At 45.9% G+C, this 212,971-nt stretch overlaps 2 protein-coding genes, 1 long non-coding RNA gene and 1 pseudogene across 6 annotated transcripts; 2 read left to right on the forward strand and 2 right to left on the reverse strand.

Moving 5' to 3' along the window:
- The first annotated feature begins 17,211 nt into the window (after nucleotides 1–17,211).
- On the forward strand, nucleotides 17,212–43,489 carry LOC142769021 (uncharacterized; annotated as a pseudogene).
- An 8,435-nt stretch (nucleotides 43,490–51,924) lies between these two features.
- On the reverse strand, nucleotides 51,925–185,624 carry ERR (estrogen-related receptor). 3 transcript variants are annotated; one of them, XM_075871800.1, is made up of 10 exons: nucleotides 185,248–185,624; nucleotides 114,006–114,060; nucleotides 82,344–82,574; nucleotides 81,992–82,186; nucleotides 79,454–79,570; nucleotides 75,195–75,299; nucleotides 72,823–72,993; nucleotides 68,485–68,569; nucleotides 67,034–67,224; nucleotides 51,925–64,075 (listed from the first exon to the last, which is right to left on the reverse strand). In XM_075871800.1, exons 3-10 carry the CDS (start codon nucleotides 82,564–82,566, stop codon nucleotides 63,702–63,704), a joined length of 1,461 nt encoding a protein of 486 aa, XP_075727915.1. In that variant the 5' UTR covers nucleotides 82,567–82,574; nucleotides 114,006–114,060; nucleotides 185,248–185,624; the 3' UTR covers nucleotides 51,925–63,701. The 3 variants fall into 3 exon arrangements, with proteins under 3 accessions (XP_075727915.1, XP_075727914.1, XP_037272566.1); XM_075871799.1 differs by lacking the exon at nucleotides 114,006–114,060; XM_037416669.2 differs by lacking the exon at nucleotides 114,006–114,060 and having other exon boundaries at nucleotides 81,992–82,183; nucleotides 185,248–185,623.
- Nucleotides 127,639–130,905, reverse strand: LOC142769022 (uncharacterized). The gene is made up of 2 exons (XR_012885606.1): nucleotides 130,339–130,905; nucleotides 127,639–130,045 (listed from the first exon to the last, which is right to left on the reverse strand). It is a non-coding gene; the product is annotated as an uncharacterized LOC142769022 (long non-coding RNA).
- A 4,293-nt stretch (nucleotides 185,625–189,917) lies between the features above and the next one.
- On the forward strand, nucleotides 189,918–198,965 carry mRpL23 (mitochondrial ribosomal protein L23). 2 transcript variants are annotated; one of them, XM_037416675.2, is made up of 5 exons: nucleotides 189,918–189,974; nucleotides 192,394–192,516; nucleotides 193,373–193,455; nucleotides 195,605–195,678; nucleotides 198,710–198,965. In XM_037416675.2, exons 1-5 carry the CDS (start codon nucleotides 189,961–189,963, stop codon nucleotides 198,872–198,874), a joined length of 459 nt encoding a protein of 152 aa, XP_037272572.1. In that variant the 5' UTR covers nucleotides 189,918–189,960; the 3' UTR covers nucleotides 198,875–198,965. The 2 variants fall into 2 exon arrangements, with proteins under 2 accessions (XP_037272572.1, XP_075727916.1); XM_075871801.1 differs by lacking the exon at nucleotides 189,918–189,974 and adding an exon at nucleotides 190,209–190,339.
- The last annotated feature ends 14,006 nt before the right edge of the window (nucleotides 198,966–212,971 follow it).

Here is a 212,971-nt window from a genome sequence, read left to right on the forward strand (position 1 = left end):
CTGCGCAAGCCTAGGTCGGGCCCTACTCAGTCACAAGAAAGACGAGAGGGTAGGCCGTTAATTCGTTCCAGGAAACGTCAATGGTGGCGTTCCGAGAGGTACAAGCGGCGAGCCAGGTGTAGAGAGGGGAAACGAGGTGCATTACCCCAACGAAAAACGCGGTTGCATTCGACGACTTCGGGAAAGCGGCCTTGCCCGATGGGACAAAGTCGAAAGCGCAGAGTGGCTAAATACCGCGTAGGGGAGAACACAAAAGAAAAATGGCACAGGTTTTACCCCTGCTCCTCGCGTCCCTTTCAAATTCCTGAGGGGAACAGGCCAAAGTGGAAAATGAGGCGTGACGGCAGTGCACTGCTTAGAGTTTGCGCATTTTGTAGTCTCTGTCGTGCTCGAAAACCGCCGGGACCGCGACCCCATCGTGTGCGATTCAAGGAATCTAGTTGAGAAAAGGGGGAATGGTCAGTTCGAGTAACTTTTGCACGGGCGTGTCAAATATTGTTACTCAGTGTTGCATTGGAAATGCAGATTTGAGCCACTTTAAATTTGGTAGGTTACGTGATGCGGTGGAAAATTTTCACAAGGAAAACCGCCGAGCCAAAGGCTGAAAGTCAGCATTGAATCAGTTTAATCACTAGTGCGAAAATATCGAGAAGTTAAAAACAGAAAAGTGTTATTTTCGTGTGTTTCAAAGGTTTAGTGTGACATTGCCTTCACTGCCATGGGGATGTGGCGTGAATGAGCATTTGAGGAAGATGTTAGCATAAACCGAATCATTTCATAAATTGATTATGTTTGGCGCGACACAGAGGAGTTGTCGTTGCGCGCATTGAGTATTGAGAACATTCTAGTGCACTGTTTTAGCATAAAACCTGTGCATTATTATGAGGTGCTTTTGATGAGTATCGCACCTAGGATTACTTTTGTGTTGTTCACTGTGTGTTACAACGTAACGTAAGAATAAGTCGTTAGACAAACTGCGAAGGATTAAGCGTTTTGATTAGTAGTGCCGTGTTTCTTGCAACGCTGTAGGAATGAGAGTAGTAATTAAAAAGCTCAGGAGAGCTCAGTGTCTTTTTTTTCTCTCTCAGAAGCGTTTGCATATGCTGGTAACTTTAACCAAATGAGCCTTTTAAAAAGCACTGTTTGTCTCCTATGTTTTGTTGGCTATATTTTGAAGAGCGATTGGTCAGGTGATCATATGAGCGAAACAGTAAGCTTTTTCTAATTCTGAGCAAACTAAGAGTATTTTGGCCACAGTGTAGGCCAAAGATTCAGAAAAGCTAGATAGCGTAATGTCTTCGTTGTCGACAAGTAGTGGCAGCCGCAGACGGACGTTAGGACAATTGTAGGGCTCGCTGAATTCGAGTTTATTCAGCGTTCGCGTACTTGACCGATGCTCTCCGCGGGACAGAGCCGTGTAAGTAGTCAGCGACAAAAAGAAGGAAGCTGCCGTTATATGTCTCGACGACAGTGGTAACGAGTATGATGCGTTCTACTTGAGCCAGAGTTTGGGCTCAGGTGAGATAACATACTGCGCTTCAGGAAATGAATGCGCTTGCCTTGCGTAGGCCATTCATCAGTGGCAGTTTTATCTAAAAGGGGCTAAATTTAAAGTAGGAACAGACCATTTTCCCCCTTACTTGGCTGCAAACCGTGACATCAAAGAACAGTCGCCTTGTGGGGCGGAGCTTGATTCTTCGAAAATATAATTTTGGCATTAGGTAAAAGAAGGGCAAATTGAATGGAAACGTTGACACAGTCAGCCGCTCTTTTTAAGCCATTCTGGGGTGCTCTTTCTGTATCAAAATTGATATTTTAGTTTTTTTTCGTGCATCTTATGTAAATTTGTAAGGTAGCACGTCCGGTTTTTCAGCTCAAGTGAGTCCTGAGAGTTTTGAGTGTGAGCTTTTGTTAAAGCTAGGAAATGAAAATTGGTTTCCATCCCTCTTTTGGCTTGGTTTGATCGAAGGGGGCCGAGTGCTTGCTTGTACAGGTGGTCGAGTATCAGAGATGCTGTCGAAGATTCGGCAATCACCCGGACCATGCCACAAGCGAAGGCCAGTTCCTGGCATTCAACTACTGACCTTTTCGTCGTCCCTGCGAGCAGCAGTGTTGACTGCTGCCCTCCGCGACTCATCTGGCGAGGGGGAAGCTGTTATGACCGGCATCAGTAGGCGCCATGCTGTCGCTGAGAAGCGTGGCCGGGCAGCGTTCCCACGCCTGGAACCCAGGTTTTCTCGGAACCAGCGTCCAGAAATGACGAGGGAGCGGCGCTCTTTTAATCTTCAAACAAGTAGCCGGCTCGCCGAATGCCTATGCCCGCCAGGCATTGTCCCTGCTAGCCGGCGGATGAGACGTCACGTCGCCACGAAGCGGTAAGCCGTTCCAGAGGGGACAACAAAGACAGCGTCTTCCTTTGTAGAAACGGCGACCGCCGCCACGAAGTGCCCTGCTAATTGAGCAGACAGATTGGCGGACCGTTTGATGTCTGCTGTCGGAAGCTTGGGACCCCTCGACCAGTGACACACACGCCGAGCAAGAGCCCCTCTGGCGCCACCTTTAAGTGCAGTGATCTTGACTCGAAATTGGATGTTCACGTGCGCCGTGCATGCTCGTACCCCTCACCTGTTGTGTGTGTGTGTGATTGGTGTTCCACTGAAGAAGGAGGAGCCCGACAGGGCTTATAACGGCGCCGCAGAGTGCAGGACGTCGCTCTGAACCAAGCAAAGGTTCAACCACCACGTTGGTAGTTTGTGAAGGCTCTGAACCAAGTAAAGGTTCAACCACCACGTTCGTAGTTTGTGATGGCTCTGAACCAAGTAAAGGTTTAACCACCACGCTCGTGGTTTGTGAACTCTTAACCTCATGCTGTAAATATTTGTAAATAGTGCCATAAACCTTGTTTGTTTTTCGTATCCCCAGCTTGTAAGCGGTCGTTTCCTCAACCCGAAGCTACACCACGCTACCACAACACCCCGGGATCACGACAACTGGTGATCAGCGGTGGGATCGCGACAGTGCTTAAAGGGACCGACAACCAATTTATATGATACCTATTATTTAATTTTTCAACGGAAAACTTACCAGTCGGCGAATCTAATCACGGCATAGCTAAACGCAAAACGCTGCGAAACATTTGCAGTCAGAACTTTTTTTTTTATCTGCAGCGAATAGGAAGTCGTACACGCACATGCTTCAAACAGTAAGCGCGGGAGTGGTTCGTGTTCCAGCGAGGTGGTTTATTGCGCATGCGTATACACTCCACGCGCATGCGCCGCGGCTCGACTTTGGCCACTGGCAGCTGCGACGGTGGTGCCGCTTCTCACCGCTTAACTCATTTCACGTCGTAAGGAGCACAGAACTCCGAATAATAATATGCATACTTTAATTTCGAGGACTTCAACTTCAAGGCTCTTCCGCTAAGCTGCACAACTAACAGTTTTTGTAACATTTAAGCCTTCTTTCAAAATATAAACCATACTCACACACCGTTACATCTTACCTCTGCCTCGAGAAAGAAGGCAGAGGTCACTCGAAAACATGCCGCTCCTGGATGAGATACGTGGGAGCACAGGCCGACAGAGGAGCTGGCCGGCCCACCACGGCCAGTCCAGAGGACAAGAGTGGAGCCGTCCTGGCCAATGAGAGGCTGCGGGATATTTCGTCGGGAACAACGTACGTATGTGGGCAGGCTCGGTGGTGTCGTATTGGCACCGTCTAAGCATCGTCCAGTCGAAGGAAATTTCTGGCGACTCTGCTGGCGCAAATGCTTGCGTTGTGATCTCAAAAATGTCATCTAACGTTGTTGTTGTTTTTTTTTCGCGTAGGCCGTCCGGTTTTTTTTTTGTTTTCTTAAAACAATTTTAATTGCTGGGCTAGTTGGTCGTGCACAACTGGTCGAGACATAAACCAACTCGCGCTACTCACAAGTGTTTATTAGCAAGGAAACGTTTCACCTATGTAGGCCTTTAGCACGTGTTATCGTCATCTTTTTTATGTTCGTCAGTTTTCTTTTTCATAATATGTCTCCACCAGTTTCTTCTGGCACTTCGCTCGAGGGCTCCACCTTCACCGAAAAAAAGCTGTTTGTAATAAAGTTGCTCGGCAACCAAGTCGGAACTTCTAATCTACAAACCTACAAGTAGAGGTCGCAAAACCCCGCGCGACGAGGAAAGGGAGTGCTACAAAATAAGCGTTCTATTGGCAGATGGCACTCCCATTCCACACGTAGACAAAATTAGAATTCTGGGGTTACACCTGCAGGCAAACGGCCATAATGGTGAGACGGTGCGAAGACTACGTCGTTCGGTAGACGACACGATCCGACTCCTACGTCGTATCACGAACAGACGTACTGGTATGCGCGATCCGTCTAGTGCAGGCGTACGCAATAAGCCGTATAACATACGTTGCCCCCTACCTCAAATTGCTAGGCCCAGAAAAAAACAAGATCGAATGTATAATACGAAAGGCTTTCAAGAGAGCAATTGGAGTTCCACTGAATGCGAGCACTGAAAAGTTACTAGCACTTGGACTGCACAACTCACTCGACGAGTTAATTGAGGCTCATGTCGTTTCGCAAAACGAACGCTTGTCGGGGTCTAAGACGGGTCGACACATCCTCGCGTCACTTGGCATCCGGTACCACACTCAGCAGGGAGAAAAAGCGGATGTTCCTGCCTCGGTTCGCGACCGCCTAATTGTTCCGCCGCTTCCTAAGAATATGCACCCGACGCACCACGTCGGGCGCCGTAACCAGCGAGCTAGTGACCTTCAAAAGAAGTACGGCACTAGCGACGAAGTTGTGTACGTAGATGCCGCGAGATATGGGGACGGGAGACACGCACACGCCGCTGCGGTCGTTGACCGTGCGGGCAAATGCCTCGCGAGCGCCACGGTGACGACGGGACATACGGAGGCGGCCGAAGAAGCCACGATAGCCCTAGCAATCGCCACGGTGCCGAACGCTACGATCGTAATCAGCGACTCGCAGGCAGCAATCCGCGGCTTCGCGCGCGGCCGCGTCTCGCGGGAAGCGGCCCGCATCCTTAAGATGTGCGGTGATGGTGACTCAGCGTCGCGATCGCCACAACAAAATTTAACAGTCTTCCTCCTTTGGACCCCGGCACACACCGATGTCCCGCTTCCGGGCAACGAGGCGGCCCACGCCGCGGCTCGAGGTCTCACTCGCCGAGCCGCGGCACATTCCGTGGCCGCCGCCTCCGCTCCCGAGAACGGGGCTTCTGATCTGCCGGATCGAGACACTTTGACAGACACGCAGCGACAACACAGACCACAATGGTCGTGGGGTGATCGTCTCATCACGTTCCGAGATATTACGCAACACTACAGACTGGAAAGGCGAAAGTTCCCGCCACCGCATGACAAATTAAACAGACACGATGCCGTAAGCTATCGCTTACTACAAACCCACTCTTACCCCAGCCCGGTCGTCTTACGCCACTGCTACCCGCACTTACACATTACCGATCTATGTAAAGCATGCGGGCACAGAGCAACGCTGCGCCACATGCTCTGGGAATGCGCCGATAACAATGGTCGAGAAACGGCCGCCGTTCGCGATGCGCCTATGGCGGCTGCCAATACCAGGCAACAGGAAGCCTCGAGCTCACTCGTTCCCGCCGCCGTCCCGTCTGCGGGAGCCGCGGGGGACCTTCTCCGTCGGCGACGCCGCCGCTGGGAGGCGGCGCTCAGAAGCTCGGAGCTCAACGACCAGCTCTGGGCTGTCCGGCAGGCCGAAGATGCCGCCCGAGTTCAGGGACTCAGCGCCGCCATCTGAGGCCACCAAGACCAAGCTGCCGGCCAAGTTCTAATAAAGTTTCCTCTCTCTCTCTCTTGTAATAAAGTTTTGCATTCCATTCCATTCCATTCGCTTGACCTACCATCAATTTTCGCTCCAATGCGCTTGTGGCCCACGCGAGCGAGCCGAAAAGAAGAAAGCTTAAGTGTCACGATTATTGCTTCAAAATAACAGTCAGGATTGTTCTCTCTAACGAACAAAACCATTCGTTTACTTGGCAGTGCACAGAATTCACGAAACCGTACGCCCCAGCACAATATAGTAGATTTTCTTTCCTGCGATGTCTGCTAATTGGGCACCTTAATTGGTTAATGAATGATGCGCATAACCACTTCCCGCCTGCCACAGCATTTTTTTCTTTGTTACTGGAATGGAACAACGCTGCAAAGCAGTCACGGTAAACGCCATGATGCGTTAAACTAAATGCGCATCGATAAGACTAATTGTACAAGCTTCTATGCATAAGATCATGAAGCACACTCACAGCTTGCATACCATCACGAAGAGCCGGGTGTTCGGCGACAACTAGAGTAAAGGAGCTTATCTATCAAGGTTATTGTAGCGCTACAAAGCAAGGGAGCCCCATGATGTATATTAATTTTCGCTTAAGGCAAACACCCACCTACAGGCGAGAGCGAGAACACTAGGAGCCGCGGGAATGGCGTCACTGACGACCGACTGATCTCACCAGCGAAGAAAGAGCTTTGTGCACAAGTGCAAGCGAAAACTCCCGCGTTAATACATACGCGAAGATGTGCCATTTTAATGTAATTCAACGGAAGTACGTGTTACATTGTCTCAAATATTTTTTTTCACGCAGTTGCGGGAAAATATAAATGATATTTGGGGTGACTTGCTCTCCTTGTAATTTACTAAGTTCCTACAATCTTCTGCTTTTGTGTGTGTGTGGGGGGGGGGGGGGGGAAGAAGAAGAAGAAAAAACCTTTATTGATGCTGGCTGTGCCAGATAGCCCTTATCCCCACGGGGCTGGTTGACATCCCTAGTCCGGGACGTCATTAGTCGAGGCCGCCACCCGAGCTCGCTGGACTAGAGTTCGCTGTTCCTCTAGTGTGGAGCTATTGAGTAGGGTCGTCTCCCAGTGCTCTTTGGTGGGGTTGGGAAAGGGGGTTAATTTTGGGTTCATTTGGCAGGCCCAGACCATATGGTAAGTGTTGGCCACTTCTCCACAGTACGGGCACTGCCCACTTATTTTAGGGTCGTAATATTTTAGTATGGCTGGACAGAGCAGCGTATTTGTCTGTAGGCGCCGCAGGATGCGCTCCTCCATTTTCGAGAGTCCCTTCGCTGGTGCGGGATGCAAGCGGCGTTGCTCAATGTAGTATTCTTTGATTTCTCGAAACAGTGTTAAAGGTGTGGGACGTTCAGGTCTATCAGGGGAACGGGGAGTTTCCCGGGAAGTAAGCACGCGGGCCGCTGCATGTGCAGCCTCGTTACCCTGTAGACCCTGATGTCCCGGAGTACATATAAGACGTTTTGGGGTAGGATCGCAGTTCCTGATGCTGAATTTTAAAAGTCTATTAGCCAATGGAGAGATTTCTCCTGCAAGATAGCTCTCGCGGGCTCTCCGAGAGTCTGTAACTATTTGTTTTGAGTTTGGATGGGATACTGCCAGTGCAATGGCCACCTCCTCCGCCTTACTTGAGCTTGGGGCTTTGAAAGTGAGGCCGTCCACCTACGTTTCTTGATGTATTACCACCGCCGTGTAGTATCCCCTAGGTGACGGCCCGGCCGCGCGTTTACAAAGGCGAGCGGATAGAGCCACCCAGAATGCACCGCGGGCCAGCACTCTTGGAGGCTGTGCATTTTCGCCGGCCTAATTGTGTCATCGCGCTGTCGCTCCCCGCACTTTCGTATAGTGTTGCCGGAGGCTGCTGCTGTAGCGCAGCGGGGGGGGGGGGGGGGGGGGCGCCCCTTGCTCGCAAAGGAAACCCCTCGCGGCTTTTCGACCTGCGGCGAGTTGAGTTGGATACTCGCAAAGAAATCGTGTGCGCCCACCTGTCGCCTCTCGCAACCGAAAGCCGGCTCGTTCATGACGCAAGTGGGCACTGGAACGACGTGATCAAGAAAAGGAAAACCCTCTACGATTGACATCTCGCAATCGGTTCATGTTTCAAGCACTGCGCGCGCCTTGTATCGCCGCTGCGCTGCGCTCCTCGCTCTGCCCAACGTTTTGCCGGCCCGTTATCAACGATGTAAGTTTGGATGTTTACTAAGTCGTATGCAATCAACACAAAACGACGCGATCACGTACTTGTGCAAGCCTTGCCTCGTCGCTGGTCAGAAAGGGGCTTTCGGAAAAATCACACTCCGCTACGTCGCGGTCGTCACTTCAGGGTTAATTAGCTTTAGCTGATGCTCAGCACTGACTTCTAAGCTACGCATTATGAATAGGAACGTGCCATGCCACACGAAGACCTTCCAAACACCATTGTGCGGCTTAAAAAAAAGTAAAGCTTCCGGCCTCGCCCGTTCATATATTCAACGCCTCCTTTGTATATTTCACGGACAAGCTAATACGTCATCGTTAAGGCAAAAGAACGCCGCTGATTAAGTATTGCCTATCGGCGCAAGTAAGGTTCGAACAAAAACAAAATTTTTCTGGTGCGTCGTGCAGAAAAAAGCGCCCGTGTTTTCTTTTTTGGCGCTTCAGTGCAGCATGCATGTGTAATGCGGTGAAGCTGTGAGGGCACGCGCAACTTTATAATATGCGACCGAGCACCTCGACATGGTGTTTTTCTCTTTTTTTTCTACAACCCGCCCTTGTCCAACAAGCAGTCATGCAAACTTGATGGCAAGTAAAAAAAAAAACATACCTGGCCACTAGTGCCTCATAGCCGTCACATGAAATTGAAATAAAAGCAGGAGTGCAGACCATGCATAGAGATACACTGGAGGATGTTCTAAAGTATAGACCATGCTCTGAATGAAACATAGAGAACTTTGATGCTAGTGTCTGTGGCAGCTGCAACGCACAGCACTTCAGCTAGCATGGCAGGGAAGGGTAGTACACGAATGTGTCTAATGTTCATTCTTTTAGCTCCGTGTGGCCTGGATTCGCTTTGCCACAAGACAAAGTTTAGCAAAGGTTTAAAATCAATGCATAGCTATAAACACAGCCACAAGTGCATGGGAAGCCTGCAAACACGAAAACTAGGCAAATCTGTGAAGTACCCATCATTCCCATGGCAACTAAACGACTGCAGTGCCAGAGTTACTTTTAGGAAACCATGAGACCATAAAAGTCACCCAGGATCTTGCAATTGCACCTTGTTTTATTTTTGCATCATTTAAAAACAACGCTTTGCTAATGAAATGCCATTCGAAGTATCACAGGATCATTGCTTGCTTAGACCCCTCATCATCCAACCTTGTATAGGTGAGAGCCAGTCCTTACGCATGTACCTGTTCAAATAAACATCCGTTCATGTGACTGCCTGATTTGTGCAAGGATTATAAGATGCAATAAGACTTTACAATTCATTAGTATACACTTTAGAAACAGATATTGAATTCAATGCAGCAAATAGTTCAACTGCCTTTTGCAACACAGCATATGCCAGGTAGAAAATGCAGCAAAGGCAAATATTTTCTGGAAATTGTTTTGCAAAGCCTTCACAGGCATGGTGGCAAATATATCGGTTAATGCCAGCTATGTCTATTTTCTGCGAAGCTCTAAAAGCTCTTGCACGAGTTGTCTAAAATGCCTATACACCTCTTCAGCCTATGAACTTGGCGTTTCACTGCAATGTAATGTTAAAATCAGAAGAAATAGTAAACCGCCTGTAAGACTTATAAGCTGTTGTAAAAAGAAAAAGCAATATATTTCTTAATATTGAAGAAGCATTCTGAACAAAATTAGACCAACTGAGGCTGCCACAAGTGGCCTTGAAAATGTAAAAATACTTGCCAACATAAGTTGCTGGTCTAATGTGGAGGCCACGCATTTCAGTCAGCTGTACACATCGATGCTAAGTCTTTGTAATGTTATGAAAATATTCATAATAGCACCTATAGACACAGCATAATACACCCAGTTTATTATGTCTTTTGGCATTGAGGATAAAAGATAGCTTATGCCTTTGCATACATTTCTAATATTTCTGCAGTTATGAAGATTAGAAGCTTGACGACTGCTGGCATACTAGTTTATGTTTCTCAAAGAGATGTGGACATCTAAAAATCCAGAAGCCCGAAATATAAATTTCAAAAAGTGCGAGGGTATCCAAATGCAGAGCTGTGAAATGTTATGCTCACACCTCTTTTTAATCTCTATACGAAGTTTCGGTTCAGCAAGGCAATATACAAGTATCGATGTTCATATGCCTCATGACTGGCATGTGTATTTGCACAAGTTTTTCACTGCCATTCAGGGTTGTTGCAAGTACTGTACTGAGCATGTGTTCCTCTTTCCCCCTAAAATATCCCTGTTGCCAGCACTGTTGCCAGCACTATAAATGAAGCAATGCAGGCAGTGACTACAGTGCCAAATGCATGAAACACCTCGACATTGAGGTCTCGTCATACAAACTAGCTAATCTCAAACTTTGCGAATGATTGGGCTACGGCCCAAGTGGTGCAAGGGTTTCTTGCGTGAAGAAAAAAAAGTAATAAAAGTGAACTGCTCTCTTAGCCCTTTCAGATACCACCTACGAAGAACTGTATGTACTTGTGTGAAACTGACATTTCAAGGCACTCGATATTCTATTGCAACAAAAATAGCGGCATAACACGAGGTGCATTCAAAAAGAAACCGAACTTGTGCTTTACTGTAGTCTTTGACTTTGTTTCTCGGCCACAAGTATGGCCAAACAAAAAATTTCATCTTGGAAGTGCCGCCTGCTGCCTTAGTCCATATCACAACTATGCGACATCTGGTGGAGGTGGTTTCTTTTATGTTCTGGGCGCCCCCATCAAGCCATGAACCCAGCTCCAGTGCCAAAAAAGATACCCGACGCCGACCTTGAGCCTGTAATCTTCAACTTCTTCAAACATTAATGTTTTTTAGATTACTGCATAATTTTCAATAAAATAACTAGTGGTAATGGCAGTTCATTTCTCCAATCTTATCTCAACACTGTAGCAGCTTGGTGCAGCACATGGCAAATAGATTTAAACATGCGTAAATGTAAGCAAACATGCATAAGAAGATATGCAGACATCTTGCTAACATACTAGGTAAATGTCCTACGCAATCGGGTCAACTCATATAAATAATTAGGTGTTCTTATCTCATTGAACTTACTTCAGGCACCTCACACTGAATATGTTACTAATAATGCCGATCACAAGTTAGGCTACATACATTGCACCTTCTCAAAACCCCGATATACACTAAAACTACTCCTATATGAAACATTATTACGTTTCAATCTTGAATATGCCTCTTCTGTGCGAGACCCTTGCCACGACAACTTGATTCACTTGTTTGTACAGAATAACTCCATTCGCTTGAAACCTTCTCACTGTAATTGCATTGCTGGTATAACTTCAATTAAATCTAGCCGAAGCCTTGCTTCTTTTGCACCCCCTTGTAAAATATCCTATTTGGCTTCATTTCACGAATTATTCAGTCATACCACCCTGCATGACCAACTAATCCTGAATCCTCAGTACATATCCCATTGCAGTGACCTCGTCATAAGGTTGGCATCGCATTATGCAACTCCCAGTGTTTTCATCTTGTACATTGGTACATTGAAACCAACTACCTGAAGACATGTCACTATTAGTAATTGTTTTCCAATAAACTTTACTCAGTATTCTGTAATTATGCAAAATAGACTAACTAACATTCTGTATTTACAGGCTGAATTATGTATTGTGTTTGTTGTCCTTACACAGCTAACATTGTGTAATGATGAGTTTATTCTTTGTTTAGTAACTTTTCATGCTGCATTTTCCTTGTCTACTTTGTAACCAGTCCCCTCTATTATGCCGTAAGGATTTTGAGAGTAAATAAAATAAAAATAAATATGCAACTGTATGCTGCAAAACGAAGTTAAATAAAGAGATTAGAAAGTCAATATATTTTGATGTTTCTTAGCCCCTACAAATACAAATAGAAAAATGAAGGGGTGTACACAATTGTGTACATAGCGTGTCAAACGGTTGACATTCACCCAGCATTCCTTGCAAGCACTGAAAGCCGATGATTCAGTCCTTTTTATGCCAACTTAGTCGGACATCAGGGGTTGGCACTCCTTTAAGAAGTGGAGTTCGCTTGTTTGGGATTAAACAAAACCTACTTCATGCTTCAAAAACTAACATTTTTCAGGCAAAGTAACATGAAGTATCAACATTTTTAGGCTTGCTCTTGTAATTATTACAGTTCATTTATAATTTTAGTGAGGTAAAAGGTTAAATTATGTGACAGCTTTGTGTTAGTAACAACAACAAAGCATTCAGAAATACTACACAAAGGCAGCTGCTGTCCCTATCACAGTACATGTTCACAATGAGGAGAACGTTACAATACCTTGTGTAGCACATGTGAGAAAAAGACTCGACAGGTTTTCACACAACCAATGTTTTCTTTATTTTCTGTCCCCCTCGCGCCAGTATTGCTGCTGCATCGCTCGTGATCTCGTGCATCCCCTTCTTCCATCACGACGCGATCCCCTTGCTGTTGGTGGCACTACAACCCAGTGGCATTCAAGCCCTTAGCACCGAGGTTCACACTGTTTTTGGTGGCCAGCCTGCAAGTAGGAAAGATACCAAAGTGTTTTTAAGTATCGCGTTCTGCGACCTGCTTTCAAGTCAATTTTTAATCTAGTTTCTCAGAACTTTGCAAGGAAATATGAGGAAATGGAAACAGTCAGCAATCCTAGATGTATCAGAACTATAGTACAAGTAAAAAAGAAGGCAGGAAATTGAACACACAGAGAAGCACACAAGCAGCACAATAAAGAGGACCCCAAGACATAATGCATACAACACCATGAGAAGTGCATTGTGGATGACATATTTTGATCATTAAGCTTACCAGATATATTTTCGGCAAGCAGCACACCTACAGGGTACTGCACATGGAGATGCATGTCAACTGTGGGCACACAGTATTGAGTTAACATGGCTCACATTTTTCTATGCTTCATGGGCATGTAGGACTGCCTTGTGGGGGTGCGCGGCAATGGATGGTGGCGCTTGTGCGCTGAGAAGCAGCAAAGGTGGCTCAATAAGGAATGAAAGCACCATTTGCAAGAAAAAAAAAGAGAGTTCAATTATTTTGTATTAACGGCGTGTTACTATTATGTCTTTATTGTACCAAACTCATGAAAATGAACATTGGTGATTTTATTATTTACAAGTACGCAAATACACAAGTGAAATAAAAACTGTTTGTTTGCATCATTTTTCACACACCCCACGGGCATTGAGAGACCATCTGGAGCTTCTGGTGGGTAGGGCACAATGACGATAAATCTATTCTAGCTTTATTTAGCGCTCATAAGTATGTAGGATGACTGCCAGTTGGGCGTGTTGGTAAAGGTTCATGATGAAACAAGTGCAAACAAGTGCAGTGTCCTCTCCGAGTCTGGGCTCATAAGTAATTTAGTCATTCAAATGCAAGCTCTGAAGGCCAGAATGCAAGGCAGCACCCCAAGTAAGTCTTTCACTTTCAAGTGACTATGATAGTCCTCCACTGCTTTGCTGTTTTGTATCGCAATAAAAACCATACGTCTGAAGTGTCCAACATTCCAACGGCTTCTCTGGCGAGTGTCTAGAAATCCTCGGAAAAATTTTTTTATTCTGCGTTCAGTCTTCTTCCATCGGAGTGATGAACGCCCGGAACGATGGCTGGTGGACGTGATCACAGTGGTGTGAAAGTCTAAAACTGAAACCGTGTGCAGTTTTTGCAAGGCCTTCACCTATAATACTACATACACCGTACTGGTCGTATAAAGCATGGAAATTGTCAGATAATGTATTACTGAAGTTTCTCCAGCTTTGTTTAGTTAGCTTCAAAAACCACCACAGTTGAGGGGAAGAGTTTGTTCCAGCAACACTGGTACGCCAGCATTGTGAAACGAACTGTAGTGGTTTTACTCCTGCCAAGTGTGCATGCAACTAAAACAAACATGAAATGTCCTTCACAAAACAGCAGAATGTCCCCGCTGTCTTGCAGTTGTGTTTAGGTGTTCTGCGATGCATATGGGATGAGAGCCAGCATGGGCAACATGATTAAGCGAAACGTGATGGCAAAATGTTCTCCAATGTTAGAACTTTGATAAGTACTGTTGTGCACTTTAAGCACAAATGATCGCGCAACATTACTAGATGACACTGGACCCACGGGCAAGGTTTGAAAATTTACTGAAATCAGTTGTGCTAATACTTGCCAAAGACTTTTTTGTTGTTGTTGTTGAGAGCGGCGCCAGGCGCAGCACTCGCTTTTCTCCGCCGTAGGCAAGCACGCGACCGTCTCGCCGGCAGTGCCACGGTGCCTCTTTGAACGCGTGATAAAACAAGCAAAAGTGCTCTCTTGTGCAGTCTAAAGTTGCCTCAAGGGAATGAAATGCAATTTCAAGTTAAACATGTTTGTTTTAAAGCAAAGCCAGCCTACTTGCGAGCATTTCTGTGTGGATAAATTGAACCACATAGCTGCTGGGTGATGCCAGCAGTTGCTTTGTAGATTTTCAACATCAAAATTACTCCTTTTATATGGTAAAAAAACATGCTCATTGGTGCTGATGAGATTAACAATCTTCTCATTTTCACCATAATAAGCAAAAAGTTCTGTGCAGCTGACAGTCCCTTTAAAAAAATTGTACGCCAATATTACAGCTTCATTGCACTAGAAATACTGCAAATTGATTACATATGTCGAGCCCTCCTCGCAGCGAATTCCGAATATGCATGAAACCTGTCAAGACAGCTTGTATATGCTTGGTAATCTTCAGTTCTACCATTCAACATTTGATTGAAAAATATAGCCCTCCAACAGTTCGCCCTGTCAGAAAACATGCATGTGATTTTCGGCCACAACTTCTTTCACGCACCTGTCCAAAACAGCCAGAAGAAGCAAGAACTGCAAGGTTTAGTGATGGGCAAATAGTTATGTGAGGTTGAAAAAGTAGTAATTTGGTTGAATCATTTAAAATCAAGCATTTTTATTATAATCCAATAACCTTGAACATTTAACGAATAAGAAATAGGCTTGTACGAATATCACATGCGCTTGTGTAATTTCATCGCCTCTTAGCAGTGTCCTTTTTTGCTCTTATACCAGGAATGTCTCTTTCTTGTAGATATTAGCGAACTCACTTCGGAGTCTACTCACTCTGACTCGGATCGAGACGCTAGTCTCAGAATGAGTAAACATTTCTGTGAGTGTGCGTCTAAATGAGTCCGTCTCTGGAAAATTTTGGTGTTTCTGAGTCCGAGCGAGTCCAAAGTGCAAGATACATTTCCTGAGGGAATATGAGTTCGATATTTGTTTGCCAAGCTATGGTCATACCTACTCGTCTTCAGTATTACTATCCGCTTTACCTAGATTAGCGTTCATACTCGCGTCAATGCTCACATATTTCAAAGCCGTGTCTTTTATATACCATTTGAATATTTATTGATCAGTGGCATGAATTACATGGTGGAAGGCCTCGATTTTTCCCTAACCATTGACAACTAAAGGAAGTTGGTGATAACCTCTTCTTAAATACATTTAATAACAAAAAAGTTGGTGATGAATATATATTGCGCTGTCATCTCTTTCAAGGAAAACGACCTTACTGGTTTACGAGCACTTGTAACTCGTATTCGAAGGCACCATAAGAAAAGGTGCCAATAAGAGCATCGATTACGTGAAATTTCGGTGTTAAAAAGCACTGGCATTGTGGTCGAAAAAGACAGTGAGTCCGAGCGAGTCCAGCTGAACAAATTTTTGTGATAGTGAGTACGGCTCCCAAAAATGTTTATTGAGTCCGAGTCTGAGCAAGCTCCACAAGTTTTTCTGACTTACGCTACCTTGGGTTGAAGCAAAGTGGAAGCAAGTTTCTATTAAATGTATGATTTAAATATGACTACATTGCAAGTTGTACACAGTGAAATATTTGTGTTCAAAGGTTTCCTACTTGGCTCATATAACAAGCTTTTAAACTTAATAGGGCCCTCCAACACTTCGAAAAGTGCACTGTTGTAGCCAAACATCGTCAGCAGCTAACACGAGAGATTATGGAGGCCAATGAAATGCAAATGCTGGGTGATCGATGTATCAGCATGCCTTCGCTTGCTCTGACTAAAAAAGAAAACGAGTTTCTGGCTTTGACACAATTGATTGTGAACTTGTGCTGAGCTGTGGCGTTGTAACCATATAATGAGATGATGATTGTCTTGCTGTGATGCAATACATTGCGCGGTGGTGTTCCGTCATGAGTATATATTTCCAGCATTTTCGTTAATAAAATTTCAGTTGTCAGCGCTCTTTCTGTCCTTGTATCTTCTTCTGTAGTTACATCGTAACTACTCGTAGTCTTGCGCTGTACAAATATGTTGAATCCCTATCACCAACTAGTCCAAGCATCTGTCTTATCAAGTTATGAAATAAAAACACTGTATACCCAAAATTTCCAAAACAAAGAAAATTCAGAATATACGATTTGAGAATAAATGACCCAAGAACAGTACAACAAATTTATAAATGATGCATATGATGGTTCTATTCAAATAGACAAAGAAAATTGGAAGCGAGGTGCCACCTCATTGCTAGTGCCGTGCGGTATAAAGCATTGCTTGATTTTTTTTTTGTAACACACATGAACTCAGTTTTCTCAATAAACTTTTGTTCTTATTGCAATAAGAGCCTACAAGTGTTTTAATATAGATGGATGTTATGATATGATCCCACTATAAATACAAATGTCTAATGAAATTCGCTGTTTAAAATTAACAGGGTTGCAGGCACTATAACCTTACTGAGTCTTGAAAGGTCGCTTCACGGCATTGCGAATATCCCCAAAGTGGTTGGTTTCACCGCACAGAGAACCTATGCGGCAGTGAAACCACCTTTCAAAGCGATTACACACGGTGAAGTATGTCTCACAGGCGCAGCCACTCAGTGATGTTCGGTGCAGGAAATTTTTGTTTTATCGGGGAATATTCGCCTGTCATTTTGAGCCAAAAGAAATCTTCGCAATATTGCAGGGTATTTCAGGAATGGTTAAATTCTCATATGACGACCGATAATTAGCGGTCACAGTGCGCCTTCATCTGCTGTTATCGGTTCTGGTGCATGCACCACGCTAGCAGAACCCTTGAGATTTGATATACGCGGAGCGATTTCTAGTTCATTATTGGTGTTAGACTTGAAGCCCGCAATGTGCAGTGTACTATCACTATATGAATGAATATGTCATGGCTTTGTTGTGCGGCAGCGGGTAGGCTAGTCATGATTTCAAAAGTGGCCAGTACACCATACACGTGTAATTATAGTGTTTGCGTAGATGAGCGCGGAAATGAGTACTGTTATGCAGGGAAATATGCTGGAACTTTCGTCAACGTTAACAGGGAAAAATCCCCGAAATAGGGAATTTTCATGTCTATGACTGCGAATTCTTCGGCGTAGAACGAAACATTACTGGCCACAGTGTACATGCTGAATCGGCGGTGACGTCAGACCACTGGGTCGTGTCCACGTGGTGTCCACGAAAGCGATCGCTCCACGAAGTTCGTCCTACCACTGTGGTTGTGACCGTTAAGTTTGTACGAGTGCCGATCGCGTTGTTGCACAATATCGAGGCACAATGGAGGAGATGCGTCAGCCACTTGAGGTCGTAAGAGATGATCAGCAGTCTACTGAACACGAGTCCGTGTTCCGAGCGAACTTGGCCGACGAAGACGCCGTCAATGAATGGATGGAAGCGTACAGCGTACGGACCAACACTTCTTGGATTGTCTGGCGCGTCCAGAGTGCTGGGGAAAGGTGGGTTTGTCTTGTCGATGCCATTTACTGCACTACAGCCGTTTGAGCGACCATTAACACAGGGCTTACAGCTGAAATCATAGTTTCGAAATTCTGCGCCGCGCTACAAGGCGATTTTATTGGTGTCATGGCGGCAGCTCCATTTGCGGTAATGAGGTTGCTGCGGCAATTGCGCCGAGATGTGAAAACTGCTACATACTGAAACATTTCGACCGAAGAGGCACAATTAACGCTGAGCGTGCGCCAAGACGTTTTCGCGGTCGGCAAGGTTCTATTTGGCGTTGCATAAGTGGTTGCCAGACTGGACGGGTGGTTGTTGCCAGACTGCCGCTAAATTTGGCGAAAAAGTTTTTTCCTGTAGTTGTGGCTTCTCCGCAAGAGTTTGGTGCTATCCGCGGTGCACTTCTTGGCTGAAAATTTTTCTCCTGTAGTTGTGGCTTCTCCGTAAGAGTTTGGTGCTATCCGCGGTGAATTTTGCGAGTGCATGAGCGACGCTGGCCGTTTTAATTAACGGAATGGACCGAGCCTAGCAGAAGTCGAGCGCGGCGCTGCCGTGCAATTAAGAGGCCGTTTCAATTCCGTTTTAATTAACGGAATGGACCGAGCCTAGCAGAAGTCGAGCGCGGCGCTGCCGTGCAATTAAGAGGCCGTTTCAATTCCGTTTTAATTAACGGAATGGACCGAGCCTAGCAGAAGTCGAGCGCGGCGCTGCCGTGCAATTAAGAGGCCGTTCCAATTCCGTTTTAATTAACGGAATATACCGTGCCTAGCAGAAGTCGAGCGCGGCGCTGCCGTGCAATTAAGAGGCCGTTTTAATTAACGGAATGAACCTCCCATTACAGAAGTCGAGGCGCGTTCTCTTGCTGTGTGCGCAGCTGTGCGATTAAGATATCGCGTCTCAGTATTAGGGATTACGGGGAAAACTGATTAGAGTCGCAGGAGGGGATGCGCTGCCCCCCTTCCCCCTTACTTTTCTTTTTTTTTCTCTCTCAGCTGATCGTGTCGCGTCGACCGCGCGCTACGATGGGGGACGCTACGCTTCCCCTAGCTGTGTCAGCACAAGACACATCGTTCGGACTCGTATATACATGTGATGAATAAGCGTTCCAAGGCTGGTTAATCGGAGTACGTCGGATATGCTACAGCTATGTACGCCTGGAAGGCTTCTTTATCGAAGCAGATGGAGTGAACTAAGCGCGACTTGCGCGTACCTGTAAATGGGACCCAGCCGACGAGCCGCCGTCGCTTACAGGGCCCCACCCACAATAAGCACAAATTGTTTCTGAGCTCAAGAGCGCAGTATAAAACAATAGGGTGGGTACATAAGAATAAAATGGCATAATATGTCTCACTACACGCTCATCACTCACGATTTGGCAGGGATCCCTAAACAGGATATCGGCGAGCGATCACCTCCATTAATCGAAGGAAAAGGTCTTTCACGTTGAGACGTGCAACGACCAACTACGTCTCGAGAGGCAAAAAAAAAAAAAAAAAAGGAGCCTTGCTCCTGTCTACCCAGCATTGCGAGTGTCCCGCGGAGCTGGGACAGCTAGCTGTTTCCTGCAACCATTGTACTTGAAGTGTGGGTCTGCTTGCCTTTTTTTTTTTTTTTGCCGAGGCGATTGTACGTGACGACTTACTGCATCCTAGGTCACCATAATTAAGCCGAGGTCCTTGCGAATTCCCCATCACTCGGATGTTGGCGGCCGCTTCTGTGCTGTTCCCGACTGTCTGCAGGTCGAACTCCCGCTCGAAGCGATGGCGTCTTCGACAGTCCAATAACGCGACAGCTCCTGAAATGGTGACAATGTACTTTGCACAACTAACGTTACGACATTTCATAGGGATCACGATCCTAAAGCTTAGGGATTGCGACCGAGATAGGGAGCACCAAATAAGGAAATTTAAGAGGTTTACGTGAGCAAGTTTGGCCATGTGTCGACGCCCAATGCACCGAGGTGGAGTACGTGCCCTAGGTGGTGTACTGTTTACGTGATACGTGGGTCACATCACGTAGCATCACGTAACGTCATTCGCACTCCCGCTCAAGTCACCGTTGCTGTGGAGAAGGAGGGGCACCGAAGTGGAGTACGTGACCTAGGTGTTGTACGATTCGATTCGAGGCGTCTTCGCCTATCCCGCATTTTCACACATATGCTCGCGTCGCGTCGGCGCCGTGACCCACCCCCTCTTCCTCCGCAGACGCTCGCGTCGCTTCGGGTCGGTGCCATGTCAACCAACGTTCGAGGTACAAAAAGGCTTTTTTATGTTTTTTTATTCCAGGCGTCTTTGCCCTCCCCCCCTCTTTCTCCGCAGACACTCGCGTCCATGTCAGCCAACGTTCGAGGTCCGAAAAGGCTTTTTTATGTTTTTTTTTGTTCCAGGCGTCTTTGCCCGTCCTGTCTTTCTCCGCAGGTGCTCGCGTGGCGTTAGGGCCGTGGCCCATCCACTCTTTCTCCCCAGATGCTCGCGCCACGTCGGCGCCGTGACCCACCCCCTCTTTCCCCGCTGATGCTGCATCACGTAGGCGCCCTGTCAAGGTTAGAGCGCTCTATCCCCCTTTCACCTCATGACCCTTATAAAATGCCGTAACGTTAGCCATGCAAGTTACACTGTTACCAAATCAGGAAGCGTCTCGTCATGGCCACGCCACGGATAGACCCCAGCATTGTCGAAATCGCCGACATCATAAGGTACCCTGCCGCGGAAGAGGCCTTCCTTCGTGAAATCGAACTGTCGCCTGCGCCATCGCTTCGACCGGCAGTTCGACCTCAGGCAGCCGGAACAACAATGGGGCGGCCACCGACATCCGAGTACTGGGGTATTTGCAAGGATCTCTGCTTTAATCCAGGTGAGCCAGGATGCGGTGGAGAAGTCGTGACGTACAATCGCCCGGGAAAGAAAGGAAGCAGACCCACATTGAGGTGCAATCGTTGCAGGAAACAGCTCTCCCAGCTCCGCGGGACGCAGGCTCTGCAGGGTGGGCAGGGCCAAGGTTCCTTTTTTGCCTGTCAAGACGTACTTGGTCGTCCTAACGTAAAACTCTCTCGACGCGAAATAATATGGCTCACGTACGCCATGGTGAAAGGGTTCTCGTCAAGGAACACGAGAGAGCTTACAGAGAAGGAGTTTAAATTGAGCAACACCACGCGGACCGACTGGAGAAATTATATAAGAGAAGTAGCACTCGAAGAGCTGCGCGCACAGCCGGCGATGGGTGGAGTGGGCGAGGTCGTCCAAATCGACGAATGCTTGTTGAGGGGTCGGCGCAAGGCGAATCGAGGTCGCCTGCTGACTGGCGACAGTGTTCCTCCAAGGCGCCGCAACAATTACGGTGGCGTTTCGAACAAGGGCCCGTGGATTTTCGGCATGCTGCACGTGTCCACGAAGGAGTTGAGGCTGTTTCAAGTGGATAAAAGGGATGCTGCCACCCTTGGTTCACTGATAGCCAAACACATTCTTCCCGGGACGACGGTGTACAGCGACGAGTGGGCCGCGTACCAGTGCATACCCACACTTGTGGATGCCAACGGAACACCACTAAACTTGGACTGGCACACCGTGAACCACAGTGTCAACTTCGTTGATCCTACGACAGGCGCCAACACGCAAAGGATCGAAAGTGAATGGCAAAAGGCCAAGCGCCGTCTCGTGCGCAACAGCAACAAGACGACTACCGCACTTATGCCGGCTCACCTCGCCTGGCTTTGGTGGAAATCAATTAACGCACGTCCCAACGTGAAAGACCCTTTTCTTCGATTAATGGAGGTAATTGCTCGCCGGTATCCGGTTTAATTATAATGAGTGCGTTGTGAGACATATTGTCATTTTATTCTTATGTTTATGTTTTAATATTATCTCATTTTATTATTATGTTTTCATTATATTGTATTATTATTATTGTCACTATTATGTTTATTATGTCATTTTATTCTTATGTTTTATTATTAGTCATTTTATTCTTATGTTTTCATTATATTGTATTATTATTGTCACTATTATGTCTATTATGTCATTTTATTCTTATGTTTTCATTATGTTGCATTATTATTATTGTCATTATTATGTTTATTATGTCATTTTATTCTTATGTTTTATTATTATGTCATTTTCTTCTTACGTTTTCATTATGTTGTATTATTATTATTGTCATTATTATGTTTATTATGTCATTTTATTCTTCTTGTATACCAAACTCTTGAGCTGAGAAACAATACACAATCATTATTTGGAATTTTGGTAGTTTGTGCTTATTGTGGGTGGGGCCCTGTAAGCGACGGCGGCTCGTCGGCTGGGTCCCATTTACAGGTACGCGCAAGTCGCGCTTAGTTCACTCCATCTGCTTCGATAAAGAAGCCTTCCAGGCGTACATAGCTGTAGCATATCCGACGTACTCCGATTAACCAGCCTTGGAACGCTTATTCATCACATGTATATACGAGTCCGAACGATGTGTCTTGTGCTGACACAGCTAGGGGAAGCGTAGCGTCCCCCATCGTAGCGCGCGGTCGACGCGACACGATCAGCTGAGAGAGAAAAAAAAAAGAAAAGTAAGGGGGAAGGGGGGCAGCGCATCCCCTCCTGCGACTCTAATCAGTTTTCCCCGTAATCCCTAATACTGAGACGCGATATCTTAATCGCACAGCTGCGCACACAGCAAGAGAACGCGCCTCGACTTCTGTAATGGGAGGTTCATTCCGTTAATTAAAACGGCCTCTTAATTGCACGGCAGCGCCGCGCTCGACTTCTGCTAGGCACGGTATATTCCGTTAATTAAAACGGAATTGAAACGGCCTCTTAATTGCACGGCAGCGCCGCGCTCGACTTCTGCTAGGCTCGGTCCATTCCGTTAATTAAAACGGAATTAAAACGGCCTCTTAATTGCACGCTGCTCGACTTCTGCTAGGCTCGGTTCATTCCGTTAATTAAAACGGAATTGAAACGGCCTCTTAATTGCACGGCAGCACCACGCTCAACTTCTGCTAGGCGCGGTATATTCCGTAAACAAAACGAATTCTGTAATGCGCGGTTCATTCCGTTAATTAAAACGGAATTAAAACGGCCTCTTAATTGCGCAGCAGCGCCGCGCTCGACCTCTGCTAGGCTCGGTCCATTCCGTTAATTAAAACGGCCAGCGTCGCTCATGCACTCGCAAAATTCACCGCGGATAGCACCAAACTCTTACGGAGAAGCCACAATTACAGGAGAAAAGTTTTCAGTCAAGAAGTGCACCGCGGATAGCACCAAACTCTTACGGAGAAGCCACAACTACAGGAGAAAAATTTTCTGCCAAATTTAGCGGCAGTCTGGCAACAACCACCCCAAAGTCTGGCAACAGACTTATGCAACGCCAAATAGAACCTTGCCTTCGCGGTCTTTCGGCGAAAAAAAAAGTGGTAGGCGATCGAAACACGAGTGCTTGACCATTTTCCAACATGGCGAAAAAACGCGCTCTGTCCCGTGTCCTATACGCGCCTACTTGCGCATCATATTCAATTGTGCTGCCAATCGGTAGTCTAGGCTCCTCAGGGCATGTGAGCCAAACATAGCCGCGGTCTTTCGGCGAAAAAAAAAAAGTGGTAGGCGATCGAAACACGAGTGCTTGACCATTTTTCACCATGGCGAAAAAACGCGCTCTGTCCCGTGTCCTCTACGCGCCTACTTGCGCATCATATTCAATTGTGCTGCCAATCGGTAGTCTAGGCTCCTCAGGGCATGTGAGCCAAACATAGCGCAGCACGTGAAACAGAATTTACAATTCTTAAACATCTTCAAATCGTTCGCTCTTCTCTCCCCCCAATGATGCCGTCAACCTAACCGTGCCATAAACTCAAAGTGGACGGCCACTGGCTGATATGACACCCCGTGATGGGCAATGTTACCGCGGCCGTCCCAATATGCGGCGATGTTCGCTCATCGCGCTGCAAGTAGCTTAGCATTCCAAGAAAAAAAAAAAAAAAAAAAAAGGCGACGCGCGCTGGCGAACAGGTCTGCCTAATCTTGTCTTTTTTTTATACATGCTTGTGTAGTTTTCAGCCCGCTCGCTAGTACAGAAAGCACTTAAAAACGCGACCAACCCCATTAACTCTGGCCATACTTGACACTGAAAATTGTTGCAGCAGTCGATTCGTACGACAATGAACTCCTTTAAATAGCCATTAGATGACTACTTAAAAAATGTAGCAGGGTCTCTAAGTTACTGCTGTAAATTTTAGTGCTCATTGAACAACACAGATAAGAGCTGCATAGTCCTAAAATCTCTCCAGGCCAATAACATCTAGGTGGGAATACCAACAGTGTAGTAGACACGCCACTTGGCAGCTTAGCGTCCTTCCTGTCCCTGTCTTTTTTTGCCTTGGTTGCTTCTGCATTCTGTTGATGCTGCTGGGGTTCCCACGAAGACTATATACCAACTTGCCCAACAAGCCATCTTAACTCAATGAATGAATACTCAACAGAGATTATTTGCTTGAGCTAATGATAATGAAGAGGCAGTTGACGAAAGCCACCTAGCTCTTGGTTGAGCTCACAATATTCATGTATAGCTACCATCTGTTCGGAAACTTTGCCTGCTGCAACCGGTCTTGCACTACTGCAATGACATGCGCACACTGCAGTATCTTGAATGTGGCAACTTCAGCACCGAAGCATGTGCCCTACCATAAAACTTTGCTTGGTGCATATAGATTGCAACATTATGTGTCATTTCACCTAGCAGGCTCTGCAAAAGCTACAAGTATTGGCCTAACCAGCGATGCTGAAAAGGGTGGTAGCTGAACTTGCCATGTGTTGTAGCAGGCTCTTGGTATAAATACCCAACTTGATGTTAATGTCACGTTCATATACTGCCCGTCTCTATGCAATTCTGCCACAAATTCTAGATGCCTCTTTTTTTTTTTCTGGCTCGGGAGGGGAAGAGGGGACCGTCGCAAACAATACCAACTACGACTTATTTAACACATTGTCAAGTCAGGCGAAAAAATATTCACTAAGTTGTGGAGTCCAAAATATGTCATAATTGCTGAAGTTAAAGGTTATTGTGAGTATTGAATAATTCTTTGTTGCTTTCAGTCAACAGTCTGTACAGACAGAGTCCTTTCCTGGCGTGCACCGAGCCAAACGATTGTTCAACACTACCATCATCTTCATGATGGCATGGCAGCTGAAGCACCTCTGGGGTGCCCCAGTGAGATGTGTGACAACCACTCATATGGTGCTCATACAATCGTACGGTGCTATGCCATTGCACAGAATACAACATACGAGCAGCCAGCTGCAAATGTGATAAAAGCATAGCTATTTCAGCAGTGCAACTGTGAAAAGAGTTTTGTACTTCTAGTTATTCTTACTTAGATAATTATATTTTACAAAGCAGTGCATTATGAAAGAGCTTATCCCCATTTGCACCCATGTGTGTCATGCAGGATGGCTTTTCACAAAATTTGGCGCTGCCAGCACCACACAAAGAATAAGAAGAGTGGCCCACGCAATGCCAAGTGCATGGCAAAAGTTGACGTAAAAATAAAGCTGGCCACGTTTGACACCAAACGCAGGGACAAGTATCTGCAGAGAGAGGTGCCTCTTTCTGCAGTGATACGAATCGACGACAGGCACAGCCACAGCACCGACTCAGCGGATGCTCTGCGACTACTTCGCGGCACTAGGTCAACAAGGCAAACATTCCTCCGTTACTTCAGCGAAGGCATGACCCCTAGTGAAGCAAGGAGACTGCACGAGAGCAAGCTCTCTATGGAAGATGATGGCCCTGCAAAGCTGGCCAATGCGGCTTTAAATCCGCCTCAAAGAACGGTCTACCACTGGCACAGCGTTTGGAGGGAGGCCTGTTTTGGTGGTACCTACATCGACCCAGTGCTGAAACTGGAGGAAAAGGCTTCTTTGTATGCAGCTCAAGGTATGTCTAAACTTGTGGGAGAATCTGTCCTCTACGTAAAACAGTATTCATAAGCATAAGCACTCATTTTCAATGTGTGAATGGTGAAGTTGTAGCTATGACAAATTACAGACACATTCAGCACAAAGCCTCATCTACTTGTGATTCATGCCAGTGGCTTAGTTGTACACTGCACCTGCCAGTCAGAGCATACATTTACCATTATTTTCTTGGGAAGTAAGAAATGATGTATTTACTTTGAAACCCACAACTTTTTGATGAATTTATGTTCCTGTGAAATCAGAAACATCAAATTCTTGGAGTAACCTTGAGTATGGCAAACTTAAAGCCCAAGAGGTGCACAGGCGGTCGGAGTTTCAAGTAGCGAAACCAGATCAGATTGATAGGGAAACCGAAATGATGAAAAAGAAAGGGGGGAAGAAGAACATATACATGACCAGATAAAAGAAATAACAAACACGTTATTTATTTTCTTTGAGAGTGACACTGACTTATTTTTAAAAGGTTTTTGGTTCAAGGCATAAGTTGGCAATCTAGACCAACTGACACATTGCACGAGCATCAATTCACAGGGAACCAGCATTAATGAAGCTCGCGAGTCAGCCCATAGAAACAAATTGTGAAATATAAAACATGAAAAAAAGAAATGAGATGCCTCAAACTGGCCGGCCTATGTTTCAATGTAAGTATTTATCTTTGTCAAAGGCATTTTGTCCTTCTTGGCTGTTACTTGAAAGGATTAGTTGTAAATGTCATTAAAGGAAGTGTTGAAATTTTGGAAAGCATGACAGCAGCAGCAACCAGAGCTGTACAGAGTGTCAGCCACACAGGTCAATCTAGAGAGGCCATTTAAACTTGGGAGAAAATAAAAAAAGAAAAGAAGCGTAAAGCGCAAGAATGGGACAAAGGAAGGCGATACAAAAATGGGCGCTGACTGTCAACTGAAATTTTAATTGACAAGATCAAGGATACACGGATACAAAAAAAAATGGTTAGATTACAAATCTTCAGTCATGTGCGTCACATCAAATTGATTTTTTTTTTTTTTTCAAACAGATTAAGTAGTGGAGTGCTCACACATCTATGGCCCCTTTGGTGGATGGCAAAAGCCTCAAATATCTCCCGTGCGAGCCTTTGACAACAGCATTTTAGGACTGTAACATCCGACAGACGAAGGCATGCTGCAGCCATGCCTAGCACAATGCGTGGCTAAATTACTACAAACACCAATCTTTACATGAATTGACACGTTTGCGAGGCCTATAACTGATGCACCTCCCAGTCTGTACCACAGACACACAGCCGCTTGAACACTGAATTATGACATATATTGATCACTGGATGAACGGCTTGTTATGTTTCTTTGAACAGCTTGCTCCGCTTCCTTTCTGTTCGTTTGCATGGCGGCACATTCCGCCTAGCTTGGTGGCACCGATTGCTCTCACTGTTCAGGAAAATGGTCAGGTATCTTAAACCTATCTTATCCTGGTCCTGGCGCCATACCATTGAAGACTGAGAAGTAGAGCCGAAACAGAGAACACCTTATTTGACAGATGCGAAACTACAAAAAAATTCAGCAGATCCCATATACTTTGGGACTTCACATTATGTGAAGCATGCGGAGGGAAGGTGGCCGTGTTGTAACTTTTTTTTATTCAGCGACATGTTATGAAATGATGCTAAATATATGTACAAATGTTGCAGGAACAGATGCATATTGAACAGTTGCAGATGTTTCTATAACCAGTTGTTTGCACTTGCACAACGGTGCCATCAGTAACATGAGTATTAGCAACACCAGAAGTGATAAGCTGATTTGAAGGGTTTGTGCTTGCAAGGATGGTAGCCCTGGACACTGGTACATAAATCCACTTCTGCGCATGGCACCTAACTACAATGCATATTTACACAACATAAAGGTTGTAGCATAGGAGTAAATATGTAATCTTTATGAGATTGCATAGCCAGCACTGCAACCACATTTGACGTTTTACGAACATTACGGTCTATTTGAAAAATGGTTCCGAGATCTAGCATGGCTCTGTGGTAGAATTCTTGATTGCCTCGCATTATGCTTGGGTTCGACTCCTGCTGGCACCCTGATAGATTAATATGTGGAGTTTGACGTCCTAAAACCACCATATGATTATGAGAGACGGTGTAGTGGAGGGCTTCGCAAATTCCAACCACCTGGGGTTCTTTAACGTACACCCTAATCTGAGCACACTAGCCTACAACAGTTTTGCCTGCATCGAAAATGCAGCCGCCGCAGCCAGAATTCGATTCCGCGACGTGCAAGTCAGCAGCCAAGTGCCTTAGCCATTAGACCACCGCGGCGGGGCCCTGCTTGCACCCTGACATTTTTCTTTGTGTTTGTCGAGTAAACGCTGCCGCTGTCAGTTTTGTCTTAAAGAGGCTCTGCAACACTTTTTGAGCATGGCCAGAAAATGTTGCCATTTGGTAGAAGAGGCTCCCGAGAACACACGGGCCAAATATTATAGTGCAGTACGCGGCTTGGAATTTGCAATAAATAAATGACCAAAGTCAGCTAAAAATTGCTTTCTTTCGTTTCAACAAATGACGGAGGAAGCTGAAAAATTATTCAAAGGCCATCTATGAGCCATTCGCTGATTTTAACATGGCGCGTTCGGTCCTTACAGGGATCGCCGCGAGATGCCGCAACTTGTCCCCACGCGCGCTCGCGATCACACAGAAAAGACCATGTATTCAAAGCGAAAAAAAAAAAACAAAGAGAAAGTTTTCAATGACAAAAGGCACGTGTGACATTTTTTTTTTTTTTGCCCATGCCATACCCCCCCCCCCCCCCGGCTTAGCTCCCAGAGCTTTCGTCGGGATGAGAGCAGAGTGAATGCGATTGCAGCATGACTAATCTTTGCGAGTCCCCTCATACCGGACGTATTCTTAAAATTTTTGCAGCGTTTAATTCGTGAGGCAATATGCTGTTTTAGTGAATCCATTCCATGGTTACTTAAAAAGGTGTTTTAGAGTCCCTTTAACGTTCATGCGTTACAATGGCCCATGTGTGTTCTTGTCGTTTTTGGGTAGATACCAAGTGTCAAACAGCTGTGGCAAGGTATGTGCCACTGTTTAACTGTTTAACAAGAAGTGTTTAACAATACATATAATGTTATTTGTGTTTTGACCAGCGTGTCATAATCATCAAACCCTCTCATATTAATTTAGGTTCCCACCAAGTTAAGGAGATTATCACGTGAGCACCCAGACGTAAGCGGCTAGATAGATAGATAGAGATAGACAGGCAGATAGATAGATGCCACCACCGCAACCAGGATTCGATCCCGCACCCTGTGGGACAGCAGCCGAGTACCTTAGCCACTAGACCACCGCGGCAGGGCTTAGATTAGATAGATAGATAGATAGATAGATAGATAGATAGATAGATAGATAGGACAGACAGATAGATAGATAGATAGATAGATAGATAGATAGATAGATAGATAGATAGATAGCGAAAGTGCATGCAGTACGCAAAGAAATGCTCCGCATTCATAAGGGAATGCGGGCACCTGCACGGGTCCATGCTCTCTTGATTTTGCTCATCTTCCCTGCTCTATCTGATACTAATTTGTAACAATGCTCGCTGATGTAGCCTCTTTCCCTTTGTCATTAATCGCTGTGTAGCTGACAGTGTGCTCGTGGAGAATCAATAAATGAAGTACAAAAAGATTGCAGTAAACCTGAACTCCACTCGTACTTCAAGGAGTCAAAATATTTTTGCTGCAATTGATTTGTGAGGCAACAAACTCCGACAATGAGGTAATGTTATGATCGCTTGAAAAAAGCTTGCAAGACGTTTTTAAAAGGCAAGGTGAAGCTAGAACAAAAACTTACTTTGCAGGAACACTTTGCACTGTACAGAGAGCAAAATGGCCATTAAAAGTCATGCGCCTGAAGATTGTTCTTAAAAGACCACCCGCCATTCCACATAACTTTCCAGGCACTCACATAAGTGTGACTCGTGGTGGCAGCAGTGCCTGCTGGGCAGTGGTCGTGGTTACCCCCATCATGCGACGAGCTCATAACCTCGAGCTGGCAAGGGAGATCGTCTTTGTTGATTCGACTGCCTCATGCGACACCACCAAATGCACAGTAACAGTGGTGCTGACTGCGACCAAGGCTGGTGCTATCCCACTCACAGTACTAATTCACAAGGAGCAGAGCACCGATGGCTACCTGGCTGCTTTCAAGCTCCTCAAGGAAGCCCATCCTCTCTGCTTTGGAGGCCAACCAGTAAGTAAGGAAGTAGGCACAAAATTGTAAATTTTGTGCACAGTGAATTGCTATATATTAATGCCATCCCAATTCTCTACAATAGCATTGTTAACACAAACTTACAAGAGCAACTAGTGAAGAAAATGTAGAGGCCAGTGCTCAATGCGTGGCTTGACTATAATTCAGTATCTGAACTACAGGTTTTCCCGCCCACTTTAATCCAAGTGCCAGCTTAAATAATCTGCTTGCCATTGAAATAATCTGAGCGCCGAGCTATTTAATCCATGTGCCAAACATTTAATCCAAGCGCCAACTCAATGAGGCCGCATGTCAGTGAGTTTAATCCAATTGCCAATGACTAATTAAAGTGCCAGTCATTTTAATCCACGCACTAGAAACACTAGTTTGCCGCTTTATACAGTATAAATGTGAAAATAACGTAAACATGAAGTCACAGGAAGAACTTTTCCTTCACCTATGCATGCTTGCGCTTATGAAATGAAGTGCGCATTGCTATTTCCTCCTAACATTTTGGTGTCATAGCTTCAAAATAAAAAAGGAACAGTGTGTGTTGATTGCATTTATGGGTACTAAGAGTATTTGCTCATAGAGTCAGTGTATGGTTCGTCGCTACTGCATTATTCTGGCTAACCATGTACACCATCCCATATGCATAGATTCGTGTCGTCTGCTAAGCAGACTGCTTTCGGCTACTTATTCGCTGAGGGATTCGCAGTCATCTGCTCAGCCCGGTGATAACGGTGATAGACAGATGGTCACCAGGGCCTTTTTCAAGCCCTTCTTGCGGCTTTTAGCCTTGGCGACCCTCCAGTTTTTGTATGGTAAATAAATAAAGTTTGATTTGACTTGATATTCATTCGTTTTTGAAATCAGAAACAACCATTTAAAACTCAAGTTGCATTTGTTTTGGTTCATTTGGAATTAGGTTTTTTATAAAAGCATAAAAAGGGAAACTCCTGTTTTCATATAAAAAGACAACGCTAGTATTCCTGAAGCGTGTTTGCTTGAAACACGCGTTCATCGAACACACATAATTTTGTTTGAATAAAAGATAACTAATATGAATATAAAATATGACTTCCGTTTTCCACATCAGGGTCACGAGTTTGCGTCTTATGTGCCCTGCAGGACGAAAGCCTCTTAAATGATTTCTAATTTGCTCTGCCCTAATTTATTGAGCGTGTACCTGTTTCTGACTCATCACTGCCCACAGTCAAGTTCTTCATATCTTGTTATGCATCCCGGCACTCCAATAACAATATTATGTCTGCCGCATGTGGGGTCTCGGCGAGGTGAACGAGCGCCTCGCCACGCCACGCTCTTGGAGTGAACGGACAAAGCAGACGCGGTCGGTACAAAGCACACCACATACATAGATTTATTAACTAATTTAGACGACGATATCGTCCACCGAATGATACACAAACTTCAATTAACACGCTACCATACAAACAACATAACGCAGTGACACACTAAACACACACCAACACACCCAACACACTAACATATACCCAAGGCGGCGTCGCCAACGCCTGACTTTCCACGTGGGACTCCGGCGCGAAGCCCACGGTGCCGAGCACCGGGACCCACGCTACAGACAACCGTTCGCGGCAGCCACCACGCGCAGAAGAGACTCGCTCAACGCTCGCCCGCCACCAAGGCCTGCCTTCCGCCAGGGGTCACCGCCGGCGCTACCACTCTACCAACAGTGGTACTCAAAGCGAACACAACGCCATCTATCGCCTGGCGGTGGTCACCACCGAAATAAAGCCTTGGGGCGAGACACGTGCGCCACGCGGCGCAGACAACTTTACAGGGGGGGTGTCAGCATCCCCACACGCATTACATGACCTGGCCCAGACATGTAATGCTATACAAATCTAATTATGAGCTTTGTTGACGAACACAAAATATCCTTGCTTTTTTCTTTCATTGCTATTAAAATGACTCCACCCGGGCCAAGCACTCATCTACAAACTTGTACATAGCACAGTATAAGCACTGCAAACATGGCTCAAGCGAACCACGGAATTTTTGTTTCCTTGAATACTAGCGGCGAATACTAATAATAATGATTTATTCTACTTTCCGACTATAGTATTTTATATTGTAGAAACTGCATTTCAAATGCATTGCCATTTTACGCCCCGTATTGTGCTTTTTGTGCATGGATTGAACTGACTGGCACCTGAATTCAAGCCATTGGCGATTGGATTAAACATGGTGGCACTTGGATTAAAATCACTGGCACGCGGCCTGATTGAGTTGGCACTTGGATTAAATATGTTGGGGCTTGGATTAAATGTTTGGCACATGGATTAAAGAGGTTGGCGCTCAGATTATTTCAATGGCGTGCAGATTATCTAAGCTGCCACTTGGATCAAAGTGAGCGGGAAAACCTGTAGTTTCCTATGGAACTTCTGTAACTACTTCTGAAGACATTTCTGAATTCGCATAGTGTAAGTAATGACATAATAGCAAATAGCTCCATTAAGCTGGACCAAAAAATAAAAAGTTGTACCAGGACAGAAATTATTTGTGACAAAAACAAAAGTCAACAATACTGCACAGACTAAGCCACAGGAGAGGGCCTTTGTGGTTCTTGTGGGCATTTATAGAAATCACCTACATGCTCTCATCATCATCACACATTTGGCTATGAATTCTAATCTTTCCCATGTGACACCATCATTGTGGGTGAAGTGTGCCTGTTCTGTGCATTTCACTCAGGCTAGATAAGCGTTTCTCAAGCTAAAACATGTGCCCACACCATAGGTCGGCATAGCTTCTGGAACTCTCTCAGGCTCATTCATGAAATATGTCAGTCTGTTCAATTTGCCTGCACCACGTGAACCAGTTCACGATGTTATGCGTCTTGCCATTCGTTTCAGCGGTGCAGCATTGACAACCTCTGAACCCTGCCATTCATTTCTAAAGGTGCAGAAGAGGTACAGCGCTGGTTCACGATTTTCCCGCCCCTCCCACACTGACAGTGCCGGCTTGGTGCAGCGGCGCGTGCGGCTGAGCAGACGACGCAATACTTTGGTGTAGGCACCATACCTGCCTCCACTAACACGATGTGTTTTTTGCTAAGAAGTTTGTGCCTCATAAACTGTATGCATAATCATTTGGCCATCGGTCAGTGTTACCTTAACGGTGTTAACTAAGTGAACAGAAATAAGGCCTGCATCAGCACATCGTCATTCGTTTTGGGTGTTGCACTGTGCCTGCACCACTGAACTTGCGCTTCACAATTTCTGAACTTTGCATGCACAGCCGTGAACCGGTTTCAATTGGTGCAGGTAAATCAAATGCACCTTGTATATTGAACTTTCCACTCATTGTACTCAGACTCACAAAATTTTTTCTGAGCTGAACTCACCCAAACTCTCGTTCACACATATTTATTTATTTAACAATACTGTAAGCCTTTGTACAGGCCCATACAGGTTCTTAAGCCGGACTCACTCAGACTCAAACGCACCAAAACATTACTCAACCGCACACACTCAGCCTCAGACTCACGGCTGGACCTGAGTGTGAGTGAGTACTATGAGTCAACTCATGAGTTCATCAGAATGGAATTAGCTTCTTTGATTGTGGTGTCAATGCTCTTTAACACCAATATCTGATGTAATCGGTGCTCTTCTTGGTGCCGCTTCACACAGCATCTTCGAAAACGAGTTCCGAGTGCTTCCAAACCAGTAAAGTCATTTTTCTTGGAGGAGATGTTAAAATATAATAGTCGAGAAATTCCCTGGAAGACTTAGTTTGGGACTGCCAAGGTGCCCCCTTGTATAATTCAAATGTCTAATTAATAAATATTGAAACGGTGTATGAAAAACACTGCTTTGGAATACCTATGAATAGATGTGAGTATAAATGTGAATCTAGGTAAGGCTGAGTAATGCTGAAAATGTCTAGGTGGAACCTCAAGTCGGCAAAAGAAAGTGGAACTCACTCAAGAAATATATTTTGCGCTTTAGACACACTCGGACTCAGACTCTCCAAAATTTTGCTTAGCCGAACCCGCTCGGACTCACACTCACTAAAATTTTCTTCAAACAAACTCTCTCGGACTTCGACTCACAAAAATAGTGCTTATCCAGACTCAGACTCATAATGTGAGTCTGAGTGAGTCCGTGTGAGTTGGCCAATGAGTGAGTTCGTGGACCTATTGCCCGAACTCTCTCTTCTTTTTAATATACTGGTAACAGATGCAAACTTACACTTGTCTTTAACCTTGAAACTTACCTTAAATGTTACTGCTCTTTATAGTTTATTAAAAAGCAAATAGCGAACTCAAATTCAATAGAAAATTATTAGCCAAGGCTATTTATATTTTTTGATTCACCCACGAAAATTGTTCTCACAACAGCCACGACTTTTCTATGCCTTTATAACTATGAACAGCTTTCAACTTTATTGCATTGTCTGCCAGGCCCCACAGGTATTCATGAGTGACAATTCGAGTGCTGAGAAGGCCGCCCTACAGCAGACATGGCCGTCAGCAAGGCAGCTTTTGTGCCATTTTCATGTGGCACAAGCGGAGTGGCGCTGGCTGACGACATCTCACAACTCTGTCGACAAAGACCAGAGGAGACGATTCATGTCTGCCTTCCAACTGGCAAGTTTTTTTGCAATCTAGTTGTAACTCTAGCTCTAAGATACGAGGTGCATTCGTTGCATCTGCACTTAGTGAACAAATTCACAATGGTCTGCTATTTTAGCATTCGTTTCATGTTTCCAAGATGATGGCGCTGGCGTAGCAGCATAGGTGCATAAAAAGCACAGCTGTCCTGCAAGGCTAGTGCATGAATTACCTTCACTTCCTCGCGATATAATTTGAAGTGTATGCCGCACAAGATTCCCTAATCTGCAGATGAAAACGCAGACAGTATTTGTGTCCATTTTAATCACATTTAAAAAGTACACCAGTAAACGTCTGGTGGGTTCAAATGATTTCGAATGCCATAAAATGAGGCTTGTACAAATATTCAAATGCTTTGAATATTTAAATGAATAATGCAGTAATCAAATTTCATTTGAATCAAAGTTAAATTGCTGAAATTTTTGAATTATTAAAAACGAACAAAATAGGTGTATATTAGTCCACACGTAACACTCTGTAAAGGTGGTTTCACGGCAGTGGAGGGATGCTAAACCATGAAAGCAGTTACCCAAGCACATTAGACCAGATTTAAAAGTGGTTTCACTGCAATAAATTGGTGCTAAGCCGTGAAAACACGTAATCAAGAGAAATTCGCACTGCAGCAAAGCCCCACTTCAAGGTTTTAATAAAGAATTACAATGACATTGATACTGCTTTTTTTGTTGTTTTCAGTTTAAAAGCTCGTTACACAAATTTATATGCTCCAAGTAAAAAAAAAATTGAAACGCAGCATATTTTACTGGCTATTACTTAGACTGCACCAAAAGCCGAATGCTGCTACAATTCGAAGTTGTTGCCACTTCCTTTGATGAAAAAAAAAAGTGGCCTTTGCATAGGCCCTGTTTCAATTTTTAAAGATCTGTGCAAGTTTGTTTGGCCATGACAAATATGCCCCTTTTTGTTTATATTATGCAATATATATACTATTACAATTGAATTAGATATTATTCGACCAAAATCACTATTCGCTTCGAATTCACTTCGAACCTAAAATTCCCTATTCGCACAAGCGTACAGAAAATGTCAGCAGCATCAACTTTTATGGACCACCGCTTGGCAATTCGTAGAGCAGACCGCGGCAATCAATTTCCAGATTACAGCGCTGCGCACCGTGCACAGCCTCCATTTAGAAAAACAATTCCCGCGCTCCTTTCCTACACCTGACCAATCCTTCTTTCATGAGCAGTGACACAAATTCGCCGATCGGCGACTTGACAAAGCACGCAGCTCATCGATTGGGTTAAACCAGTCACGACGGCAGGCTACGCTTTTTCCTCCCTTTGAAAGAGAAGGGTGGCGAGACCGCACGAAAATTTGAAACTAGCTGAAACCAATGTTCTAACCCCTGTGAATTCCTTAATAAAGTATTTGCAAAATCCTTGAGGAGGCAGCATGTTCACGGAGCAAAGGTGCAGATATTTTTGATTTTTGGTCCTTGGGGGTTGTTTACTGGCCTTTTGAACTGGGGCAAGCATGTGCAGACCACTAAGTGACTTCAATGCAGACAGTGAAGCATGAATCTGTATTATGGTGCAGTTTAAAAAAAGCGAAAATATCCAAATACGAGCACCTCATTGAAAAATTTCCTGCTATCTGCAGGTCATGTATGCAGACACAGCAGAAAAACTTCAAGCTGCCATTGCCGAAGTGAAGGCCCTACAACACGATGCCTTCGTGTCTAGAGTTCTGACATTCTTGCGCCGACTAGAAGAGTGGGTGCAGCTCTACCGTTTGGACGTGTTGACAAGGGGCCACAACACCAACAATTTTGCGGAGGCAACCATACGCGTGCTCAAAGACATTATCCTGAACAGAGTCGAAGCATTTAATGCAGTCGCACTCGTAGACTCTGTGGCTCTGGTGTGGGAGAAATACTTTGAAAGCCGTATCCTCCGCCGCGCCTACAGCCGTGTTGCAGCCCATCAACTACTGTACAAGCGGCTGCTGTCGAGAATGCCGAAAGATGCAGCCGAGGCCATCCAAGTGGTAGGCCAGGGACAGTACATTGTGCCTAGTGCGACCCACCCCAGCTCCAGTTATGAGGTCTATGCTGACATAGGACTATGTACATGTCTCTTTGGTAAACAAGGTGCATTTTGTAAGCACCAGGCTTTGGTGCAGAAAAAGTACAGAGGACTGTTTCCGAATGCTCCGGCACTGAGTACTGACGACCGGTACCAACTGGGACAGCTGGCCCTGGGCGAGAAGTGTCCCCCCAGGATATTTTTCGAACCCTTCCAAGAGGAGGAGCCCAGCCGTAGTTCCAGAACCACGGCAGGTACCAGTGCCCAGCAGGAGGAGCCAGACGAACTCCAAGCATTGCAAGGCACCAGCACGCAAGAGGCCACACACCTCGCACCTGTACCGTCGGTGCCTGATGCAGCCCAACTTGCCCAGGTAGGACAAGCCCCTTGAAAGGGCCCTGAAGTACTTTTCAATTAAACATAGGGAATGCTACTGAACAGTAGTCAAGGCTTCTTTTATTCCTGTAAGCATATTATTGTGCTCTACCGCACTCACGAATTTACAATTTCATATTGGTGGATGTCATCATTCTGAGGGCGATTTCAAGATTTCAACACTATTGGTGTCGTATTGTTCCATGTTTGGGACTACAGGTCACCAATTGTTGGTATTAGCAGCACTTCCACTAACAGAATAGTCAAAACAGGTGACAGGAAAACCTTAACTTAAATTGACTCCTCAGCTTGAACTTTATTCTCGAGCAGTTGTCTGCAGTTAAAGAGGAGCAAAATAAATGTGCAGTTCTTGTTGGTGTGCTGTACACTTGAAGTATATTTCTTTCATCACTTTTGGTGCAGGCCCAAGAACATGCATACGAGTTCCTGGAGGTCCAGTTGCGGCGTGTGCATTCTATGAATGCACACAATCCAGCTTAACTTGATATCGTGAAGGGCCTTGCAGAGGAGCTTGCTCGTGTTCAGAACAGCAGCGATGGGACAGGACTGATGCTGGCATTCAAGGCTACCGCTGCAGCAAGACGTCGCCGGGCCCGTCACATAAGGGTGCAACCGACCAGCACTGCTAGGCGTAGGCCAGGGCTTACAAGGGGGTCCAAGAGGGTCCCTACAGGGCGCCCAGCAGTTGAGCCAGCTGCCAAGAGAGCAAAGAAGAGGCCCCATTCTTTGAGCCACAGCATAGAGAAAAATGTGCCTGGTGCAAGGCTGCACTGAATGGCAGCTGCCTCACACCAACTGGGCTCACGACAGTTCTAGGCACAGAGCCAACTTGGTTTCAAACATCATTTCTACGGTTTTACGTGGCGAAACGATGATATGATTGTGAAGCACACCGCAGTGGGCGACTGATGATATGTGGGGTTTAACGTCCCAAAACCACCATATGATTGTGAGAGATGCCGTAGTGGAGGGCTCCGGAAATTCCGACCACCTGGGGTTCTTTAACGGGCTCCCAAATCTGGGCACACTGGCCTACACCATTTCCACCTCCATCGGAAATGTAGTCACCACAGCCGGGATTCAATGCCACGGCCTGCGGGTCAGCAGTTAAGTATTTTAGCCAGTAGACCACCGCGACGGGGCCCACAGTAGGTGACTTCGGATCAAATTGGGCCATGTGGGATTCTTTAAAGTGAACCTAAATCTACGCGAAGGAGCAGCTCATCGCCACCGCTGCACTTGATGCTTCATCTTTGATTGAACCAAAGCGAGAACGACTTTTCGCATTAGCTGTAATATCATAACCTTACAATTGGTCACCTTAGCCACAGGCAGAAGCATTTGGCTCTGCACTACTACCTCAGTATCATGCATACAGCCTTGTCAAAGCTGATGTTAAAGAATGGTGCCCACTAATCCCACTAGTCTCTTGGATCCACCAGGTGTGGCCCTCACAAGTCACAATCAGATACTCATCAATGTTGTGCAGTAACATTGTGCCATTCCACCATGAGCGACTTTTGTTTCGCCTTACCGTCAGGAGTAACGAGCTCTTCAATTGCGTTTTTTGAGTGGCGGTGGGGTTAATGTCCCAAAACCACGACACTGACAGTATAGTTATGTGCCGCTTACCTAGAAACCGAAGAAGTTAAAAGACTAGGTGGTGCCTGTCCTGGCCATCGTGGTTGTTTTTAACCGCAGTATTGTTACTATGAATATTGTAAATACACTCGTTTTATGTCATCTCCCCGTAACATCTTTGGTGGAGGTGCTGGACACATCAGGAGCACACAACGAAACTTCGCAGCGGGCGTATTCTTGGACAGTCCATCATGCCGGCAGACAATTCTGCTGATCCAGCCCCCGCTATGCCGAATGCACCCAGTCACATTGTCGTGACCCACCTCCGAGGCCCAGGCCCCTTCTGCGGGACTGATAACAGTCAGGTGGAGAAGTGGCTGGCCAACTAAGAGTGCAGCAGCAAGACCAATCGCTGGGATTCGACTTTGATGCTTGCAAACGTCAGGTACTACCTCAGGGGTAGGGCCAACGTGTGGTTCGACACACACGAGGAGAATTTAAACCTACGTAACAAAAAAAAGACGTATATAAACAAAAAAAATGAAACACCTTTTTGGAAAGCCCATTGCATGCCAAGAGAAAGAACTCTCGTGCCGTGCCCAAACCTCAAAGAAGCTGCACATGGTTTACATACAAGATGTCTTATCCTTGTGCCGGCAAGTTGATAGCCAAATGGCCGAAGCCAACAGTCACCCACATTAATGAAGGCATCGCTCACGACGCCCTTCACTTGCTCGTGTACAAAGACTGCTCCACCATTTACGACATTATCAGGGAGTGCTGAAGTTTCGAAGAAGCAAAAAGCCGACATGTTACGCAGCAATTTGTTCAGCTCCCTACCACTGCTGCCACGTCGTCGTGCAAAGACGTCTAGATCCAGCCGCCGCCCTGTACCAAAAACTTCCTGCGTCTCGTGCGGCGTAATATCGAGGCAGCAACTCCATCTGCTCCCCACGCTAATTCTCACGAGGAGGCTCGCCCGACAGTGTCATTAATTCAGGCCGCTGTGCGCGAAGAACTGGCGAATGCAGACATCCAGCCTGTATGTGCCCAAAGTCGTTCTACATCAGCCCTGCTCCATACTACCAGCCACAACTGACTTATTCCGGGTACCATGATTCGAACCAGTGGCGCACGCGAGAAGACAGGTCGATATGCTTCAACTGCAATGGCGCAGGTCACATTTCTCTCTATTGTCGCTATTGTCGGCCATCGTCTTTTCGTGCACCATGCCGTCCAGACGACACTTCATCCTCCTCTTTGCACGCCAATCCACTGAACACTAATGCCCGAACATCAACCCCACATTATGAGCCGTCGCCGTCTCCCCAGACCCAACGACTTTCTCGGTTGCTTATGTCCCGTCGCTCCCCCTCACCGTCCTTCCTCGGGAAAACAGACCAGTGCAGCTCCCGGAAGGTGATGCTGCCTTGACTGATCGACTCGGAAATCCTCTGTTAACTCTGGCATCTCGACAAAAGCTTACGGATGTAGATGTAGAGGGCATGCCTGTTTCAGCGCTCATCCACACAAGGGCCCAATAATCACTGATGAGTGCTCACCTTTCTCGTCTTCGTAAAGTCGTTACACGCGCCTCATCACCTGTTGTTCGCGAAGCCAATAGCCGTACACCTACCGTCCTTTGAATGTGCTTTGCGCATGTGAGCTTCGATGACCACAACACCTCAGTTCTCTTTGCTGTTCTGGACGTTGCTCCTTGGACGTTCTACTGACGCGAAGATTAGTTTTGCCTCACTATTTGTGACTGTTTCTGCGAACAACTTTTGCACACCTGTCCTGAACTTTGGACGCTGCGCACAACTGCTTCCTGAAGGTATCTCGCTGGGCACAATATCACCTTTAGACGCAAACAACCCTGTTGCTCTGGCCATTGATGCCCCACAGTCGCCTCCAGACAGCCCTGCTGCTGGCCCAACACCTGATGACACATTCGAAAACATGATTGCCTGCCCCGAACCCTGACCCTTCTAAAAGCCAGGACCTACGCCTTTCGTAGGAGTCATACCGGGACTTTTGATTTCGCTTCACCCAAACTTGGACAAACATATCTAGTGAGGCATCGAATCGACAACGCGGACACAACACCCATTCATCGACACCCTTAGCATGTCTCGGCGACCGATCGCAGCGTCATTCAAACGGAAGTTGATGAAATACTCTCTAAGGACATCATGGAGCCATTTTCGAGCCCTTGAGCGTCGCCCGTAGTATTTGTAAAAAACAAAGACAACACCTGGCAGTTCTGCATCGACTACCGGCATTTCATAAGCACTTCAACAAAATCAAAAAATACTTCAGCCTATGGCTGCAAATAAACGACGCCATTGATTCCCTTTTGGTGCACGGTACTTTTCTTCCATCGACCTTCGTTTGGGCTATTGACAAATAGCTGTCGATGAAAATGATTGGGAGTTAAGTCATGCCCTTTGGGTTGTGTAATGCGCCAGCAACATTTTGAGCGTGTGATGGACTCTCTACAGAGGGGGTTTCAAGTGGTCCACATGCCTCTCTGCTGCCTGGACAATATCGTAGTTTTCTCCCCTTACATTCATTAGTCACCTGCAAAACTTGTCGGCCATATTGCAAGTCTTTCACATTGCTGATCTTCAACTCAACTCTTCAAAATGCTGCTTTTTGCGCCTGGAGATCGCCGTGCTTGGCCATCTTGTTGACGCTGCAAGTAAACGAGCTGATCCAGCAAAAATACGCGCCGTCATCAACTTCCCTATTACACGTTCTTCCAAAGAGGTTCGCTTGTTTTTTTTGGCTCGTGCTTCATCCAATGTGCTTCAAAAAATAAAAAAAACCTTTTCGGAAAGCCCGTTGCACGCCAACATAAAGAACTCTCGTGCCGTGCCCGAACCTCAACGGAGCCGTACAAGGTTTACATACAAGATGTCTTAGTCTTGTGCAACATATACGTCGTAACACGAGGCAGCTGGCTGTTCGCCTTTATTTTATTTGACTGAAATCCAATGTTGCCTATGGACACCAATGATGCCTCCTTCAACATGCCCACCCACTGAATACGCTCAATAAGCTATAGCCCATGCCGACCATACACGTCAACTTGTGTGCGTTCGGCTAACCGACTCGCAAGCGGGCCAACGATTTCGTTACGAGAGCAGTCATATAAACACTCACTTGCCTCCAGGATTCCTGTGCTGTGGTCTCCAGCACGCTGTATTGGGCTTTTTACAAAGCTACTGTTCCCGCCATCCGAACCGTACCCTATGCACCGCCACGTGACTGTCGTGACATAAGAAATTGAATTGTCTTTGTCCTCGTCAACTCACCCCGTACCAACATCGTTTACGTTGTACGCCTGAAGCCATGTCATACACCGGGCTGCCGCAACGCACATGTATAATAACCACCTCTATACCGTCTTTCTCTGACTGCACCGAGTCGGTGCCTTCACCGCCGGAGGGTAACGTTATGTGCCGCTCACATAGAGAGGACGAAAAAGTGAAGGACTAGGTGGTGCCTGCTCTCGCTATCGCAGTTGTTTTTACCCGCATTACTGTGACTGTATATATTGTAAACATACCTGTTTTCAGTCATCTACCAGTAACAATATCATTTATGAAACACCCGTTGGGGCACAGACATATTTTCGGAGAAGGTTTTTGGGCTATGATTCTATTTCGTGCCTTACAAGGTTTTACAGCGAAATACTGAAGTACCCTATGAGGTTCTCCCAGAAGGCACCTCAAGAAACTGCTATTAGCTTCCAGAAAGTGTAGACGCGCGCTTTTCTAGACATTAACCGTACTTTTCTTGCTCTGAATCGTCTAATTAGCAACATTACAGTGTATTGACAACTTAGCATGGTTTCTTTTAATTCATCTTCTCCATTTTGTTGTTTGCTGTTTATTCTTATTTAATACCTTGCTTGATAGCGGCCGATTGAGATATTTTGCGTTATGACACGCCGTCCCATTGTATAGTGCACTCACCCTTTTTCTTTCATTCCAATGTGCTGCATCGAGACTGCCACCGCGGCCGGGATTTCAATGCCGTAACCTGCAGGTCACCACTAAATGTGGTGTGTTGGTCCTCAGTGCTGTCGGCCCACATCACTCAATGTATAAAACGGTACCAGAACACCACTTGTCACCACCAAGCTCCTTGCAATGCATCCTTATGTGTTGACCCGGCAAACTACCTGTGCTGTCAGCAATAGTATACCCTTCTGTGAACACCACATCATCCAGTGCATCATTATATGATGGCCAACTACCGAGCCCACATTTTTAGTACCGATGTGCCACTTGCATTTTCAATTTTAGCTCAAAACAACAGAGCCCTACTCTAGTCTCAAGATGGCTGAGCCTAATTGCAGTATAGTGCTTTCTGGTCAACAGAAAGTCAAATTGATATTGCCTGTGTATGCACCATGCTTCATCTGTGTACTTTACACACATTGGCATGACAGCATCGTGTCGATAGTGTCCATTTAATATACGTGCCTGCTATGCCACTTCCACTGAAATTCTAACAAAGACTTTGTGCTTTTTGAATCAATACTTCTTTGCAGACTAGTTGGTTTCATACTTGAAAACTCTGCTTGCAGTGCAAGCTGATGGAAAAACGAGAAGGGGGACAGGAAAGAGTACGCTCTTTTCTGTCTCCCTTCTCATTTTTCCTTCAGCTTGCACTGCAAGCAGAGTTCATTTTGCTTTTCAAAGTTATTACCACGACTGTTCATACATAAACTCATCAATGTGTACATTCACGTATGTCTATGCTTGACGCATAAAGTGTTATATTTGTTGTGCCATTCTCCTGTAAATACCTTCAGTGTTCTCTCATGAAACAGTTTTCATATTAATAAATTATTATCGCATGTATTGCATATTTATTTTTGCATGGGTATGGTGGTTACAACAGTTGGCAGCTGTGATTTTAGTAAGCTTTGCACTAGTACATTTTTTTATTGAAGAAGCCTCTCAAAGGAGACATCATGCAAAGTAGAGCCGCATGGAATGCACTCGACAGTTTCATAGAGAAGGGTGGCAGATTATTTTCAGATCACATAATAACACAGGGGGGCGAAAAAAAAAAAGCGACAACCACGAACGGGCGAGGATAACTGCGAGTTTAACTTGCCTTCACCTGAACACGGGGCCGTATTGCAGTGAAGCCAAGGAAAAAAAAAAACATCCGATAAGTTTAATTCTCTTGTCTCAAATTAGTTCGACTAAAGACAATGTCTTGAGACTGCATGCTTTACTTTTAGTTTCGACATTGTGGTAGTGACGCACGACAAAGTTTTGCGCGCAGGCTTTCAAGGATTTTACGATCGCACGCATGTATCACCACTACATTTCTGTCCTTGCTGCCCGAGCACAGTTCGTAGCCTTATTTAAAACGACAGTATCGGAAACTCGCTTTCAATAACAGCATGCTGAGAATCGCCAGAAACTCACCAAGTGGAGTGCAGTAATCCCCGGTGTGGCGTTTTTCGCAGCAGGCATAGGTGTATCAGGCGTAGTCAGTCGACTCGGCTTCAATGCATCCTGAACGGCGCGGCTTTGCGACTCGGCAGTGAAAGGTGGGGCACACGCTTTCTTCATGAGTATCCAACTCGGCGTAGGGCGTTCGTTCAGTGGGAGGTGGGTGCACACGCTTCTTTCGCGAGTATCCTACTCGGCGCAGGGCTTCCTTCCGAGCACTTGGCAACAGGCGTAGTGGAGACTCGGCTTTATTGCGTCCCGAATAACGCGGCTTTGCGACAGTGAGAGGTGGGGGCACACGCTTTATTTACGAGTATCTAACTCAGCGCAGCACGTTCGGTCAGACGAGCCGCACACGATTACTTCGCGAGCATCCGATTGCAAGGCCATATGCCTTGGCAGGACTTCCTTCCGCGAGCGCGACCCCCCGCTAGGCTGCTGCAACACTATACGAAAGTGCGGGGAGCGACAGCGCGATGACACAGTTAGGCCGGCGGAAATGCATAGCCTCCAAGAGCGCTGGCCCGCGGTGCATTCTGGGTGGCTCTATCCGCTCGCCTTTGTAAACGCGCGGCCCGGCCACATCGACGTAATAGACCCCATTACGGGAGCCAAGCCGTTGTTCAAGTGCCTCAGCGCGCGCTTGCCTTCTACCCTGGTGCGCCTCCCTGGTCATATTGCGGGGAAGCGGAGACACCCAGAGTTTTGTTCTCCAAAGTTCAGTAATACGCTCCGCGTTTTCGATTTCGCATTCGTGCCGGATCAAGAGGCGGTCCAGTAGGGGCCGCTCGGGGGGCGTCTGCGTAAGACGCGTATATTGATTTGTGAGGTGGGCTTCTTGGAGCTCTTGTATAGAGTTAAAGACTCCCAATGCAGAGAGTTTCTGATTTGAAGTGCTGATGGGTAAATCAAGTGCGCGCTTAATTACTTTCCTAAGAATAGCATCGACTCTGTTCTCTTCATGTTTAGTCATTCTTAAGTACGGTATTGAATATAGAATCCTGCTAGTTACAAAAGCATTGGCGAGCCGAATCGCGTCCCTTCCTCGTAGCCCCCCGCGCTTGTTTGACACTCGGTGGATCATGTGCCCTACCTGTTCTCCAATTTTCCGTAGCTTGTCTAGCGTGGTGCTGTTTTTTGTTCTGTTGTGAATCAGAAGGCCAAGGATTCGTAGTTCTGAAACCTCTCGTATTGTTGATCCTGATACCATCAAGTTCAGGGTCGTCCTATCTTTAATGTTTTCTCTTATTCAGATTTGGTTGGAGCGCACTGCAACCCACACTGGGCCGCATAGTCCTCCACAATGGAGGCGGCCTGCTGCAGGCGGTCTTCAATTTCTCCTAAACTGCCCCGATTCGTCCAGATTGTTATATCATCGGCGTATATTGCATGATATATTCCTTCCACTACTGCCAATGCTTGCGGGAGCTTCATCATGGCAATGTTGAATAGCAGCGGAGACAGGACAGCTCCTTGCGGGGTTCCCCGCGTCCCCATTTTGAAGGGTCCATGTTCCTCGTCATCTATGCGAATGAACGCCAGTCTTTCAGAGAGGAAGTCTCTGATGTAGGCAAATACTTTCTTACCGCAATGGACACTACTCAAGTTTTTCAGGATGCTTTCATGTTTAACGTTGTCGAATGCTCCTTTAAGGTCGAGTGCAAGGATTGCTCTGTCGTTGTGCGTCGAGGGAATCGGTTGGATACTGTGGGGCCTAAAGCCAAACATGGAATCTGCGAAATGCCCCTTGCTCTCGAGGTACGTGGCGAGACGGTCTCTAACCATTGTTTTCATCAATTTGCCGGCACATGAAGTTAATGATATAGGTCTGAGGTTGTCCGTGCTGATTTGCTTGCCTGGTTTGGGGATGAATGTGACAACTGCTGTTTTCCATTCAGTTGGCAGTGGTTGGCCATCCCAGATCGCGTTAATGTATTGCAATAGATGCCGATAAGAATCGTCTGACAGATTTGCTAACAGTTTTACCGTGATCAGGTCTCGGCCCGGGGCAGTGCCCCTGCGCATTTTTTTCAGTGCTGCTTTCAGATCGCACCTTTCAAAAGGGGCATCGAGCTGATTGTTTTCTCTACCTGCGTATTCATATGCGTTCCTGTTGGGATCCGTGGTGCGACATAGGTATCTAGCACACAAATCATCAGCCAGCTGGGAGTTTGTTCCCTGAAAACTGTGCAGGGCTCGACGGAGCTGCTTTTGCGCTTCTCCTCGGGTTTGAGCGGGGTCCACGAGAGTTCTAAAAAGGCGCCATGCTTTCTTTGTGTTCATTTCTTTAGCTACAACATTGCACCGTTCTATCTAATTGGATTTGTTCAGTTGTGCAGCATATTCATCCGCTTGCTTACTCAACCTGGCTATTCTAAGTTTAAGCTTGCGGTTGAATTTGTTTTTCCGCCAACGTTTAGTTAAGCTTCTGCGGGCGTCCCAAAGGTGGAGCAGGTACTTATGGACGGCGGGGGTGTCTTCCGTTGTCTTTATAGTTTTAAGACACTTGGCATTGGTTGCAAGGAGCTGTTTTGCCCATCCCGTATATCCTCCCGCCCCTGGCACAGAGGGGATCACCTGTGAGCGGAAGGCTGTCCAATCTGTCAGCTTAGCTTGGCTGGGGGGGGGGGGGGCACGGTTAAAAAATTCTACAAGAGACGCAACGAGCCCATTTCATTTCTTCTTTTTCTCCAAACGCTACGAGTACGTATACTCATATTCAGATAGAGCTTCAGAGTTCCGCGGCATTCCCTCCCCAAAGGCGGATGAACACAAGCCTGCATGCACCGATGGACGCGCGCTCCAGACATGGACGCGTGCTCCAGATTCCGAAGGGAATCGTGACGAAATGCTCATTCATTGCGTTCATAACGTACGCGTGAACCCAGCGTTAGAAGAATAGCGTTTTTTTTTTACACTGTGCAGCCAATAACGCCATTCGCCGCACGTGGCGTTTTTCTGTCGCTAGAAACACATACCGTATACCGCGTTTCTAGCGACAGGCAGCACGCAATACTCAACGAGATAGCCTACCATTTGCGTGCAGACGCGCTCAGCAGTGACGCTCTCGGTGGCAGCGCCACTGCTGTCCGTGTAAACTCGGCGGTGTTAAGAATATGCAGTATGACGCACTAGCCTTTGTGAATGTGACGCACTAGCTTTTGTGAAACGGGAACGGCGAAGCACTGCACCTACCCTCTCCTACACTCTCTCATACCACATGCTCCGGCTGCTAGGGGCGAGGATAAGCGCGCGCAGCTGTTGCTATGGGAGAGGGAGTGAGAGCGGAGCGCGCGGACACCACTGCGTACAACTCCGGATGCCTGACATAGCCCAACTTTGCAATGCATTCGCATTTAAAAGGTCTTAAAATTGGGGCTTCACGGGGCTTTTAGACATGGGTCTCAGAAGAGGGGAGAAAAAGGAGCATTTGTCCCACTCAAGCACACCAGCGCTTTTCACACACACCCTAACTACATGTACCAGCAACCACCTCCCCCTCCATCAGATGCCACACGGATGTGCACCCCCTCTCCCAAAACAAAATCCTGCCAACGCCCGTACGCTTGAGACACCCCAACCCCCCCCAAAAAAAAAAACTTGCGACAAGCAGGTGTGCAGGCGCAGAACTCATCTTCGGTTCTTGTATTCGCGTAGATTGAAGACCCAAAATTTGATAATTATTCACAAGGCATCTTGGGTGGCTAGTAAGACGACGCAAAAGCAGCGCGGGCCACGACTAAGTGTGGTGCGCGTCTTCCACATTCCCTACATATGGCGCTTTGTTGCTCTCCGAACTAAGGTCCCTAGATGAAACAATAAAACTTGTTTCATCTGGGCAACTTACTCCAAACTAAAGAGCTAGCAGCCTACCCAACGTAGCACAGATGGTTGGCGGGTCAGATTGTTAATACCGAACGCGAAACAGCGTGCCTAGACGGAACAAAATGTCACTGACAGCACACATACACTACGCTAATATGAGTTGCAAATCTGCGCTGTGTATGTGTGCTTCTTGTAACACGCTCAGTACCCAACGCAGCTTGGGGATCCATACTGCCTTTGATGTCCAATTCAAATTCTTGATGTACTTTTCAGTACAATTCCACAAAAGACGCGAGTGGAAGCACTGATGCCAATGCGTATAACGTTTGCAGTCGCGCCCAATATTAGTTGCAACACGTTGCCAGTGGTCAAAGCAGCGTCAACACTGAACGGCGGCGCTGACATAGAAAACGTTGTTTTGAGTACTGGTATTTCCGTGTCGGTGTTACAGTGAAAGCTTGGAGCCCCTTCAACAGTGGCCGCCGTATCGCAACTTATATCGAGCGCAATTGAGCTAAGTGTACGCGCTTGTAGGGCACGCTCACCCAACGCCTCCTAGGCTCACCTCTTCGCCGCTGGTCCTCACCAAGGAGGATTAAAGAAAAATTGCTGGAGTGGAAGCTCTTGCAATGCCTTGCCAGCAGAAGTGAAGCCACCTTTCGCCACTGCCAAGATGGCGGAAACATGCTCTTTTCTGCTAGTGCTCACTTAAAGATCAAGTGGCTTTGATACGTTATGTAAATGCTACGTTAGTTCTATATTAAAGGATAGTTGTTCCCGACGAAATAACACACACAAACAAGTATGGATGACTGAAAATTCAAAGAACTTTGCCTCCAATTAGAGGCTCACTATATACGGAAAACTAATAACTTTAAGACGCACTTGGAGCACTATGCGGCCCGAAAAAGTTCCCACATTAAACTCGTTGGGCATGCGAGAGAAACGCTTTGTTGTTAATCACTTAACGGTGGTACTTTATCATGCCCCTAGTAAGATGGCTGTCACAACCGCCATCTTGCCAGAGGAACGGCTTCACTTCTGCACAATCATTTCCACTCCAGCAATTTTTTCAATCCTCCTTGGTCCTCACAAGTAACCAACGCAAGCCGTCGACGACTCGACAGAACACTGCGAGCGTCCCTACTTGGCCGCCGCACGCGCTCACCGACGTACGAAGGTGAATCTTGCTGCAATCGGTTGCTGGACGTTTCACACACGACACAGGCAGCACAGCGAGCGATCGGTCCTGGACAGTCACCGTACGTAGGCTGGCTACGGTGCCGTACTCGGTCGACAGATGACGGCGACTGTCGACAGACGCCAGGAAGCCGTAATTTTAAGTGTGAATACACTTTATAAGCGACCCCAAACCATCCACCGCCGTCGGCGGCGTCCGCAGTCTTCTCTCTATCTTTAAAAGAAAGGGGACTTGGCGGGCCGCAGTGCGACGCTCTACCGAATAAGCCACGGACGCGACGCTGATAGTGCCCCTCCCCCTTCGCTCGCTCCTCCGCTCTCCTCGCTCGCTGCAGCTGCGCGCGCACCCCTCTCTCTCGCGCGCCCGCCTTCTCTCTCAGTCTCCCGTCGAGAGCGGGTCGTGCGATGGATGTCCGGAGGCAACGCTACCATCAACAACGAATGCAGTACAACCGAATGCCAGCACTGCACCCGTCGTTGGAGGTGACGGTACCGCGGTGGTTTCGCCGACGTTGGAAGACAAGGCGGCACTGCGAAGGGCTCGTGAGACCGAACGTAAGCGGGTGAAGCGTGCAGCAGATGCGAGTAAAATCCGTTGGCATTCGCCAGTGAGTTAACGTAAACTCCCCCGTGTGATCAAATTGCGATTCCCAGGAACCATTACACCATAAAGGCACCATAGTGTGATTAATAAATATAATAGTGCGAATTAATAAATATCCCTCATAGCATCACCCCGTGCATTCGTACTTAACCATGTTCATCCTCGGGGAAATGCTTGGGAGTTTTATTTATGACGGGAGAGCGACGTAGAATTGCAACCAAGCTGTTGGAAAATCTGATGGCGGTAGACGCAGCTGAGTTAGAAGAAGAAAATGACGTTTTGGGGGCATCCTATTTTTGCGCATGAATCTTCGCGGGTTCGGTGGTTCGAGTTGCGGGTGTAAGTGGTAGTGGCGCGAATGGCAGGTTTCGAGCGTTCTGGCACAGAAAAAAAGTCCAGGTGGCGCCGCTGCTACTTTCCTGAGAGGAAAAAAGCATGTGAAGAGGAGGAGGAAAGTGCCAAACACTTGATAATGTTCTGTAAAGGGCTTCACCCTATAGTTCAGGATGATGGCACAGAGTTTTTCAAAGCACTGGGGTTTAGGGACAGGGAGGGCAAGATAGACTTTAAGGGGGTAGAATCAACAGAAGAATTAACTAGGTTATCTGATTGGTGGCTAAAGTCAAGGCACGAGTAAAAATTAAACCCTTCATTGCAAAGTACCAGTCCTCAACTTCACTATTTAAAGAAAAAAAAAGATAAATTTAGTGGTTAGTTCGCTTAGTATACGGCTAGGTGGCGCTAGTCGCCGCCCGATCTAAAGGGTACAGCCACACACCTACCAGTACAGCCACATTCATCCAATCATCCATCCATGAGCAGCACTGGGGCTTTCTGAGCTTAAACGTGTTTCACAGCGTCGTTGTTCTAGTATGGTGTAGCGACAGATTTAGTTGAGCGTCCGATACAGCTATTCAGATACAGCCTGCCGTTAGGAAAAGGGCTTGTAGGCTGCGTCCGCAGAGCTGCTATAGATGACCAACTATTGCCGTTCGCTTCGACTAGCTGCAAGAGCACCTTCATGGTAGGACACATGCTAGGTTATTTTCATTACAGCTTCTTGGACAGCCACAGAAAAATACTTAAGTTAGCAAACTGGAGAGCCCTTATTACTATTTCGTGCCAGAGCGTACAAACATCGGCGGCATCTCTGCAGCATCTGTGGTGAAATGAATTTTTAATAGAATTTTTTAGCGCCTACCATATTTCAAGACAGTGGTGAGACGGTGACAGCTCCATTCCTAAAGATGCAGACTCACGTTGTCTCCCCGGTTTTAAAACAAACAGCGCTAGGCGCTGCCCCCTTCTCACTCCCCCCATAAAAATAAAAAAAAAGCGGATCACTAAGGAAAGGTGCAGCCACGCCCCTTGCGAAGAGGAGAGGAATTCTGAGTCCGCCGCTGCGTCTCTAAGTATCTGCCTCAGCCGTTGTGTTGTAACGCTTCTACAACTATGGTCCCTACGTGGGCGGAGCTCATGCACGTGTCACTGCGCCAAGTTGTCTGGTTGCAGGCGATTTAGGTTTCGGTTTCGCAAGCGCATTCAACATGTATGTTCTAACGTTTTCGCACTAGCACCATACAATAAATGTTTCATTTTTTTGGGAAGAAATAAAAATGAACTGTTTTACGGAAAAGAACAAGCTTTATTGAAAAGTTCAGATTTATTACAGAAAAAAACAAAACACCCCCGAGCAGGAACTGGATAATTGGAAAACCAACGCAAATGCAAGAAACCGTTTCTTAAACTTCAGTGCATGCTAAGTCAGCATCCTTGTTTTCCTTCTTTTAAAGACGCAAGAACTTCTAGAGACGCTCACGTTTTTTTTTTTTTTTTTAAGGGACGCGAAAGCATCGACGGGTAGCAGAAATATTGGCCACGATCGGTCACGAGTGGGCTAGATGTTCGTAAATCCAAGTGGGTTAAATGGAATCTTTACTCCAAGGACACTTTTACGAGTATCACTGGGCAGACTTATGGGTGCGATTGCCAAGCTATGGTCAAGGAAACCTATCCTGAACAGTCAAATTTTCTCACATTGTCAAATTTCGTAATGACAGTATTTTAAGCCCATCACAGGTCATGATTAAGCTAGACCTCTGGGTCAACGAAGGTTGACCAACAGCGAAATTCGGCAGTGTCCAGAAATGCAACGGTGTAAGGCCATTGAATAAAGAACCACAAAGGGGGCGTATAATATATATACTTTTTTATTCACTTCCAACAGTATCTTTTTTTTTCTTCTTTCTGCGAGTTACTTTCGTATCTGTCCATTGCGCGCTTCTGATCAATCGTGACAAAGCAACAAGACACACGTGTCCACGCACCCATAGCTGCGTGGTCTAAAGCAAAGAATCCAACATGGGACATTGAAAAGAAAATTTGCTGGGAAATATAGCATGCACTCTTATGTACACGACAGGCACTGAAGGAAAAAAGAGAACGCGCACAATTTTTTAGCGATTTACGCTTTATCACTTGTGAATGTGCGTTAGGGTCATGCCGACACATCATAACAAACCAGGTGCCCCCCCCCCCCCCCGTCTTGTAGCAATATTACTAGGTAGTTTTTGAAATGCGTATTTGTCCATTAGCGCAGACTTCAGCAGCAATATCGCGAGACCCATCCGCGACCAGCAGCGCGGACGGCGACATCGATGCGACGCCCAATCATAGCATACCAGGCGTGATCCCCGCTATCACGATATAGCGCGAGAACAAAACGACGACACAGAGATAAGAAGGACACGTTTTGTTCTCGCGCTATAACTATCGTCATGCCATACCAACTAGCCCAAGCTGCCACACCCCGCTATCAGTTCCAGCAGCGTGCTGCCGGAGCTAATCCTGGAGGCCACGCGCTGGGAACACTTTCAATTTGTTGGATAGAAAAGTTTTTTTCAAAATTACCTCCCTGGCACATATGTCACTGCCAGCTATTCTGGAGGAGTAGTAAGCCGAAGATAAAGTCATTTTCTAAATTTTGCAGACAATCACTGAATTAAGAAGAAAATGCCAAGAGGCTGATCAATCTATTCGTTATAATGAATTATTACTAAACGTGCTCAACCATTTCATCTCTTTTCTCATGCAGTGTTTCATTTCTAGACTTAAACATCCAGAGTCTTTATATTAAAGTTCAATGAACACAATGTCGCTGCTACAACTGATAGCTGACAACTGCCTTTAAAGTCTAGCGTTTTCAACTGGGGAACATCTTTCTGGCTCTATTTGGTTTGAAGAGCCGATTAAGGTGTTAATGCGTGTTGATGTGCTTTTTCTGATCTGTGTCAACTGATAAATGGATTTTTGAAAATAAACTACAGTTTGAAGTTAAAGCTCGTCTGGTCTTCCTGTTCCTTCTGTCGTTTCATCATGCCCTTATTTACAGCATGAATATCTAAAAACATTTATGAATATCCGCTTCTGTAAGCCACCCCAAGTCAACATTAGGAATCGTTTAGTTATATCCAGCCAAAACACAAGCCAGTGGCGACAAGTGGTAAAGGTATGGGAGTGAGAACAGTTGTCGAATTCTGTTTGTAATGTTTTATACTCTCTTATGACACATAGATGCAAGAGGTCTAAGAAAACACTGTTTTTGTTAAAGGTACTGGGTACCTCGATTTCAAATGCCAGTTCACAAGATGCCGTAGTGAGCGCTGTTTCATCTATAGACGCAAGCAGCAAAGTCTACTGCTCCGCCCAAACATTCCAAATGTCTGTATCGATCATCTAGACAAGCAATACAACCACCGCAACATGAAAATGTGTACTGTTTGTGTTCATCTGTACTAATTCGGAGCTGGAGAGAAATGAAACAGCCTGGAAAAATCGATGGCATTTCAATGGCCCTCGATATTCTTTTTATCAAAGCATGAATCGTCTAGGAAAATTCCATTACAACATGCATAGTACAATGTGATCCTCGCAAATTGCCTTCTAGTGTGGCTAACTGGGGAACAATTAATGTTGGAGTTAACATGTGCAACTGTTCTGGACACCCTATCTTTTTACAAGCAGCTTTTGCGAGCATTTGGTACACCACTGCATGAACCAATGACACCAAAAGTTGTAGATCATAATTTTTTTTAAATGTCATACAAATGGCACAGATCATCGAAATTATTACCTCACACTTTAACAAAGCAATATTGTGGCAAGCAATTGCAGTGGACTCCACGCTGCCTTTTTTACGGCGTTATTACTTATTAGAATGCATTCGTGTACTAGTTGGTGCATATCCATAACATTTTAGCAAAATTGAAAACGCAAGGAAGGTGACAGGAGAAGGCACCTTGTCTTGTTATCATTCTTGTGTTTTTCAAGGAGGTTCTCTTAGTGTACACCCCAGCTTAAAAGTTTCTACGCCACTGAGCTCTTCAGAACGACAGCACAACAATGGTGCCTAATCTTTCGAAAACCGGGGCCTCAGAACTGCAAGGCCCGTGTATGTATTGCTTACCGTGATGCTTTTGTACGAACAGACTCTTGAAAAAGAGAAAAAGGGCTACATGCATGACAAGACGTGCGGCCTGAAACCCGTAGTCTTTTACAAGTGTCTGTTCATGCCAGAACATCAGCCAATACTTTTTGTTGTGAGTGCATCTTTCACAAGCATTAAAGGACCAGAAAGGACCTTCAGAGGGACGACGTGTGGGTGTGACTGTCCCTAATGAATGTCCAAGGAACGTTTCCACAAGTAATGGGCCCAAAGAGAAATGTGACACAAACACTGAAAATGACGAACCCAGTGCCACTAGAACCCGGGACAGCACAATGCTCTGTCTGACGATGTTAACGTTACAAACATAAACCACCCTGTGCGTTCAGTGTTGCAGAACACATGCTGTTCTGCAAGGTGATGTTTATGTTTACGAACATGAAGCGTCCTGTGCCTCCAGCATCACAGACAGCGCAGCGGTGCCTGACACTATCAATGTTCAAGAACATGAAGCTCCCTGCTCTTAAGCGCACACTGCACTGAGTGAAGATCTAAATCTTTATGGAACTGGAATGCCATGTGCCTTGAGTAGAACACACAGCATGCTGAAGATGCCAGTTTACAAAAATGACGTTGGCGTCCATGACAATAACAATCACTCATGTCACACGCACTTGGGCCACTTTTCCTCTTGTCCCGTTACTTGATCTTAGTTACATGCAGTACTCAACCTTAAACATCTGCGGCGAGATGTGAATCGAAGCGCAGACCACAGCAAGTATGTGAAGCAGCATTCATGCAACCACTGTTTGTTTTAGAAGCATGCGGACATAGAAGCCCAATATGTAAAGAAACTACCTGCATTATTTCAGACTTTCTACACTCACTCGGGAATTTCCCCGAAATACGCGGGCAGTGTACCCTTCTCCTAAATGGCAGTGTAACGAATGAAACGATAAAAGAATACACGCACGGCTGCGATGACCAGTCCCACTTCGAATACCACAGTCTATGTGCTTGTCCCAATAAGTGACTAACTAACGAGCCGACGCAACTTTTTTTTTCTGAAGACTAGTTGTAAAAGAAAAACTGACTCATCGCATGCATAAACACAGCTCGTGCAGACTGCACCACAATGTCTCGGGAAAAGCTGCATACCTTGAGCTTGAAAAGCAACTTGGAACGCTGCTCACCAAACCTAGTCTAACTGGGTGGTGCTGGACAAATTCACAATTTAAACAGAAACAAGAAAATCATAACCCCCGCATAGATTTCATAGCATGACACATAATGTCAGGGATATTAAACAAGTGAGAGGTGATTTCTTTGTGTTTGCAGCTATGTACAGTGAATGTTGCCCTAAAGGAACTCTCGGAGATTGAAATTACCAGGACACGAGGGTATTCTGGAGTGACACACACATGAATTGACAGACATTAGAGTTACAATAACACTGGTGGAAAAGAAAAAAATGAAAGATGTGAAGTGACAGTACAGTATTGCTATAGGAAATTTTCGCAAGGTCTACAGACATCAAAAATGTCTTACGAAGGCAGTTTGCATAACCACCTAAGCAATGGGCAAACAACAAAATGACTTCCACCGACTCGCAAAACTTCACTTCTAGTACTTTGCCGTCAACCTTCACTTTATGACTAATCAAACGGCTTGAAGTCTCGTTGCAGAACTCTGGGCCCTGTTCTTACGCAAGGCCTGCCCCTATTGCTTTTAATGCTCATCGTGCAAGCTTTGGTCTACGCCACACAATCCAACAGCTTGGCCACAAGTGACAAACATAGACTGCGACTGCGCACTGCACACAACATGCCAGGCAGTGCGCACAAACATGCATCCGTTTTACCATCTCTTATCAACATTCTTCGTTGCTGAGTTTATGTGCAATGGTACTGGACTGGCAGCAGCCGAGGCAACTTTAGCTTGCCTCACTATGCGTGAATCACATATGCTATATAGTACTCCATGGCTAACTCAAAGACCGACACGTGAAAAAAGATAAACCATCACAGCTGCCTATCACTTTGTGCGTTTAAAGAAATAAATGTGACTGCCAATATTCGGTGAAGCAGTGCTACTAAAGCTTAAAAAAAAATATGTAAGTCAAAGAAAAGACGTGCTTTCATGTTGTAGTGGGCTTTGAACCAGAAAAAAAAAACATACAGTGCAACTGGCACAAGCGTGCACTGAGGACAGTCGGTCATTCTCACAAAAACGGCGAGTGAGCCGCATGGTACAGCAGCAGCAAATCACCATACATAAAGCATCAAGCATTGACCGTGCATCGTTTCATACTGTAGTCTCTCGATGTAATAAATCAGCAGCTGGCAGTAGGCGCAGTTCAATTAGCCTGGAATCTTCGTAAAAACATCAATGCCATCAAACCAGCGCTATCGCCAATCCCAGTGAACTGCATACAGAACACTTCGAAAGAAACATTTTCGTGGTATTTTTTTTCTCCCACTGATTTTCATACCACCGGTGCTCTCATCAGATGGTGAACTCTACTGGCCAATCCGGAACATGTCTGGTGGCTTTTCTGGCAAAGAATGTGCCTGCTCCGTTCAGTGCATGTTACACTGATTTAATTGCAAGAAAATTATCTTTTTTATTTGGAATAAAACTGCAGTTCTAATCCACCTAGAGCGATTGAAGCTACGCAAGACAAGTTTCAGTATGGCATGAGGCCTTATGTCTTTTACACATTGCCGATTTGCGCATGATGAGTGCTATCTGAGAGTTCCATCTCTGTATTTGAGAAGCATGCTTGGAATGGCCAGTGGAATTGCCAGTAACTGAATGTTGCATTTGAATACCATGGTGTAGTGACAAGTAGAAAATAAATACAGTGCTGCTGTTAATATGAGAAAGTTTAACCGACGCGGTTTTAGCTATATGTCCATACATCTGTAAACATGAGGACCACAATATGCAATTACTACTACAATGGAAACAAACAGGGTTATCCCACACTCGGTCTAAATGAGGCAAACATCAGTGCAGGATAATCAGCCAGCCCATTGGCCAAAACAACCAGTCAAAACAAAATGCTTTCGGGAACCACCACAATGCACCGACCTGCACCCAATGCAGGCCTTTCAGACAGATGAGGCAACGGCAATGTGCGGTACTATGGAAAAACAACACGAAAAGTGCACGCACAGAGCAGTTACGATGACGCGCAAAGTGACAAAAGTGTGCCGCATACGCCAATGCCATAACCGACGACGAACCTGTTTAAATATGCGCAGAAATTCCTGATGTCAACTCTGGGGAAAATTCCAAACGCCAGCGGACACGTAGCCTGGCGCCGGCCGCAATAAACCACCCAAGGGTTATTTGTACTCTGCGGTTGATAATATTGCTCTGCCCTTTTGCCAGGGTTACAAAATACCAGCCCCACTAGCCAAGATGCTTGCCTGTGAAATCCCCCCTTGGCAGTGGTTAAATAACCTAGGCCTGAAGTTGTGGAGCTCAAGCCTCCATACCAAGACATTTTGAAAAATATAAGCAAACAAGAAAGATATCGGTGAAGTTTCTTTGTTTTTGTAGGTACTTTCCACAACTCACACGGGGCTGAAAAGTTTACGGGAGATCTCTTGTGGGCCTGAACTAGAGGGGCACACGTCCGATGGAGTGCGCCACTGAATTAGCAGCAACACTTACGAGGCAACTGTTGAAAAAGTGTTTTTCATTAACACGCCAGGAAATATTTACTGGCCAAGAAGTGCTAAGCGTTTCCGAAACAAGTACATGCTTTCATTTAAACAATGAAAAAAGAAAAACCTCACAATCAGGTTTCATAATGACAACTTCATAGTCCAGTTGTCTGTAAATATGCCATGGTTGGAGATTATTTTCAGGGCTACATTTTTCGGCACTCAGCTTCATAGGAGACTTCTTTTAAGTAGGAAAAAAAAATGGTGAACGACAACGTAATGCCTTGTGATGGCACTCAAACCCACAGTTTTACCGATTCCAGAGAATCGTCCCAGTTTTGACATCCCCCTTACCCGTCTTGTTATGCATGTATTTCCTGAGAAAGCAGTCTCAACTTTGAAAAGCTGTAAAAAAAAAAAAGAAATAGAAAAAAAGCACGACCAAAATGAATGTGGTGACCTCACGCAGTGCAAGTTGTAATGTTGCAAAATCTTGCAACACCGAATCGGCAAGCCAGCCACAGATGTAGCAACAGGTCAAACATAGCCTTTCCAAAATGGAATAAGTCTAGTCTACTCAAGCTGCTGTTTGTAGATACCTTTCTCAGCATGTACTCATTACACCCCTAATTTCCAAATAGCTTGAGGACACTGAGAAACTTCCACATGACAATAAGGGTCACCACAGAACGGAACAATCGGTGCCGCGAAGCGAATGCAGTTCGTGTTTTACGGAAATGAACAGCCCAATCGCATAGACCGAGAATCGACTTTTCATGGCTCGTAGAGACAGTATTGTCCAGGGTGCCAATATATAAGTGTATGGAGATTGCTAGTGCCAGAAAATGTCCTTTCATAAACACTCTATACAAAAAAAAGTAGCGAGATCTAGTACTTTGCAAGACTTTTCACAAAGCGTGTCTTTTCTGCAATCTCCTAAGACGAAATAACTAATAATGGCAGTCGTGGCCAGTCAACCGTTGCATGACACATGGGTGAAGACGCGCGTGTGTATACATGTTTCCCAGAGTGCCCACAAGTGCACCCCCAACACTGTCACGTACGCACTTTGGAAAGCGCCTCACTTGCCCGCAACAAACAACGAAATGCAATGAATGACGTGAAAGAAAATGCTATGAGCTAGCACGAACTACGTGAAATGTGAAAACCTAAAACGCGAGGCCTCTGTATCAATCGGGGGGCTCTCGCCTTTCCTCTACCAAGAACATTCACCTTCACCACAATCCTGGGACTCTCAATTGCATTGCAACAAGGAGCAGCGATAAGCAGAAATAAGCAGAAAAAAAAGGGGGGGGGGGGACAGGAAAAGAAATGCCTTTCCCACTCGGCTTTAGAGACATACTCGGGAGTCAAAAGTTCCGACAAGAACGCCTGTAATGTATTGGCACTCAACGAAATGGGAGGCGCGCCTTTTTCGCACGCTCTTTTCTACGTGACGGTCTCGGGGGGATGCGAAATGTGCGCCGCGACAGAACGTTTGTTGAAAACGGCCAAAAAGCCGCTGCAGGAGAGCAGAAATGCACGAAAAACAACAAGGTGTGGCAGCCAACAGCAGAAAACAACAAAATATCTGTCAACAAGAATAACAAGATTAAGGACCAAGGACAGGATTACAACAGAAATGTGGCTAGAAGAAAAGCAAAACACACAGTCAGCTGCACGATGGGAAAGGGCAAGGAACTGATATGCGCGCAGTACGACGCAGACAGGTCCATCGCGAGGCGCTCCGCGACGGTAGGTTGCGACACATTCTAGTACGTTGTGCGGGAAGCCGACAGTCCAAACACGATCACACTCTCCTGTGCGTATTGAAGTGTGCGTAGACCTCTTTGCCCACACGAGTAGTGGCACGGCATGGTGGCATCTTCTAGGCGTCGGCGGGTTATACAGACACTCGATGGATCGCGATTGCCATCTGCGGCTCCAACTGTCCAGTTCACCGAATGCCGTCGGCAACCATAACCGCGGGCTATGCAGGGCCCCATGCTTCGATTTCAGTCGCTTTCAAACCGGTTCCATCCCAACAGTCTCTCAACACCACTTGGCCGAGGCAACAGAGGCTCTGGGCGTGTGCACGTTAAGACTAAGACTACTTGTGCATCTAACTTATTCTGCCATAAGCTGCATAGATCACTGTGACAATGCGAGAGGAAGACGGAAACAGCAGAGGCCAATGAAACGCCTGAGCAAAATGATCCAATTACGCCCCCTGTAAACATAGAATAGAAGCAGTCAGCCTTTGTTTTTGTTGGTTTTTTTATCCATAGTCTGAACACCTTCACTTACTCTGTCATGTTGCTACATAGTGTTGTGAAAATGCTTGGTTCAAAATTATAACAGGCTTGTCCTTTTTTCTGAACTATTTATTATACGTGGCAGAAAACCGAATGTGTTGCCCAACAATATTGTTAAGTATCAATCGTGAATGTTCTCGCATCACCACAAGCCGGCCCAACAGCTGCTATCTGCCCTTTGACACTGTGGGAGGTCGTCACGGCAACTGAAATCGGAGCGGGGGCCCAGACAGCAACCAAGGACTGGACCAACAAGTGGCCGAAGCTGCTCCCTGGCGTACATGGACAGCTGTATACGAGGTGCACATGTTGACAGCTCACTGCTGCAAAATACTACAGAGCTGCTGATGCTGAACATATGCTACACCCCTTCCAAAGGATTTGCGCCATGAGCTCAACCACTCTGTTTAAACGACTCCACACAATGGGGAGTCTACTTCACTTGGGTCAATTGGCTCCGCACAATGGGCAGTCGAATTCACTTGGGTCAACAGATTCTGCAACATGGGAAGTCAATTTTACTCAGTTCAACTGACTCCACACGATTTTGAGTCAACGTCACTTGGCTGAATTGCCTCCGCACAATGGGGAGCCTACTTCACTTGGGTCAACCGAGTCTGCACAATGGGGAGTCTACCTCACTTGGGTCAATACTCCGCACAATGGGAAGTCTACTTCACTTGGGCCAACAGAATACGCACAATGGGGAGTTGATTTCACTCTGTTCAATTGACTCCACATGATGGAGAGTCAACATCACTTGGGTCAATTGCTCCGCACAATGGGGAGCCTACTTCACTTGGGTCAACTGAGTCCGCACAATGGGGAGTCAACTTCACTGAGCTTGAATGACTCCACACAATGCAGCACGCCGGCGATCCTCTTGCTAAAGACTTGAACTTGCCTCCCTTTCCACCTCGTCGCAGTCCTCCACGCAAATCACACACTCACACTGTTTCCAAGCACGTGGCACCACACGTCCAACTACAAACACATAACAACTTTTTTTCTTTTTCGACAACATTTAACAGTCAACAAAACAAGGCTTTCCACACCTAAAACAACGAAGTTCCCAGCCCCCAAACACAACAAGGCAAAGAAAAAAATACCGACCAACGCTCCCTGCAAAAAAGGAGCATGAAACAAATGACCTAACGGCAAGGTCGACTGGCACTCGACCAATTACATTCTAAAATAGTTCATCTGCGGTGCATCACCGTCTATAGCTGCATGAACGCAGAGCAGGTCTTCGCACTAATCCAAGAGAAAACCCTGCACACATTTTTTTTCTACTTTGGAGTACATTACAAGACTTTCCACTAGGTGCTCACTCTAGAGTGCGAATGCTACAGAAGTGAAGAGGTGCCTGCCCAACGAGGGTGCCCTAGCAAGCAGCACTAGAGACTGGTCCTCTAACATCTATCCAGGATGACTATGGCCCTTCGTGTAGCATCAACAAGTAACTGTAGTGAGCTGCTGCTGAGAAAAATAAGCCCGGCTAACATCCGGCAATAACCGAATTGCACGGCCTAATACGCTAATTGCCCGCCCAGTGTAAGCCTTATGGACATCGAACTGACAATGGTTATTTTTAACTTTCCCAAGCGCAGAACGAGGTTGGACGACTCTAATGTGGACAATGCACTTGCACCTAACTCCGTCACCGAGTGCCCATTCCACCAACAGTTCGGCATTATTCAAGCTAAACTAATGCAACAGAAAAAATGCGAGCTATTATAATTTTATGGGGATTCCCTCTGCACCAATATACGAGCATATACATGACTGCCATGAGCAATGCAAGTACCACTCTTCCTCAAGCAGCGTTGACATTCAATTTTTATTACGGCTGGGTCAATTTGCTGTTAGTTGAACGACTCACTCTGCCTTCACCATTAGCAAAGAAGCTAGCGAGCTTCAAGCATGAATTGCTTTAAGCTTATTAATCAACTTCACCAAGCAATGCATTCAAGATGCACTGCGAATGTTCCAAACATGGATATAATGAATGGGCTTTCTTTTATTTTTTTGCTTGTCGGAGGGGTCACAATGTCCGGTAATGAAAATCTTTAGCAACTCTCTCTTCTGTGAATCCACAATACTTAGCGCAGAGCTTCATTGGCATGATGAGACAATGATCAGTAAGACGATCCAGAAACAAAAAAGCAGGAGTTGCCCAAATCCCCCTGCTAAAGACTGAATGAATTCTCAATCGATGATGTTGCTACAGTAAATGCCAGTGCATGTAATGCACTAAGTGCTCACAATACAGCCTTATTCCCATAGGTTCACCAATCATGGCAGCGTTGCGGAAGCTGCTATGCTCAAGCCCCGGCAGCTCGCAGGCAGACACCGGTAATCATGAACAAGATGAGAAATGCAGCAAGTCTGTTTGAACACACAAATGAAAACTGCAATAACACACAAGACAAAAAATCAAGAGTCTCAATGCGAATTCGCAGTGTCTTGGGTCATGTTCAACTCGTTCATCTCATGCCTTCTACAATGATGCTTCGGTAACATGGCTTCCCGAAATAAGGACTAGCCGCATGATAATGAAGACTAGGAGTGAATGTGCGGTCCAATCGTGGGTGTTTGTGACTTGTCCTAGAACTACATAAACTTACCACTTTATGAATTCCCCTGGTAACGAACCTGCAAAGTGAAATTAGGAGCTTCACCATCAAGACAACGAACTTACTATTTCAACCTGCACAACCCAAACAGCAGCCCACACAGTGTCTCGTGAACTAGCACACTTGGATATGAACTTCTACTGACTTGTTGCGGTCATCATATGATACCTAGCCAACAGGCAAGCCACGTCAATCCAGTCGTGCATTCTCTCGACTACCAACTTCTAGGCTACGCCTCGACAATGGGAATAGACCTCTACACGCAGGATTCTTCCCAGCCTGCAAGCCGAATCCTACCTTCAGTTCGTCACATCAATCTAGACAACAGCTCAGCGACTCATAGCAGCCATTGAGTAGCCATAGGTAGTTAGCTACAGTAGACTAGCGACTTCCTCAGTCATTACAACTCTCCAGACTTCCCCACAATCACTGGCTGCTTCTGCTCGAATTCCGTGCAGTAGTGCAGAAGACAAATGGCTGCAGGAGCGGGCCTTCCACCGGCTGAAAGTCACAGCTAAGCAGCTGTGCATCCAAACTGCTTCTCGACAAACTTGTCTCCAGTTTGAGATAACATGAACCAGGAGAATACACAGTCGACTCAAGCAAGTACAACTATGGCTTGCTAGTTCATTCACATGTAAAGCTGCTTCAGAACGTCACCGAAAGGATGAGGTTGCACGCCCAGGCTTCGGCACTGGTACACGAAACTAGAGAGGCAGCGTGCACAGCCAGGATGGGCCACTCCCCACCAGCTCCCAACAGTCCTCGCCAGAGGAAAGCAGCGAAGAGGATTAGTTTCTGCAACACTGTACGGAACCAAAAAAGTAACTGTGCATGACAGCATCACCGAGAAACGCGGACAAAAGCCCCCGCCAGCCACCAAAGTGGCTCTCACCATGCTCACCGCGTGAGCGTGTGGGACTCTAGCATCTCAACAAACAGCTTGTTCATGGGCACCGTGCCGTCCCTGCGCACACCATTCCAGAAGCGGCGCACCACTGTGTCCAGCTGCCTCAGCAAGGGCAGGCACATGAGCAGCTGACTCGAGTGGGAGGCTATCGCCGTCGCGGAGGCAAGCTGCTGTGCGGCCGCGCCATTGCCATTGGCCGTGCTTGTCGTTGTTGAGACGGGCGTTGAGGTGGGCGAGGAGGCCGACCCGGATGAGGATGAGGAGGCTGTGGAAGAACTGCGCTGCGCGGCCACACAGTCATGCAGGCCCTGGAGGACGGCGTCGCGCAGCTTGTGCACTGAGGACGCATCCTCGAGGTGGATGTCTGCATGAAAAGACATGAGCAGTAGAAAGTTTAGAGAATGCCCACATCAAACTGTGCAGGTCTGTTTATGGACATCACGAAAAATCTATGTACACGTAAAGGGCCAGTAAACATGTTCCAACTTTTTTAACACGAAAGTGTTTTACGCTGTGGCCCACTAAGACGTCAGTGATGTACCGTATTTCCATCACGGAAATGACGTAAAAAAAATACGCATGATTAGAACACAAAGACAAAAGTTCCGTAATCGAGAGCAGAGCCCGTGACTTCTGGGTCAGCAACAACAGATGCGGGGCACGCTATCCACTGTGCTATGGCCACATACTTTGATTCCTAAAAAAAATACGCCTTTTATATCTACCATAGTCCTCTAAGTGTTCTTGGTAAAATGCAGTAATGCATCACGACCGTGGCATGCGCGATTAATTCCTTCAATGCATCATTTCTAGGCGTCCGTCTCATTCGGCATGTTTCTAATAGGAGGAATTTGCAATTTTGACAAACACACCCCCAGGTGGCGATTTTACACAGTGTTGGTGTCGCTGATAGCATTCTTCCATACCAAAAGAAATAGATCTGCAATGCATAGAGCAACGCTCCTGCTTCTTCTAGACGTACTAACTCCGCGCTTGCCGCTTACACTCACCCCATGAAAAATAATGGCCAGCCGACAGACAAGACAAAACGCACATTGCGCTTCCCGCAGGTCAGGTGGTGGCGTTCAGTAATTCCGACATGCCATGAGTAGGCGGTAATAGTCCAAGTTCAACATCCAATCAGTCGCGTTCTTCTGGCTGTCACATCACTTTTTCTGGTTCCGCACTCACCCATGACAAAAAGAGTTTGTTTAATTTTTATTGATGAATGTTAGTCATCGAGATGGACATGTACGACCAAGTGTTAATGTGGATGCATCCAGGTAGCCATAGCTGTCAAACACAAATAGACATTGTGCAAAGTCTCTTACATTAATGAACAATAAACGTTAAACTACTGTAAGGACACATTTCATTATCATGTTTTACCTATTCCTATGATGGAGGGATCAAACATGTTTTGTTTTTTGTTCTTTGCATCCCCGAAACAAGCTTGCCAATTTATCGCGTCACGCAGACCCTCTACTTCGACAAACAATTCCTGCACTCCTTATAGAGCCGTCCAGACCGTCTATTTGAAAAAAGTCACAGTTTTGGCCCAAGGCCGACGCAATAAATGCGATAGCAACACGTCGGACTGTTATACGAAGCAAGGCTAGAAGATTTAGGAAACATGCAAAATGTAGTGAGCACAGTCGTTTGTGCTTCAACTGACAGTAATGCAGTAACCACAACATCTAAACAGTTGCTGTTCCGTATAGTTGGCTGTGTGATGTTATACAGGAGGCGAGGTCCAAGTTCGGCATCAAGAAACGCGACAAGCCACTGGTTTTTAAGTTGAAGTATATCAATATTGAAGTCCCAAGCGACTATCACCGACACATCCTGTAGGCTCACCGCACGAAAGTTGTGCCGCAAAAAAGTTCAAGACATCAGTCCGCGAGGTTCCTGATGAGATGTACACTGTTACATCGATGAAGCTGTGCGATGTTTTAATGGCGCAAGCATCCCCAAAACTCATCTGGGGCAGTGAGTTCAGTTTGGCCGTCTAAAGTGAAAGTTAATAAACATGCAGATCGATCATAGCTATGGCCTTGTGCCCAAACTGTGACTTTTTTTCTTTTGTGTCACTTAACTTGATGAAAGCATTCATAAAAACATGGGGGAAGGGGGCTACATTATTATTCTATCAGGGACTGTATAAATTGTATGAGTAAATCACTGCTGATATCTTAAACCATAAACTGATGCCCATCATACACCGACCCAGTCATGAACAGTACTATTCACTCCTATTTAATTTGTCCACAGACAGGGACTGATTCACTACCAACCCATTTACTCATGAATCGAAGCCCCATTCAGTACTGACCCACTTATTTCTACAAAAAGAGCTTCCGAAGTACCGACCCACCTACTCATAAGCAGAGAAACAATCATTCGTTTCCATATATGGACTCACTGACTACCAACCTATTTACCCAAGCAAAGGCCCATTGGATACTGGCTCGGACCTCCTTATAACGAACCCAGATATAACAAAATATCCGTTATAACGAAGTAAATTAAGAATAGCCCTGCAATAGATATAGTGTTAGGAATATACCTTTTAACAAATTTTCTGATATAAAAAATATATTTTGCTGTAAGATGCACTTTTGTTAAAATGAAATATGAGTGTACCCATAGATGGGGACCCACTGACCACTGACCGATTTGTCTTTGTCCACAAATGGGCACCCATTCACTACTAACACAATTATCCATACTAACACAATTATCCATAGACAGGAACCCACTTGCTGCCAACCCGCACACCCGACACAAAGCCCTTTCACTGTCAACCCACTTATTCACAAACAACCAGCTGACTGCTAATCCATCAACCCACAAAGAAGGACCGATTCACTACTGACCCATCTGAATTCACTTCTTATGAACAGAGACCCATTCACTACTATCCCACTTATCACGAACAGGGGCCCATTCGCTGCCAACCCACACACCCGACAAAGCCCTTTCACTGAAACCGCCTTATTCACAAACATTCAATTGCCTACCAATTCATCAGCCCACAAAGAAGGACCCATTCACTACTGACCCATCTGACCACAGATGGGGACCATTCACTACGGATCCACTTCCCTATGAACACCCGTTCACTACCTAACAACCCAATCCCCAAAAGCCAGGATGGACACATTCACTCCAATATTTAGACACCATTTGGACGCATTGACTGCCAATTCATTAACCTAAAAACGGAGCCCCATTGAGTAGCAACCCCTTCACCTAAAGACAAGAACCCACTCAATACTTACCCATTCAACCACAAACGGGGACCCCCTAATCCCCTACTGACCTGCATTGGTGAGTAGCAGGGCTTTGAGGGCAAGAAACTCCTCTCGCGAAATGGTGAGAGCCTCGAGCCGCTTCACCAGGTGAGCAGTGTGCAGGAAGAGCTCCTCGGCACGGCACTCGGATGCTTGCCGCTCGTCTATAATCAGGTCCGAGGCAAACATTAGCCGCACGGGCGGGCTCAGGTGGCATGACCTGCGAAAGCATCACTATTACCACCATTTGAAGGCTTTTGCAGTGGCACCAATCTGTGCATATGCGATTTGTGCGAGAACACTACCATAACAGAAGAAACTGCTGTATTCTACGCATTCGTTTCGGCTATCTGGCACCGTACCAACCTTAAACCCAGTTAATGTTTACATTTTCGGCAAGGCAACCCTGCAAAAGAAACCTGCAAGGAGGAAAAGGGCTTACCAAAACAAAATACTGTTATACGCTCATTATTTGATGAAGCTAAGAGGAAACCTGAAGAAGCCTTTAAGAAACCATTGCAGTTAAAAGAAGCAAAAAAAAAGGCTTTTCTTTGACAGACAAGCTTTCCTTCTGAAAACTAATATCGGCTGGCTTTGCAAACTTGTGCTAGAAATGGGTAGCTGACGATTCTCGACTTTTCTTTCTCAGCAACATCATGACGCGATTCTCACCCATGAATAGTGCTGCCATGATGAAAAGCACACTGAAACAACCACCACAATGGCTTTTGTGAACGAACCTAATAGTTGCACTAAAATTTTAACACCACCGGCAGCTGTCACAGTGAAAGTGTATTCGACAACGCTGAGATGAACATGTGGTATCGTGGAGCGGTGACTTACGCCTTATTCTTTGCCATCCTTATCAACCACCAGTCGCAGCTGGCTGATTTTGGTGATAACGCAGACGAACAATCGCTCTGACCAATGACCACACTGGCCAAACGTCCAAAGAGTCATAAGCACTGGCACCGGAAAAGGCATTGCTCTGTGATTGCACCCAGCCTCTGCATGCAAAAAACTATGAACTGAGCAACTGAGCTTCAGCTTTGAATTGTCTGTGGCTCAGAAGCAAGCCAGTAGCAAAAGCAGGGAAATCTCATTGCCACTACTATCAGGCAATAGTGGCCCCCATACTTAATAAACAGCGGCAGTTTCTGGTGGTGCCAACGTGTGTTTTAGACTTCATCGACGTATTTTCATGTTCTGAAAAAGCATGAAGATGTTTGAGATTGCCTTTACTGCACGGTATTAAACACCTGAGCCTGGCATTGCATCGTTGTAGTGGGAATTTCGTTAGAGCGGTATTCGTTGTAGCGGGGTCTGACTATATCTGCAAAGGTGCCCTCTGCAGTTATACATGGAACTTTTAATTGTTTTACCCTATTGTTCCACCATCGAAAGCAACTCAACTATTTGCAAACAGACATCGTTTATTGAATTTTAACATAGCAACAGAGTGGCTTCGTTACCATCTTACCTGTAAGCCAATGCCAGGGAGAGGATCTCGGCCCAGGTGGTTTGTAAAAGGCGCATTTGGTCATTGAGCGTCAGGTCGGTGAAGCCTGGTTCCATGGTTGGGAAGATGAAAAAAATTAAAACAAATAAAACTTAATCAACAAGGTTTTTGTTGTTAAACTGTTAACCGATAAGCACTGGAAACAACCCGTAATAAGCATAGCAAGCTCTATTGAGAGAAGTAGTGCACTTACTGTATTTACTCGATTATACCGCGCCCTCGATTGTAACGCGCACCCGATTTCCACCGCGAAAAAAAAAAAAAGTAAGACATCGATTGCAACGCACACCCATTTTTCTCGCTGGCCCGCACGATCACACCACTAGAAAAAATGAGTCCTTTCGGGAGCGTCTTCCATTTAAATATGAAGTACGGGCGAAGCTTGTGCCCATCTGACGTGTAACAGAGCATTGCCGTCACTGTAGTTTTACCGTGGACCGATGTCAGCACGCGAACTTGCTTCACCCCCTTCTTCTCGACGGTTGTGGTGCCAGGCATGTCGAAGTAAAGAGGCGTCTGATCGGCATTCCCGATTTGCGCAAGCAGGTAGCCGTTGTTGCGCCACAAGTTTAGAACGAACCTCTGAGAACTGTGAAGCTTTTCATCGTACTCCTCCGCAAAACTTTTCGCATATGCATGTTCCCCTTCGGAGGGAAAAGCCTTTTCTCTTCATAAAGTTAGTTAGCCAGCACCTGCTCGCTTTAAACTGGCTCCGCATTAGACCTTTTTCTAAGACTAATTGCATAGCCTGCACTTGGAGCAGTTCTGTGGTCACGGGCCGCTGTGCCGCTCGCTGCTCCAGCACATACTCGCCGAGCAGCTCTTTAATTTGCGGAAACCGACCCTGCTGTGGTCCACTGAAGCCTTTGCGTGAAGCTTTGCTGTCGACAATCTTCTGCTTTTGTTTCCGCCAGTCCCGCACGCACGTTTCGGGAACTCCGAACGACCGCGATGCGGCCCGATTTCCGTCCGTTCCTGCACACGCGATGACTTTTCTTTTAAAAGCGGCATCGTGGTGCACTCGAGTTTTTGGAGTCGGCCCTTACACGCCGTCGATGCTAATGCACTACTAGATGACGAACTCCTCAGCACACGTACGAAGTGCCGCACATGGGAAACACATAGGCAGAAATGGCTGAAGCGCCATGCCGACGCACGTAGGGGGCGGCCATTTTGGCTTTGCCGATGGCAATAGACTGACCGTAATTTTTTTGTTCGTACTCGATTCTAACGCGCATGCGATTTATGAACTGGCTTAACCGGAAAAAAGGTGCGCGTTAGATTCGAGTAATTACGGTATATCCTTGTCACATGAATAGTCTTTAAGTACGATGGCCGTTAAATCTAACAGCTGTTGTACCTAGTCACACGACAACCCTAACTTTAGTTAATATGCTAACGACCTCTTATAAACAGAAGTAGGCAACCCCTGTTAGTGCCGTAAACTGGCAACATAGCGGCCCTCATGTCGAAAACGAGCAGCTTGGCTCCCAGCGAAATATCCAGCCAAAAGCGAGTCAACTGGACTGTTGCGACGACGGAGGCATTGATACGTATTTGGGAAGATTATGTGTCTAAATCATGTATATAAGCACTGCCACGGAAAGCTTGCTATTTCATTTAGGCCTCCACTTTCATGACGTGTCTTAATAACTACCGCGTCGTTTCGAACGCGTAGCTATGTGTTGGGAAGGAATCGTTCTTGCGCAGAAAGGCTGAACTCTTAAACTTGTGCAATCATTTGCTACTAATGCCACTATCATCAGACCTAACGAAAGCTAAAACTGGGTTCGTTACAAGCATACAAATTTGTTCATGCTGCAAACGTGTGGCAGTGCCTGTCTGGTTTATCAGCTTAAACACACACAGAGGGGAACACTGTTGACTTAACTACGTTAATCAAAGTAAACACTGTTAATTTAGCTTTCTACCTTTAACAGTCAACAGTGGAGCACTGTTGAAGACATTAATTTGTGGGGTTTAACACCCCAAAACCAGCATATGATTATGAGAGACGCCGTAGTGGAGGGCTCCGGAAATTTCGACCACCTAGGGTTCTTTAACGTGCATTCAAGTCTGAGCACACCGGCCTACAACACTTTCCCCTCCATCGAAAATTCAGCCGCCGCAGCCGAGATTCGATCCCGCGACCTGTGGGTCAGCAGCTGAGTACCTTAGCCGCTAGACCAATGCGGCGGCGCCACTGTTGAAGACAGAAAAATAATTTAAACAAAATGAAGCTAATGCTGAATAACCTGAGTGGTACCTGTGTGAGTAGTGCAAGCCACAAAAACATAGTGGTGATCACTAGGCTTGTGGAAATAATGAATTTCAGGTTCAAAGCAAGTAATGATTTTGGTCAAATAGCTTTGAAGCAAATGCTAACAGTACACATTGCCTATTATACATAAAAATGAGCATATTTATCATGACCTAACAAACCGCAACAATATCTTTTTTTAATAGAAACAATGTCTGTGCGAATACCATTTTTTTGGTCCAAAGAAGTGAAAACAACTTTGAATAGGGTTATAAATGATGACAGAGAAGGCAAGGACTGGGGCTGATGAGTTGTTTGTGCCTGTAAAAAATCTCGGAATTTCGTTCCACAATCGTCGAACAAGATTTATTTATGCAGACGGCAAAATAGTAGCAGAATAGTAACAGAACTTGACTTTCAGTAGAACGCAAGTTTACCAGTAAAATGCATCAAGTTTCAAAATTTACTATACTTTGAACATATAAGCTAGTATAACAAGCTCTTTAACATAAAAGATGAAAAATCGATGCAACGGTAATGTTTATCCTGACAAGGTGTTTTCATTGCTTTGCACTCCTTCACTGCAGTGAAACCACCTTTAGAAGGGGTAACATACAAACTAATTTACATTAATCAGTTCATTTCAATCTTTGAAATTTGTAATAATTTAATGGGGTACCGACACAAATACTTTGGCCTCGCGTTTTTCTGCTGCAATGCGTTGCTGGGGGCTTCTCAGTCAAGACACAACACATTGTTTGCTGCAACACATGACAGATAATTAATTACAGGCCCCTCATCACTATCAATCAGTTCCAATTTCGGTTTGAGAGAGTTCCAAAAACTGGGTGCAACTGTTGCCACCTAGCATGTGCAGCTCTTGATCACGTCACCACACAAAACTGTGACGCACTTCCGCACGGTCCACATAAGAATTACTTTCGAATAGGAAATGGAACTGGAATGTGGGCAAACAAAACTTTCTAAGCATGCGCCACGGCCACGCACTCGCAACCAGCCGCCGAGAAATATAGACTTCGGGAACTAACGCGGCAACAAAAAAAAAAGGCGGCTATGACGTCATCATAACTTGTTTTGTTGGCCGCAGCGTGGTGAGGTGAGGGAAGTAGGGGGTCACCGCGGGGTCACCTCCGAGGGTGTCTATAGCGCTACGGAGTCGGTCGCTCACGCAAACTTCAAAACTAATTTAAAGTTCCTTCCAAGCTATATTCGCTGTTGATATTTTGCAGATGATATATGAATATTCACGAGAATCGGCCCCAAAATTTAGTGTCAGTACATCTTTAACTTCGAATCAAAGTGAATTCAAATACTGTAATATTTGTTCGAATATGCAAAGCATTCGAAGCATTTGAATATTAATATAAATTATTTGAATTAATAGTGATAAATTTTCCTTGCTGTAACAGTTCAATATTTTGTAGAGTCCAAGTTTGAATCTTATTCCTATTAGGATGCTTCGGAGTTAGCCGAGACTACCTGCTTACTTCATATCTGTCAAATTGGATGAAACACACACTATAGAAAAAAAATATATTTAGCATATTAGTAAATTGCAAGTTCATACTGAAGACGCCATGCTTCCCAAGAGAAGACAGTTAGTAAGAAAGAAAATGCAGGTGATGATGCCACCTTCAGCACCGTGATGTCAGCGTTCTTGACAGCATCTACTAGCTCATATGCCTAATCAATAGAAATGAAGTACCTTATCCTAAAAAAAAAAAAGACTAACTAAGCAACCCAAGTTTAGGATAAAGTTTATTGAGCCAATGCCGCCAAAATATGAAAAATACAGTTTGGAATCAATGACATCGCCTGTGAAGATTTCGGCGAAAAATTGTGAAGTGAAACTTTGACCCTGATATTCTCCTTGACGGTGAAATTAAAGTCATTGGAGTTTTCGGAGAGCTACCAATAAATTTAACCAGAGTGACTGTTTTACTTTAGTGTTCTTTTAAAGAAAATTTTGCGTTAGATGCAACGTGATAGAAGGTGCACCAACTGAGCGATAGCCTCACCAGGTATCTGCTTGGCCCAGCTGATGGTGGCCACAAGTTCCCGGTCCACGAGTTCGCTGAGCACGCTGACCGTCGTGTAGTGGCTTTCCAGTGAAGGCGATGACGACCCGTTAGTCATTGCCAGCAGCGGCTCCGGCTCACAGTGCACCAGCGCCGAGATTATCACATTGTCTGCATGTGCAGAAAAAAAAAAAAAAAAAGAAGAAGGTGGGTGGAGGTGGCCGCAATTCATGAGACTTTGGAGGGAAACGTGTGCAGCTCGCAGAAGCTGTGTAAGGCTGCCCTAACATGTGGCCAACCTATGTAATGAGTGAGATCTTAACATAGCCTCAGTTAGGAATGATTCAATTAGTATTATCCTTATTAGTGCGAACAATTAATTATCCAATTAGCGAGTAGAAATTACCAAGGACTTAATTAGCATGGCTCAAATTATGTTGGCTTTTATTACAATGCCCTTAACAACCAAGGTCCTATCTTAATTCCTGTCTGTTTCTCTGCCTGCTTCCCTTCTTCCTCTCCATTTCCTTTCTTTGTCTTCTATTTATCTGTTTTGTGATTGTTTCTTGTTTTCTAGCTGGCGTCAGCCACATTGGATTTTTTTTTAATAAACCGTTCTCTTCGTGTCACTTAAATGCTGCATTTGCTGAATTACAACAAGAATCTTGTACTCGTGGCGTGACCCTCTCTGTCCATAAAACATACCTGTAAAAAAAGATGCATTTTCGCCTGCATTCGTACTACCAAGCTGCCCGATTTTACGAACATTTTCATGGTCCCTTTAGGGTGCGGAAAATCAGACATCGACTGTAATACGTCATCAAGGCTGGATGTAGGCGTATAGGCCTGTACCACCTTGATCTTCTATCTCTTATTAAGTTTAATTACGATACCTGCCACCCTTTCATTAATGCTATAGTATTCCTCTACATTACCAGCTATACTTCTGTGGATAAGGAGCCGCACCCCCAAGTCCCTTCTGTCAGCCAAGCCAGGATAGCAAAGAACATGCCTATTCTGTAGCGCTGTATAGGCTTCATCTGTCCTCCTAACCTCACTGAGCCCTATTACATCTCATTTAACACCCTTTGATTTTTCTAATAGCACAGCTAGATTTGCCTCACCAGATAAGGTTCTAGCGTTAAACATTGCCAAGTTCAGACTCCCGTGGCAACCTGCTAGACCCAGAGATTCTTAGCACCTTCCACTGCGTCGCAGGTCTGACCCACGTTTCGGAAAGAAGCTTCGTAGCCACTGGATACTGAGGGCGGAGGGTTAATTCGCGTATCCATTTGGGAGGTAGTGGCCAGATACTGCACCAAGGTGGCCAATCCTTCTCTAGTAAGGGAGTGCACCCCAGGCTTCTTAATGCAATTCCATTATCATGCGGATCACTTTTTTTTTAATCCAGTGGAGATTGCACAGCACTGTGTTTTGAACCATGCACCGTTTGCATGCGAGGCTGACACTCTAACCACTATGCCATTGTTGCAAAATGTGCAATAACAATCCTAATTTCTCAAATGTACGTCATTTAGAGCAAGCTGTCTTTATAGTCAGCGCTAAGTTGAAAAGTAAAAGTGTATGCTGGATCAGTTATTGCATTGTACGCCTTAGGTGGAGCATATTTTTTTTCACAAGAAGGGTGTAAACAGCTCCTCTTGTGTCTTCCCTCCAAGGAGTTTCACGATCATGGCAAGTACAACCACACGATACAAGCATACAATAAAACCAGCTATTGCAAAATAGTTTGATAGATTAGCAACCTGCTATGATAGACACGAGGAGAAAAACGCTGAAACTGCACACCAGAACAGGAGCACCGCAATGCAGAAACACGAGTGGCAGAAACACAAGTGGCAGAGACAAGCTTTCGAAGCGTATGTACCGATTTCGCCTGAGCCAACTCAGAACTCCGATATTGAAGAAAGTGACTCTAATTTGGGACCTCAATGGGCAAAGGCGTGTTTCAACATAGGAATGCACGTGATTGTTGCAATTTTCATGTCCACGGACATGACATTGGATGGGCGCATTATTCTAAAGAAATGGCAACAAAATGTCGCGTTTGCTATGATTAAAGACGTGCCATTCACATCCTTACTAAACAGTGTTGGCGTATTTAAGCAGCACGCTGAAACCTCTTGGCCAGTCGCACTTTTCTCGGTCCCTGTCGTAGTATGCTACCCTGTACAACAGTTTTTTTCTGCTCATGCTTTGCTTTGCTGCATGGCACGACTGTTGTGGTAAAGCTTAGCTACTCAAATTCGTCAGTAGGAATCAAACGTTTACTGCATGAGCTGTACATACTTGAAGATGTCTTGCTGAATTTAGCTAGGTTCCTTTCAACTACACAAGGAATTCCAACTGACCTTCGAGAGAGACCTTCTTGGGGGCGAGTGCCTGGACGTGGTAGGGGCCTTCCGTGCTTCGCCGGTACTTCTGGCGGCCGCCACGAACCCTGTCTAACCGGACCCCTGCAAAAAACGGGCAAAACGAGGAGGTTCACAACCCTAACGACAAAAAAAAAAAAAAAAAAAAAAAACAATGGCCACAATAAACTGGCCCAATACTACACACAGTGAATCTGCAACAGGCTTCTGTGATAATTTTCATCAGAGTAAGGGTTTTAAGATGGATGCATGCTGTTCACATACTAGCAGGTATTAAGTCTGCACGCCAAGCTACATTTCCGGGCAAAAGCCTCCGTAAGCCTGCATAAACTTTTTCTTCGACTTCCATTGATAGACAGAAAGAAATGAATCATCATGGCACCGGTCAATCGTAGCAGCAGAAAATGCGAGCATGCTCTCATGTCTCAGCAATAACATGGTTGCCAGAAGGTAAGGGCAGATACAGTAGACTATCGCTAAACGTTACCTGAAGGGACTAAAAACGTGTTCCGTTTAACAGAAGTTCCACTTACAGAAATATGAGCAGGAGTGCAGAATTCAGGTACGAAACCAATCATATCAGACTCAGTTGTTCCATTTAAACAACAGTTTCGTTTAAGAGATTTTAATCAATTGAGAGTCTACAGAACTTTCTTGACTCTGAATTTAATGCTGTAGCAAGACATTGTTGAATACTTCGTTTCTTGTTATTACCCCACATATTTTTCATGAAATACTGGGTTTCTTAAGCAAACACAATTACGAAAATCTTCCATCACTTTGCAGACAGGCATTGTGCAGAAAAAGAAGAAAAAAAAAAAGTTTGAAACTTCTACACGGTGATTTGAACCATAGTTTCGGTGCATGCATGAATCAAAACAGCCATCTTTTGCTCCTGCTACGGCTACGGGCACTAAAAGCGGTACAAACGCCGCCCAAGAGGCGGCAAGGCCAAAACCGTGAAAAGTGGTCACGCAAAAACTCAAGGCCTTCCGAGCAACAATGTAAGAAAAGGAAAATATGAGCAAAAAAAAAGCAAAGCTCGGGAGACGAGAGCGAGACGCATCGCAGCAGCTGAGCTGTCCAAACCACCCCCGGCCAAGCGGTTAGATGCACGGCCGGGGAGGTCCCACACGACAAAGAGGTACGGGTCGGCATTCTGTTTGCGGAACCAACGACCGACCGAAAACAGGTCCCTGGCACCCTGCCAAGCCCCAACCCTTTGCAGCCTCGGAGACGAGAGCGAGCGAAGTCATTTCTGCAAAGAGAGCCAAAACCCTTCACAACGACCCCTTCTTGAGCTGATGCCACACGCTGCAGCCTGCAGCCGGATTGAGTGGAGGAAAGGCTTTGAAGACCCATCGGCCCCGCTCCAAATGGCAGTAGCAGCTGCCGCAGAGCTAAGCCCTTCCCACCTCTCGCGCGTGGAAGGTACTATATATTCGTACAAACTCCCCCAAGGCCCTGCCACCGCTGCTGCTTTTCAAGGTGGCAGTCTCTGAACGCCCCGATGTGGACAAGCTGGTGCTTCTAAGTCTGTGACCTGGGGTATTAGCAAATCTCTGATGGGGCAGCTCTGTGGCCCCGAAGGCAGTCTATTTTTTACAAACACTTCAAATTCCTGCACAGCTTTTTTAAAAAGCACACGGAATAGTTCTTTCTAGGTCACTGCGGGACTCATGTTCTGTTGAGGCATCAGAGTTAGTGTCTTTGAGATGCTGAGATTTACTTTTTCTGACATGAAGACTACGTTTATGATGTGGACAAAGACAAAATAGACGTGCAGAGAGCCTATATATGTCTTGTCATTCATCATTCTCAATTGCTTGAAAGCTCGGGTTCCTCTATGTTTTGCAAATTAGAAAAGGTATGTTGATAAGACTGAGATAAAATGTGAGCAATATCGAATCTTCGGATAACACTTGGCTGACTCTATATTGCCTTCCTCTTCCATCATTCCCGTTGAGGCCTCCCCATTCCCCCCATGCTGTTCGCACCTTGCCGTGTTTGTGCGTTGCAGTGTTTGCTCCTTGCCGTGTTTGAGCGTTTCCATGTTTCGATTCATTTCAGTCTCTAGAGTATGCATTGCTTTGCAGTTGTGTTTCAGATTTTGCATTACCAAACAATGACTTATTTTTCAAACATTTAAAACAAACATGTTTTTCTACTGAAAGTATGCGTCATCTATATATGGAAATAAGAATATTGTATTGAGTGAGAAACACTACATGTATCGTCTACTGTGATGCCAGGTGCATCTGTCAATGAGAGTGATCTTAATTAATGGCTGCAATACATTTCTGGCGTTGCTGTAAAGGCAAATAAGCGGAATGACTTTACGTCCACTCCACTTCATCATCATTTTGCAGCCAAGCTGGCCATGCCTTGGCAAGATGTGCTTATCAAACAAACATGCCACTGGTATGGGCTGCTCTGTGCAGAGACGACGCTCTGCTAAAACTGTTAAAATAAACATGTAAAGTAGCAACTGCATCTGCAACGAAGAGACCTAGTGTGCTTTGGTCGGTTTCAACTACAAAGGCACTGCTTGAGTGATTTGGGCTGCACCCCAGTAGACACACTGAAAAAGGTACTTTTGTCGGCACATTATTGCAGCAGAACAGAGCTATTGGACATAGAATTAGAGTAAAACTGTAGGAAAAAAAAAATCACTGACAGATAATGCAATTCAATTAGAGCCCGTACTTCCCGTCATTACCATGATATACTTGAAGGACTGCAGTGCAGATTCCCCACTAGGTTTCACTGTATGAAACTCAATGGCCCTTCACAATTACCTTCAACTTATTCTACTTGTGTGAACTGGTGTTATTTAGTGCCAAACAACTTCTTCATTTCGTTGCTCCGCCAGACCCTTCGCCGTCCTTGGCTATGTTTTCGATTTCTTAGTATCCGCTTCATAGCTATGACTGACGGTTTAGCTTCATGCCTTACCTAAGCTGCCCAAGTCCACTTTCATGTCAGCTAGAATGCTGAATATCCTTGTTTTTCCCCTAATAATAGCTGAATGCCGACTGTGCCCATTTGATCTCTATTGTTACCTCAACGTAAAATAGCATCACCTAATGATGCTATATTCTTTAAAAATACCCTTTCTAAAATAGTAACTGCTGTGCCTTTCTTGGCTTTATATGAACGCTTCCACTTTCTCACATTATAATATTAGAAAATAAACGACAAGATTGGTTTTGTTACATGTCCATCGCAGTACTTCACATAAGCATTTTGGTTCGATAACTTTTTGCCTTTGCAGCCAGAAAAAAAAAAGAGCACCTGCGAGAGCAGATGCTATGTATGAACCGAGCTGAATACGACTCAAGGTCCACTCGTCTTTCACACAATGTACAATAGAATGTCAGGTGGTGCCTCTCGGACACCCCTGCTGCCAATAACAAGGAAAGGCACGGTGCCGAAATCACACTTTGTAGAAAGCACCTGCTTGGCCACGCGACGACATCAGAGCTTACCTCAAGTTATTGCAGTACAGCAAATGTCAGAAGGGCTCGGAGGCTAAGAAGCATACCAGGCCTTTTTTTTTCTTTCAGACAAGAAGCAACCTTTCAGCCAGCATTTTTTAAAATGTGAAAAAACATTTTTAGGTTAAACATTAAAAAGAAGCCAGAGTTTCCCCGCGAGCGTGAAGCAATGAATGCAATAGCGAGAAATTGGAATGTCACGTGAAGATTAACGAGCGGCTCGACACTTGCAACATCCCACCGAAGCGCAATGAAGGACGCATAGGTATACCCAGGATAAGCGTGAATTATCACAGTTGTTATGTATTTACATTTCAGCAACAAGCTGCAAGTGTTAACGATGCAGAACCCGACACTCTTGGATATTTCTTTTAAAGTGCGGCGAGCGGAATGACCCCTCTGTGTCCTGTCTCGCACGGGGCGGCAACTGATGACGAGCGACACTCTTGTCGGCCCGTTGAATCCAGCGACATTCCATTTCGACAATGTCACATCATCTGCGAAACCAGGAGCGTGTGGGAAGCACAGCAACGAGCATACTTGGGAGTGGCTGCGAAAGGGTTTTTCACCAAGTGACTTTAGGAAAACTCGACTCAGGTGAAAACTTCAAATGTGAACGAACAGTGAGAAAAACCGGAGGCGAGACTTGGGAATAAAGACGTCCACGCGGGAAGCCTACATTACTGCCTTAATGTGCATACGGACAAGTGCGACCTTCAATATAAGAGAGTCCCCACCCACCTTCCTTGAGCATGCCCATCTTGAGGCACTTCTGAAACCGGCAAGCTTGGCATGCCTTGCGCCGTCGCTTGTTGATCTCGCAGTCGCTTGACGCGGGACATGTGTACTCGATGTTGCCTGCAGGAAGGAGCAGGGAAAAATTGATGAGAAAGCGAAGCTACTTTTCACGAAACAACAATAACACATAATTGGGAAATACTACAAAGCTGGCCTCACTACATTGCACATGGTACCAATGTACACTCAAACCTCAATATGACAAACTAGGACATCACGAATTATCGGTTATAACAAAGCAAATGAAAAAATGCTCTTTTCATAAATAGTGCTACAAATAAATGCTTATGACGAGTTTTTCGATATAACATTTATTTTTATGCCAGATGTGACTTTTATAATGAAGCTTTAGTGTATTAAAAAGTACCAAGCACAGCCTGGTATGTGGCGCGACGTAATATGCAGCATATGGTTTAGGTAATATGTTTTAAACCTGATACGGTATAAAGTTTACGTAATATGTACACGCAGTTCAGTTAAACCTAAATATAACAAACAAGGGCAAACAAATAGTCAGTTTAATGAATTACTGGTTGTGATGGGGTAAATGAGCAGGCCCACCATTTACACAGTGTAACAATTACAGATTTATAACTAATTCCCATATATAATGAAGCTATTTTCACGTCCAATCGACTTCGTTACAATAATGCTAGGCTGCACCCGGTTTTGCATACTGCATACTATTGTGCAGCAAAAAAGTGAAGACCAAACTTTCATGAAATTTTGGTCCGAGCCGGAACGCAACTGTGGCGTCAAAAATATCAAGATATATCCTCAAATTTGGGATCCCTTGGTTCAAGAAGAGTTCTCAAACTTGCTGCTATAGTTGGAAGCTGAAAATGTTAACCAAACCAACCCACTGTGCACATAGTGTTCATAGTAGCCACCTTAAAGTGGCTATGAACACTATTGCCTGAGTAACCAGAGAAAAATCAGCAATTATGCTCGTAAAACAGACACCAGAAATACACAAGCCACACAACCGAAAAATACCACCACAGACTCTGTTTACCACTGTAAATCACCGCTGTAGGCTTCGTGCTCAGACAGGCAGAGCAGGTGCCAAGATGCGTGCAAGATTAGCAAGGCACCACAGCTTCGCATGGGAGACGAGCCGTGACACGAGCCAAGGCCGGCCGCTCCCGAGAGAAAAACGGAATGCACACGACTCTGGCCCCGATCCAGCCATTTCGTATGTTTCCCCCGTGCAACAACAAATTAAAACAACCCTTTTCTTATGCTGTCGTCGGTCTGCAGTGCTGAGCGACATTCGCATGACAAAAGCTGCACAGGATAAAACAACCCTCTCTTTATGGATAAATTATTGCCTCATGATTGTGAAAACAGTGGCCACAGTGCGTTTCTTGCACTACTGAGCAAAGCACAGCATACTGCGTGCCGATAGCTCATCTGTGCGTATGTTGAATATCATTTGACGCACTGATGTTGAATATCTAGCCGCAAGAGCATCTATAAACTGCCGCTGTAATAGCACGTAGGACAGTTATGCAAAACATACTAAAGGAACACGAGAAGGTCACCCAAGAATTTGTGGTTTTCAGCAAAAAATTGAAGTAGCGGGCCTTTCATAATGTCTATCTATATGAAAAGTGGGCTCTAAAAAAATAATATTCCAATTCAAAACAGGCCCTAGAAGCTGCCGGCTATCTAAACACCTGATGCCAGCAACTTCCATTTTGCCATGGCGTCTGTGACGTTATGCACTGCGCGGAGCCAAGCCATCGTCTTCTACTAGAGGGTCAGCCACTGTAAATCCTCCGATTTCAGCGGCAAGCTCAAGAAAGCCAACAATATTTCGATTTCACATGTGGCTGACCCCCAAAAAATATTGTTGGCTGGAAAGCAGACGCTCGCACAGCAAGCTGCTTGTCACGACACGGCGTGCAAGTGTGCCAGTGCTGCCAAACTCTCAGGCCACCTGTGTGTTTATAAAGATGTTCAGTTATAAATTAAGCGCTTGATAAAATGTGCTGAAGTTTCACCAGCTTATTTGCGAATGCAAAATAATTGACCCACATAACAGGGATTATGATCTAAAATTCATTGTCATGGCCCCTTTAACAAAGTCGCGCATTCAGAAGTTGTAGCGTGCAGTAGTCTTGGAGCTCTCTGACCATTGATGTTTTCTGTCGGTATACTCAAATAATAGTAATATCATTAATAATATAAGTACTACTGCTACTACTACTACTAATAGTAATAATAAAACTTGTAATATCTGTAGTTCTCGATAAAGCGTCTCAAGATGAAAGCAACTGTGCTGTGCACTTGCTTTGGCACTGTACTGAAGTCCACTGCACCAGAATACTATACGTGCATCTAGTTTCACATAACGCCAAATCAATTTATCTCATCACTCCAGTTCAACAACAAAATTGATGAAATCGGCTGTCCACCGGTGGTGGGCAGAGCATCAGAACAAGATAAACTCCCGATCTCTTCCGTCACACCACTTACCCTGGATAGTCCGCTTGAAGAACGCCTTGCAGGCCTCACACGAGGCCACCCCGTAGTGGTAGCCTGATGCCACATCCCCGCAGACGAGACAGAGCCGCCGCGGCGAGTTTCCTCCGCCTCCGCCGCCGCCACTGTGGTGGTTGCTGTTGTTGTGGTGGTGCCCCGACGAGCCCCGCGTAGAGTGGCCGCCGCCTGCTTGGAAGAAAGAAGCAGTTGAAGAAGCTGGTTACCATACGAAAAAAAACTATGTGTGTACCATCCATCCTTCCCATGGTGGCCGAACAATCACAGCGCCAGAGTCCACTTTAGTCAATTTGAGGAAACTCTTATGGTGCAAACGAGTCATACTCACTAGAGCCATGGCTGGTAACTGGTGGGGAGGAAGGCGCCTGGTGCTTGATGCTGGTGGTGGAGGAGCAGGAGAACTCGCGAGGGCTCAGCGGTGGCGACAGGCTAGGCGAATGGCACTGCAGCTTGCGGGGAGCCGCATCGCCCGGTGACAGCGAGGACGAGGACGAGTACATGGTCAGCTCGTACGGCTCGTCCTCCTGCTTCACCAGCCCAGAGGACGCCATCTAGGAGCCTGCACACACAACCAGAGAAACACACTCGCTTGAAAAATGTCGTGTGTGGTACATAATAAAGCTATCATCACCAGCAAAAAGCACAGCTCCCCCGGCACGGGGCGCATGGAGGGAAAAAAGAAGTCTTAGGAGGGAGTATTGCGGGACACTCTCGATGCACAGCCATAAAAAAATAAAAACATCTTGAAATAAAAACATCTTGGTGGGGGGATTTCTGGCAAGATCATGGAGCACAAGGAGAGAGCGGCGTCACAGGAGGTTGTCTTTTAGACACTAGACTCGCAAGCTGTTAATTTAGGTATAAACAGCATGAAAGACAAAAGACCATGCAGAGAAGGACACATACAGCATACATATGCCTGGACTTTCTTCTTTCGCACCATTTTACTTCAATATGTCGTACCAATATGCCCAAAAAACCACTTCAGTTTTTCCCATGAGCCTCATGGCTCATGGGAAAAGTTTTTCCCATGATCCCATGAGCAAGCATTAAAGTGATACAGGAGCATGATGAACTGTGAACGCCAGGATTTAGAGGCTTCAGAGGAAGTTGGCTTGTGGATGCTAGGCATTCTCTCTCTTTTTTTTTTTTTTTTGGCATTGTGTTCACGCTGTGAGCAACCTGTGAATTTGCCTGGCTCCACGTTGATGCAGAATCAAGAATGTTCCACAATTGTTCAACTGACTGAATGGTGTATGTGGTAGCACCATGCACTACCATACACAAGCAGGAGAAGGTGTTCTGGGGTACAAACACCACGAAGAAAAAGGAGACAGGAATTGGTCTGATAAAGGCACTTCTGTTAACTTCCGTCCCTCTCTGCACACTTGCTCTTCAGTTCACAAAATAACCAGATCAAGTGCTTATGCTTCTGTGCAGTAAAAGTTCTGCACCAGACAACGCAGACAAGTAAAGAGGGCACATGATGTTAAAATGTGTGCCTGAAAAAGGAGATAGCTGGTCTGAAAACTTGTTGGCAACTGAAAGGGCACGGATAAAAAAATGTAAAATTCTTTGTTTTGAAACAACTTGTGTGAGCATGGTAATAAATTGAGGAAGAGGCACATGCATGCTAACTTGAAGGCAGACAGTGTACGGACAAAGAGGCATTAGTTACAGGACATCACTGGCTTGGCTGATGCAAAAAAAAAGGAGGGAGAGGTTGACATTTCCAGAAATTTTTATCCCCTGGATACGCCAGTGGCTATGCATGTAGTGCACTGCTGCAATGGGCCTCGTGCAATCAAACGAGAACGTTTTTGTCGCAATGACCATCCTATGTACTCCACTCAATGCACACTTAGTCCGGCTTCACCCCTCCCTCCTAACAAAACAGGCTGGTGCTCCACCCCCTATGCGGGTGCCCGCGTACGCGGGTACACCTATGCGCGTCGCGCGCACTCGTGAGCGACGTCCTGCGGCGGAAACGGGCGGTACCGCTAGAGGGACAACGCCACTTCGGGTTACGCCTGCGACCTACTCTCCATGGACATGTCTATCAGCGGCGTGGCTAAACGGAGTTTTAGAACAGCGCGCGCAAAGTTTTGCGTCAACTTTAGTCGCCACTGCGCATGCGTCGTACGCTGCCCTCTTGCGGGCCCCCGTTATGTGACGGTAACAGAGGGGCGACCGCAATGTACACCATTTTTGCGAACCGAATAATAATCGGAACGCCCATTCTGGCACGTGCGTTACGACAGGCAACGCGATGACAATGGTCGCGTATTGTAAACATGCAAATGACGTACCAGAAAGTCGCCAACAGTCGCATGCTCGTCCATGCCGGCGTGCGTACAGTGTCATTGGCTGGCGGTATACACCTTTTCATAAACGCCTTCCTGGGCGCCGCCATAGCCCTCCTTGGGCTGTGCAAATTGGCGTGTCCCCTCGAAAATGCACTGACAACGCTGCGCCCTTAGCCTTAATTGTACTCCCGAGCACAGCCCATCATGGCGGTGTTTTTTTCCCCTCCTGTGAAAAGGTGTATACATGATAGCACTTCGAGCGAAATTAATGCTGCGCTGTTAGACAGAACTCGGCCGAATGCGAAAGGAAAAAAGAAAAACACAGTGTCCGCATGCCTCTGGCACGAGACCGAGAAAACCTCGCAGGACACGTTTTTTTTTTTTCAATTCTTGCTATCCCGTGACTCGACAGAGAATCTGGTGGATCTTTATTCGAAACTGCACGAAAAACGACAGCACGATCGCCTGATGAAACATCTCAAAACAAGAGACTAGCTATACACTACGGTGTACACTGTATATACTGTACACTTCTAGTACACTGTATATACACCTTTTCACAGGAAGGAAAAAAAAAAACACTGCCATGATGGGCTGTGCGCGGGAGTACAAAGGCTAAGGGCGCAACGTTTCCAGTGCATTTTCGAGGGGACGCGCCGATTTGCACAGCTTAAGGAGGGCTACGGCGGCGCCCAGGGAGGCGTTTACGAAAAGGTGAATAAGCGAATAAAAACACACGAAAGTAGAAAAAGAAAAAAAAACGAGAAAAATAATCGATATACGAGGAGCTTCTTTCAAAATTGGGCAAATTCAGAACCGAAACAAGCTCAAGTAAGGCTCTATATTTGCGCAAAGAATGCTCTCAACTATACTCTAAATATAAATTATTAAAAATACATAATTTATCATTACTGTTTTATAAAGGAAAGCTGTGAGTAAGTATGCGTCAATAGATGCTTGTTTGAGCTAGTTTCAGTTCTGAATTCGGCCTATTTCAAAAAAAAAAAAAAAACTCCTCATACACTTCGAGGGTGATCACCAAAGCGCATGATTAACAATTTATTCCCGGAGTAGGGCAGCTAAATCCACAAAACCAAGCCCACCGGCCCCCTCACGCATCAAGGAAATAACATAATCACCAAAATCTGCGGCCAAGCATTCGATGAGGTGTCGTTGCAATTCGAGTCAAAGAATGTATTTTTTTTTTCCTTTCTTTCACGGACCGGCGAAGAAAGCGACGAAGTAGAAGAAAAGCGTTGACATCGCTTTCCGCCTGCTTCGCAACTTGATGCCGCGCCAGGCGCTTCCATCTTCTTCCTCTTCACCGAAAACACCGCGCCAACCATCACCCTTCTTTCCTCCACCCCCGACCCCGTGTTACCGTCCCGAAACATTCCGAAGAGTCGACCGACAGCGGGCGCGAACCTAAGACACGCGCCTCGCCCTTCGCGCAAACGCAAAAATAAAGACCCGAGGCTCTTAGTGTGCGAGCGTATACTTTCACGCCAGAGGGCGCCACTAACAATAAGAGAAACACAACAACAACAACGACACCGTTACACAGGCGTTGCACGAGCTCTAAGAAGAGCGAACGAGCAAGCATGAAATACAAAAGGCTGAGCCAAACGAACAACAACTAAGCGAAGGGACGCGCGGAGATGGGGGGCCCAATGTGGAGGCGGCAAACCGTGGAGCTGGGCCAAGGAGCGCGAGGCGGCGGCGTCAACGGTGCTATTCGGGTGAAGAAGGGGCTTTGCTCGTGAAAGAAAGCGCCCCCCCCCCCCCCCCGTTTCATCACCTCTTCTGCGTGCATGTTTCTGATCCTCTCCGTGTTTTTTTTTTTTTCTCTTTTCATTGACAGTTAACGACACGCGCGACGCCACAACGCGAGATATTTAGCGCAAGCGCTATCGAACAAGCGAAATTCTTCGACTTCGAAAGAACACTGCTTAGCGGCGCGACATCTAAGTCGCTACGGGTAACGCGTTCAATTCAAGCACCAATAAAAGAGCAGCGCCACGAAGCAGCAAGTGGTCCGCGACAAAAGACCGTATTGCTGCGCATCACTAACGGCTGATTGGCGAGAAGCTTATTATGATCGAGATTGATCGTTTATTGAAAAAACGACGCATATAAATGCGCGTACGGCACAACGCAAATTAAAAGGCCAGGCCACAGGCTCCCACTTTTTTTTTTTTACATCCTCAAAGAAGCTCGGCAATTTCTAGAATAGACTATGCATGGCCATCACGTTTTCCGAATATTACAGCGCCGCGTGCCGCGCACAGCCTCCATTTCATAAAACAATTGCGGCGTTCTTTTCATACGTCTCACCCGAGAGGAAAGAAAAACCTCCATGCGCCAGACCTCCATGCGCCTCCATGCGCCCTGACCCAATCCTCCTTCCTCGCGCCATGACGCAAAGTCGCCGATCGGCGACTTGACGAAGCACGCAGCTCGTCGATTGGTCCGAACCAGTCACGACGACGGGCTCCGCCTTCCCTTCCGTGTGAGGGAGAACGGTGACGAGGCCGCGCGAAAATTCGAAACCAGCTGAAATCGATGTTCGAACCCCGGTAACTTCCTTAATATAGCATGTATTGACACAATTGTTGCGGCGACATGTTCACAGAGCTAAAGTGCACATATTTCTCTTTATAACAATATTTGGACATCAAGTTTTTTTTTTTCTTTTACTGGTCCTTCAATTAATAAGAGAGTCGCATTTCTGTGCGCTCGCTGATGCCGGGTTTACCACGTGCGACCGACATATTGAGTCATTTAAAATGAACAACGTCGGCTGTTCTTATGCGTGCCCCCCCCCCCCCCCCAGCAATAACAGCTTGCGTTGTAAAAATAAAAATAAGGATACCGCGCACGCAGCATGCAGCTCACCACGCGAACAAGCACAAAACAAATATAAGTGAAAAATTTCTTCGCAATGACATACGAAGCAGCGCACGACGACAGGCACAAAAGGAACCATAGGGACACCGCCAAAATCTCCAACTCGCCCAACTTTCGACATTACTGAAAAGTTACTGCAGATCCACGAAGTCAATGCTGATGATGGAGCGAAGCTAAAGGCTTAAACTCCATAACGTCTACGTTGAAGTGGCCGACTGGTATAAAGGACAGATGCACGCGCGGACGGACGGACGCACGGACAGAGTACGGTCTATTTCGAAAGTATATGCGAGCCGTGAACACTCTTTACGGATATATCTAAGACATTTGTTTCGGTCCAACGGGAAGCTACGAGAACCGCTCCTAAAGACAATCAATAAAATACTGGGGAATAGGTGGAAGAAATAGCTACAGAGGAGCTAACGAAACATTATTGTACACAGGGTAAAAAAAAGACGGTGTAATGCATTTTCAAACAGAGAAATAAAACTTCAATGCAACGCATAGTTTCGTCGGTGGATACCGGGCCAAGCCCACGCTAACCGGCGACGTGCAACGTGACGTCACAAGCCAATGTCGAAACGGACCGGCAATGCGCGTATACGTCACACCTTCGTGGGAGTCTATGCAGCTCTCCCGTCAGAGATTCCGACGCAAAGTGACGTCATACGAGAAGACGACACGCAGTGACAACCTGGAAGCGGTCCACCGGACCGCGACCTCGCCCGAAATACGCCTCGATTACGTGTGCGTATTTCGCAACTTAAAGGACGCATTTAGACAGGCAGTTTCGTTCGGACGGGTTATAGGTAATTCCCTTTCTAAAAAAAAAAAACGAGGAAAGCTAGCATTATGAAAAGACCCACCGAGGCTTTGGCGCTAAATTTGAAATCTTTGATTTCGCCTTTATTTTCTGTTCCTAGCGTACGAACGTCCCAGCTTTTATACCCAAATTTAGAGAAAGATAATATTGGAGGACCCTCAACCCTTGAATGTCTGAATTATGAAACTACCAAAAAAAAAAACAAAAATAGTTCTCGTTTTCCACCTTTAAACAGCATCCTTCAAATGATACCACAGTTAAATCACCTAAAGTGAATCCTTGATGCACACTTTAACGTATGTCCCGAATTCACCACATGCCACAGTAGCATGGACCTCGCAACGGAAAACATACTTCAAAACTATAGCGCAACCTGTGCTGTGCCACGCCTTGAGCGCGTATACAGACAAATATACAAAAGTGTTGAAGATGGAAGTATACGTCAGCCAGGCGAGAGAGAACGAAGACGTGCGCGCTCTCGCATGCGCTCTCCGCCAATGGCTACAACACAATTGCTTCCAGCACAAAATACATTACACGAGATAGCGCTAGATTTTTCATGATGAAAGCCACGTTCTCCGTGAGTACTACTTCACCGCCGGCATTAAAGGCGGCGCGCATTCAGCGACTTGCTTGTTCGAAGTTCTTCGGTGCGTCACGAATTCGCCACACCGTGGGTAGTAAAGGGTTGAGCTTCGCCTTTTGTGGAAGGTGAACGCTACAGAAATAACTGCGCGCGCACGCAGAAACTCGCACACACGCTATACCGCCGCCTTCCCAATGCCACCAGCCTGCCTCCTCTTCTGGACTTATAGAGTGTGCCGCTGAGAAAGCCACGTGCCGAACGCCGTCTACCTTCTGTCTTTATTCGCATCAACCTCGTTTTTTTTTTTTTTTGCTTACAGCCAACGCTGCGTTGTCGCTCATGACCAGAGACGCCGCCGCCGACACGGGGACTTCCACGAAACAAGCTCTAAAACGTGGTTTAAAGAAGAAAAAAAAAAAAAAAAAGACGCACGCGCAACACAGTCAGAGCGAAGGCTATAGAAGAAGCGGCCTTTCAGAGTATTTTCTAAACACTCACAGGAAAACTGCTGCAAGCACACTTGCCCAGTATCCACTCCAACATAAATAATCTTCAATTTTTATGCAATAGGCCGGCATCCGCTACAAAACTGTTAGGAATTTTGTGGAAATGTTTTTATGCAGCGGCTGATGACGATGAAGAATCATGCCTGAAATGGGTATGCGCCACAAATAATAGGTGATCAAAAACAAGCTTTTCTAACGGGTTGGAGCATTGGACGACCCAATCGTGACGCGATTCGCATTGTGTGACGCCCAGTTTCCACACCAAGCATGTGTAATTCATGGACTTTCTCGTGAAGAAGCGACGCTGTTGTACCGCATGAGAACCGGCTCCACATACACCCCGGCCTGGTCATTCAAGACTGGGAGATACGCTTCCCCGTTCTGTGCCTTCTGTGGTGACATCGGGGATATTGAACATTTCATTTGGCTTTGCCCGCAGTTTGATGCGCAAAGAGCAGCGATGATCCGCACCTTGCGAAAAGGCTGTCATAGGCACCGGACAGTTGATGACGTCATCTTTCCTGAAGGACCCGCGGCAACTAGGAGGAACGTGCAACGACTTTTGTTGGTCTTCCTGCGAGACACTGGGCTGTCTGACACGTGGTGACATTTTCCAAATTCAGGAGATGCTCAGGCGGAACAAATGCCGGCCATGAGGGCCGGGCTAACCCCGCCTGCTGCAACACCACCACCACCACCACCACCGACGCCCATGGCTGTTCCTTTGATGTTATCAAATGCTTTATTGCTCATATTAACACGATTCCTTTCCCCGACATGAAGCCCGCCTAAGGCCAGTTCGGAAACAAGTTCCAAGCACTGGCGCGACTCAGTGTTAGAATACTGGGCTGGCACGCAGAGGACCCGGGTTCGAATGCCATTGTGTCAATGGTGTTACTTATTAACATAGTTTTTTTCCCCATACTGGTTACGGACACCGGCGGCGACGGACAACTACGGCGCCACGCGTGACCCGTGTTCTCATCCACTCAAATATTGGCCAATCCTCACAGTGGGTATATGCAGCACGGGCAATAAATAGGTGGACAAGATCTAGAACAGCTTTCTGTGTAAAAAAAGCACGAAGAACTCGAGGAACACACAGTTCTTATGCGTATACACTTTATACGATAGTCGTTAACTCCTCGTACTCTGTACGGCCCGTAAGTTCTAGCGTACTAATTAAGAGTCGACTAATTAAGAGAAATAAGTCAGAAGTGACCCATAACTTCTTGGCTGGCGTTAAGTTAGCTGAGACAACCTATTACACCTTTTATTCGTGGTCAACTCTGTGTATTATTAACAAACAAACATACAAGCAAAGAAAAAAAAGTCGACTTCATCTGGTCCAAGTAATCCAGCACAAGCCTAAAGGGCGTGCAGGTGATAGTATTAGTGTCAAACCACCCAGGGAGTCGATAGAGTATGCAAATTAACAGTTGCTTATGCTCTCTCTCTCTCTTTCTTCACAGTACTCATATTCAGGACAGTTACAAAATTGAAAAAAAAAAATAGCCTGTATCAATCGTTATTTTTTGTTATTCGCTCTTATCTCTGATCACGCGGGTCTTGCGCCAATTCGTTACCTTTTCCTCTCTCTACCTGCCTCGTTAATCCGAGGTTCTCTCATTCTCAAATACAACCCCACCTCACCCCCCACTCTTCCTCGTCGTTCGGCTAGGTGGGCGTGGCCACTTGGAAGCTTCCATACGTCACCACTTCCCCACTCGGTCCCCGTTTAGACGACATACACGCTTTCCTCTCTCAACGCCCACACGTACATCCTCTCTGTTTGCTTTTATTTCCCTCACTTGTTTTTTTTTTTTTCATGACTCGTTCCAGGTTTAGCGAAAGGTTTAATTTCTCGTTGCCATTCTTCACACAGTCTTCGCTCTCTCTGTTTATACCTTGCCAATTTCGTCTCTCCATTGTTACGCTAAAGTGACAGGAGCAACGCGAAAAGATCGCAGTCAAGAAAGAAGACGCCAGAAACGTCTTCTTTCTCTTGTCCGTGCTTGGACGCTCTGTCTTGTAGGATGACGTAAGAGCACGTTAAAAAAAGCTCAGGTCATCGAAATTTACGGAGCCCTAAACTACGAGTCTAATGATATCGTGGTTTTGGTACGTAAAACCCCAGATATTATTATTATTATTATTATTATTATTATTATTATTATTATTATTATTATTATTATTATTATTATTATTATTATTATACTTGCGAACTAGCTGAACTGTCTGTTATTCTAAGGCATCGGCGGAAGACAGAGTGGGTCCAGCAACAAACAGGAGTTGCAGTTATCCTATAGCCGATGCCACATCAACAGAAAGAAATAGATCTGGGCTGGTCACGCAGTGCGTACGTAGTACAGAGACGAGTTGCACAAACCAAGAGCAGCAGAACGATCACAGAGTGGCGAGAAACGCAGTCGATGTGGGTGGAAAGTTAACACTGCGCCAAAATTGAAGTTCGCATAGGGATAAGAAGTAATCGGCTTGCGGAGAATAGGGACAAATTGGACACCACTTTCAGGAGCGGCCTTCGTCCAGGAGTGGACTCGCGCCGGTCGGCAATTATGACGATGATGATTATGCTGCTGCTGCTGATGATGATGGTGATAAGCTAGAGCTCCATCCTCCTATAGCGAAAAAAAAAACAAGCAAATAAGTGATAGCGAAAAGAGGTAAACGAACGTGTCATGGCGACGACTCCTCACGGCACTAGCGCTCGAGAAAGAAAGAAACAAAGAAAAAGAAAGAAAGAAAGAAAGAAAGAAAGAAGGAAAGAAAGAAAGAAAGAAAGAAAGAAAATCCGAGGAGAGGTAAAAAACGTAACACCGCACGCTGAATAACAACCCCACAGCATCGGAGAACCTGTCAGAAAGCGGGTGACAGGTACTCTTCGAGAAGAGACGATGACAGAGAGATAGAGAGAAATACAGGAGAGGGCTAAGGAGGCCCAGGGCCCGAACCCGGAAGCTGAAGAGGCTTGCAGAAAAGGGTGAGAGGGGGGGCGAGGGGTGGGTGAGTGGGCGTCTTTTTAAGTGCCAAAACAGAGGGCGCGCATCGGTACCCACGTGCCGCCCTCAAACCGAGCCAGCTCCAGATTTTTTTTTTTTTTTGTCACCACCACAACCGCAACAGCAGCTGTTTTGAACTGGCACGACGTGTACGCGCCAAAAATGTCGCACTCGACACATTTTCAGATCCCGTAACACACAGCGCCATCCAGGCACCCACGCTGTCCTCACACTTTCCATCATCCCCTTTCAAAAAAAGAGGAATGTTTTCCCTTTTCCCTCATGTTCCTGTTGGTCGACTTTCGACGCGAATACACGCACATACAGTTCCACTATTTATTTACATTAAACACGTTTCAATGTGAAAGCCCCAAATCGCCCAACAGCCAACTCTTTTGAAGTTCCTAAAGCAAGACCCGACCGCGGGCATAAATCTTTCGCTGGAGTACAATTTATTATACGTTTCATGACAGCCGCATCAGCATGACAGGCCACATACGAAAGATGAGTTCGTAAGGGGTTAACTGATCCGAATCCGCGAAATCCCCAGAACCTAACGCGTAGTCAAAAGCTATCCCCGGTGCCATTATGTGCGATTATAGTGTTGCGCGGGGGGGAAAAAAATCGCATGAACTGAGAACCGAATTCACGAGGGTGGCCTTTATCACTTGAGCGGACCCAGGTACCTGCCAGCTGGAGCTCCTGTACCAAGCTCATCGTGCGGAAGTGGCCAGTTGAGCAGTATAGACTGAGGATGCGCTTGCTTCATCTCCCATACACCCCTTAACACAATATAAATGTTCGAAGCAAAGGCGGAAGCCGGTGTTAGGCGCAAGAGGAGAGAGACGGAGAGAGAGAGAGAGGGATAGAAAATCCTACGCGTGGAAACGAAACTTGTTCTATAAACAAAAATAAAGCCATCGGACAGGCTATAATAGCCAACGTTTCCATTGGTGGACCTATCTCTGTCGAAGCTTGGCTCTGACAAAGGTCGGTCCGTCATGCACCTCCGTGCACGGATCCCCATGCACGCTTTTATGGCGCGAAGCTGTTGAGCTTTTTCATTATGACGCATGGCGTAACATGAGAACTATCATCATCGTCACAAACCAGCACGCTTTCTCTTCATCGTCCTCTTCATCTTCTGTTTCGCTTTCACATGGCTTGCGCCGATTTGTCAGTCGTTTTATGCAAGAACTCGGTCGGGCGCAAAATTAATGGAATTAAAAAAAATGAGATGAAAAAGGGACACAAACAGATATAAACAGACACAAAAGATAAAAGATAAAAAAGTGGCAGCAAGCACAGTCGTGCATAGTATAAAATTTCCATCTCCTGCAAGAGGCAACCATATTTTCTAAGGGGGAGGGGGGGGGGGTGCAGCTGATTACGTAGAACGGACGTGACAGTTAGAACTTCCCATCAGAGTTTTAACTAGACCACACAGGCTAATGGTCCAAATATTTATGTAATGGTCCAAATATTCCCGCAATAATGGTCCAAAAAGCGACGCCAGGTAGTATAGGCAGACAGCCGGTACGGACACAAACGCTCGAGCAGTCCAGCCCACAGGGCGCGGGTTCGAATCCCGGCTGCGGCGGCTGCATTTCCGATGGAGGCGTAAATGTTGTAGATTCCCGTGTGCTGAGATTTGGGCACACGTTAAAGAACCTCAGGTGGTCGAAATTTCCGGAGCCCTCCACTACGGCGTCTCTCATAATCATATAATGGTTCTGGGACGTTAAACCCCACATATCAATCAATCAATCGAGCAGTCCAGCGTCTACTGCTCGTGCACACGCTCGCGCTTCGCCCTCAGAGATGGTCCCACTAGTCATTGCCTTGCGTATTCCCCACTAGACATGTAATATTTATGCATTTTTTGTATTGACTTGATCGAATGAACATTGATTGATTGACCACGCTATAGCGTTCGGCATCACATGAGCGCTGCCAGTGTACGCTCGCCGTCAGCAGTGACGTCACTATTCCGAAGCCCCCTACGCTGGCCTCGCCGACAGATGATGTGATTGATATGTGGGGTTTAACGTCACAAAACCACCAAATGATTATGAGAGACGCCGTAGTGGAGGGCTCCGGAAAAGCCGACAGATGACGATTGGGGTCGAGAGTATGTACGTTTGCTCTAAACATGGGTGCGAGAGTAAGCTCGTCCATATTATAGCAAGGGATGGGAACGATAAGTGATTGATTGATTTGTGGGGTTTAACGTCCCAAAACCACCATATGATTATGAGAGACGCCAGGGAACGATAAGTGAGGATGGAAAGAAGGGCGTGGTTGCCCCAATTTTTTTTTTACTTTTGTGAGTGCGACGATACTGTTTTTTTTTTCATTATCTGTTTTCTATTTGTGCCTGTTTCGTGCACTGTTCATAGTTGTGTCCCTTAGTAGATGCTTGCATGCATTAATTGCGTCACCATTTAAAAACGAAAAAAAAAATCCCTTGTGCTGTAGAAAATGAGAGATATGAAGAGATTTAGTCGCACACGAAGGCCCAGCGGTCGGCTTGAGCAACGGTTCGCGCTGACCTGCTATACTGTTGGGTCCTTGGCCTGACGCCAACAGCGCAAACGTGCTCATAAGAGCGGTCATAGCCTTCGTATACAAGTCGCTGAACTGAACGCACTTTAGAATCACCCCGACGCTACGGCACTGCACATACTGCCGTCCCTAAGTTGCCGTAGTTATTCGTTAAATATTTACCTCCCCACCCACCTTTTTCCTGTAGAGACTGTATGATAAATAAAAAAAAAAAACTAATAAGGGTCCTCAGACAAACTGGCCTAGAGGTTCAATAGATGTGCCTATCTTTGTCAAAGGCGCCTCACAGGTCATGGGTGACATGGCGACTTTTACAAGAAACAAAAAATTTAATCCTACCGAAAACGTCGGACAAACCCTACCAAGACATTATTAATTTTTGTTCCAACAATATCTGCAGCAAAGTGAATTTTTAGTTTTGTTTTCCCTTCGTTCGTGGTACGAGTGTGTCATGCTCGTTTTTTTGGTGAATGGCCCAGCTACACGCATAGTGCACGAGCCTAGCGCCACGAGAAAGGCCGCATAGCGATGATGCACGGCTGCTTTTCCACGTCTCGGGGCGGCGACGGGCAGAGCGCCGCGACCGACGTGCGACGAGAGCGAGGCCCAGACGGCCGAACAAAGGAAAGACATCCATCATCGGCAAACACCGAGTGGGCCCCCAATTCCCTGCCCGCAAACCGCCGCGGAAGGCCGCGTTGCCTGCTAGCGGGGCTGCATGCAGGCGAATACTATCGCGGACTTCGCGCGAGAAGGCCAGATATTCAAGACCGAAGCCGCGGACATTTACACGGCCTGTTTACGGCTTCTCGTTAACTTTGGCAACTTGAAAAAGTAATACTACTAAAAAAAGGTAGTCTTCTGGCTGGATGCGCTTTGTGGGATATGGCGCCATCTGGCAGTAATGTGAAGAAACGAAAGTTTTTTTTTTTTTTCGGAACGCGGAGCCACTGGTAGGTGGCAGCACCGGGTAGTCATAGCGTAGCGTAGGAAAACACCCCCTTTTTCCGTTCATAACGTCGCCTTGTCAGCGCGGCGTAATAAACACTGCGGTCTTTAGAATTACGTATCTATACATTTTCTAAATAAAAGAAAACACACTACCTAGTACTTGTGTACTTTAATGTTGCGTCTCAAATGTAAGTAATACTTGTTGTTTTTTTTCTTGGTTGACAAAGTTCACAAGTACGATCGCAGACACCAGATCAAAGATGGCTAGAGCGTTGAGCAAGGGCTTAAATTTTCGCCGGTGGCTGAATCGTCTTTGTACAGAAGGACAAGCAAGCAGGCAGGCCGGCAGACGAAACTTTCTGCGTTGAAGCATCCCAAGAACAAAGACTATTGTCTTTAATAGTATAATATTTGGGGTGATATGATTATGAGAGGCACCGTAGTGGCGGTCTACGGAAATATCGGCCATCCGATATTTCTATCTACAGTGTACACAGGTCTCTAGTATTCTGCTACCACTGAAATGCCAGGCGGTGTCAGGCGGCCTGCAATTAACGGCCGGGATAAGCCGAGCGCAATAAACTACGATCCACCGCGGTGGACAGCCTGGAAGGCGCCCTCTGGTATCCACATGCGGTCTAATGTGGGTCCCTACATCATCGATTTATTAAGCCCGGCAGACTTCTCGCGAAGCTCAAGAGAAACCAGAAATGTCGCCGCTACCAAGTAGTTTCCTACGATATCTACTAGGGGCAACTGTGGCGCTGAGATCGTTCAACCCTCGTGATAATGATGGAATGATGGGTAGCACACGGATTGGGCTAATCTTCGTCCTTGCGGCTTCGTACGCGCAGTTGTGGCTTTGTTGTGCTTTAGGGTTTGTTTCGAATAGAGAAAAAAAAAGCGAATCGATCAAGTGAAGTTCGCAGAAACTCCACAGCGTGAATCATTGGCCGCATACTGCAGGATTGAGCATGTGTGCAAACACAGCAGTGGCGGATTGATCTCCTGTGCCTCTTTCAACGAGCACAGTCTGACATTTGCAGGTGCATCCCGAGGTTAATGAGAAACGGCTTGCAAACCAAGTACGTCCCCGACCTGCATTTCGACCTGAAGATGATTTATATGTAAAAAAAGGAGGTGCGCTATGTTTGCACACACACAATCATTGCGGCGACTCAATTTTCTCCCCCCTACAACTTTTCTCTCTTTTTCCTCCTTTCCTTATACACGGGTTACAAAGGCGAGCTGAGTTTTCACGCGCATAGATAGTTCAAGATCGATACATTCGATTGGCTTTGTGCTGTGTGTACCCTTTCTTTCAATCGTAAAAGCGAGGTACCAATAAATATTAATGAAAAACGACGGTTGTTTTTTGAAACACCGTCTAGCGAAAACAAGCGAGAAAACGCACTTACAAAAGCCGCCCAGTAAAATACAAGAGCACAGCGACGCGACAACAACCTATGAATGCAGTAGGAAATAACACCATTGTTCGAGTAAAATAGCCTTTGTGTACAGAGGAGCCGCGACGGCCGATTGCATTCAGTCATTTCCATCGCCACCTCTTTCGATTCTTCCGAGGTTTTGTCGCAGTCACGAAAGGAGGGCACAGATCTGCATTGTAAAACAACAATCATCGATTTCCTAATGAAGCCTAAGCCTGAAGACAATGCTTTCAACACGACAGTGTTTCATGCCGGGGTCCGTCAAGAGTTCAGTGACGTATTTTCGTCACGGAAATGACGTCGGAAAGATACACATGATTAAAAGACAGAAGTTCCGTCCACGGGAGTCGAACCTACGACTTAGTCCGCGACAAGCGCTGCCGGGCACGCTATCCACTGCGCCGGTCACATACTTTTTTCATGTAATGCTGACGCACATAAGCGAAACAGACTGAACCGGCAGCGAGAAAATTCCGGAATCTATTGATGACTTTGTAGTGAACTGGTGAATTGCAACAACAAGAAAAAATACAGCGGGTACATCAGTGCTCGATCGTCCACTTCACTGCGTCTTCTGTAGGGGATACGAAATTAAACAGAATGGTGTCATTGAAACATGAAATGCGAGGACATTTTATCCAGCCAGACTAGTAAGAAAGATTTCAAATCTCAATAATTTGGGGTTCATAAGGAGCTGGGAGAGTTTTTTTTTTCTAACCAACCAGTGGGATGACATGAAGATGTCCAGCACGGATAAAAGCAAAAAAAGCCACCATTCCACCGCAAGGGCCATAGGCATGACTTTGATAGCAAAAAACTGAAATGTTATACGTAGTAATCCTTGCAGCTTTAGCCAACTCCCATAACATCCGACCCGGCCGAGGTAAGTCCACATGCTCCCATGAGAAAACGCGGTCGCTGCAGCGAGTGAAGCGACCGTCTCGCAGCATATCTCAGCGAAGCGAAATGAGCCATGCGAACATAATACGCGCAAACGTATGAGTCGACTGCTAATCTCTCTCAAGATTGAGCGCGCGCGACCACTCGAAGTATACGCAGTTCTTACCGGAAGCTACGCTCTACCCATTGGTCTATAGCTATCACGCGATGACCGCGGTGCGTTTCCTCCTCGGTTGAACAGCGATCGTCGGCATGCCCTCGCACTCTTCCACTCGCACAGATAACACAGGACACGCGGGACGAAGTCATCGAACTTGGGTTTTATACAGAACCTCACGGCGACACCGACGGCAAAAATGCGGCGGGAGTGTTTAGTTTAGTTTAGTTTATTTACCACGTACAGTTGTACAGTAAGTGGCTGGGACAGAGGAAAAAAGCTGTATAAGACAGCTTGACAAAGCCAAGTGTCCACATATTTGCCATCGCGACGAAAACAGGGAAGATGTCGACAAAACATGGAATCGCGCGTTAAAGACGCAAGCGAAGGTGCAACAAAAAAATTACGATTCTAACGATGAAGGGGGGGGGGGGATAAACAACAAGAGGGAAGGCAGGGAGGTTAACCAGGCACATGCCCGGTTTGCTACCCTACGCTGGGAGAATAGGAAGGGGGCTTAAATATGAGAGAGAGAGGAAAGAGAAGAGGGACAAAAATAAACAAAGAGCATCTAGCACGAGCTGGCTGTCAACGCCAAGTTACGCCAGAATACCGTTAAGGTTCGTCATCGTACTGTTAAGCACGGAGTGAACGATTAGATGGTGACAGGGTATACAGCAGCCACAAACCATGCAGACAAAAACGAAGCAAAATAAAAATTGCACAGTTCCAGCAGCAGTCACACTTCCTAAACGATCGATATCCAACGAATTCGAAATCGTATTTTGGCACGCACACGCACGACACAACTTGTACGTTCTACCGGTGCTAATGCGTGGAACAGAACAAAGGGAAGGCGATAAGACGGAGTGAGATAAGAAAACGGTAATCGGTTAGTCACACCTCTGGAACTTGTACAAATGCGCGAAAGTTGGATCCATAAGCTGCCACTACGTAACATAGCGGTGCAGCCATTCGTAAATAGTTTACGCAGCCTTATAGATTCCCATTTCATACTTTCTTAACATAATTATCAAGTAAACCCTTACATACCATGATATTAAATGTACTCAATGAAGTTTCTGTGTCTGATCTCTAACATATAATCAATCATTGTTCATTATATGATGAACCTGTCTGCTTTATTCCACATAATGTAACGAGTCTGTGCTAATTTTTGTTGCGTTATTGTATAGCATGCAGAAAGTAATAGCTGCTAGTCATGCATTACGATATTGTGATGTTCAGAGGACTGCTTGTAGAACTATAATTAGGAGCAGAGGACTCTTTTCAGGCGGTTCAGCGTTTCTTTCCTTCTCCTCCTGCGAGGATTCGGGACAAATAAACTTCAACGGAATTAAACAAAGAGGCTTAGGAATGATGACAAGTCAAACGCGAGCGATACAACCGAGGAATGTCATGCTTGGCATTCGGAGAGGAAAACAGACGCATGGATTTTAAAAGAAGGATAGGAGATACTCGACCGAGTGGGCAGAAAGTAACTGCCTATTTAAAATTGATCATAAACTACGTAATACTTAACCGATATTTATAAAAAAGCATTTTGTTTCTTTGAGTTGAAGAATCGGTATGCATTGCAAAGTGTCGTGAGAAAAGAACATTCACAAATTGTTTTATGGGAATGATCGGATGTATTTTCGACACTTTTGCGCGTGAAGCGCTCGTAAAAAAAAAAAGAACACTTGCCGAAGCAGCTTACTGAATGCACCAGTACGCCTTTCGCGTAGCACGATTAACTTCCCTTCTATCCAACACCGAGATAAGAGAAACAACTCACTAGACAGAATCCTTGCGTGCCATTTTAGGGCGTCAGCGACACCTCCATCATGCTATGTGAAGATGTGTTTCGAAGAACGTTTGGGCCCACAGCTCCTGTGAAGGCCATGTCTCTGAGACCTCCATATTGATACAAGTGGGGTGTGTAATTGATTCTCCAACAGCAATTAGCGGAATTCTGTTTGTTTCATCAAAATTGGTTCAATCTATAAACCTTATGAACAATTTTTGACAAGAAAGCCACTTCCTGCATACACTGTGAAAGAGCTGGGCAGGCAATGCAATGAGCAACTAACTGATGGTTTTACTAAGACCTGCCGGGCAGGTGTACACCAAGGGAAGAGTGGCGTTTTTTTGCGGACGGTATAGGGAACAAAGGGGATTACGCACATTAAATCAGAAAGTGCGCGCGATCAGAATGTAGTCAGTTGGCGCGGTCAAATGTATAACCGGGTGTGAGGCAGCGGTTTCCTTTTGCGAACCGAGAACTATACGCGCTGGACACTGAGTAAGCGTAGCCGCGAGCTCTCCGCATAACAGAGGTCTGACTCTCGTGCAGGTGGCGTGATGCTTGGCGTGTAGGGTTGGACATATAGTTGTATTTTCACCTGCCACTTCGTTCTCTAGTGTACAATATAACGCTTCTTTTTGTTCGCATCCATTGTTGATGTTAATGCTTTCTCGTCCGCTATCAACAAACATTGTGACGAACGTCCTTAACCATCACACCCGGATTCAGATTGAACGACGACAACGTTCACACTACGAGTCACAATAACAGACAAAGTAAGAAAATTAAAAAAAAACAGAGACAATCGAAACAACTCACAAATCGCGAGTAGCCGCGGTTGACAGACGTCATCCGGAGTAGACGACACGCGATCATCGTCGTATCCTCCGCCGGTCCCATTTTGGGTGGCCCACCGCGAGACAGGTCGCAGAGCGCACACGGCAACGCACGACACACCACCGCAGATCACGAACGCCGCCGCGAAGAGACTGCCGCGTTCGAAATAAAGGTGGCGCTGCACACGTGGTACACACGTCGGCCCGACTTCGCAACACGAGGGGGTTGAACCCGATGCCTCCCCTCGCAAATAATTGAGCCACGGATTGGGCGCCACGGCGTGGCTCGTTTCCATTGTTATATACACCATACACCGCGGGGCTACAAAGTACGCCCTTTCCCTTCCCCCCTTCTCGCCCTTGCTAGCCTCAATCCTTTTTATTTCCTTTTTTTTTCTCGTTCGCGGGTTGAAAACTCCTCCTCACCTGCAAACCGAGCGCGAATATGATTTCTGAATGGCGTAACCCTACCGGCGACACGACCGAGCCCCGCTCTGCGCGCATAGGCGGATCGAAGTACACAAACGCTCTGGGCCGACAGGGCCCACGCGTAGGCATGCATACCGATGCCGTTGTTTTTTTTTTTTTTTAGAGCGACACCAAACAGAGAAACATGACCGCCATTGAATGAACGAAATGCCTAAGAGGCGACGAAGGAAGATAGAAGTTCGGGGAACACGCGGTCATCAAGTGATAAGAGATCTTCGTTTGGGCGATGGAGAGAAAGGTTCGACAGCGCTCTAGTCGAAAGTTTGGCTCCTGCAACATGTCTCGTTCGAAGAGTTCTCATCTCTGAAAGGCCACCGCAAGGACATCCAGATTAAGAGACGAAGTAGACAGTTTGTAAGCGCTACTTTTCAGCGCGATAGGCCTCCCAACGATGTCAGGAATGAAACATCGACCCTTCATCTGTATACGGGTGGCAACGCTGCGGTAACGTCATTGTGACGTCGGAGCAAAAAGAAAATCTACACAGACACAACTTGGGGAAAACTTGGAGAAGCTATTCACTCAGCGGCAACATTTCGACTAAAGAGGAGCGCTCCTGGTGGCGAAAGAGCGAATCTCGTCAGCGTTCGACCAAACTCCTTGACGCACCCCCCCCCCCCCCACACACACACACCACTACATAATACTTGTATACAGCCTGAAGATGGCAAACAGACGCGAAACCACGCTCTTTTATGCTCCTTCACTTTTGAGCGCCGTCGTCAGTGTATGGGAGCGTGCGAACTGCCACTTTCGCTGAACACCACATGTGCACCGCCCGAGTCCCCGTTCTTCGATATCCCGCAAGAACACACTCGGTACCGCGATAACTGTACAAGCCGCAATAAAATCATCCGACAAGTTACGCCCATCCACTCCTGTGAAACTCCTGGCAACCGCGAGAACCAGAAAACACTCGAGCTCCGCGCCCTTCTTTTTATACATATATATTGATAAAATCATTATCGCGAAGGTGTTGGCTTTTGCGACGAAGTCTACTGCGAAGCGCACTCGAAGAAAAACGCTTGTGGTACTTATAGTACAAAGCGACTGCGACGGTCGATCGGCTACCGAAGAACTCATCGACCGACGGTTATTTGAAAAAAAAAAAAAAAAACCGTACGCGTTGTATTGGAAAGCGGTTCCCGTGCGAACGTCTGCCTGTCTGCAGTGTAACTAGTACACCAACCGCGAGCAGACGACAAAAAAAATCTGACGACAAATAGACCACTCCAAAGCAGGCATGGAGTGCGAGAAGGGGCGAGAACAGACGGCCAAACAGGCCACTCCAAGAGGCACGACAGTGCGAGAAAAAGCGAGAACAGAACCGCACGAGGACGTCGACAAATGTCTCGGAGCAGAAGGCAGCCGCATCGCCGTGGGCATCACCCGATTGTTTGCCGGTGCTGCCCTCTTTCGGAATATGTTTAAAAACTTGGGGGGCGAGGGGGGGGGGGCAAATGGGCCTATGCTGCAAGTTTGAACGTATTAGTACGCGGGGGAAAAAGTGAAAGAAGAATGTATGGTGTATGCACTTCATACCTAGCGTTACACTACCCCCCCCCCCCAAAAAAAAAAAGAAATACATTACACATATATATACGCAACAGGAGAGAAAGGTGTTTAAAAAGAAAAACGGCAACGCGACAGCAGATCCTTCAAAATCCCGCTAAGAGCACCCATTTTTTTTTTCTTCTCCCTTCGACGTCCCTAAACCACTGCACGCCAGCGTGCGCGCAAGCGACGCAAGACAGCAACGAGAGCCCATTTGTAAACTCGGGGGAGCGTTTCTCAAAACCAAAAACCTGCACACCACACCGTTACCACCCTCCCTCCCTACCTTCTTTTCCTCCATTCTGTCCCGTTATTCGTTCGATCCATTTGGCAGGTTATGGACGCGAGATAACATCGCTCGTAAATATGTCGCGCATAAATTACGCTACCCTACTCCTGGGAAGACAGAAAGAAGACGCCGCCGTCCCTTCTGCCGTGGAAGAAAAAAAAAAGAAAAACTTTCCCTTTCAACCTTTCACACCCACCTAGCCACCCTTATCTTCTAGACCTTTCACTTTTTCTCTTTCTTTCGTGTAAATGCGAAGGCATAACATCTTGAAAGCGGGTCTCAGCTGAAGCAGACGGCTCGAATCAGCACGGACCGATGCGTCCGCAAAATGGTGGAAGAGACCCACTTTTAACTGTCCCCCTTCTGCTTTTTTCCCCTTTACTCGTCGCCATTTCGCTTTTATTTTATCCCAGCATCCCTCGCTTTCCATCTCGCATTATTAAAGAGTCCGCGCGGGACGCGAAAAGTCGGCCCTCAACGACATCGCATCCATCCAACGCCATGAAAAGGGCCGGACGCCGAATATGCATGGATAGACGGGCACACACACATAACAAGTGGAGTTATATACCGGAAGGTCGTACGATATGCATATATGGGACACACACATATGGAGCCGGGAAGGAAGGCAGTGCCACCGGGTGGCGATGCACGAAACACAATAGAGAGGACGGCGAAAGGCAGGAGGGAAGTGAAAGCACACGTGAGTGTAGAGGTCATAACGTTATAGGTGGTTGGTCGCGAAGGATAGGGAAAATGAAATGACAAGAAAGGGAAGAAGGGACAGGGCAGAAATGCCAAAAGGGGGAGAATCTCGCGGGCGGCCGTAATTTAAAATGCCAAGGTCGACGGGGCGACGTCACTCCATAACGTGCTGTACAGGCATGCGCGCTTTATCTCGCCCCACCTACCGGCGAAAAAAGCCTTTGTCCCCACATTTCACTTTCACCTTCTGCATACGGGCTCAAACTGAAGCACAGCGCCATACTGTATGCATCGTCTGCTTCCCATGGAAGCGACGTCTGCTCGACAAGACAAAATGGAGCTATGCACCTCGCGACGCGCAAGTACCTATAACGGGTATACGTCACAATGTGCACCATAGTGGGAATGATGTAAGGGTTAGACCAAGAGGGGAATAGTTTAACGCGCCGTCTGGCGCAAACACGGGAAGTCGCGTATACGTTGGCGATGCGTGCGGAATGGAAACTTTAGAAGGGGTTAGGCCTAACTCCGCGCATTGTGTGGGACAGGCACTCGTCTTCGATGCAAACATGGCCCGTTTTGTGCCCATTGTAGTGCTAACAGCTTCCGCCGGCCGGCTTATCTCACAATTCACTCTCACTATAATGCAAAACACTTAGCCCTTCGTGCCTCCAAGATGCCATGTTCATCCGAGATGTAACACGTTTCGAAGGCAAGCCGACAGAGCTCAGTGAATGGAATGACGTAAAAGGAACCTCGTGGTACATTTTCAAGGATGAGAAAGCCATTTCACTAGGGCGCGGTCCTCTTTCGAGTGCGTATATTTACGGGATATAGGAGGAGGATATAGCCGCATATGTCTGAACGAATGCATGTGCCTGCATTTGGGCAGGGTACGAAAGGTGGGGGGGAACACTTCGTAACAGCGCAGGACAAAGACAGTGCCCGGCATATTTGACATCGGAATGGTACAGGCTATGAATACTTCTCGGATTATCGCAGATACATAAGCAGAAAAGCTCGCGTAGTGGCGGCAGTGCGCAAGGTAGACTTTTTTCGATATTCTCTCACAAGCGGCTATAGTTTCGGAATAGTTGCGGTGCCCTCCTTCCATTCCACAAATCACGCTGCATTGGCAACAAATTTATATAAGTCAACATACCACAAAACTTTCACGCACACGAAGTGCTGCGCACGTGCCCATGTTTACACAATAATTCTTACGCAAAAAAAAAACTGTTCGTAAGAATGACGCTCTTAGTCAAGTGCAAACAATTGGTACAAAACGAAATCTTCGGGGGAAAAAATGACGAAGCTTGCAGTGAGCCACGCAAGGCATGGCACAGCAAAACTGAACGATTCTTAAGGCTAATGTGGTAACTTCTAGGTTCTTTCCAGACCTTGGCTAGATTAAAGTGCTGATTCTTGGGCAAGTTCGTGGTCCATTATACTGACAACAAGGCAACAAGGCGCTTGCAGACACATGAGTCAAACCATGAGGCGAACTCACACATGAGTCAAACCGTGAGCCTGAGTCTGAGTGAGTCCGGGAGAGTAATATTTTCGTTAGTCCGAGTCCGAGTGAGATCAGTTGAAGAAAATTTTCGTGAGTGTGAGTCCGAGTCAGTACGGCTCAAGAAACTTTTGTTGAGTCACTCAACAAAAGTTTCTGGGACTCGTAGGCTACGAGTCCCAGCGAGTCCAAAGCGAAACATTCTTCAGCTAGTCCGAGTAAGTTCCACTTCCTTTGCGACCTAAGGTTCTATCTAGTCATCTTCAGTACCACTATCAGCCTTGCCTGGATTCAAGTTTATACTCACGTCAACTTACAGGTATTTCAAAGCAGTGTCACTGATACGTCGTTTCAATATTTATTGATCAGGTGAGTCAATTACAAAGCGGGCTGCCTTGACATTTATCTCCCCCAGCAACTGTTCCGGGAAAGGTATTGATAAACGAATGTTACGCTGTCACCTCTTCCAAAATAAATGATCTTACTGGTTTGCAAGACCCCAGAACTCGTTATCGAAGATAGTATGTGAAACGGCTCCAAGAAGAGCACCGATTACGTCAGATATTAGTGTTAGCAAACATTGACACCACGGTCAAAGAATCTCATTCAAGGCTAACGGACTCACGAGTCCACTCACTCGGACACACTCAGATCAAGCCATTTGTCTGATTGTGAGTGAGTCCGGGTTAGTCCGGTTGAGGAAAATATTCGTGAGTGCGAGGGTGCTATTCTGGACACTGTCGAATTCCGCCATGTTGTCAGATTCCGCCATTGATCGATGCTAATTGGTCAAGTGAGCTGCTACGACCTCTCTGATTGGCTTAAAATGCTGCCATTACGAAATTTGGCAATATGGCGGAATTCGACAGTGTCCATAATAGCACCGCGAGTGCGAGTGAGTCCAGAGCTCGAAATATATTTCATCAGTGAGTCCGAGCGAGCTCCACAAGTTTTGCCGACCTATGGGTGCAGATATGCTTAGCTATAGGTGCAGATATCCTTCCAGGACGTCGATGAACATTAGAAAGGGGATGCTATAGGTTGATTGATTGATTGATTTGTGGGGTTTAACGTCCCTAAACCACCATATGATTATTAGAGACGCCGTAGTGGAGGGCTTTCGACCACCTGGGGTTCTTTAACGTGCGCCCAAATCTGAGCACACGGGCCTACAACATTTCCGCCTCCATCGGAAATGCAGCCGCCGCAGCCGGGATTCGATCCCGCGACTTGCGGGTCAGCAGCCGAGTACCTTAGCCACTAGACCACCGCGGCGGGGCGGGATGCTATAGGTTGTCGCGACGTTAATTCTCAGAGCAGGGAGGTTCGCGTTGAACGACAGACAGTCACAAACACGAGAGAGGGCAACGTCGGCGTAGAGCATCCATCGCTTTGGCGTCTTCTCGCCACCACCGCTGCCTCGGGGTGGGTGTCAGGCTCGGCGCCGTCGCTCCACGGTCACTTCTCGGGCTAACTGCATGCCTTCTAACTGCTTAGTGAAAGTTGCGTGTATAGTGGGGGTTACCCAGTTTCTGTGGCACACACGTCTACGATGATGACAGTTTCCCGATAGGTAGCACCAATTTCTGTGGCACTTGACCGTTTGTCGGGCTAACTGTTGCCCTGGTTTCTGGTGGTTCAGCGGTGGGCAGCGGGACTTGCCCGATTTACCAGGACCCTATACCCGTTTACGATGGCGACAGTCTTTGGTCGCGGGGTGGACGAGGAACGATTTTTTTAAACAGCTTCGCAGGTAATAAAAGAGGGTGAGTGCGAAAGGGTGCTACTTCTTTCTAGAACATTCACGCCCGTACATTGTCCATGTACCTGTCTGCCTCTCTCACAAACAAACAAACACAGACACACACGAGCACTGAACGTGCCATGCAACGTTCGCTCCCCAAAACTAAGTCCCGTCTACGCGAAGAAACCAGGCTTCTTAGGTTCATTCGGACCGTCCTTTCTGTTTTACGAGTTTGCGAGTACTGGAAAACTGATACCGCAGTTGAGGCATCCCGAAGGAAAGCTTCATCACCCGAGATTGGCAAACGGCGCATAGCGTCGGCGACATCAAAGCCGAAACAACGGACAACGCAAACCACAGTTCAGTGTACACCGAAAGCGGCCACACAGCAAATCCGGCGAGGCTAATTGCGGAGCGCGACGACATAAATATGCTGACGCGCTGCAGAGGCACGCACGCACGCACGCAAGCACGCACGCAAGCACGCAGAGAGAGAGAGAGAGAGAGACAGAGATCGGTCCTTCACGACGACTCCAACAGCAACCCCGCACGAAGGGCACACGTGCCATATAGCAACCGTGCGATCGCAGCTATGGAATTGTTAATGGATCTTCGCATGACACCGACCAAGCTGCGGTATGTGCGTACGTAAGCACGCACACCGTGGCTTTTTTTAAATAGTCGGCGCGAAGGCATAGAAGAAGAAGAAGAAAGCCTCCTCCTGCGGGTAGAACAGGGGCGCGCAAGACGTTAAGAAGCGCGCTGTGCGCGCGAGATACGGCATGGAGCGGCCAGACAGGTAGGTTATTCAAGCGGGACAAAGTGGGACCCGTGCCAGGCAGCCGTCGCACGCAACGCAGGGACTCTCCACGTGACAAACGGGCACGCGCTGGGTCGCAGCCTGGTTCCAAGAGACCGGGGCCGCGACGCCTCTTCGGGAGAGTACTGCAGCGTAAGCGACGACCATGGGTGCGTTCTAATACTCGCCGCAGACGGCGAAATAGACAGCTAAATGGACGGCGGCCATCTTTAAGTCACATTTAAATTTTCACGTAGCCGGCAAAATAGACAGCTCTGAGAAGACCAGACCACTTGGGGTTCTTTAACGTGCACCTAAATCTAAGTACGCAGGCCTCGAGTGTTTCTGCCTCCATCGAAAATGGAGCCGCCGCGGCCGGAATTCGATCTCGCGATCTCATGGTAAGCAGTGGAGTGCCATAACCACTTGACCACCGTGGCGGGGAAACGTTTGTAAATGTTTGCGTGCAGGTGTTCAAAAGAATACTTACTAATTCTGGACTCACTCACACCACTTTAAGAGGCGACGGATGGCACTATGTTTGCTCTGATGTCTGCCTCACTCGAAGCGTTGGGACAAAGACCCGATTTGTGACCGCATCGTAGACAAATACGATGCAGGCTACTTTGCTGTCTAAACAAGACGGCAGGTCAGCGCATCGCTCAAATAGATCGGATCTCGCAGGAATGGTCGTCTGCACATGCACGAGCGGACCCTTCCCCATACGCTCAATGTGAGTAACGTTAATTTGTTTTTGCTTTCAACACGAAATTGGCCAGAAAATAAAACTGTTACGTTTGTTTATTTTAGCTTTTTATTCTCGACGCGAGGTGGCGCACCGTCGCGTAAAAGCCGTCCAGACACGTTCCTATTCTCGGACAGCATGGGCTCGGTGCTGTCTTCTAAGCAGTCTGCGTAGACTGTCTACATGCTGTCTAAGAATTGGAACACAGCCCATATATCTACAGAGTTTTCTGTACGTACACTGAAGAAAACTCTGGCACTAGTGTCTATGGGGGCTGCAACGCACGGCGCTTCAGCGAGCATGGAAACGATAGGTAGTACACAATGATGATGATGATGATGGCGCCTTAAATATGGTCCATACCCACTCAGGGAGATCGGCTAAGAACTGTATACATGAGTTAGATATTTTCAATATTACACAAATTTATCTCGTCCTTGTTCTGTCAGCAGTTGAGCTTGGCCCCCTTAACATTTTAGGCTGACCAATTCAAATCGGGTAACGAAGTTCACAATGGTCCGTTCTTTTAATCGAAACAACACTAAAACACAGCAATAAACAAAGCCACAAGTGCTTTCGACGCCCGCAAGCACGAAAACTATAGGTATATTTGTGTACTACCCAGCATTACCATGGTCGCCGAACGATCACAGCGCCAGAGTCCCCTCTAATTAATTTTAGGGCAACGGCAACCGAAACTAGTATGCTAACACGAATTTTAGACAACTTTATTATTGTGTCTCTAAAGAATTCGATGATATCGACAACACCGAAAAAAGCAGCGTGGTGCCTCGGGATATGCATATATATCTAATACTGCAAGCTTAAAGGTGTATACGAACACAATTTCCGAAAGGAGAATCTACTCACGCAATACAAACCTCATAAATATAGTTTTTTTTTTGTGGAGTTTAACTTCCCAAAGCCACCATATGATTATGAGAGACGCCGTAGTGGAGGGCTTCGGAAATTTCGACCACCTGGGGTTCTTTAACGTGCACCCAATTCTGAGCACACGGACCTACAACATTTCCGCCTCCATCGGAAATGCAGCCGCCGCAGCCGGGATTCGATCCCGCGACCTGCGAGTCAGCAGCCAAGTACCATAGCACTATAGACCACCACGGCGGGGCATACATAGAGAGTCGGCTCTGACCAACAATATAATGTTCAGCAAATGCTGATTAAATATTTCACTTTGATATGCTCAATTTTTCCCAGGGCGCAGATATTGACATCGATACCGGCTTGCCATCAGGCTATCCAATACTCCGGTAATTCCGATAACTTCAACGCGGCAGCCTGGCTATTAGTGATGACGCGGCAGGTACCAAAAACTCCCAAAATGGCCGCTTGCGCAAAAAGCAGCGGAGCCACAGTGCGGAACGACCGCTGAAACGTCACAATCGAAGATGAGGTTACCGCAATCGAAGATGGGGTTTTTTCAGATAGTATTTTTTCAATAAACTTGACTGTCGACGAATTTGAAATTTTTAGACCATTTATAAAATTATGTGTTTAAGGTATGGCAACGGTGTTGACAGGCAATATTGCAAATATCATGTTGTAATATATCACCAAGTTATGAAACACTAGCTGATATTAGCTTAGGAGAAAGAAATCTCAAATCAAGCAACTTTTAAAAAGTGTCACCTATTGAGACAATATTCAGAAACAGTTTGCTTCAGCATACAAGCTTCAAATAATGCTGCTTCACCCTTCATTACGCGTACATTTACTGGGAAAAAAAATCGTCTTCATCAAGCTAATATTTGTGTTTTTATATCGTCGTTGACTTTCAAAAATGACAAAGGACGAAATTGGTCGCTCCGTACAAAATAAGTTCAATATTTTTTTTCCACTCCTAAACTACGCCGTTAATAAAAAAAGCGAAGGTCACTTCCAGGCTACTGCATGTGCACAAAATATAAAATAAACAAGCAAATCTAAAACATCAACTTTTCGACCCGCGTCGATCTCTCGTGGAATCACCCAGCCACATTATCCTTGGAAAGTAGGGTGAAGCGCTTTACACAGAAAAGTGCCAGGCGTTTTTTTGTTTTTTCCTCCACTCCTAACGCACCATCATCTCCCTAGCGGTGAAATGGGTAGCCTGTCCTTGCGTGACACCGGATGCAAACGGCACTGCAGGCTCGATTTAGAACAGTTAAAGTATTGTTCTGGTTTCGTTATCGAGAGCGCGGTTTCACAGCGACGAGTCAACAAAGTCTTACATGGGTGTAAGTCGCGTACGGAAACAACTCGTGACGAGCCAGCATCGACTCTTGCGTCTGCCGTGAACTGCATGCGTGCTGCGGGTAAAAGACAACGATGGAATTGTCCTCCAGCGACTCCGACAGCGTTTTCGGCAGTACTCGGTGCGCAGAGCTATTCGAGCCAGCGAACTGTTTTGGACTCGTCACGATAACTGTCTGCTGGGGTTGGCTTGCACATGGTGGGCGACGGAAACTTTAAAATTAAACCGACATAGTTCATGCCTGTTTTTTTTTTTTTCTTCTAGAGCCGGTGCACATTAAGAGCGTTAAATATGCATGCCAAAATGACAAGAGACAATGGCAAAGACAACGGCAACGACAATGGCCATAATGAACTAAAGGCAGTGACGCCAAGTAAAGCATAGGCGATGTTAAAAGTAGTAAATGTAAATGTGAAGAAAATGTTACTACAAATAACATCCCTTCACCTTCCTTGGCGTCATTGTCCGTTATTTATCAGTAATACGGTTATTAGGGACGCCGTAGTGGGAGGCTCTGGGAAATTTCGACCACAGGCAAATCTTCAACGCGCACCTAAATATAGGTATACGCGAACCTCTATCCAGGATTTCGCCACCGCCGACAGGCGTTTTTCATTTAACGACGAAGACACATTTGCTCGACGTTTCCACTCTAATAAATGTCTTCGTCGCATACACGAAGAGTGTCTGTCGACGGTTGAAATTAGAATCGGTGAGTGCTATTCTCTGCAGGTAAGCCATCGAATACGAACACACCATGCTGGCTGCCCTGATTGGTCAGGAGAACTTGACGTACGTGACGCAATATGAAGGGAAGAATTGTACAAATGCCAGCGGCAAGTTATCTTTTAGTCCACTTTTGTTTCTCCAAATTTACATTGCAATTACTATTACTAATAGATCCTCTATGCTTTCTTTCCTTGGCATCATCGCTTGTATAACCTCTCAATAATGACACAATCTGACAATACGCAGCAACCCCCCTCCCCTTCCAATCAATGTAGGTTCAATAGCGACTAAAAGCGTCCAGCGAGACGCCGGCGTAACCGAATCGCACAGGCTGACAATATAAATGTGACGTCCAAGGCGCTAAGTTGAGCATAAGGAACGCTCCTAATTAACTCTTGGAAGCATGATTAACGCCTCGTAAGTACCAAAGTCCACGAGCGGGGCTTCCAAAGACGAAGACTACGCGGCTATCGTCTACAAACACAACCAAAATAGAATTTGACGACATAATCCCTCATAACGCCAAACTTTTACCTAACAGATATTTAAAAGGTTTATTAGAATACTATCTACTTAAATTGGGAATTATTCATGCGATTGCTACGGATGCCATGTGTGAAGAGAAAGCGGGGGTGGGCATCTTCTCAGAGATATTGTTTTGGTCATTCTCTGAGTACGTCTCCCGGATTACATTCCTACATCTGAAGCCGAGCTTTTAGCAATTATTTCGGCCCTGAGAAAACTTTCATTCAATGATTCGTAAGCTGTTATTGTTACTGATTCGTTTTCCCATATGTAGATCCATAATGATAATTTCAGCTTCCTCTTTCGAGTCTTTCCTTTGGAATGCTTTCGCTTATTTAATCTCAAAACACTTGAGTATACAGCGCGGTTGGTGTGGGTGTCAGGTCACCGAAGCATATTCATAAATAAAATGGTCGACACTCTCGTTGATTGATTGATTTGTGGGGTTCAACGTCCCAAAACCACCATATGATTATGAGAGACGCCGTAGTGGAGGGCTCCGGAAATTTCGACCACCTGGGGTTCTTTAACGTGCATCCAAATCTGAGCACACGGGCCTACAACATTTCCGCCTCCATCGGAGGTCGACACTCTCGTGCGGTGGTCCCTAGATGGCCCTGTAATATCAATTGTACCTGATACCAGTCTTGTCACTGAATCCCGATTTTGTAAATATTCCTTACTTCAGGATTCCACGAATATTAGATGAAAAGTTCAATAATATGGTTATCTTTCTTTTGATTGGAATAATAAATGGTGCCGTTCTCGCAAATCGGAAGTGTACATCACAAAATTTCGATGTCGGATTCCGCCTCTTATAATTCTTATTTATACAGGTCTGGTCCAGATACCATCTCGCTTTGCTTTTACTGTCAAGAGCCAGAAAAAAATGTATCCTTTTTTTTTACTTATTTGCCGACGTTTGATAAGCCATAGGAAGAAACATTTAGAAACTATATTCAGAAAATTAAACATCACTCTTGATTCTCAAAATATCCTTTCCCTCGGGGCTTCTTCTCTTTGCCACAACAGGAGCGTCTGCGTAGCAGTTTGTGAATTTCTCAAAGACACAAGAAGGTTTAGTTGTTAATTTTTCTTTTTTACTAATGAAATTCTACTTTTTTGGAACTACCATTCATTATTAATTTCAATTATTAATTATTTATCTACTTTGTTCGTAGGTCACCCTATGATCGTCCACTTTTATACTCCCTAGATGATTATATAATCATTTTTTTTCTTCATCAAAATTTGAAATTCTTTTCAATCGTTTCCCCATTACAATAACCGTCGGTTTAATTGCCAATCCTCCGCAGTGGGTACGAGCCAAAGCATACACGAACAAGCAAGCAAGCAAGCAAGCACAAACCCTGCGCGTACGCTGCACCGCACTGCACGGCGCTCCTTGCAGTGAAAGCAGCGTAAGGAGCGAAAGGGAAGGGAAATCGCGAAGACCGCGGAGGCGGAGTAGCAGGAAGAAGGAAGAAAGAGAGAGGAGGCCCGATATCGACTGAGAAGGTGGGAGAGAGGAGGCACGTACCAAAAACACCAAACAGGGGCGTTCCTGAGCCCCCCCTCCCCCTTGCCCAGTAACAGGAACAGGAAGAAAAGAAGAGAGAAAGGGGAACGTATATCGACTGAGGAAGGAGGAGAGCACCAAGAAAGAGTTCTTCGTATCTCCTCCTCGCTTAGCTCTCTAGGTCAAGGCCATGCGTTGCTATATTTAGCGGAAGACGCGCTCGCTCCTGCCGGGATTCAAGCCGCAACGGCAAGCTTGCATCCACGAAAGCTCGCCGGGAAGAGAAAAAATGAAAATGCTTAACACATACGCATGGCTTTGGCGCGGCCGTGCATTGCAGAGCTGCCGGTGTCACTGTGGTTCATCTGCAAAGACAGCGTTGGAGGGAGAGGAGCATGAGAATGAGAGGGAACGTTAGAAATGCAGTAGCGGCTGCGAGTTTGGGCTTAGAAGTATTTAAAAAAAATACAACATGGCTTGCGGGGCGCAAGAATTTTCGCACGAAAAAGATTGTAAGGAAGCCTTTCCGGCAAATTTTCCTGCGGGGAAACTGTCCTGCTGTGCGCAGCGATTTATGGAGTGAGGCCTCTATAGAGAGCCATATTAGTCGTAGCGTGCGCGCGTTACATTGTCCACGTTGTAGCTCGAGTGTATAACAAAGAGTTACTCAAATATACTTGGAAGTATTATGAAACGCAAATGAACAGTTACTCGCTCACATCACAGAGGTGCTGGTGAGGTAACAGAGGTTACGCTAGACTGCACACAAACTATCCGTTTCAATTTTTCTTTAATTAAGGTTCTGTCAATTTACTCCTTTGTTTAATTGAATTTCTAGCGCGTGTTTCGCCTTGACTACACATTTATAGGGTAGCCTGCAGATGCTACATTATTCCAATACTATTTTTTTTACTTATACTTCGATGTATTTCCTGTTTTGCACAATATTAATGAGAATGATGCAAATGATGCCAAGGAAGGTATAGGGGATTTTATCAGAAGCGACTGTAATGTAAATGGTAATGTAAATGCGTTGTATTCAATGCTCCAACGTAAATCTCTCCCGAAACACCTGTTCAATTACCGTCAATTTATTCGCATTACAAGTAATCAGAACGTAATATTATCTGGGATTTAACGTCCCAAAACCACGATATGATCACGAGAGACGCTGTAGTGGAGGGCTCCGGAAATTCCGACTACCCGGGGCTATTTAACGCGCAACTAAATCTAAGTACACGGGCCCAAAACGTTCTCGCCTCCGTCGAAAATGCAGCCGCCGCAGCCGGGATTCGATCCCGCAACCTCCGGCTTTGCAGTCGAGTGCCATAACCACTGCACCACGGCGGCGGGGCTATACGTATAATGAAAACACACGACGGCGATTGGATCATACCTGTGGTGGCGACACCCTTGAAGACCCGAGAAAAAGAGCGGGGAGGCTGCTGGGGGGGGGGGGGAGGGAAGCTTCGGCTTTCCCTCATTACGCGCGTGCATTACGGAGTAAACTTCGTTTGATGAGGCTCTAGTCACTGACATGCGTTGCCATATTACACCACAAACACTGTGTTGCTCTGCGCACTATAAGGGCGACGCGTCGACCTGTCCCGCCTATCTCGCAGCGGTTCGCGAGGGCGCTCCTGTCGCCAGCGCTACGTAGTGGATGTGAAGGAAAAGGGGGAGGGTGATAATGACGATGAGGAGGAGGAGGGTGAAACAACTTACGGCGGCGGGTGCGTTCGGATTAATGGCGCGAATAACTTGGCAACTTATCACACTGATGGTTCATCGTCGCGTTTACTGGACACGATAGCAGAGTCTGTAGTGTCTCCAAGAATTAGTTAAACACCCATGCTCTTATCTCCTCTCTATCATTTTTCTTTTTCTCGAAAAGCAGGCCCACAGCACACGGAACATTATAGTGAGCTCTCAACTAATCCAAGCAGTAATATGGAGCGAAAACTTTGCACAAAATAGGTGACGCCAAACAGCGACACGGTAAATCGCGTCACGATCGTAAACGCAACGCACAAACAGGTTAATGTTTTTGTTTTTCCTGCTGCTGCAAAACAAAACAAATAACCAAGATAACTCAAACCAATGAAAACATCGATTGAGAACGAGAAAACCGCGAGGCTTGCGCGGAACGCGCAGCCCAGTCACAGCGAAAGCTGGAAAAGCGGCCTTTCAGAGTGATTTTCTAAACACCCTTTGAGTAACTGCTACAAGCACACTTTCTGGGTACCCGCTACGCCATAAATAATCACGGTTTTTGTGTAGTAGGCCGGCATTCACTATGCTACCGTTCGTCATTCTTCGGAGAAGCGTAGTAACCCCTCCACACTTGCAAGGAATTTTGAGGAATTTTTTATTTTGTTATGTGGCTCACGACGATGAAGAATTATATTTCAAGCATGTATGCTTGAAGTGGGTATGCGCCACAGTTAATAGGCGATTAAAACAAGCTTTTGTAACGGGTTGGAGCATTGAACAACCCACTCGTTACGCAATTCACATTGTGTCACGCCTGGTTTTCCCTGTCACGTTCTAAAACGCTTTATTACCCATATTAACGCGATTCCTTTGCCAACATCAAGCCTGCCTAGGGGCAAGCTTGCAACGGAGTCTCAAGCATCGGCGTGGGGTAGAATGCTCGGCTGGCATGCAGAGGACACGGTTTCTGGATCCCGCTGTGTCCTTCGTGCTTTATTGACTAAGTTTCCGAGCGATAGTGGTTACGGACACCGGCGGCGGCGGACAACTACGGCGCCGCACACGACCGTCGTTGAGATCTCGTAACAGCTTTCGCTGTAAAAGAATTTGACATTTCGCCGTCGAGTCGCGTTAACAGAATGTGCAAGGGATGCAGCGAGTTTTCACTATTAACATTAAACCACTATCAGCATATATACTGACGAGGCAAGCGGTTTGACCGCGTCTGTCCATAGCCTCCTCTACGTAGCCGAGAAAGCGCTCTCCATTTTTTCTTTTTTTTTTACAGCGAAAGCTGTTATGAGCTCACATTTCGGGTCACGCGCAGTTGTACGCCGCCGTCGCCGGTGACCGTAACCACATTGCGCGAACTTTTCAGGCAGGCTTGACGTCGGGAAAGCCATGGCGTTAATACGACTTATAAAGCGTTTTAAAACCGCTGAAAAACAACAATTCGTCGAACAACGCCAACATGGTAACGAGTGGGCCATACAATGCTCGAACACATCACAAAAAGCTTGTTCTTCTTCCCCTATTAAGTGTGGCGCATACCCACTTCAGCCATAATTCCTCATCGTCGTCAGCCACTGCATGAACAATTGGCACAAAAATTCTTGAAAGTGTTTAGCGGATACCACGCTTCTCAGAAGATTGACGAAAAATAGCATAGCGAATGGCGGCCTACTATACCCACATAAATTTATTAATAACAACCTAGTGGACATCAAGCAAGTGCGCTTGCAGTATTTACCCAATGAGTGTTTCGAAAAGGCTCTGAAAGGCCGCTCTTCTAGCTTTCACTGTGACTGTGCTGCGCCTTCCACGCAGGCCTGGCGTTTTTTTTTTTTGTTTTTTTTTCAAAGTGCGAAGGAAGCTATGGCGGTCGAGATTGATACATTGTCTCATCGCAAGAGAAAACAAACCATAAGCGACGCGACGTGCATCGATCGTGTAGCGATCAATGTGCTAATCCCACCAAACCCAACGGCTGCGACGCCTGCCGGAGAGCGCCAATCCCGCATTCCCATAATCTCCCGGTTCTGCTCATTCTTCCCACAGGAGGTAGCATTGCGTCACGGCAGTTCAGTCTCGGCAAGCGAAAAAAAAAATGGCAGCATATCCACGGAGTGAATGATGGAGAGTGGGGCGAAGCATTCGTCCGTCCATGCGTCCGTCTGTGTGACTGTCCATGCGTCTGTTCGTGCGCCCGTCCCTGCGTTCGTTCATGCATCCGCCCCTGCGTCCGTTCATGCGTCCATCCATGCATCTGTCTGTGTGTCCGTTCGTCCATCTATTCAACACTCCAAGTCCCACCATCTCGCATCTTTTTATCATATACTCCCCATATAGAAGCACCGCCATTCAGTGGACATTCCAAGGACTAAACGAGAGGTGGCACACGCACACTTTCTTACGGCTTGCGCTTCGGGTCTACTTCCCACCTTCAACCACCTTGAGTTCATGGTATATACTAGTTCACTGTATTCATGGCACTGCGGCTCAACGCTCGCTAAACCTTTCTAAAACTAAGGAGGTTACACCCAGCGAGTATAATGTAGCAACCCTTTCTTGTCCGATAGTGCTCAATGTACATGCCAATGGCTGCTAATAGGGATCGCAGCGTGCGTGTTGACTAAAAGCAGAATGCTCCTGTCTCTCATTCCCCATTAGCAGCCATTGGCATGTACATTGAGCCCTATTTTTTACTGTTAAACAACGCACAGAAGAAATCTCTCACCGGCACCACCTTGGAGGTCAAATGTTATACCTATTTCGGGTATGTGCCACTGGTGGTTACGTACTACTACGAGGGACGCACAAGCCACGCCATGAGCTTCGCCCCTAAAAACGATTTCGAGTACTTCGTACTCAGCTATGGGAGAGCAGTGAGCCGTCCTTAAAAAAAAAAAAACATCCAAATTTGGAGGAATGCTATAGGGGGGGGGGGGTAGAAAAAGAGGGTAACGATTTAGAGCACAGGGTACTCTACTATGGGAGAGCTGAAAGCCGTGCCCTGTGCGTTGTTGCACTCTATGACAAGAGAGTAATCAATGGAAGTACCCCCCCCCCCCTTTTTTTTTGAAGGAATGCTATAACAAAAATAAACGAATATATACGCAGTTAATGCCGATGATGGGGCGTAGCAGTGCGCATTGGATCATGAATCGTGGCCTTCTACTTTGTTCTGGTTAAGAACCTCTTGTTTTGCTTTCGTTAACCTTACTGTTGTCATATGCTTTCATTGATGGGTAGTTCCATGTCGATGTTATTCTTGTGTTGTGGCCTTTTGTGTTGTTTGCTCTGCCTAAAGCCTCTTGATGACCTTTTTGTTGTTCACAAATGTTTCGGTTTCTACATCATTCTGTACTCGCCGGGTGACGGTTTACAGACGGAGGGACATAGTGCAACCTCGAAGTGCTTCACCCATAAAATTACTGTCAGTGCAGCGAATTGGGCTCGTTGAAATATGCTCGCGGCTCCAGAATTCGGTTGTTTTTTCCCATGGCGGTCAGTGTAAACTAGCCAACAGACTGAAAAGAGTAGACGACACGGGCGCTACGCACGCTCTATATACGAGTTGCTACTGTGAGGTTGTTGAATGAAATTGCGCCTCAGCTATACTTTATTTCTTTATCACGTGAAGGGAAAGAAAAGAAGGGCTAAAGAAATGTAAATGTACATCACAATAGATCAGTAAACAAAGGATATATGTATAACAAAGCTAGCAAACAGCATGGCAGTTTCATCGTTAACCAACAAAACTATGCATCTCAACTTCTGACTCGGTAAGTTCAAAACTTCGCAGACACAAACTTCTACTCAAGTACAGCAGATCAGAGACCGCCAGACACAAGAAGAAAAAAAAAAGAGTATTCCCACTGCCTCGGCCGGCCGCCTTCAATTTGTATTTCCCGGGCCTGTTCTAAAAACGCTCTCTAACAGCACGCACTGTGCCGTTCGAGCAAATTAAATGACAAAATTACCGAGATATTCAGATTTTCCTCACAGCTAGTGGTCTCTAAAGCTTCTGACACCGACTGTGTACGTCTCGGACAGACACATTTTAGCTTTTATCTACACGTTTCGCAACGGCCTCTCACGTTATTATTTTTTTTTTCTGTCTTCCTTCCTTCGCGCTTCTTCCTTCACACCACGTGACGGCTTATATTCATTTTGTGTGTGTGTGTGTGTGTGATGACGCATAATACAGCATCGATCGCCGGCTGGCGGTGACGCGCGGAGGCGTCTACAAACTCCCGGATACGCCAGACGCAATGGCGCCCCGCAAAAGCTCGCGCATCGACTCGGCTAAACAACAACTAATGGAAGCAATAAAACAAACAAACAAACAAAGCCAAGTGAGCGCTGTAACTATAGCGCCAATAAAAATGCAGATGTCGGTTGCGATCGCTGGCATTCATTTTGTCAAGCGCGAAAATATAAAGACGCAGACACAGGAGTATAATACTGTGCCTATTATGCTGTGTCTGCGTCTTTATATATCTCGCGCTGCCAAAACGGATGCCCCCCCGCTAAAACGTCTCTGCACGGATGACACCCTCCCACAATAAAAAAAAAGAAAAGCAACGCGAGGCTGTTACGAAATGCACAGGCACTTTATTCGCGGGCTGTCTTGCCCATCCGACAAGGGCTTGCAGTGTTTTTCCACGGCACGACACGAAGCCGAACGCGTCGGTGCAGAGAAACGTTCTCGTAAAGGGCAGCTTCTTCTTCGCCCGGGTGCTTCCAATCTTGAATAAAGCGCGGAGCTCGGCAGCCTTTTTTTTTTTTTGTTTCTCTTCAGTTTTCTCTATCTGTACTCCCTTCCTTGTTTCCCTTCCTCATTTTACGTTTTTCATTTTTTTTCTATATTTGTGCTTACTTCTTAGTATCTCTTTATGCATTCCCTGCTCTTCTTCTTCTTCTTCTTTCTCTCGATTTCGCGCTTGCTTCCTCTTTCTTACTAAGCGCACTAGATTTGTTTCCCATTTTTTTAGCTAACGACGACCAGTGATCGTCGTCAAGACACTCGAAGAACACGAGGAAGAAAACTTCTTGGCGCGAGCTCGATAGGCTACGCATGCAAGCATTACGTCAAGAGACGATCGCATAAGACAGCCTCGTAAAATTTTGGCCTCGCGTTTTTATTTTTTGCTGCAAGGTGTTCCCGAGAGCCTGTTGTTAGTCGTAACGCGACGCACCATTTTCTGCAGCGCGCGGACAGATAATTCATTACAGGCTCGTTATTACCGGCCTGTGTCAGTTTCGGTTAAAAAAGAAAAAAAAAACGAGAAGCCACCGGATGTAACTTTCGCCCCCTAGCGGGTGCAACGCTCGACTACGTCAGCGCGCTGAAGTGTGACGCACTTCCGCGCAGTTCGCATCAAGAAGTTTTTTTTTTTTTTTCGAACGGGAAACGGGACAGCAATGTCGTCAAACACGAAACTTTCATCAACTCGTGCGCCGCGGACACGGGCCCACGACAAGCTGCCGAGTAACGGTCTGCTGGAGCAAATGCAACAAAAGAAAAAAAAATGGCGGCCATGACGTCGTCATAACTTGCTGCAGCGCGGTCACGTGAGGGAAGTAGGGGGTAACCAAGGGTCCCCTTTGAGGAGGTCAACAGCGCGATAGAGTCGATCGCTCCTGCAAACTCTAAAATTAATTTAAAATACCTTCCAAACTATATTCGCCGTTGACATTTTGCAGATGTATACGCATGTCCACGGTAATCGATCCCGCGGGCTATCTTTGCCGCAAAATTTTGTGTCAGTACCCCTTGAAGTGTTCCGAAGGATACCCGCCAGAACTAAGCATCTAGCGTATACCACCTTTTACAACGTAGCACCGTGTATAACGAAGCACCTATAGTATGTCAGCGCCCTTTACAACGAAGTACTTTGTAAAACGATGTATCTCACTACAAACACTTTTTACGGTGCGCACCAGCACGTCCTATACTCACGTGTGATAGAATTTACGTCAATGCAAATGTCTGATTACACCGCACAAACACGATTACAACCCACTGCGGGGAGTTCACATACCAATGCACGCCCTCTTGCATGCCGTCGATGTGGTTGAACGGAAAGCACACAGAAAAATCGCACGATACCATGCGGCCCAGTGACGTCTTCCGTGCAATTATTGTTTTTTGTTACGCGGCATACTATTTTTTTTCTTTCGTGCAGAACAATTTATCGTACATGAGTCAGGCTCCTCCTTGATAGATACAATAAGGCCACTTCTACATCCGTCCAAGCTACACTGCCCTAACGCACCGCGTAAAAGGAAAACACCCGCTACCCGCCTTTCACAACGCGGGCACCCAATTCGCCGCCCGAGACACGGCCTTGGAGACTAAACAGCAAGAAAAAAAAAGAAAGATGTGTAAAGATCTGGAGAGCACAACTTCAAAAATTTCCTTCACTGCCGACCGACAGTTGGACGCGTAATCTGCAAACAGCTGTTACGCGCGGCCGCCTTTACGTAACCCTTTCGTCACAACATACCGCTCCCCTCTTGTTATAGTTTTCATAGTTTACCGTCTCTCCGGGGCTTCCCAAAATACTCCGTAACGAACAAAAACCAACCGACCAAAACTACACCACTCTACCACATAGCTTAAATCTCCTGCCTGGGACAAGGGTTCCTTCTTAGCGTCAACGCTGTCTTCCTGTAACGCCGTTTTTTATTTTCTCCCTCTTTTTCAGTCGAACCCTTTCTCTCGTTTTCCCTTTCTGTTAGTTTAGTTTACGCACCTTCGCTGATGCTAACTAACGAACAAACCAAATCACACAAGCGACACGCAAAAAAACTATTTCACACTCTACAACAGCACCCTGCCTGGGACCCTAATTTAAACCCTTGCACTCCAGCGTTCCTTGGCAAAAGCATCATCGGCTGCCCGGACAGCCATTTTATTTATACGCGCGGCCCGCGCCGGCGGGCGCATACATGTCGCCAACACGGAGGGCTTATTTATAAATGCGCCCGCCCTAGTTCCACGAGCCATCAGCCCTTTTTACCCACGTCCCATCACACCTGAGACACAGCATAGGCCTGCTCATTTAGCGCGAGGAGAGGAGAGGGTTAGCGAGGCCCCAACGAGAGGAGAGGGTTACCCACGAGAGGATCAACGGGGATGCTCAGCCAAGTCTCGGCGGCGCCCAGCGCTGCGGGGACGAGGGCAAAGGGGTGGCCACCACCGTCGTTCGCGACGCGTCGTGGCGCGCGGCTCGGGCGATGCGCCGAGTTCTCGCTCTCGTTTCCATCACTTCTCTTTCTAAAGGCCTAACCACACGTACCCGTCGCAGCGCGTCGGCGCGTTGCTTTTTGACGCGGCGCCGCACCCTCGCCTTATAGAGAAAGAGGGCGCGTAACTTCGTGCAGCCACGCGCCATCTTTCCCCAAAGGAGGAGGGTGCGGAGCCGCGTCAAAATGTAACACGCCGACACGCAGCGACGGGTACGTGTGGTTAGGCCTTAAGCCTCGTCTCGCGCCGACGTGCGTGTATACGGCATTGGGTAACACCGAGAGTTCAGGGTCCCCACCCCAACCACGCAAACTATGCAAACTACTTGTGCAGCTAGTTAAGAAAGGAACCGCGGATCTTTTTTATTTGTTTAGCGGCACGAGCAACGAGTGACAACTACTAACAACTACCGGCCGAGCAGCGACTTCCGGTTTTGCGAAACTGGCACGAAACCGATAGTTCTCGTTGAAACGAACAGTTATACTGGATGCGTATGCTCTGCAGCATAAGAAATTTACTTAAGACATGGGTCAAGAAACTGTAGGGATGACGTATTGAAATGAACCCTCATGAGCGAAAAAAAAAACTGCGGTAAGAAGACGGCACCCAAAGGAACACAGACCACGGCTCCAATTCGATTATCGCCGCTGTCAATGACCCTTTTTTTTCACTCACGAACACGAACCGACCTGCCCAAGTGTTAACGGTATGGTGATCGAAGGTGATCATTGAAAGAGTAAACAGTTTTCTCGGGGACAGTGCGAATCTGTTGCGGCCACCTGGTGGAGCAGATCTCAACCACGCGCTCCCTTCTACGTGACCTCCGAGATCCGCCGCGGTAGCGCGATGAAAGATGAGCCCCAAATTGAACAAAGGTCAATCAGTTACACTAAGACTTCAGCAGATACCCATCTATGACTTCAGCAGATACCCGCCTATTTCACTCCCAGAGCTTTCCCACGGGTCCAATCCAGACTTTATACAGTGGTGCTTCTAAACGCGGGCGCGAAACTTTCTCCTTCGACCATATGCTATGGCTGCGCCCGTTTAACGAGGGCTCCTATCTACACGATGCGGCCGCCTGGGATGAGCGACTGCGCTGTCCGGACCTCGCGTATTAACTCGAAATCATCCAGAGGGATCGTGTCGTCGCCGAAAGTCATCATATCCCGGTTCCGACATGGGTGAAGTCACCGACTTGACTAGGGATGTCTATCGGCCACTTTTAGTATTGTCCCTCAGATTTCACCAAGGCGCACGAACTCGACGCGCGAGGGTGCCTACCGGACACCCAAGTGAAGGATTACAGTGTCTCCAATATTCACTAAAGTATACCTCACTGTTGCAATCGATGAACATGTTTTTATAAGGTGTAAATAACTTCATTTTCAATACTTATTTGTTATGAGTCTTGCTTTGCCATTTGTATTATTTTCTTGTGTTTCTTCCAGCTTCTAGCACTGTATAACATCCCATTCCTATTATGCTGCAGTATGTACAAGCTGTACAAAGCTGCAGTATGTATAAATAAATGAAACCAAAATAAAACACCGCAAAGCGGCCACGGAAAAGCACTTTGCAGGAAGTTTTAGTGAGTGCGAACAAACAAATTCGGGTGTGTTCCAATACTCACCGTAGACGTCTAAATAGGCAGCTAAAAGGACGGTGGCCATATTAAGCCCCACTCCAGTTCTCAAGTAGCCGACAAAATAGACAGCTCCGAGAAGACCGCATCGTAGCCAATGCAATGCAGGCTATTTTGCTGTCTAAACAAGATGGCGGCTCAGCGAATGACTCAGATCGGATCTCGCCGGAATGGTCGTCTGTACACAAGTTGACGCTTCTCCAGACACTCAATGTAAGTAACGTTCAATGTTTTTTTAGATTTTAACGTGAAATAAACCTGCAAATGCAAATGTTATGTTTGTTTATTTTGGCCTTTTTTTTCTCAACGCGAAGTGGTGCATCGTAGCACAAAAGCCGTCCAGACGTGTTCCAATTCTCGGACAGCATGGGCTCGGTGCTGTCTTCTAAGCAGTCTGCGTAAACTGTCTACGTGCTGTCTAAGAATTGGAACACAGCCGTAGTATCTACTACCGTAAGCAGATGCTCAAAAAACAAGGGCTGTGTAGGATTCAAACCACCTAAAGTCCTGGAGAAAAAGATATCGCCGAAGGTTTTAGCAAGTTTGAATGAGTCTCAACAGGATCATTTGCGCAGCCGTACGTACACAACCACGTACAAAACGAAGAAACTGCGCTGGGCTAGAACCGTGAATTGTATGCGGGGAAAAAACCGCCCTTACCCGAGAGTTAGCGAGTTTTAGACAACCCGAACGCGTCAATAGAGGTTAGCAGCTACGGAAACACGTTACGGAAATACGACATGGCTCCTTTCCGTATGCGCGTACTATGCTCGCGCATGCGCACTCGTCAGCCAGTTCAGTATTGCCGCTTTTCCGTAACGTGTTTCCGTAGCTTGCTAAAAACCTCCAATCCGCCACCTTTAGGCCTGACCACACGTATGTACGCGCTGACGCGCTGCAACGCGTACGTGCGGTCAGGCCTGACCCCACGTATCCGTCGCAGCGCGTCAGCGCGAGCCTTTTTCACGCGACGCGACGCCCTCTCCCCACACTGAGAGTGGGCACGTGGCTAGGCGAAGCCGCGCCCTTTTTCTCTCTACGTGGGAGAGGGCTCGAAGCCGCGTCAAAAAGAGACGCGCCGACGCGCTGCGACGGATACGTGTGGTCAGACCTTTCACCGCGCGTAAGACCAGGGCTGCGTAGCGCATTAACCAAGGGGGGAGAGTTGGCGGAAAGAGTGCGTGCAACGTAACCACGACGTCACTTCAGTCGCAGAGCAAGTTTCAGTGAACAGCCCTGTAGCGACACTGCGAGAACCACAAGTTCGTGAACGGGCTCGTTAGACATCGTTACGTTCCGAACCAGCGTCACTGAGGAACGACACCAATTTTATTTCTGTCATTTACACTCGTATAATCAAAACCAATCAAGCCGCAAATAACAAACTTCCCGGCATAATTATTATAGAGCGAATACAAGGACATCAAATGGCGCTTAACGAATATGATAAGAAAAACTGCAGATTTTGCTAAGGAACGCAGCAGAGCGTCATGACTCACGATGACACCACCAGTGCACTATATATGTGTCTGTCATACATTATCGGAATTACCTGCATAACTGAAGGACACAAACACAGCAAAATCGCAGAAGGCGGCAGGCATAGCGCATACAGCGATCCTTCCGGAAACCTTTAGCACTTCATCAGCATACGTCCAGCATACTTGCGTGCAGCGAGCGGTTGTGCTACGAAGAACGGCAGAACCCTTATCGATTGGATTATCTGAACAAAACAGCATAACGTCTCTAGCGACGCACAGCGAACGACTTCGACGTACACAGTGTGTAGCACTATATACCAAACTAGCAACGTCATTTCGCTGCCTCTTCAGACCAGTTTCGCGAGGCTGCTGCAGTCATAATGGTCACGCTCAATAGTTATACATTTCGCAGGCAGCGTATCACGCACGGCACCGAAACAACTTCAGACACTACCGCAAAGCTACCCTCACACTGTACGTTGCACGCAACTCGCTAACTCCAAGGGCGAGCCTGTATACAGGGTTCCGCATCGACGGCTTTCCGAATGAGAGGCCAATTTATTATTATAAACGAAGCGGCGGCTGATGGCATATTGCGTGCCCCAAATCTGGCCTCGGCTCTCGAAGCAATCAGCGGCTCTTCTATCTTTCCATTGATGCCACGCACCGCTGAGATATTTATACTTATGAGCCGACCCAATAGCCACACATTGACTCTGGTATCGATCCTGCGTGCGGGCATCGCCAAAAACAAGACCACTTCGATCGATTTCCCTCCCCGCGCCTCCCTTACTCTCACCATATGACTCCACAATACGCCACAATGTATAACACGAGCGACGACTCTGGCGGTCAGCAGATTCATGTAATACCATTCGTTCGCGCTGCGCGCATAGGGTATATTAATTGAAGCGTGACGAATAAAAGGCACACATGCATGATGCGTGGTGCACCATGGTGGTATATATGATATGGTTACGGTGCTCGGGCTGCTGGCCTGAATGTCGCGGGTTTGATTCCAGCCGGGGCGGTCGCATTTCGATGGTCGCAAAATGCGAGAGGTCCCCACACTGCGGTCATCGGGGCGCGTCAAATAACACCAGGTGGTCGAAACTTACGGAGCCCTCCACTACGGCGCGTGCCGGTCAAATCCCAGAGCGGTCTCGGCAGGAAAAAAACACACATATTATTCATAGGCGCACAAGTATATTGTGACCCACCGATCCAACAAGGCATTGTACGCTTTCTGCACCTAACCTGATTTCACACAGCCTACGTGATCAACCGCCAAGCGAGGACTCCAAGTGAAGGCACCACGATGTGACGTCACGTGTCCTATGACGTCATTGCACTAATTCAGCGATATGTGATCGTATCACGTTACGATTTCTTTCACTCGTGTTGCCGCCGATGGACAACATTCGTGTTTGACGAGGCATCTATATGATGTTTGCCTTAGTACGTACTGTCATCAGCAAAAGTTTGCGGGATGTGCAGCGCGTGCAGGAGCGGCGGAAAACTGCATTGCTGCGCCGCCTACCGTGACGTGCACCACGCGTTGTCGAGGTTATCGGCCACAGCTTCCCAGATCAGATTCAGCAGCGGTGCGTTGTCTAAACCTAGGAGGATATATATAAAAAAATTGCTGGAGTGGAAGCCGCCTATACTTACCCATAGAGCACAGTGAAGCCGGCGGCGGCCATCTTGTGGTGGGCAGGAAGGCGGCCGCGTAGCATATAGTGCACTTCCGCGGCCGTTTTTTTTTCGCAAATGATTGCTGCTAGAGAAGTAAAAACGTGCTCACATAGTCGCCGATACACTGGCAGTATTTAAAGAGACTACAGAACGGTTCGTTTTTCATGTGTTAAAATTTTATTTGTACAGCTTTCTCAGCCTTTAGCCAACATGAACGTTATGGCAAAGTTGTTTCACTGATTCCTAAAAATGACGAGTCTTGAAAGCAAAGACCTAACTTTGTCTTTCACGAGTTCCCGGCTTCGTTCCTTTGTCATGTGGTGCAGCCTGATCTTGATGTACAGCTCCAATACTTGCTTGCTCAAGTTGTAAATATGGTTGTCCAACACGTCGACGTCAAAAAGATGTTGTTCCAATTGTGAAAACCACCTCTTTTCCAGTGATTGACTCAAAATCTCCAGGACTAGTTGTTTGGTATTGGCATGTATGTTCTTAAGGCATTGAGTGGAAGCCTGCAGTCGACGCAGCCCCTTTTCCGCTGTTTCGCACAGTGACACAACGTCTTCGGAAGGGTAAAAGAGTCCACCTCGATTTTTTTGTCTCACCAATAGAGATGTATCCGCTCCATGAAGAGCTTCTATGCACAACTCACAGGTGTTTGTAGTAGCGATTTTGCGAGCGACAAAGCCTGCAATGTAAGGCACGACAGAGCAAACGAATGTGGAGAGGCTCTCTGGATAGTCAATTCGGTCTGTGTAATCGTGGTCCTCTGGTTGTAGGATGGCACACCTTCGCGATGTGACCTCAGTGGTTGCACAAAATGTAGTGGCAGAGGCAGATGCACCCAGAATAGAAACAATATCTTGCGAACAGTTGCCTGAGGTGGACGATCTCACTTCTGTCTGGACCAATAGACGCTTGTAAGCTGCCATGAATTGGGCAGCTGTAGGGTTGTTGTTGAACCCCCCACGTCCTCGCACACAGCCAAAGAAAGTTTCTGCGTGATCTTGACTCATCTTGTGCGTGAGCAGATAGTTAAGTTGACCTTCATGAACGAGTTCCTTGAAGATACTTTCTGTGCTCTGTATACACACAAGAAAACCCACAAATCCTGTCCTCTTTGTTCCCTGCAAAAGTGGTCGACCGAATGGGTCTTTTAAAGCACATATGTACTCTCGAGCGTCGGCAAAAAATGGTTTCCAACAAGGCTCATTTTGCTTTCGAAGGGGGGCTTTGTATGATTTTGCAAACGCATTTCTGGAGTTTAGCAAATCGAAGAGATGATCAAATACCCTCACAAATTTTGCCGTGGCACTAGCACCTCTAAACTGTGGCAGCTTCAGCGTTTGCTCGCAAAATTCAAGAGCGTCTGCGACTGAAGCGCTGAGTGCCTGAACTGCGAGCCGTACCTTCATCTTTTGCTTCTCCCACTGCATATGCACCTTAGTTAGCTTATTGCCAAGGCGGAGCCCTTCCTCGCGCTGTAAAGCCTCCAGTGCCTTTATGTAAGCCCATTTTATGTGGTTTCCATCAACATCAGTGATGTAACACATTGTTGCCAGTGAATTTCTAATCAACTTAATCATGTGGCATGGGTCAAGCAGGATATGCACATCCCTTGACTCATCAACTGGGTTTTTAAAGGATGTGGAGAACTCGACAGGATCAGGCTTCAGTTCTGCACCAAGGCATTTTGCCATAGTGAAATTTGATGACGCACCATCAAATGTTAGACTGACAACTTGAACTTTCACAGATTCCAGTCGTTCAATGCATTGTTTTGTTAGTTCAGCCCTCTCAGAACCAGTGAGCGAGTGGATAAGAAAGTAGCCGACTGGAATTTTCAGCCTCATGTTTATGCCAACAACAATATAAACACAAACATTTGTGGCTTCAGGAAGGCTGTCATCATCAAGAGATGCTCCAAAATCAACGTAGCCAACTACCCTGTCTCCGACAAGTTCAACATGTTTCCTAATCGACATATCATCGACAATCAGAGCGCAGTAAAGAGTTTCAGAGCGACCTTGAACCAACTTCTCCAAGAAAGAAAATGCTTCACCTGTAAAGCCTGGTTGGCCATCAACAGACCTATACCATTCTCTGATTGTGCGCTGCGAAGGGAGGGCGTCATTAAACTTTGATCGCACAAATTCGTAGGCTGCTGGTGAGTAGAAATGTAAAGTTAGTGCAAACGTTCGCAGCTCTGGAGGGTATTTACCTCCACTTTCTGTCCGTGCCCGGTGAAGCAGCTGTTGTATGTCAGGAGAAAATGCTGCATCGAACATCTTGGAGCCCTCTTCTGACAAAAGCTTTTGTTCTTCGATGCCTCTAATAATTTCTTCAGCGGTGATTTTCTTTTGTGTCAGCCTTCGTTTGCTCTGCTGCAACGTTTTAATTTTTTTCTTCAAGTGCAATCTTTCGTCTTCTGTTTCCTGCAACTTCGTCTTGTACCACTGCTTTGATGGTGATACAGTGACATGATCTTCAGTATTTAAGGCCTCTTGCTGCTGAGCAGGACTGCATCCTCGAGGTTTTGGTGCTGGCCGCTTCCTTTTCACCTGAAATAAGCACATAGTGGAAATTAACTACTTTTAGAATGATATATATACTTCAATTATTGCTCATAACATGAATATATGTATTCACGAAAGCATGTTCGGGAACATTCGACAATGATCATGCGCTAATCGTGTGTTGAGCGATATTGTAAACGAGCGAACGGGACGAAAAGCTCGCGAGGAAACACGCAGCAATGCAGTCACGTCGACAAAACACGACAGAAGAGATATGTCTACGTCATTCCAACCTCCTTGATGTCAGAGCACTATATCTGCGAAGTTCCGATGCTTACCGGTGCCTGGAGGTGGGCAGGAAAAGCAGCGAACGAAGTCGGCACACTTCCCGCTTTCAACCTTGTTGTTTGTCCGGTCCGGTCAAAACACGCCGGATCAAAGTGCGCAGAGCAAAGGCGATCTTTATCTGTCGGTTTCCAGTGTTCACGACGCACAGCTCGCTCCCATAGGTTCCGTGTCTCAGCATCTTTTGGAAACCTGCCAATAATTTCCAAATATTAATTCCTTAAGCCTACCAATGAAAAACACGAGTCAGCCGTATTAGACCGCGTAAGCACTACGTGCTTTCAGTACGCACCTGTGAAATGTGATCTTGGAAGCAGGAATCGCGCGATTTGTGCACCCATACGCTACGCAGGATTGTACCATGCTCGCTTGAATCGAGCCGCACGCATTCGAATGCACTGCAGAGACACACTTGTCAAGGAAAGACAGGCGCACGAACCGCAATCCACCGTCGCTGCAGGTGAACTGGCAGCGCTGGCCGCCACCGAGCCAGCCGAGCCGAGCTTTCTGCCCACCACAACATGGCGGCGCTGGCTTCACTTGAAGAGCGCTCCCTCCACTCCAGCAATTTTTTTATATTATATCCTCCTAGGTCTAAACCAAGGAGGATTTAAAAAAAAATGCTGGAGTAGAAATCATGGCGCAGAAGTGAAGCCGTTCCTCAGGCAATATGGCGACTGCGGTGGCCATCTTACTAGGGGCATGACAAATTATCACCGTTCAGCGATTACAAACAAAACGTTTCCCTCGCACTCCCAACGAGTTTAATGTGGGAACTTTTTCGGGTCGCATAGTGCTCCAAGTACGTCTTACTAGTTTTCCTTAGTGATCCTCTGATTGGAGCCAAAGTTCTTCGAAGATTCAGTCATCCATACTCGTTTCTGTGTGTTATTTAAATCGAGAACAACTATCTTTTAATATAGAACAAACGTAGCATTTGCATAACATATCAAAGCCACTTGATCTTCAAGTGAGCACTATCAGAAAACAGCATGTTTCCGCCATCTTGGCAATGGCAAAAGCTGGCTTCACTTTTGCTGGCAAGGCATTGCAGGAGCTTTCACTCCAGCAATTTTTCTTTAATAATCCTTGGTCTAAACGCACCGTCGCTAATCACCGAGGCCGCGTATACGGTAGCCTCGACACCACGCCGCGGCACGGTAGGCGGCAGAGCAATGCAGTTTCACGCATTCCGCCACACGCTGCACATCACGCAAACTTTTGCTGCTAACAGCACAGCACATCAGCAGACATGCGGTAGTTATAAGCACAAAACTGACCTCAAACGCTTGTAAATTATTACGGCATATAGCCACAGAGACTATAATTACACTATCCGATGTTATAAAGAATCCGCGTCCACAGTCTTGTGCGCACTCCTGCTTGTGGCCGCACGACTCATGCCTCTTGTTCACGGGCACGAGTCAGTGTGGGTTGGAGCTGCGAAGAAGAACAAGGCGCGTTGGCTGATGAACAGTTTTTGTTTTGGAACGCTATAGCGGACTCTTCCATTATTTTGCACATAATTTTCAGGGCACAAGTTCGCCCATAATAAACTATAGTTTCTGGTGTTTCTTCTCTTGGACCCGTTACAATATCATTCTGACTTTCATTTCGTGCTTGAAACTGGATCAATATTTTGCGAAGGACCAAAAATAACGCTCGAATGCAAGCAGCTCGGAACACGCGCTAATACAAACCTACTTTTATTAATCATTCGCGTCTTTCTTTGCGTACTCGCTCATCGTTGGTACGCATGTCTCGCTGCCAAACGAACAAATCGATCGCTCAACCCAGTTCCCCAAATTTAATATTCCGCACCAGCCGTTGTTTCGGCACCCGCACGGCCGAATCGGCAAGTGGGTCAAAGAGACGAGTCAAAAAGGCCGTGAGCGTGTGCTTCGCACAGAAGCTGGATTGAAACTGCCAAAACATTGCGAACAACTTCACTCTTTCAATTCGGCATTTCGTTTATTCGACCCAAACGTTGTACGGTCCTATACGCACACCTGTATAGGACGAGCCGATGGCGATAAACATCTTATAGTTATTTGACTTCTAGGTCTATTGCACTGTTCGCATAGTTTCCTAACATTACCTGCAGAGGACTCGGGCACTACGATCATTCAGCCACTAGAGTGACTACAGGAATGATGGATAGTAGACAAATTTCCCTATAGTCTTCGTGCCTGCGGGCTAGGAACTCGCATGTGGCTTTGTTTCGAATAAAAGAACGGGTCGTCGTGAACCCGATTTGAATTGGCGAGTCTAAAAGATTACGGTGGTGAAGCTCAACTGCTAGAAACTTGCCGATTGTCGTCACGTGACAAAGCGGCTCCAGGCCAGGCGAAGTCAAAATGAGCCAGAAGAAAGAAGATTAGACAAATCTGAGTACTATCCATCCTCCCCTTGGCAGCTGAAGTGCCGTGCGTTGCAGCCTTCATAGACACTAGCACCAGAGTTTACGCTAGCGTACTTACAAAACACTTTATGACTGTTCCCTCAACCCCCTACACCTCAACTACTTTCTGCAACGAACGTATAGCTTTCACGTTGCCTCCGGGATCGGAGGCGCACCGCAAGCTTCCGGCAAATCCCGATGTTTCGAATACCTTCCCAGATCGGCATACCTCTGACCAATCAAGCGACGAAGTGACGTGATAATCTGCAGAGTTATTCAATCAAGAGTTGCGAAACTCCGCATAGGCTCCGCGTATCGAAATCTGGACACGTCATTGGCCCAGGTGTCGGGAGCGTGCATACCGTCGCGCCACCTGTTGATAAGCACGTCCGCTATTCAACGCATCATTTGTGTATTGTGTTGTTGCTCCCAGATGGCGCGAAAATCTGCAAACTCCCAGAAAAATTGGGCCAACTGCGTGTCCAAATTTCGGAACGCAGTTTCGCACTGGTATGATTGAATGACACTAATAATCTGATTACGAGATGACAGTTTATGCGAAGTCATATGATGCCACAAACTTCCACGATGTATGACGTCATCAAACATTTTTCCCCTTCTATACATCGTAGTGACACCGACGCGACGACATCGCGTTTGATGAGGCATCTAAGCCTCTCGCCTTAATGGTACTTGTAACTTTACTTAAGATTATACCTAATATAGTACTCAACAGTACTTAATAGTACCTTTAATTGTACACTTGTAGCTACGCCCATTGAGAACAATGCACAATAAACGGGAACGCGAAGGACGACTATTCGCGAACGCCTATCGCACGGACTCAACAATGCACAAAGCATTGCAGAAATGAAGTTTGTTTTGCTTTCACACAAAGGGGGAAGGAAGGAAGCCGGGACTAAAGGCTGGAGGGCCTGACAAAGGCCTCGGCTCCCTTGTGCAGACATCAATAAACGTAAACAGATAACTGCAAAGGTAGCAGCATTTGCCAGTGCAACGCAATGCTGCTGTGAAGCATGCAGCGTAGACCAGATACAAAGCATTATGAAAACACACACAAAAAAACAAAATACAAAATTATACAAAGCGCAAATGTTCAGACAATACGACTTGAGGCAAAGAGCACTAAGCATACTAAATAAATAGATTGATGTAACATGTACTGCCGTAAGAAAAAAAAAAATCCAGGAGTCCTTGCCCTATCGGGGCTGTGTGACTTTTTTCAACGATACAATGAAGTTACTCAAGCCGCGGAAAGTCCGAAAGACCAGTGACTAATTTGCCGTTACTACGTAATAAACGTTTTTTTAACTGAATTCTTAGCTATTTCACTTTTTATACAGGAGTACTGCTCCTCGTGGTTGGAGATATAAATACTAAACAATTCGCTCCAATCACACGATCCATTTTCAACTGCGCGCGAAGACCGTACGGTAATCGAAAACCTCGGCCGCACTACTTTCTCGTCCGCATATGCAAATCTCAAGGCCAGAAATGAGCCACATGTACGCGATCGTAATCAAATTGTAGCAATATGCCGCCACTGCATACGGAAAGGAAGAAGACCCGTATACGGCGTTCTGCCCCGTCAGCACGCATGGCCGATCGAAGCGATCCCCCTACAGGCGCATCTCGGCGGGTTTCTATAATTAGTGCATGCGAGGTATATAGTGTGCCCCCGAGAAAGGAAGACGATCGAAATGATAAAACAGTAGATTTGCCCACACAGGCGAATCATTGGATCGAGGTCGAGTAAACACGACATTGCTGCTTCAGAAGCGGACAACCAATGAACAGACCAACACTCGATTACTTAACGTTGATAGATTGATAGATTGATTGGTTGATTGATTGATATGTGGGATTTAACCTCCCCAAACCATATGATTATGAGAGACGCCGTAGTGGAGGGCTCCGGAAATTTCGACCACCTGGGGTTCTTCAGCGTGCACCCAAACCTGAGCAAAGTGGCCTACAACATTCCCGCCTCCATCGAAAATGCAGCCGCCGCAGCCGGGATTCGATCCCGCGACCTGCAGGTCAGCACCCTAGCGACTATAGACCACCGCGGCGTGGCCATTATTTAACGTTGCCGCATTCCCACTTCGTCATACGTATATATTATCACGGTTGTATGCAGAAATTGAGGGAGGGGGCACCTTTTCGATCATCTAAAGTGGGGGCCGGGCAGGCAAACGGTCATTTTGAGCTACGTAAGCACTTCGAGGGGGGGGGGGGGGGTAGAGGAGCACGGGTCTGCAGTGGTGTCACCTCCGGACTACAGAACTCTACGACTATAGAGGAGCCTTCAACATTTAAAGCGACCTACAACCAAATTCTATGGTACATGATTTTGTTCAGCGCAACTGTCAGCTTAGCTAAGCTCAGAGAGTCTAATCACGGAGTGGTAACACCTCTAAAAACGCCCCGAGATGTGTCCTGGCCAGTTGACGGCCGCCTTTCATGCAGTAACTGCCGGCGTTTTGCGTCCGAAAACCACGGTACGATTATGAGAGGCGCCGTACTGGAGGGCTCCGGGACATCTCGACCACCTCCATAAGGTTCTTTAAGCATTTTCGCCACCACCGAAAAAGCAGCCACAGCTGCGTGGCCTCGATCCGGCGAACTTCGGGCCAGTATACTCGAATAACACAACCACGAAAACCAGCGTGTCGGGCGTTCATCGCTTGCTCCCTTCCTTGCTTGCTCGCTTCCTTGATTGATTCATCGATCGATTGCTTCATTCATTGATTCACTTCACTGTGGTGACACGCGCACGGCTTTTGTTCTCGCCCAACTTGAACTCAGCCTGCGTCTTGTATGCCCTCTTCCCCTCTACATGTATTGGTTTGAATAGGCCCATTGCATACTACTTATTTAAATGATTACCTAATTAAGCCAAATCGAGTTGTAACTCCAAACGCACTGCGTTCACAAAAAAGCGGGTGAAATACGCCCGGAAAGACGCCGCCTTAGAACAACTTTAAGTGACACGTACACTAACCCCAACACTACATCGGTCAGGTGGGAGGCGGCCCTACGCAGCTGCCTCCTGGCCGACCAACTTTCCGCCGTCCAGCAGGCCCGCGGAGCGGCCGATAGGCTTGGCCTAACGGTCCCGACGTGGGAGTCGCCCGTCGACGCGCGCCTTGGAGGACCACAATAAAGTTTCGCAACCAACCAACTCGAGTAACAAGGCGACCATCCAGCTCTTTGTTATAATTTCTTATTGACGACGACACCACTGTTGTCTTGCAGGGCGCCCATCAAGATCGAACGCTGCATATAAAGAAAGTAAAGATGCACCTCGGGATATATATACATATTTTTTTTTAGAAGGCGCGGGCGGGCTTCGAAGCAAATTTGTTTACGGTAACTCTCTCGCGAGGCTCGCAGTCCTATTGTCTTGTTTTTCCTTTCTCGCGAACACATGTACACAAAACAGGCAATACTAACGAGCGCTTTTCGTTCCCCGAGTGAATATATATATATATATATATATATATATATATATATATATATATATATATATATATATATATATATATATATATATATATTGACACGTATTTTACAACATGATATATATATATATATATATATTGACACGTATTTTACAAAATGATTTGCATGTCACACTAATGGTGTGCTCGCGGCAGGTTCGCTAGCTCGACGTACACATAAATAGATAGTGGGCGACCTGACAGCCCGACGAACAAATGAGGCAGGTATAGTAACATGAAAATAATGAACATGAATGTCATGCGCAGCGCGACTTAAACACCACGCTCATGGTGCGCTCACGGCCGTTTCGCTAGCTCGTACAGACCAAAACTGGTACTGCGCGACGCGATTGTATTACCAGCATGAATGGCAGGTGTTAAATGTCACACTAATGACATAATAAAATGCGACGCTCCTGGTGTACGCTTCCGTTCATTCGGTTAACAGGGCATATACCAAACTGCTATCACATGAGATGGGTGCGTTAGGCACATAAATAACGAGTCATAAAATGCGTATACCTGAATACACGTTTCATCGGCGTGGTATATGCCAGAACGTACACGCATCCATGCATAAGAAAGGTGCGACATATAATGAACTAAATGTCACGGCACGAACAACTTCGTTTGCTTCAAAGACAAACAATGCCGCGTATGCATCGATTTGCATGCCTGCTTCGCGTTACACCGATTTCCTACAGTGCGTGGGATCTGCCGAACCCCCCCCCCCCCATTTTTCCCTAATCCGTCCCATAACACGAACGATGCTATATGTGCACCACGACGTAGCATTCTTCCCGAGAAAGTGGCGAGCATCCAACTTGCAAGCTGCGCAATTCAAAGCCGGCCAGATTGCACGGTCATTCTCAAGGCGCAAACACAAAAGACTCCCCAAATGGCGTAATATTTCTACAAAAGACTCCCCAAATGGCGTAATATTTCTATAAAAAAGACTCCCCAAATGGCGTAATATTTCTACAAAAGACTTTCTAAATTGCGTATTATTTCTAAAAGACTCCCGAAACGGCGTAAAATTTCTACAAAGACACCAAATTCCGTAATATTTCTACAAAATACTCCCTAAATTGCGTATTATTTCTGCAAGACTCCCCAAATGGTGTAATATTCCTACGAAAAGACTCCCCAAATGGCGTAATATTTGTACAAGACTCCGCAAATGTAACATTTCTACAAAAGACTCCCCTAACGGCGTAATATATTTACAAAATACTCCCCAAATGGCGTAATATATCTACAAAAGACTCCACAAATGGCATAATATATCTACAAGACTCCACAAATGGTGTAACATTTGTATAAAAGACTCCACAATAGCGTGATATTTCTACAAAAGACTCCCCAAATGGCGTAATATTTCTATAAAAGACTCCCCTAATGGCGTAATATTTCTACAAAAGACTCTCCAAATGGCGTTATATTTCTTTAGTGTATACGTGTCCAGCACTGGGAACGCACCGCTGCGCGTATAGAGCCCCTCCTTGTCCAAGGCTAGAGGCATGCGACCGCGAAAAGGTCCCGCCGGGTTCACGGGAAGCGCCCACCTCGCTGCGCACGGCGGCGACTTTGACCCAGTTTTCTCTTTCTTCCTTTCGCCGCAGCCATCTTTCTTCCTCGGCCAATTTATATCACTGCTTTCTTATCCCCCTTTTTATATTCTCGCTCTCTCTCGCACTGAAAGTGCGTCACATCCCCAAAGAAGCCCCGCCCAGTCATTTTTCTCGTCCCTCTTGCCCTTCCTAGCTGTGCTGCAGACGTGCGATTAGTCCGCCGAGGGGGATGCTGCACGTCCCGCGAACTTTTTCATCAAAACAGGTCCAACACTTGGATCGATGAGCAAGGAAGCTGTGTCAGGATACGTTTATTATATATATATATATATATATATATATATATATGGGATATGGCACAACGGGAGCGTTGTCAACAAGGATAAATATATTTATTTCCCAACAGTTTCGGGAGGGGTCCTCCCTTGATGAAGGGAGGACCCTTTCCCGAAACTGTTGGGAAATAAATATATTTATCCTTGTTGACAACGCTCCCGTTGTGTCATATCCCATACCTTCACGAAGACTAACTGGCCCATTGAATTATTACTCCCACTATATATATATATATATATATATATATATATATATATATATATATATATATATATATATATATATATATATATATATATATATATGGGAAAGAAGTGTATACACTCCCACGTTCAAATTGACATAAATACCCAATACAATAAAGTGGCTGGGGGGGGGGGGGGGGATAGCCGCCGCTGTAGTAGCTCAGTGGTAGAGCATCGAACGCGTTATTCGAAGGTCGCGGGTTCGGTTCCTGCCCACGGCAAGTTATCTTTTCACCCACTTTTCTTTCTTCACACGTACATTAAAATTTGGTCTAATAACTTCCCCTATACTTTCCTTGGCGTTATTGTCGCACCACCAATCACAATGGTGATTAGGAAATCCGACAGCAGTCCCAAAACAACATTATCTGTATAACTTGATACGAGTGTTGAGCAACAAGATCCCTGTCGAACACTCAAGATATGAGTGCGTAGCTGGCTTAGGGCAAATATTTAAAGCAATAAAGCACTTTTTTTAAGCCGCGAAAGGGACAGTGAAAAAAAAATTGTGTCGAAGCGGATATCATGGGCACATGTCTCGCACACTGTAAGATACCAGAGGAACAGTAAACTAAATTCAACTAGTCACTGGAGTGTCAAGTCTGAGGCCAAACTACTGCATGCGCACATATAATAAATGGATGCACACAAAAAAGAATCAAATAAATGAAAAACAAACGACGATATGGGTTGGGGGCATTTAACGCATTATTGCGATAGACAATGCTACATAGAAAGGAAACTAACACGTCCAACGTTTTTGTTGATGCCTCAGTGCAAAGTGTTGAAGTTGTTAATGAGGTAGGACTCGCAAACTTCTCGGTCATGACGAGTTATAAACCCAGATTGTAATATAGTGGCCTTGATATTTTCAAAAAAACGTCCTGACATCTGGACATGTTTTGACGGTGGAAGATGAGGAAGGTTAGAAGCGTGGGCTCTGTGGTTGTTAAAACGTAACCTGAACGATGTTTCGGCACGCCCAATGTATTGCATGCGGCCAGTGGAGCACTCAAGCATGTAGGTAACATTAGCGCTGTCGCAAGTGAGGTCTCCGTTGATTTTTAAGTAAAAGTTATAGGCGGTGCTTGTTGCGGTATGGGTACTTGAAATGTGCGGGCAAACCTTGCAGCGGAGCTTATTGCAAGGATGGCAACCACTGTAGAGTCGGACCGATTAGTTATTTTCGATTACGTCAATGTATCATGCAGGTTGCGTGATTTGCGGTAAACTACCCTCGATGGTTCCGTAAAAAATATTTTTAAGCGATCACTTTGTTGCAAGATGTTGTGTTTTTTTTTAATATTGGCCACATTAGGAACCGAAGCTGAATGCGTATAAGGATGAGGTTAACACTGTTACGTGAAGCGTTTGCTGATCGTTTGTTGCTCGTGAGCAACTGTCTACGATCGATGCTGTCAGCCTTCTTGAGGGCGTCGTCTATGATTCCCCTCGGGTATTCTTGCCTCGCAAGTGCGCCTCATAAGTGCACCTCGTAGGTCTTCGCAGTTACGCGCGAATTAATCGTCATCGGAGCAGATGCGTTTGAATCAAATGGCCTGACTATATGAAATACTGGTTTTGCAGTGTTTGATTGATAGATATGTGGGGTTTAACGTCCCAAAAACCACCGTATTATTATGAGAGACGCCGTAGTGGATGGGTTTTTGCAGTGTTTCATATGACTACTATGAAAATTAAGATGCTGATGTGTATCGGTCGGTTTCCTATATAGTTTGGTCGTCAATTTTCGATTGCACAGTGTCAGTGTGATGTCAAGAAAGTTCACACTGGTGTCCGAGTACGAGTGCGAGAAGGATATGTTTGGGTGGGCATTATTATAACCGCCGACGAAAGAAAGAAGCTGGGATTCACCACGATGCCACATTAAAAATATATCATCGATAAAATGCTTGTAATAAATAAAAAGGCTTCGAATCGCGACTAGGAAGAAACTCGCGTTGTAGAAGGCCCATAAAAATATTTGCGTAATTCGGGCCTATTCCTGTGCCCGTGGAAGTGCCGCTAACTCGAACGAAGTGTTGCCCGTTGAACTCGAAATTGTTTAGTTCGAGAATAATTTGAGGAGTCAATCGTTTTGTCGGGGTCAGACTAGTTATACGCCTGTACAACAGCACGGATACAATCAGAATGGGGAATACTAGTGTAAAAAGAACAAACATCGAGTGTCACCAAAAAGGACCCATCAGGAATGTCTAAATTAATGGCATTATTCAGATAGTGGTTTGTGTGTTTAAAGTACGAGGGAAGTGAGACCCGAATAGAAAAAAATAAGGGCATCAACGTAGCACGACAAGTTTTCTGTCACCATACCTACACCAGGCACAATCGGTCTGCCGGGATTGTTTCCTTTATGAATTTTGGGTAAGGTGTAGAACCTACCTGCCACCGGGCTTAGTGGAATCAGCGTGCGTAATGCAGACTGAGGGATTTTTTTTTTTTACAAGATCTGCAACAACATCACTGACAATACATCTGAATTTTGCTGTCGGGTCATCATTTAGACGCCTGCAGTATGTGATGTCATCAAGTTGTCTCTGGGCTTTATCAATACAGCCGTCGGCATTCATTACCACTACTGCACCACCTTTATCTGCCGGCTTCATTACTATATCATTGCGGCTAGTCAATGCTTTGATAGCCTGAGCCTCTTTAAAGGGGACATTACGGCGGAAGGGCAAACGCGTTTTGTACGCTTGAAGCATATCATCCTGTACCGCTCGTATGTATAAATCGAGGCATTTGTCCCGTTGAGTGGGTGGTGTCCAGTGTTTACCGGACGGTAACGTGGAGCTGGTTTGTTTACTTGGTTGGCGATTGAAAAAGGTATACTCGCGCAATCGCATGTTTCTTTCAGAGTTATGAAGATCGGCGATGAGCGTGAATTCATTGTAGCCGCCAGCTGCGCGACAGAAGTTTGACCCCAGCGACAGAACATCAGATTCTTCAAAGCTTAATTGATGACTGGACAAATTCACTATATTCGCAAGTTGTTTGGTATGCTTTTCAGGACCAGCAACACTTCCATGCGATTCGGAATACAAAGCAACGTATATCCGTTGCTTTGTATTACGAATGCGTTACTTTGTAATCCGCAATGGTTCGGGATAACGTATATATGTTATCCCGAACCATTTTCCTTTTTTTATACATACCTCCATCCCTACATGCGTTCATTTGTCCGTACGTCCATGCTTCTGTCCATCCGTTTGTCCGTCCATGCTTCCATCCATCCGTCCGGCCGTCCATGCTTCCGTCCGTCCGTGTTTCTGTCCATGCTTCCATCCATCCGTATACGTCCATGCTTCTGTCAATCTGTTTGTCCGTCCATGCTTCCGTCCGTCCATCCGTCCGTGAGTCAGTCTATCCATCCGTATATGCTTCCGTACGTCTGTGGGAGAAGCGTCCATCCGTCCATCTGTCCATGGGTCCGTCCATCCATGCTTGCGTCCGTCAATGCTTCGGTTCGTCAGTTTGCCCATCCATGTTTCCATCCGTCCATGCGTCCGTCCGCCCATGCTTTCGTCCGTCCATGCGTCCGTCCGTCCGTCCGTCTATTCGTCCGTGCTTCCGTCCGTCCGGACACATGGACAGACAGACAGACGCTTTGCTCCACTGTCACACACTTCGGGTGAGGCCCCGCCGATCCAATATCGACGTGCGGCAGACTCGCAAGCTTCCACTTTACGCTTCGGCCTGCGACGCCTGAAAGGCCTCGAAGTGGTGCATTTCAAATTTATTTGCGGGTTGGTCGACCCGTGCGGGGTTGCACGTGTGGTGATGTGTGGGCCTGACCGACGCACTCATAGAGCAGACACAGAGTTTGATTACACATAAACAAGCATTTAATTAAGACAGGGGCAAAGGCAGGAGATTACAAAAATAACAAAGGAGGAAAACTGATACGCGCGATAGAAACAACAGCTATATATAGCAAAATGTGCTAAAAACACTACAAAGGATACAGGCTAAAGACAAATATGCGGAACATTAACAAAATAACAACAAGATGGAAATCAAAGGAGAGAGACACTAGAAATTAATTACAGAATGATCATGGTGGCGCTTTAGAATTTAAACGTGCGACGCAGCGCACACTACAAATATTTAAAAAAAAAGGCTGGTTAAAACAAGTTTACGGTTTAACAAAAAAGTCACAATAAAAAGTTCCATACGGACCAAACCAGCCCTTGGTGCACGTAGGGGAGTTGACGGGTGCCGCTGAAGGTCTCGCCGGCTAGGTAGACGACGAGGGTGCCCGGAATTGCAGCCGTCTCCATACGTTGCGCGGGTCACTCCGTGCTCGCCGCCTACGCGAGACTCGCGACACCGACGACCGCACTTGTTGCTGTCTGTACGTCAACTGCTCTTCCGATGCAGTTCAAACCGCCTCAGGGGCGTACACGTGCTCCCGTCTCATCTGGGAGTAATATTCCCTGTTTAGATCGCCGGTGCCCCTTCCGGTACCGGTGCAGGGAAGACGAGCCGGCGCCACGTTGGGTCGTTATAGTCGCCGGATGTCGTCCCCCAACACAAAAGCGCCCTTCCTTGGTAGGTGGGGCCCGCGGATGCTCCGAAAATTGGAGTCGTTTGTGACATCCACTGATCATCATTCACTCCATGGATATGCTGTGATTTTTTTTTTCTTCTTGTCAGCGTACAATTTCGCTACCTATCAAAATGAAACGATCGTGATCGGGGAACCGAACCCTCCACATTTTGTAAAGGCCGCCCGACGCGCACAGCCGCGAGAAACCGCCACGGCGGTGGTGAGTGTATATATCTCCGCGCAACAGTGACGTCATTTGTTAGCTCCCCCACACAGGCGCGTCGCCATGAACGATGGCTTTACACGACACGCGAACGAAGAGGCAGGTGGCAAAAGCGAGGTAACGAAAAATAAGAGAGAGCGCGCCGTCGTAATGAAGCGGTATTCTGGGCACGTCGATGGAGGGAACCCATCCCCCTCTTCTCCTGCCTCATCGGAGACTGTGGAACAATTACGAGCCAGACAGAAGAGAGATTCGAAAATGCAGGGGGGAGGGGGAGTCAACTCAAATGGTACTTCAGCCGCCCCCTCTCCTTCACCAGGAACCCATGCATTCTTTGAACACACACGTCGCCACGCGAGCCTGAAAGTAACCAAGCAGCGGCGCCAAAAGGCGAAAGAGCGATCGGCTTATCTTCAGAGACTACGGGGGTGGGGTGTGGAACGGGGTCAAACAAAAGGAGTGGCGAGTTGCTGACGTAACCAACCACCTCCCAGAAAATGGGACATCTTAACCATAGGCGATCACAGGGTTCTTCTACCGAGGAGGAGGGGGGTGGGGGCAAACGTTCAACGTACACGGTTTTTCGAAGATGACTTCACTTTGCCATACAAATCTCCGGAGACAACTCTGAGCAATTGTGAAGCTCAGCAGATACTGATAAGGTGTTTTATTTTGACAATAAAGCAAGTTTTTTTCACGATGGCGCACCTAGCTACATCGGCGCTAGCTTGACATCGAGCTGCAGTGCTAATTCTGGCGACTTCTATCGGGGGCATGTTGGAAGGGGGTGTAGTGATTCTTAAAATAGGAGAAAAAAAGATAAAACTGTTTCTGCAACTGTCTGCTGCTAAGTATGGCACCTCAGCCGTATAGCTCACGGGGGAATGGGATAAGAAAGGATTAAAAGGGATATAGTGAGAAGTGAAGAAAGAAAAAGGATTGGGACACGGTCGAAGAAGTCCGAGGACAGGGCTCCACTCGGCGAGAGCTTCACGGCGTCAGGAGATCGCGGACGGCGGGCCAATCAGCGAGAGCTGACGTCATAGATCGCGGGGGCACAACCATTCGGCACGGAGTGCAGCAAGCGAGTCGACTTCACTCAGCAGTACAGCTAGTTGTGATGATGTCAAGTATCGAAACTTCTAAAAATGGCCGCTCATCACCAACCAAGCCAGGATAAGGCATCTTGCGGGAGCACGAGACAAAAAGCGCATACGGTGTTGTGTGACGTTGGGGTGCCGCAGAAACAGAAACTATGTGGATGGTATTTTGTAAGTGTTCTAGCTTTTTTATTGGGGGGGGGGGGAGCCACACGTGATTGTTCGAGGCTATTCTGACGGTCAAGACGTGAGAGTAGCCACAAAATTTGCACAGAACGGGCGAGGAGACGTTAGAACGGGCTTAGGCGTCTTTCTGTCGATAGAATGCTTAAAAAGCGGTCTCCGGACCACACGGATTGAATTAAAACGCAAGTTTTCGAGCCAGGAGAACCTAAATAGCCGGTTTCGTGCCTACATTAACGCCCCCCATTCATATCGCCTAAAATTATCATTGAACGACTTGTCAAGTTGCGACACCACCTAGCGTCCACTCAAGACATTGACGCAAATACATTGCTAAAGTCATCCGGCTCTGCAATTTCAATTGATTTGTGGGGTTTAACGTCCCAAAACCACCATATGATTATGAGAGACGCCGTAGTGGAGGACTCCGGAAATTTTGACCACCTGGGGTTCTTTAACGTGCACCCAAATCTGAGCACACGGGCCTACAACATTTCCGCCTACATCGGAAATGCAGCCGCCGCAGCCGGGATTTGAACCCGCGACCTGCGGGTCAGCAGCCACTAGACCACCGCGGCGGGGCTCTGCAATTTCAAGCTGCGAGAAAAAAAAAATGTCTGTCAGTACTGATGTTGAGGTGTATTAATTCTATATTTGTTCACGCGTCGAAAGCACTTCCCAATTCTCCCAGCTCGCTTACTGGCTGTTTGCTCCCTCCCATTGTTTTGTTCAACCCCGGCCCCGTTTTCGATAGAACGCTTACTAAATAGCCCCCCTATATGTTTCAGAAACATGCTGTAATTGCTTTCTCGGGCTGCGCTCACGCTTGGCAGTACATTTTCATTGAGGCCTGCCTTTTGATCTGACGCAAGAAAACGAGAACTGCAAAATGTACGTGTCAGTATCCCCTTTAAGACGCCTCAATGCCAATCTCTAAGACTACAGATTTCGGACGCGCGGAAGTCAAAGGTTTTACGGTATAAAGCTATAAAGCGGGAGGGGACGGGGGCGCACTGTTGATTATTACAAACTACTGACCATAACGATGGCGCCCTTCCCCTCTAAAAATATACAAGTCCTTACCCTATCGAAAAAATCAGGGCAGGGTTCTTTTCTCCCTTTCTTAGCATTACGCAATACTCCATCCCGACTTTTTTTTTTCCCCCTCCACGTCGGAAATCGGACCTTCATCAACCACGTATAGCAGGGCAGCACTTCCTACAGGCTACAAAGACGGTCATGCATTCCTATTCGGACAACAACAACGGCATACGGCAACGTGAAACGACACGTCACCTGATACCGAATCACATACCGCGACGCCCGCCCACCTTAGATCACCGATGTTAAGCACAGGGCACGACATAAAAGAGTGCTCGACGCTTCCCACTCAACACACTATACGCTACCACAGGTGTTCGATAAAGCGACGTTTCTACTATACAGTGGCAGCGCTTTTCCCACAACCTCCGAGCTACGCTAACCGCCAAGCGGGCAGCACGACGAGTCTCCGCTAAAACGTTGGAGCGCCGTTAAAATGTGCGAAGTTGTCGCAAGCGGAAGGAAGGCCACACGCACGATGAGGAAATTCACCCTTCAACCACCCTGCAGCGTATATAAGCTAGTGCCCGCTACACGCCTTCACATGCTCGTCGTCCCCGAGGCCACAAGGGGACGCGCTACGGCTGATAACGATAGCCACAGAACTCGTTGAGAAGAGTCTTCCCGGAGGAGTGTATACCGTTATCTGAAACGGCAGGCAGGTCGGGGCAGCCGCCTGATTGCCTATCGCCGCACGGCCGTTAAAAGACGGAGGAACTGCCGGAGAAGAGATAACCGAGATAAGAAAGCCTTGACCCACTATCAGTTGCCCAGTGCATGACGTCATGTTGGGGGGGGGGGTAAGGAGCGCGTGCATTTTCGCGCGAAGTGCGCAGCCACGACCTCAGCCAAAGCTAGAAATGAGAGAGAGAAAAAGAAAGAGAGAGAGAGAGATGTCTTACAGAGATCGGGTAAAAGCCATACAAGGACATCATCATCAGCTTCACTACGCCAAGGCAAAGGCCTCTCTCATGTTACAAAAAATCAACCCGATCCTGTGCTTGCTGAGCAAACGTTATCCAGTCAAACTCCGTCATATCGACAGCCCACATTAATTCATCGAGTAAGCATTGGTTAATGATTAAGGTGAAGTGGTAAAGCGGTATACTATACTTGCGACTGGCGATATCATCCATACGGGCATCGAAAAAAATAAAGAAAAAAAAGTACCGCGCAATGTTCGCAAAAAAAAAAAGGTGCTTAATCATTTTCATCCATTCACTTACAAGCGCCTAGGAGAAGTCAACACTGAAACTTAAAAGACAAAATGCGATTCCTGTGGTTTACGAGCGAGAACACCAATATACGAGTACGACACATTCCATGAAAAGCAACAACCAAACGACAATTTAGCCAAGGTAATGCATAGGGGACATTATTTCTTGTCTTTGGAGTATTTATGGCGTAGACTCAATTCAATTAGAAGTGCCTGCCGGAGAGAGCACCTTTTCTGTCGGTGGGATTCGTACCAACAACCTTCAAGCTTGGTTGCGTGTTCGGATCCCGCGGTGGCATTGCGGTTCCTCCAACTTTCGAAGTGCGGGGGCAATTTACTTTTCTGACAATCTTGGTGTTTCTTTAACCACCACCTAAGTACACGACCGTTCAATCTGCGTTACTGCAACTATTCACCGACTTAAAGGGATACAGAAAAGAAAAAAGAATGTTTCTCATACTAGTAAATCACATCCCACATTTCCAAAATGTCAGCGCTCATAAGACGCTTGAAAAGAGAGAAAACGCGCTAAAAGAATATGAGCGAAATTCCCGCTTCGAACACTCCGACAACGTAATTTCGACAGCGCCTACTAATTATTATATGTAGTTCCTAATCAGTAAAAAAAAATGAAGTGTATTAACACGTGAGGGGGTAAACTTTCACACAGACCTAGAACTTCAAGTTTCTGCGAATGTCGTTGAGCCAACGGCGCTAGATATGCGAGAAATACACTTCGAAACCCGTGATGCCAAACGCGGAGATTTCGGATTTTTTTTTTGTTTTCTATATTCACAGACCTAGCTAGGGATGGTGGAATCAAGAACACAATAGGTCTGCCCACCACGGCGCGTGTAACAGTTACGGCGCACGGCTGACCTAAAGGTCACGGGTTCGAACGCCGACGCGTCGGTCGCATTTCAACGAAGGCGAAATGGGGCAGTGAAATGTCACTGTCCCATGTATAGGGCCGGTGAAATGTCAGTGCACCTTAAAGAACATCACATACGGTCGAAATTTCTGGAGCCCTCCACAACAGCGTCCCTCATAACTATAACGTGGTTTAGGGACATTAGGCGCCAGACATTATTATTATTATTATTATTATTATTATTATTATTATTATTATTATTATTTAAGGCCCAAAGTACGTTACCGGAGGCCGCGGTGTTCAACAAGGTATGGAACTAGAATACGAGCCCATTATGTCCCAACCCATTTCAATGTACCACCTCCCAGCATTTTCGCACAAAAACAATGTACAAATCAAATAAACTGCTACGGCGTATCTGTCTACAATTGTAATGCATGTCGTGGGTTATTTCACATACACTCATTCGCAAGCACGATGCTGCACAATCATCCGGTGTGGTACTTTGCTTAAGAAACATTTGCTACAATTCTGTTCTTTTTTTTCCTTTATACCTTTTCACTTTCGATTGCTGTAACTATTTTACAATGCTTGTAACTATTGCTTGTATGCCCTGTGGTTTCTAATCTTATATGCACGCTGTTTTTTTTTTTGTCCTATCATCCCGCTTAGGCAATGAAACACTATCTTTTAACGCGTGCGGTTCGTTTTGCTGTCTGCCAGGCTCTGCCACTCGAGCCACCAATTGGCTTTGGCAGGACTAGGACTATTATTATTATTATTATTATTATTATTATTATTATTATTATTATTATTATTATTATTATTATTATTATTATCAGAGTACAATTTGTCCATCTAAACCAATCCACTGTTCCACACAAGTGATGATCGTTTCCCCAACGTCGTAGGTATAGTACATATCCACCACTAGGGAGACGCCGCATCTGCGACCGAGTTTCGCCATCTGTTCTCCGCCAGACGCTCCCTGTTCGCCCTCAGACAGTTCAGAGCCGTTCCCGAGAAGGTGCCGTTAAGCGCGCGCGCCGAGACGACAAACCCGCGGTCGTGAAGCGCACCGAGCCGAAAATCACCATGACAATGGGCGCGACAGCGGAGACACGTCCCGTCACCCTCCCATTTCACTCTCCCCCGTCTCGACGACGCAACCTCGTTCACAAAGACATGCACATGCGCAGAAGCAAACAACAGAAGACGCGCGCCGCCGCAGAGATGAATTTGTCACGCACACCCCAACAAAAGCGTAACAACGCGGGAGGGAGGGAAAAAAAGGTAAGGAAGCGCCAGGCGTCGCGCGCGCCGACAGCCGCACGCGTTTTCTTTCTCTTTTTCTTCCCTAGAACAGACGCCGGAGAGGAAAGAAAGGAAGGAATGGCGAACGCAGCGCCCCGTCGCGCCAGATCCGTGCAGCGAACGCCGGCGGAGTCAAGAAGCAATGAACGATACTGGTACGAGAAGGGGGGGGGGGGGGGGGGGGGGGAGTTTTAATTGCCGGATTTAAATTGTCGGGTTTAAATTGTCGGATTTAAATTGTCGGATTTAAATTGTCGGATTTAAATTGTCGGATTTAAACGGGTCCCCTTTGATATATCAAATCATTTACTAAACGTGCCCAGCAACCATAAGGTCCTTGTGTAGGCTCATGCAAAAATAAAACAATAAAAATAAACGATAGAATACAGACAGCTTTCGGATCAAGAAATCAAAGAAAAAAAGCGAATACAGACAGTAAAAAAGAAAGAAACGCATAATAAGAATAATAATAAAAAGACAAGACGATACTCGTGGAAGGAGAGTGAATGTAGAATATACACAACTATACGGAAGGCTTCTTGAAAGACGGAAAAAGGTAGAATCTCTACATTGTGCAAAACTATGTTCATTAAGACAGCGCAAAGCTCAGCTACAACGACTGTGGACTTCGAAAAACATGAAGGCAAAGAAAGTTACCGTTATGTAGAGACTGTATTCTTTGAATGGTAGTGTTCGAGGAAGCTGGCGGGTACATGAAATGATCTATTCTCTCTGGTTAGTAATAATGGTAACGATAATAATAGTTGCAGTTTAACCTCCCAAACCACAACATTAAGAGAGAGGCCGCAGTGGAGGGCTCCGGAAATATCGACTACCTGGTACTCGTTAAAGCGCACTGCCGTCGCACATCACGCAGGTGTCTCGTATCTCACCTCTATAAAAATACGACCGCCGCGGCCGGTATCCTTTCACAAACAAACCTCGCCCTTATCTCGCGTTTTCCTTGTCGGTTGTGTGTGCCTAATGCACTTGATATGTACAAAGTAAGCCAGCAGCAATAAACCTACTTGCGGTCATCTTTTACCGCACTGTTACCATTTTAGTGCACTTTAAACGTACACCGAAAGTACATAAGCAAAAAAAAAAAAAGAAGTCACAGCTATGCCGCAAAAGCGAAGCAATGAACGCGATAGCAACAAATTGGAAGGTCACTCGCAGAATGGAAAGCAGATCGAAACGTGCCCCGCGTTTCTCACGCACCAATAACGCACGAAACTTACGGGTACAGATGAACGCTAATAAGCGTCTCAGTTGTCACTTGGCTGTGTCTGGAAAGGGCGCGCTTTTCGCAAACGGAGACTGTGCAACGATTGCAGTAACCTTTGTGCGCCCGTTAAGTAAAACAGAATCGTGCCGGCAAAAACCAAAGGCTAGCCAAGACGTGCGATCCTCCCCACCACCAGATAAGGTCGCGCGATTGAGCGTCCGCCCCCCCCCCCGCCCCCCCCTTCTCCGCGGGGCAAAGTGCGGGCGCAAACGGAGACTGTGCAAGGATTGCAGTGACCTTTGTGCACCCGTTAAGTAAAACAGAATCGTGCCGGCAAAAACCAAAGGCTAGCCAAGCCGTGCGATCCTCCCCACCACGAGATAAGGTCGCGCGATTGAGCGTCTCCCCCCCCCCTTTCTCCGCTGGGCAAAGTGCGGGGCAAAGTACGCGTGGGAAATGAGAGCGCGCGCCGCGGCGTCGTGACTATGTGACGACGCGTTCTCTGCGCACATCTCACCACTAAGCTTCCTAAAATTAACTAGAGATGACCCTGGTACTGCGTTCGTTTTAGGGAGCCTTCATGTGCGTGCGTCTCCGTGTTTTAGGGTGGTGACAACTTCGATCATGGTTGCTTACAACTGTCTATAACAGCCGTCATACTTGACGGGCCACCAAGTTGGTTCCAGCGTTTCCGTCCATTCGGACAAGTCGGGAACCGGAACATTTATTTTTATTTTATTTTATTTCAATATACTGCAGACCTTGGTCCAAGTAGGAGTCGTAATACAGAAAATTATTACAATTCTGTCGAAAGTGACGATCTCATTTAAAAAAACAAGACAAAAAATCAGTTCAATGCTGGATGGTTGTTAACAGTTTCAAAGATACATAATTTATATCACACGCGAGCATAATACAAAAATGTAATACACTAACCAGAACAAAATAATATTGCTCATTTCTTGAGCAAAAGATTTTACCGTTTCACAGTTCACCGCGTATGATGGTAGACTATTCTAGTATGCTATTGATGATGGGAAAACAGAGTCTTTATGAACGTCATTGTGACTTTTAGGCAGTCGTGTTGTCTTGTTGTGGCTGGTTTTCGAGGAGTGTCCGAAGGGTTGAAGGCGATGTTCCGTTCCGGATATTTCACAATGCTCATTAAACAGATGATACAGAAATTTCAAGTCTGGAAATCCTCACACCCCGTCTCCAGATGTTTGTGCATTGCGGCACGAAGCACCCAGGCACTCTCACTCCAAAGCTCTTGTATAGTATCATTTAGTGCGAGGACGGTGTCACAGCAGGCGCTAGATCCAGAGCGATGCGATAGACGCAGCTCACACCGCAGCTTGCACACCCGCACTGGTGGAGCGCGGAGGCGCAAGAACGCTTGTCCGCGAGAACCAACAATGGCGCTTGTTGCCACGGAAACCGGTACTGGCAACATTGTGCTTTAGCGGGCGGCGGCAAGTGGTGGGTCAAAGGCTGACACCACCCTAAAACACGTTCGTTCAGCCCACCATGGGAATGCTGGGTAGTACAGCCATTCGCCTTATCTTCGTGCTTGCGGGCTTCGAGTGCACTTGTGGCTTCGTTTATTTGTGCGTTTTGGTTCGAATGAAAGAACGGACCGTTACGAACTTCGCGAACGCATTTTGAATTGGTCAGCCCAAAAGGTTAAGGCGCTGAAGCTCAGTTTCTAAACATTTGTCGATTGCCGTTTCATGACAATGCAGCTCCAAGCCACGCAAAGCCCAACGGCAGCGACAGTACGAAAACTAGACAAATTCGTACACTATATACCCATCATTCCCATGCTCACTGAAGCGTCGTGCGTTGCGGGTATACCGTATAGACACTAGCGCTTCAGTTCCCTCTAGCGTATTTACAGGAAACTCTATATATATGCATCGCGCCACGGTGTTCGCAGTACGTGGTACGACGAATGGGGGCGCTCTCTGCGTGGTATAACTAGGTATACCCACACACACGATGGGGGCTCGCACGCCGCACAAGCGCGGCAACGTACTGCGCACAACAAATACGCGAATCCGAGCAAAACATGCCAAACGGCGCACGGCACAGAGGAAGCATAATGCACGCATGAATGCACCTCAACGGCGGGGATAGTGCGAGTATAATATAATATAAACGCGCCGTTAGGGTGCAAATTCGGAGAACCGCGCGCGGAGTGACAGATGTAAAATGTCAACAGGTGGCAGATTTTTCATTTCGCTTTATATATTTTTTTTCCATGGCGTTCCCGTTGTAGAATATCACGTGCGGCTATGCCCACAGCAGCCTCTGCTTCTATGCGCGCGTCGTGCAAAAAAGATAAATGAATGCAGAGATGACAAGACAGCCCGCTCGCGTCACATACGCCATTCGTATGCCGCGTTGACACGCATGCATACGCGAAAGAAAGATTAATGAAAATATAGTTGAGATCCATTACCGCGGGATTTGTGTCAGACGTGCCACCATTCCGCGGTTGTTGTGGGTCGCATGTGTGCGAGGTTGAAGGGACACAATTTTTTTTTTTTTTTTTTGCGGGTGCAAATGTAAACCGCCGGCTTGACTGTACACAGGACCGTGACACAGGAGCTAAATGGAGAAAAAAAAGGGGGGGGGGGGTAGCTGTCAATCAAGCTGACGCCCCTTCGATTTTTTTCGGGAAAGGTATAAAATACGACACGCAGCAAAAAAAAAATGTTGGAGGAGCGCGGGGTTATAAGCTGAATTACATGTGTACACAGGGGAACACCCTTTATTCAAGGGAGAGGCCGAATAAAAGAAAGCAGTGCGCTGTATTCTGAGAGTTTCGAACTTGACAATTAAGCCTCGTGTTAACGCACGTGAAACGTGAAAATGGTGACGATTGAGTTAGACATGATCAAGGAGGATTAAGCATTTTTTTTTAAAATCCTCCTTGGACATGATCCACTGACTTCGTTTGAAACTGGGTGTTTTACGTATTTGGACTAATGTTATAAAATAACGCTACACGAAGCCCGCATTCGCCGCGCACAGGCCTCTGGCATTAGTTCACCACGGTGGTGAGGCGGTCACGGTTCCGGGCTGATGAACCGAAGGTCGTGGGTTGGATCCCGGTCTCGGTTTCATACAATATTGATCGGGCGAAATGTTAGAGACCCGTGTACTGTGCTAGTGAACACTTTAGGTGGTCGAAAGATCTCGGGACCTAAAACCCCAGACATTATTATATAAGACGTAACCTAACTTGAAAAACCTCTCTAGCGAATCAAGACTCGTTTACGAAGGCCATTGATTTGATTGATATGTGGGGTTTAACGTCCGAAAACCACCATATGATTATGAGAGACGCCGTAGTGGAGGGCTCCGGAAATTTCGACCACCTGGGGTTCTTTAACGTGCACCCAAATCTGAGCACACGGGCCTACAACATTTCCGCCTCCATCGGAAATGCAGCCGCCGCAGCCGGGATTCGAACCCGCGACCTGCGGGTCAGCAGCCGAGTATACCTTAGCCACTATAGACCACCGCGGCGGGGCGTTTACGAAGGCCAAGCCACAAAGAAAGGAGAAGAGGGAGAAAAAAAATCACGGCATATCCACGGAGTGAATGATGATCAGCGGGGCGAAGCGCTGCAGGGTTTCATCGCTAAACCGTGAACCATCCGCTAATATCGCCCACTACGACACCATAGACGTGGCAAACACTGTGCATATTTATACAAGAAATTTTATTATTCGTAAGTAATAGCTATACGTCGCTTCGGTTCCCCCTTCATTATAACGACTTTATGGACGGCGAAGTGGTGGATCGGTGATGGGGCATAGTGGGATGTTTGCAAAGACGAAGTGTATATATATAGTGGGCAGTTTGCAAAGGTGGAACTTACAAAGGTGGTCACGTAGAAACAAGGAATGGACACTGTGAAACAATCTATGGTTCTTTAACGCGCACTTGTACACGACCATCTTGCATTTATGATTGACTACTTCTCAACAGTATTTGCTTTTATGGTCGGATAAGTGGTGGATCGGTGATGGGGCGTAGGGGGATGTTTGCAAGGACGAAGTAGTGGGCAGTTTGCAAAGGTGGAACTACAAAGGTCGTCACGTAGAAACAAGGAATGGACACTGTGAAACAATCTATGGTGCTTTAACGCGCACTTGTACACGACCATCTTGCATTTATTATTCACTACTTCTCAACAGTATTTACTTCACGGTCACATGTGTGGTGAATCGGGGATGGGGCGTAGGGGGATGTTTGCAAGGACGAAGTAATGGGCAGTTTGCAAAGGTGGAACTACAAAGGTCGTCACGCAGAAACAAGGAATGGACACTGTGAAACAATCTATGGTGCTTTAACGCGCACTTGTACACGACAATCTTGCATTTATTATTGACTACTTCTCAACAGTATTTACTTCACAGTCACATAAGTGGTGAATCGGTGATGGGGCGTAGGGGGATGTTTGCAAGGACGAAGTAGTGGGCAGTTTGCAAAGGTGGAACTACAAAGGTGGTCACGTAGAAACAAGGAATGGACACTGAGAAACAATCTACGGTTCTTTAACGCGCACTTGAATACAAGTACACGACCATCTTGCATTTATTATTGACTACTTATCAACAGTATTTGCTTTATGGTCGGATAAGTGGTGGATCGGTGACGGGGCGTAGTGGGATGTTCGCAAGCACGATGTAGTGGGCATGCAGTTTGCAAAGGTGGAACTATCGGCGGTCAAGTACATGCATACAAGGGATGGACAGACCCACGCCTTTAGGAGTTTCGGCCCTAAAACTTCCCCACTATATGTATACCCCGCCCGCACACGCTTACAGACGGTGTGTACACTTCAAGTCCCGCGAAACATCGTTTATCCTAATCGGACAGGCAAAGATGAAAAGCGAGGGAGGGTTGTAGAGTCTTTCGAACCAAGCTTGCCGAATGCGCGCGCGAGAGAGAGAGAGAGAGAGAGAATGCTATACGCGGCATGACAAGCGGTCTCTACAAGGCAGGAACACTAGAGCACGCCGATTACCGATAAGCCCAGACAACAAGCAGACCGCTATCGAGAACGACCACTCCAGACGGTCTCACGTCGTCGAACAGCGAGCGAAATGAGCGCGGGGACTTGCTCCGGTAGTAAACCGCTTTCTGGCTTTCCACGTATCCACCACACTGATTCCGTGCAGTAATCGGCAGCAAACCGTGCTTGTATTTTTTTTACAAGAGAACACTTGAAGGCCCTCAATAAGGCGCTTCAGGATACAGGGTATTTAGGTGTCCCACACTTGACCGGGATCAGGGCAGATTCAGATTTGGTTCAATCCTGGATCAGGTACCTCCTCATCTAAGTGGACCCTGAGGTGTAGCGAGTGCCTCAGGTGGGCTTTCAGGTTATAGTTAGTGTCAAACAAGCAGTTCTGACCACGATCAGAGCAGATCCGGATTAGGATCTATACTGATCAGGTGCTAACACATCTTAATAACCTCAGTTGGCCTGAAACGGATTGAGCCTAATCCATATCTGCCCTGATCGCGGTCCACCCAGGACGACGACTAACACGCAGTATGCACCTTACGAAACTGAACTGCGTTTGCGTCGTCGTCGCCTCCTAGAAGAAAGAGCGCGCTGCATCCGTCTGCTGGGAAAGGCGGGCTTTTCGAAAAAAAAGAGTAGGCACTGAACGTCACACAAACAGGGTGGCCCGCGTTTTCAAGTGTGATTCCGGAATTGGCTACCACTTTTTTAATTGTTTTCTGAAAATCTAAACTAGCTTTGTTTTCTTAAAAAAAGTAAATTTGTGCCCCTTCATGCCGCAGCGTTCCAACACGACGGCTTCAGCGACGTTACGCAACTCATTCATTAGTCGCTCCGGTGTTCAAGCAGCGCTTAAGCGGTCTTATGATAAAAGATACAAATAAACGAGTTTGCTGCAGCACAAGTACAGCTTATCACGGCAACACAGAAGCCCATCAGCGCTGTTTATTATCATCTATTATTAATATACCCTAAAGACCCGTTTTTGCACTACATAAAGAGCTTCAGGTGTACAAAAATTTGCAAATGAAAACATTGTTAATATACCATGAAAATGGCACACAAAGTGAAATACAGCTCAATGAACAAGAGTGCAAAAAGGAAGAAAAAAAAAACATTCGTAACATCAGAATAGAAAACTGAATAAGGGGAGCACTGCTGTGGTGCAAAATAAAAATAAATTGAAAATTGAAATGAAGGAACTACATTTTCTTCGGAAAAAAAGAGAGTAAACAAGAAAAAATAGATGCACACAGGCACGCCTAAATAGGCAAGTCTTATGTCAATCGCTAATCCCCGTATTAAGAACGTCAAGCGAGCGACCATCGTATACATTGCTCGTCTTCGTTACCATTCCGGAACTCGCAGCTCAATGAGGAGGAAGAAAGTTTAAGCGGAAAGACAGGGAGGTTAGCCAGTTCTTAGACCGGCTGGCTACCCTGTGCTGGGGAAAGGGGTGAGGGGATTGAAAGACTCAATGAAGCCACCAATATACGTACAAGCTCGACAAACGCGCGCAAACAGAAAGGCCAACAGTCGATCGATCCGGCACAGCTCATGATGCCTGCCTTAGGGGTAAGAGAGAACGAAATGCGAAACCAGCGCAAACAACAAAGAACGCTGGCAGCGGCGACAAACAAGAGCCCCTTTGTTTGCGAAAGTGATCGAGGGCCAACTATAGCGTGCTGGTATACAACACGCTCGGCGGAACGGCCAAATAATAAAAGAGTCGAAGCGCAGCCGCGGCAGCTTCGCTGGACCGTAAAGCACGCGACGCACATGCGCACAATCGTCGCTTGCACGCGGTACGCTTTCACCCAGCTACTTTTCGTAGAGAAACCTGAGCGATACGTCAAGCGTAAAGAGTCACTATACCGACCGGTAATGCGCAAATGGCGTTAATAAACGCGCGGGAGGCACGCAAGGAGACTCATTATACCACCGAATGCCCCTTTGTTTGTACTTCGAAGAAGTGAACACGACGCAGGCTTGAAGAGATGATGAATGGGAAGATGTGTACGTTGTTCTTTCAACGGGGCGTGCCGCTAGATTTTCCCCTTCGCGAGTCTTTGAGAGAAAAAAAAATTAGGGAACGTTTCGATAGCGTCTCGTCTGCTGTCTTGAAGAATAAGGCTACCAGTCGAAACATTGGCTCTATCGACACTCGCCTGTTGAAAGAATTCTGAAACACTTTTTCAGATACCCATAGAATGAATTCACTAAAAAAGCTTATTGCTTTACGAATCCAACGCCACAAACAACTTAAGAAACCGTCCAGTACGAGCGGAGTTACAAAGAATTGTCGCACGCTGCAATCGCGTTCTGCCCCGCCGTGGTGGTCTAGTGGCTAAGGTACTCGGCTGCTGACCCGCAGTTCGCGGGATCGCATCTCGGCTGCGGCGGCTGCATTTCCGATGGAGGCGGAAATGTTGTAGGCCCGTGTGCTCAGATTTGGGTGCACGTTAAAGAACCCCAGGTGGTCGAAATTTCCGGAGCCCTCCACTACGGCATCTCTCATAACCATATGGTGGTTTTGGGACGTTAAATCCCACATATCAATCATCAAAAAGCAATCACGTTCTCTCTTCCCTCGTCCCGACTAAAGCGCTGGAGGCTAAGCTGAGACTAAGAGGGATGGCAGGGGCAAAGAAAATACGTCACGCGCGCCTCGCGACCTTGAAAACTTCTTAGTTTTTTCATCGAATACGGGGCTTTTTCCAGGCGATCACGCGCGCACGCGCGGACAAGTCGCGGCCTCCCGCGGCGATCCCTGTAACGACCGAGCACGGCATGTACAAATCAGCCATTGGCTGATAGGTGGCCTTCCGCGCGCGATTTTTGAGCGTTTTCTGTCATTTCTCGAAAGAATAGAAAGCAATTTTTAGATGACTGATAATTTACTGCAAATTCAAGACCACGTGCTGCGCTATATTTGGCTCGAGTGTTATCGGAAGCCTCTACTACCAATCGGCAGCGTTTTCTGACCATGCTTGAAAACTGTTGTAGAACCCCTTTAAATGTTTATGTATGATTCATTTACGGGGATGAATTTACAGGGGTTAAAGTCCCTAAGCGAGTCCGGCTATAAAACATGCCGTAAGAGATGGCTCCGTATAATTTCGACCACGCCCACGAAGGCAGACATAAGTTCGCCCGCCAGCTCAGCTGCAGACATCCACCTTTACAGATAGGAATGGCTCCAACTTTCTTTAGCACCCATCAAAACTTTCCCTTCATTTTCATGTCACTACACTTCAGTTATCACGTGCTTCTGTCGTCACACCTATACTCCATTCCAGTGCACTCGTTAATATGAGCATTGGCACGCTGTCACAGCCGGCCACGTTGTCGCGCGCCACACGGTCGCAGACTAGTTCTTTGTGACTGTGGTTCCTTGTGGCTATGGTTCTTTGTGGCTGTGGTTCTTTGTGGTTGTGGTTCTTTTTTTGCTGTGGTTCTCTGTGTCAGTGGTTCTTTGTGGCGTTGGTTTTCTGTGTCAGTGGTTCTCTGTGGCTGTGGTTCCTTGTGGCTGTGGTTTTTTGTATCAGATAAAACATATCGTACTTCAGCGTTAACAACTGCTAAAGCAGTTACAGCTTTCTCTGCAGCTTCGGGGGCCGTGTCCGGAAGAAGTGTGTGTCTAACTATTGGGGAGAGTGCCCGATACACCATGGCAGCGACTGCTTCATCGCCCACGATGGCTGTACCTACCCATATGGAGTCCAGTTCGGAGCCGAAACATCGGTGTAGAGTTCTAGCGCGAGCCCGGCGGCGTTTACCATGGTGGCTGGGGTGCATGTCACGGGGGAGTGGTGTGATGGGTGGGTTCACGGTGCAGGGGTCTTGGTATAGGGTGTCAAACTGTCTGTTATTGTATACTCGAAGCCTGGTTAATCACACAAAACTGTTTATTCTCGTTTTTTTCTGGTCCGTACCTTACCTTGCAGCATATAACAAACACGAAAACGTACCAACTATCCTTTATCACCACCTTATTAGTACAAAGAAGCCTCCGGGCTTTACGAATGGTTCACGGAACAGCTGAGGTCTCTCAATGTATACGCAAAAGCACACTCGCGGGAAAGCGCAAACCTTGACCGAGCAAGGACCGCAAAAACCAACCCCCACGACGCCAAGGGTTAAAAGGGAAAAAAAAAGCAGCGCAGATAGGCGCGAGTACGGCACAAAAAAACAACAAACGAGTAAACGCGCACGGTCACGCCATTACGCAAACGAGCACGACAAGTCGCGATAATCCGAGCCCAAGGGCTACATACAAAACAAGCACGAGCTCTCGTATAGTGTACTACGATGCGACGAGGCAGCGTATACGCGAAAAAGAAAACAAACCAACTATATAGCACGAGGCGAGCTCGGCAGAGCCCTCACTCGGCCTCTGGCTGCACGAGCGCACGCAACCGCCGCGCAACGAGGCAAATTACGGGGTTGCCGCCGCCGCATCATTGTGGCGGAGGAAGTGAAAACGCATCACGACAAGGGAAGCCGACCGGCGGCCATTAGGTCGACGTGAAAGTGATTCACTTTGCCGATTCGAGCCGCCGTTTCGTGCGCACGCGATTGTCCTGTTCTCGGCGAATGCGTTCGTTCGCCGCGGACTCTTTTTCGCGAGGTTTCGGCGTATTTCGACACGGCACACGATTTAAAAAAAATTAGGAATATAAAAATGACATCAGAGAGCACGCACGTAATGATTGATTGATTGATTGATTTGTGGGGTTTAACGTCCCAAAACCACCATATGATCATGAGAGACGCCGTAGTGGAGGGCTCCGGAAATTTTGACCACCTAGGGTTCTTTAACGTGCACCCAAATCTGAGCACACGGGCCTACAACATTTCCGCCTCCATCGGAAATGCAGCCACCGCGCACGTAATGAGACTTCCAGAGAAGGGCGCAGCAGTCACCAGTTTATCGCACTCTGTGGTTTATCGTTCCCGAACAATTGAGCAGTACAGGTTATATTCGTACTATACTCTAGTTCACTCTAGTACTATAGGTTTGTTACAGCAGTACACGCACGCGGCCACTACCTCTAAGATCGGTGAGTGAGAGCGCGATCTCGAAGGCCGTGATTACCTCCAATGAGCTCAATGGCTAACAGTTGGGAACAGTGGCCGACATCGCTGGTATTATGGGAGTAACCATACACGGCAGGCTTCAAACATACCCGTAGACTCTAAAATGCGAAGCATTTCTATCTATCTATCTATCTATCTATCTATCTATCTATCTATCTATCTATCTATCTATCTATCTATCTATCAATTCAATTGTTACGACATACACGGCTGTATGACGAACATGAATGACTGGTCATGTCATGATAGCTTCTCACGAAGGCATGATTTACACGCCACCGCCGTTTCCTTAGCTTGATGTATCGAAAAATTGATGTGATGAGACATTTCTGCACGACCAACATAAATGACAGGTGGAAATATGAAAATGATGACATGCACCTGAAGTACATGATTTAATTGCGCGATCATGGTGCGCTGACGACCGTTCCGCTAGCTTGATATACGACAAATTTGGCATTGCGTGATGCGACTGCACGATGAACATAAATGACAAATCGTAAAATTAAAATCGTTAAATTCACGTTATGCACATACATTTACATGCCATTGTGCACTCCCGACCGTCTAGCTTGACATACAAGTTTGGTATTGCATCACGTGACTGTATGACAAACATAAGTGACAAGTGGTAATATAAAAATCATGACATGTCATACGTACAGCATGACTTGCACGTCCCGCTCATGGCGGGATCGCGGCCGTTTCGCTTTCTGCATATCCACCGAAATTGGTATTGGGTGACGGATGTAACGGACATATGTGGCAGGTGGTAACATAAAAATATTGGCATGCATGTCATGATTATGGCATACGTACTACGGCATTTTAATGATTTATATGCCACGCTCATCGCACGCTTGCGTCCAGTTCGTTAGCTTGATATACACCAACATTGGTATTGCGTGACGTAACCGTATGACGAACATAAATGACATGTAATATGTGGAGTTTAACATCCCAATACCACCATATGATTATGAGAGACGCCGTAGTGGAGGACTCCGGAAATTTTTACCACCTGGGGTTCTTTAACGTGCACCCAAATCTGAGTACACGGGCCTACAACATTTCCGCCTCCATCGGAAATGTAGCCGCCGCAGCCGGGATTCGAACCCGCGACGTGCGGGTCAGCAGCCGAGTACCTTAGCCACTAGACCACCACGGCGGGGCCATAAATGACATGTATGTACTGTCATTCACGGCAACGCAGGTGTCAGCACGTCCTAACGTCTAAATCATGGCATCCATGTTATGCATGATTTCTTTCTTGCGGACTGCTTCACATTACACCAATTCTCACAATGCGTGATATCTCCCGTTTCTTTTTTTTTCGCATGGTCTCTCATAATTAACGCATTAAAATCAAGTACACCCACGCCCCGTAAATATACGGTGCGCACGAGATAATCCGACTACGGCGTTGGCCAACGCTCGATGCTAATTATGGCTGCATTGTACGCAGCTCACAAAACTACCACTGCGCCGGTTATTCGGCGACGTTCCCGACATAAAGTCTGATAAAAAAGAAGAAGAAAGGATTCGTACAAACACCTTTCACTTTCACGTGCACACAAGAAAAAAAAAGTGTGTTGCTACGAGAGCGTAACAGCTGCAAACGAGGAAGTTCGCGTGTTCGGACGCGCGTAGTCGATTATCTACCGTACAGCACGGCCTCGTTGGCCTGCAAGCCGCTACGCGCCAATGCGGAACGCATAAAAGTCATAACACCCCCGCTCGTGTGTGACGAGAGATAAGCGAGACGGCTTTCTGGCGGAAGGAGGAGGAAGGTGCTTCCCGTATACCGGGGACGCACGGCGATCATTAACGCGACTTGGCTTATCGCTAACGATTTTTTCGTGGTTATTATTTTTTTTGACACGCTCGCGATTCACCAAGAAGTTCGACGATAACCAGTGGCCGGGTGTCGCTAGTTGTCTCGTCTTGTCCTGTCTCCTAGGGGATCTTGGCTCATACCCACATGGGGAATTGGCCACACTGTACCTCATAATAGATCATTTTTTACAACGCTTGCTAAAAAAAATAAAGAGAAATTAGATAGGAACAATAATAATGTTCCTTTGAAAAAACGTGAAAAATTGCAGAAGAATGCGATAAACCAGAATATATAAAACAAATTAACAAGAATGAGGAAGGGGGAGAAAGAATTGGATATATCTGGCAGTACCACTAGTTACGGTCAACCGAGTTTTTTTTTTTTTTTTCCTCTCTGGCACACAGACACACGCGGTCCTCGACAAGTAATCCTTCCGCACGGGGGGGGGGGGGGGGGGCGAGCTCTCGTTGGAACGGGAACGGTGATAACAGCGGGCTAATCTATCCGCGTCAAAGTCATTAGAGTAAACATGCCACACGGTCACGCGTGACGTAGCCACGTCGCTCGTCACTTACGCTGTTGCGAGTTACGACACGAAGAACGGGAAAAAGAAAAAGAGAGAGAGAGACGGTAGGCAGTGTGATGTTTCAGCATTATTACAGACCTTACTATATAGTGTCCTAAGCGATGACATGCGCAAAAAGGTTGACCTCCGAGTTGGGCACGACGATCTCTTATTTGAGAATTGATTGATATGTGGGGTTTAACGTCCCAAAACCACCGTATGATTATGAGAGACGCCGTAGTGGAGGGCTCCGGAAATTTCGACCACCTGGGGTTCTTTAACGTGCACCCAAATCTGAGTACACACGGGCCTACAACATTTCCGCCTCCATCGGAAATGCAGCCGCCGCAGCCGGGATTTGAACCCGCGACCTGCGGGTCAGCAGCCGAGTACCTTAGCCACTATACCACCGCGGCGGGGCTTTTATTTGAGAATTAACTTAGCGTTAACGCTAACAGAGCAAAACAACTCGGTCGCTGTACAAGCACCAACCGCAAAGGGCACGTTTCCGAGATAAGGGGTGATGATGACAATTGATGGTGGCCACTGGCGCAAGGGCCATTGATATCCAAAGAGCGTCAAGACAATAGTTAAAGAGTGATCACTGCTAGTATAAGGTGGCTCTGTAAGGGCCAAAAATAAAACACCAGGGGCGGCAAACGGGGCCGCATAAAGGCCTGGGCAAGCATCTGCTTCACTTTTTGCCAGCGCAATGCCAGTGCTTCCACTGCAGAATGTCCGCGATCCATGGTAACGCAAGGTGCAGGGGTGTAGTCAGAATAAAAAATTGAGGAGGAAGGGGTGCGGAGGAAGCTAAACTATATGCATGTTCGTGCATCATTCGTAGTGTGCATATACATATATACCCAAGAAAAATTGAAACTTTTCTGGGAAAAGGAGGTTGATCCCCCCCCCCCCCCCCCGCACCCTTGGTTGCGCCACCGGCAGGTGGGCATCATAAACATGTAACCACAGCAAAAATTGGGGAAGCCCTATGACATTCACCAGTGGTCCACTAAAGATTAACGGAAGGGCACGTGCCACATAAATTAGTGCGGCCTATCGAAAAACTATAATCATCATAAGTGTACGTGTCACAGAAATCGAACAAGTCTCGCTACACATTATCACTAATAAAGGAACAAAGCAACAGCTATAGCCCAACCAATTCCGTGCGCATTACCACAGTCACACTACTGTCACGTCATACTAGGTGGTTGTAAACGCTGATGGTTATACTCACACCTCAAAGCTTAACAGAGGTTGCTTAATAAAGAGCAGCGATTCGACACACCTGAAAAACTCGCAACCCACAGAAATGCGACAGACTGACAAGGGAAGGCCACCAGCTGCTCCCTTTTATTAGTGTCCGGGAAGCGGAGCGGGTTGAATTTTATTTTTTCTCGCTAATCTGCTTGCGTGGTACCCCGGGGTGGAGCATTGCTGGATTTCGGGCTGACCGGTCGCGCGCTTGCGACCTCCGGCGTCAGCGTGGCTCTGGCCGACTGGGTTCGCCCTACGTCACCTCCTGCCGCCGACGACCTTCCACCTCCGACGACAGTGCAGCTCTGACTTACTGGACTTGCTCTACGCCATCCATCGACGCTGAAAGGAGCTCTCGCAGGTGCGCCCCGTTCTCGGACTCCAGTGACCGTGCTCCCATCTTTCCTATCTCTTCTATCCCCTCATTTTGTCGTCTCTCGCTCTGGCTTACCACCTCACGTCTCTTCCTCTCTTCTTCTTCGGCTTTCCTACATCTTTACTCCTATCCTTTTTATCCCTCCTCACCCCCATCCCTCGTGAGCTACTGTGGCGGTGTCGCTCACTGAAGCAGACAATAACGGGGCTCACTTTTCTCTTCTTTTCCCTTTTTTAAGAATCGCTTCTCTATCCCAACTACACTACGCTGTGCAGGTCATCGGAGTATCGCTCCGCATGTTCTACATTGCAGTCAATTTTCGTCTGAAATGTTCCCTACTGAATAATACTCCATTACCCATTCATATAGCAACGTGCAAGTGTACGTTCACTACAAATGATATTAAATGGGCCCCGAAATACTTTTTCAGGTAACCATGGAATGGATTCACTAAAAAAGCCCATTGATTCACAAATTCAAAGCCGCAAAATTCTTAAGAATCCGTCCAGTACGAGCGGAGTTACGTAGACTTGTCGCACGCTGCAATCGCGTTTTCTCTTCTCTCGTCCCGGCGAATTCGCTGGGGGCTAAGCAGGGAGGGATGGCAGGGGCAAAGAAAATACGTCACGCACGCCTCGTGACCTTGAACACTTGTTTTCTCTTTTTTTTTCAAATACGCGGCTTTTTCCGTGTTACCACGCCCGCGTGGATGGATGGATGGATGTGGCTATACCCTTTAGATCGGGAGGCGGCTAACGCCACCTAGCCGTAATACTTAGTGAACTAACCATTAGATTTATCTTATTTTTTTCCTTTAAATAGTGAGGTTGAGGATTCGTACTTTGCAGTGAAGGGTTTAATTTTCACGCGTGGACAAGTCGCGGCCTCCCGCGACGATCCCTGTAACGACCGAGCGCGCCATGTTCAAATCAGCCAATGGCCTACATATGCCCTTCTACGCGCGATTTCTTAGCGTCTCCCGTGATTTCTCGAGAAGGGAATGCAATTTTTAGTTGATTTAGATAATTTATTGTGGATTCCGAACCGCGTGCTGCGTTTTAATATTTGGCTCGCGTGTTCTCGGGACCCTCTACTACCGATCGGCAGCATTTTTTGACCATGATCGAAACGTGCTGCAAGCTGCCCCTCTAAGAATAACAGTATACGTACTACATTTTGCTCATGGATGCATCTCACGGTGCCATCGCCAGTCCTGAAAATGTGTTACTCCGCCGTTCGGTAGTAAATGGGGTCAGTTTTCTAGCCCCCTTCACCTACCATAAAAACATGTCACACTTCGCTACGTGACCGACGATTATTTCGTCACACCTGCCACGCTATGGATTGATACCGGACGTGAACATTTCGGAAGGGTACCATTTCCAGGTTTCGTAGCGTTGACCACCAAGTACGAAACCAAGCACAAAAAAAAACATCGACGTCAAGTCTGACATCACCGTCCAACAGTTGTGTCATAATAACCCTCTCAATCACTTACACTACAGAAAGACTCTGACGTTGACCACGCAAGTCCAGGAATACGCGTCTAAATGCCAAGCATTAAAGCACTGAGTGGGCGATTTTTTTAAAAACTTATAACTGTCATAACTTTCAAGAAACACAATTCAAGTGTTTCTCTTTTTTTTCTTTGACGAGAAATAATAACAACGGGAGAAGAAAAAATTGGGCAATATTCATTCAAAATATTTTCTTTAAGCAACACACTTTTCCTAAATATACCATGAAAGTAAGTGACCTTTTGCCTTCGAACATGAGATCTACTGTACAAAATAGCAGAGGTAGAAACACTTTGCTACATGTAAAGTTGCAGTGTAATCACTAATTAACAAACTGACTCATTAACTTTTTATGACAGATTTAAAGGCAATTGTTAATACTGCAAAGTTCTAGGATGTGCCCATTTATAACACACGCATTGTTCACCCCCCCCCCCCTAGCCCCAAAAAATGTAATTTGAGATATTATTACTATAACCTCCAAAATGGCAGGCACGCGACAGAAGCCATGTTTTTACTCAAAATTCAAGGTCCCGGTCTAGGCAATATCAAAACTGAGCGCCGATAGGCATGCAGGAAATGCTGTCACTCTGTTATGTCATACTCGAACTTCAAGAAAGAAACTTTTCAAAAAGACGTGTTGCAGCACACTCTGGTCAGAAAGAATGGCAAGTCAACTTAAAAACACAAGTAGACCATTTATTGTTTGTGTCTGATGTGTGGTACTTGCCTGTTTCTTCCCTAAGTTTTAAATAATCACAAAAAACTCTCTTGCTTGTCTGCAAAAAAAAAAGTGCCACAGAGACTGCCCCCTGGTTTTTATGCTGTACATTAAATGAAGTTGTGGTGTACCTGGACACCAACACAAAAGAATAAACAATAAAGTAAGTATGAAACATCAGGTGCGAAGAGAAGAATAAGCAGTCCAATTGTGTATTTCAGATGACTTGCCGCTTTTCCTGACCAGATTATACTGCGAGTTTGTCACAGGAGCTTGCGTTGTGTTAAAAGATCACGCCTCTAAAGGCGCAAGTCCATGTGCTGTGTTTTGAAAAAAAAAATATATATATCACTTCGTGGTTTCGCAGACAATGTGTACCATCACGAGAGGGAAGGAAAGCGAAAGGCGAAAATAATTTCACTAAGGCACACGTTTTTACTTGCAACCTCAAAAGCAGTTTAAGGTTCCTTCAATGAAACACGGCTTTGTTATTTTAAAAACTGCAAGTTTCATAAGGCAAAAGCTTCATGGGGTAGAAAATATAGCATAGTTGATGCCAACACCAATAATAAAAAAAACCTAATAACAGTGTGGTTGAGGCGCGCATGATGTAAGCTCACTTAACCTTTGAGAAAGTGTGAAGCCGAGACTATGAAGAAGCTTAAGGAAGTCGCCAAGAGAAACACTTGAATGTAAAAATGGATTCATCTGTGAACTTGCACGAGTTTCTTAATGGCTTCCAAGAGTTGCCACACTCACTCTGACATGCCATTGGAGCACGCAAAACAAGCCGTGATGCCAACAAAAGACTCTGAAAAGAATTCTAATAAATACACTTTAATGAATGCCAAATTGCTCTAACCTTGAGTTATTGTAAGGTTAGTCAAGAGACTCCAGCGATAATTTTTTTCTCATTGCCGACAGCCAAACATGGGCACACAACACAATTGCACATAAAGATTCCACAAGACCTTCCAACTGCACAAGCTCTAACTAAATTCATTTGCAACAATGAATTGCAATGATACTTTAGGCACATATTACGTATGTAGAGGTGCGTAGTTTATATGAGACTGCTACAAGCACAGGCAGAAATAATCGAAGCATGTAGCCAATGAGTGTTTTATACACCAGTATTACAGCCAACCCAAAAGCTATCTTCTCAGAGCATACAGGCACGCTTACGTAATTAGCTATCAATGCACCATTAGTAAGGGCAACCTTTGGAGTTGCCTACACACAATCACACCACTATACAGCCACATGTACAGCAGAAGCTCGGTAATTGGACTCCCATTAATTAGAAAAATTGGATAATTCGGGCACAATCTTTGGTCCCGGCCAAAATATGCATTGTTCAAAAGCATCAAAATCTCGTTCATTCGATCATACTTGGCCACAACCCGCTTCATTCCGACTATTCTCAGCACGGCGAGCGCGAAACACCACCATTGCCAATGTGTGACACGAAAAAGCGATAACGGCATTCACAGAAAAGCGAGCCAAGGAAGCGCTGTATGCAGCAAGATCGTCATCAGCTTGAACCATATGATAAAGAGGGTAAGGGCGCTTCCTTCCAGCACTTTTCGGCTTGGTTAAAGCAGAGAGAGGTCTTGACCTGCGGCCATATTATGAACAAAGTTGCGAGTAACCGAAATTGCGGCTTTTACTCCGCTTTTGTGGGAAGTGAGTGCAGCATTTGTGTATTCATCAAGACAATAAAAATGCATAGATGTAACAGACATTCCTAATAGATTCGATGATTTGGAATTCGGCTGATTCAAACATTTTTCCCGTCCCGTGAAATTCGAATTAACGCGCTTTCACTGTACCTCTATATTGGCAGAGTGTGCCTTAGTTATCACCAGTTTTGGCAATGATACTTCTTGCCAGCCCTGTTGGGCACATGCAATGTTGTCACGGGGTGAAAGTAACCAAAAGGTAGAAATATAAATATATATTTACAGAATGTACACTGAGAACACAGAGTCCTTCAGTCAAGATGGCAGAGCAGCAACAACACGAGCTGTTTCCCGATCATCATTTTCATCGCCCTGATGGAGCATACCTCGATGTTCATCATGACTTGTATGAATATGTTCAGCATGTTTGGCCGGGGACGATTGAGATTCCAAGTGGTCTGAATTGAGACAGTGAGTAATTTCAGCATCCATCAACTGGATGCTGTTCCCGAGAAATATGACGCTTGTAGACTGCGTTAAAGGCACCCAGATAAGACAGTAGCGGGCTTGACTAATAGTGAAAAGCCTTGTTTGATGCAATCAGAGGAAGCTGTCCAAGAACGACTGTAGAGACGGCTCTACATGTGAAAGAGTTTCCAATGCCAAGGGAAGATTCAAAGGTTGCATAAACAAAGTGGCTGACAGCAGACGTGTGGACTGAGAGCCAAAAGTCTCACACACCAGGCTTAGTCTCTTCTCACGCTTCCATCAACAAAGCTATAGACATGCACTGGCTGCCAAACTCTGCGTTGCCCCAATCTAAAATGAAGAAGGCGGGAAAGTGTTATTGCGGGAACGTGCTACTTGTATTTAGCCAAGGAGCTCTTGCTCATCTGCGCATACATCACTGAAAGGCGGTCGCAGCTCCTCTAATTCGTACCCTCTTCATTTGCATACATCTCTTATCAATGAGGCATCTTTTCCTGAAAGACCTTTTGGCAAGTGCAATATTATGCAATACTAGTTGAGTTTAGCTGACAACAACTGATGCGCATCGCAGCACGTGACATTTGCCCAAAGAATGCCTTTGTGCACAGCCTTGTTATCACAGGTGACAAGCGGCAAAGGAGTCAGGCCTTCGGCATGCAGGTTTTGGCATGCGTGTGAATCGCGTCTTAAGTGTCCCAGCTTAATGAAAAACATATCGAAAGTTGGCTACTATGACAAGAGAACTGTGTGAACAAATATGCAAGAAAGAAGACACCGGGCTATATAGAGTGCAGCCCTTGTCTTTGCGTGTGCATAAGCTACCGCATTTCTAACTTACATGGACATTAAAGAAAAAAATTATTTTTCTCACATTAGTAAATTACTCTTTCATAATTCCACAATCACTACCCTTGCTGCAAGCAGACGCTTTGCAATTGAGTGGGCGTTCAAAAAGAATACCAGGGTGGCGACACCACCACCACGAAATTTTCACAAGAAACGTCGTGAAGCCATAAATTTTGGCGTCATCTAGTAGGTCTTTTTCCAACACATAAGAAATAAGTAGATTCTCCTCTACAAAAGACCATCGACTTATCTAACCAAATTTGAGAAAATTTCGTTGAGCCTACGTTGCCAAAACACGAAAAAATACAGGTCACACACGGCGATTTCAACGTGAAAATTCAAAATTAAATCCTTGACCTCGACTTTCACCTCTATTAATGAACTCACGATGGTAAAAAAATGACATTAGAGTTCTCAAAACACAATTTATCAATATGACCACATTCACCAACTCTCTTTAGTGTCCCTTTACGAGTATGATGAAGGTAAGGAAACTAGCTGAATTTCCATCTTTCTGCGGTGCACAAGAAAGCCAATGCAAATGAATTGAAAGGCAAGATGCAATACAGCATGCCTACAAGATTGCAAAAGCACATGCACAAAAGTAGAATACGAAATTATTTTTGCTCATATTCTCACATATATCAATAAATATGCTCCGCCATGCCGGACAACTTTCCTTCCTAGTATACAGACATTTCAGTTTTTACCGTAGATGACAGGCACATCCTTTACTTTCCACTCAGTAGGAAATCCAGCAGTCACCATAGCCATAAAGTAAGCATGTGCTGCCATAAAAGGCTGTTGAAAGTTAAATCATACATTAACAAACTTTAGCAAATTCAGCATGTGACTCGAGTATTCGTTAAGGATGTATGGTCAGAGAGAAGCTACATAACTGCTATATGATGTTTGAAGTGAATTGTCCAGCAGATAAGGCATACACCAAGCCCGGCATATATGTCACACATTATGCTGATCCCCCAACCATGGACGCTTCGTTTGATTGAAGATCAAACCTACAGTTTTCAATGATTCATTTTCTTTTACCAAAGCAGAGTAAAGTGTGCCAAAGGACGGGAAAGCGTACTTTTAGCAGGCACAATTGCGAGAACGTTGCTGCAGATACAGTGAGAGTGCCCAGCCCCACTGCGAAATACACACCACGAAGTATGAACAAAACGAGGGCACGAATGACGCACAAACAGCCGCTGTCATTACCTTATTTGCTCCGATGAAGGCTCGTCTCTCTGGCCCGACTATTCACACCTGTGCCCGGCTGTCGCAACAAGGCCTGCCTGCCGAGCACACCCCCAGCACATGTGCAAGGAGCCATGCATGCTGCAAAAGCTTTGGCACGATAGCGATTTGAAGGCCAGCAGAAAAAAGAAAGGCGTACGACCAGTCCCGACAGCGTCCTGCTTGTACAGCCTAACCCGGGGCTCAAAGCCACAGGCGCCCCTTCCCTTTCTATTGCAGTGCCAAATACAAGATGCAAAAAAAAAAGGGTTGCGCACCCCGTTGCACCCGAGCCTCGTATGAAAGTCTAAGCGGGGGCTACTGCGAGCCTGTCATGATGAGGAACGATAGAATGGGAAAGAGAACGCGTGCGACAGCAGCGGCAACAACGACAACAAAGGTGGCTTCTGTCCTGGCAAAGCGCGCAGGCGGCACAAAGGGGGTGGCGGGGAGCCGATGCTATAAAAATCGCCAATGCCACCGCTGCCATAATCTCAGACATTGCTGGCTTGCTGACAACGCTGGAAGCCTCGTGGCGCCGAAGGCAGTCTAAGAAGCAAAAGTTTCGTATCGAGGGAGACAGCTTGGTTCCGACGTGGACTCTCATCTCTCAACTCATCTCTCGCTCTCTATCAGAGCCTCAAAGTAACTCTCAAAGGAGACGAGTGGGTGGCAGTCATCAACCCTTGCAGCGTGCCGAAGTGTCCCACGCCATCGTAGATTTGGGGGCAGCCACACGACTTGTGACTGCTCTATTGAGAAGCGTATGGAGTGGTACTTTAGATTACCCACCACCTTTCAGCAGTATTCAACTAGGTACTGTGAAATGTGAACTAATACGTCTACCTACCTCTGTGCATTAGCACAGTGAACTTTCACAATGATGAGCTCCATCTGATTCCGTTTAAATCCACTTGAACTAGATGAAGGGAAGACATTTTGGTGCTGCGATGATTACTGCAAGTGGAACCAAACAATTCAATTGCAAGCGGTATTTCTGAATATAGTAAGCTAGCTGCCACGAGTCATGATACGCATCAACATGAGCTATTAAATCATGGAGCATGCAAATGTGAAATTGAAATAAGTCGCACACCACATCAAAAGTGAATGAAACCGCATCGACTGTAACAACACCAGTCGCCAATGGCACCAACTAATTCCGTTGTTGCTGCTCAATCATTAGTTTAACTTTGCAAGACAAGCAAGTTTGGAAAACACGTACAATTTCTATGCCTCGCAAGCAAGCTACGCATAGAGGAAGGCAAGGCGGCCCATGGCCTGTTAAATGTTTCAGACTCATCGAGAAAGGAAGAAAAGGGGGTGTCAACAACACCACCACGCACACCGATCCAAGCCAATTCATCTTGTGGGACCCGGAACAGCCCGACAAGCAAAGAAAGAAAGCGCGCTTCGAGGCAAGTGGAGTAACAAGCACTCCTCCGACTTTCGGCTGAATGAAGGAGCCTGTCGAAACTTTGGCAACGCTTCAACCAAACTTCAATTCTTTTCACTGCACAGCCCCTCAATGATGAGTAAACGGGCATCACCATGTAGACATGTTTCTGCTGAAGAAGCACGGCATTCCGAGTCTACACGTCACGCCAACTTGTTGACACAGCTGCTGCTGAAAATGTTTCTAGCTATATTCAATGCAGCCAAGTGCCACTCCCACTGAATCTAGTTATCACACAGATTATCCCTTTCTGAACACTATCTTCTCAAGGGAAAAGAAGGGGAAAAGAAGACTTACAACCTTCTGTGCGTATAATAAAATGTTGGATTGCTGCTACCATGTGATCTGAGTGGTCGATACTAATTAAAAGCTGCGAGTCAGCACCGTGTATTCATGGTGCTTCTTATGACATCGAAAAGATGGACATTTACATGCCTGAAAGTCAAAAGTGGTTTAAAGTTGACATAGCCCATCCGCTTGGGGGATAACACTTGAAACCGCACGTAAAGAAAGAAGTTAGATAAAATAAGCATTCACTTGGACATAATTTGGAGGGCCTGAAATAAAGCTGAATGTGTAACTTTATAAGTAAACATTATATTGCAATGGCTTGTAGTTTGTCAGCAGCACGAAAAACAATGTGCAATAGCAATAAATTTCACTGCACATTCAAGCGAAATTTGTACAGTCGATACGGTCCTTCCGAATCTCAATGGAAGTTCAATTATAACTGCCAATGTTAACTTACAGTGCTAATCAATAGTATCAAGATTATAACTGACTTCTAAGTGCCAATCAATAGTATCAAGATTATAACCGACTTCTAACGGCACCGTGCCCCCATTGAGTCAGGGTGGTGACAAATAATTTCCAAGACAAAATCAGTAGATTAAATTTTACTGCTCTACCTGTCTAACATTCCCTTTATAGGGCAAACTTGCTCTCTTTATTGTGACTATGAGAAACAGTAGCCCTACCTCTTTTCAGCCATTTATTCTCTCTATCTAAATAATCTAATTATCAGTGCTTGTCTCTGCCGTTGACCATTTTGTACTAGCAGCAGCTACGAAGCCCGACACTCGGCAAAGGCAAGCGTTCTTTTTTGCACAACTCGGTGAACACTGACATTTTCATTACACTGTGCTTGCTCATCTCGTGTTTTTCTGTAGCAGGCACACACAGTGGCATAAATTTACAAAAATTGCAGGGGAGTTCACACACCTTGCCTTGATAGCCATATTATTTTTTTATAGATGCAACGAATGTAGGTTTTAATTTCAAGAGTAAAAGATTTAGTCATGAATAGAAATAAGATATCTTTTAAAAGCCAGAATGGATGCTGGCACCAGGCCATGAAAAACAGTCCTGAGCAGCCAGGGGTATAAGAGTACACTGTATCATGGAATTAACTTCGAAGTGTAAGTTGTAAGTATAAGCTGCAGTATATTTTGAGCTAATATGTCAGCAGGCATGAGCCATCAAATGAAAATTCAAGCACTTTTGTGTAACAACGCGTAGTGGTACAGCTTTTCTTAGGCTTCAGCTCCATTCTGCATGGTGAATACCTGTTACAAATAGCATCCCCCGATTTCACCTAGGAAACTTTACATGTGAAGCATTTTTATGTATGTTGAAGTTTTTTTTTTTAATAACGCCCTTTGTAGTCTTCTCATCAGATTCATACTCCACTGTCTCTAGTTTTGTCGAAATGATAAAAATACCGTAAAATTCCGAGCAAGTGCTCCTACCTGTACAAGCCCCCCCCCCCCCCCCCTTCCCATTATTCCAATTCATTCCAATTTAATCCTGCTTTGCACTGCAGCCCGCGTGTTCTTCGCGTGCTCCCTTCCATTTGTTACTTTGTGTTTGCAGTGAGACATCAGCTATGCCCATGCAGTCCTGCACAGTGGCAAAGAAAATCGAGATTATTCGATGGCATCGAGAAAACAGAAAAAACTTGCACCAGACATCTCGACATTTCAAGCTTAACCGGAAGCGGTTACGGGAATGGGAGAAGAATTTCGATAATTTGCTGCAGCTAAACTAGGAGAAGGCAAAACTTCGAGGGAAGCTTAGTAACGGCACATCAGTGTTCAGAGTGGATGATGCGCTCTTAGAGTACCTTGAGTGTTTTTGTTTTTTTCTGGAGCAAAAATTGTTTCACCATCTTAAATTCTGGTGCCCTTCTGAGATAGCCCCTCCGCCCCCCCCCCCCCCTCTTGCCGGCAATTCGGACTTCATTGGGGGAGTGGGAAGCTCGCTAGAAATTTTATGGCATATAAATAGTGGTGGGCCCCCTTTGGAATTTAGAGAGTCCAGCATAATTAACATTTGTGGCACATCACAAGTAACCCGTAGCATTTCAGAAAGCCTGTGCTCAACAGCGCCTTTCGAAATGAAAAGCAGCTTACACTTCTTTCACTTCGGTTCCACTCTTTGGAAGGGCTTCAGATTTCAAGAGCTAGTTTTAGAACAGTGCACTGCACACAACTGTCAAAGCAATTCAGATATGGTGTTTTAAAGATAGACACCCAACCAGGGGACACTTGCAAGGGGTATCTCCCTCGGCCTACACAAGAAGGGGGTCGGGGCTCTCTCGCAATTTAGGCCACTGAACACATGCCTCACCCCGCTGTAATATTTGCTGCTGAAGGTTTTCACCTTTGCGATGTGCTGGCATGAGTCTCAATAAGCAAAAACCGCTGAATTGTTTGTTTCCATTTGCTGTACACAATTTGCCTAGCTCTGTATCGCGTTATTTCTTGTAACAACAGGTTGTCTATGTATACCTTCAATACTTTATACTCGGTTGTCAGCTTCTGTGCCATTTATATCCATCCTATAGAGCTCTTCAAACCTCAAGAATTGCATGTCAGAGATGAACCTTTTAAAGTCAGTCAGTGTCAGTGAATCCCCTAAAGATTGCAGTTGGCTTTGAGGACCACAATTTTCTGCACATGACTGAATATCACGTTAGATATTCAGATCCCATCTCATAATGTTCTACCTTGCTTTAATGCCTCAATTCACATTTTTGTTTTACTTTGCAACTGTCTGTGCACCGCAAGGATCTTTGGATTCAACACTAGTTGTTTATATTACTTCAACCCCCCTCTTCCCTGGCCCACCTGAAACAGCACAAGCAAATGCCACTCACAGCCAAACCGTCCTACAACTACATACCTTGGCGGGTCCATGCTGCTTACATGGTACAGCTGCGTTAAAACAAACGCGAACTGAAAGAGGAATCATGCACATGAAGGGTTCTTTGAGACCAATGCTCAAAAGACACATTAATTGCCCACAGTATTATGCACAAGAGCAACAGATGCCTGGGCCGAATTCCTCAAATTTATCACTTCTTCACTAAGACTGCTCACATTGAAAATAATTCTTTGGCATTTTTTTTTTATTAAAAAAAAACGAACAATGCAACACAGTGGCTGTGATCTTGTAACATCATGTAATGTTGCATGGCCTTGTAAATATTGCAAAAGCTGCTGTAAGTTCACTGCAAAAGCAATCTTAATTCCCACTTTTGGCCATTTACCTGTTGTAGAAATAAAGAGATTTCTAAGCCCTGCACAAAGCATAAAATTATGAATACATGCCAACATTACGTAATGTTGCATGACCTTGCAATTATTGCAAAAGCAGCTACAACTCTTCCCTCTGGACAGTTCCCGCAATGTTTTCCAGCACAGAAAGCAAAGACAACTATGGATTGTTCTGCCTGAAGCTGGAAGATAAGAGACATCATGGTTTTCCTGAATGAGCCACTTTTGATGACACAAACCTGACTCGGACAACAGCCCAACATCAATATGGTGGACGTGCTTCAAGTCCTTCATCACAAATAACAATGAAAATGCACCCCCCCTCCCCACTTCTGTTCAAGCTATGCATGGATGGCAAAGAGCTTGAAAGTCGCAAGACTACACAAATGATGAAGTCATGCGACAAGAGAAAAGCACACTGTGATCACTAGGCAACAACTTTTGTCTGCCGCTGACAAAAAAATAGGCTAGACTGATCCCCATTGTAACACATCGTAGTGCTTGTGTATTGAACGATGCATCCAACATCAAGGGTCTAGCAGTAGCAACATGACCCGGCCGAATAACAATAATATCTTGCTTTTTACACACCAAACATGATACGATTATCAGGGTCGCCGTAATGAATGGCTCCAACAATTTTGATCATCCCACGTTCTTTAACACGTACTGGCACTTCACAAAACACGAGCCTCTACAGTATCGCCTCCAATGAAATGCAACCGCCGGGGGCCAGGATCACCAAAAAGCGACCTCTGAGTCAGCAGCCAAGCACGATAACCGCAACATCAGTGCATCGAACGATCACCCAGCCTGTTGGCTAAGCAATGCACGAGAGCATAGACTCAATTCCCACCTGCCTTGCCGCATTTCGATGGGGCAAAACAGAAAAACACGGGTGTGCTCGAATCCAGTTGCAAGTTGAAAAAAAATCCACGATGGTCTGAATTAAATGCGTACTTCACCTGCAACAGCATGCCTCATAATTGTACAGTATTAACCTGTAAAAGCCAGGAATTTAAGTTAAAATCTTCAAAATTCACATAAGAAGCTTTGCACATAATTTTCACGCACATCTAGAAAAGCAAAAAAAAAACAAAACAAGGAAAATGTTCCTGCCTCTATACAATCACTGCATGTCTCTTTTCAGCAATGCTTACATTGTTGCCAGCCGGCACAACAGCTGCACTCACTTGAAAACTTGAAAGGGACAAAGCCTCGCTTCTTCGGAACGAGGTATTAGAGCTGTCAGCCCCTGTTGCTGCTTTATTTCGAATAAAAGAAAGGGAGCTGGAGTGTACAACAATGCCCAAGTTCCGCATTGCTACACGGAAATGAAAAAAAAAATAAGAAGAGATGTGTTGTACGTGAGCGCTAGACACAAGGCGTGTTGTTCCAAAGAAGCTGGCGAGCACCTGCCTATGCTTCTCTATTACCACATGCCTCAAGCTGCGGAGAAATAAATTCACACTATACAGGATATTTCTCCGCTCCATAAAACCCTTGTAGCACACTTGCATTTGCAAAAGATCAAATGCTCCTTCATTCTTTTTCTCTCTCTCATTCCCCCTCCACCTCTTTCTATCCTACACTCAATTATACTAGCAGAGCCAGACACAGCTACCTCCAATCAATGCCCTTTTTCGTGGTTCAATCCAGAGGAGCCACCGAAAAGCTGGAACATATATTCGGATCTCGCAAATCCAAATCTGCTGGCAGAAAGCAGGAACACCCATCGAGGGAGTGTACAAGGAGTCCGCAAACACGCGACACAAACTGGTACGGGAAGCAAAGCCTAGACAGAAGACATAACGGATGTGACGCAAGCAACACGGGCTACTTTCACACGAAAGTGTAATCCGTCACCAGGAAAATTGAGAGTGGTCCGGCATGGAGCGAGTCTTGCCAAAACAATCAGTTAAATGTGTGAAATCCCTCCGAACAAACAAGTGAAATTTGAATTTGCTGCTGCAGGGCAACACAAGCTTTTCTGAAAAAAAAAAAAAAACCTACTCTGTATCAACCAGTCAAGTATGCAATAGCCTCCATGGCCTCCCTTAAAGAGTCAAGTTTAACCTCTGAGTTCCCCCCCCCTCCCATACTCATTCTGGTGAGAAAGACAACAGGCTTTACAATCGTTGCAAAAATAAAAACGAACCGAAGACACACCTCTCGCAATCACCATGACAGAAAAGGGCGAACAGACATCCCATCCCTCCCTGGTGCACTCGCCTATAATACGTCCATGGCTTTTTATGCAGTCTCTTTCTCTACTCCCACTGCCCGTCCACAGTCTTTACAAGTGGTCTTATTCGTCAAACCTGTTATTTGGAAGTTGATTGATTACTTACCGATCGACTTCAACACTTAAAAGCAACCAATGTAAACTGCATGGTGCCATTAGTGCATCTCTACAGATTTAGTTTGCCAATGCCGATTCTCAAGTGCACACGTGAAGCTTAGAATTTGATGACTAGACCCCTTTTCCATGACCTGTACAATGATGCAGGATCGCTGGCACACAACAAAGTGTATGCAGTGTGAGGGACTGGACAAGCTCGCATACTGAATTTCTTGTTACTGCTCTTGCTCGTGCTGTGCTGACTTTATCTGGATTGCTTATTTTACAAAAAGCATTGCAGTCTGATCTCTACCTCACCAGAAAAACAGCATCTTATGCCACTCCGCTCAGCATCACTACCTGTACAACATGTCTATTAAAGGAGCCCTGCAGCACCTTCCAAGTAGCCAAGGAATGGACTCATTAAAGGAGCTCATTGTCTCACGAATTCACGACCGCAAACATTTTTAGGATCCGCCCAGTAAAAACAGAGTTACAAAGATTTGTCGCACGCTGCGATTCCATTCTCTCGTCTCTCATCCCAACGAAAGCACTGGAAGCTGAGCAGGGAGGGATGGCACGGGGAAAGAAAATGAATCTCACTAAAAATGAAGCTTTTTAGTGAGATTTGCGCGCGCATGCGTAAACAAGTTGCGGCTTCTGTAACGACCAAGTGCACCATGCTCAAATCAGCCAATGGCTGTGACGAGTGATTTTGGAGCTCGTATCATCATTTGACGTAAAAAGAGAAAGCGATTTTCAGCAAACTTTGAGAATTTATTGCAAATTCCAGGTCGCGCGCTACACTATAGTATTCGGATCACGTGTTCTCGGGAACCTCTACTACCAATCGGCAGCATTTTTTGGCCATGCTCAAAAAGTGTTGCAGAGCCCTTTAACTTATGCCAGGACAGTCAATGCTGTTATTTTTTCTTAGAAAGCAGCAAACTTTAAAGGGACCATGAAATGATTTTTTTTTTAAGTTTTGTCAACGTTTAGGCTAGAGCATCATCAAACCATTCACATTACAAATTTAGTGACACGCTGTGAACCAATGCCGCTACAGACAAATATATTATACCCTCCTTCTCACCTCTTCCTGGCCTCCTTAACTCTTGAGGCACGCCGGCGATCGCAGAGCTCTCATGAGTGTGCTTGACAATTTGAGCTTTTACCAGTCTAGACCTCTGAAATGGCTCGCTGAAAGGTTGCGTGCAGTCTCGGAGGCCATTACACAGTGTGCCTGGCAACAGAGACAATGATCGCGGAGTGGTTCATATCTGCTCCGACAGGTGCCGCCACCTTACCAGGCGATCTTACTGTCGTGCATTCTACAGCCCATGGCAGCCAATCAGATCAGAAGCATGTCCCTCCGTGAATGGGCAGTTCAAATCTAGTTTGGCCAAGTGGCAACGATGTGCAGCGAATCGCAGCTTTAAAGCATCGTAATGAATTACAGTTTACGCAGAGAGCTCAAATCGGTCTCTAAGTAACTTTTACGACGATCTACCAGCCTCATGAGTTTGTACAAAATCGCCGAAACCGTTTCAGGGTCCCTTTAAGATTCTTAAAGGATGTAAAGTTGGCTATACCTTAACTGATATCACAGCAGGTTATGTATATTATCTTATCAGATATATGCGAATCGGTATAATCAAAGGAAGCAATGTATTACACTAACTCAATGCACAACTGTAACAATCGCACAACCAGGCATTTTAATAATCAGTACAATGGGTAAATGCAATCAACATCAGCCAAACGAAAGTCCCGATATGCTGCCTCCTTTCGCTGGAAAAATGAACTGCCAAAACTCAAAGCGTTATCATAGGTCAACAAAAAGAAGTTATGCACGAAATGATTACAGAGATAGCACATGTACTTGAGATATCTCGAGTGGCAGTTTGCCACTGTCAATAACATCACGTGGCTACATGCCAGCCGGAATCAAACCTGCCTCGTGGCAGCTACAGCTGGAGAAAAAATGGCGTGTGTCGTCGGATATCCTTATGAATTAAAGTAGTCTGGTTTCAAACAAAAGAAGACGAATCAAAGGAATCAGCATTCGACGAACGAGAACCAAAGTGTCAAAGTCAGCAAGTAGCGCCTGAACAGATGAGAGCATTGGCAACGAACACAGCGGATGGGGTTGTCCGTATCTTTACAACCAGCAGTCACGTATCACTCCTGCATTTTCATCCCCCTTAGAACTCACGCTCAATGAAAATTTAACAGCAATGCATATGACAAGTGTGAGAACAGATTATCACATCTGCACACAGGTGCATTGCATTTACTCATAACACATAAGGAGATTCAATTGTCGGCAAAAATTTTTCCACTGTATTAGTGGTAGAAGTGTGACTTGATGAATCGATCTTTGATCAATTTATCAAGCCACGCTGCTACCAATTCCTACCTTTCAACTTGTAATACCACTTTCTTTCGGGTTCATGAATCACCTTCCATGCAAAGGATTTCCAGGCTTCTTTAAAACCCATACTTTTTAGCTTAGAGTGTTATTGAGTGAATGTGAATGGGACAGGAACTTGGCATGCGATCAGGTAAGGAAACAAACCCCGTTTTTCAAGCCTAGCATTTGATCAGGCCATGAATTAGACCCATATTCAAGGGCATAATAGCAGAAAACCTTGAGATGCAGTGCTACACAATTCGGCTGGAAAAGCTTTCCCAAGATATTGATGCAACCAGATGAACGCATAGAGGCAACAGAATGTGCCGAACAAGTGGTATGGCAGTGTTGGCCAACGAAACACATGGCACCTAGCAGGAACAAGATATTGCCAGTCCAGAGACCCCCTGACTTTGCACGAAGCCAAAAATAAATGCGTCTGCACACAATGACATCCCATATGATTAATGGGCTATTTGCGTGATAAAAAGGTCAGCGCTGATTTTGAGCACAGAAATGTGGACACGTCTTGTTCAACACATACTGGAGTCCTACAATCTTCAGTGAAGGGATGACAGATGAGCAGGGCTATATCGCAGAATATAAATGCCACTCTCGAATAAATTTTGACATTGAAACTCGGCAGGTGATGGCCCATTTCGCATTTAACGTCTGTGCCCGTGAAGGCAGCAGCATGAGCACGTTTGATAAAAATTCGATTGAGTTACTCTCATCTTATGCAGTGCAGAAAGTGTTATTGTACAAGTTCGAGTAACATTAAATCTCAGTCACATTTTACAGATATTGGCACATGAAACATTCTCATGAAATGAAATTCTATATGTCACATTTAGCATTGCGTGTACAGCTGGCTATGAAAGTTTTTAGACTACCACCAGTGCATACATAAAGACGCAGTTGCTTTATTGAAGCAAACACTATTTTAAGCATTTTGCCCTATGCTGATTCAACACCCCGTTTTGAACACATTTCATTATGTGTGCAAATGACATCATAAATCGCTGGTTGTTATAGCTCAAAATTGTGTGCGCATTTCTTTCTTTACACGGGTGGCTTTGCCAAACACAGTCGATTGTCGGGCCAGCATCCCAGAATGCTGAATATCCTTGGCTTCTTGCACAATAGAAAGCAGTTATAAGATTGCACAAATTGTCAGTGATGAGCACTTACGAAGCACGTGACAGGAAAAGATGAGTGCCAATCTATCTACAGGAATAACATTCAGCTTGGTTGTCTTATGTTGAATCCCAAAGGCAGTCAGAGCAGCCAATGGACTCTCTGAATGAGCACTCGGATCTGGCCTAGAGCAATCCCTCCAAATCTGGGAATGGAACACAACCCGCGCCGCTGGAGAAAGCATGGAAGCACGGAGGAAGCAGAAGTTTTTGAGTTTCCCAGAATACCATGCGTGTAGGTATTCCATTCTGCTGTCAAATTCTGTTGAATTGCCGCTCTTATGTAGCCGTTTTAGCTTGGGTGACACGACCCGACGAACTGCTTGTGCAGAAACTGGAGCTTTCCCACTCGGCAGCTGTCACAAAACACGCGATAGCGGTACCAAGTGGGCGAACACGTTAAATAGAGCGTGTCACGCCGAGTTCCAATCCACTCCGCGGATTTCGGCGGATCAACATTTCCTGCTCCTCGGAGCTTCTCCCGCTCAGAATCCACTCCGACCCTCTTATTGGAACACTGGACTCCTACCCTCACTCTGCCATTGGAATACACTTGTTCCAAAAGGTGCAAAAAAACTTGCTCAGACTCCACAATTGGAATTCAATATTAAATGGCTAAAAACTAAGAGTGATGAACAACTTATCAAAACAAGAACTGATCACATAAGGTCATATGCATTGTTCTCAGCATCTTGTCGTCACGAAAGGAAGACGATAGCGTCTAACCAAGTGCGACGCTATCAAGTGCAACGACTACGTTGAAATTGATCAGCCGCCCACTACCGCATGCCAGAATGTGAGTCAATGAATTACATAAGAAATATGCTGAATCAAAAAAAAAAAAAAAAAGAAAGCAGCAAATGCTTACTCGCAGAGAGCATGCTGGTGATTGGAGCTTGTGGATAGGTCAGCTCATAACCATCAAACAGTAAACAGAGGTGACTGGAATGAAGTCGCGTGTGAATAGAACGAAAGCTTAGCATTAAGAGCCTCAAATACTTTTGCAATGACGTAGATATGACTGCTTGATAGAGTGGAATGTTTCATGAGCCATAGCTGTTCAGCCGTCACCTCAGTTAAAACAATGTAAACTGCCAGATGGCAAACAATGCAGCGTCAAGAGAACAATGCGTAGAAACGAAGTCGGTTCACACAAACAAAACAATATTATTGCGTTAACAGCCAAAAACGCTTTTGCAATGGCAATGTCATCAAAGCCATTCAACATGACGGCAAGTTTCCCAACAGAGGGCGCTGCAGGTGCTGCAAAGGCCTGCAGCGAAGAATCGGAACAATGTACATGCTGTGGAGGAGCTAAGAAAATGATGGAACATGTTTTGATTGGATGTGGTGATATCCACCAAGGTATATGTGTCGGTACAAGCCCACACGAGGCTTCGATGTTAGAGACAACCCTAGAAAGCTGAACACGTTTGCGATGAAAGCAATTAGGAGATGGTTAGAGTATTGGTGGCAAAAAAGTAGAGATAAAGGACAGAAATAGTGGGGAAAATGAGGTCATTTTGTCTGAAGGGGCAGAGAGATGGACCATGAATTGATATTTTTCTTTGTTATAACAAGATTGATTTATTCAAATTAATAAGGCATTAAGCCAATATAAAAAGAAAGTTTTCTTTTCCTTTTTTTTCTTGCAGTCCTGGTGGCACGCGTCACTACCCCGTTATAAAGGGGGCACTCATAGCATCTATCCAGGCCGTAAACTATGGCGACTGTGTGTAGGACGACGATCATGCATGTGAGCGTGCGTTACGAGGTGCAACGTGTACAGATGTGACACGTAGCAGTTCTTAACAATGACGCTCTCTTCTTGAAGGCTTGACAATAGCATGCTACTCTGTCTCCTGTTGTAGAACGCTGCAGCAGCACTGCACAAGTTGCTGCGTTTGTTCGTACGAGAGCGTATTTTTTTCTTCTTTGCCCAACACAGTTACCACAGCTGCTCTGCACACGTTATTACAATCAACAACGCAATTACGACAAACTTCGCAACTCCAGCAGGTGCATCTCACGTGTCACGTTTGGCAAGTAAAGGCACTTATTTAAAAAAGAAACACGCTTGTGATGTATGTTTGTACACGCAAAGTTATAGGTGTTGCTACACTACAGAGAAAAAGATGAAAAAATCGCAAGCGCATATGTGTACGTAAAACACACACTAGATAATTCTGCAGACATTTGGATGTCAGTTGGATGTAAGTACAGGGACACTTTAGCGGTGCCTGAGGACCACGTTCGGCATCCCACGTTGCTCGGCTGGTCTCGACTATGCCCGACTTGGATCGAAACTTTAGCAATAATGACTGGCTCTCTTGGGTGAACGAAGAAAATCCCAATCATAAGTTCGATCCGGATCGGGCCCGATCGCGATTAAAAGAGACTGCGAGAACGTCAGGTTGCGAAGAACGAGACGATGCAGCGCCTCTCCATAGGCGAGATTTCTCCACGAGACAATCGCCGATCATGGAGGCGGCGGGCATGCGTAATCGGTCGCGAGAGTCTGCGAGTGCACATCGGGAAATGAAAAGGAAAATATGCAGACGACGCGCGTTGCGTCGAGCCGCGATCATCTGAGAGTAAAAACCGCCGCTCCTTCTTTTCCGCATTGCGCTTCGTTCGTACATACGTAGCGCTTCCGTGTTTACACCAGCGGCGCCGCTCCTTGCGTTTCACTTTCGCTCGGTCAGCAGATGTTGACAACGCGAGAAAAAAAAAAAACGCTTCCTGAAAACGTCGACGAAGCGTTTCGCTCACAGACAAACATATACACCTCCGACGTGCACACAAGATGCACCAAGTGATCGCCGATGCCGACCAGTTTGGACAACGTGCTCGTGCTGCACGCGACGACTACTGCCGACGTAATCACGTCGGGCCAACGGCTAAGCGCAAAACGAAACGCAGTGGTTTTCTTCGTCTCAAAGATAGCCCAGTCCCGCCACCTGATAAATCAGACCACAAAACGTCGTTAAGATTACGGCGTCGACTACAGCGGTTTCCATCTACGGCTGCGGTGTGCAGACGGTTGGCACGTTGACGGAGCCTCAGGCAAGAAACCGAAGCCGCTCACGTTCAAAAAAACCGGCGAGATATACGAAAGTGCGAAAAAAAAAGAAAACCCGGAACGGCATATTTCAAAAATAAACACTTCTCACGCTCGTTACAGAGTGATTTTTCCGACGCATCTGTGGAAAGCGACTCGTGATGCCGTACGAGCTGCGCGATCATGTGCGTTTGGGCACCTCGCGCTAGAGAAACAAAATAAGGCTTAGCGCAGATCTCGGCGGGGGGGAGAGGCTTGGGCAGGAGCGAGCGTGTCCGCTCTCCGTGCACGGAGTGTTTCTCGCGGACGGGCTTACTTTTGAGGGCTCCCGCTGCTTTTGCTGCCGTCGAGGCTCGTCGTCGGCAAAGGTCAAGGGTGGCGAGGGCCGGCGACGGTAGCGGGCTTCTTCGTGCCGAGACGGGACGACCACGGCGGCGATCGCGGCGTAACCGCCGGAAGCGCACGGGCACCACCACCATCCATCCGCACCGGCGAAAGTCTCGCGAAACGCCACCAGCGCGGCTCGGCAAGCTGGGCCCAGTAACCCACATTCAACGGGCCGGCCCGTATACGCACGCACACACACACGCGCGCGCACACACACACCGTAACACCGGATTGCTTAGCTCGCTCGCTTGCGGTGGTGGGATGCTCCTCCGGCAGCCAGCGGCGCTACGGCCGGCTACGGCACGCACGAAAGCCCCGGATGTTGGAGCGAGTACGCATGCGTGCGTCTCTTTTCGGAGTCCCTTTCGTTCGCGCATGCGTCAGCTGCGAGGAGGTGCTGAGCACATTCGGGTACAACCGGTATGGTGAACGTCGCTCCTAGGGATAAAAACAAAACAGCACGTGTTTCAAAATGCCCGTGGTGCCCAGACGTAGGGACGTATTCGAAAAGCGAGTGTGGTAAAAGCCCCAGACCGCGGATGGAGTCAGAAAAGGCATGCGTTCGGTAGAAAACCGACTCCCTGCCGTGAGCGAAGATGCGATGTCAACAAGCTTCGCTTTGAGTGTATGTCGCTTACGGCACGTTAAGATGTGCTATGAAACCTTGCGGAGAAGGCTTGTTTCAAGTCATTTGAAATGTGTTAAGCTGAATGCAAAATGAGACCTTATGAAAGCCGCGCTGACCGATGCTTGCGCATTTCTACGACTTAGGTAACGTAGGCGAAATGGTACCAGGTCCGCTGTCCCAAACCTTTAGTTCGGCACGTCAGTGTAGACAACTGCGTGTTTTCCTTTTCGTGGTCGGAGACCATTGCAGCAACAGCGGTCATCACCGCTAAATAATTAGCTAAACTGTGATTGGCGTATAGTCTTGGAAACAATTTCAGTGCACTTGCCCAATCCCGGCGATTGTCTTCATTGTGCCGATTGATGAAGAAAATTCGTGTCTAGCAGACGCATTTCAATCCAAACAGGTAGGCGTAGCCATCTGGTAGTCGTTGCAGAAACTATAGTGAACCCCCAAGATGCGCAAAGGCAAATGCATTCCAAACACATTTTCGCTCATTTTTGGCAGTTGATTTTTTACCGCGTCTTATGTAACAGAGTGTTTCCTTCCTGGAGTCATGAAGCAAGTTCCTTTCTTCTATTTCTCCGCTATCGCGATTTAAAGGCTGCGTCCCTGACTTAGCAACAATATATGTTCACGTTCTGCAACAAAAATAAATCAGGGTTTTCGTGGATTAATTGCTCATTCATTTCATTAGCTCCTACACACACACACAGATATATATATATATATAAATATATATATATATATATATATATATATATATATATATATATATATATATATATATATATATATATATATATATATATATATATATATATATATATATATATATATATATATATATAACGAAAGAAGTGTGTACCTAAGGGCTCGTTTTTCCGTGTTTTGACACAATAATAAATGAGATCTAACAGACAATAATGCCAAGGAATGTATAGGGGAATTATTAGAACCAATGTACTGTGAATAAGAAGAAAAGTGGGTGAAAAAATAACTTGCCGTGAGCAGGAATCGAACATACGACCACCGAATGTCGTAGGTTCGATATATATATATATATATATATATATATATATATATATATATATATGTATATATATATATATATATATATATATATATATATATATATATATATATATATATATATATATATGTGTGTGTGTGTGTGTGTGTGTGTGTGTGTGTGTGTGTGTGTGTGTGTGTGTGTGTGTGTGAAAGCACGCGTGCCAAGCGCAGACGCTATTTGTGTTTCCGGCCCAATGACGTCATTTACAATTGTCACTTAAGTTGTCTAGTGCATTGGACGTCTGTCAATGGAATATGACACAAATCTGTGAGAAAGAATGTATGTGTCGTATCCCATTTATATCCAATTGCACTAGACAACCGAAGCGACAATTGTAAATGACATCATTGGGCCGGAAAACATGTAAATCGCGTCTGCGCTTGGCACGTACGTGTGGTTTAATTCATACATCAAATTCACAGAATGTACGTAATACACACTGACAGAGAGGAAAATGCTGCGCATAATTGCTGCTCTATGGCAGCCGTTATGTGGACACTGCCTACATGCGACAAGCCATGCTAGGCCACACCAGTCAGCGGAATGAAAATAGCATGACTTAACCGGCCAGCGGAACATGTGCGCGCGTCTTAACCATCATTTCTATTCATGGTGAGGTACAAGGGGCCGATGGTCACAAATGGTGCATGTTCACAAAAGAATGCCGAACAAGACATACTCAAGAGCCACCACCAGTACATCGCGCACTCAATTGCATTCTTCAAGTGTGGCAGCTTGGGCTAGTTGGTATGGCATGACGATAGTTATAGCGCGAGAACAAAACGACGACACAGAGACAAGAAGGACACGAAAGACACGAGCGCTCGTGTCTTTTGTGTCCTTGTCTCTGTGTCGTCGTTTTGTTCTCGCGCTATAACTATATCGTCAAGCATTCTTCAGTAGCAAGGAAGCGGATCCCATCAGCTTCAAAAACTACAAAAGTGCCGGCATGCATTTCTATAAGTATTTCAGGAAAAGTCAACTCGTTTGAATTACATTTCAGCCAAGTGGGACAAGCTTTCAAGCGAATACCTTCCTGCAGCTCAATCTGCAATAGCATGCTTACATAAGCTCCAAATGTCTCTACAAGTATATATACGTACATGATTAAGTTGCCTGTTACTGCCATTAAAATGTTATTCAATAAAAAGAGATGCTCTTTAATGAGAAATGAGCAGGTACACTCGGCAGTGTTTTTGGCTTAATTTGCTGCTCCAAATGTAAATGACTGTATTAAAAGAATGAGGAGATGTCAGTAATCATTTGTGAAAGGCATTCCATAAATGTCACTCAACAAGTATGGCCAATATGATCTGCTATTGCGCGGCAGCTGTATGGTGAAAGTGGGTGCAAATAAGCACACTGGCATAGCACACCGTACCATGCGTATATATTGATATATATCAATAAATTAGCAGCTATCAGATAAGTAGTCATGATGGTACGTACAACAGCCTGACAATGCTGTGCATTACTGAGTTTAGTAAAAATGCACAAGTTGAAAAGAAGGAATATGAACATAACACCAAAAAATTTTATTGGTTCTACAAATACTGCATGTGCATAGTGGTGATGAAATAATAAATGAACAGTGTGCATAGAACCATTAGGTAAGAGCCAAGTAATTAGGACAGGGCTGACAGTATAATATATATACCATAGCCAATTGAGTGTGCAAATGACAGTGAATTAGGATGGCCCAAAGAGCAACGTAATTCGCCATAAGATGGTCTTGTAATCAGCTTAACGATGCTGACAGTATAATATATATACCATAGCCAATTGAGTGTGCAAATGACAGTGAATTAGGATGGCCCAAAGAGCAACGTAATTCGCCATAAGATGGTCTTGTAATCAGCTTAACGATCATTTGCACATCGCTTCCACGAACTGCGCAATGATTCTCAGTGGGGCTACCAACTGCTAACTGGAACAAGTTGCAACTGTAATCAACTAGCTGGTACCAGTGGCTAACTGGAACTAGTTGCAACTGGCATCAACTGGGACCATGTTAGTTCCCAACTGGGACCAGTTGCTAAGTGTAACCTGTTGCAACGGGAATCAACTGGGACAAATTAGTTCCCAACTGGGACCAGCTGATACCAGTTGAATTCCCAGTTACACATATCACATACAAGTTTAAATTAATTATGACAAAACAGCACGGGCAGGATGCTTTTAGACAGAAGAAATAATGAGCTTACTGTGATTTTTACTTCAAGTCATACAGCGCATGACACCGAGGTAGACGCGATATGTCTACGAGTGAATAATTGGCCAGAGCAGAAAAACCAATAAATAATCAAGCAGCGGGGTCATACTTTATGCAAACTGCAACACTACGAGTATAAAACTACAAACATCCATATGAATTGCTCAACTAATGCAAGACTACACAAATACGGAACCAACAAAAAAAAAGACTGCATTAAGAATTGTCATAAAGGACATGTAAAGTGTACAGCAACTGTAAGATTACAAAATAAAACCAGCTTGTGTGATAAATTCTCTCCTGTGTTGGCTTTCAGATAAATTAACAATTGAAAGGTAAAGTGCCATCAACTCGTTTACAGTACCAATCGTCCCCGAACTTGCACATCGCTTTACCAACAAGGCCAACGTGTCACTTTATGAGAAATAGAAATCCACTGTAGCGAACTTTCCCTCAGTGCAGCTGAGTTCTGCGACGAAGCAGACATAATGTGCTGTAATATGGGGTCAAGTGTCCTGACGCCCTGCCTGACACTGATTATGCTGACTACCCTGACGAAGAATCTAAAACATCATTGGTCCAAACGTAACATTCCCTATTTGCCCATTTCAACTTGAAGTTTGCCTCCACATTTGTTGACCTTACTAAAGAATACTAGGGAGTTTCTGGGTGTACTAAAGCTTGAGGTTTCGGTTTACTGCTCAGGGGGCGCTTGCATCTTTCCAAGATGTCGTCTCGCATGTGAGTAGCGTGTTTCGTTGCATGGTCGTAAACATAGACTTGTATCAGTCGAGGCAATCACGCATTAATGCTAGACATTTGGAATTAACGAGAAGAAGACCGTCCAAAGACACGACAAGTTAATTTACCTTTTCTACTGAATGAAAGTGTCTAAAAATTAGAGCGTTGTGTCCCCTCTCGCTCTGCAAGTTCCCACTTTCGAGTCAATGTGAAGATATATTCAACGTCTAAATCGAGAAGCACTAATACATGCGACGACACCGATGGAGTACCAGACTTGTGTCGGTTGCTAGAGACTCGCGCGCAAGCGTACTGGCTGTGGTATCAGCGTTTGAAGATGTTTGCATCGTGCCTGCATCGCTGGGGTGCGCTTAACGCACGAAATCGTTTATGCGGCTTTGTGGCGGTATTTATTAGCTGTACTTCTTTGAGCAACGTAGTTTTCTGCCGTAATACTTGCTCTGTACGAAAATCTGGCCGACTTGCGATGCATGTTGAAGGGCCGGACACCGTTAGCCAAGTTTTATTGCTCGATCTAGCGGCAATTTGAAACTACTGATTGAGGCTTCTGCGTTGTGCTACGTTCGAGAAGACTGGTGATAGGCTTGTGTGTTGCGTCACACAAGGCTGTGTCCGTGTTGTTGATACTCACATATACTTCTCTCTGAGAGTCGTGCGTCAAAATTGTTGAAGGTGAACCGACAATTTTTGGAATTGAGTACCCTCTATAATAAAGTTTTTGGGACATCTGCAATTCTTTGTTATATATGTCGGTTTGCTGCAAAAGTTATGCGCTGTACCACTCATCGCAGAGCAGGCAAAGCATGTCCTTTTCATGAGAGATCGTGTCCATTGGGAACATGTTAGAGGTGCATTAATTTCAAGTTGAACGTACGCAATCTTTCACTACATAGAGGTCTTTTTTTAGTTTTGAAGGCATTGCACTGTGATTGATACCGAAGCAGATCCAAGTGCATGACATTGAAACAAGTGGGATGGTAAATGAAACAGCTCATTTGTTCGCTTCTTCAGGACCACATTTGTTATTTTTCAGTAATCTACATTCAAAGTATATGCTTGATAATTGCAACTGGGCAGAAAGAAATTGTGTGCAACCTGCTTATCTGCATGTGTAACTGTGTTGGCCTAGGCTGTTTGCGCAATGCACTGTTGAATGCATAGATATACGAGTCAACCTACAAAACTCGACACATTTAACCTGCATCATGACCCCTCATGAGTCATTTTCGCAGGCCACACAGAATGCACATACACCTCATTCTCACCAACTTCACGTATTCAAATAGAGATTATAAAGCCAATCAGGCCAGTTGGAAAAAAAAAGAAGTAATATAAAAGGGTTGCTTTACTGTAAACCTTTGGTCACTTCTTCCACAGTGCACACTGAAAGGAAGCTGCACTGTAGGACTCGTAACATCCACTGGGCAGGTGCTCTTGACTCTTCTGTAACACTGCAGATCGTTGATTGACACGAGCCCCAGCCTTAGGTACACTGCCTGGAATTGGTGAATGGCTGCGGCGGCTGCATTTCCGATGGAGGCAGAAATGTTGTAGGCCCATGTGCTCAGATTTGGGTGCACATTAAAAAACCCCAGGTGATTGGAATTTCCGGAGCCCTCCACTACAGCATCTCTTATAATCATATGGTGGTTTTGAGACGTTAAACTCCACATATCAATCAATCAATCAATGAAATTGGCAAAGCAAACTACAATATGCTTATATGTTCGTCTCTCCATTAGCCTTTTATATAGATAGATGGCTTGCACTGTAAATCAGGTCCCGCTGCGGTGGTCTAGTGGCTAAGGTACTCGGCTGCTAACCTGAAGGTCGTAGGAATGAATCACGGCTGCGGTGGCTGCATTTTCAGTGTAGGCGAAAACGCTGTAGGCCCATGTGCTCAGATTTGGGTGTACGTTAAAAAACCACAGGTGGTCAAAATTTTCAGAACCATCCAGCGTGGCGTCTCTCAATCATATGGCGGTTTTGGGACGTTAAACCCCATATATAAATCACTGTAATCAGCATGGCTGCTATCTTAGAGCGCCTGCACACTGAGGAGCTGTGAAAATAAGAAAGATGAAGGCACGAATAATGCGTTTTGAGACATACGACAAATTCACAACACTGATAGTCACTAAAGAAATGATCACTGCTATAAAATGAAACATTGCACGGGTGATAATATTGTGTACTCGCTTCGTCATGACTGTTATATTCGAGTTATTGTGTTTGTGAAGACATGTGGTGTCTATACTGTGTCCGTCACGTCACTAGAAAACTATCTGCTGTTTACGTGTGCGTTAATATGTATTTTCTGCTCTGCCTCATCAATACGGCTCGCCAAGTTGCCCTATAGGTACATCTTAAGTAAGCTCATCTATTGTCTGCTCTTTAGTTACCCGCTGTACGTGAAAGGCAATCCTCAGCTGCGGGTCTTCCTGCCAAACTTCTGGATGAAGCTGGTGAAGCATGACAAGCCCCTCCCTCCTAATGAGGTCAAGTTCATGATATCCCTCCAGTGAGTACTGTAATGCCAATTCAGAATGTGGAGACTGTAATTTTGTTGCTGTAACACTCGCGGCTCTTCTAGGTACAGTAAAGAGAAAAGTGATTTCCGCTTGCATTTGCAAGTTATCATCCATAAGAAAAACACCACCTTGCTACATCCAATACTTTCCAAACAATACAAAATAAGAAAATGCTCCCGATGCAGCCTCGTTGAAGTTCATGCACTAGCTGGCCATGATATTGTAGATTTCAACTGCGTCTTCCGTGTCCTATAACTCTTTATTGCTAAAAATAATTACATTGCATGTTAGAGAATGAAGGTGAGGTAATGAATTGATTTGCCCATTGTTTCACTAAACACAAGTGTGTAAAGCCTGCAAATAATAAAGGGAAGGAAAGCATACATATAGGGGTTGCTTGGTAGTTTTAAAGTGTAGGAATCAGGCTGCTAAGATGTAACCATAAAAAGATGGGGCAGCAACTTTAAGAAAAGGGGGTGCAAGTAGCTGTGGAATGATATTCATCAAATGGCTAGCCTTCTCTTGTCTCTTGCTGGCTTCAGACATTGAACCTTTGCAAACTATATTATTAATGGTACCTGAAGGCAATTTCCAAATGTGAAGAGAAATTTACTACGACCGATTTATAGCATGGAGTTATGAAAAAATTATTACGGATTGTGGATTCATGCTGCGACAGCGGCTGGTTATCAGTCCCTCTTTCTTGAACCTGATATTGGTTTGTACTATTCTTCTAAATGTACATGCAGCTGTCTCAAATTGTCGATCTTCCATCGTACAATATTCGTTATGTGTTAAGTTTTTGATTCTTCGATAGAAATAATCCGATGCATGTATAACACACAGGATGACAAAGTATGACGTCAAAAACTACCTGGAGAAGATCTACAATGTGCCTGTGGCAGACGTCAGGACCGCCATAGTACAAGGTGAGGCAATGCAGGAAGCTGTGGCAGTGTGCTGTGGTACAATAATCTTGAAGATGTGAGCATCAAATGTTTCCAGTACTGTCATTTGTCTTGTGGTAACATTAATTGCATTAGAATCTCAGTGATACCAACCTGGATGATGCGAAAATCAGTCTGATACGGATTTGTAAATCTCCCCTGTATAATCTCATTGTGTACAACAGGCTGAAATTTGTATGTTCGGAACCCTTATCCACGTCTCGACGAGTGGTACGAACTTGGGTACTGAAACCGCCAAAAGACGCACAACAGGTGCGTGCTTAAAAAGCATCAGAAATATGCACGTGGCCAGCGCACGTGCAGTCACAACTGCGGTTATTATTTGCACTGTGAACGGAGTGGCATTTGCTGTCGATGTGATCATGTAGGGTGACAACGAAGCTTCGAAAGTGTACGCGTGTCCATTGCTCACCGAATCAAAACAATGGTGCTTGCAGAAACTGCTGTAGACTAAAGTGCGGTAGCCATGACTGTAAGTAGTAACAATGTAGTTCCGAAGGCCCATGCGCAGCCAGCACATACCGATTGAAAACACAACTCCATAACCACTGTGCACAAAACCACAGTTGCTGTCGATGTGATCATTGACAGGCACTACGCTGCTTTGAAGGTACACGGCCCACGCAGCGGTAGATGAGAGGCAATAAAGCTGTAAAAAAAAAGTGTTTTATCACTCTTACTATTTGCTGATGACTACGATGGAGCATGGAGCTACGATTCGGCTGTTAGTTTTCGAGTGAAGCTGTGACAGGTACACTCACAGCAATCATCTGTGCCTTCCCTTTTTGGTCAGAAAGACATACGCAAGTTATTTTGGCGGCAATAAAGGTTTTCTTTTGAAAATAGATTTTGCTAGTTTTTTGGTGCTGCGAAATTTCTGGTGGCATAAATATTTTTGGGTGATACGAATATTTTCGCTCCCCCTTGAGACTCTCGTATCACCCGAGATTTTACGGTGCATCACGTGGTGTCTAAAGTGCACGTGAAACGTGAAGTAGAACTTCACTGGTACATTCCTCACACTTACTCCTACGTGTGACGTTTCTGGCGTATGCTCCCAGCAAATCTGTACAGATATCTATTTGTAGAATCTTCTTTTGAAGTATCATTTCGGTAATGATGCTTTGTGAACTGTGCTTTTCTGGGCATACTGAGGAGGTACATCAATTAGGTTTGGTAATGTGGACTGCAATAAAGCCATCCTAGTGCTTAAAGGCAAGTCTAGCCCTGGCAGAGATTTAAAAGAAATCCCAGACTTCCATAAAGGGCTCCCTGAAAGGGACCCTCTAACAGTCCTCCAGCATGGTCAGAAAATGCTGCCGATTGGTAGTTGAGGCTCCCGAGAACAGGTGAGCCAAGCGTTATAGCATAACACGTGGCCTGGAATCATTTTTCGGGGGGGGGGGAGTCTACCAAAGATCATTCCCCCTTCTTTCTACTAATAGTGCTATATACCCAAATGACTGCGCCATATATTCAAATTTCAGCCATTAGCCGATTCGAGTGTCGTGTGCTTCATAGTTACAGAGGTCGCTGCAAGAGGGTGCCACGTGCCTGCGCACTTGCTCGTGATCACACTGAAAGCAAGCCATGCGTTCCCCCTAAAAAAAAAAAAAAAAAAGTTCTTAACGCCTTCACGCATACGTGACGTAACTTCTTTCCTTTGTTCCGTCCCTCCCTGCTCAGCTTCTGGTACGTTTGTCGGGGCAAGAGGCTAGCGAAAACAATTACAGTGTGCAACAACTCACTGTAGCTGCGCTCGTACTTGACATATTCTAAGTACTTTTGCGGCAGTTGATTCATGAGGCAAAGAACTTCTTCAAACGGAGTGACTCAACATTTGCTTTGAAACATGTTGCAGGGTCCCTTTAATTTCAGAAGTGGACAAATAAATTTTGAGAATAGAGCTGTGTGCAGTGCTTCTTTTTTAATATTTAGTAGCACTCTGTTAATTTAACGCATGTTCGTGCTCTATGTACCGCGGGGATGATCCGAAGCCTTCATTCTCGTCGGCCTCCTCCTGCGCACTGAGAAACATTGAACTGAGGCTGGCTGTTCTGTTTATGTGCCTTGTTCCTTACTTTCTGGTCTTGCTTTCTTTTTATTACAGGCAAGATAAGGAAAGCAGAGGGAAAGGGATACCTAGTCAAAGATGACGACTATCGAGTTGCATTTGTAACACTGGTGAGTTGCATCCAATTTAAGTGTATCGTAAAATGTCCAGAAAACACCCCTACCCGCACAACGGCCTCCCTCGCTTCTTTGGGAGAATTAAAATACGCGACGTTTCCTCCCCTCGCACCATTTTCATTGTTTCATTCACCATTTTTATTAGCCTGACGAAGGCAACTGAAAACAGCGTATGCATGCGTATTGAACACAGCATTTCATGAGAAGCACGGGTTGTGCATTCTTTAATCTTAGTGGCTCTTCCACAGCCATCCTGAATTTTGATCCGGGACCGAGCACGGGCCCTCGCCTGTAAATCTCGTGGAATTATCTTTTACTGAAGAAGGGGCGCTTGCTCAAGATTCTATGGTCTTTTGCTGCTGCTTCTGGTGGTGGACTTATGCTACTCAAAAGGGCACACGAGGGACCAGACAAATTGTGCGTTCTTGTACATAAGTTAGCACATGTAGCAGCGCAATGGATTCTTGTTGTTTCACTCTTGATGATATCGAGACAGTGAGGTCGCGAAGTGAAACAAAAGGCGGTACCGGAGATTGCCTGGTCCACTGACATGCTCAGAAACGAGAATTTAGGCAGTGCTGATTATGTGAGGGAAAATGAATAGCCAACTGAGCAACGTGAATAAAGGAATGCATAGAGGTGCCTTGGGAAAAAAAGGATAACATTTCTGTTTCCAGTTATTGGCTTATCCACAGGTTCGACTTTTCTCCTGAAATTTTTCAATTTTGCATGCGTATATATGCCGGGTGTTTAAGAAAATGTGACCTAAATCCTTAAATGTTAGGGAAGTGTGTTATATGTTCGATGCCTTCACAGTTACTGCTTCTCAAGCCAGAAGCATCTTAAAAAGAAAAAAACCATCATTTTGGACAGTAATTGAGAAAGTTAAATTGGTTAATTTTTTTAATTAATGGAGTTATGTGGCTATGCCAAATGGGAGATCTGAAGTCCCTCATGCAAAGAACCCATTGCAGCTTTCAGATGTCTATGAACCATCCTATAGCAATAATCGTGAGGTAGTGAAATTCCACCAGATTCAGTAGCAAAACCTAACATGGATTGACTACACCTCTACAGTCCTTGTTTTGAACAGTGACATCATTCTAGTCTTCTGCTTTTTCTGCTCGTTAGTGCGTTGGTTTTGGTTTCACCGTTGAATTCGGTTGAATTTCATTACGCTGGAAAAATTGTTAGAGGCCACCACTATTTCTGTGTCTCGAAGCTGCGATGACACTTCGCATGAAGAACTTCAATCCTCTCTTTTGACATAACTGTCTAACTACACTAATTAAAAACTTAATGTACCTTTCTCAATTAGTGTAGCAAATTATGTCTTTAACTATATTAGATTCCTGTCACCACAGAAAAATCAGTTATGCAGACAGCAAGCAAACACCGCACTTACCCAATTTTCGAGTAATTTGAAAAGATTTGTTTAAAATGCCCTCTATATGCACACACACAGTTATCTGCTAGCTTAACACGAATGCTCCGACGCGTGACCAGCACTAGTTTAAGCGATGCCAGCCGCAAAGCACTGGGCGCTTTTGCTAAGATAATACCTCGGTATGCTTAGATAGTATGTCGGCAACAGGACCGAAACCTACGCGGTTCTAGCATCAATCAAACTGTTTCGTGTTGAGCTCGCTGACAACTGTACATATGCATACATGAGTTTATGTAAAGGGTGCTTGAAGCACCCCTGTATAAAATTTCTGGCTGTGCCCATATCTGATGGTGTGTGAACACAGATGATTACACTGTATGTCGCGCTTACGGTTGTTAAAAGATTAGACGAAAATGTTTGGTCACGTGTGAGGGCTGCACCTCTTTGAGATTGCAAAAAGAAAGTGCGGGCCTTGTGAGCGCCTTTACGTTTTAGAATGAAAACAGCGGTGGTATGCAGTTGGAAAAAACTTAGGCGCCATGGTTTATGGAGCAGCTGAGGTCCTGTATCTTGTGCAAACGTGGCCTTTAATTAAATGATGCAGCACATGGTAGTTTTCGTATTTCCTTGTGACCGGACCGTTACATGTGTAACCACTGCTCGGCACAAGCTGTGGCAATATTGTCACGACGTCAAAACATGATTTGATGATTGATTGATTTGTGGTGTTTAACGTCCCAAAACCACCATATGATTATGAGAGACGCCGTAGTGGAGGGCTCCGGAAATTTCGACCACCTGGGGCACGACGTCAAAACAGAGGTCTTGCCGCAGAGATTGAGACACCAGAAGCAGGTCGGTCTTTTTTTTAATAGAACGCGCAAGAGTGTTCTTCTTTTTCATCTATTTCATTGTACTTGGGTTAACTTTGCGGATGTTTCAGGGCTTTCCATTAATATAACATAGCCATTGTGAGTAGTCTAGTTAGTTATGGAGCTAACGCGAGCGACAACAATAAGGCTGGAAGGTTCCATTGAGCATGTACAAAAGACAAAGCATTTCGCAGACCTTCCGGCTATTGAACAATTGATGACTGTAATCACCATTATCATTGTGTTGTTTTTCTCGCTTGTACAGTGAGTCGTGCTTGATTTTCTGAGTTCAAGTTCCCCAATATCAAGTTTCATCTTTGACACTTTGACTTGCCGCGGCTGTGGCGCATGCATTTTCGATGGAGGCGAAAATGCTGTAGGCCTGTGTGCTCAGATTTGGGTGCACTTTAGAGTGCACCCAGGTAACCGAAATTTCTGGAGCCCTCCACTACGGCGTCTCTCATGATCATATGGTGGTTTTGAGATGTTAGACCCCACATATCAATCACTTTGACTTGTCCCTTTTGTGCTGTCTCAACTACGTGACGTTATTTAAGCGCTTCTTGGTTTATGTGACTGACGCAGTCAACCACTAAAATAGCAGTAGCATCTTGCATCGATGCAGCAGCAATTGACACTCTAAGTCGGTTTTGCAAACTTTTGTCAACAGCTGTACATGTGGCAATGTTGTACTAAAAGAAGAGCTCAAATATTCTAGTGATAAAACCTTGTAACTTTTCGTCTCCTTTGCTTGTCTGCTGCACAGCCTAAGGGCGAGACGTTCACCTTCCCGGATCTCTTCAGCAAACCGGCGACTGTTGAAAAGGAGAAGGCCATCACAAAGCAAATGGAACAGGCTGAAAAGCTGCAGAAGGTGCACATCCGCAAGGACCCGCACAGGCAGGGCCTGCCCAACTGGTTTGGCCTCTGACGGCGGACTCTTGTTTCGACTGTTGCAGCGCTGAGCGGTTGAGTTGTACTATAGAAGATTTTAGAATACATTTTGTTTGTTGAAACTTGTCCATCTTTGGCTACCGTTATTTTAATGCCACTAGCTGCGTGCTGGTTGTAGGGGCCTGCTACACGTCTGAAAAATGGGTGTTGAAAACTAAACAAGTTTTATATAGTACAGTTGAAGCCCACTACAACGAACGCCGCTTCAACGAAATTTCCGCTACAACGAAAAATTCACGGTTCCCCATCAGCAGTCCATAGGAGTCAATGCATAAATATTGTCGCCACAACAAACACTTTTTGTTCTGCCGCCCTGCTTCAACGAAATTTCACGATGCGATTCCAGGCTCAGATATTTATTGCTACACAGGAAACTCAATCTTTAGCACTTTGATGCATATTGAGAACCTGGAAATACGTCGATGAAGTCTAAAACACGCGTTGGCACCACCAGGAACCACTGCTGTTCAGCAAGCATGGGCGCCGCCATTGCTCGATAACGATGGCAATGAGACTGCCTTGTTCATAAAGGATAGCCCTACATTTGCCTCTGGCTTGTTTTCGAGCCGCAGACGATCCGAAGCTGAATCTCAGTCACTCAGTTCATGGTTTTCTTCACGCAGCTGATGCGTGCAACCGCAGAGCGATGCCGTTTCTGATTCCAATGCTTATCATTTTATTCGCGCTTGGCTAGTGTGGTACCTAATCAGTGCGGCTGTTCGTCCGCATTATCAACCAAATCAGCCAGCTACAAGATTTAGATGATAAGAATGGTATAGAATAAGGCAAAAGCCTCCGCTCCACGATACCATGCCTCCATCTCGGCGTTATCAGATACACTTTGACAGCGGACGGCTGCTGGTGTTAACGTGTTAATGCAACTGTGTGGTAAGTTTACGAAAGCGGTTGTAGGCGTTGTTTCAGTGTGGTTTTCACCATGGTCTGGCTATGCATGACTGTGAATCGCGTTGTGACGCTGTTGGAAAAAACAGGAAGCAGCGGACACTTTTTTAATTTTAAAAACAAACGTTCCTTTGTTTAGCTAGCTCAGATCAGCAATAGTTTTTCGATTTCACTACAACAAAATTCTCGCTTCAGCGAAATATTTTCCGCACCACGTGAGTTTCGTTGTAGTGGGGTTCAACTGTGCATGCTATTATAATCAACTGTGCTATTATAGACGCACTATAGTACTACAGAGGACATATAGTTTTGTTTGTCAAAAGGATGTCCTTTATATGCCCATTCTTAAAGTACATTCTAAACATAAGCAGTGTACTTTGGTATCCTACAACAACGATCATTGTCTCTAGCATTTCTTTTCATTCCTTTGCTCTTCAGTGTTCCCAAAAAATACAGGTGTTACTGGTATGGCGCGGTCCCAGTGAATAGTGCCAAGCTAAAGAAAACGGGATAGCTGCAAGCACAAGTGAGGTGGAATTTGTTTTGATTCTGCATTAACAACTGGCAAACATTAATGTTAGGCGCTTATATACAGCTGAAAGGCAGAGTAGCTACAGCAGTGACTGTAGTAATGAACAGTGCCAGTGTTTGCATAAAGAACAGGTAGTCTACTAATGTCCACATTAGTGGCATGGCTATAGTATTTATATATTCCTAAATTAGTTATTCTAGGGTAAAAAGAATTAATTAAAATACGCTGGCTGATACGACAAGCATAACGGGCTAGATTTTCTTAATGCCTTTTCATCTGTTGTCATGATAAACAAATGCGAAAGAAATTAAGTGTCTAGGAATGTGGCGCTTAATTTGCGAATCGGCTGCATGCGTGGCATTGAACGCAAGGTGTTTGATTGTTGCCGGTGACAAATCATTTTGCTGTCAACTTTTGATTTTATCGTGATGTCTAGATCTGTAATAAAAATGTCTGCGGCTTCAGTGTCTGCGGCTTCATTGTCTGTGCTCTTCGTATTAATGGCACATGAGCACATGTTAGTCAGGAATTCTCAATGAAATTGAAGTGTTGCAGATTGCTTGGTTAATGTAACTGATATCCAGCTCTGTTATGGATAGACGTGGACTTGCCATAACGCACACTCGACACCACTGAAATCTAGTCGGGCAAATGTATTGATCCTTTGTCAACAGAGAGCATGTAGGATGCAGGCAAAGGATTTAAACAAGGGTCGGCTTGCAGCTTGGTTTAGGTTGGTGAAAAACATGTCGAACATATAAAAGGGCCCGTTGTAATAGAAATGAAGTTGAAATTCATTTCTATTACAACGGGCCCTTTTATATGTTCTAACAGCTTCATCCTATATGAACCCAGCTCCCTGGCCACAGTCTTGGCTATTTGTGTTTGCAAGGCAAGGGTGGCGTCCTGGAATGCCAGGTACAACGTGTGCCCCAAGGAACTCGTAATTATGTGTGGTTTTCTTCAACCATCCTCGACACACTCAAGACGAATATGCCGGATTGTAAAATCCGAATTATGGAGACAGGCAAGACATTTCAAGGAAACTCTGAGGATAGCTTGTGCCGTACGTTACGACAGGGAGCCTAACAGACTCTTCAAGGAATGGTGCAGGACGTCCAACAATTTGGCGGAATGGTTATGGGACAACACGAGACCGCACTTGCCAAAACCAAAAAAGACACAACCTTCAGAAGGAAAAGTGATCGTTCTGGGGGACGTTTCAGTTCCCGAAGAGTACAAAAAGATTCTTGGACTGGGTCCGAAGTTCTGTTTCGAACCGTTGCTCTCTCCACCGGAAAAAGTGACACTGGTCAAGACCATGGCGCGTCGTGTGTCAGAGGAGGATCGTCCAAGATTCATCACCGAGTGCGTCGATGTGCTTTCCAGGACAATAATCAGCGACAGAAAACAACATCACGTAAGGAATTTAGTGAACTTTGATGTAAAAAACAGCTTGCGTTTTCTTACGTCAGATAAGGAAGGTTGTTTGGTTGTCATACCGGAAGGTCTCTTTCAAGATAAGGCGTTGGCAGCCGTAGAAAAAAATTTTGTCCGTGTAGACGTAAAAGCAAACAAGGTTAAGCAAATGGCTCTCACTTTACTAGAGAACAGTAAATTGGAACGGCTTGCATCAGCAGTAAAAAGCGCAGGTAGCTTACATCTTGAGTTGTTTTTTGCGGCAAAGACTCATAAAATTGATATTCCATTCAGAGCCATTGTATCCGAAAGGGACTCGTGGCAACTATGCTTGTCTTCATATCTTCAGTGTCACCTTAAGACATTGAAGGCATCGGATCCTTTCAGTCTGCCAAACTCTGAGGCGTTAGTTTCGTATTTAAGCACACATAACCCAGGAAAATGCTATTTCTTCAGCGTAGACACACAAGATATGTATTACAACATCCCGCATGGTCCGCTATTGTCAAGTGTAAAGCAATGTATAACAGAAGAAAACTATGAGTTAGAGTTTGTGAATAAGTGTGGTGTATAAGTGGATGCCTTTCTTGAATTGTTAACCTTTTACCTTAGGTCGACATTTGTTATGTGGAACAAGGCTATGTACCGACAAAAATCCGGTATCACAATAGGCTCGAAAGTAGCCCCGGTTTTAAGCACAATTTATTTAGCAAAAATGGACAAGGCAATAGATTTAAACCTTAAAGGGCTTGCACTCAAAGTGTTTCGGTTTGTAGATGACTTTTTGGTTTTTATTGAATCGGATGGTCGGGATAAAATAGTCGCAGAAGTTTTGAAAGTCTTCAAGAAAAATAGTAGAGGGCTTGAATTTACTCATGAATTACCAGTCAATCACAAACTGCAGTTTTTGGATATTGAGTTAGATGCCACAGCAGAACATGTATGCTGGTCATACAATCCGCAAATGGAAAAACCCTTACTTAGCTACCGATCGGCACATTCTAAAGTTGTAAAGAGTGGCATAGCCTTTTCATGTTTGAGAGCAGCCTTAACAAAGTCATGTCCAGAAAAGATTAGCGAAAGCTTCAACCAACAAATTATCAGGCTAAAAAATGCTGGGTACGGAAAACACGTGTTGTGTAGATCGGCTAACAAGCTGATTAGTCACGTACGCAACAACTTTCATAAAAAAATGACAAGTAATGAAAACAGGAAGAAGATAGTGTCAGTTCCATATGCGCACAAGATTGCCCATAACTTAAACAACGTAGGTAATCGCTATGGCCTAGAATTAGTTTTTTCGGCACCCAACAAGCTTAGTAAAATATGTTCCAAACTAGACTGTAAAGTTTCCATAGCAGTAAACACTAATGCTGGTAGTTGTACGGTAAATCACACAACAAAGTTTGTTAAGTGTAGCCTATCAGTCGTGTATTGCTTGCCGCTAACGTGTAGAAAGGTATACATCGGCCAGACGGGTCGTTGTTTGAACACCCGACTTTTAGAACACAAGCGATCATTAGGAACTGGCATTCATTCTCACATAAAGAGACACTGTTCCCAGTGTGGCTGCTCACCACTGTACAGTGACACAACCGTAGTCTTCCGTCATGGAAACCAACTAACCAGAGAGATTGTCGAAGCCTTTCACATTAAAAAAAGAAAAGAAGGATGCATTAGTCAGTCATCGGTTTCGTTAAGTAACCGAGAAGCCAGCTACCTCGAAGGACTTAATTGAGATCAGTGTTCGCATGTGTCATACTCTCCTTTTTGTCGTTTCAAAATTTTGTTTCAAACACGTGTGAATTCCCGCAAAATTTTTTGGTTTTTTGATTTGATGTTACCCAGGGCTGTTTTAGTTATGTCATTTTAAGTGTCTAAGCGTAACTGCCGTGTACTGTCGCTTGAGTCTGCGCAAAAGCTTCTGTTGGCAATGATTCAGTGTTCGTAGTTCTTTTCTGTGTCGCTAGGGTTATGGGTTATATATGAAGTGCTGCTTCTGAAATAAAAATTAGTTGCGAGTGTAGCGAGTGTCGTGTTTTCTTGTCCTCTTCGTCCCCGTAAATTTGCGCTACTACACCATATGGTTAAATGACCACTTGCATAACTATATGAGGTTTCATTTGTTTGTTTATTTGTACCTCAAGGGTCCCGAGGGACACTACATGAGGGGTGGGCAAAAAAACATAACAGATGAAACAAAAAAAAAAAAGGAGCAAAGTGGCACAAACAATAACAAAATATAGAAAAACAGCAGTAGATCATATATGGCATGAATGGCTGGATAAAAGGTGCCTTTTTACGGCGTTTTTAAATTGATCGAACTGAAATGACATGGCGATGTGGGCGGGAAGGTCGTTCCAGTCGTGTGCTGTCTGAAAGAAAAATGACCTCTGAAAGGTCTTTGTTTTTGGGCGTATGGGATATACTGCGTTGGGGTGATAATGCCGTGATGTCCGATGTGCAGGTCTGATGAATGCATTGCCTGGTGGCAAGGAATGAAAAAACTTATGATACAAGCACAAGCGTGAAATTTTACGGTGAGAGGCAAGATGAGGAAGATTAAGCTGGTGTTTGACTGCTGACACACTTGTGTTATTTGAGCAATTTGAGAGAATAAATCTGGAAGCATGGTTCTCAATGGATTCGAGCATAGTGAAAAGGTGAGCTTGATGAGGATCAGAAATGGCAATAGCACACTCCAGTTTAGGCCTGATGAGTGTTTTATAAGCTATTAGTTTAGTAGCAGCAGGTGCCGAAGCAAGGTTACGACGTAGGTATCCAAGAACTCGATTAGCTGAGTTAGTGATGCTAATGATGTGTAAGGTTCCATAACGTGTGCTTCGTTTGTATTGTTAAATTTCATCGGTGTTGTGATGTAGCAGACGCTTTAAAGAATGAAGGAACGAAAAACATAGTGGAAGGCTGAGACGAACGTCTGGACTCCTTATGATTGCCATGTTGGTCTACGGCTGTCAGTGTTTCTCTGCACATGACAACACAATTGAACTCCGTATAAGTTTTTCATAAGATTTGAGCATTAAGAGGAGTCCTCGCCAGGATTCATCAGGCGCGATAGTGTAGCCAGAATTTCTCTCAGGTGTGCAGGAGGAGGGGGAGGGGGTCAGGTATGTTTACGGTTGCATTAGGTTGTCTGGGTGTATATGTAATCATGACAAGTTGAAAAACTTTGAGGGGCAGTTTGATCAGGTTTGCAAAGTTCAGTCTGTTTGGGATGAAAGAACCCCTGTAACTGTGATTTATGATCAGAATTTTTGCAGTAGTAGTTGCACAGCACTGAATAAACACTCAAAAGTAAAATGAAAAGCATCACCGATAGCCAAGATGCCACAGCATATGTATTTGTAACATATAAGTGTAGGTGTGAGTGCAGAGTTTTATGAAACTTAGTCTGAAAAGTTGTTGTATTAGATAAATAAATCAAAAAAACCTAAAGGATTTTGTCATTTATGTAATAGTCACAAATAAACACTACTGTATTTACTATATCAACTCGGTGTGAGAATAATGTTCTGTATAGTGGATCATGCAAATTTTGTATGATCAAATGTATACTTGCCTGTAAGTGGAGTGATCGATGCAAGAAATGAGCTCACTTCGAACAATCTATACAAAAACAAAAGCATACAATTTGTATAAAAAAGCAAAAATATAAGGACTCGTCCGGGATTTGAACCCGGGACCTCTCGCACCCGAAGCGAGAACCATAGCCCTAAACCAACGAGCTTTTTTTTTTTTTATTTCCGGTAAACTTCACATGCGGGTTGCTACGCTTAATATATTACAATTCACATTGAGCAATACAAAAAACTGGAAAATAACTAAGCCCGTCAAGCATTACTATAACACCTCACGTTCTAGAATTCCTTCATGGTCAGTAGGGCTTCTACCCTTTCTACCCATAAAGGTACACATTCATCTGTTCTTACTACCTCGAGTAATCTTGAGATGCTTTCTTTAAAATACTCTCTTGCTGGTCTTCTGTCTGGGTCACAATGAAATCCAGCCATTCTAGAGCGCCATATACTGTGCAAGGCAGTCATCATAATAAAATCGAAAGGTAATCCATCATCATTCTCTATATCCAAATACCTGATCCCGTGAGGATCTAACGGGAACTCTTTTTTGATTGTCCTTTGTAATACGTCCCAAAAATAAACTCCTTCCCAACAGTGCAGAAAAACATGGTCAATAGTTTCCGGTTTCTTACAGATCAGACAGTGAGATCCCCAAGGCATATAAAACCCACGCTCCTCTAGGAAGGTTCTTACAGGAAGTGTTCCAGTGTGTAATTTGAAAAAGAACGTTTTCGCACTTGGAGCTGCTGGCATTTTTTTAACTCGTTTAAGTACATTCTGGCCCTTGCGTGCTGTATATAGCGCTCTGTACAATGGGATGGGGAGCATCGTGTCACATAAATCTTTGTACAGTTTTTTCTTTCCAACAGACCACAGGTAGTCAGTTGAAAACCGAACACACAAAAACCGCACGCTGGCCACAACTTCCTTCATGTATCCTTGCACAGCCCCTGTGGCAACATGAGTGCTCACAACAAACTCGGGCAACAGTCTACTTAGTCTTGTTTGACACACTGTTAGTAGGAAAGGATCTCTTGTCTCGCGAAAAAAGAAAAACCTATTTACTAACTGCTTGATAAACAGATGTCCTAGCCCAAGGCCTCCACACTTCACCCGTCTAAACAAATTCGTGCGACTGCACCTTTTCCAGTTAGAACCGCACACAAATACTGCAAACACCCGATGTAATTTTTGCACATTGACCCGGGAACAGTACAGCACTTGCATCACATACCACAGCTTTGACACAAAAAACCAGTTGCATGCAGTAGCCCTAGCAAACATGGACAGATAGGTTGCATTCCACCTATTCGCTTTCTCTTTAATTTCTTTCGTTTGCTGTGTCCAATATTCATCAGTACTTTTGTATGACTCAAGCGGTACTCCGAGATATTTAACTGGCGTTCTTGTCCATTTAATTGCTGCAAAAAATTCTGGTGTTGAAGGCCAATATCCATGCCAGAAGCCGAGGCATTTACCCCAGTTTATGTGGCTTCCTGTAACTTCGGCGAAAGATTTAGAAACTCTGATTGATTCTTCAATACCTACATAGGAAGTGCTACAAATAGCAACATCATCAGCGTATGCGAGTAGTTTGACCTCTGAAGATTGTACTCTAAACCCATTAATGATGTCATTCTGCAATATCAACCTACATAAAGTTTCAATATAGATGCAAAACAAAAGTGGACTAACAGGGCAACCTTGACGCACTTAGCGCTCAATTCTAATGGGGGGGCCCAATGTCTTGTTAATAATTAGTCTCGTACTACCATTCCGGTATGCCATGGCTACTCCGTCAATAATTATCTTACCAACACTAATGTGCTCCAATACTGCAAACAAAAGAGCGTGGGCAACGCAATCAAACGCTTTCTCCAGATCCAGCTGAAGTATGGCCACACGAGCTTGACTGGTGTCAACACATTCGAGCACGGATCGCATTTTATGAACATTTGTAGCTATTGACCGCCCTTTGATTCCACACGTTTGGTGTGGACCAACGATATCTTTTATAACTGACTGAAGTCTAGCTGCCAAAATTTTCATTAATATTTTGTAGTCTAGATTTGTCAGTGCGATTGGCCTGTACGCTGTGACGTGCCTGAGCTTTTCAACCTCGTCTGTTTTCGGAATCAGAACGGTACGCGATTCACCAAAGGATGGTGGTAATTTCTTTTCCTGATATGCCTCATTAAATACGCCCGCAAGTATTGAAGACAATTCACTTTTAAAACATTTGTACCACTTGGCACAAAGACCATCTGGTCCTGGAGATTTCCCGGGATTTAACTTATCAATCGCCCGTTCAACTTCAGATGCAGATATAGATAATTCCAAAGCGTTTTTCACTTCCTCATTCACTTGCGGCATGCGTCCTAAATATTCGTCTTTAAATCTTTCTAGGTTTACCGGTCTACACGCAAAAAGGGTTTCAAAATGACTTGAAAATACGGATAAAATGCTGTCCGTATCGGTTACTTCGTGACCGTCCTTCTCTATTTTTTCGATATGATTCCGTCGAGCGTTCGTTTTCTCCACGCCTAACGCTCTTTTGGTCGGCGTCTCTCCAGCCGCTAATGCCTCAGCCCTAGCACGGACGAGAGCACCGCGGTAGCGTTCCTCGTCAAACAGAGCAGGTTTCTGCTTAATATTGCGTATGTCAATTTTATACTCTCCCGGTTGTTTGCACTCCAAGTCTATTAGTCTTTCCAAAGTCTTTCGGAGTTCTTTTTCTTTCTTTTTCCTTTCGTAACTCAATGCGCAAGAACGATCAATAGCTTTTATTTTTATTCGCTGCTTGAACTCTTCCCATTGTTCTGCAAGTTTAACTTCATCATCCATTTTTATTTCATTGATACAGTTCATTACCTGATCTAAGAAATACTCGTCAGTGATCAAAGTGGAATTCATCTTCCACAGCTCCCATGAGAAAGTTCCACCTTTTGTTTTCTCTCCCATATCACATTTAACTAAACAATGATCACTGAAGTGTATTGGGTAGACAGCATATGTCTTACAGTGGGCTATTAATTCAAGCGACACGTAAATGCGATCAAGACGCGCATGGCTATTCCCCTGAAAATGTGTGAAACGCACATCCCGCGTTCCCTCCATACAGCTGCCCACGTCTTCTAACTCGAATTCAGTAACTACGTCCGCTAGCGTCCTACTACTTTTATCGTAAATGGCGCGTCCGTTTGCTCGATCTCGCCCATTGAGGACGCAGTTAAAATCACCCAGTAATACATATTTCCTTTCCAAAGTGAAGTGCTGCTTTAGGCTGGAAAAAAACATTGCTCGCTCCTCGCAAATGGTTGGTGCATAAATACACACTATACGCCACTGACATTCATTGAATACTAAATCACAGGAAACCAATCTACCAGACGGGCAAGAAAAGGTATCTTGCACTACCAGACCCGGTACCTTCTTAATGAACAAAACACAGCCTGCAGAAGTGCCTATTGCTTGAGTTACAATTGCGTAGTAACGCGTCGTGAACCTCAGCACCATGCCCCGGGCCTCCTCCTCACCGTCTACTTTTGTTTCTTGTACAGCTAGTATATCCAAATCATGATCCACGAGCAGCCTGTAGACCTGGCTCTGTTTCCGCTTGGCAGCAAGACCTCGAACATTTAACGTTGCCACTCTAAGTTTCGGTACAACAGCCATGTCTACATAGTTAAGAAGTTAGCCCGGGGCATGGTGCTTACCTTCGGCGTCTAGCATAGAGCTAGACATCTTCGGAGCCTCCAGGTGGACCCGTGCCACTGGAGGACAAAGGTGGCCAGTGATTGTCCGATATCGGGTTGGGACGCAGCCTTGTGCTGCTGCGTCTGAACGAAGTTGCCGCCTTCGCAGGTGGCCCCTCTTCTTGCTTTTCGCTGGACGCCTCACGCCGTCCTGCAGACTGCTCGCGGGGTCTTTTGCTTGGCGCCCCACCACTGATACTCTCGCACGACACTGGAAGTTCGGTTAATTCACCCGGCTCAGGCTCCTTCGATGGGGTGCTTGTGAAGCCTTCTTCGGTTTGGCCGGCTGGCTCTTGAGTAACCACCTCCCCAGATGCTATGTCTGCTTTGGCTGCTGGTTCATCACCACCAGTCGGTGTAACTGTACCTGTTGAAGCTTCTGGGTTCACCGCGTCGCCCGCGCCTTTCGCCGCGTCTTCAGCCTCGGTCACGTCCATCACCAACTCTGCTGTGTCTTCACCTTCGGCTGGTCCGATAGCCGATGCGTACGTGCGCATGCACGCATCTTCGCTGTGGCCGAACCGCCGACAACGCGAGCATCGGGGTACCTTACACTCTCTTCTAACATGGCCGGTACCTTGGCAGCGCAGACACTGCATTGGCCGACCAGGTGCAACCACAAGTGCCAGTTCACCAGCCACCCTGATTTGATGCGGAAGATCTTCAACCTTCACGCCACTCTTGAGCTTAAGAAGCACAGTCCGTGTGGTTGAACCCTTGTCGCTGACACCTTGAACACGCCATTGCTCCCTTGTGACTTGTACGACCTTCCCAAAAGCCGCCAACGCTGTTCGCACGTCTTCATCGTTGACGCCGTACAGCAGCCAATGAAGACGCAGCCGCACCTGCTGATCCTGGGGGTCTACGATGATGCAGCGTCGGCCCTTGACTTTCAGCTCCTTCACGTCCAGCAAGCGTTTCGTAGCGTCCGCGTTGTTCATGGTGACTGCCCAGACATGATTTATCTGGTAGGCCCCCAGTGCCAACACCTCCGGCAGCAGTCCTGTAGGTCCGAGCGCGTCTCGGAAATCTTCGACTCGATACGGTCTGCCGCGCACATCACCGTGTAAAAACACGGTGTTTTGCGCGATGCGTCCCTTGGGCAGTTGGTTGCGAAACTTTATTGAGGTCCTGCAAGGCGTGCGTCAGCGCGCAGCGGGCGACTCCCACGTTGGGACCGTTAGGCCAAGCCTATCGGCCGCTCCGCGGGCCTGCTGGACGGCCCAAAGTTGGTCGGCCAGGAGGGAGCTGCGTAGGGCCGCCTCCCACCTGACCGATGTAGTGTTGGGGTTAGTGTACATTGCCTTGCACTCCCAGAGCATGTGCGCCAGCGTGGATACATCCCCACATGCGGGGCAAGCGTCATTGGGAAACACGTCAGGATATATAGCGTGAAGGGATTTCAGGTTAGGGTACGTGTCGGTTTGCAGTAGTCTAAGCGTAAGGGCCTGTGGCCTATTAAGATTTGGATGAGGGAGTGGATATAGGCAGTGGTGGCAAAATAATCTCATATCCTGCGTCTTGGTCTTCGGTCATCCTGTTACCGCGGCTAGTATGTGCCGCAAACGCCGCTCCTACGGAGCACATGATTCTTGCGTCCGACGCGCGTGAGAGCCGACGAAAGAATGACCCTAAACCAACGAGCCGACGTATGATTGACATCTTTGAACAATTGCGGTCACTGCAGCAAGGTTATACCAATGCCTTTACTGTGTTTTCGAAACTTTTTAAGCGTTAGACAACGAAGTTTTCAATACAACTAATTCTGTGACTACTGCAAAGTATCATCTGGATTCCGAATGGCTGTCTGGGAAACGACCACATTGCGCATGCAACGCGTGTAATATATACTTATCTGCGCTAAATATAGAACTCGTGATACAATTGCAAAAATAAAAATGTCGATGTGCGGTGCTGATTTGTTCCCCTGCAACTGCGATGTTCACAGTCGTAACAGAGAGCGCGGGGCGTTTCACGTCATGCCGAGATGTCTCAATAGCAATTAATGATTCAAGTTAGCTTATGTATATGCCTGTCCGGTCGTCTTTGTAAACTTGCTCCCCCGCCTTCGGAAAACATTTTTAAGTTCGTGAGTGGGACTAATAGTTTAGTTGCACACCCGCTTTGGTCGTCTGCACGAGACCTCTGCGGACTTCTGAAGTTTATTGCACTCGACTATAGTTACGTTTGTACTCGTACATGCGTTGACAGTGGCTGCAGCTTCATTTGCCGCAGTTAAACGATTAACAGTAGTGTCGTTTTTGCCACATGCTAACAGAGCTGCATAGTCGCCATCCATGATTGTGCATCGGTGAGATATATATTTATTGTTGTTCTCGGCTATATATATATATATATATATATATCTTCTTTTCACAGTGCGCCTGCACGCGGCAAACGGCAGCGACAAATACACGTCTACACCGGTCTCTCTCGATTCAGTGCGATATAATCCGAAGGTGCTTTCGAAATTGCGTGGACACTGCCCATGATGATCGTATCGTTAGAGTGAGTGGGTGAACAACTTTATTCAAATCAGCGGATTGAAGGCGGCCCCTGTCTACACTGCACTTGGGGCGGTGAAGAGACCCTTTTTCCCTGCTGTATCCCGTGCTCGCCAAGCTGCGATATCTTTCATAGCTGGTGCCGCACTCAACTCTGTGCAGTGCACGCACAGAGTTGAGAACTAAACAACTGAGTGCGGTACCAGATTCTAAAGAAACTGTGGTCACTAACGATGTGATCATCATGGGCAGCCTCCACACAGTTTTGAAAGCCTCGGCCCGAATACTGGCATAAAACTCGCCTACTACATTGCAATAGAAGAACTATCTGTCACGGGTCATATTGCGGGTGAAAGAATTATATGTGCTCGTGGTGGTGTCAGTGGTCCCCAGCTGATCTTTTTAAGGCAGGTCTTGCACCGCGGTCACTGAGAAGCAAGTCGCTGAAAGATGTGAACTGTGGCTTCTGCATTGTTCTACTTGCTTGAACAATAGGATATGGGTATTCATGAAGATGATAAAAGTGCATTTATGTAATATACATTTGTGTGTCATTTTCTCGATGCTCTATAGCATCGATTGAACATTATGTATAATTAAGATATTTTATATAGTTTCCTTGAAATCTAAATTAACGAGGTTTTACTGTACTACACATGACACCATATTGTGATGGCATGAGTACTACAGAGTACAATTATGAATTACGAGCCTTAATAATGTTTTCCCCTGGTTTTTCACATGTAGGGACTATTTAGTAAATTCTCCATGTGAATTAAAAGGACGCTAAAGGCAAGGAAAGTCTATGCTGATTGCTGAAATAGTGGTCCATAAACCTTAGTAGTGCTACTTTTTTTTACCAAAGAAGTGCTTATTTAAAAAAAAGCACATTTTAGTAGTCCGCATCATGTTAGCGCTCTTTAAATTACCCACCTCAAGTGAAAACTTTCACGTCACTGTTGCTATGCACAATGTTGCCCGGATTTACTGCACGGCCGCTGACACTAGTAGCAGCAGAGTAAAAGTAGCGGGAGCTACAGCAGGAACAATGGCCCATGAATGATTTCCTACCATTGCCTCCAAGATGGCAGGCGTGCTTGGTTCAACTGGGCAGCGCTAGATTGAACTTTTGAATCCCCATAGTAACGTTTGGTGGTTCTCTTTTTCATGAATCAAACAGAAATAACCAAGCAGCACTTTTATTACATCTCTTGATGCACAGTTTTTTATTTAGTGCAGCTAGTTTGATTACTAGTAATTAATAGTAGGCGGTATTTGGCGTCATTGGGATCATTTTGAATGTCCTACTCATAGCACATGTGTTCTCGTGCATTTACATTCATTTCTCCATAAGTAGGGCAC

Source organism: Rhipicephalus microplus, chromosome 8, assembly GCF_043290135.1.
Source record: "Rhipicephalus microplus isolate Deutch F79 chromosome 8, USDA_Rmic, whole genome shotgun sequence".
Classification (NCBI taxonomy): domain Eukaryota; kingdom Metazoa; phylum Arthropoda; class Arachnida; order Ixodida; family Ixodidae; genus Rhipicephalus; species Rhipicephalus microplus.

Bases quoted from the DNA above. Each gene is read 5' to 3' on its own strand.
- ERR (XM_075871799.1), bottom strand. From the start codon at position 82,566: ATGGCGTCCTCTGGGCTGGTGAAGCAGGAGGACGAGCCGTACGAGCTG. The intron at 75,300-79,453 runs GTGGGTGGGGAC...CGTTTTTTGCAG, and splicing joins GATGGGCATGCTCAAGGAAG to GGGTCCGGTTAGACAGGGTT. The intron at 64,076-67,033 runs GTCAGTAGGGGA...CTTTTCATGCAG, and splicing joins CCTGCTACTCACCAATGCAG to ACATCCACCTCGAGGATGCG.
- mRpL23 (XM_075871801.1), top strand. From the start codon at position 190,224: ATGCGACGACACCGATGGAGTACCAGACTTGTGTCGGTTGCTAGAGAC. The intron at 190,340-192,393 runs GTGCGCTTAACG...TCTGCTCTTTAG, and splicing joins ATCGTGCCTGCATCGCTGGG to TTACCCGCTGTACGTGAAAG. The intron at 192,517-193,372 runs GTGAGTACTGTA...TATAACACACAG, and splicing joins AAGTTCATGATATCCCTCCA to GATGACAAAGTATGACGTCA.